This window comes from Crinia signifera, chromosome 6 (assembly GCF_055691185.1).
Source record: "Crinia signifera chromosome 6, ASM5569118v1, whole genome shotgun sequence".
Classification (NCBI taxonomy): domain Eukaryota; kingdom Metazoa; phylum Chordata; class Amphibia; order Anura; family Myobatrachidae; genus Crinia; species Crinia signifera.
Window position 1 is genome coordinate 104,210,679 of NC_139222.1, and position 288,358 is coordinate 104,499,036.

Sequence of the window (288,358 nt, forward strand, 5' to 3'; positions counted from 1 at the left end):
ATCCATATGCTGTACGATCTCATGGAGCCAGACCTGGTAGCACGGAAACGGGGCAATCACGCACTCACCGGTTTCCAGAAACTGTTGGGTGCGTTGCATTTTTTTGCGTCGGGCACATTCCAGCCCACTTTAAGCCAAACATGCGGTTATTCACAGCCAACCCTCTCCCGCTGTATAGTACAGGTCATAAAGGCATTCCGCAAATTAACGACCCAGTATATTAAATTTCCTGATCAAGACAGCGAATGGAATGAGATCAAATTTGGCTTTTTCTCAAAATGGAAGTTTCCCAGTGTTTTGGGCGCGATCGACTGCACCCATGTGGCGTTTAAACCACCGCGTTCATCAGAGGAATGTTTTCGGAACCGAAAACACTTCCACTCGATGAACGTTCAGGTGGTTTGCGACCACCAAATGAAAATAACCAACCTCCTTGTGGGTTTTCCTGGGTCGACCCACGACTCGTTCATTCTAAGCCAGTCCGCCCTGTATGCCGATTTCGAGCACGGCCGAATGCCGGACGGCTGGCTGTTAGGTAAGTAGTATGTTTTTTTTTGGCTGTGGGGGGGGGGGTTTTGATTTGTCTTGAAATCCAGACTTTGTTAATAATGTAATATTTTTTTTTTTGGTTTCCATAGGTGATGCGGGTTATCCCAATAAGGACTGGCTCCTGACCCCATTATCTGATCCTGTGGGCGAAGCTGCTGAAAGGTACCAAAGGGCTCACACGACAGCGAGGGCAGTAATTGAGCGAACCTTCGGTGTCCTTAAAAGCCGGTTTAGATGTTTAGACATGACCGGCGGAGCCCTTTTATACTCACCGGCAAAGGTTTGCGGCATAATTAATGCTTGTTGTATTTTACACAACATTTGCATTGCAAACCGTTTGCCGGTGACCGTGGATGCTGCGGTTTTCCGGCATGGGGACCTTTCAACAGCTTTGCTCGCCGGTATGAATGAACGAGTGGATGCGAGAGCTCGACTCATCCGGTCATATTTTGCCCAATGTGAGTATTTGTAGTCCAAAGTTTGTGGCTTGTTTGATTAGTTATATGATATTTAACACTTTTCATTAATTTATGTTTTCTAGAGTTCCGTTTGGGCACGTTAGTGTTTTGGCCTGTTGCCGTTGTTCCTTCGGTTTTCTACGGTTCTTTGTTTGCCGCTGTTGTTGCGTGGCTGCTATCCCAAGGCTACGTTTCAGTTATCCCGTGAGTAGCGCTCCGCCTGTGGGAAGGAGGGGAGGGTTTGGGCCCTGTGAGGTGTCACTAACCCCTTTTTATTTTCCGCAGCCTATTCCTGCTTAATACTTTCTGGAGGGCCCTACAAGCAGCTGGATCCTGTGTGCAGCGGATGAACCCCTGATGTGTGAGGGCTGCTGGCAGGTGTGGGTGCGTGATGCCTTTCCCATGGGCTACTGTGCAGTTACCCGGTGAGTATCGCTCCCCCTGGGGGAAGGAGGGGAGGGTTTGGGCCCTGTGAGGTGTCACTAACCCCTTTTTATTTTCCGCAGCCTATTCCTGCTTGATAATTTCTGGAGGGACCTACAAGCAGCGGGATCCTGTGTGCAGCGGATGAACCCCTGATGTGTGAGGGCTGCTGGCAGGTGTGGGTGCGTGATGCCTTTCCCATGGGCTACTGTGCAGTTACCCGGTGAGTATCGCTCCAGCTGGGGGAAGGAGGGGAGGGTTTGGGCCCTGTGAGGTGTCACTAACCCCTTTTTATTTTCCGCAGCCTATTCCTGCTTAATACTTTCTGGAGGGCCCTACAAGCAGCTGGATCCTGTGTGCAGCGGATGAACCCCTGATGTGTGAGGGCTGCTGGCAGGTGTGTGTGCGTGATGCCTTTCCCATGGGCTACTGTGCAGTTACCCGGTGAGTATCGCTCCCCCTGGGGGAAGGAGGGGAGGGTTTGGGCCCTGTGAGGTGTCACTAACCCCTTTTTATTTTCCGCAGCCTATTCCTGCTTAATACTTTCTGGAGGGCCCTACAAGCAGCTGGATCCTGTGTGCAGCGGATGAACCCCTGATGTGTGAGGGCTGCTGACAGGTGTGGGTGCGTGATGCCTTTCCCATGGGCTACTGTGCAGTTACCCGGTGAGTATCGCTCCCCCTGGGGGAAGGAGGGGAGGGTTTGGGCCCTGTGAGGTGTCACTAACCCCTTTTTATTTTCCGCAGCCTATTCCTGCTTAATACTTTCTGGAGGGACCTACAAGCAGCGGGATCCTGTGTGCAGCGGATGAACCCCTGATGTGTGAGGGCTGCTGGCAGGTGTGTGTGCGTGATGCCTTTCCCATGGGCTACTGTGCAGTTACCCGGTGAGTATCGCTCCCCCTGGGGGAAGGAGGGGAGGGTTTGGGCCCTGTGAGGTGTCACTAACCCCTTTTTATTTTCCGCAGCCTATTCCTGCTTGATAATTTCTGGAGGGACCTACAAGCAGCGGGATCCTGTGTGCAGCGGATGAACCCCTGATGTGTGAGGGCTGCTGACAGGTGTGGGTGCGTGATGCCTTTCCCATGGGCTACTGTGCAGTTACCCGGTGAGTATCGCTCCCCCTGGGGGAAGGAGGGGAGGGTTTGGGCCCTGTGAGGTGTCACTAACCCCTTTTTATTTTCCGCAGCCTATTCCTGCTTGATAATTTCTGGAGGGACCTACAAGCAGCGGGATCCTGTGTGCAGCGGATGAACCCCTGATGTGTGAGGGCTGCTGGCAGGTGTGTGTGCGTGATGCCTTTCCCATGGGCTACTGTGCAGTTACCCGGTGAGTATCGCTCCAGCTGGGGGAAGGAGGGGAGGGTTTGGGCCCTGTGAGGTGTCACTAACCCCTTTTTATTTTCCGCAGCCTATTCCTGCTTAATACTTTCTGGAGGGACCTACAAGCAGCTGGATCCTGTGTGCAGCGGATGAACCCCTGATGTGTGAGGGCTGCTGGCAGGTGTGTGTGCGTGATGCCTTTCCCATGGGCTACTGTGCAGTTACCCGGTGAGTATCGCTCCCCCTGGGGGAAGGAGGGGAGGGTTTGGGCCCTGTGAGGTGTCACTAACCCCTTTTTATTTTCCGCAGCCTATTCCTGCTTGATAATTTCTGGAGGGACCTACAAGCAGCGGGATCCTGTGTGCAGCGGATGAACCCCTGATGTGTGAGGGCTGCTGACAGGTGTGGGTGCGTGATGCCTTTCCCATGGGCTACTGTGCAGTTACCCGGTGAGTATCGCTCCAGCTGGGGGAAGGAGGGGAGGGTTTGGGCCCTGTGAGGTGTCACTAACCCCTTTTTATTTTCCGCAGCCTATTCCTGCTTGATAATTTCTGGAGGGACCTACAAGCAGCGGGATCCTGTGTGCAGCGGATGAACCCCTGATGTGTGAGGGCTGCTGGCAGGTGTGTGTGCGTGATGCCTTTCCCATGGGCTACTGTGCAGTTACCCGGTGAGTATCGCTCCCCCTGGGGGAAGGAGGGGAGGGTTTGGGCCCTGTGAGGTGTCACTAACCCCTTTTTATTTTCCGCAGCCTATTCCTGCTTGATAATTTCTGGAGGGACCTACAAGCAGCGGGATCCTGTGTGCAGCGGATGAACCCCTGATGTGTGAGGGCTGCTGGCAGGTGTGTGTGCGTGATGCCTTTCCCATGGGCTACTGTGCAGTTACCCGGTGAGTATCGCTCCAGCTGGGGGAAGGAGGGGAGGGTTTGGGCCCTGTGAGGTGTCACTAACCCCTTTTTATTTTCCGCAGCCTATTCCTGCTTAATACTTTCTGGAGGGCCCTACAAGCAGCTGGATCCTGTGTGCAGCGGATGAACCCCTGATGTGTGAGGGCTGCTGGCAGGTGTGTGTGCGTGATGCCTTTCCCATGGGCTACTGTGCAGTTACCCGGTGAGTATCGCTCCCCCTGGGGGAAGGAGGGGAGGGTTTGGGCCCTGTGAGGTGTCACTAACCCCTTTTTATTTTCCGCAGCCTATTCCTGCTTGATAATTTCTGGAGGGACCTACAAGCAGCGGGATCCTGTGTGCAGCGGATGAACCCCTGATGTGTGAGGGCTGCTGACAGGTGTGGGTGCGTGATGCCTTTCCCATGGGCTACTGTGCAGTTACCCGGTGAGTATCGCTCCAGCTGGGGGAAGGAGGGGAGGGTTTGGGCCCTGTGAGGTGTCACTAACCCCTTTTTATTTTCCGCAGCCTATTCCTGCTTGATAATTTCTGGAGGGACCTACAAGCAGCGGGATCCTGTGTGCAGCGGATGAACCCCTGATGTGTGAGGGCTGCTGGCAGGTGTGTGTGCGTGATGCCTTTCCCATGGGCTACTGTGCAGTTACCCGGTGAGTATCGCTCCCCCTGGGGGAAGGAGGGGAGGGTTTGGGCCCTGTGAGGTGTCACTAACCCCTTTTTATTTTCCGCAGCCTATTCCTGCTTGATAATTTCTGGAGGGACCTACAAGCAGCGGGATCCTGTGTGCAGCGGATGAACCCCTGATGTGTGAGGGCTGCTGGCAGGTGTGTGTGCGTGATGCCTTTCCCATGGGCTACTGTGCAGTTACCCGGTGAGTATCGCTCCAGCTGGGGGAAGGAGGGGAGGGTTTGGGCCCTGTGAGGTGTCACTAACCCCTTTTTATTTTCCGCAGCCTATTCCTGCTTAATACTTTCTGGAGGGCCCTACAAGCAGCTGGATCCTGTGTGCAGCGGATGAACCCCTGATGTGTGAGGGCTGCTGGCAGGTGTGTGTGCGTGATGCCTTTCCCATGGGCTACTGTGCAGTTACCCGGTGAGTATCGCTCCCCCTGGGGGAAGGAGGGGAGGGTTTGGGCCCTGTGAGGTGTCACTAACCCCTTTTTATTTTCCGCAGCCTATTCCTGCTTGATAATTTCTGGAGGGACCTACAAGCAGCGGGATCCTGTGTGCAGCGGATGAACCCCTGATGTGTGAGGGCTGCTGACAGGTGTGGGTGCGTGATGCCTTTCCCATGGGCTACTGTGCAGTTACCCGGTGAGTATCGCTCCAGCTGGGGGAAGGAGGGGAGGGTTTGGGCCCTGTGAGGTGTCACTAACCCCTTTTTATTTTCCGCAGCCTATTCCTGCTTGATAATTTCTGGAGGGACCTACAAGCAGCGGGATCCTGTGTGCAGCGGATGAACCCCTGATGTGTGAGGGCTGCTGGCAGGTGTGTGTGCGTGATGCCTTTCCCATGGGCTACTGTGCAGTTACCCGGTGAGTATCGCTCCCCCTGGGGGAAGGAGGGGAGGGTTTGGGCCCTGTGAGGTGTCACTAACCCCTTTTTATTTTCCGCAGCCTATTCCTGCTTGATAATTTCTGGAGGGACCTACAAGCAGCGGGATCCTGTGTGCAGCGGATGAACCCCTGATGTGTGAGGGCTGCTGGCAGGTGTGTGTGCGTGATGCCTTTCCCATGGGCTACTGTGCAGTTACCCGGTGAGTATCGCTCCAGCTGGGGGAAGGAGGGGAGGGTTTGGGCCCTGTGAGGTGTCACTAACCCCTTTTTATTTTCCGCAGCCTATTCCTGCTTAATACTTTCTGGAGGGCCCTACAAGCAGCTGGATCCTGTGTGCAGCGGATGAACCCCTGATGTGTGAGGGCTGCTGGCAGGTGTGTGTGCGTGATGCCTTTCCCATGGGCTACTGTGCAGTTACCCGGTGAGTATCGCTCCCCCTGGGGGAAGGAGGGGAGGGTTTGGGCCCTGTGAGGTGTCACTAACCCCTTTTTATTTTCCGCAGCCTATTCCTGCTTGATAATTTCTGGAGGGACCTACAAGCAGCTGGATTTGCAGTTTCTTTTGCTGGTCTCTGGACGGGGAAGTCTCCAGCGGGTGAACCCCTAAAGTGAAAAAGACCTGCCGGACCATAGGCTGTACCTGTCATGTGCGAGCACATTCATTAAAACCAAATCTGGGGTGAGTATGGAACTACGTGGGGGACTGGTGGTGGGAGGCTATAGGAGACAGTCACCGATCATTAACCCCTTCTTTCTTCTTTGCAGTTTCTTTTGCTGGTCTCTGGACGGGGAAGTCTCCAGCGGGTGAACCCCTAAAGTGAAAAAGACCTGCCGGACCATAGGCTGTACCTGTCATGTGCGAGCACATTCATTAAAACCAAATCTGGGGTGAGTATGGAACTACGTGGGGGACTGGTGGTGGGAGGCTATAGGAGACAGTCACCGATCATTAACCCCTTCTTTCTTCTTTGCAGTTTCTTTTGCTGGTCTCTGGACGGGGAAGTCTCCAGCGGGTGAACCCCTAAAGTGAAAAAGACCTGCCGGACCATAGGCTGTACCTGTCATGTGCGAGCACATTCATTAAAACCAAATCTGGGGTGAGTATGGAACTACGTGGGGGACTGGTGGTGGGAGGCTATAGGAGACAGTCACCGATCATTAACCCCTTCTTTCTTCTTTGCAGTTTCTTTTGCCGGTCTCTGGACGGGGAAGTCTCCAGCGGGTGAACCCCTAAAGTGAAAAAGACCTGCCGGACCATAGGCTGTACCTGTCATGTGCGAGCACATTCATTAAAACCAAATCTGGGGTGAGTATGGAACTACGTGGGGGACTGGTGGTGGGAGGCTATAGGAGACAGTCACCGATCATTAACCCCTTCTTTCTTCTTTGCAGTTTCTTTTGCTGGTCTCTGGACGGGGAAGTCTCCAGCGGGTGAACCCCTAAAGTGAAAAAGACCTGCCGGACCATAGGCTGTACCTGTCATGTGCGAGCACATTCATTAAAACCAAATCTGGGGTGAGTATGGAACTACGTGGGGGACTGGTGGTGGGAGGCTATAGGAGACAGTCACCGATCATTAACCCCTTCTTTCTTCTTTGCAGTTTCTTTTGCCGGTCTCTGGACGGGGAAGTCTCCAGCGGGTGAACCCCTAAAGTGAAAAAGACCTGCCGGACCATAGGCTGTACCTGTCATGTGCGAGCACATTCATTAAAACCAAATCTGGGGTGAGTATGGAACTACGTGGGGGACTGGTGGTGGGAGGCTATAGGAGACAGTCACCGATCATTAACCCCTTCTTTCTTCTTTGCAGTTTCTTTTGCTGGTCTCTGGACGGGGAAGTCTCCAGCGGGTGAACCCCTAAAGTGAAAAAGACCTGCCGGACCATAGGCTGTACCTGTCATGTGCGTGCAAGGTGTTAAGTAATGTTGTTTCTCATCAATAAATTTTACATGTTTATTCACCTCTCGTCCATGAATCCAGTTCATGTCAAATGGAATATAGCTAGCTTGAGTTTGTGTTTGATTTTGGTAGAGTTTTTAAACTATTGAAAATAGTGATAAATCAATCAATTATATGGTCAAATCTAAGTTATCTAAGCTATGGGAACACTCTCCCAAAATCATTTGCTTTCTGAAACTATCACCCTGTAATAGGCCCAGAAATTCGCTTTTTGGATCAATCACTACTGTTATGAGATGGCGGGGATTGCTCCAAATATTTCACTGAGACACCTTTAGAAATCTATTTAGGTGTATTTGGCAAGAATGACATATTTAAGGAAAAGCTTAGAAATAGGAGTATCAGTGAAATATAAACCCAAAAAGTACTTGGTCTAAACCGGCACCAATCTGGAAACTCCTAGCTTGTATGCATGTAAAACACAAAAAAAAACCTTAATATTTATCTGACACTGACCCTTTATCATTTTTTGCAGTCGTTTCAAAAGAAAATGGTTCACAACTGAAAAATGGAATAATACTCATCTGATACCTTTTTAATAACATTCAGAAGCAAGAAAGCAGTCAATATATTTGAAAAACTTTATTTAACTTTTTTTCACATGTTAAATTCCGAAATAAATTAATACCATGGTAAAGACTTTCCCGGTGTCAATTCTTAATCCTTACCGTCGGTATAACCTGCAAAAAAGGAGAGCAAATTTTGGAAATTGGTATCAAAAACCTATTTGGGAAAAGATGTGAGTTGCAAGCTGTGGGCACCGGATGCTGAGTAAGCGTTGTGGTAACGCACAAGCCAGCCACACTTCAAATGCGCCTGGTCTGTGCGTTAGCACAAGGGACAAGATGCGAGTTGCAAGCTGTGGGCACCGGATGCAGAGTAAGCGTTGTGGTAACGCACAAGCCAGCCACACTTCAAATGCGCCTGTTCTGTGCGTTAGCACAAGGGACAAGATGCGAGTTGCAAGCTGTGGGCACCGGATGCAGAGTAAGCGTTGTGGTAACGCACAAGCCAGCCACACTTCAAATGCGCCTGGTCTGTGCGTTAGCACAAGGGACAAGATGCGAGTTGCAAGCTGTGGGCACCGGATGCAGAGTAAGCGTTGTGGTAACGCACAAGCCAGCCACACTTCAAATGCGCCTGGTCTGTGCGTTAGCACAAGGGACAAGATGTGACTTGCAAGTTGTGGGCACCGGATGCAGAGTAAGCGTTGTGGTAACGCACAAGCCAGCCACACTTCAAATGCGCCTGGTCTGTGCGTTAGCACAAGGGACAAGATGCGAGTTGCAAGTTGTGGGCACCGGATGCTGAGTAAGCGTTGTGGTAACGCACAAGCCAGCCACACTTCAAATGCGCCTGGTCTGGGCGTTAGCACAAGGGACAAGATGCGAGTTGCAAGCTGTGGGCACCGGATGCAGAGTAAGCGTTGTGGTAACGCACAAGCCAGCCACACTTCAAATGCGCCTGTTCTGTGCGTTAGCACAAGGGACAAGATGCGAGTTGCAAGCTGTGGGCACCGGATGCAGAGTAAGCGTTGTGGTAACGCACAAGCCAGCCACACTTCAAATGCGCCTGGTCTGTGCGTTAGCACAAGGGACAAGATGCGAGTTGCAAGCTGTGGGCACCGGATGCAGAGTAAGCGTTGTGGTAACGCACAAGCCAGCCACACTTCAAATGCGCCTGGTCTGTGCGTTAGCACAAGGGACAAGATGTGACTTGCAAGTTGTGGGCACCGGATGCAGAGTAAGCGTTGTGGTAACGCACAAGCCAGCCACACTTCAAATGCGCCTGGTCTGTGCGTTAGCACAAGGGACAAGATGCGAGTTGCAAGTTGTGGGCACCGGATGCTGAGTAAGCGTTGTGGTAACGCACAAGCCAGCCACACTTCAAATGCGCCTGGTCTGGGCGTTAGCACAAGGGACAAGATTTGGGGACAAGATAGATTAGAGGGTGCACTTGGGTATTACTCACCAATAGGTATGTAGCTTTGGCATTCTCCCCGTTTTGGATTTTAGGAGTTGAAAATCAATTTCCAATGCACTGCCCCTGAAAAATTGAAAAAAAAAAAAATGGTGTTTGCACTGGGTGTAATTTTGATAAATATGAACAAATGTTTTAAAGGTTGCATTGCAAGGGTAGAAATGTGGGATCAGATTGCTCTTTTTATGGCCCATTATTACATCCACCATATGTAAGGAGCTTTCATCATTTCCCAACAATTATCAATGCATGCACGCGCATGCATTGCATAACTGTTACGCCCAACTCCTTAGTGAACACAGCTGTAGGAAAAATTTGCAAGGGTTAAATAATCATAAGAAAAGACAAACTGAAAGTTGGAGAAAAGAAAGCTTTCTATATTAACATAAAAACAAACAACATGTAAAATAAATGGAAATATACGACCGTGTTCACTGTGCAGGGTCCTCCTCCGCCGGTCCCGGCCTTTGGGCGGTTGAAGCTCGAGCAGGAGATGTGCGATGTGGTGGCGTCCTTGGTCTTTGGCTGGAGGGTGGAGGAGGTGGATACATTCCAGCGTAGCCTTGGTATGCCTGAGAAGATCCAGCCCACGATGTTTGGAGATGCGCAGGCTCCTGATGCCGACTTGATGAAGATGGTGGCATCCACGGTGAAGGGGTGGCTCTCGCTGGTTGTCCCACGTTGTCCGGATTGTATCTCTGCTGCAGGGAACTGGCGATCATCATGCAGCTTGCCGCAATTTGTGTCTGGCAGGTGGAAATTTGTCTCAGGGTCTCCTGTTGACACGCTGCATTCTCAACCAACTTGTAGATCCCGGTCATCATCACCTGGTTATCCTCTCGACGTCGGCGTTCGGATTCCACCCAGTCTTCATGCCGTCTTCGCTCTATTTCGGCCCAATCCTCCTGGCGTCTTCGCTCGATGTCGGACATCGTTGTGGCCAGTGTTTCAAGATGCTTCTCCATGGCTGTCATCCTCTGCTCCATCATGATCCGGTACTGGTTCTGGTGATCTTCTATTTCAGACGCCAATTGCCGGACTCTATGGACGCGCGTTGGAGCCTGTTCTCTCTGGATGTCCTCCACGAGCTGCATTCCGGCTATAAAAAAAAAGGACAAGATAAATAAATTTTATCCATTTCACACAATGTAATCTTTAAAAAAAAAAAAAAAAAAAAACCACAAGGTTACAAACAAATGGCAAAAGCTTACAATCCATCAGTGGTGGTCTGGTGGGATCCACCTCCTCCTCATCTTCAGACGCTTCCTCGATGTCCTGGATGGAATGATGATAACTTGGAAGCTGATGGGCCAATCCTCCACTTGCTGTAGATCCTTCTTCACCCAGTGGGGTTTGCAAGCTGCTGTCTTCAAATCCTCGAGAGGTGTCTTCTGTTTGAATGGACGATTCAAACTGACTGATCGAGTACAGATCCAGGGTGATGGTCTCTTCCTGTGTTGACTGTTCTTCAGCCGGTTGGCTTACATGGGTGTCTTCTGTCCGATCTTCAGCAACGACAACTGTTGAAATGAAAATATACATTTTAGAACCTTGCAAAATAATTTTAGAGAGAGCAAAGTAGTACAAATAATTACCCTGCTCCTGAGTTTGCGAAGGTGCTGTTTCTGCTGGTGTTGTCTTCCGTCTTCTTCGTTGCGCAGGTGGAATTTGCGCTTCGATAGCGTTCAACACTTCTGCTCTGCGGACATTGGACTCCACAGAGCCTGGAACACCTTCCACCATGATTGGATTCATGTGTTCCTGGATGGCTCGTTCCCACGGCTGCCATGAAACTTGTAATGGTGGTCCGCCTCCAGTCCCAATTAGATGTTGCCTGACTTGGCCCATCTTCCGTTTTGTGTGCCGTCGACAATCATTGTATCGTTTGTGGCATTTGTCGATCGACCTGACGTTGCCACTCACTGCTGTAATCTAAGATGCAAAAAATCACATTATAAACAATCAAATAATGCACTTTTTTAAATGGATTTATTTTAATAAAAAAAAAGCAATGAACCTTCTCTGCAATCGAGGCCCATATTCTTTTACGCTCTCTACCGCTCGTTTCCTGTCTTCTTTGTCCACACAGTTGGTCATAGAACTTGTGGACCATTTCAACCAGCACGTTGCTTTCTGCAGTAGTGAACGGGATGCTCTCTTCTTCTCCCTCGGCAAGTTGGTCTAGGGGAACCTTTTTTTTCCTGCCAGGTTTCTTTCTCGCTACGGGTGGTTGGACCCCAGAACCACTGGGTTGTTCGTCCAGTGTTCTGTCTGTAGCCTTTAAAAAACAAACAGTGTCAGCAAAATTACACAAAAAGATTTAGCATATATTAAACATTAACCTCATGATGTATTAAGTATTTGGCCACGCCCCTTTCCGTTATATGTTGTTCGCCTGCATCTTTCTGCGTTGCAGCAAAGAGAACTGCAAAATGCCGGCGATAACCGGAAATTATCACGGACTGTATTCATATCAGAGCTGGGAACCCCAGACTGCTATATATAGGGGACATCACAGGGCTGTATGTCGGACAATAATAGGATGTTATACTGAATAATCCAAACAGGTTATTCAATTAGGATGAGTATGTGTGCTACTGGAGGGAAATATTTCCTCATGTTATGTAAATGGCTGTACTATGTTCCCTAAGCTTTGTATACTGTAGCCCATACTGCTACATATGCATATGAAGGCAAGAAGAGCGTTTTTTGAACACAAGAGAAACTGGGAGGATAAGCGTTGCCCGTGGTTACGTCACTGCCTCCTGGTTATGTAGTTAGTAAACTGTGATGGTAGCATGAATAAGGGATTTGCTACAATGAAGTTAAATATGGCAGTCTTCCCGAATGCTTAATACCTAAAGAATATAACTGTATATCTATGGTCCGGTTAGAAGCGACCAAATGCTTAGATTACAATCTGTTTAGTTTGTGTATATTTTTTGGTTCTGGGATCAATGGGCCTCTTTATATATCATGCAACCGCACCCAGCATAGGAAGGGTTAAAAATTCCAGAGGGTGGTGGAGAGGGCTGCCTTTGGGATTTAAGTGGGTGTTTGCAGGGAGAGAGAGGCAGAGAAGTGTCCGAGCGTCAGCGCCGGGAGTTGTGGACTAGCGTGTCCTGGCCATCTGATGTTAATCTGAAGGATAACATGGTAAGGTTCTGATAACGTGAATAATACTGATGACCTTTCTGTATATAATGTATATAGACTTTAAATGCTGATTTAACATGTAAAACCCGTGTGTAAAATAAAGGTAATACTTTGGTATCTTTGCTATTGTTTATTCCTGTGCAATCTTTGGAACTAGGAGTGACCCTGGGACTCTGCGTGAGGCTTAAGTCGCGCTGCGCTGCTACATGATCCCGGGATCTTCACACTGGTTGCCAAGGGGGGGGGGGGGGGGTCAGCAGAGTAGGTGAGCAGGCTATCAACGCGGCGGGGTGGGACTGGACCAGCTGACACGCTGATCTAAGTCAAATTTGCATCATCCTTTACCCTGCCACCCTGACAGTGCGCAGATCTACTCTGCTGAGAGCGGCTGTTACAGCATCCTATCCTGTCCCCACCCCCCCCCCCCCCCCACTGCTCTCAACAGCAGAGCGGACTTAGGATGCAGAGTTTGAAAAGTTAACCTGCTCTCATGCAGGGTTCGTGATGCGCAGCAGCAGCAAAATATATAAAACCTACAGTCATCGGCGTCCGGTGGCCACTGTTTAATGGGTCCCGGCGCCCACTTTTAGGGTAAAATACGCGCTAGTGCGTTGTTGCGAAACCTGTCTATTCATCAAGTTTTAAAGAAGTTACCTGTGTCCTTCTCCTTTTAGTTGTTTGTCTTGATTGAGGTGTTCCTTCTCGATCTCCATGCTCCATGTCGTCCTGCACCGGCCGGCCAGGGTTACTTGTGGATATCCTATCACCATCTTCCTCCCTTGTAGTCATCTCCACTGGACTCGTCTCACCTGAAATAGAAAGAAGAGGGGAAAGGGGTTCCACGATCCTTGTCCGATGAGACATTCCTGTGAAATATAAACACAGATAAAGCAAACTTTACATTTTTGTACCTTTACTGTGCAATTAACCTACCTTAAGAAAATTTTGAGAAAATGACACTGAGGGGCCAGGCAAACCCAAGTGGGGTGCAAGGTGCAGGCATGCTTGTCAGGGATGCTGGGGTGTAGTGGGGGGGATCCCGACATGCTATGCTCGTGACCCAGGGCCCCCATTTTAAAATGGCTGCAGGTTTTTTTTTTTCCTTTTTTTTTTGGCTGCAGTCATTTTAAAATGGGGACTCCCGACCACGCCCAAAGCATGAAGGGCACCCACCACAACACTCCAGCACCCCAAACAAGCATGCATCAGGGCCGCACATGCCACCCACACATGATCCACACTCAAAAAAACCCCAAACAGGCAATTTTGTGAAAATGACACTGATGGGCCAGGCAAACCCAAGTGGGGTGCAAGGTGCAGGCATGCTTGTCAGGGATGCTGGGGTGTAGCGGGGGGGATCCCGACATGCTATGCTCGTGACCCAGGGCCCCCATTTTAAAATGGCTGCAGGTTTTTTTTTTTCCGTTTTTTTTTGGCTGCAGTCATTTTAAAATGGGGACTCACGACCACGCCCAAAGCATGAAGGGCACCCACCACAACACTCCAGCACCCCAAACAAGCATGCATCAGGGCCGCACATGCCACCCACACATGATCCACACTCAAAAAAAACCCAAACAGGCAATTTTGTGAAAATGACACTGATCGGCCAGGCAAACCCAAGTGGGGTGCAAGGTGCAGGCATGCTTGTCAGGGATGCTGGGGTGTAGCGGGGGGGATCCCGACATGCTATGCTCGTGACCCAGGGCCCCCATTTTAAAATGGCTGCAGGTTTTTTTTTTTCCTTTTTTTTTTGGCTGCAGTCATTTTAAAATGGGGACTCACGACCACGCCCAAAGCATGAAGGGCACCCACCACAACACTCCAGCACCCCAAACAAGCATGCATCAGGGCCGCACATGCCACCCACACATGATCCACACTCAAAAAAACCCCAAACAGGCAATTTTGTGAAAATGACACTGAGGGGCCAGGCAAACCCAAGTGGGGTGCAAGGTGCAGGCATGCTTGTCAGGGATGCTGGGGTGTAGTGGGGGGGATCCCGACATGCTATGCTCGTGACCCAGGGCCCCCATTTTAAAATGGCTGCAGGTTTTTTTTTTTCCTTTTTTTTTTGGCTGCAGTCATTTTAAAATGGGGACTCACGACCACGCCCAAAGCATGAAGGGCACCCACCACAACACTCCAGCACCCCAAACAAGCATGCATCAGGGCCGCACATGCCACCCACACATGATCCACACTCAAAAAAACCCCAAACAGGCAATTTTGTGAAAATGACACTTAGGGGCCAGGCAAACCCAAGTGGGGTGCAAGGTGCAGGCATGCTTGTCAGGGATGCTGGGGTGTAGTGGGGGGGATCCCGACATGCTATGCTCGTGACCCAGGGCCCCCATTTTAAAATGGCTGCAGGTTTTTTTTTTTCCTTTTTTTTTTGGCTGCAGTCATTTTAAAATGGGGACTCACGACCACGCCCAAAGCATGAAGGGCACCCACCACAACACTCCAGCACCCCAAACAAGCATGCATACGGGCCGCACATGCCACCCACACATGATCCACACTCAAAAAAACCCCAAACAGGCAATTTTGTGAAAATGACACTGAGGGGCCAGGCAAACCCAAGTGGGGTGCAAGGTGCAGGCATGCTTGTCAGGGATGCTGGGGTGTAGCGGGGGGGATCCCGACATGCTATGCTCGTGACCCAGGGCCCCCATTTTAAAATGGCTGCAGGTTTTTTTTTTTCCTTTTTTTTTTGGCTGCAGTCATTTTAAAATGGGGACTCACGACCACGCCCAAAGCATGAAGGGCACCCACCACAACACTCCAGCACCCCAAACAAGCATGCATCAGGGCCGCACATGCCACCCACACATGATCCACACTCAAAAAAACCCCAAACAGGCAATTTTGTGAAAATGACACTGAGGGGCCAGGCAAACCCAAGTGGGGTGCAAGGTGCAGGCATGCTTGTCAGGGATGCTGGGGTGTAGTGGGGGGGATCCCGACATGCTATGCTCGTGACCCAGGGCCCCCATTTTAAAATGGCTGCAGGTTTTTTTTTTCCTATTTTTTGGCTGCAGTCATTTTAAAATGGGGACTCACGACCACGCCCAAAGCATGAAGGGCACCCACCACAACACTCCAGCACCCCAAACAAGCATGCATCAGGGCCGCACATGCCACCCACACATGATCCACACTCAAAAAAACCCCAAACAGGCAATTTTGTGAAAATGACACTGATGGGCCAGGCAAACCCAAGTGGGGTGCAAGGTGCAGGCATGCTTGTCAGGGATGCTGGGGTGTAGCGGGGGGGATCCCGACATGCTATGCTCGTGACCCAGGGCCCCCATTTTAAAATGGCTGCAGGTTTTTTTTTTTCCTTTTTTTTTTGGCTGCAGTCATTTTAAAATGGGGACTCACGACCACGCCCAAAGCATGAAGGGCACCCACCACAACACTCCAGCACCCCAAACAAGCATGCATCAGGGCCGCACATGCCACCCACACATGATCCACACTCAAAAAAACCCCAAACATGCAATTTTGTGAAAATGACACTGAGGGGCCAGGCAAACCCAAGTGGGGTGCAAGGTGCAGGCATGCTTGTCAGGGATGCTGGGGTGTAGTGGGGGGGATCCCGACATGCTATGCTCGTGACCCAGGGCCCCCATTTTAAAATGGCTGCAGGTTTTTTTTTTTCCTTTTTTTTTTGGCTGCAGTCATTTTAAAATGGGGACTCACGACCACGCCCAAAGCATGAAGGGCACCCACCACAACACTCCAGCACCCCAAACAAGCATGCAGCATAGCTGCACATTGCACCAAGCACAGTAAAAAAAAAAAAAAAAAAACACTCAAGCAAAAAAAGTTTAAAACCCCCCCAAAAAACGGGGGGCACACATACTGCAAACAAACAAACACTCACCCACCCCATACAACAAACCCCCATAGCATTGCAGTACAAACACATCACAATACTCACCTGCAAAAGAAAATATGCACTCCACTCCACGCTCCACGCTCCACGCTCCAGGCTCCAGGCACTGCTCTCTGCTCTCTGCTCTCTGCACGTGTTCAGGGAGAACTATTAGCTGCAGCAACTCACTCCACCCCTGCTGAAAGCTAATAGCAGAGCTGCGCAGCAGGGAAGTCACTTATATATTAGATGGAAGAGCGGGAATATATACACCCGCCCTCCACCCAGTCACCAGATACGCTGGATTGGCTGAGAATCGCCGTTGGGGGCGGCGATTCTCAGCCACGTTGAATAGGGTGACACAGCTAGTCCCGGCGACTTCCGACGAATCCCTACGCGTGGCGAATCGCCGTCAAAAAACCGGCGATTGACTGGCGAATGTGAAACCTGAATCGCTGTGACCAGCGATTCAGGTCATTGAATACCGCCCATTGTGTTCCACCCGAGATCCGTCCCGGAAGTTGACGCAGGTCCGACTTCTGGTCACGGACGTGACCAGAAGTGCTGTGGAACGCGCCAAGTTCAATTCTCCTTCTGCCTATAAAAAGCCTCCTGGCCGGTGGACATTATGTTTCTGATGAAGGAACGCTAGTTCCGAAATGCATTAAGCATATATGTCCCCGGCAGGAGGAGAATTATTGTGACTATTGTGAACTATTGTGACATCGCAGAATGCACTTTATATCAGGAAGAAGCACCCCGGACAAAACGGACTTTGATCCCCTTGGTGAAGGATCCAGAACTGTCCCAAAGAAATTTCCTCTCTTATCTATCCCAGCATCCACTGCTGGCCGTTTCAAAAAGCCCGGTCTTGTCTATCATTTGCCCTAATAAAGTTCTGCTTCTGTTGTTTTGAGAACTTTCCTAATGTTGTATTTTCCACATTTACAAAAAGTTTCAATACATTGTAAAAATAAAACAAGAAAACATCATCTGCTTTTGTTATACTAACTGAAAACAAGTGTTTCAGTTTCCGTGATGTACTTAATAATGTAATTAAGTTGTAATTATTTTCTTGATTTGTTAAAGGCATTACTTCTGCCAGGCTCTAAAAACAAACCTTATGTCACTGCAGATGTACTTAGGGGAATTTAAAGATGGGTATGGATCATATGGTTGACCATAAAGGTTGACAGTCATTAGGTCGACATACTGAAAGGTCGACATGGGTCTAGGTCAATGGGACGTTAGGTCGACAGTCAAAAGGTCGACATGGGGTTTTTCACAGATTTTTTTTAACCGAATGTCGACATGTACATTGAAATGTAGCACTGCGCTCGCCATGCTTCAGGCACACTATTTTATTCTCTCACCATGCCCTAGTGGATGGTAGAGTATGAAATACCGCCCGTCTGTACATCGGCTCAAAAAAACTGTGAAAAATCCCATGTCAACTTTTTGGATGTCAACCTAATGCTTGTGCCGACCAAACAACCTGGTCCCATGTTGACCTCGGCCCATGTCAACCAATGGACCGTATCCCTTATAGATGGTGTTGCCATCTCTTGGAAATCTCCTGATGGGATTGTATGTAGTTAAAAAGTAGAGTAAATAAAATGAAAATGCATACATTCCTTTTGTCAGTGTCTTGAAAACCTTCCAGTGAGTTGCACAGGCCTAATAAACTACTTGGGTACTTTCATGGCACCGGCATGGCCACCCGCTACTTCCGGGGCAGCGCTCGCCACACTTTCTAAAATAAACTCCATGCCAACGTGGATAGTTCATACCCCCACTATCCACGTTGGCATGGAGTTGATTTTAGATAGTGTAGCGAGCCACCGTGCCTGTAGCGTGGTCGAGCGCAGCGAGCCCCGTAAAGGGACACTGATGCCCTGCCATGCTGGCGCCGTGAAACTACACAAGGGATGTGATCTGCAAGACAAGCACTGTGGGGGTGAAAGAGAGGAAACATATCAGGAAATACGTACACTTGCGTTCCTGGTTACTATCAAGATAATTGTGTTGTGAAAGGTTAGCTATGTGCATGACTGTAAAACCAATTAAGGAAATACTACAAGCTGAGTCATGTTCAGATGACTAGAAAGTGAAATTATAGACCCCAAGGAGAAGTCTACATTCTCCTCTTCCTTAGCCGTGGTCACAACCACTCTTCAGAGCACTAGCTGTGTGACATTCCGAAAGAGAACACTTCTGTTTAGAGCAGGGATAGGGAACCTTCGGCCCTCCAGATGTTGTTGAACTACACATCCCAGCATGCCCTGCTACAGTTTTGCTATTTGGACATGCTGGGATGTGTAGTTCAACAGCTGGAGGGCCGAAGGTTCCCCATACCTGGTTTAGAGGAATAACAACATTATGGATGTCAAAGACATTTTTTATTGTTATTTAATGTAAAATGTGTGGCTGGTAATGACTTACATCCAGAGCGGATGGGCAAAGATATATTGCAGTCAATATCTTTACTAAGTTTCCCTTAGACCCCATAGAGGTGTAAGGGAAATGTGATGTGTACAGCTGTACATCACTGTGATCCATCAGAGTGCAACCAACCAAATTACTTGAAACCAGTGACATCACTGCTGCATGTGGCACAGAGCTCCTTATCAACTGGACGCATATATAGCTTATAAGCCATTCAATAACTGTAAAAGTTCCATCTGAAGCTATAATTTGCTTATGCACTTAAAGGGGAAATTGAAATAACCAGCTACAAGCAGGGAAGTAGGAGGCTGCTGTAATTCTCCAATTGTTTTTCAAGTGGCAATCATTTACACAGCCAATCCATGTAAGTTTCCCTGTATAAATGATTGCGGCTTTAAAAAGAACAAACAAGAACAAAAAAAGAACAAAAAAACCCCAGCTAAGGTGCCCATACACGTTACAATTATTGTATACAATATTGCATCTCATCGCATATCGGTTTTGTGATGAGATAAGGGGGCAGATGTATTAACCAGCGTTAAGTGCAAAAATGCACTTAACGCTGGTTAACTGGGGGGGATTAAGTCTGTCCCTAATGTATTTTGCGAGACCTCGCGCATGCCCAGTGCGGCCGGCCGGGGGACAGGAGATAGCGCATCAGTATTAACTGATGCGCTATCTCCAGAAAGGGACATCGCCGAAGGGGGGAGTTAACGCTCCCCCGCTTCGGCAGACAAGATGTTAATACATCTTGTCGATGTCCCTTCCTGCTTCGCCTCGCTATTGAGGCGAAGCAGGAAGTATCATAGCGGCGCGATAAGCGCTGCTATGATACATCTGCCCCAAGATGAGATAAGTACTTTTTGTACTAGATCTCATCTCATCGCAAAACCGAGATGAGATATTGTATACAATAATTGTAACATGTATGTGCACCTTAAGATCTCTCAAAGTCTTGCGCATCTCGTGGATATTACCTTCCTCTCAAAGTGTCCTTTCAACCAGAGAGAGGTATTTCAGCAATACCCCTTTCACACCAGCTAATATCCGACGTTTTTGCATCGAATCGCATAAAAACCCAGAATTGCAGGCAGTGTAAATACTCCCAGCTGAAATGACCCGGGTAGCGAGCAGGTATTAACAATGATTCTAACTGGCTCGTGGTGCAGTGTAAACGGATAACCTGATCACTGCAATGAACTAGGACAATGCTCTCATCTCCCAGGGCTAGCTCAGGACCTGCCTCCACTGATGTCACCTGCCCGGCATTATGCAAGATTATAAGAAGTCAGAGAAGCATTGACCACACAAGGATGACTATACAGATTGTTACACAGGTAATTTAAAAAAACATCCCCAATCAAAGAAGTAAAAGAGAAATGACATTGAGTAATGAGACCATAAACAAAACAAAAAAAGAATAAAAAGGAGTGACGTTAAATGAAGGTTAATAGAAGAGGAAGTATAGTTGGGTTATGTTATATTGTACCTGTTCATGAAGTTGATATGTGAAGTCTATAAAAAATAAGTCTGCCACAGACTGAGCTTCTGATTACATTCTAGTTATCTAAATATGCAGCTGTCAGGAAAAGCAAGCAAACCATAAGGATGGGCTGTGTAGTGAAGTTGACCTCTACAAACCATTGGCCAACCTACCACCATGTAAATCGTGGAAATGGCAGCAATTTCAACTAATACGTTTGTAAAAGCGATTTGCACTAGACCATGGAATAGTGCAGTGGTTCTCAAACCTGGTCCTCAGAAACACAAACGGCGCATGTTTCCCAGGTGCACAGGTGTAGCAAATACTCACTGACACATATTAAAAAGACATACAGTATGTGGAGCTACCTATATCACTTGTGATTCTGTGAGGTGACCTGGCAAACATGAACTGTATGGGGCCCTGAGGACCGAGTTTGAGATCCTATGGAATGGTGGAAAGATACTGACTGGTAGATGAGAGAGTGTGGAAATTGCACTTGCAGAAAACAGTGTACGCATGACAAAATACATGTAGATTCACTCTATTTTAGAATGTATTTAATAAACCATTGGAAATAGGATATGGATTATAAAGATACTTAAAGGTGAATTTTACAGAATTAAACAGATGTAATTTTAAGTTTTGTGCGGAATTTGAAAAACAGCCAATATGGTTGCCATAAGGTTTTATCAGCAGTACCGTTTCCCTGCGAAAATACACACACCAGCTGTTTTAGACCTTTTATTAGGGTTTTTCCCAGAAATGAGAGCCCACAAGTATAGTCTTGCCTTAAATAACCAGTAAGATTCCTACAATACAACAATCAACGCTATTATCTTACCTGCTCCCTACAGAGATGGAACAGGCATTCTGTGGGCCAAATCAATAATTATAAGGGTAGAGCCTATCAATTGCTAGGATCCAGGGAAATCACTGCCATAAAAGCTTCACACTTCAATGAGCCCATTTGGTGTAGGTCACAGAATGGCTGAAGTGCCTTGTTCTTAATACCTCATTGAGGTCACCGTTGAGTTGATTGGACCAGTTGAGTGCAATGCAAACACTTTTGTTGACTATTTCATAACCCACAAGGACAAAGTTGTGTTACCACAAGATAATGTAACAATTTTTAGGTAAATGCTCACCCTAGCAAGTGGCAGGTAGTAGAACATAACGGCAGTAGTGTCGAAGACATCATCTACATCCAAGAAGACTAGAGTTGAACAGTTACGATATCATCGTCATGTTGGTTTAATCACTCACAATACCCAGGAATTTGTAGTAAGCAAATAGATTGCGACAAAATGAGTCTCTGCATTATGTGTATAGACATTCCAGTCTGCTGAGCAAGTGGAAATAGGACCACATAACATTATTATCCAGTCTCTGTGTGGTGGCACAAGAACGTGTCTATGTGATATCCTTCTGCCTGGGAGGCCGATGAATATTTCTCACCACGCATTTCACCATCCACTCAACACCTTCGTTCAGTCCCCTCCTGCAGAACCAGACATTAGAGAGTGATAGGACACAATGACTACAACTTGGGGCACATCGGCACAAATGAAGGCCCATGCAAAATGCGTTCTAGCCATAAACAAACTAAATGCCGTTGGTCAATTTTCCTATTACATTTAAAAAAATAAAACCAAGATAGCCAAAAGGCTATACACTGAGGCGATTTGGTCAGATTTCGACAAATCGGCCCGTTAAAATCGGACCAAATCATCCCTCCCCGTACATGCCGCCCGACCAGGTGGTAGGATCGGCAGGCCGTCAGACCACCTGTTCCTCCTGGCGGCGAGGCGGGCGGGAAGCAGGGACGCATGCGATCCATCACAACGGATCGCATGCGTCCCTGCGGCTCGCAGGCTGTCAGGAGTCCGTACACTGCTGCGAGACATCGCAGGCAGTGTATGTGCACCTTAAGAAGTACAGCACTTATTTCCCCTGTATTCTTATTCATCAATGGGAAGGGTATTTTAGATTGAAAAGGGAATGATAGATCCATGTATTAGGGATATCTCCCATGACCCTGATTCTTACCCTGAGAGAGCAGAGCAGGCCTGGGTCAGACAGTCCCTCTTGCCGATCTTATTGATACAGTCGCTAAATGCAGTCTTGATGTCTGGAATAGACAGACAGCCCTAGGAGCAAAGAACAGTTAATTAGAGCATTACCATTATTGTTGATGTTCCACAATACTGGATATTAGCTGCCTCAGATAGAGGATCAGAAAAACATGATTAATCATTTTATAATGAAAATATTTTTTATAGAATTGTAAACATTTTCAAAGAATCAATGAATACTAAAAGAAAAAGTAAGGGATGTATTGTACTGTGTACACCAGGCTTTCCCAACCACGGTCCTCAAGGCACACCAACAGTGCAGATTTTAGTAATATCCAGGCTTCAGCACAGATGGTTTAATCAGAATCACTCAGGTACTAATTAAGTCACCTGTGCTCAACCTGGATATCTCCAAAACCTGCACTGTTGGTGTACCTTGAGGACCGTGTTTGGGAATGCCTGGTGTACCCCAAAACAACATAAATTAGGGCAGCACGGACGGAGTAATGGTTAGCATTACTACCTCAACTGCATTGAGTTCATGGGTTCGATTCCCTCCATGGCCCTAAATGTGCATAGTTTGTATATAATCCCTTCGAGGGCAGGGCTTGGGCGTGATGTCATAAAGCCACACCCCCAGGATGGAGATTGACCTGATTTGCCGATCTCCATGGATGGGGTGGGACTAAAATGACGTGATTATTAAATTTTAGCCCGCCCCCTCCTCGGAGATCGTCAGATAGGGTTAATTAAACGCCGCGGTCAGGGGGAGGAGCGGGGATCCCCCTCAATCCGGGAGGGTTGTCATACCTTTTCGGTATGCTGTATCTGATGTCACCATAAATTTATAAAATATAATTACAAAAATCCGCGAGTGCCGTCTTCCTTCCCCTGTGCCTGATCCCAGGACGGGGATTGCACCATATATATATATATATATATATATATATATCCATCCATCTGGAGGGCCATTGTTTAGGCATGCCTGTTTAACAAGGTATAAGAAATGACCTGATCCTGGTATTATACAATTTTGTATATATCCATAGTATTGTATATTCATTTAGCACAAATCTAAATCTATTTCACAAGGCATTTTATTTTGAATTACTTATATGAAATACCACTGGACGGCCAATGGCTATTGAAGGGTAGCTGCCTACTTAAAGCTTATGGGAGTGATTTGTGTAGAATAATATGTTTATGGTTCTAGATAGTTAGTTACTTCATTTGCACTTAATTAGAATTTGGGGAAACTCATTTGTTTTGTCCCATGGCAGCCACTAGATGGCGCCCAGGGCAATTCGATTGTTGCTCAGTTGGGCCATGATCAGCCTCAGGGGGACACCCAAACAGCATTTTTTGCATTGTGCCCATTACTTTAGATGGATTTAGCTGCTCCAGGGGGCTAAACTTCATATATTTGGGTCTGACATGCTTGATATAAAAACCACTATAAAATATAAAAATACACTTAAATATCACCTCCAATCTCCTGCCACTTTAGACAGTAGATCAGTTGCACATAAACAGCTCCATTTTCTCCTAACAACCTTATGCAGCGATGGAAGTAAATTGGGTGCACATTTCTTAAAGAATCTACAGAGTCGGCATCCCTAACCCAGTGATCCGGTACCCAATGGTTCAGAAAGCAGACAGAATAACAGTCACTGAGAGGGAGCAGGAGACACTGGTGACATGCAGTGTGCTAGGGAAAAACAAGAGGCTTACATACTGAGAAACTGCATGAATCCGTGCATTATCTCAACAGCACTACAGTCACCAGTAATCAGAAAATCAATTGCAACAACTATGTTTAAATCAATTCTCACCAAAGCAATACACTAACAGATTTAACTTTAGCTGTGTGGGTTCCACGCTGAGCTATGTCTTGTTAAATTTTGGAAACATAGACTTTGACGGCAGTTAAGAAACACTTAGTCCACTTTCTTTTATTCCTTTTGTTAACCTCAACCCTTATTTGACTCTTAGGGGCAGATTTATTAAGCTTGGTGAAGTGATAATGTGGCTGGTACTTTATCCCCGGCCAATCAGCTCCTACCTGTGTGATTACAGGCTTGGTTTGAAAAATGACAGGCAGGAGCTGATTGGCCGGTGATAAAAATAGGAATTTGGTACTCACCGATAATTCCCTTTCTCCGAATCCGAAGGGGACACTGAAGTACTACGCTGGGGGATAGTGTGGTGTTATGGAGGAGTTGGCACTTTAAGAACTTGAAGTGTGGTGTGGCTCCTCCCCCTCTATCCCCCCCTCAGACTCCAGTCTTAGTTACTGTGCCCGAGAGGAGAAAAGAGACCAGGAAACCTCTGACAGAGAGAGAGAGAATGAAAACAAGACACCGAAACAAAAAATAAGTCAAAAGAACTTACATACAGACCATCGCATGCAACACAACCTGGCCACATGCGACCTGTAAAAACCCCTCCCTTACCAGAAGACCAGTGCCGGGAGGGCGCTCAGTGTCCCCTTCGGATTCGGAGAAAGGGAATTATCGGTGAGTACCAAATTCCTATTTTCTCCTTCATCCTCTGGGGACACTGAAGTACTACGCTGGGGACGTCCCAAAGCCATCCCCACGGGCGGGAAGGCGCTGGGCATCCTGAAGCACCGCGCGGCCAAACCTAGTAGAGGATGCCGCGAAGGTGTCAAACCTATAAAACTTAATAAAGGTATTGGGCCCAGACCAAGTGGCTGCCCTACATACCTGAGAAAGAGACACCCCCCTGGCCGCCGCCCAAGAAGGTCCCACCGAACGGGTGGAATGAGCCGAAACTCTAGTAGGCGGAGGCCGGGAGGCCTGAACATAAGCTTGTTTAATGGTTAGACAAATCCACCTGGCCAAAGTTTGCTTGGTAGCCGGCCAACCACGTTTTGCGGAACAGTATAGGACAAACAGAGAATCCGACTTCCTGAGATCCTTGGTTCTGTCCACATAAACCCGCAAAGTTCTGACCACATCCAGTGAAGCGAACTCTCCTGTCAAGGCCGGAACCACGATTGGCTGATTTAAGATGATAAGCCGTCACCACCTTTGGCAAGTAATCCAATCTAGTCCGGAGTTCCGCCCTATCTGAGTGGAACACCAAATACGGAGAACGACATGAGAGAGCACTGAGGTCAGACACTCGTCTAGCCGATGCCAAAGCCAGTAAGATCACCGTCTTCCAGGTAAGTAAACGTAAATCAATAGATTCTAAAGGCTCAAACACCTCCGACTTGAGATAGTCCAGCACCAAAGGAAGATCCCAAGGTTCTTCCGGAGGTCTTACCGGAGGCTGCAGCCTTAGAACCCCATTCAAGAATGTTTGTATTTCCGGCATCAAGGCTAATCGCCTATGAAAGAAAACCGACAAGGCGGACACCTGGACCTTAAGGGACCCTAAACGAAGGCCCGCCTCAAACCCTGATTGCAGAAACCTCAACAATCGGGACAAAGAAAAAACAGCTGTAGGGCACTTGTGTCGTTCACACCACGACACATAAGCCTTCCAAATCCTGTAATAATGCCGGGAAGTAACCTCCTTCCTGGCTCTCATCATTGTGGGAATGACCTCTTTAGGTACCCCACGCCTACTCAGCAGCTCGGCCTCAACAGCCACGCCGTCAAACGCAGCTGCCTTAATTCTTGGTAGACGAATGGTCCCTGTTTCAATAGATCCTCTCTTTGAGGCAGTAGCCAGGGTTGATCTATCAGGAGCCCCTGAAGATCGGCAAACCAAGGCCGACGAGGCCAGTTTGGAGCAATGAAAATCACCGTTGCCTTCTCGCGCTTGATCCGTTTGAGTACTAACTGAATCAAGGGTAACGGAGGGAACACATAGATTAGATGGTAATTCCACTCTGCGGTCAGAGCATCCGTCGCCACTGCCTCCGGATCTCGTGACCTGGAACAATACTGAGCCACCTTGCAATTCCGTTTGGATGCCATCATGTCTATCTGAGGTAACCCCCAACGATTGACAATCTGGCCAAACACCTCCGGATGCAGAGCCCACTCCCCTGGGTGCACATCCTGGCGACTTAAGTAGTCCGCTTCCCAATTGTCCACCCCTGGAATGAACACCGCCGAGAAGGCCAGAGAATTCCTCTCCGCCCACTGAAGGATCGGGCGTACCTCCTGCATAGCTGCCCGACTGCGCGTTCCACCCTGTCTGTTGATATATGCCACAGCCGTGGCATTGTCCGACTGAATTCGGATCGGCTTCCCTCTGATGAACAGGTCCGCCTTGAGAAGAGCCAGACGGATAGCCCGAATCTCCAGAATATTTAATCGGCAGCCTTGATTCCTGCGGAGACCAACGGCCCTGAAAGTGACGTCCCATCACAACCGCCCCCCAGCCCCTCAGGCTGGCATCCGTCGTGATGATAGTCCACTCCCAGACTCCGAACCGACGCCCCTCCAACAGATTGGCCGTGTGAAGCCACCAGTGAAGGGACAGCCGACTGCAGGGTGAAAGAATTACCGTCCTGTGCATGTGGACATGTGAACCCGACCACTGTCTCAACAGATCGAGTTGAAAAGTCCTGGAGTGGAAACGGCCGAAAGACAGAGCCTCGAAGGAGGCGACCATCTTGCCAAGCAACCGAATGCAAAGGTGCACCGACACCCTCCGAGGACGAAGCACCTGCTTCACCAAGTCCTGAATCGAGGCAATTTTCTCCAAGGGAAGGAAGACCCGCTGTACTTCTGTGTCCAGAATCAGTCCAAGAAACAAAATCCTTTGGGAAGGTACCATCTGGGATTTGCCATAGTTTAGAATCCAGCCATGCCGAATCAAGGTCTGACAAGTCACGTGAAGAGCCTGTTCCAGCTGACTCCTGGATCCGGCTTTTATCAACAAATCGTCCAGATACGGAACAATCTTGACTCCTAGTGTGTGGAGAAAGGCAACCATGACTGCCATTACCTTGGTAAAAAGGCGAGGCGCCGATGACAGGCCAAAGGGCAGAGCCCGAAATTGAAAATGTTGGTCCTTGATTGCGAACCGAAGGAACCTCTGGTGTAAGTCGTAAATGGGAATATGTAGATAGGCATCCTTGACGTCCAAGGATGCCAAATATTCCCCCGGTTCCAGACCTGCCACCACCGAGCGAAGCGACTCCATTTTGAATCTGTGGTACATAATGTACTCGTTCAGCTTCTTTAAATTTAAGATCGGCCTTACCGACCCGTCTGGTTTTGGAACCAGGAAAAGAGGAGAATAAAACCCCTCTTTGCGTTGATCGGTTGGGACATGCATTACCACGCCGGCTGATAACAACCGCTGAACTGCTTGGAGTAGTAACTGGGAGTCTTTTTCCGCATGCGGAAGACCCATCGTAAAAAACTGTTGAGGAGGAGAACCGGCAAACTCTAGTTTGTATCCCCGAGACACGACTGAGAGAACCCACTTGTCCTTGCAGGATTCTTCCCAGACCTGCCGGAAATCCAGAAGCCGCGCTCCTACTCTGGGATCCCCCAGGTAGGAGGGGACCTTTCACATGTTGTGTAAATTGCTGATTACACTGAGTGCAGGTGAACAGCTTCTGAGAAGCCTTAGAGCCAGAAGCTTTTGTTGCCATAATGCAATCCAATACAAACACTTTCACACAGCACACTCTAACACACAGATAGCAGTGTAAACCCAGCAGTGTAAAAGAAGGAAATACAATAGGGGGAGAGGAGCTTACCTTCCCCGAATTAGCCCACCAGAATACTCCAAGCGGGGACTCCTAAAAAGGAGAACCCCTTCACTCACCCAGCGCAGTGACACAGTCTGTCCAGTCTGGGATGAAAAACGCTTTGCTGTCCTGAAGCAGAAGGGCTCTGAAGAGGCACAACAAACAGAGGAAGGCAGCGTGGGCTATTAGGAAGGCAGCGTTTGCTGCACTGAGGATTTTTAACCTGGAGGAGACGCCCATGACACGCCTCCTCCTTCCTCCGTCCCAGCGCGCGCTGAGGACAGCGGCGCTGAGACACAGTCTGCCCCTCAGCTGGACCAGCGCGTGACTCTGATCCAGCAGTCACCCGGCGCCCAGCGCCCCAGTCCTGATCTCTCCGGCGGGTGACTAGCCAACGGAGCAGTAACACAAGCCGCGAGCGGCTGTGGCTGCTTCCCCACACCTAGAGTGCAGGCGGCTGAGGTCAGCAGCGTGCACCGCACGCAGTGCCGCTCTGACCTCCCAGAGAGCTTTATACACACTGCAGGCAGCCAGTCTAACACTCAGGCTGCCTGCACACTTCTATACAAAACAAAAAACGGACAACCAGAGACCCCTGCGGGAGCCTCTTGCCCAGGGATCCTACTCCTCCGGGCACTAAACTAAGACTGGAGTCTGAGGGGGGGATAGAGAGGGAGGAGCCACACCACACTTCAAGTTCTTAAAGTGCCAACTCCTCCATAACACCACACTATCCCCCAGCATAGTACTTCAGTGTCCCCAGAGGATGAAGGAGAAAACCAGACACTTTATCACTTCACCGAGCTTAATAAATCTACCCTTTAGTTCTTTGTAAGGATATCCTTATGCCTATCCCAAGCATTTTAAAAACATTATTTTTTATTATACATAAAATAAACAAATAAGGTTGTTAAATTAGATAACCCTTAATTATGACAGCATTAGTCGACTCCTACTTGCTTCATTTTACATGGATTTCTGGCTCCCCCTGCTGGCTGATATACAGAATCACAGTTGCTGACTCTCTTTGTAGTCTAAAGCATCTCTCTGCACCATAACCCATACTTGAAAATCCCATCCAATTTTGTATTTAAGAAAAGTAAATTACGAGATAATGAAATAGGTGCTAAAAAAATATGAAGAGTAACATAAGTGATATCTGTTATAAAAAGCTGAAGCTACTTTTTCAAAGGATATGACAGTATCCCACAACAACCCAGACAAACCATAGAACAGGGCCAAGTTTATGATCACACTGAAGAACTGAAGAACCGATTTAGTGCAATCTAACAGAAAACAGATCATACGTGCAGCACGTATGATCGACCTCTCGGCCCGCTGGACCACGCATTTTACCGATATTCCAAACAATGTGCACACATTCCATCTCATGACCTGTCAAAATTGTGCGTTTGGGCATGAGATTGTTCTGGCGTATGACCCCCTTATGAGTAGGTACATTTTTGAGTATGTATTAGGATAGTAATTAGCATTTATATTATAACAGATCTATGTAAGAAATGTCTGTAAGTAACAACCAGGTCTTAAGCTGGACATACACAGCTTCGATGTCTTGCAACAGTGTACAGCCACCCGATACCCCGCAAGCCGCCCGGGACGCATTAAGGGTTTACAAGTGTCCTATTCAGATTACCTCTACATCTTGCTTATTTGCCAAAACCAGGATGGGCACACCTTCCAGTGCTTCACTGCTGATCATTCGCTCTGCAAGGAAACAAGCAGGAATGAGGGGGAGAAGGACAAGGCATGCTGTAATGTAGCAATCAGTAACTGATGTTACCCTACCCAACTGCATGGGCTTACTTGTGACCATCCAGGAACTAATAACAGCCATACCCCTAACAGTGACAGTATGCTCCATCTTGGGGGGGAGACTTTTTGGGGTACTTGTGGATTATCACGGCTCCCATCGCATGCCATATTGCCGTGTTTTTAAAAAATCGCATGCAATCGCATGCGATTTGATCGCATGCGATTTTTAACAGAAAAGCATCCAAATGCATTGAAATTAGTATGAAACATGTTCAATGGCCCCCAAATGGCATTTTTGAGGCTGTACCACCCCCACTATCAACGCGAACCCGAAGCGTGGCGAGCGCAGCGAGGCCGCGAGGGGCGGCGGTACGCGTCCTACGACCTTTTTCATACCTCCACTATCCACGTCGTCGTGGAGTTGAGAATAGAAAGTGTCGTGAGCGCAGCGAGCCACCAAGCCCGAAGCGTGGCGAGCGCAGCGTGCCCCGAGAGGGGACGCGGACACCTGTGAAGCCCGCAAGGGGACGCGTATACCTGTGAAGGTATCCGCGTCCGCTCGCCACGCTTCGGGCTTGGTGGCTCGCCACACTTTCTATTCTCAACTCCACGCCGACGTGGATAGTGGGGGTATGAAAAGGTTGTAGGACGCGTACCGCTGCGCTCGCCACGCTTCGGGTTTGCGTTGATAGTGGGGGTGGTACAGCCTCAAAAATGCCATTTGGGGGCCATTGAACATGTTTCATACTAATTTCAATGCATTTGGATGCTTTTCTGTTAAAAAATCGCATGCGATGCGATTTTTTCATGTGCGATGGCCATCGTGGGAGCCGTGATACTCCACAAGTACCCTTTTTGGAGAGCGAATAAATACACTGCTGTCCATCCAATCCCCCGTAAACCGCCTGGAACCTTCCTGGGCAGTAGGATCCCATGCAGTCTTTTCACATGCAATGTATCGCATGTGACCCTGTTCCCTGCCGCCGGTTCCCGGAGATCATACGTGGTGTAGCACATATGATCTCTGCATCCTATCCGATGTGCAGGGGCCACAGATTGGATCAGATGTCAAAACACATGTGATTTGGCAAGTTTTCATCTGACGCCTTGGCATTAGAAGAAAACAGGGCAAATCGAACCTGTGTATGAGGGCCTTTACTGTTCATGAATCTCTACAGAGTTGTCGCTGCATTTTAGGTTTAGGCTCCCTCTGCTGGCTGACTCACGTAATCACATCTAGTGTACCAAGAACAAATTTCAGATTTAGCTCGATTCTCTTTGCAGGCTGGACCACACTACCACAAGTCTCCCCTTTTTATGAAAAAAGACCAAATAACGTATAAAATAACTTTTTTTTTCACTGCCAAAAACAGGAAACCCACAAGATAACATCATTAGAAATGTGGCAATGCCACACAGTATATAGGCCGCCACCACCACCAAGAAGCCATGCATTGCATGTACAGATTTTTATGTACCGTTACGGTCGCAGAAGAACTTTCAGTCAGGGCTAATTGTAATTGCTACCAATTTCAACACAGAAAACAAAAGGCTGTAAGCCAATAAGTGTCTTGCAGTAAATACACATCTCTGCTGCAAAATGGAACTCTTTTAGACTTAAAAACCACTGTAGAAGCAATGTGCAGCGTTACATTTACACCTCAGTTCCAAGGTTGGTTTAGCTAAAGTGCCGTGATGACAGCATAAAAGAGACATTACACATTTAATACCAACTCACCAAAAGCTCGCTTTGACTCTGATAGGCGGGCCTCATCCGTGGAATCAATGACATAGATCACTCCGTGGGACTCTGCATAATACTGAGAGTGCAGATATTAGCAAGGACAATACAGCAGAATCAGGAAGTTCTGATAATGTAGAGCTGGGCTATACAACTGGTGGTTTTATAGATAATACACTACACATTCAAGTGAGCTGTTAATTCAACTAAATAATAAAAGGACAAGAGACTACGAACAAGCTGAAAACTAGAAGCACACTTTACAAGAGCAGAGAGTTTAACCCCTTCAGTGGTAATCCCGAGAATTTTCCGGGCTATGCTTCAGTGCTGAGACTGGCAAGCCCGGAAAATAATCGGGATTGCCGCTGCTTAGCGCGGGGCAGCACCACTGAGCTAATTGCTGAACTCAGCTTCAGCGCTGGCCGGCTCCAGCTGCTCGCGTCTCCCCCCCCCCCCCCACCCTCCAGGTTGCTGGGGCTGACATAGTTCTCAGCGGCGCTGCCCGGCCCCGGGAGACAGAGTGGTGCGTGAAGGGGTTAAATATTCAATGGAGACTTAAAGAACAGAAAGACTAATTTGTATTCTGTGCAAAAAAATAAGTGGCCTGCACGGAATACCTGCATTTAAGTAATTGCATCCAAATCTTAGTTTAATTATCCCACTGAACATGAAATTTGCAACAAACTTTGCACAAAAGTGAGAACTTGTGTAATTAAGTAATCAGATACTACTTATTTCTCTAGTACATTCTAGAAGATAATAGCTACAATTTGATTGGTTGCATTGGGCAGCATCTCCACTTATATAAACCCCTGCACTTTAGTAAACACAACCCAAAGCCCATTAACAGTGAATGCTGTAATATATGATGGAGCCAATAGTTGTCTGGCATTAGAAAGTGTTGATTTTCCAATTTTGTGTGTTTACTGTATGCTAGTTTAAGCTGGGTACACTCTGTCACAAGTTGGTGGGTCTGTAGTCATGCCAACAGAGCAGCCAATTCAGGGAAGTATATACATTTAACGAACAGCCACTCATTGTGTTCATCTGAAATACCCACAACAAGCATACCGTCGGTGGGCAGACCGCCCATACACGCAGCCAGATTTGCTGATATACCTGAAAATATATCGGACATGCTGCACAGCCGAAACGATAGCGCTGAGGGACATCGTTCATAGACAGTGTTTGCATACACCCGCTGCGATATATCAGCTAGTGTGTACCAAGCATCACTATATAGTTATTGTGACTCCTATTTATATTAACTTGAACAAATAAATATGTTTATTATGACTTAGTATTAGCAACCAGTGGTATATATATATATATATATATATATATATATATATATATATATATATATATATATATATATATATATCATCATTCTTGCCAAAGTGATTTTAGGTACTAGGGGGGTATACAATCTGGGATCAAGCTGTCTATCCCTGCCAAAAGCCGTGATCCTGGCCCGTTGAGCATAACGACAGATGGGATTCAATGTCGGCGCAAAGGGAGCGTGACAATCGACAATCCATGGCCGTTATCAGCAGAACGGATCCGACAGCTTCTAAAGTCGGGCCCGGTCTGCAGTGATCCCGCATCAATGCTGTTGTTAAAGACATAATTGAATAGGGAGCTGCCGCTATTTCCCACGTCGGAAATAGCGGCGGCACATTTCATACCCCCCAAGAGCTCCAATATTAAATCAAAGTCTGTAGTTTACTCAGGACTGACCATAGCTTCTGTTGCCCTATATAAGGGGTGGCCAAACCGATCCTCGAGATCTACGTACAGTCCATGTTTTCCATATCACCAAGCTGGTGCACAGCTGCAGTCATTACTAACAGACACATTTTCAAACATGCTGCATTCATCCCTACTATAGATCCACAGGTTGCCTGAAACACATGAACTGTTGGTAGATCTTAAGGATAAGTTTGGCCACCCTATGGTTTTACCATAGTTATTTTGTGCCAGGAGGAATTTAGCTTAGCTGTCCTCTTATATTGCAGAGTATCACGGTGTCATGGTGTACATATGTCTCTAACTGGAGGACTCACCTTGTCCCAGAGAGCCTGCAGCTCTTCCTGTCCCCCAAGATCCCAGAACATTAATCGTGATTTCCCCACATCAATGGTACCAACTGCAAAACAGAGAACCAATCCCGAGTTAATGCACAAAAAAACAAAGAGAAACTGGAAGAAGCTTTGGTGACACTTCAACACCTGCTTATAATGAAATACTCACTGTTCAGGCCAACTGTAGTTGTGATCTTGGAGAGATTCATCCCTTTGTAGTTACGGCAAAATCTGATTTTGGTCTGTTCCAAAAATGTCTGAAAGGAAAAGTTCAGTCAAGAGTGATTGTATACTCGTATATATTGATAAAAAACAGAGGAGTGATGTAATGCAGTTCGAGATCACTGAATGTATGGGATGCCAGCCGATCATAGAGGTCTATAAAGAGGCAATTATTTACAAGGTAAAACCATGCTTTGTAAATGATTGCCTCTTTAAAAAAAAATATCCAAGATCAGCCGGTATCCCGTACGTCTGGTGATCTCAAACTGCAACCAGCTTCATATCTTGGGACTGGGATTCATATCTACTGCAAAGACACACCCTCTACAGACAAACTCTTGGTGCCACATCCAGCATACTTCCGTAACACAGCTACTGCTGCATACACCCCTGACATACTCTACCCCAGAGCCTCCATTGACATACTTCCAAAGCCCCTGATATACCCCTTCCCCCTATGCGGACTCTGATATGGTTACCTAGCATACAGTCATCTCTGAGGTTTTACCCCAGTGATGGCTAACCTTGACACTCAAGCTGTTGTTGAACTACACATCCCAGCATGCCCTTCATCCGTTTTAGCATGGCCAAATAGTAAAACTGTAGCAGGGCATGCTGGGATGTGTAGTTCAACAACAGCTGGAGTGTGAAGGTTAGCCAACACTGTTTTACCCCTTCCCTGATATACACCTACAACAGCCTATGCTGCTCTTCCCGTCACAGCTACTCCTGAAATACTCCACACGCACCGTGGACCTTTCCCCCACCCTCCACCACAGCTACCCCTGATACATTTTCCGCTCTGGTTTCAAAACAAAAAAACTTAAAATCCTATACTAAAAAATCTCTGAATTATCTCCTGAGATGGACATGTGTAGTACAGTAGATGTGCCATCCCAGCCCACTGCCAACAGCTCCCAAACAGCATGGAACAGAGTGGATGAGCCACTGCATCTGGCAGTGTGTGTTTACATCATCATAGAAGAAATGCTGCTGATCTGTGTGCATACATTTGAATATATTGTGCAAATATTATGCAGCAGGTTATACTGGATGACATAAGCTAAATGTGTGGTTAGTTGGATGAGCACTGGTAACAGCATGATTATTGTAATGTGCACAGCCTACAGTAACAAAGCCTGAAAAAAGACCAGCACAGCGGTGTTTGTTCTATGTTCTTAAAACAAAGTTTTGTGCAAAACAGGAAAAAACTGCTGTCCATGCTATTCCCAGTATAAACCATTCCATATGATAGAACACAAGTTACCATCTCAATTATTCTACTAGAACAATATAATCCTTGTATAACAATACCTAAATACATCTTACACAAAGAACCTGTGTACAGGGAGGCATTTCACTCACCGTCTTCCCAGCATTGTCAAGCCCTAGTATCAGGATGCAATACTCATCCTTCTGGAACATGTACTTATAGAGACCGGACAGAAGTGTGTACATGATGGAGTCCTGTAGGAGGCAGCGTACTAGATTACCACTGGACCAACTGAAAAATACATCACAAAGTCAAATGTACTGTAAACAGGAGATCGGTTCTCAATACTTGAAAAAAAAAAAAAGGATACACTGAGGCAGATGTATTAAGCACAGTAAAGTAATAAAGCAGTGGTAATGTGGAAGGTGATAACTCACCAGCCAATCAACTCCTAACTGTCATTTTTCAAATGCAGCTGATTGATTGGTGCATTATCACCTTCCACTTTATCAGGCTTAATACATCTGCCCCATTTCTTATTGGAGATTGAATTCTCTAAATGGGACTATAGATCATCACATCATAGTGAGTAATTATATTGATAAAATGTATTTTAAGAGTTATTTAAAATATGATATAAATCTTAGCTAGGGCTAGCTAGCACTGGATAGGAACTAGCTGCAGACCATATAGGGTTAAAAGTCACATTGGTTTGGGCCCCCTTACCACATCCATTTATCAAGAAAAATAAAAAACTAGTGGGTGCCTAGATTGGAAATGTGTGAATAGGATCACAGCCAGATTATATATTTTCATAGTCAATTAGTTTCATCAATATCACTCATTGTTAACAAGATGTGGTCACAATGACCTTTTTTCTATAGTGGATAGTGTCATTTAGTTTAGAACAGTGGTTCCCTGAGCCAGTCCTCAAAAACAGATCATGTTTTCTGGATTTCTATCTGTGGAAGCAGGTGGGACAATTACTGACCAAAGAAAATAGATTAACTTATCTGTGCTTGGGTAAGAAATCACAAAACATTTGAGTACTACAGTTGCAAGTTAGCGTAACTGCGGATCGCTGTAAAAAGAAGATTAACATGGGTCCAATGTGCTGGGAATCCAACCTGGGTAGCTACCTGGGATGGTGCGGGAAGGACACCGGTTGAACGGATTTGCCAAGTCATCCAACTCAAGTCCTGTTCACAGTATAGGGAGAGCCACAGTTCCAGAACTCTGAGATGATGTCATCTCTAAGCACGGGCAAAGTAAAATTCTGTGTCCCGATGGCAATGTGAATGGATTTCAAGCTGCCGTGACATGGCTTCAATCAACAAGGGTTATTCACCAGATTTGCCACCTCGTCAATGAAACATGGCTTCAATCAACAAGGGTTATTCACCAGATTTGCCACCTCGTCAATGAAACAGTCAACGTTGGGCATTGATCTCATTTGCAAGCGCAGGCTCAGGACCCGCGGCATGCGAGGTAGAGATGCCAGTTAAAAAGGGGTCTCAAGCAGAGTCCCACCAGCTTGGAGCAGAGTACAAAATCCCATGTGCAATGTGAGGTAAATATGTCTTCAAGCGGTAATAACAAATTTTCAAGTTAAACTCTAAGGGCCAGATTCTCTAAGCTTCAAAAGTGATAAAATGCAGAGTGATAAACAGCCAGCCAATCAGCTCCTGTCTGACATTTTTCAAACACAGTCTGTGACATGGCAGTTAGGAGCTGATTGGCTAAGAGAATCTGGCCCTATATCTGGCTTTTTAATATTTAATATTAAAAACTGATGATGCTGCATAAGGATCTCAACCCTATAACCTGCAAATTGTTACATACACTGTCTTTTTTTTGGGGGGGGGGGGGGGGGGGGGGCGGCGGCGGCAATGTAGCATTTTATATATAGGTAGGGTTTGTATATTTATTCAGTGTACATCTTAGAAACCGTATTCAAGTAGGAGCAGCATTGATCTACAAAGGGCCCCATACATCAGCAATTAATTGTGACAATTTTCATTTTAGATGTATGGGCTCCCCCTTTTGGCAATCCCAATCAAAAATCGCCAATCGATTGCTTAATCGGGTTTTTAAACATGTTTAATAATCTGGTATTATCTGCAGATCTTTTTTATATGTGTGGGCATTCCCAATTCATCTTCTTCATCTATTTACATTATGAACAGCTGAAATGACAATCAATTGGGGCAATTTCCAGATATGAAGATGCAATCTTTAGATGGAAAAATCTGCCGCTCACTGAAATAAATCTGTAATGTGTGGACAAAGTCAGATAGATTGTAAAATCCATTTATCTGGTCAAAAAATCCCTGTATCTGGAAATCCATAAATTGTGATTTCTGATGTATGGGGCCCTTAATAGAACAACCATCTCAGCCCGAAGGAGGTCCTTTAATGAACATGGCACCTGGGTGGTCTCCTGTCACTTGCATTTAACTTAGCTGGCTACCTCCAGGTGACAAGCTGCTTGCTTGTGCCTGTCATCCCGCACACTGACAACAAGCAGCCCGTGGCCAGAACAGAGGAAAGCAGCTGCCACATCCCCCAGCGCCCCCTCAGCCCAACTCACCTCCACCGCCTCAGCTACCCATCAGCAATGATGATGATGTTGTTGTTGATGATGATGATCACAGTGTCCCACTCCCAGACCTCGGCCAGCACTAACTTCCGCCGGCAGCGCAAGTCATCCTGGGATACTGTGTGTATGTGGTACTGGCGAGCATCCATCTTGTGTGTGGCATTTCTCACAAGCAGGATAGATTGATTGTATTAGCTGTACCTTTGTATTAGTAGTAGTAACACTTGCCCCAGTTGTTACTGCACTGCTGATCGCGCCGTACGAGTATCTTGTGTTCCAGAGGTTGATGATTCCAATTTCCTACCGGTCTGGGGTGTAATGGCGCCTACCAAAATGGAGACAGATTCCGTCTGTCCACGGTCCACCCAGCTCTATGGTCTGTGACGTTTGGTGTCATGGCGGCTGTGTGAGAAAGGTAAGACTTATAATTACTTTCAATGAGATTATCTTTCTTACAGATGTAGAACATTTTACGGCAAGCTGCGGTTTTCTTTGTTGTGGACATATAAAATCCAGCACGCCCCATGCAGTCACTGGCTGAGCCTCTATTATTGCCCAGCTCAGGTGCTGACTGCTTCTGATTTATCCTAAAGGTGCCCCTTCCTCTGTGTATGTACTGTACGGCTACAACATGCAGGTCCTCCCCATCTATACTTGTTACCCGGGGTCTGTGGAGAATGGAATAAGTCAGGAACCATGACCTGATGGGGGTTTTAGTGTCCCCATGGCTGCCAGGGCAGGAGCAGGTATATGTTCTTTATTACAGGTCTGTGACCAGGGGAAGTGTTTAAAATGTTTTCAGCTATTCCTATATAATACAAACTGTATTCTGTATTACCTCATGTACATTATATTTCTCTTTCAATGGTCCTGGTGACACAGCTTCACATTGGGATGTAGGAGGGTCCGCAGGAGCCAGGCACCTATCCTAAAGCTTTTGGAGGGTAGGCTCCTCCCCTACTGCATCCCAGATTCCTCAGTTCGTGTTAGGTGCCCACTGGAGTGGGTGCTATTCTAAAGGGCTGCTGGAGCAGCCGAAGGAGTAGAGTTAGTTAGGGTTTTTATTATTTTATTAACTTCTACACTAGCTAGGTAGGCACAGTGTGAGGATTCTCATTAGTGAATCCTCACACTGCTAGCGCAGCAGGAGCTGACAGAAACGAGTCCTGTCAGCTCACTGTGCACGAGGGAGACGCTGTCTGGCCTCCCTGTGCAGCGCTTACAGCTTCTTTTAAGAAGCTGCCTGGGCTCCGGAGCGCTCTGAAACCGGCTTCACGCTAGGTGGGGATCATGGGGGACAGGCGCTCCGTGATGGCGGCGGCCATTTTCTGCGGAGCTTACACACTGAGCTCCTATACTGAGAGGACAGCAGTGTTGTTACAGGCATGTTCCGAGTGGTCCCCAGCTGAGGGGGAGATACTGGAACGAGGAGATCCTACAATGGGAGCGGCTGTCTGGGGGTAGTTGGCGCCAAAAGTCACAGACCCCGCAGCAGCAGGGACTTGGTCCCTTCCCTCACTCTGTTTTTGGCGCCATTCAGAACGCTTGCAGCGGAGCTGAGCTGGCTTACTGATCCTGACAGAGTGATTGGATTTCCTGGGCTTCGCTTTCCCCATTCTGAAGACTACAGAAAGCTAAGTGGCTGAGTACACTGTATATAATGTATGTACATTTAATGCTGTGACTGTGTTATTGAGAACATCATGTCTGAGCAACAGTCTGTGGTTTTGGGGGAGGGAGCCTTTAATGCAATGAGCGCTTGCAGTGGTTGTACACTGAAATTTGTCCCTAAGGGGGGCTTTTGTATTTTATGCGCTGCTGTGAAACCCATGGGGAGTGAACCCCAGAGGGTAGTGCATCGGACCTTGCGAGGGTTAAGTCCCTGAGACAGGTCGGAAAATGCTTTGGTGCATTACTGGACAGGCAGAGTGATGGCTGGTAATTCCCCTAGACCAGGACCATTCTCTCAGCAGTCCGGCCAGCTCTTTGCCTCGGACCCAGACAGATCCTGACTTATACAAGTCATGCAGGATACTGCTATGGGAATCAGCAGGTTTAAATTACTTGTTTGACAAGCTTTATGGTTACTCTGGGGGGACCCCTAAAAGGTCTGATTCAGTGCCATTATTAGCTGCTGATGAGGAGGGAGAGTACACAGACATACCCTGGGTTCAGGGTGATGTTTCTGAAGAGTCCTCACCCTCAGGGGTGGAGGATTTGATTACTGCTGTAAACAGGCATTGAATTTGTCTGTGAAGTAAAAAACTCCTGCTAAGGTTGTTTTTAAAAGACAGCGTGAGGGAAATGATATCTCTCTGCAGACAAGGGTTTACAAGATTTATTGGAAAAACCCTGATATCTCTCTGCAGACAAGGGTTTACAAGATTTATTGGAAAACCCCTGACAAAAGGCTTTAGATGCCATAATAGATGGTTAAGCCTGTATCCCATGCCTGAGGATCATGCAGACCTCTGGGAGAAAGTTCCAGTGGTAGAGGCTTCTGTGGTATACTTGTCAAAAACCAACTGTGCTACCAGTGCAAGCCTTCAAGCAAGCAAGTCCTCTGATTGGCTTCAGTCTGGGTCTCTAAGGCCAGGATTGGTGGGTCAGTGACCTGTGCTCTAGTTGACATACTGTCTTTTGTGTGTTGTTACTAGGCAGAGAAGTATAATGCTGCTGCAGAAATGTGATGCAGGCTGAGCAGGAAGCTCTCAAAATGGCTGCCAGAGTTTCCTCAGTGTTTGGAATGCCAGGAGAGTGCTCTGGCTTATAGCTTGGAAGGCAGATAACAAGTCTAAAAAGGCTTAGAGGCATTTGCTTTTAAAGGAAAGCTGTTATTGGTTTACAACTGGAAGAGATTTATAAGCAGGTAACAGGTGGAAAAAAGCACTTTCCTGCCTACCCCTGCAGCCAAAGCAGACATCAAGGTTTTCTGCTTTCAGGCCATCCTTTCGGCCCTCCCCTAGAGGAGGTGCGTCCTTTTGAGGACAGTCTTTTAAGGGATAGTCTCAGTCCTCCAGGGGCAAGGCCCCAAAGTCAAAATTTGGTTCTTTTTATAAGAAACCATAGGAGAGGAAAAATCCTCCGCATACTGCCAGGGGTTTTGCCCGGCGGTGTTTAAGGAGGGGGGACGTCTGTCACTGTTCAGAGACGCAGGGGCACTGTTAAGATCGGAACGCTTGGGTTAGAAATATAACCCAGGGTTAAAAGATTCCCTTCAAAGTTCTTCCACCGAGAAGGTTCATTCCTACACAAAGGAGGCTCGGCTCCGTACAGCTCTCTTGGGAGCGGCTCATTCTCTTTTAGAGAAGGGTGTGGTAGTCCCGGTCCCCAGAGCGGAGGGAAAAAAGGCTTTTATTTCACTCTGTTTTTGGTGCCCAAACCAGACGGGTCTTTTAGCTGATCCTAAACTAAAAGGCATTAATAGCTTTTTGTGGTTAGACCATTTCAAAATAGAGTCTCTACGGTCTGTGCTGCTAAGCCGGGACCAGGGAGAATTTTTAGCGTCCATGAAGGTCCAGGACGCATACTTGCAGGTTCCTATCCACCCGGAACTATTGGGGTGTGCAATAGGAGACCTTCTCCTGTAATTACAGGCGTTGCCTTTTGGTCTGGCCACAGCGTCAAGGGTATTCACCAAATAATGTCAGAAATGGCGGATGTGCTTCGACTGACGGAAATCATGGTTATTCCATTTTTGGACGACCTGCGGTTTAAAGCGGAGTCAGCAGACAAGTGAAGTGTCATTTGGCAGAAACCATCAGGTTTTGCAGATTCACGGCTGGCTTTTAAATTTACAAAAATCTCAATCGGTGCCGTCACAGAGACTCCAATTCTTGGGGATTGGTCTGGATACCCAGTTGCATTGGGTGTTTCTACCAGAGGCATAGGCCAGGGATCTGGCTGCCTTGGTACAGGAGATCCTAGGGTCTCAGAGCACAGCAGTATGGGGGTGACTCAAACTGCTGGGGAAGATGATGGCGTCTTTCGAGACGTTACAGTTCACCAGGTTCCACTCTAGAGTGTCCCAGCGGACAGGGAACTCTCAGACCATGAGGTCAGAACAAATGGTGTTGTTTTCAGAAACTCGATCCTTCCTAAAATGGTGAATGGAGGTGGATTCCCTTCGGGGGAGTCGGTCCCTGCAGTCCTGGAGCTGGGTGGTAGTCACTACCGACGCCAGTCTCAGAGGCTGAGGGGCAGTTGTCGTGGACCTGCGTCTGCAGGGCTTGTGGACGTTAGAGCAGAAAGACTGATACTTTACAGTCTGCCTTACTGATCAACATCTTGGAACTGAGGGCTGTGTGGAAGAGGTTTTCTCTGGCGGGAGAAAAGATTACAAGAGCTCCCTTTTAGGCATTCAGACCGACAACGTCACAGCGGTGGCGTATCTGAATCACCAGGGAGGCACACACAGCAATCTGGCCATGTGGGAAGTGTCCCGAATCTTCTTGTGGGCGGAACAGAATGTTCTAGCATTATCAGCAATCTTCATACCAGGAGTGGAGAATATAGAGGCCGACTTCCTGAGCAGGGAGTAACTGATGGAAGGAAAATGGAGGCTGAATCCACAAGTATTCCACTAGATTACAATAAGGGGGAAACCCCGGATAGGGACCTGAAGGCATACAGGTTCATCCATCAGGTACCCAGGTTGTATGACAGGACGTGGGATCCACTGGCAGAAGCAGTGGATGCCATGACTATCCCCTGGGAGGGGAATCTTCTTTATGATTTTACGCCAGTTCCAATGCTGGCAAGAGAGTTGAAAACAATACAGGCCCAGACAGTTCCAGTAATTTTAGTGGCCCCAGATTGGCCAGGGAGATCCTGGTACTCGAGGCTTCAGAGATTCTCTGTGGACTCGTGGCGTCTACATCTGAGGTCAGACCTTCTAAAACAAGGACCGTTCAACCAGCTGGATTCAGCTCGATTAATTTTGACGGTCTGGCTGTTGAAAACGCCATTTTGAGGAATATAGGATTCTCAAAGGCGGGGGTTAACGCAATGAGTCAGTGTCTTCTGTAAATTATTTTGGGGCCTGGAAGACATATATTTGGTGGTGTGTAAGACAGAGGTCACGCACATCGAGATTTAAAATGGCTAAATTGTTGGAGTTTTTTACAGGAGGGCCTTTCCTCTGGGTTAGGCCTTCAGTCACTCAGAGTACATATCTCGACCGTGTCAATTTTTCTTTCCAAAGAAGGATTGCGTTAGAACCAGAAGTACAGACTTTCCTGCAGGGGGTTTATCTATTGAAACCTCCCTACAACCAACCAGTAGCGCCAGGGGAATTATCTCTGGTTCTGGAGTACCTTAAAGAGGCGCCTTTTGAGCCGTTAAGGTCGGTTGACCTTAGTTTCCTTTCAGGGAAGCTGGTATTTTTGTTGGCGGTGGCGTCAAGAAAAAAAAAAAAAAAAAAAAAATATATCGGAGTTGATTGCTTTGTTCTTCAAGTCTTCCTCCCTTATATGTCACGATGATAGGGCTGCCTTTCGGACAGTACCCCTAGATTTTTACCAAAAGTAGTCTCTGCTTTTCATCTAAATCAGGAGATTGTTCTGCCTGTGGTTCAACCCTCAGAGGGTTGTTAGGAAAAGGGACAAATTAAGGAATTTGGATGTTGTGCGCGTCTTGCGCGTTTATGTGGACAGAGTTAAGAGTGTCAGAAAGACTGATACTTTACTGGTTTGTATGACATACACAAACTTAGTTGGCCTGCTTCTAAGCAGACCATTGCTAGGTGGTTGCGCTCTGTTATTGCGTTGGCATATACTAAAGTTGGTAGGCCTGTACCGGCCAGGATTAATGCGCATACCACCAGGTCGGTTGCCACCTCTTGGGCGGTTCGACATGGGGCAACAGCTGAGCAGGTTTGCAGGGCTGCCACTTGGTCTTCTGTTCATACTTTTGCCAAATTCGATAGGTTCCGTGAGTTCGCGTCGGTGGACGCATCATTCGGGCAAGCAGTGATGAAAACTGCAGACCTGAGCGTACCCACCCAAAAGGACCGGCTCTGGAACGTCCCAATGTGAAGCTGTGTCACCAGGACCATTGAAAGAGAAAAAGGGATTTTTGTAAGAACTTACCGTTCGAATCCCTTTCTCTGATATGGTCCTGGTGACACAGCGATCCCTCCCTTACGCTCAGTAAGTATGCCAGTGTTCATGATGTTTCATGTTATAATTGGTTGAAAAGTTAAATTTAAAATTGTGCATATAATATGTGCAGGTGTTTGTACTGAGTTAATGTATTCCAGTGGCTTTGAAAGATTGAACTGAGGAATCTGGGATGCAGTAGGGGAGGAGCCTACCCTCCAAAAGCTTTAGGATAGGTGCCTGGCTCCTGCGGACCCTCCTACATCCCAATGTGAAGCTGTGTCACCAGGACCATATCAGAGAAAGGGATTCGAACGGTAAGTTCTTACAAAAATCCCTTTTTCTATAAACAGCAAATTCTCCTCTTCATTACATATATATCCAGTGATTTATGATGTCACCACTTCTGTATTTATTAGGAAAGCCTATTTATTATAGACAAAAACACAGTCCTACTGTAAATTATAATCAGTATCGCATACCATTGGGAAATTCTAAAGCCTTTACACAGTCTCACACTGTTACATAGTCTCATAACTTTAATACCCATAGAATTTACAGGAAAGAATGCATTATCTCACATATATATTTGGGATGTAGTTGCAATCCTGGCCCCAGAATCCCAATAGCCAGGATCCTGAAAGGAAGTACAGTATGCTGGGACGGGCTTGAGTCAGGCTGGGGGAAGGTAATTGGTTGGGCACTAGGCGGGGGTGGGACTGAGGAAGGGTTAGGGTGATAGGGGCAGAGGGTTAGGTCACTCATGGAGCTCCTGTCAGCATTCCCTGTATCGGGATGTGGGGGTGTCATTCATTTCATTTGATATATATGTGTGTGTGTGTGTGTGTGTGTGTGTGTGTGTGTGTGTGTGTGTGTCAAACAAGCTAGAAAGCATTTTCTAAATTTCAGAGAAAGTGGTGCATATAATAAATTATATTACAGTACCACAATGCCATGATTGTGGGGTCAGAGCAAATGGAGGATGGAAGACCTGGAGTACGAGTTCTGTTATGCTGCTTTTTTTTTTTATCTTCAAACATAATTGTTTCGTTTTGTTGCCTCAGGGTGTGAATAAGGCTTTGTGTATTGAATAATATTTTATCCAGAAAATGTAGGCTTTGCGCATCCAAAGGCAACTCCTATGAATAATATAGAAGAAAAGCAGATAGATAATGCAATGTATTTGTTTAAGAGGATGAAGGTTTGACTTTTTTAAAGGGATTATTTCCCTTTTATATTATTTATTTGAGTTTTCAAATGAAAATGTATTTTAAGTCATGTATTTCTATTCTAGTTTATTTTTTATGGTCTTTTTGGAGGTTGTGAACAGTTATGGAAATATTACCGCAATTTTTGGCAGTTAATCTCGTTTACATCTTGATATTTTTTCTTGCAAATTAGAAAGGTCTGAATCCGCCATTACCGAGAGATTGTTACTGTACATGATGGATGAGAAGAGTCTAGGAGCTGCTCTACAGACTTACAGAGCTCAGCTGGAGCAAGTCGGGCTTACCCTGCATGGTGATGTGGACCCATCGCAGAAAGCCGATCTCATTCAGCTCCAGGGAGATTTACAGCAGCTGATAGAACTGACGGAGTCTAGCCTATTGTCTGTACAGAAGTCCAATTTACTGTCAGCACTTGATGGGCCATCATCCTCCTCACATCAGGACGATGAGTATGAGGCATTCAGCATGGCCATTGGAGAATTGAGTAATAACACTGGACTTCCTGAGGCTAATGATGTAACTAGTTCCAATAATTCAGAAGACGGAGAAGAGGAGGAAGATGAAACTAGTGGAATGAAAGTAAAAGCTCCATATTATAGCACATGGGGCACACTAGAGTACCACAATGCCATGATTGTGGGGTCAGAGCAAATGGAGGATGGAAGACCTGGAGTACGAGTTCTGTACCTCTATCCTACACACAAGGCCATGAAGCCTTGTCCCTACTTCCTGGATGATAAGTGTAATTTCAAAGACAGTTGCAGGTGAAGAGTGGTTATATTTCTGCACATTCACATTTATGCCACAGCAGTTTAGATTTGGAAACCAGCAGAGTAATACAAGAAAGCTGGGTATTAATACAGACAAAGCAGTACTAGGGCCCTTTTTGCTACCTTAGATAATAGGTACATGACTAAATGCTACTTGTGTAAAGTATTTCCTCTGGCTGTGCAATCCAGTGTCTGTTTTAGGGTCTATAATAATAGGGCAGTTTGAAAAGAGTCCCATAACTGGGAATGAGAGTGAGTGTTGTAGAGCGGGAGGTTGATATTTGAGAGATGGGCGTCCTATTGAAGATGGCATGTTGCTCAAAGCAGTCAATAAGATTCTACTTATTTATTACCACCTTCTAGAAGATAATAAGTAGAATCTGATTGGTTGCTGTGGGCAACATCCTATCTTCAATAGAACCTCTATCTTAGTAAATGTACCCTTTTGAGTCAGGGGAAGAGTTGTGTGGGTGCAGGTGTAGCTTTCTATATTAGCCAGTATAATTAGTAAGAGATCCATGCTGGATAGAGGTTTCTTTTTGTTTTTCAAGAAAAGTGTTACGGATAGAGATGTGAAGAGCAGGTAGAAGACTGACGGAGTGGATAGGTATTCGGATAGGAACTGGAATAGGAGACTGTTCTTAAAATGTTTACTACAAATGTATAGAATTTTCTAGGGTGTTTATAATTTATGAAATTGGACATATAATACTGCTGCCAATGTGCAAAGAAAGTGTGCAGTCTTGTATTCCTACTTCTCAAGCAATAACTAAAGGCCCATACACTCTGGGCGACTTTGAGCTGAAAGCGGCTCAGTTTTGTCATGTGAGCTGCTTTCCGCTCCAAAGCCGCCCAGTGTGTATAGGCAGGTGGCGAGCCCTGGTATTACCAGCAGACTGAACATCTTTCTATAGCTTCCAGCTATGGAAAGCTGTTCAAAGGAGCGAAAATCGCTGGGCAGGGGGAAATCGCTCAGTGTGTAGGCACTGAGCGATTTTCAGCCCAGCGATCATTGCTCTCCATTCACACTGGGCAAAGTTGCAAAGTGGTTTGTTTGGATAGAATATACAAGGGCCAATTCATACCAGTTCGCCCGTGTCCGAATTTGGCCTCGTCCCCGATGATAGGGGTCTGCGCATGTGCTACCCTGCCCCCGAGCAAATAATATGATCTTGTGTGAGGCAGAGGCAAGAGCGCCTGTGTGAATATTATCCAGGCTGCATATGACAGTGTAAGTGGGAAGTGGCCCCATACTGAAGTTTCAAGCAAGGAGCAGGATCTGCCATCAGCACACAAGACACAAGTTTAGCTCCTGCTAAACTTTTAAGGCAGGTTATGGGGGAATATATTCTACTTGTAACTAGTAATTGGCATTTTGTCACAGTGTACACACTCCAGTCCATATCACTGGATGGGATTATTCTAGAAAGGGGCAGTGTTTACTCCTAAATTTACTTGTAACATTTGGTGTTAGTATTCCTGCTCTGCCTGGTACTGTAGGTGTGTATGAGTAGGGATCCAAATGATGGGCCTTTAACAACCTCCTCTTCCCGTTCTCAGATTTTCACATGGACAAGTAGTGCCTGTTGATGAGCTGCAGCCATTTGATGAGCCAGACCTTGCTTCTCTTGGGCTTGACAACCCCTGTCTGGCTAAGCACAATGATGGCATCTGGTACCCGGCACGAATTACAGGTAACTCCTGTGGCTTGTCGGCCAAGATAGGAAGGTTATCAGCAGTCCACAGCTAGTGCAACTTTGCCTGTGCCCATCTCTCTACTTACCACTCACAGGTTTTTGTCCTTTTATTCATATTCTCCCCCTCTCCTATGTTTTAGACATAGACAATGCATTCTACACAGTGAAGTTTGATTCTGCGCTACTTAAGGAGGCTGTTTTAGAGGCTGATGCCATCATTCCACCTCTGCGGGAAAGGGACAGTTCATCCTCCGAGGACGATGAGGGAGCTGATGATTCTGTGTATGCTAGAGGTATGCAAAATGCATATCCCTGTTTTAACCTACTTTGTTTTAGCTGTGTCTTGTAACCCCTCTACTCGCCTATTGCAGTGCTTGTGGACACTGGAGAGATTGGCGCCGCACCCTGCAGTAATGAGTTTGCTGGTTGGGAGGCGCACACACGTGGGATTGGATCCAAGCTCCTGGCACGCATGGGGTACGAGATTGGAAAAGGTGAGTTGTAGAATGAGCAATTGATTTAACTTAAATTGTTAATTGATATGTTTGACTCAAACTTGCACTCTATTTCAAGCATGATGACATAGCATTCACTTAGCCTGTAAATAGAGATGCATAGTTAGTGTTCATTCTAGCACAGGGCTGGGCAACAACGGCCCTCCAGATGTTAATGAACTATACATCCCAGGATGCTTTGCATTAGTTTTGCTATGTGGCCATGCTGAAACGGATGCAAGGCATGCTGGGATGTGTAGTTCATCAACATCTGGAGGGCCGGTGTTGCCCAGCCCTGTTCTAGCACCTGCCATATTTGAAAACCCATGCAGTTCCTCTTCCCTGTCTGGGGTGTCGCTGTCTGCTCTAGTGCTTTTAGCACAGTGTGCTCTGTATAACAGCACTGATATACAGACCAGGCTAGAAACACCACAGCAGACAGTAACACCCCAGGCAGGGGAGTGGAACTGCATGGATTTTCAAAGATGGTGGATGCTAGAATGAACACTTATTAGTGCTTAATATAAAATGGTGCAAAACTTGCTTAGTGTGCTTATTCTGTCATCTTTATATATTCTCAGACCTCTTATCTCCTCCTATTTGTATCTGCCTTTTTACACCATTCAGGTCTTGGACGGAACTTAGAGGGGCGGATAGAACCTGTCCAGGCTATGGTTTTGCCAAAGGGTAAATCTCTGGACCAATGTTTAGAGTTGCAGCAAAGGAAGAATAAAGGAGGGCAGATCCCTCACAAAGCCAGAAGGAAACGACTGCCCAAGCGGCCTGGTGTCAGGCCAGGTAACAAAGCATCCCGTAATGTGTTTGACTTCCTGAATGAAAAGCTGGAGGGAAAGGTCCCCCGAGAGAACACCGCAGAAACTCGAACTGCCATAGAAAGGAAAGGCAAGGAAATCTACAATGCCAGCCAGGGCAGCAAGAGGGCGCTAAATGTCGCTCTAGCAAAAACCACAGAAAAGATCTCGCAGAAACAGCGGGAAATAGGACATATGACCAAAGCGCTAGCACGAAATGTAGGAAGGTAAGTGAAAGCCATCTTGGGACACAAGCCAAGTAAAACATCTATTATACCACAATGGTCACTAAAACTCTCTCTTTATTTGGTCTGTTGGTGCAAATGCTGCAGATGAAACTGAATGCTGGAAAACATTTCCAGTGTTAGAGGGTGACCGATGTACAGAATCCATAGAGCATAGCTTTGCACCAACAGTGTACAAATTCCAGGGTGACCTAACCTTGTACACTAGAAAGATACGGGAGCTGCTAAGTAGCTTATAAGATCTGCAAAAGCAAGAACAGTTTTGACAAAAAACTTATACAGTATGTATTCTATTATGACTATGAATTAGCTATGGTACTTATGTTAGTTGGGCTCCCATTAAGTAGTTTGCGTAGTGGTGTATTGAGAATACCAATACACCACTATGCTGGCTACGTAAACTACGTAACATACGCAAATTACGTAAGTTACGTAACTGGAGCCCTGCTAATACATAAAGGATCATATGCCCACTATCCACGTCATACCCCTAGTGTCCACGTGGGCGTGGAGCTAATTTTAGAAAGTGTTGCGAGCCACCGAGCCCGAAGCTTGGAGAGCGCACGCAGATACGCGTCCCCTCGCGGGGCTCACTGCGCTCGCCACGCTTCGGGCTCGCTGCGTTCGCCACTCTTTCTAAAATTAACTCCACGCCCACGTGGACACTGGGGTATGACGTGGATAGTGGGCATATGATCCTGTTAGTGGGTGTTGTGTGTGTGTGTGTGTGTGTGTCATTATACTTACTCCGGGACCCGGATCCCCGCATCGTGGCCGCCATGACACTTGGTGCTTACTACGCTATTAGCGTAGTGCCGCTGGGGGAGCAGGGAAACCATGTGATGCTCCCCCAGCGGCTTCTGGGATCTCCCCCCTCTGCCGCCATTACGCCAGCCCCCGCCGTGCAGCCCTTCACCCCACACCACCATCTCCGCCCGGCCGCACCTACCCTCCCCCGGCCGCACCTATTAGCCGGGCGCCCGGCAATGGCTCAATGGCTACGCTAACAACGTAGCCAAAGCTACGTTGTCAGCATAGTGTAGCCGGGCGCCCGGCTAACATATATAAGTACCTTAGCTATTATTCAGGTCTTTGGAGTTTAGTATATTCCTGGTCGATTCAATTATTTTTTGCCCATTTTCTCTAGCACCATGTTTATCCACACCCCAATGCAGCTAATCATGATTAAAATAGTACCCTCAATGTAAACATATTGGGATAAGTGGCGTATTTGTTATGGGTGCAGTGTGCACCGTGCTCACGGGCCCCTATTCCCAGGGGGACCAAACCGCAAACACTGCACCCATTTTTTAAATACTTACCCTCCAGAGTCCAGCGTTGGTGGAAGCAGCACTGCAGAAATGGCCAGAAAAATGGCCACAGTACATATTCCCGGCGATATGCGCAATGGAGTCTGAGCGCTCTGGCCAGAGGAGGCTGCACGCGGGCCACCTCCTGTCTTAAAACGGCCCTGGTACACTTCCTTCTCAAGAGGCGGCAAACTGAAAAGTCCATATAATCCCTCCACCTCCTCATGGGTATTTGTACCTGATCGAAGCAACAATTGGATTGCACCATCTAGTGGCAGCCGTGTGGTAACACAATTGAATCACCCTCTTAGTATCTGCCAGGATAATTTGCTTATTGTGACTTGCAATGGATTTCAGATATATAATTATTGATTTAGCCAAGTATATTAGAAATTGTGTTTTTAATTTAAGTCCTGTTTGTGGTCCAACCTGGCTTTTGAATATTTCATTTTTGGTTTACCTGAGTATGAGGACACTGTTTCAGATGCATGTAAGGCCCTTTTTAAAACAAAATAAAATATTAAGATAATGTTAATGAGTGGTTGTCATAGCAACCATAGGATGCTGTAGTCAGTCACCAACTGGTGATAAAGTAATTGACTGAAGTTTGGTGCCACATAGTATGTAAACAGGGTATTGTGACTGGCCAAGTGAAACATTATATGTTAAGAAACACTTATGAACAATGTCAGCAAACCATTTTAAAACAACAGGCGCTGGTGATAAAAAAATAAATAAAAAAAAAAGACGCACCAGCTGCAGAAATGTAATCCACATAAACTCAGAAATTGTCTGAAAATTTTAGAGGCTTGCTGAAATGGCCCCTCTAATTTTCCATTTTATCATGGATAATTATGTTGGTGTTACATAAAGCATGCAGATGATGTGGCATATACAACAACGTGTGTTGGCACTGTTAGGATTTTTATATAAATTAATTCCTTTTATTGTCCCACTCGATTACTGCGATCGGTTGATGAAGGACTACTAACTGTACCCAGAATTTGTCTGGTGGTCAAGCTTTCTGCGCTGTGGATGCGACTCTATGAAACTCCCTTCCCCGAGAAGCTTCCACTCTGGAAACATTCAAAAATAGACTCAAGACATTCCTGTTCACCCAAGCATTTCGCTCATGTCCCTTAAGTTTGTTTTGTAAAAGGCTAATTCAAGCACTTAAAGTACTATACAAATAACATTATTATTTCCTTTCATTCAATCTCTTGCTGAAATCGCATCACAGACTTCATTTGTTCCTTCAAGCCTTGTTAAGATTTTTGGATTATTTTGAATCTTATGTGCGACAGTGTGAAATTTAAGAAAGGGTAGTGCCCAAAACAGAAAATCAGATGCTACATTGCCATAAGCGGTACACCCTAACACCTAGTATGTGTGTGCTGAAACCATCTTCTTCGCCATACTCCCTACAACAGCACCAACTCACTTGGTTTTCTGCCTTACTTATTTCAGTACTGTCTGCTGATGCAGCTACTTTTATATACCCTGTATTTATCTTTTTACTATAAAGGTACATATATACCTTGTGATCTTCGCAGCCACTTATATTGCTTGCCGCAGGGACCCTTTGGGGTGCTGGCAATGACAAATGCATACACACTTGCCGATAATGGTGAAGAACGAGGGTGCTATTGTTAACGCTGCGTCATCTGTGCATGCGCAGACTACAGAGGGGGTGGTTAATGACCCATCGGAGTGCACACTGGCTGCCCGCGTGCTGCATGCACACTGGACGATTAAGTGAGTGACATCGAAAGTCACTGTTTTCTTGTTTTGCCTGTTTATCAACTCTGTAACTGGGCACTGCGTGTTTCTTGTGGCGATCTATAAATAAAGGTGTATGATAAAAATAATAATAACAGACTGAATGTAAATAAGGGGAAAACAGATTAATGATGTCTGTCTGTTGATGTGGAATAACGGATTGCCAAGCACACCTTTAATTTTTTTTTTATAAAAGATTATTCTCAGAATATTGGTGCAGCCCCAAAGTGATTGTAGAGTGCTTTAAAAGGGACCATATTGAAATGTACATCTAATTGTAAAATAAATGTCTGAGCTTGGACCTGTCCGGGGAAGCTGTGTGTTAACACAGATTTGTCACCAAACACAGAGGCTCCCAAACTAGGGGGCAGATGTATGAAGCAGTGATAAGGGAGGAGAAGTGATAAAGTTCCTGGTACTTTATCACCTGCCAATCCGCTCCTGACTGGTAAGTCACAGGCTGGGCTTAAAAAGCAACAGTTAGAAGCTGATTGGCCGGTGATAAAGTACCAGGCATTTTATTACTTCTCCTCCCTAATTACTTTATGGTGGCTGTGCACAGATGGTGAAATCAAAACTAGGTAAAAATTTTGTCACCTGTGCCCAAGCATGCACCTGCAAGGACTGAATTTGGGATCCCTTGACCAAACAAATTTATGATTGGGCTTCTTATATTAAATACCATGAAAAAAGCACATTGAAGGCAGAAGTTCTATTTAATAAATATGTGTTTCCTGCTTCTTTTTCCCATGCAGAGACCACACGGTGAGCGCACAGCTAGAGACACGTCTGTCAGAAGCCCGCACTGCGCTTGTGGAGCTGCAGCAGGAGGAGAGGGGCTTGCAGCGGCAACAAAAGGCAGCAAATACACACAAGAAGATGACTGAGTTCTGAGCCTGGCTAACCTGTATATAGACCTATGTGGCTGTCTACCTTTTGTATCAAACTGTACATTCCCCTCTTTCCCTCTGGACTACAAATTGCGTGTTTGTCAATGACAATAAACCATTTTTTTTTTTAAATAGAAGATGTCTCGCACTGAAGTGCCCTTCTGCCTACACCTGTTTTTATTTGACTTCATTTCATCTCCCCCCCCCCCCCCCCTTCCTATTAGTGTCATAGTGTAAACGTCAAGGGAGTGTCTTACCACAAGCAATTTCCTGTGAGGGCGCACTCTGCATTCTCCGCCCTAGCATCTCTTGCACTCACTCCGTGCCCTCTGGGGTTAAAGTAATTTACATCTGTCTCTATTAAAATCCTGCACTCACTTTGAGGTCATCATCACCCTGCCTTAACCAGAACTGGACTTGCTGATGACCGTTGTGTTCTGTTTTATGGACTTATTCCCTGACACCTTTTGTGCGCTGAGCTGTGCACTCACTCTGATTAGTCAGACATTTTGCAATCCTGTCCTTCTCTCACACTTTGCTGACTCTACCTCAGGGCACTTTGATCAGTGGCTGATGCCAAAGTGATGACCGAATTTCCTTTGTAAAGGTAAGAAGGCTGGAAGGAAGGAGGGGGAGGTCTTGGCCTAGATAAGAGAATAGGGGTCTTTGATGCTGCCATCTACCTGATTATTATTGCTCAGGCTGGAGTTGATTGGTCAATAGTTTTATCAAAAGGTCTCTGTTTTGAGGAAAAAAGTTAAAGGTTTTTGTTATGTGTTGGTAGAACCAGCTATTGATTACAGAGTATTGGTAAAGGTATAAGAAATAGGTGAGCTTAGTCTTAACCGCTTAGGATGTGTCGTGGTATCTGCAGATCAGAAAGAGAAGGTGGTGGGATGAGCTCAAGTAGAAAGAGGACATAGGATCATGATTTATCTCTGGCCCTGTAGACACATTTTATGGACCTCACTGTGCCAGTGGTGACCACCCTAAGGGATACACGAGTGAAGTGATTTAACATTTCTGAATGTGATGATGATGAGCGCTGGAAAACCTGCCCTGTTGATTAGGACTGCAAGTGTAAGGGATTACTATTCCCACATACAGACAGAATTTTTGGTATTTAGAGATGACAAGTTCTAGAGGGTAGGGGTGTAATCAGCATTGTGTCTAAATGCAGGTTCATGAGTCATGAAATTCAAATAGATAAAACCAACTTGATTTGCCTGGTGAAACTGCTGTGTTAGACCACACACACCGAATGCTGCACACCTGCATCTTCACAGGAAGTGGTAGAACAGAACACTACATACAGTATCCTCCAGGCTATTGCACACTGTACCACAGGATGCACCCAGAGTTGGCTGCAAAGAATTTAGAAAGGGTGCAGCTCGGGTGGTGTCAGCCATGTTTACATTTTCTCATTGATAGTGATGCCCAGCTACTGTATATATTTTGTCTTTCTGTTTTTGTTCTGCACAGCTAACAGGTAAAGGGTGCCACTATGGGTCCTGGTCCTGTGAACCCTGCCCACATCCTGCCTCCTCTATGTTCTGCACTGGGGATGTTTCTGCTGCTCTGCGGCCTGTGCACGCTCTGCAAAAGAAGGTACGTTTGCCGGAACAGAATTCTCTGGCCCATAAAAGACTTAAATACATTTATCGTTTTTGAGATATTTGATTGTATTTGTAACCAGAAGATCATAGTCATTGGCACCCTATATTTATAAAGTGTCATTTTACACAGTGCTGCCCACAGAGGGGATTATAAAAATTGAACATACAATAGCCTGAAACTGAATAAAATCCTGCCAAAATACATTTACAATCTACAGTAACTAGTGTGGAAAACACTGAAATAACAGTAGTAGCTGTGGGTTAATTGTGTGGCAGCGGTAAGGAAAAAGCTTCATCAATCGCTAGTATTAAAGTATGACCTGATAATGTAGATAAGCAGCAATAATATATACGTAGATCACACGCCTCCCAACATTTAGGGGTTCATTTAGTAAATAGAGTGAATGGCCACTGCAACAGTATGGTAATGTCTGCCATGTCCGCTCACCCTGAAGTCACAGTCCTATGAGTGGGTCTGAAGCCATTGTAAAATCTGCTAATTGTGGATAAGAAATGGTAAATCAGGACCAAACAATGGGGCAGATGTATTAAGCCTGGAGAAGAGATAAACTGGAGATAAAGTGGAGATAACTTGGAAGAGATAACGCACCAGCCAATCAGCTGTGTTTGAAATATGACAGTTGGGATCTGATTGGCTGCTGCGTTATCTCCTTCCACTTTATCTCCAGTTTATCTCTTCACAAGGCTTAATACATCTGCCCCACTGTCCCCAATCTACCCAGAAACTGCCAATTGTGTTTTATGTCTCATGAGTCTGGACTGTCCCAAGAAGAACAAGACCTTGGGGCAGATGTATTAAGCATGGCGAAGAGATAAAGTGGAAGGAGATAACACACCAGCCAATCAGCTGTGTTTGAAAATTACAGTTGGAAGTTGATTGGCTGGTGTGTTATCTCCTTCCACTTTATCTAAAGTTTATATCTTCGCCAGGCTTAATACATCTGGCCCACAGTGAGTTGTGTATATATTTGTTTACTCTTAAGATAATTATAATTATAAGATGACTAGCTTGGTTACTTATATAAATCGTGTTTACTGATCTGGTCATGTGCTCAGACTTTTCCTGGTGGTCCTCCTGCATTCAAATAGAGGTACTCTGCTGAAATTTGGGAAAAGAAGGGAAATGCTAGGACTAAGTTGAACAAGTGTAAACAAACACCTATAGACAAGCCAAATACATAACATATATAGTTATAATATAATTTTTTTTGGGGGGGGCGGAGGAGACGTTTTCCAGAAGAAAGCTTTTTTCATGTTCTGTCTCTCTTAAGGCCCCCATACATTAGGCCAAATGCTGTGCTTCTGCACTAATTTATTATTTTAGCATTTCTGTGTTGAATAAGTTCATTGATGTAAACAGGTGACGGCAATAATATTTTGAGAGGAAAGTCTAGGAGCAGAGCATTGTGTACATGGTGGAAGGGGTCATGTTGGCTGGTATGTGCAACAAGAAATCCTAACAGACTTATTCTGAATTGGGACTTGAGAGCAAAGTGAAGAAGAGCAAGTAACTTTGCACCTGGACAAACCGTGCTGCACTGCAGGTGGGGCAGATTTAAAATGTGCAGTGAGATTTAGTTTTGGAGTGTCGTGTTCAAACTTAAATTTCAATTGCAGAGTAAAAGCTGTCCAGCATTTGTTGGCTACATGCAAAAGCAATCCGTATTTACACTGCATGCATGAATAAAATGTTTGCAACCCTTGCATATGGTTTGTTCCAGTTCAAAACTACTTACTATATCTTTATTTTGCCTTGCTCCCAATCAGTCCCCTTACTCCTTAGCTTGTGTGTTTGCTTTCATGTGCTTGTTATTGACATGTTGACCCAAAAAGAAATGGAAACAATTGTACATTTTCTGTGATTGTGTCAGCAGGACTTCATACAATAATTCTTTTATATTTTCTAACCTAACACGCCAGATTTTGCGGTTATAAATCTTCCAGCACATCCACAGAAAATCTTTGTGTTTTGATAACCATTGAGAATAGAATGTTTTGGGTGTGTTCAGTAACTCTTTATTTAGTCTATATGGCCTGCCTTTCATTAGGAAGAAGAGGAAGATGAGGAATGTTTGCTCCGGTGGAGTTGCCCTTGTGGACGTGGTAATTAAAATTTAAATGTCTGAAGTGGATCTACTAGGTACCAGGTTTAGGTTCAGAATGGCAAACAAATGAAAGGAGTTTAGAGTCTTTTAAAAATGATCTGAAAGAAATAGGTTTGTTGGATATTTGCCATAGGTGCTGTAATGGGGGAGGGGGGGGGGGGGGGTGGGGGCTACTCACCACCCACCCCTAATATTTGGCAAGTGCCATTTAAGGGACACAGTGTGACTGCCATCTACATTTACTATGGGAAGTGTCAGGAGGGTGATAATACTCTCTCTGCCTGCTATCCGCGCCTTTCAGCCCCTACAGTGTGTTGCTAGGACCTGTGGGACCTGTCCTGTGCTTTTTCACCTCCCATTTCTTGTGTTGCTCACCATTTCCCCCTCCTACCTTTGACCTCACCTTTGACCTCCCACCCCTTCCCATCATAGCTTCTCCTGACAACCCCCCCCACATTTGCAGTTCAGTTCAGCTGAAAATGTATCCTGTAAAATCTGAACTGTAATCCATGCATGATTGTGTATGCTTCTGTGGATGGGTTGCACATGGGTGCACCTAGTTACAATCACTATGTGGCCGCACATGTGACCCATTTGCAGGTAAGCTAATGGCGGCTGCATCTATAGACAGATAGAGTAGATCTATGTTTCTGTTGTAATTGATGTACAACACAATAATCGTATGCAATATGGACACCTGTCTTGCAGACACTGCTTCGTCAGACCCAACTGCGATCACTCAGCAAGTCTGACACTAAGCTGCATGAAATCCAGAGACCACGTCCAGGAGACTCCAGTGAGTAGAAGTCTAGCATTGTTGCACCTAGAGTGGTGTCCCTATAACGGACATCCTGCCCATCCCATCTCTCTGTCAATTCCTACGGAGCATCGTAGTGCAGAAGATGGCAAGGTCTTTATCACCGTGCCAGAGTCTTTGGGATCTCCTGTGCTGGTACACTGTTTCCGATTACATTTCTGCAGCAGGTATGGGGGAAGCCAGCTGTGGGTATACACAGAGTGTGATCTGGATCTGGGTGTGCATCACATGTGCCATTACTCATTTGCCCCATGTGCACACACTGCACAGATACAGTATACCACTTCACAGCAATCAATTTTTGTTCACCCCTAATTAGATGCACTTTGCATGTTCTCCAGTGTAAAGGGCTGATGATTTATTTGCTATCATGAAGTTCTCTTGTATTTTCTTTAAATGTTCTAATGAATTTTAACATAAGGTTCATTACATACACTGTGGGACTGTGTGGTAAGTGGTCAACCTAACAATGTTTTGTTTCTCCAGCTCTCCGGCCTGTCAGCATGGACCCACTGTACCACTCTCCACAATGGCAGGTCCAAACTTCTGCGATTGGTGATGATGCTATGTACTCCAATTTGAACTACAACCCCCAGCCCCCAAAGACTTCCCTGTATGAGTGTGTGGGATCACGAGAAGAGATGGAGAGTTCCCTAGGTGAAGCTCAAGTTAATGCTGTGACTGCAGAGTATGCCTGTGTTCGAAAGGTGAAAAAAGGTGGAAACCAAATGGCTCAGGAACCCAGAGAACAGGAGAAGATCTCATCACTGCCACCTGAGGGTCCCTGTCTTCCTAACAGACCAGAGGAGCTCAGAGTATGTATGTAGACTTTAAAAAACAATTCTCCAGGATTTATGGATGTCCTTCCAGACTCCGGAGAGCCTGCTATACTGTAATTTATTACAAAAAAATAAATAAAAAATAGAAGTGCCACTAGCCCTGGCTATAAGGAACAACCTCATCCCATCAATAATTATCCTTGATGTGACACTACACCTTTGCATTAGGTGGAGCGGTCATCTACATATCTTGGGGGTAGGTATTGGTTGCCTGTCCTTAGCCACACTCCAGAAGCCTACATATTGGGAGCTATATACATATACAAAGCAACTTTGCATGGCAACTTGTTTTTGAACAACTTCTAATGTACCAGCACTATGAACAGGGCCGGATTTGTGCCTAGGCCCTCGAGGCACCGGCCTCAGGGCGGCAGGCAGGCTGACATTCTGTTAAATGGCACAGTGGGTGGGTAGCGGCGAGTGACGAGCGCCGCCGCCGCAGACATGAATTATCATATGTCGGCGGCAGCGCCGTTCGTCACTCGCCACTGCCCACCCACTCTGCCATGCACATTACATCACCGCTTAGTGGCTGGGTCCGACGGTCCCCCTGCGCATCCGGAAATGGCTCAAGCTCACTGCTGCCGGCTCCCGCCCATTGGCTACTCTACACACACAGTCTATTGGCTGCTGTGTATCCAGCAGCTGAGCGGCGCGCAGATCCTCCCTGCGCTCATTCACTCACAGTGTGTGAGCCGGAGAGAGACTGACGGAGACGCTGTGCTAATCACTGTACTAATAAGTGCCTCCCTCCGGGTCCTCCGTGCAGTGAGCAGTCCAGAGTGCTTGAAAAAAAATATTAGGGTGGGCTACAGTTACATTTTTATGAAATATATAAATAACAATGTATATACATATGATTACCATACTGTATATACTCGAGTATAAGCCTACTTTTTCAGAACATTTTTTATGCTGAAAAAAGCCCCCCTCGGCTTATACTCGAGTGAGGGTCCCACTTGAGTCAATAGGTTTTCCCATTTTTTGTTGTAAAATAAGGTGCCTCGGCTTTTATTCTGGTCGACTTATACTCGAGTATATACGGTACATTAAAATAGGGGGAGGGGGTCAAAAAAATGTTGTGCCTAGGGGCGGCCTGACCCCTAAATTCGCCCCTAACTATGAAGCACCATGGTTCTGTGGCACCATACAAAGATATATACTACAAATTTCCATATTAGATATGCATTAGGTCAACAGGTACAAAAGGTTGACATAGAAATGTAAAAAGACCCCACACATGTTGACCTTTTGTACCTGTGGACTATTAATGGTTTACCTAGACCCTGTCTATCTAACATCTGGATAGCCTCTGCTCTTGAGACTCTGGAAGTCTCCCCTAATTTGTAGTTCTCTGGACACTGTGGGAGAGTAGGCAACTATGGCTACCTCCAGGGGCGCCGACAGGTTGGTCGGGACCCAGTAAAATGGAAGGGGTGTGTGGCCACGCCCCATGGAAAAAAAGTATAACTAGAGTGAGAGGACAGGCTGCTGCTGCAGCTGTCGTTCTCTCCAGCTCAGCACACGGAACTGAGCAGCATGTGCTGAGAAGGGACGAGAGACTGCCCTGCATCGGCAGCTTGCCATCTTTATTCCCACTGCCTGGCTCCCAGCAATGAGGGAGGGGGGAGCAGGACCCGGGCCCTCCAGCAGACCTGGGTCCGGGTTAAAAATTAGTGTCCACCACTCTCAACGCCACTGGCTGTCTCTATGTAGAACACAATGCCTTCAGTCAGGTATAAAGTAAACTTAAAAAAAAAAAGTGTTGATAACTTAAAATATTTTATTGAATTATTAGTATGATCACATAGAACAAGGGTTCTAAACTCCATGTCCGTGGGTAAAAAGGTGGGGTAAATTCTGACCCAGCAAACAAATCAATCCTTAAAACATGACTAGTTGGAGACACCTATGGGTTAGTGATCTAGAAATGAGCTTTGCCTTCTGTAGCCAATAAGCATATGATCTGCCATGTTTGATGCAACATACTAATAACAAGGCTTACTGATGGTTATTTTTCTGGCTTGCAGCTTGACGACATGTACTCCAAAGTGCAGAAGAAAAAGAAGCCAGTGGGAAGAGAGAACACTCCTGGTTCAATAACTATGCATCCTGAATGCTTTTCAAAGCCAAAGTTCCCAACTGTGCAACCTGAGGAGAATTTGTATGAAAGCATAAGTGAAGTGAACAGCCATTCCAAACAGCCTGCCGCAATTCAGGGGCCTAATTTAGCATTTTAGCTCTTTGATCACACTAATATTAGCACTTCCTCTATTTCAAGAAATGTGAGCTTAAACTCTACCTATCACCTAAATATAATGGAAGCAGTGGGCTGACTAATATTTCTGAGAATGCACCCTATCTACTGTAGAAACCAGTACTTTATATTAAGCAGTGCCTTGATTACATCTAGTGTGTGTGTGTGTGTGTGTGTGTGTGTGTGTGTGTGTATATATATATATATATATATATATATATATATATATAATCTCAGTACTGTTACTGGCTACCTAGCTGGCTGTGCAATTACCATGTGGCGCCGCTGCCTGGGTGCTGCACAGCTCAGTAATTATATGTCCCCCATGTCCGTGTCCCTCATTAGAGTCCATCTAGTAGATGTATATATCAGTACTGTTACTGGCTACCTAGCTGGCTGTGCAATCACCATGTGAGGCTGCTGAATGGCTGCCTGGGTACTGCACAGCTCGGTAAATATGTTCCCCATGTTCGTGTCCCTTATTAGAATGCGTCTTGTGCATATCTGTATGTGTGATGTACATCTGTACTGCTATTTTTGCCTGTTCCTTGTACTGATAACCCTTTGTATTGCAGTATGTGCATTGTTATTTTTAATGTCTGTAAAGCGCCTTGAGTCCTGTTCGAGAAAGTGCGCTATATAAATAAAACTTACTTGCTTACTTGATGAGATTAATAGTTCCTAGCAAATGAAAAGGCTGTACACAGACTGGAGGAAGTGATTGTTATGTGCTGAACTAATATTTAGCCAATCAGTTTACTGGGAACTAGTGATGCACAAAGTAAAAGGATGCATTGTCATACAGAGACATGGCTTCTTGTCCCACAAAATGACTAGCTACACTGTATGACAGGTACGAGTTGCACTGGATAGAACAAATGGCTGTTACACTCACTGATATTTATGTGAAGAAATGTTAAGAACTAAACGTGATAACCTGTGTTGTGTTCCATGCTCATTGCCAAGCCAACAATTGTCTTCATTTAGTACTGAAATTAGGGTACATGCCAAAAAACACAAAGTCCTGTAATGCTATGGGAATTTTTTCATATGCTGTTTATGGTATTTTCAGAATATATTATATGTATTTTATATTTTAAAGGGTCTTGTGTGGCTGATATGAGTCGCCATTTAAATAATGGCACACTGCTATACAGGAGACATGGGAGTCTGCATGAATTAGCTGAGATATTAATAAAATAGTTTATTTGCGGTGATTGCATATGATTGGCTTTTTATAATGAGAAATTTACAGTAGTTGTTAAAGTGTGCCTACTGCCCTGGTTTTATGGAGGGACAAAAAGGTTACGTCAAAGTCCAACTTATAACCCAATGGTGGATTTACCCCTGCTTTAGTGGGTGCAGAAGCAAACGTGAGGGGCTGATTGCTGTCCAGGCTTTACTGCACATGCTCTGATGAGAAAGTGGTGAGCATTTATGGACCCATATGCAGTTTTTGCTGTGGGGCATAGCAGTGCCGAGTTCTGCCCCTACTCACCTAACACAGTTCTCCGTTTAGCCTAATTTACGGTTTATGATTATTCATGAGCGTAAAGGATTCTGATTGGTTGTTGTGGTTGCTAGGTTACACCCTGCATCTTTTAGGCTGAAGGTGCCCATACACGGTGTGATTATCGCACCAGTTGGGCTGGATCGCATCACAACGCATGCATTTTGCATGCATTGTGATCCGAGGGCAGAACAGAAAGTCTGTGCAGCACATCCTTTTTGTACTGTGCGAAGCCCGTGGGAGCTCGCATTGCATCGCACCGTGTATGGGCACCTTAAGAACTCACATGTGACAAGAATCAACATGGCTGTACTCTTGTTTGAACCTGGTGGGAAAACGTTGCGTGAAGAAAAAAGGCTACAATGGAGGGGAGCATGCTGTGCCACTGCCGCGACAGTGGTGCCAGGTGATCGTGTAGTAGTACTGGCAATATGACTAGATTTATCCTGAAATCACCCTGTGTGTAGGCCCCATAAAACCATCAAAAATTGTTGCTCTCTTCCTATCGTAAACCAAGCTCGATGCGACCTGATTTTTAATTGTACAGGCACCCTGATGGGTGATTCCTATGTTAAATGCAGCCCCATTGTAAACGCCAACCCGAAGCGTGGCGAGCGGCGGCAGTACGCGTCCTCCGACCTTTTTATGCAAATATATTTTTATTAATTTTATCAAAGGAACATAGTAAGTCACATACAGTATGTGTGAAGAAGAAAGGACACATATTTCAGGAAGCATTACAAAGTCTGATATAAAACAAGTGTCTGAGATATCACAAGTAGCTATAGTAAGACTAAATAATAATTGAAAATTGGTATCAATACTGATTCCTTTAGATCTATTTTAAGAAAGAAAGGGAAGACGACAAAGGCGGAAAAAATAAGGGGGAAGAGAGAGGGAGGGAGAAGGACAGTGCTGCGGCTCCTACAATCGTACTTATATGTTCTAGGAATGTTTCATAAAGAGTGAAAATAAACGAAGTCATTTTAGTGACTTGTAGTGTTCTGATTCTTTATATGTTAACCAAGGTAGCCATGTGACATTAAAGGTCTGTTCTTTAGAGTCTATAGAGGAGATAAGGTCGTCCATTGCCATATATTGGTCAAGTCGGCTACACCATTCCGACATTGGTGGAGTGGTGTTGGTCTTCCAATGCACTGGAATTATAGCTTTTGAGGCACTCAATAAGTGGCGTAAGAGGGTTTTCTTGTATGTGGATTGGGGCCTATGTATGAGGTTAAGCAGCCAAAAGCTTGGGCTAAACGGTAGCTCCTCCTGTAAAATTATTTCTGCAGTTTCGACTACTTTCTTCCAGTATGTCTGTATATACGGGCAGTCCCACCATATATGAAGCATTGTACCTGGGTGACTACCACACCTCCAGCAGACATTTGAGACTCCGGGATATATTCGCGCCAGAAGATCTGGACAACGATACCACCTAGTGAGAACCTTATAATGAGTCTCCAATGTTAGAACATTAAGGGAGGAGGAAAAAGTGTTTCTGAGTATTTCTGCCCAGTCATGCTCTCCCGTCAGTTCCTGAAGATCCCTCTCCCAATCTACCATGAATTTTGGCTTGGCTGGAAAGGCCTCTTCAATGATTAGTTTGTAAATAATTGAGAGAGCGTGTCTGGGGTACGGGTCGGCCATACATAAATTTTCATATGGCGTGTTGGGTCTCAGTTTTTTGGATGATGGTCCTAACTTTGACAGAAAGTGTTTGATCTGTAAGTATCTCCATATTTCTCTGTTTGGGAGATCCCAATCCCTCTGGATATCTGGGAACGTCAAAATGCCTGATGTATTTATCAGGTGATTTATTCGAGATATGCCACCTGCGCGCCATAGCAAAAATGAGTTATCAACCATTCCTGGAGGAAAATCCGGATTGTCAAACAGAGGCATAAGAGGAGATGGGTTAGGGGAGATCATGGGCAGTGAGCGAAGACGCTTCCAGCAGCGGAACATGGGAGTTGCCAGAGGGTGTGAGGTGTTTGGGGGTCTTTCGCACCAGGGAAGGCCAGGGTGAGCCGTCGGGATAGTGGCTAGTTCTAAATCTACCCATTGTTTTTTACCTGAGTGGGAGGTCCATTCCATCACTCTAGTCAGTAGTATTGCCTTGTAGTATGAAAGAAAGTGTGGCAGTTGGAGACCTCCTGCGTGTTTCCTTTTGAATAAAATCTCATGCTTAAATCTCGGCTTGCGGCCCGCCCATATATAATCCCGTAGTTTACGTTGTAGCGATAGGAACCAGGAGCTGGGAATATCAATTGGAAGTGTCTGAAGAAAATATAAAATCCTTGGCAATATATTCATCTTAATTACATTGATGCGACCAAACCAAGAAATGGTTTTTGCTCCCCAAGAAGAGAGGTCAGCCTGTATTTTATTTAGTAGCGGAGGGAAATTGTTAGAGTATATATCAGAGACCCTTCTGGTTAAATTTACACCTAAGTATTTAAGATGTGTTGGGTGCCAGGCAAATGGAGATATAGATTTCAGGACTTGTAGATTCATCTGGTCTAGTGTTAAATTCAGTGCAACCGATTTAGATAGATTCACTTTGAAGTTAGAAAGTTCTCCATAGCGGCGAAATTCGCCTAGAAGGTTGGGAATCGAGGTTAGGGGATTTGAAATTATTGCTAATAAATCATCTGCAAATAAGGCCAATTTATATTCTTTACCTCCTACACAAAGACCCTGTATATTGGTGTTTTTTCGAATAGCCCTCGCCAGTGCCTCCATACAAAGAACAAATATCATGGGGGACAGGGGGCACCCCTGGCGAGTGCCGTTCGAAATCTGGAACACTTCTGAAAGATCTCCATTAACTCTAACCTGTGCAGCGGGGGTTGAGTAAAGAGCTTTAATTCTCTGGTAGCCCACAGGACCCAAGCCAATGTGATTCAGAACCCCCAGGAGAAAATCCCAATCTACCCTGTCGAATGCCTTCTCCGCGTCTGTTGAAAGCAAAATAGCTGGCGTTGTGTTGCCTGTAGCAATATGAATTAAGTCCAAGACTTTTGCCGTGTTGTCTCTTGCCTCTCGCCCTAGGACAAAACCTACCTGATCAGAATGGATCAGATGTGGGAGGAGGTTTTTGAAACGATTTGCTATCAGCTTTGCATACAGTTTCAGATCGACATTCAGCAGGGAGATCGGTCTATAACTGGCACACTGTGTTGGGTCCTTCCCTTCCTTGGGGATAATGGAAATATGGGCGAGCAGAGACTGGCTCGGAAATGGGGAATCATCAGAGATCTGGTTAAAGGTGGTCAGCATCATTGGGGATAGTATGTCACTAAAAGTTTTGTAGTACTCTATGGGGAAACCATCAGGTCCAGGGCTTTTACCATTTGGGGTAGTTTTAATTGCAGTTTCTAGTTCTTCAGGGGAAAAGGGTAGCTCGAGAGCCTCAACTTCTTTGGTTGATAGCTTCGGAAACCCGACCTCCTGAAGATATTTTTCAATAGTTTGTTTCTTGATCATTTGTGAGTCCAGTTTTTGTGTCTTATTGAGATTATATAATTGTGAGTAGAAAGATTTGAAGGCCGAGGCGATATCATTAGTAGTGTTACACATGTGGCCCTTTTGGGATTTGATACTCGGTATGAATGTCACTGAGCGTTGCGCTCGCAGTGCATTTGCTAATAGTTTACCAGGTTTATTTCCAAAGAGGAAAAAACGGTTTCGGCACTTGCGGGCCTCTATTTTGAGTTTCTCTGACATAAAGGAATTTAATTCCTTTCGAGCTTCTATTAGTTCATTCAGAGTATCAGCAGAGAGGGAGGATTTATGTGTGAGTTCTAGGGAATGTATTCTCTGAATCAGGGTCTCTCTTCTTGCTTGTCTCTGCTTTTTTAGTTGGGCTCCTATTTGTATAAGTCTACCTCTGATTACGCATTTGTGCGCTTCCCAGATCATAGTCTTGGGAGTGTCAGCAATGTCATTAATTTCCTTATATTCTTGTAGCGCTGCTCTTATTTGTTGTTGGCATTGTGGGTTTTGTAAGAGTGAGGTGTTCAATTTCCAAGTATAGGTTTTACGATTTGGGGTAGGGGGGTTGAGGGTTAGGGAGACTGGTGCGTGGTCTGACCATGAAATCTGTCCTATGGATGTTTTATTTATTAGGTGTAGAAATCTGTGTGATATTAGAATGTAGTCGATCCTGGTGTATATTTTATGGGGATGGGAGTAAAAGGAGTAGTCTTTTAACGAGGGGTGTTGAATACACCATGGATCCACTAGTTGATACGTGTGGAGGAGTCTGCGGATTCTACGATGAAGCTTGTCTGAGTAACGCGGGGAAGGGTGGGAGGAGTCTTGTCTGGGATCGAGTGTCCAGTTGAAGTATCCCCCACATAAAAGCACTCCCTGCAAGTGGGGTTGGGATAAGGACAGTGCCTTCTCCAAGAAAGACGGTTGGTTCTTATTGGGCGCATAAATATTAAGTAAGGTGAAATCGCTGTTGGAAATTTTGCATTTTATTAGCAAGGCTCTTCCTGGAATTAATTGGTGAGAGACTATATCCGTAACATTTATGTGGCGAGAGAACAAGATAGCTACTCCCAGAGTTTTCCCCAGTGGGTTGTTTGAAAAGAAACCCACGGGGAAATCCCCATTTCTAAGAGGAGGTGAAGCCCCCTCTTTAAAATGCGTCTCTTGTAGAAACGCTATGTCTGTTTTTTCTATTTTCAGTTCCCTTAGCACCCTGGACCTTTTCTCAGGAATATTTAGGCCTTTAGCGTTTATGGATAAAACTTTAAAGTTAGTCATATTAGTCAGAGTAACGTAGTCACTGCATGGTTTGGTCTGGGAGACGCAGCGGGGAAAGTGGGTAAGAAGGAGGGAAGGGAACCTTGAAAAGGGGTGGGTAGAAAGAAAGAGAGAGATGAAAACATATATCTGTCAAACATTAGAAGGGATAGAAGTATCCAGAACCAAGACAATAACACTGCTCCCATTTCACTAGGCAAGAGCGAAATCACTCTCGTCCCCGTGATTGGGACCATGGATTGCAGTGTATACGGGGGCAACAGGGGGGGGGGGGGTATGGGGCCCATCCCAAGCACACCTAACAAACATAGATGTATATTTTGACAAAACATTCAACAGTTATAACGGGTTATGCAAGTAATAATTACATTCTATAGCTTATATGGTTTATGCAAGATATGCGAACTTAGAAGATAACATTTTTGAACAGCAATGGTGTTCATTCTAATTTGTAAAGAAACAGAAAAAGAAAGGGGGGACAACATGAACTCCTCGGTTGTAGGAGGTTCCCCATTTAGGATATAAACGGTCTCATTTTAGCTTCTGGCAACTGAGTTCACCATAAAAGACAGGGAAACTTTTTTTTTTTTTTTCCCCTACCAGAAATGTTTAACTAGCATAAGGGATTGAGACATTATATAGGTTAACCAAACCTAGGCAAGAAGTATGTTTTTCCCTGTAATGATTACTTATCTACAGTATGACCGTGTGTTTCAATCGTAAGGATAGCCAATGGAGTTCTCTGTTCTCCTTGGATCCTCCCACGGATCGGATGTAGACTGATATGGTTGGTGTAGATCAGGTTACCAGTTGTGTAGAAGAGGAGGAACGTGAAGATCTTGGTGTCTGCGACTGATGATGAGCTTTCGGTGATCTCTCAATAGTCTGAAATGGAGGATCCATCGCAGGGGCCGAAGGAGGTGAAATCTGAGAGCGAAGGGAGCGCCATTCAGGGGTCTTGATTGGTGGGAGTCCCAGGGTAGCACAAAAGGAGTCCACATCTTCGGGTTTCCGAAGGGTTGCAGTTTTCCCTTCATTCGATGCTGTGACACTGAAGGGATAACCCCATCTATATTTGATATTCATTTTCCTCAAGGTGTCCGTCAGGGGTTTGACTTGTCGTCGGGTCTGCAACGTGAGCCAGGAGAGATCTTGAAACACCTGGATAGGGTGACCGTCGAACTCGAGGCCATCTAAGTTGCGTATTTTCCTTAGAATCTCCTCTTTCTGAGTGAAGTAGTGTAGTCTACAAATCACATCTCTCGGACGTTCAGATTGTAAGCCTCTAGGGCGCAGAGCTCTATGGGCTCTATCGAAGACAATTGAGTCATTGGGGTTGTTTTCCATAACTTCATTAAAGATTTTGGTAAGGACATCTTTGAGACCTTGTGGAGAAATGTCCTCTGGGATACCTCTGACTCTCAAATTATTCCTACGTCCTCTATTATCGATATCATCGAGGTGCTCTCGGAGGGACTGGATTTCTTCTGCCTGTGTTCTGATGGTGTCTACTAAAGATTTGTTAAAGGCATCAGTCTTTTCTCTTGCTGACTCCAATGATTCCACTCGAGAGCCTATTTGGGTCATCTCTTGTTTGAGATTGGATACTTCAGCACGAACTACCTCCCGCAGCTTATCTTCTAGGGAGGTGAAGTCCTCCTTTGTGGGGACTTCCGCTTTAGTAGGAAGTGTTTGGAGAAGCTTGAAAATTTTTTGAAGGTCGTGTTTATCAGGTTGTGTCGAGAGCAGGGATGGTTCTCCTGTTTCTAGTGAGGTCTCTGATACTGAGGAATGAGCCGGGGAAGCAGGATTTGATCGGGACGCCATTTCACGATCTTTCTGGGAGCTCAGGTATTTTCGGAGGTCAGTATTTGGCAGTGTATGAGAAGAGCGGGAGCTACCTCCTTTTCCCCTGCGTTTCTTGGAACTCATGTATGCTCACTCATAAAATAGGGAGCATCCTGTAGTCTCAAAACTCCCGAACCAGCATGAGGATTTGTGAGGAAGTCACCAGCGATGGAGTGAGATTTAGTGTTCGGATTAATGGTCAATGGTTAGTTATAGCTCGCACATCTTATTTCACGTGTCATTTGTGTAGGCTTGGCATGCTAGGATTCAGCCGCTACTCCCCCCCTGGGTGGTCCTAGGGTGGCATCAAAGGGCACATGGCTTCATCGCAGAGCTTTTCCGGTCACATGTTTATGTGATGGTCGGACTCTATTTCTGTGGGTGCTTGTCTCCAAGGTAGGGAGATCTGTGGCTGAATGTTGAGACCGAGGGGCAGAACCAGAGCCCACCCCTGTGGTATCTGATCAGGTCTCTTCTAGCGGGGTTCAAATTTCAAATCACTATTGGGGGCCTCTCTCCCTTTTTTTTTTTTTTTTTAGATGCAAAGTGTATTAATGGGAGGTGAGCGTTTAATCTGGCTGGGGGAGGAGGGAGAGTTGTTTAGGGGTACTGTCAGCCCTCAGGTTTCAAGAGAGCACTGGATGGAATGAGTAACCTCACTATGGCAGTTTAATAGTGGGTAGAGAGGATTCGAGAGATGCAATATCTAGGTGTCTTGTGTTATATGTCTTGTTTGTAGGGGCTGCCTCCTCCAAGATGGCCGCCTCTGCCACTAAAAGTCTGGGGGGGCGTCTGGAGCTTCTCCCCCAGTCTTTGTCTCTTGGGCAGTCTCGCCCACCTATAGAGGGATTCACTAAAGGTGGGGGTCCCCGGCTGGGTACTCACTTTTCTGCACTCATCCGGCAGCGCTGCAGTCGCTGTGTTATTTTAATGTCTCTGGCGCCAGCCAGAGACACTGTGCTGTGCTGTGCTGCCGCTTATCGGCTAGTCAGCTGCGAGGTAGCTGCCTTTCACTGGGCCTCCCCGGGTCCGTCTGCGGGGTCTGCCGATGACGCGGGTGCCGGGCAGCTCTGATGCCTCGCTGCCGTCGGTGATGGTGTCGGGCGGTCCGCGCGTCTCGCTGTCAATGCGGGTGCCGGCCAGGCCGCGCGTCCTCCCTTCTCCCAGCCGCGCACCTCTGGAGCTCAGCGCCGGGCACCTCTCTCCCGCTGTCAACTCGGGGCGTGCTTCTGTAGGAACCCCTCGCCTGCTGGATCACTCCGGGTTCGGTAAGTCCGCTACTCCACGCGCGGCCGGTGTTTGCTGTATCCGGAAATTGAGTCCCCGGCTTCAGTCCTGCGCCTAGGCCGCAACCCGCGAGAGCGCTAAAAAGCACTCCCCGGCTCCGCGACACCAGGCAGCTGCAGTCGGGGTGTTGATGTGACAGGCTGGGCTGGAGGGATGAGGGAAAGCCGGGTTTTTATGCTTAAAAAGAGCTAATTCCACCACTCTATCACCGGAGCTCTGCTAGCATACGTCTAGTCGGGTTGCTTGCCAGGCCACGCCCCCCCTCCGACCTTTTTATACCCCCCCCCCCCCCACTATCCACGTCGGCGTGGAGTTGATTTTATATAGTGTGGCGAGCCCCGCGAGGGGACGCGGAATACATGTGAAGTAATCCGCGTCCCCTGGTTGGGCTCGCTGCGCTCGCCACACTATATAAAATCAACTCCACGCCGACGTGGATAGTGGGGGTATGAAAAGGTCGGAGGACGCGTACTGCCGCCGCTTGCCACGCTTCGGGTTGGTGTTGATAGTGGGGGTGACGTTAACAATGGGGGTGCATTTCACATAGTAATCACCCATCAGGGTGCCTGTACAATTAAAAATAGGGTAGCATTGCGGGTGGGGAAGGTTAGGGTTATTCTGCGGGCGGGGGAAAATTTGAGTAAGGTTGCAGGGAGGGAGCATAAAGTTTAGGTGGTGGGATACAGGGGTTAGGCAGTAGTTGGGAGGGTTAAAGCGAGACACATAGCGGATGCGCCTGGTGTTCGCAAATCATCGACACCGGGAGCACTTTACGGCTGGCCGAAATCGCTGAAAAGTGCTTGCACCTCCATAATTCGGCCCTGCGAAGGGGATGCAGTTACAATCCCGGCGGTCGGGATCCCGGCGTTCATAATCCCGACGCCGAAATCCCGACCGCCGAAATGCCGACGCTTTCTTCCCCCGTGGGCCCGCTGCGTGGCGAGCGCAGCGAGCCCGCAAGGGGGGGGGCGATCCACGTCCCCCCCCTTGTCGGCATTTCGGCTGTCGGGATTCTGAACGCCGGGATCCCGACCGCCGGGATTCAATACTAAATCCCTGCGAAGGGTGCGAGTTATCAGCATTAAAACAGCACCTGAATGGTACCTTGCACCCTTCGGGAGTAATAGGATCGACCTGTATGTCTACACATAAAGTTTTTATATGTCAGATAGATAGATAGATAGATAGATAGATAGATAGATAGATAGATAACCTCTCCCCTCCCCCAAGGCACTTACTTGATTAATGAAAAGTTTGAGTAGGCATGCAGCAGGGTCTTCTGCTCTCTGGAGTATCTTCAACCCTGACCTCTGTGTCTCTCATCCCAGCCTCAGGCTCCTGGGGTTCATCAAAACTTCATTCTCCAGCTCCTCTTCCCAGCACAGAGCACTCCTCCATTAAGCCCCCGCCCCTTTTCATCTCTCTACCCGGCTCTAGTGTGTCTATAAAAGAAAAATGGCTGCTGATTGGTGGACATCTTTTTGTAACCCTATGGGGGGGGGGGGGGGAGGGCAGCCATTTTGTTAGCTCATGCAGCGACAGGAGCAGGACCAGCCTCTGCCTATTTTCAGGCAGCAGCCACTACAGTGAGTGGGGACTGTAGGGAGGGGGGCAAGGGAGATGGGTCCTGGACAGGAGGGGGCGGGTGTATGGATGGGACAGTCGGCTACCTGCAGGATCCAGCTTGTAGCTGGAAAAAAAAAATAATTTTGCCTGTTTGCAATGCTGCAATCCTGTGGGCCTATTTTAATGGGAGGCCTGGAGCTACAGCTCCATCCGGCCCATTGTTAATCTGGCCCTGACTGCAGTGCGTGGTGTCCCCTGTGACCCATTGGCTCCTGGAGCTCATGCTCCGCCAGAGCCACCCTCCCTGCCTCTGCCGTGTGATGAGTTCTGCACTGCCTGTCACTGCAGCAACACCAAGAATACACCAGGCACTCCCCGCAGATCCCAACGGCGCTTGCTCCTCCCAAGCCGCAGTAGGGTCTGCGGCACTATTGTTACGCCACTGCTGGGGCTGATTTCAGAAATACGGGGGACCCCTATGCTTTTTTGCCACCCCCATATTTTTGGAACCAGGTCCGGCTCAATGAGCTTGGGGCTGGTTATGCTCAGGAAGGGGGACCCCACGCCATTTTTTATTTTAACTTTCACACATGTTTTAAGATAGAACCATGCACATATCTCAATGATCTGTGCATAGTTCTTTCAAATTCGCCAGTCAGAACCTGGTCGTTTTGGTAACGTTTTGGAGTTGTATACTTTATAATGGGAAAATATCTGGATGCAAATTTAAGTGTGACCAAAAATCGCCAAGTCAAAATGTGCAAATTTCACAGCAAAAAGTACAATTTTTACTGTATTTCACACCCTATTAAATGTGCAATTTTCGGAAAATGTACGAATTTGGAAGTTTTTGATCAAAAATCACACGTCTAAAAAAATTACATTTCGCCCAGGTCTTGCCAGGCCTGCAATATGGGAAGAATCTTGTGGCACAGCACGTGCTTTTACTTGATGCTAAGTTTTCTGAGGCTCCACAGTCCAATTTTCTGATAAACAGCCAGTTTTTCATCCCAGTACTTCAGGGCAGGGCTTATTGGAATAATACATTTTTATTAGGGTAAACATCACATATCACAATGTACACATCGCAAATCAGTACAGGATCTGTCAAAATGCCAACAGAGAGAAAAAATACGCAAAAGCAGTACGTACACAGTATAAAATACGCAAAAGCAATACGTACACAGTATAAAAGTCATAACAAACTGTAAACCAGTATATAAACAGGGATATAGAGAAGACAATAAATATAAAAGTCAATGTGAAAGAGCAAGATATAATTTAAGAAGGCTGCATTACTAACGTGTCTGTCAAAAAGGCAGCTACCAGTGCCAATAGAAGCACTGAATAGTGTGGCGTTCGGGGCCTGTTTCAACAAAGCCCATGTGTGGGAAAAGTGTCCCAGGGAGGGTAATCTGTGGGTCTCCTAGACAGAAAGAGCAGGGTCTCCCCTTTCATAATGGCTGCCACAGCAGCAGGATGCCGATGCCCCCCTCTGCCCCCTTCCCGTTGGCAGCGCAGCATGCATGCTGGCTTAGCCGCTTCCCTTGCGCACTTCCGGGTGTTCACTCTCCACACCGGTTGGTTAGACGGACCTGTGTCTGCGTGTCAGTCAAAGTGCCTTGGCGTGTCATGAGTGACACGTGTGTCATAGGTTAGCCATCACGGCTCTAGATCATTTGAGTAAAGAGGTACTGCAACAGCTGCACATACCACCCAGAAGTAAACTCACTTGCTGGAATGTAACGAGCATGTAAACCCCACCCACCCCGTCATGTAACCCCTGGAAATGAGCAAGAAACCCCTGGCAATGTGCATTTAACCCCTGGCAAACACACTCACTGGACTGCAACGAGCATGTAACTCTCTGTAGCAACGAGCAAGTAAAACCCCTGGGCAATGAGCGTGCAATATCTCCCCTCCCCTGGCAATGAGCATGTAACCCCTGTATTTGAGCAAGAAACCCCTGGCAACGTGCATGTAACTCTTGGCACCAAGAAAGAAACCCCTGGCACTGTGCATGTAACCCCCTGGCAACTAGCATGTAGGTAAGCTGCACTTATGTGGCATAATATGTAATAGGCATTATGGTGTGTGTTATATGTAATAAGCATTATGGTGTGTGGTATAATATCATACCCTCCAACATGACCCATTCCATTAGGTACAAAATGCTCTGTTCCTGGACTTCCCTGCCAGTGGCAGTTACAGATGTGAGCCTGCAGCACAGTCCAATATTCAAAAAGGGGAGCCACACCAGCTGCCATCCCAAACATCACTGAGAGTTGATGTGACCCCCCCTCTTTGAATATTGGACTGTGCTGTAGGCTCACATCTGTAACTGGCACTGGCAGGGAAGTCCAGGAACAGAGCATTTTGTACCTAATGGGATGGGTCATGTTGGAGGGTATGTAATATGTCATATGCATTACGGTGTGCGGCATAATGTGTAATGGGCGTTAGGATGTGCAGCATAGTATCTAATATATATTATATTTACCCCTATTGGTCTGGGCCCAGAGTCCCCACAATTATACTAGGGAGGGAGGGGGGCTGCTAGATTGTATTCCCTAGTATACTTATAGAATTTACTAGACATGTAGTTCCCTCTTTAATGGTCAAGTACCAGATTTCGTTTAGTGTTGGAAAAACAATAATTACCACTTTTTTTTCTTTTGCAAAAAGGGGTTATCGCTACTAAATACATACACCTTATAGTTCATCGACAGCTCTAAATCCCCAGGCACGCAGTAACAGAGGACTGAAGAATCGTCCCCAGCTCCGTTAGGCGGCAGCTCAACGCCACACACAATTGTACCATACAGCGCAGAGCCAGAGACATGACAGGGCCACGCCCCCTCGCTGTCAGGAAAGAGTTAAGGAGTCTCCAGGGCCCGGCACGCCCCCTTCCACGGCACATGACGCAGCCTATGAACAACAACAAGCCACAGCCAATGGGGGCCAAGAGCCTGGCCACGTGCCAGAGAGCAGGGAGGGGGCGGGACCTTGTTGATGTCTGGCAGCAACCAATAGGAGGCGGAGGGGGGCGTGTTTTGTGTGAAAAGGGCTGTGTGGGCGGGGCCCCGGTGCGCGCTCTCCGTTGGTCGGTTCTCTTCTCCGCTCTCTCCCACCCTCTGTACGGGAAGATGGCGGCAGTCAGCACCGGAACCCGTGACAGAACGGTCGGCAACACCGGGATTCCACTCCGCCTCCATCGCCCAACAAACCCCGTCGCCCGGATACAGGAACCGCCGATCAGCTTGGAGGCCATGAAGAGGGCTGAGGTATTGGGGGAGGGGCGGCACACACCCCCTCATAGTGTCACCCGCAGCACACACACCTGTGCTAACACCCGGCACTCCGCCCACTCTATTGACTCCGGGCAATGCGCGCTCCCCTCACCACTATTCACGGTACATCGCTCGCTCTCGTCTCTCCCGGCGTTACACCCCGCCAGTGCCACGCCCCTCCCGGGGACTCCGGCGCTGCTTTAGTCTACCCGTAATTCTCGATACTAGTCGTCGTCCCCTCTCTGATTAACACCCGACGCCGCTTGCGCCCTTTGCTAGTGACACCGCCATCCAAGTAACACCCGGCACTTACTCCCCCAGTGAAAGCGAGTATTATCCCCGGGTACCGCCAACTCCGGGCACTACATGCTGTGTGCCCAACAGGCAGTATATCCTCCATCTAGCGCTGCTGCATGCCACCTCCTGGAGACACCTGGCACTACGCTGCCCGGCAGCCAGTGTGCAGGGCTCTGAACCCCCTTCCCTGCTGCCAGGTAGATAGAGTCAGTGTTAAGGTGCATACACACTGAACGATGTTGGAAATGTTCCAACATCGTTACCGATGGTATCAAATTGTTTCAACATCGTTACCGATGGTATCAAATTGTTCATCGTGCGTACACACAAAATGATTTGAAACCCTTCAGAGAGGATTTGTCTATGATGTACTTGCATGCATGAAAGATCATAGACCAATCTTAACGATCGGCGGGTACGTGCATCATGAAAAATACACCGGACGATCTGAACGTTTGGTGGTTCTGATCAATTGGGAATGCCCACTATTGCTTTAAATCTTTCCGTATGTACGCACCTTAGACCAGCCACTTCCCCCTTGCATTGTTGCCCTCTCTCGCTGCTTTTGTGGGAGGCATCCTCTCCCTCTGGGAATGGAAATGTGGCTGATTTCTGTGATCTCATATCCAAGCAGCACCCATTTCCAGCTGGGTACACACCGATGCCGGCCTAATATGTTGTTTGCTAACGACATATTGACTACATCGCTTGGTGTGTATGCATAATTTCTGCTAGCCCTCCTTGCTGCACATCAAACCTACCAATACCACTAGTTATTTTTTGGGCTATAGTGCAGGGTGTATTGCGACCCAAATGACAAACAATATGTTGGACTGATTTGACCACCCCTTGATGCCATTCCCTAGAGTGGAGTGGCATGAAGGTTGTTGTTTTGTGTACAAGGGAAATAATAAAGAGCTAGCAACCAAATAATGTGGTCTATCTTTAAGCCATTAGCAAGATTGCAGCATGTGTACACTCCCTCTTGCTTGTTCTGAGCTCAAGAAAAATAATCAGAAAATTTGGAACAATTAGCGGTCATTCTAGCGTGTACCTAGCTTAACACTGATGTTAAGCTCAAACAGCTGCAGTGCTCAGTCCAAATACAATATAATAGTACCAATTCTGTATGTGCGAAGTTCCCACATGGAATATATGCACATCGTTTATGTCAGGGGTAGCCCACTCCAGTCCTCGGGAGATACCAAGAGTTCACATTTTCCAGACAACCTAGCTGCTGCAAAGGTGCACTCATTACTCACTGACACCACTAAAGGTGCCCACACACAGTCTGTTTATCGGATCCGTTTTGTAATTAAATAGCACACATCGCATCACATGCCTTGCGTTGTGCATGCGATGCGATCAAAAGCATGTACAAAAAGTATGTGCATCACATACTTTTTGTACTGTACGATGAGATGCCGCAGGAGCACGCATCTCAAAGTACAAAACGGACCCGCCGCATTGGACCGTGTATGGGCACCTTAATAATCATAATACTCCTCCAATGCGTCTCACACCTTGTAAAAGGATTTGAACCGTATCAGGTTCTCAACAGCCTCTTGTATGCACAGAGATAGGGAAAAGCAGTGAATACCACATCCATTGCTCCAAGCTGGTCTACCCTTCTGTTCTTATAGCTACAATGTGAGTGGCCCTATAGTTAATGTGTAATAATACCCCACTGACTCACTATGGAGATGTTTGTAGAAAACCCCACACCATGATACATTTCATGATACATTTTTTTCATGGTACAGACGGGTGCGGAATGGTCTCCCGATAGGGATTCAGACATTTATTTAGTTTATTTTATAGCGCACACATATTTTGCAGAGCTTTACAGAGAATATTTGAACATTCACATCAGTCCCTGCCCCAGTGGAGCTTACAATCTATATTCCCTACCACATGTACACGCTCACACAGACATTCTAGGGTTAATTTTGTTGAATGCCAATTAGCCTACCAGTATATTTTTGGAATGTGGGAGGAAAGTGGAGTACCCGGAGTAAACCCACGCAAGTATGGGGATAATATACAAACTCCGCACAATTAGAGCCATGGTGGGAATTGAACCCATGACCTCAGTGTTGTGAGGCAGTAAAGCTAAGGCCAGTTTCACACACTCCGGCTCCTGCCGGACGGTGAAATCCCGCACGGCCAGGAAGCCGTGCCGCACTCAGTAGTTGTGAATGGACACTATTGTGTCCATTCACATGGGACAGCCACGGCCCTGCCGCACGGTTGCAGCCGGATCCCGCCACTGGAAGGGACGGATGCCGGGCTGTGGCCATCCCCTCCATGATAAACTACCTCGTGTGGCACGGCTTCCTGGCCGTGCGGGATTTCACCGTCCGGCAGGAGCCGGCGTGTGTGAAACCGGCCTAACCATTACACCATCCGTACAGACATCGGAATCCCTACTGTTAAAACCCAGAGAGTTGGGATGCAGACTGACGGGCTATTCTCCCTCGTGGGGGTCCACAAACCTCATAGATAATAGAGGGAGAATAGGTGGTGCATGGAGCCTGCAAGGGGCTTTGTTGCGCTCGCCCCGCTGTCTGGATTCTGGCAGTCAGGATTCTGCTGTCGGATTAATGATTGTTGGTGCGCTATACCCCACCTGGTACAGACAGCACATAAAATTGCTATTACACCACCACATGGTTCGTTATATACCTGCAATGGTGACCGCAAGAACTCCCTAACACCATGAGGGTTGGTGAAACACCCAGTATTGAAGCGCTGCCAATACTGTTTACTGCACACCCCTCTACGTTCGATTGAGGTGGCTATATCCCCACCCATAGTCTCACCCAATACTACCTCCTTTATCACTGTGGTCATGCACCACCTTTACAGGATCACCAAGCATGGGTCAACCAAAAAGATAACTTCCACAAAGTATGCAATACACATACTGTTACTCCCTTTTGTTGCACCACTGTTGTCACATTACTCCATTGTCACAGCTTTCTTGCAATTTTGGGTGAGTACCTGTTATGCAGTTCCTCCTCCCAGACAGATGAAGGATGAAGTACAGTCCCCAGGCGAAGCCTGGCCCTGTGGGTGGGGGTACATGGCCAACAATCAAATAACAAAATTCTGAAGCATGTCTTTTCCTCCACACTTCCAATTATTAGGCTGGGTGTGGTATATTTTGTCCACATTCATAATATCAACATTGACCATGTTGACATTGACGAAACGTCAACAAAACATTTCTCATGGTCTAGTGACCTGGTGTGGCGCCTCTATTGTGTCTTCCCGGTCCAATGGTGACCTAAGGATGCATTCCGGCAGTATGTATTGGCTGTATGTATTACATACTTCCCCTGGTACCTAACCAACTCTTCCTGCAGCCTAACATTCAAAGAATCCTGATCTAATCCTAGGGGGGAATTCAAATGTTGGGCGCCTATCCTGGCACCAGTACAATGTTCATTTTGATGGGCGCGCACACATCTTTTCAGCTGGCAACGCCCGTGGGTAGCAAGCTAAGTGACGAGAAAAGTCAGTTTGTGTGCTATTCTCTTCACGCCCATTTGTTTACGCAATTTGCACGCCTAAACCCAACCTTAATAGGCATCAAATGCGTAATAAATTTAATTATTTGAATATCGCCCCGTGATCTCCCTTCACTTTAGATGGGAGATGAGGCGCGCTAAAACATTTGAATTCCCACCTAAGAATGCTAACATTCTGCTGTCTATGCAGGTGACGTTTCACTTGCCAACATTCTGCACATGCCGATGTTTACGGTTGACATTTCAATAGTGTCAATTTAACTGTCAACATTATGAATTTCAACATTATACATTTTGGCCTTTTAACCACATCCCATAAACCTAACCTGAGCAAATTGGCTTAAAAAACGAAGTACCGGGACTCGCCAACATTGTTGTACCCATCTATTTCTTGAAAATTTGCTTGGCTTGTGATGCTGAACTTGTGGCACGCAGATAAAAAATGTTGCTTATCCCTCTGTAGAGTATATGAAAGAAGGGTGCAATATGTGATCTCACCTATCCTTTAACTAGTCCTGTTAATCCTTACCCTGCTGTATCAATGTTAGGTTAGTACCCTTAGTACCCTTAGTGAATACCCTCTTCATGGGTATGTGGTCATTAAGTCGACTGTCCAACGGTCGATCACTATTGGTCGACAGGCAGAAGGTGAAAAGGTTGACATGAGTTTTTCCACCCCTTTACCACCCCAGTGGGCATAGAGGGAGAATATAATAGTGTGCTGAGCGCAGCAAGGTGAGCGGAGATAATACACTATTGTGGTGTCCATCTCGACCTATGTCGACATTGATACAAAAAAAAACATTATAAACATATGTTGACCTTTTTCCATGTTGACATTTTGTTTTTGTTGACCTAATGCATGTTTTTGTCAACCTTCTTTTTCATGTGCTGACCTGCCTGCCAACCAATAATGGTCGACTTAATAATTGTCAACCTAGACACTGTCGACTAAACGATCCACACCACTCCTAAAGTATGTCTGATCTGTACTGTACCACTACCAAATGTATTAGTATTTATACCATGTTTTACTAACGCATCAGTCTAGACAAGGGACATTTAAGCTTCATTATGCATCTAGCTTTTTCCCTCTACACAAACACAAAGTTGACATGGAGAAGGCCGACAATTGTATTGGGCACACTATTATAATCTGACTCTATGTCCACATGGATAGTGAAGTAAGAACAAGTCACTATTTAAAAAAAATAAAATAATGAAAACTCATGTCAATCCTCTTCCTGTGTCGCCCAATAGTGGTCAACCTTTTGACTGTTGACACATGGATCTGTCATCTACATTCCCTACCACATAAACACAACCTCTTTGTATTTAGGAGGCAAGTAGAGCATCAGGGTAAAACCCACACACATCATGTGAGAACATACAAATGTTAAATATGTAGGTTGGCATAAAACCCATGACCATACCTCCCAACTTCTGTACCATAGGAAGCAGGACCCTTGCGACGCAAAGGGGTGCATGGCCTATGCAAATAAGGGGTGTATCATATGCAAATTATGCTGCAGGGCCACACCCCCTTTTCACCCTCTGAATCGCTGAATAGATGCTGCCGGTCCCGGGCGGGACGCGAGACCATCCCAAAAACCCGGGACGGTCCCGCGAAAAATAGGACTGTTGGAAGGTATGCCCATGACCCCAACTGTGAGACAGCAGTACTAACCACTGTGTAGCCATGTCTATTATTTTTAATGTTTGTATCCCAACCTTTCTTTCAATTTGTGTCCTTAAGACCAAACTTTATTAATATTCCAACTGTCCCAATTCTAGCAGTGTAGTACCATTTTGCGCTCCACAGTGTGTGTCTGTGAGTGTGGAAGATGACAAAACGAGGGTGTGGCTCACGATAACGGCATTTCTAGAGAGGCCACGCCTCTAACATGTGATTCACAGCATATATTGCATCTACAGTAGACATTATTATGAGCCTTTCTATCTGTGCAGGTACCTGCATTCTACAGTGACACAAGAACATTGATTCAACTTGGCAAAAAGCTGGAGCCACAGTCCGGGCAATGCCAGGACAGTCTATATGGATTACTGCAGTCTCCAAAAGCAGCACCACAGCAGGCCCTTGCTGTCCGAAACTTTACCCAGCCAGTGCTGTCCACTGCTGTTCCTAAACACAGGTCTATTGAATGTTTTAAACTAGTAATTTCCAAACCAGTGTACCGTCAATATCTGTTTTAAAGTGAAGATGTTTTCTCCACATATATTTTTCTTTCTTCAAATGTCAGTACACCTGTTGAAAATATACTGCTTTTATATTTGGGTCTCCCCAGAGCGTACAGCGACAAGGTTTCTCTTCTGCCATCTGCTGGCTAAAAGCATCACTGCAGCAGCTTTGCAAGCCAAATTTGTACAACTGTGGCCAAACATATAATAGGAAATGATCCTGGCATCATGAGCAGACCTGTAAATAAGATTTGGTTGTTAAAGGCATAACTCCGCCATTCCCTGATTTAATTATTGTGTAGGAATAAGAGGACTCTTACGTTGGTATTTACTTTTGTAAATGAGTGTTTGGGAGCGTGATGTCTTTTCTTAGCTAACACGTATTTGTCCTCTCTCCAGGCTCGATGAAGCGATAGCTGCAGCAGCTCTCACTAGTTTGTCCTCTGGTCCCTTGGTGCTTGGTGCCGGAACAGGTATGTGTGCTGAGATACGACCTGTCAAGCATTACATACAATACGTTCTAGGAAGTTAATGAATCCTGATGGGAAAGAAAAAAATGTTCAAGTTTTTAGGAGGGTGCGAACAAAAATAAGCATCATATGCTGCTTGCGGGTTGGTCATCGGTCTAATTGATAGATCTGTTCACTAGTCAGGAGAAGAGACTTTGTGACCAAACCTATGGCTAGATTAATCTGTCCCAAGCTTGGTTTTTAGAATATAGATAGCCTGACTAGAACAACGGTTAGTTGTTAACACCCATGGTTGCTCAACAAGCATGGAATATAAGTTTACCATGGATACGGTAGACATGACAGTAATGTCTTGTGTTTGAAAAACGAGCCAAGAGATAAGTGAGGGGGAAAACGTCCATGGAACTGAAAGGATGTTTACCAGTAGAGCTCAGACAGGAGCAGTACAGGAAAAGTTTGTGGTTGTTATGGGAGGCCATCATGTTTATACCTGGGCAATTACCGCAAAAAAACCTTGGGGTGGAGAGGCCATTCTCACATGGGAACATACAAGTGGCTGAGAAAATCTGCTTTCCAGTTCTGAGCTCCCAAAATGTAAACTATGGAAAGAGCGAGAAGATAACTTTCTGTCCACTTAGAAATTTGACAGACTTCTTTTCATGGCACCTAGATGCTTCCCTGATGGCTCATTTAATAGACAGTGGTTGCATTGTCTGATTGGACCTTTATGACCCTGTCCTGATGTAAAGGGTTTGCCTGACCAAGAACCTCGTAAACTTCCCACGATGTTGATCGGTAGGAGGTATTCCCCAGGTGTTCAACGACCCTGGATAGTGTGGCAGGAGGACACTGCACCCCAACCTCTTTTATGGGGTGTACATTCGCTTCGATTTTGATAGGTTTTTGATTCGATTTTGTTTCTGGAAGTGAAATCGAATCGAAATTAAACGGTTTTAAGGTGCTTTTGATACGCAATTGATGCCAATGCACGCTCCCGTTGTGTCTGTATCGAATAGAAAAATAGACTGTGCAGGCAAGACTATATCATATACAATCTAGTAAATCAAATGTGTACACTGTGAAATTGAATCGAATGCAAAAGTACAGATCTAATGCCAAATCTAATGGAAAATTGAATCTAAAGCAAATCGAATCATGTGCACACACCTTTAGGGCTATTTCACACACTCTGGTTTTAACCGGAAGGCAAAAACTGACAGTTGACTGACAGTTGTTCCTTTCACATGCACCGGCCCTGTGAGCCGGTGCAGTGGGAATTACAGTGACGTCAGGTTGGGGCGCGCATTCCAAAGAACTGGTGTGTGTGTGTGTGTGTGTCAAAGGCCCCCATCTCCCTCTGCACACACTGACCTTTTAGGACGGGAGCTATCCTTTCCAGTGGTTAGATCCGGCTGCAATCCGGCCATGAGTGGCCTGTGTTAAACGACACATTAGCTTTCCATTGTAACTTATGTGTTCAGCACAGCTTTTGGCCGCACAGAGTTTTGCCGCTTGGCGTCAGCTGGATCATGTGAAATAGCCCTTAGGCTTGCATCTGTTGTGAATACTGAATTAAAAAGGGGTGACCCCTGTCCAGATAGGGAGACTAGAGCTACCATAATAGGGAGTGATGAACCTCTTGGGACAAGACCAAGATCTGAAACAGACAATGTAGGGGCCATCAGTTCCACCTGGAGGGGTCTGGTGTGAAATTGTCCGTAAAAAGAGATTGGGTAGAGTCCTTTGGCAAGGTCAGTTGGAAGCCTATTGTCAAAAAACTGGTTTGAATGTTCTTTGAGGTCCAGAGCATAACCAAACATTACAATCGTTTTCACGAGAAGTTCTACTCTGCAAGACCCTGGAGAAAAGTAGAACCTGGCCTCTCATTCTGGGGACACCGAGGTGTGAGTCTGCACCATCATGCCGCAGCCTTATCAGTGGGCTTTGCCAACTGATGACATCCTGACCAAGCTTGTTTTGTCTTGGATGTATTTTAGCTCTACGAGGGACATTGAGATCTGTGTAATTGTTCACCTTCCTGTATACTCGAGGGCAAAACTAGCAAAATTTAGAAGACTTTGGTTTCGGGGGAGCTAAGGAGAAAAAAAGCTGTCTCACACCACCATAGTTGCAATATTTTTATCTAATTCAGGACTGAACAGAATATTCCCATTCTGCCAGGCAGTCACAGTTGAAGCTGAGATCTTGGAAGAGAGGATGCTAAAGTCAGTCACCATCTCTGCATGATAAGAGGCTTCTTACATGTTGTCAACTATGGATAATAAATCAGAGTGAGGCGTTCCCGACCTTAGGATTTCCTCTAGAAAACCCACTCACTGCTCTAAAGCTTTAAACACCCAGGCCATAGCGAGAGCTGGACACAAGGCCGCACCACCATTGGAAGAAAACTTCGTATTTTTTTAAGGGAGGCCACATTAGGGATGGGGTGAGGAGTAGTTTGTACTAGTTTTAAAATAGGTGCATCTACAGGAGTATCCCACTTGGCTCTTTCAGCTGAAAAGTGAGTCCAAGTTTCAGCCAGAAGATCTTGCAAAGAAATAAAGAAAATACTTCATGCACTTGCAGAAAGATAACTCTGGATGTGTGGCAGCATCTAAGGTGGATTCGACCTCCAAATTGACAGTGCTAGATTGATCGTCACCCTAAACAGGGTACTCAGTAGGTGGAGAACCGCTAAAACGAGCAAGGTTGGGTGAGGAGCTAACCACATGAAAGCTCCACCTACCTGGCTGACCCTCAGGGACTTGCTCTTATTATATCAGTGCACCACTTACAGTAAATGTTCCCAATGGGGCTTTCAGGGAAGTAGTGAAGATATAACACTAGCTTAACAGCTTCCAAACCCAATATTGTTATCAAACAATACAATTTCTCCATATTAATTTGCTAGGTTCTGTCCCTGAGCAGATCCTTGTGGTCAATAGACAGAAAAAGACAAAAGGCAAGATAATAGAATGACGAAGCTGCAGTTAAACACAAAGCAATATTCTACCCCAAAGCCCTTGAGTTGTTGACGGTTTAACACGGATTTTCCACTTGAAAATAATAATATGGCCAAATCTTTCCCATCCCTATGCTAAGACTTCAGGGGCCCACACAGTTATTATTTAGCAGACTCCAAAACCCAGACACTCACATCTGGCTGGGACTTACGCCAATCACCTTAGGTGTTCAGCTGCTCAGGTGCTTCCAGAGTAGTAAAGATTGCAGCGCCTCTGAATGAAAGCCAACTGCTGATTGGAGGAGCAGTCATTAAAATGTAACACTTTTTTCCCCTTTGGGATGCTGTAACTTGTAGCAGCCTGTAAACAAAAAGCCTTCTCATAGAACACTATTTATTCCAACACAAAATTACTTGGATACATAATAGAATAAGTGATTGCAACTAGACACAACTTCCAGCATGATAAATCATTTCAGAATTCTATACGTTAATTATATAAAATGCCTTCTAGTTTGTGCTGTGACACCGCAGTGCAGTTCATAGTTACATAATGCTAGCTGTATTTACTACTTAGGTAGTGCATTTACAAATTCTCAACTGTAATAATGTAATGAATGAAGGGTACTTATGTAGTATCTGGGCGCCCGATTTTAAAATCGGGTCGGAAAAATCGCATCGAATCGCATGCGATCCGATGCGATTTTCCATAGGATTCAATGTTAACATAGTCCTGTTCATTTCCCCACTATCCAAGTGGGCATAGAGTTGATTTTATAAAGTGTGGCGAGCGCAGCGAGCCACCGAGCCCGAAGCGTGGCGAGCGGCCGCGGATTACTTAAAATGTTTTCCGCGTCCCCTCGCCACGCTATATAAAATCAACTCTATGCCCACTTGGATAGTGGAGAAATGAAATGGACCTTGTTAACATCGGATGCGATTTTGCCGAAAATCGCATCTGATTGTATGCCTTAAGGTAATGCATACAATCATAAAATCGGGCGCTCAAATATTACATAAGTACCGAATGTAGAACTGAATTTATTAGAGATTTTGGAGTTTTTGCCTGCATTTTTTAGTTACCTTTACATTTGTGACAGTATTGAGGCATAAAGTCACTCAGAATTATCACTGGTCCATGGTGTAGGGATAGGCTTCCCTCTCTGTAGTGTCACTGACTACTAGTGTAGGGACAGGCTGCCCTCTCAGTGATATCACTGACTCGTAGTGTAGGAATAGGCTGTCCTCTCAGTTGTGTCACTGGCTCCTAGTGTAGGGATAGGCTGCCCTCTTGTAGTGTCACTGGCTCCTAGTGTAGGGATAGGCTGCCCTCTCTGTAGTGTCACTGGTTCCTAGTGTTGGGATAGGCTGCCTTCTCAGTAGTGTCACTGGCCCCTAGTGTAGGGATAGGCTGCCCTCTGTAGTGTCACTGGTTCCTAGTGTAGGGATAGGCTGCCCTCTTATTTGTGTCACTGGCCCTTCGTGTAGGGATAGGCTGCCCCCTCAGTAAAATCACTGGTTCCTAGTTTAGGGATAGGCTACCCCCTCAGTAGTGTTACCGGCCCCTAGTGTAGGGATAGGCTTCCCTCTCAGTTGTGTCAACGGCCCCTAGTGTAGGGATAGGCTTCCCTCAGTTGTGTCACCGGCCCCTAGTGTAGGGATAGGCTGCCCTCTCAGTATTATGCAAATTGTAGTGCTGTTTACAGAGCCAGCTGTCAGCGCCAGTGTTCTCCGGTGAAAGAAAACTGTTGGTGACTAGATTTATGGTCCCTGCATTCTTATTCTACCGGCGATAGCGATGTGTGGTGACACGCATTGCTATCGCATGGCCCCTACATATACACAGCAATATAGGGTCATTTCCTAAGTGATCTAGTCAGATCGCTTACAAAATGGCTAAAAATCACTATGCGTTAGGGATAAATGTATCAAGCTCTAAAAAGTGATAAAATTAAGAGGGATAAACAACCAGCCAATCAGCTCCTACCTGCCATGTCACAGGCTGGGTTTGAAAAGTGACAGGTAGGAGCTGATTGGCTGGTTGTTTATCACTCTCTGCTTTATCACTTTGTGAAGTTTGAAACATCTGGCCCTAATGTAGGGTACACACCAGGACGACCCGCTCACGGTGACGCGGGGGGGGGGGGGGCACGACCCGCTCACGATGTGCACCGTGAGCGGGTCCGATCCGATGGCGACCCGCACCTGGCTGTATGGTCGTCATTCAGATCCTACCTGCAGCAGGTAGGATCTCAATAACGACCGACCCGCGGGACCGCGCATCGGATCGGTATCGGTCCACACCAGGACAGAAAAGGGCCCAATCACCACACAATCCACATCCAATTGGTCGGAATTGGATCTAGATTGAGGGGATCGGGCCCTAGTCGTCCTGGTGTGTACCCAGCATTAGTCTCTTAGAGATGTATAATGCAATACGAATGGTGTAATGGTTAGCATTACTGCCTGAGGTCATGGGTTCGATTCCCACCATAGTCTCATCTGTGCAGAGTTTGAAAATTCTCCCCGTGCTTGCGTGGGTTTCCTCCGGGTAATCGGTTTCCTCCCACAATCCAAAAATCCAAAAATATACTGGTAGGCTATTTGGCTCCCAACATATTAACCCTAGAATGTCTGTGTGCGTGTACATGTGGTAGGAAATATAGATTTTAAGCTCCACTGGGGGCAGGGACTGAAGTGAGTGTTCAAATATTCTCTGTAAAGCGCTGCGGAATATGTGTGCGCTATATAAATAAATAACTGTAACTTCCATGATTCATTTTTATATTTATTACATTCTGTGCTCTGTATTCGATGCAAACTTCCAGGTACCTGGATGTCTGATGGTATTCCAAGGTACTTCATTTCCTTATGAACATTAGGGACTACCGGAAACTGTTGATTTAAATTTGCTCCTTAATGTAACTTTGATTGCTTCAATAAAAATAAATGACAAAATAAACTGTCAGCTACGAAAACAGAATAGTTTGCTGCTGCAGCAGCGTAGTGAAGTAATAAACAATAAAAAGCACAAATATCGATCTATACTGCTCTTATTACAGTGCGGCACACACTGGGGCCCTACCCCCCATCCCTACCCTCCCCCTCCCTTCCTCTTCCTTCTTCTTCATCTTCATCTTCTTCTCATCCCTTCATCAATAAATATTAGTCTTGCTTACTTAAATTGAGACTTAACCAATTTTCTCATAGAATACACTCTGTTATTGAAAATTGTCCCTTGCCAGGACTACTGGTACATGTACAGTTAGTTACTTTGCAAAAAATGTTCTTCTTTATTTTGTATTTGTGCAAGACTTAATAAAAATTTATTATAAAAAAAAAAAAGCACAAATATCTAATTTGGAGGCCACTGGCTTAAACACCACAGGGAAATGATCATAGCAGTTCTGGCTTTGTGGCTCTCCTCGTAGTATAGGTGGAGGAATTATTGGGTTTGATGGGCTAATTAACTTTATTCAACCTTTGATCACACAATCTGTGATTCTCTGAAGTGCAGAATATTCCCAGCTGGTAAGGGGTTGTCTCTCACACTTACATAATCAAAGAATTATTAAGTTCTATTAGGAACGGCAAAGTGTACACTGTGATTTCCACATGTAGATCTACACCAAATAGAAAGTGGAAGTACAAGATAGTACGTCTAGTTTATACACAGCGCTCACCTTAAGTGTACAGATGTATGCTGTTAATTGTGTTGATAAATTTGCTAGTTTGTTTTTGTTAGGATAGTGTGTGATGAGTGGATTGAAATGGCCAATTAACAAGAAAATGTGGTAGTAATCAATTTATTTGTTCCTAACTAAATTACACCTGGAAAAATTCACAGGAAGACCTGCGAGGTGGCCTCAGCGGCCTGCAGGGGGCATATGAGTTTGAAAAAAACTCAGGAGCCTGAGGTGTGCTCCCTACCACCAGTGCTGTGCCTAAACACGTGCAAAGGGGGCCGTGCGATCGAAGTGGGTCCATCTCCCGAAGGAGATAGGGCCCCGTTTTTTCCCCTAACCCCTCTCAACCATAAGGCCGAAGAGGGGAAAATAGGGAACGGTGGGTCCTCCTCGCCGAAGCTTAGAGAGACCCTCATTCCTCAACCCCCGGAAGGGTTAGGACGGTGGGTCCTCCGCACCCGAAGGTTTGGAGAGACCCTCAGTAGACTTCCCTCCGCCTTGCGGCTCGGGGTCGTCCTCAGGGGGCACGAAGCTCTCCCCAAAAGGCGAGAGCTTCGGCACATTGGGGAAATGGAAGGCCCGAAAGGGTCGACCACACTACCCAAAAAAACGTGACAAAACTACAAAAAACAAGGAACGTGAAAAGTGACGAACGTGAGAGGGGAAGAGAAATAAATAATAAAGGACCCTAGCCAGAAGGCCAGGGTGGGGGTGTGAAAAATTGTCCTACCCCATCCAAAAGGACGAGGTAAGGACGTGAAGCGCATACCTAGAGGGGAAGTGCGCATGGTGATTTTGGAATCACCCGTGCATGTTCGGCACCCCCGAGTTTCCCCGGGGGCACAGTGCAGCCTCGGATTCCAAGCAGCCAGCCAGTCAGCGTCCGACCAAGTGTTTCTCCGTCTCAACAGCAGGCACTTTCCAGCCCCTGGCATGGGAATGGGGGCATATGTCCCAGGTGAGGGTCCTGTGCACGACAGAGGTCCCTAAAACAAACTAGCACATTTATCAACACAATTAACAGCATACAGCTGTACACTTAAGGTGAGCGCTGTGTATAAACTACATATTTCTGTTCATCACTGGGGATTGGACCACCCTCTATGCAGCAGCCCCAATTTACACTTTACCAAACACTGCTTACAACTAACTTGAGCGCATCTGTTGATCTTTTATCTAACAAATATTACATCTAACGATCACAGAAATACAAACCACAAATACAAGGCATTACCGTAAAACAAATAATAGTGAGGGCAAGGGAAGGGCAACTTACCACAACTTGTAGGAGCAGGCAGTGGTGAGTTGCAGGGGAAGACGCAACAGCTCTCAGTGATCTTGTGCCCAATGTATGGACAGAGTCCGAGTCAGTGAAGGGGACAAGGAGATAGGATGAGGGGCACTGGTGCCATATATAGTGCAATGGAGCTTACTCATATTGTAAAAGCTAGGGAGGATAATATATTTAAATGCAGTTTTCTTTTAAAGTGGACCCATAACTTACATACAGTGGAGGCCGCCGTGTCATGGGATAAAGAAGTAGAGTAACAAAGGGCCTAATTCAGCACGGATCGCTAAGTTGAGAAAACTGAAATGCTGCGATCAATATGTCACCGCCCATAAGAAAGGAATATCTCCTTTTGCAGAAATTGCAAATGCAGTGCAAAATACTATGCATATGCTAAACCGGAACATTGGAGAGTACTTTCCATCTGCTAAAGCATCAGGCTACAAGGGGTCATGGCTGACCTCAGGGACCCACCTGAAAATTGGCCTGGCATGCCTGCGTTTTGACAAATACTACCACAAAAAAAAACATGTTTCCTCTCCTTAAATGCTGTCCAATCAAAATGCAATTCCATTGAAGCAGGATTACAATTATTCACAATTTATGTGTGCGCAATGTGAACGCTGTATCATTCCATACTTGCGTTTTCTCAACTTGGCATCCATGCTGAATTGGCCCATAGTAAAGTATGGGTGGGTGGGTGGGCGCTCACCTGCAGTGAATTCTGTTGGGTTTAAGCTGCTGGTCTCCAGGAATGAGGGTCACCCTCCCAAATTTTATTTTGGAATAACAAGGTATGGGGACCTGCACAAAGGGAATATAGGGTGTAGTGGGTGACAGGCACCATATGGAGTATATCAAGTAATATAATACAGTATAGAGAGAGACAATGTATAGTGCACATAAAGCACTTATTATGCAAATTTGTATGGGTCACAATGCCGTATCAGATGCATTATTAAGCACGATATGTTGGTGAAATATGGGGGTTTAGGGTGGGGGTGTCGGGCCACAATAGGGTGCCCGCAAGTATGGGGGTGGAAATAATAGTCACAGTGAATAAACAGGCAGAGTCAAAGATTGGGCAGGGGACACAGGTTGGTGGTGTGGGGGGCTGGCATCCCATCCCCTCCGCAGTATACCTCTAACCTGTGTTGATGGTAAGGTCCTCCTTAGGCCCGTAGTTACTATTATAGGCATAATGTTATAGTGTATTTAATATAGCTACTTCCTAGTGAATTCATCAGCTCAATATTTTTAAGCTTATAAAATAGATGTCTCCAATGTCTCCATTGCTGATAAAAGATGTCGCTACTTAAGGACTCATTGTGCATGAGTGAGTGACAAAAGATGTGTCTGTATATATAATTAAACTTTGGGTGGCCTGTCCTATCTATTCTTCCTCTGTGTATTTGCAGGAAGTAACGGTGAGGCATGTCCTGAGAGTGTCATTTCATCAAGCTCAAGCAGTTGTAACAGCTGTGACCTATATAATTCTATCCCCTCCACACCGTCTCCTCCACTTCAGGCTGCAACCTCATCAGCCCATAATGATGCCGGCCTTGAGGATTCTGACACAACCCACTTCCTGTTTGGAGAACCTGTACCACGAAAAAGGAAGGTGAGGATTTTTTCTTCCGCCACTTAATTTTTTTTTTTTTTTTTGTTCTGAAGTTGGCTCCACCTTTAACTCCAAACTAGAAAAGACACAATTTGCTTCTCAGGTGCTTGTTGACTTTTAATATTTTTTATCAAACTTATATTCCACCTTGAACTCCACCTTGTCTTTGAACAGAACTCTGGCAGATTAATGTTCCGCTGCCTGTGGAAGAATTGTGGGAAAGTTCTCAGCACAGCCGCTGCCATTCAGAAGCATATCCGGACATCCCATTTAGGGCAAGTATGACCGTCTGATTATTGCTGTCCCAAGTGGGCTGCATTTTGCTTTTTATTGTAGGGCAGGTTTATATCTATATGTTTTTTTGCTGTGTGCAGACCCAGTATGGGACAGGAGTACAACGATGGAGAAGAAGACTTCTACTACACAGAAATGGATGTGAATGTGGACACACTGACGGACGGACTATCTAGTCTGACACCCACCTCACCAACTACCACTGGTCCCCCAGCCTTTATCTGTGCAGGGTCCTTGGGAGCAGCCAATAACACAGAACTGCCTCTTGTATCGCCCCTCAGTCTATCCGCTCCTAGCACACTGTGTCATGTGCATACTGACCACGCCTACCAAGTGAGTTCATATTTGTGTCTGTGACTTATTGACCTTTTACAAGGGAGAATCTTGCCCCAAATGTTACTGTTGGGGTAAACCGCCAGATTGATGAGACAAAGCATACCCACATTTTCATATACAGGTTGAGTGTCCGTTATCCAGATATCCGAAAACCAAAATATTCTGAATATTTTGCTTTGCTTATGGCCCTTATTCAGATCTGATCGCAGTACAAATGTGTTCTCAAAATGGGCAAAACCATGTGCACTGCAGGTGGGGTAGATGTAACATGCATAGAGAGAGTTAGATTTGGGTGAGTTATTTTGTTTCTGTGTAGGGTAAATACTGGCTGACATTATTTTTACACTGCAAAATTAGATTTCAGTTTCAACACACCCCACCCAAATATAACTCTCTCTGCACATGTTACATCTGCCCCACCTGCAGTGCACATGGTTTTGCCCATTTTGAGAATAAATTTGTACTGCAATCAGATTTGAATAAGGGCCAATGTTTGTTTGTGTCCTCCCACCACCACCACCACTACTGTTTTTTCTACTCACCTAGTCCCACGGCGGCCAACGAGTTCTACTTCCGAGGCATCCTGATCCCAAGGATACATTGCGTGGTTGCGCCGGTAATGTCATGATATCATCTGCACATTGCATCCTTGGGACCGGGGATGCCTTTGAAGACAAACCTGGTGAAAGTCAGGGGACCAGGTGAGTATGTAAAAAAAAATTCAAAAATCCGTAATATTCCCTTATCCGAAATGCTCGTGGTCCCGAGCATTTCGTATAAGGGATACTCAACCTGTATACTAGCAGATGCTCAATTAGTTAAATTATATCACACGGGTGCTTGCAAGGGAGGGGTAATCTTGGGTAAAGAAAAGCACCGTTGGTTCCCCTAGCAACACTGTGTGATATCAGTAACCAGATTCAAATCTACATGATCATATAATTCAGAGATCTTGGTTACATATATTTACACAAGGCCTTGACAATTGGCTTGAGAGTTTCCCATATTTTGCAAATATATGTAAAGATCCTGAATCATATTAACCTGCCAAATTATAAATCTCGCTACATATATCACAGTGTTTCTGGACGATCCAAATGTACTTTTCCATACCCAAATATTGTCTGCTCTGTCTTTTCTATAAAGAGTCATACGTATCTTACCAAAATGCTAATGCCAGCTACAAATGGGCCAGAGCACTGAAACAGGATCAGTACCTTTATTGGTGACGCAGGTAGATTCAGCTCTTGGTCTAAAGTTGGGTAGACTCCTCAGTGATGTGGTAACCCAGAAGCAATGGAATGGAATGGTATAACCCATTGCTGTAAACACAACAGAATCCGCAATACAGTGGCACAGGCTACTTTAATTCCCGCCTAAAACTACTTCTCTGGTCTGACTCTAACCCACACCGCATACTTACCGATTGGATTTGATCCTGAACCTTTAGTAGTTCTGGCACCAGTGTTATGACAGAAGTTGGCATGCCAGCATCTGTATACTGAACGTCGGCATCTTAACTGCCAGGATGCTGACTGCATTCCCGCTTAATGTAAAAACACTGCATTGACCATGGCATGATCCCGTCTGATCTGCAGCACATCGGTTGGGATAATACAACCATCCAATTTATCAGTTGATCGGCCAATATATTTTGTATAATGTGTATCCACCTTAAGTGGCTGGATCAGTAATGGGATGCATCAACAAGAGGTGCAATCGGCACTGGTTATGCAAAGGAGAAGATCTGGTACAGCATTGGGAATGGCTTCTGTTTGCAGATGGTTCCAGGTTGATAGATCTACAGTGTCTAGATAGACAGTCAATAGGTCTACCCCAAAAGGTCGACATACAAAAGGTCGACATGAAAAAGGTAGACACATGACAAGGTCAACATGAGTTTCTCAGCTTTTCTTTTTTACATCATGTCTAACTTTTCTTATGTCTACCTTTTTCATGTTGACATTTTCACCCTGGCGACTTATTGCATGTCAACCTTTTGACCCTGTCGACCTAGTGCATGTCAACCTTTTTGTGGCAGACCTATTGCCAGTCTATCTAATATTCCACACTACATGTTGTTCCTGGCTGTTTAATGAATATGATTTATTGTAAAACAATTAGAAGATTTAGCAGCAAGACACCAATGTTTCTGAAGATAAGTAAACAAAGGGAAATAATGTCACTATATATTATGTGAGGAAGAAGCTCTTCTTTATATTCCTTTCTCCTTGGATAACACTGCTACAGCACACAGGTCGGTAGTACTAAGTCACTTAGATAATGAATCATAAAATAAACAAAATAATTGGTCACATGTTCTAAGTTATGTCCTCCTGCCATTGTGCCCACAGGCTCCCTCTCCCATCAGTGTGTCCGCCACCTCTAAGGTCAGCTTTTCCTGGCAGTGCCCACCACTGCTCATCAAGGCACCTCCGGTAAGCACCATTTGTACCAGGATTGCGAGCAGGGCCCTCCTACCTCCATGTCTGTTTGTATCTACCCAGTTTGTTTAATCACTGTTGTTTCCAATTGTAAAGCGCAACGGAATATGCTGAGCTATATAAGAAACTGTAAATAAATAAACATGTCTAGTTGCCTAGGGTTACAGCACTGCATATGGTAGAGAGAGAGGTGGGAGAGAATGCAGTGCACACATTACATAGAACACCTGTATTCATTTAGAGCTTTTCTGCAATAAGACTCAAAGTGCTTTACGGTTAATGTGATGACCATGGCAAGTAAAAGTTTAGTGACAGGTTTTTTGTATTATTTTAAAATCCTTATTTACAATGTTCTATAATCTTAACACTATACTTCTGTATCTTCAATGCCTCTCTCTCTCTCTAGGTCCGTCCGACATTGGAGATCAATGAGAAAAGGCCGCAGATCTTGACCGCTACTCCAAGTACAAAGCAAGTGCCTGGGACCCGGTGAGCATCACACCTCTCCGTCTGTCTCTGTAATGTGTGTCACAGTGTGGATGGGCCTCATTTATTAGTGGTGTGATGTGACCTGTCATATGGTTGATGGTGCTGCCGGCTATCTGTTACATGTCCACCAAGTGTATTAAAGGGATCCTGATGGTCAGAGTCCTGCTGGTAAGTACAGGTTAGGGCTAGGCACTAGGGGAGGTTAGGGTCAGGCTGCAGGGGGGGGGGGGGGCGGTTAGAATTAGGCTGAGGGAGGGGACAGATCGGGGTAGAGTTTTTATATATATATATATATATATATATATATACTGGTATCTATCAGTATGCTGCTGTCGGGGCATACTGGTTGTCAGAATTTTCTTCATACCCAACATATCTTAAAGGCTGGGTAAAAATATATCTGCCACTGATCTAGGCCATTCCTTCTTCCTCCTCAGGAAGCCTCGTGGGGAAGCCAAGAAATGCCGCAAGGTGTATGGCATGGAACGGAAAGATATGTGGTGCACTGCCTGCCGCTGGAAGAAGGCTTGTCAGAGATTCATAGACTGACTTACTCAGTCGCTAAACCTCAACGGCCCCTAAGGGGCGCAACTGAGTCTCCTCTATAAACTCAAGCCTTTTTTTTTGTGGAATTTATGACAGTTGTTATACACCTGATATTTTTATAAATGGATTGTATTTTTTTTTTCTTCCTACGGTCTGGAGCTGCCCTTTTTGGGCTGGACCCTGGATGACCATGAGAGGTTTGTTCTCAGGTAGCGCTCCACCAGTTCCTGAGACTTATTGTGGACTGTTTAAGGGAGAGAAGACAAATTTATTTTTTTATCGAGTCGGTGGAGATGGAAGGTGCAGGGTTTTATGGGGCGGGGCGGGAGGGAGATGATGTGTGTTTTTACATTTTATCTTTCCATTTTGTAGGTTGGTTTTGCTGCACTTTGCTTTGCACTTTGCGGAGGCTCTCTGGACATGGGGATATTCAAGAGCAGCAAGCATATATTGGCAAAAAGGGGGTTTTCGTGCCCCAAAACTGGACTTCAGAGGTAGGGGAGAAGACGGAACTATGTATTATGCGTGGGCTGTCCAGCACCTCTTAGTATGGCAGATATTTTCATTAAATGGGAATAATATATTTATATTTTTAACATGTAAGCCGTGGGGTATCTATAGTGGTATCTTCAAGTAGCACCCAGTAGGTGAAATTAATACAGCACCTACAGTCTGTGTGATTTATACTTATCCTTTAGTGTTCACCTGTCACTTTCCAATGGCGGAGACAGCCAATATATCCCCTTGACCAGTGTATTCAGAGGGCAGCCTCGGATTGGCTTAGGAACTGGAGATGTTACAGCCTATCAGGCATTGTTGAGAGTACTGTTCCAGCCCATAAATGTCTGTAGGCAAAGACTTCAATTAAATCACCCAATAATTGTTAATTTTAATAGTTCGTTCCACAAATCCTTTTGTATAGTTTAGTTGTACAATATTTTAAATGGGGGACATAATCCGCAATAAGTCTATCTCCTTCGGTAAATTCATTTTAGTAATTACATGTCCTCTTAAACTTTGCTAATTATAAATGCCAAATATCATTTCTCCGCTCAACCCAAAAAAATACAAAAAAAAAATTAGACTCTAACACTAAAGTATTTTATTATGAGGTTTAATCCCTTATCACCAATTTTCTATATCACCTTATTTTTCAGCCTGTAGCAGGCAAGCTTGCACGTCGGCACCTTCCCACACAATGAAATGTCACTATATTATCCACTTCTTAACCAAGATTAGCTTTTAAACGGTAGTTTATATCCTTTTTATTTAAAAACAAAAAGTGTACTCCCATCATTTCCGTTAGCAAAGCGCGGCGGTAATCTAGGCTGAGACCCAACATTTCCACCTCTCCCCACTGCACACATTCCCCGGTCTCAGTGCTCTGATTATAAGGTGTGGGAGGTGGGTTGTTCACAACACTATAGAGTTTTAATGTCTCCCTTGGAATAGTGCATGTTTTCTAGCCAGATGTGTCATGTCTCCTCTACCTTTGCCGGTAAAAGTTAATGTATTGTATAACAAGCAACCACTTCCACAATCAATTGAAATGCACCAGAGCATCCTTCCCCATATACCACCTAATGCAATATAATAATGTCGTACATTTCACTGCCCCCTGCTGTACCATCTAGGGGAGGGTAAGGGACAAAAGTATTGTGCCATGGCAAAAAAAACGGCAGGTGCCCATTAGGACTAGCAGCATTTGTACATGTTTGTACCTCTATGGCTAGAGTGTTTAAGGAAGACTATTTGAACATTGCACATTTATGGGCAGAGCGAGGGCAAGACTGCTCAGGGCACAGACGATTTGATATATGCAGATCATGTCCTGGAAAGACTTGGGCGAAGTGTAGGTTGATGCATTAACCTAGTCTCCACCCTGCAATGAGGGTCAGTATTATGCCATTATTTATTAGCAGGAGGGCTGGAAAGCTCAGCTGTCCAATACTTTCATTTATTTGAACAGGATCATGTGATCTGCTCCTGGAGTGGCAGAGCAGTTGGGGGGGGGGGGGGGGGGAGAGAGAGGGGGTTAGTAGTGTTTTGCTAACTTTGCACAATCTGGGAGACTTTAATATTTTGGTCATCGTTTTTATTACTTTTTTTTAAGACTCTTGTCTTATAGGTCAGATACTCAATGGTTAAAGTGCACTGGGTGTTTTGGTTGGGATGAAATGTGTAAAGGCGAGGAAATAATGCAGAGAATCAGGGTGGCAGGGATGTGGGACATTAGATAAAGGGGAGCAGAGCAATGATGATGGTGAAGAATGAATGCTGGGGACAGAGGAGCTTGGATGCAGGGAATGGGAGAGTGAGGATGCGTCTCCTGGCCACTTGTGGTTTGTAAATTATTTTTCATTGGACGCTCTTTGACTGAAGTGAGTTTTAGTTCAGCATCTGGCTACAAAGTTTTGTTTTTCCATAGTGCTCATATATTAGGACACTCATGTTGCTTTGAGAAATCGATTATTTACAGAAAACAAACAAAAACAAAATGTTAGTAGCAGTACCCAGGAGCAGCCTGTAGATGGTGCTGTATACAAATTACATTCATTGATCACCTGATTATTTGTTATGGGAGAAATGGCAACAATACTGAATTTTATCAACAATGATAAGTCACTAGGGGATTATTTTTTTTTTTTATTAAAACATTTGTATTTTTTGAAGGGTTCTGTATGTATAATGAGCAGCTGACATACTCTATCAGTTCCTGAATTAGTTCAGAGTTTTGTGAGTAAGCTCTGGTCCTGTGTACACTTCACTCCTGCCTTGCAGTTTTTAACCTATAGAGAGCATTCCAAAGTTAGCATTGGGGTTCTCCAGCAGAGCCAGGAACAGAGGGGTGGATACGAGGTTTAGCACCTTTTATGATATAAATATTTTTGACGTTCTTTATAGTCCACAACCCAATTTGCCCCTTTGTTTGACAACAGCATTAGCAGGGTTGTGCTTTCTGATGCATGGCTACTCCTGTTGTGTAAATAATGAGCTTTGTGTTATTGTGAGCCTTACCATCCAATCACAGCACTTTATAACACAGGGTAAAATCAGCACATTTTCCTTACTTTGAATAGAATTATGCAACTTTCACCAACAGCTATCCTGTCCCTGTTACTTTTATATAAAAAAAATAACCCTGGCATGTTTATTTGACCCTTTGGTCCTGATGTTGTATTTTGTGGTTTTATGGGAAGATGCATTTTTTTATTTTTTATTTTTATAGACTCCTCCAAATCAGTTCATAAAAAATGAGGCACGAGGTCTATAGGTCTCATATCAACATAACTGAGATGCTGAAAGTTTATACTATAAGGCTACGTGATACTACCTTTTTTGTGGGTGTGTTCACCGGATAACCAGGAATATTAGGCGATTGTAGAGTTTCTGGAAACTTTTTCATAGATTTAGGGAGCTTTCTGGTGGGCTTGTTGATTTGTGGTTACAACCAGTTTCTTGTTTTACATTCCCAACCGGGGCATATCGTGTCAACCTTTATGTTATGATGCCAAAATGAGTGGGCGTAGATGTAAGAATGGTGCACAGGAACATTATTGTGCCAGGAGTGCGAGAAAGCAATATAGATTAGGAAGACAGAAATGTTTTGTGCCAGAAAACATCTTTAGCGTCAGAAAATTGTGTGTATTGTATGGAAAGTTCAGAAAAGACAATGGACCTTATTCTGGTTGACTCGCAAGGCTGCATAATCATCCGTTCACAGCCCGGTAGAAATTATTCGATGAATGATTTCTCCTGCGCTCGCAGATCAGAGTCACCTTCTATGATGTCTCTGATCTGCAGGTGCCCTGTGTGAGGAAAGGGCGGGGAGCTGACATCAGCCCCCCCCCCTCTCCTCTCACTAGGCAATAACCATGAAACACTGGGCATTCCCATAGGCCAATTCCCCGGCCCACCGCACCACGCCCACACTGTTGTGTGTGAGCACCCGGCAAATCTATTCGCCGTAGCCGCTGCACATGCACATAAATACCTATGCGCAGTCGCAAAAACTCAGACCCCCTGTGTGAACGTGCAGGGGTCCAATTTAAACCAGAATAAGGTCCAATATCTGAGGCACATTATTGCAAAGTGACATACAGAAAGATGAGATGATGATGATATAAGCTTTATTGTTTGTATTTTAAAAATTATAATTGTTAAACAATTCTTGCACTAATTTTGGCCTGGAAAAAACATGCCATAGACTTTCGAGGGGCTTGGGTGGGAGCCAGAGTCTCTCATGCACTAGGTGTGAGGTAGCAAGGATGGAGACTGCAGGAAGGGCGCTTGGGTCTGTGCCTACATGACACGTACACATCCTGTGGGTCTCTAGATTTGAAATGTAGTGGAAGGCTGAGGGCTGCTCAACCTCTTCTTCCATTTGCTTCGCTGTGACAGTATGCACACAGCACCACCTCATGGAGTCTAATGAGCCAAGCACACGACTAAACCTTTTGTCAATTATCCTGGTATAATTAAAGAATTTTCTTTTTGTATTTCATGCTCCACGGTCTTTATTTTGTCTACATATTGGATGAGTGAGCTATATGCGTTATGCACGATGTGACTATAGGTAATAAATCTCAGTCCTATTTCAAATGTAATGATTGAGATACAAAATGTGAATTAGGGGTGACCTTAGTCATCACAAACACCACAGACTGGGACCCCTACTCCTTTTGTCCCCAGTATTTTGGGGACCAGGCCAAGAGCCTGGGGTTTATTTATTTATTCTTCCCAATTTTTTTTTACACAGAGAAGTATCGCACGGATCTGGCTGCCCATAAATTCAGCCGCCAAATATGAATGACTTTTGCCATTGGAAAATACGATTACGGACAATCTTGTTCGTACTCTGGATCGGACGTAATTTCCCCTTAGTCTCGGTGGGGAATCTATCAAATTAAGTGAATCTATCAAATTAACCAGCACCATCATCTGGTGCGTCTTAAGGCCCCCTTACACTTATGCAACTTCTCGGAGAGAAGAGCTACCAGTCTAAAATAATAACCAAGAAACAGTACATAGGGAACAAAAAAACCCCCTATGTGCTATTAAGAACCAGGCCCTGATCACCTGGAGAACATAAAAGCAGCCAAACATGGGCAGCCATTTGGAGAAGAAGCAAATGAGGAATAGAGGTTTTCACACTGTTTAATATTTCTCATCACTTAAAATGTATCAGCTGTAAGAGTAGCATTGAACGGTGGGGTTCGTACCTGCAGCATGTTCAGCAAGGCTTTGACGCTTATGAATCATGGTTTCGGTACCCATGCTGCTAAAACAATTATCAAATTCTGTTTTTATGAACAAAAATAACCGTTACAATCTCCCCCTTACAGGTGTTAGGTTGTTACTGATAAAATCCTTAATATCATGGCTCTAACTGGAGTTTGTATATTCTCCCTATGCTTGTGTGGGTTTACTCTGGGTACTCCTGTTTCCTGACACAATCCAAAAATATACTAGTAAGTGAATTGGCTCCCACCAAATGAACCTTAGAATAAATGTGTGTACATGTGAATGATTGTAAGCTCCACTGGGGCAGGGAGGGATGTGAATGTTCATATATTCTCTGTATAGCTCTGTGGAATATGTGTGCGCTATATAAAAATAACTTGTAATAGAGGGTTATTCAGACCTGATCACGTGGCTGCAAAGTTGCAGCTCAAGAAATTATTGAATGACTGCACACGGATTGTAGCACACATGTGTGAGGCCATCCTACGATAAGGTCTTTTTTTTTTTTTTTTTTTTATTGCTGACCATTTTAAAGTTGATTGACAGGAAGCCGGCATTTGTGCATCTCACCAGGCCATTTTCTGGGAGTGTCAGGAAAAAGGAGTGTTCAAGTGTTTCAGGAGAAGGTGTGTAACGTCGGCTCCTTCTAATTTCTCTTTTCGCTTCATACAGTATACTGTTTTAGTGTCAAAATATTGGTTTGCTGAAAATCAGCTGCTTTTTCTAAAAAAAAAAAAAAAACTGAAATGAAAGGTTCGTTTTACACGGTGGGGGGCATTTGAGTGACCCCCTGTCACTCACTTGCACACAACATCTATTCAAAGCAGACAGAGGGACGGGGGCATGCCCCCATAGTGATGACAAATATGGGTGTAGCTTGCATTTGAAGCACTGTTGTGAAGCCACACATTCTTTCACATGGACACACCCCCTTTTTGGAAGCACAAGCAAGTCACTTGCAGGAGTCCTAATTCTATCATTCTAAAAGTTTAGAGCTATGTAGCACTGTGGGGCAAGTTACAAGTAACAACTTGCCCCTAATATGGTGTAAAAACTTGCCTCAAGTGACATCAGATACCCAAGATGGCCATCGTTCAATATTCATGGTTCAATTCACAATTATAATAATCAAAATTACACAAATGGTCTGTAATTCTAACAATATGAATAATAAACCCATACCTTTAATAATCCAGCCAAAATATGGCTTCATATATAAGTGAATAATATTACTTTGGAACAAGAAAAATGTATTTGGGCAGTATTCAATGAAAATACTCGGCATGTGCAGCAGATCCTGTTTAGGATTTGCTGCACAGTCGCAGTGTTCCAGAGGGCTGGAGCATTCGCTGCTAGCCCTCCCTGTCACCGTATTCAATGCCGCAGGGGCTCGCTGCCCCTGACAGCGATTCTTAACCGCCGCAAGGAGCCGGCGGCAGACAGGGAGTTGGAAGCCTCCCTGCCTGCATCGGACACTGTGGGGCAGAAGCAGGGCTCCCGGGGACACAGGCAGCAGAGCAGTGAATATATGAATATCTAATGAGCTGCTGTCAGCCCCCTGCTGGCTGTTATGTGTAAAAAAAAATTAAATATATATTCATGTGCTGTAAGCACATGAATAAAAATAGCATGCCCCTTCACATAATAAAATTCCTGATTTCTTTTACACCAAATTTAAAAAAAGAAGACCTTTACTTTAAAAGTTCACATTCCAGTTCACCATAAAAAGATGGCGATTGCTACATGGTGACACACAGCGAAAATCACTTAGAACGCAAGTCGCCATATGATCATTGAATACACTCATGGCGAATCACATTGAAAAACCACAGAGAATTGCACTAACTATCAGACGGCGAAATGGCCGTCATTTACTGTTCACCGTCGGCAGATATTGCACGTTGAATAGGGTGATTCACTTTTTCAGTCAAAAGATTCACCTCAGAGCACGAAAATAGCACACATTCGCCGTAGAACATGGCGAATCAGCCTCACTTTGTCTAGGTACATACTACATAAATAGATCATCAATGCTCAGCATAACATCTCTAATGCAGGTAACATATTCAAACTTATTCCCAGATGCTAGAGCTACTGCACGACATACAGTAGGTGTGGTTTTACATTCATTGTAACAACTTACCTCTAACAGCTAGCCCCACCTTTCCTTACAGTCATAAAGTGCAAGAACTACTTAAATACAGTATACACATTACACATTAGCGGCAGACACACAATGATAACGTGCTTCACATATTTGTGTAGGACTACAGGATCGCTGAATAATGATCATGCACGGTCATTAGAAAAGTAAACATACAGGACATGCGGTGAAACCACAGAGCGTCATTTTCCACCTACCTTCCAATGAATTTATAAAGTGGCTGCAGGTCACTTTATAAATTCACTAGGTTTAGAACTATGTATATCAACATGGTAAATATCTTCTTTTTCACTGTGATGTTTTAGCGTCTATGGAGCCTGCAGACAATGAAGTTCAGCGAGCATCACTATATCACTGCAGGTGATCATTACCGGCCTCAGTGGCTGTCTTGGCTTAGTGAGTTCGCCGCTGGTTACCATGCCCTTTCCTTAGGGTTTGGTTCCCGCAAAGAACATAAGGTTTACACGTTTGACAAATAATGTAGAAATCTGCTCTGTTATCAATTTCATGCTGGATAGGTTTTAAATTGTAAGGCTCATTTCAATACACACTGCAACTTGTGATGCTTGCAAAACATTTCACACACAGTGAACTCATATCAGATGCAGTCATATCCGGCTACTCTGATGAATTTTTTCCATACTGTCACAAGCTATTGTAGACCCCTCCGTCCATGGTTTGATTTTCACTCTTACTGTACGCAATCCCTCCAAGCCGCATTGGACGCTAAATTGCCTGATCAGAAAGTGATTAAGAAACCTCCAAACTATTTTGAAATAGCCCTTCCTTGCATTACATGACGTGCACTACAGGTGTATGTAACGGCTCCAACTTGGGCCGGTGTATGTGGCAGAGTGATTATGGCGATGGTTTACATTGCCAGATCACTGGGTCATATCCAGGTTAAGGCACATTGGGTAGCTGCAAATCATTTTAGCATTGTTACAATAAATAATAAATGGTACTCTTTACTTAGTGCGGCGCCCGTCGCGGGCATCGCGGGTACATTAATGTATGGCCGCGACGCGACCGACGCGATGCCCGCGATTTCCCATTGAAACCAATGTTAAACAGGGAAATCGTGTCGGTCGCGTCGCGGCCGGCCATAAATGCACCCGCGATGCCCGCGACGCGATGCTCACGATTTCCCATAGGGAACAATGTTAAAAGTCGCGATGGACCCGATTTTAGTGTTAAATGGCTCAATCAACCCGATTTGGCCATAGGAATCAATGTTAAATGGGCCACAGAGCCCATTAACCCTTAATTGTCCCCCCAAATTTTTAACGCCACCCCGAAGCGTGGCGAGCGCAGCGAGCCCGCGAGGGGCGGCGGTACGCGTCCTCCGACCTTTTCATGCCCTACTATCCACGTCGGCGTGGTGTGAGAATATAATAGTGTGGCGAGCGCAGCGAGCCACCGAGCCCGAAGCGTGGCGAGCCCCGCGAGGGGACGCGGATACCTTCACAGGTAGACGCGTCCCCTCGCGGGCTTCACAGGTGTCCGTGGCGACCCGGACACCTGTGAAGCCCGCGAGGGGACGCGTCTACCTGTGAAGGTATCCGCGTGCGCTCGCCACGCTTCGGGCTCGGTGGCTCGCTGCGCTCGCCACACTATTATATTCTCACACCACGCCGACGTGGATAGTAGGGCATGAAAAGGTCGGAGGACGTGTACCGCTGCGCTCGCCACGCTTCGGGTTGGCGTGGATCGTGGGGTGGCGTTACAAATTTTTGGGGACATTTAAGGGTTAATTGGGCCTAATTCAGGGTTAATATGGCCAAATCGGGTCAATTGAGCCATTTAACAGTGAAATCGCGGTCAATCAGCCTTTTTTAACATTGTTCCCTATGGGAAAATCGCGGTCATCGCGGGCATCGCGACCATCCAATTTTACCCGCGATTACCGCGATCACCGCGATTTTTACCCGCGATGACCACGATTTTGATCGGTGGCGCCGTGCTAAGTAAAGAGTACCTAATAAATTATTAATATCATTTACTTATTTAGAATTTTTTGTTTGCGGAAGAGACACTTGCAAAGCATTTCACACATTGAGCTCAATTCAGGTGCAATTATGTTCCACTACTCTACCGAACACTTTTTATACTGGGCCTAATTCAGACCTGGTCGCAGGACAAATTTGTTCTTAAAATGGGCAAAACCATGTTGCACTGCACCACAAACAAGAACCTTGGTGTGTTTCTGAGCGCTGAATTTCTAAAGCAGATGGATTCTCAAGTCCAATAATTTTCCCAAATAGTATACCACAAAAAAGAACAAAATATACACAATAGTGAAGTACTATAATTTCAAGGATGTGCCTTGAAAAAGACAGTATATCTGTTGAAACCGGTCGGCCAGGAGGGGAGATGTTTTTGACCCAAAAGGTAGGCGCATCCACCAGGGACACCTGTTTGGTTACACCATCTATGCTCTATTTGTCTACAGATCTTTGTAGACCATCCTTTTTGGTAGGAGTCCTACTGCAATGCTCCCCCTGTTCTTTTACTATATTTTTTGATGTTTTAAAAATAAAAACTATATTACACTATCATAAGTCTTTCTTTAGCATACCATTATTGCACTGGAGAGTGAACTCGGATTGCCTGTGGTGACATCACTGTCCCTCCCTATACGCTGCATGTCTACTTTGTGTAGACTAATCGGTACTTATGTAATATCTGGGCTCCCATTTTTCTTATGAGACCACGTCCGCTCGCCACGCTTCGGGCACGGTGGCTCGCTGCGCTCGCCACACTATATAAAGTCAACTCCATGCGTAGTTGGATAGTAGGGGTATGAAAAAATGGGGTGCATTTAACATGGGAGCCCAGATAATACATAAGTACCGACTAATCATATGGTACGGGTTCTGACTACCTTTTTGATTTGTTAATTGAAAACCACGTAAACGTCCCGATAGTACTACACTATTGTTGTGTATATTTTGTGCATCCCATTTGGGAGAATTATTGGACTTGAGAATCCATCTGCTCTGCTTTAGAACTTCAGCGTTAAGAAACACACCTAGGTTTTTGTTTGTGGTATTTGTATGTAAAATGCGAGGTGTTGCATTTTTACTTGGAGGTATTTTAGAGCTGCTGAGCGCACTATTTCACTGTCCCCCAATTTTGCAATACCATGTTGCACTGCAGGTGGGGCAGATTTTACATGTGCAGAGAGCGTTAGATTTGGGGGCATTCTATTGTTTCTGTGCAGGGTAAATACTGTCTGCTTTATTTTTACATTGCAATTTTGATTTCAGTTTTAAACACACTCCACCCAAATCTAATGCTCTCTGCACATGTTACATCTGCCCCACCAACAAATTTGGCCTGCGATGAGGTCTGAATTAGGCCCACTGTCACAAGCTATATAACACAGTGTATTGTGGCCTTAGTAGTGGCAATAAAGGGAAGAGACTGATCGCTAAAGAAAGTGTGGCGTTGTTTACAGTGAGCTAAGGCTCAGTGGGACTGAACAGGAGTGAGCAAGGTACTTCTGTAGTTTCACAGCGCCCATTATATGGGATGCGATATCGGCTGATATATCGATGCGATCCAAAGCGATTTTTTACCTGTTCATAACCCCACTATCCACTACGCATGGAGTTGATTTTATATAGTGTCGCGAGCGCAGTAATCTGCGGGGCTCGCCACACTGCGGGCTCGGTGGCTCGCCACACTATATAAAGTCAACGCCATGCGTAGTGGATAGTGGGGTTATGAACAGGTTAAAAAAAAAATTGCATAGGATCGCATTAATATATTGGCCGATATTGCATCCGATAGATCTGGCGCTGTGAAACTACACAAGTACCGTGAGCAAAACAAGGGGGAGGTGCAAAAGAGTATGGGTAATAGGGTCAATACAATTAAGGTAGACAGTCAATAGGTTGACCACTATTGGTCGACAGGCAAAATGTCAACTCATGGAAAAGGTTGACATGCATTAGGTCAACACAAGCAAAAGGTAGACATGAGTTTTTTAAGGGTTGTTATCTAAGTCAACATAGGTAGACATGTAGAAGTGCACCGCGTCCCCTCAGCCATGGTGCCTCACTATTATAATTCCCCTCCATGTCCGCTGGGATGGAAGTATTAAAAAGTCCGGTACTTATGTATTATCTGGGCTCCCATGTTAAATGCACCCCATTTTTTCATATCCCTACTATCCAACTATGCATGGAGTTGATTTTATATAGTGTGGCGAGCGCAGCGAGCCACCGTGTCCGAAGCGTGGCGAGCGCAGCAAGGGGACGCGGTCTCATAAGAAAAACGGGAGCCCAGATATTACATAAGTATCAAAAGTCCTTTTATTTAAAAAAAAAAAACTCACATCAACCTTTTTCATGCTGACCTTTGAACATGTTGCTTGTGTCAACCTTTTGAACATGTTGGCCTGTCTCATGTGTCAACCTTTTGGACTATCAACCAATAGTGGCTGACCTTTTGACTGTCAACCTAATGACCACATCAGTCATCTAAACATGCAGCCAGTTCCACACACTGGACTGAGCTTACCGTTTGAAATTCTTTGCAAGCTACTGTTCTGCAAGAAAAAATTTTTTTTCAAAAAGGTTTATTGGTACTCTTTACTTAGTTGGGCGCCCATCGTGGGGATCGCGGGCATCGCGGCCAGTACATTAACGGCCGCGACGCGATGCCCGCGATCCCCACGATTTCACATAGGGTTCAATGTTAAATTTAGTGCTGCCCGCGATTTTACATTCAATGGCCGCGATTTGGCCATAGGAATCAATGTTAAATGCCCAAATAGTTAAATTGTGCCCAAATAGGCAGAATTAACACTTAAATGTCCCCCCAAATTTGTAACGCCACCCCACGATCCACGCCAACCCGAAGCGTGGCGAGCGGCGGCGGTACGCGTCCTCCGACCTTTTCATACCCCCACTATCCACGTCGGCGTGGAGTTGAGAATAGAATAGTGTGGCGAGCGCAGCGAGCGGACGCGGATACCTGTGAAGCCCGCGTAGGGCCACGTTTACCTGTGAAGGTAACCGCGTCCGCTCGCTGCGCTCGCCACACTATTCTATTCTCAACTCCACGCCGACGTGGATAGTGGGGGTATGAAAAGGTCGGAGGACGCGTACCGCTGGGCTCGCCACGCTTCGGGTTGGCGTGGATCGTGGGGTGGCGTTACAAATTTTGGGGGACATTTAAGTGTTAATTGTGCCTATTTGGGCTCTGTGGCCCATCTAACATTGATTCCTATGGCCAAATCGCGGCCATTGAAGCATTGAATGTGAAATCGCGGGCAGCACTAAATTTAACATTGAACCCTATGGGAAATCGCGATCCCCGCGATTTCTTTACCCGCGATGGAGATCGTGGGCGCCGTGCTAGGTAAAGAGTACCGGTTTATTTACCTCTTTCCTATAAGGCCATTTAGTGTCCATTGCAGCTTGGGGATATATAGTAGCTTCCAGTACCTGTAGAACTCAAAGCATAGGCTTATGTACCTACATTAGGATTTGAAAGTTTGAGAGTTCAGCAAAATAACCAAACATGGTGCCCTGGAATGGAGTGCACTGTGTGAAATGCTTTGCAAGCGTCTCCTCCACATAAAAAAATTACTATTATATTAATGACTTATCAATAATACTGTATATACCAAGACTGCCTGAGCCATTTTGTGGCAATGTACACCAGCCATTCCTGTCTGACAATCTGCAGGGTCAGAGATATTACAGTGAAAGCAACAGGCAAGCAAATGGACAGTCACAGAAATGGATTAAAGGACCAACATGTTTGGGTTCCACTGCTGTAAATGAATGGGCTGGTCACTCAGTTACTCTGACATTTTGCATACAACATGCTATGTTTACCAGTGTCAAATCTCTAAGTGCCCTTCCATCAACATACTTGATGTGATTATGGGTCAGGTGTGTCAGATAGCACTCACCGTGAAGCTACCTCGCAATACATTTAATGGCCAGAAAATGCAGATACATACACATTGCATCCAACGGCTAGAACCAGACCCATATCATATTTTTGATAATAGCATTTAAAATGTATGTGCAAGTTTAGCTTTCCCCAACTGAACATGAAGAATTATTTGTGTAAAGAGTGAATATTGTAGTAGAAAGTGATTGCTTCGGCAGTTTTACAGTTTGTTTTTTTAGAACATAAATGTGTGTTTTAAGGTTTACAATCAGTGGCAGACCTCCTCTGTGTGCAACGTACACTAAGATTTTATCACATGCATGTAATGGCCCCCACACACTAGAATGATTTTTTTTTCCCGATTTCCGACCGATCGTCCGATTTTTATTGATAATCGGCCGGTTATCGCTGATTATCGGTAAAAATTGGCTGATATATCGAACAAAAAAATCGTTCTAGTGTGTGGGGGCCTTTAGACTTCTTTGGGCAACCTAAGTTTGAAACTTTTCACCAGCTGTCTTGGCTGCAACTTGCAACTCCGTGCCCACACCTCACCCTTTGTGTACACACACACACACACACACACATATATACACAAACAATGCAACATACATAGACAATGTCTTCTACTCGGAGTAAGGGGTACATTTACTAAAACTTCTTAAAGTGAAAAGTGGGGAAGTTGGCCATAGAAACAAGCAACAAGATTATACTAAGTCAATTTACTAAAGTGTGAGTTTTTAGAAGTGAAAAAATGTAGCCCCTAGCAGACTCCACTAATGTATCTAGCACCTTCTAAAGCAGTGGTTCTCAACTTCGGTCCCCAGGACCCCCCAACAGTTCACGTTTTCCAGATCTCCTCACAGAATCACAAGTGAAGTAATTAGCCCCACCTGGGGATATGTGTCAGTGAGTAATGAGTGCACCTGTAAGGTGACCTGGAAAAACATGACCTGTTGGACCGAGGTTGAGAACCACTGTTCTAGAGAATCTGATTGGTTGCTATGGGCAACATCCCCACTTTTTAGAAGCTTTAGTAAATTTTTAAACAGCATATTGGAAATACACAAATGATGCACAGCTAAATGGTAAGAGGAGTCACCATAGAAAAGAATATGAGCAGGTCTTCACAGGTAGCCATATGGACTTCAACTATAACATTCTTTAAGAAGCTCATACATTTAAAAGTCCATAAATGCAAATGTTTCATATGCACACCGTTCACTCAGCTGATAGCCATTTGCCTCTTGAGTAGTTATTTTTTTGCTTTTTATCTCATCTGATGCGGAGGAACGCTTTCAAGCAGTTTTAGGACAGCAGAAATAAGCAGGCATACTCTATCTATCTCACATACTACAAAAACACAGCTGAAGCTAGGTACACATTAGACAATGTGGACATTGCGGGTGATGGCGAGGCGACTGGATACACACTTACTGATGCAGGAAGGGACAAAACAGCAGGCAGCCATTCTGAATTTGGCAGCATGGCGTCGCTAGCAATATTTAAGATTGACATGCGTTCACAACTCACGGGAGTGCACAAGAGCACCTAGACACTGGACGATTTAAACGATTCACGCAAATCTTTTAAAAGATTCACTAATGTGTACCCAGCTTAAGAGTGTCTTGAACTATAAAGAGATCAAGCAGAGACCAAAGTTAGCAGCAGTTTTATGGTTTATTTAGACTGATTGATTTGCGATTATACCTAAATCCCGGTAAGTTAACCCACTGACTGCCGAGCAGAGAAATGACATTGGCCTTTAGGTACCAAACTTGTCACCCTCTGTTCTTTCCCACCCACCGACCCAAATATTAAAACATCTCCATCACAAACACAAGTTTATAATAATTCTTAAAGTCAATATAATATAGTATATTCCAACAAAAAATAATAATAATAAAATCAACATTGCACGATCTTGCAAATTTTATGGTTTACACGTTTGGGAAATGTGTGTGAAAGGTGGAGGGGAGTAAAATAAATATTATATGCATTTCTTTATGAGGAGCGTACACGGAGTACTCCGAGCAGACAAAAAATATATATATCTTGAAAGTATCAGACTAAAATCTAGAACACGATTCAAAAGTTAAAAAAAAGATGTAATGGTTTCTGACACCCTACATTTGTTGGGGAACCGCCATTAGGTTCCAATTTTTGTATTCTTCATGTAATGCTGTCAAATTGTTCTCCCATATATAGTATGTGAGGGGTGGGTTGGGGATCCACCCATGATGTCCACACTTGACAGCCAGGCTCAAAAATGCTTCATTTTGGAGCATGATAGAATTCAATGAAACCCTTTGAAGCAGTTAGGTCCCCTGTAATTTTTGAACTACAAGTTCCAGCATGCTGCTGGGAAATCACATGATGCCTACCTTGCTTTAGCGTGCTAGAGACCAGCAGTTCAAAGCTAATCCCCCCACCTATGTCAATGTTACAAGATGTGCCTCCTTCCTCTACTTCACCCTTTATGGTGGGTCGATGCAGGGGGGGGGGCACAGAAGGGAGTTTAGTGGCAATAGTGGAAAAAACACAGAGGACAAAGGGGAAATTAATATAAATAGACCTAGAACAGCAGATACGACAGACTTCGTTCCATTGGACCACCACCCACATTCTCACCTTAGTCCCAATTTAATTCTCCTTTTATGAGAATATAAGGACCACGTGGTCAGCCAACTGCATCTAACAAGGAGCTGGCAATATTATTATGTAATTACGGGGGGAAGGGCAGGAAAAGCAAACAAACTGCCTAGGGCAGGGATTTCCGTCTATTTCCTGTCTTGTAATCATTAGCACAGAGTTAAATATTGTGTATATTTATTTGTCAGCCTCACCAGACTGTAGACACTGTGCCAATCTGGTGTGCGTTGAATTTGATCTGTCTCATTCACTCGGTTTATGAATGAAATGTAAAAAATATATGGAGGTTTACCTGGGGTTCAGGAGATAGAGGACGGTAAAGGGCACACTTTAGCATACACAACTCTCCACACACGGAATGTTTTCTGCTTGACAAGTCCAGAGGAAGCAGCTGCTTAACCATAACATGTCCCAAAGTGCGAGAGGGAGGCACCATGTCTCAGGGAGAATCACACTAAAAAAAAGGACATGGGAGACAGGCACTGGTACCTCACACTGATTGTGTTCAGCAATTACAAAAAGATTACAAGCCTTAAGTTTGCAAAAGTGTCTGCTTCTAAAAAAGAGCAGCTGGACAAAAAGGTGTGTGTGTGTGTGTGTGGGGGGGGGGGGGGGGAGGAAGAGGTCAGCGGTCGCTATGTAGACGGAAGGGTGCTGTTTGTGGATAAGTTAGGAAGATGTAAAAAAATAATAATAAATAAATAGTTAACTAGAAATCCTTTGCTAAAAACATCTCATGCAGTCTCCTCTGTCACCACTGGGGACCTTTGTCATGGAGAGGAGGAGATGCAGACAATACAAATCTTGCTGACTGTAGAAGGGGAGGTTAATCACCTTTTCTGTATTCCAGTGAGTGAGAATTTGTCAAGTAGCAGGCCATTTCCTGCCTAAGAGATGAGCATTGCCTGCACACTGTCCCATAGGAAACATGGGCATACAGGCACAATGGACCCTTTTAATTAGCATGACCAGCCCCTCTCCAGTGATATCACATTGGGGGGGTCTTGTCACCCCAGCAGACTAATTTCCATTCACTCCCAACTAAAGAGTTTCTCTAGGACCCAATTTTCCCCTGCCTAGGCTATCCAAGTGAACTCCTTGAGTGGGCCACGGTTCACATCAGGAGTGCAGTCCTCGATCTCATCGTCCTCTAGAATGACGTCATCCTGTGAGGTCTCCGCCTCATCTTTCCACTTGATGTCGTCGTCCTCCTCTCCTCCCATATCTTCATCCACCTTCAACTCATCCACATCCTCCAGGTAGTGGCCTTCTCCTGAATACATGGCTTCTGCCACTCCGCGGCCTGCACAGTCCACGCAGACGCCATGCCTTCTAGAGCCATGTTTGATGCCCACGCTAGCTGCAGAAATGAACACACGGTTGCATACCTTGCAGACATATTTTTTGTCCTTACTGTGGACCTGTGATAAAGAGGAGATGTAGGAAAATATTACTGCCAGCATTAACATTAAGTGCGTGATAAGCATCTCACTGATTATTATATACAGACGCACATGCATAATACATATTTATTATTATTTTTGTTTTGCTCATGCATGCAGACAGATGGGTGGGCGCCCCTTGAGGACAAGACTGGATGAGACGGTCCCCTGGGCGGACTCTGGTTACATGGGAACGAGACGTTGCTCAGTCAGATAAGGGGACAGATGGTTGTGCAATTATATGACAGCAGAGGACACTAAGAAGGAGCTGGCACTGCTGTCATGGCAACTATGATACACGGCTCTCTAATGAGTCTAGCCAAGTGGCAACAGCAATGTGTCTCGGAGACTGGGTCCGAGCATAGATATGTAATGTCCCAGCGGCGAGGCCAAATAAGGCTGCGAACAGCAAGAACAGGAAATTTAATCATACATTAGAATTCCTAAGAGTATACCTGTCAAATACCCACAGTGCTGGCAGCTACATTGTGGGATCAACTATTATTATTACAATGCAACCTATCAATTCACTAGGAATTATTGAGGTACAAGACCCTTTTTATTTTGAAACACTTATGATATTACAGCCACCTCCCTTCACCCAGATCTGAAAATAATTTTCTGTAGTATTGCATATTGCCAGTAGGAGGCAGGATTCACCGTGATAACCTCACTCATGTCAGCCACTAAGGTGTGCCCAGCTCTCTGCACAGAATGCTACTGCACCTAAAGCCAGTGTAAGCTTGGAGATTAATCATTAACCGGTTATGCAGTACACTGCTACAGAACTTAAAAGTCTTGCAGTAGGTATCATTACAGCCCCATGTCCGGCAGGATTACCTAGAACTAAGTTAACCAAGGTCCCACTGTTCTGCAATTTTTTTTTTTTTTTTAAGTGGAATTCGTTGTTAAGGCAAAACCATGCTGGTTCTGCCATTTATACTTTTGCAGATTTTAGGTGCAGCCAACACTAGCAAAACATCATTTGAAATCCATATTAGCAGGTCTTAGGACCTCACTGTGGGCTTCCATTACATGGAGTTACTTAGCAAAAAAAAAAACCCTGCTGCTCCAGAATCAGATTATTTTGCCTGATAACCAGGAATAGCCCCAAAGTGGATGCATAGCTATATATAGTAAAAGGTTTCTAAGGAATGTTAACAATCTGGACTGCTGCATTATACAGCTGGGAATTGTCCCAAGAGTGCCCAGTATATAGTATATAGGGCTGTCTCAAATTCAGGGTGTGGATTACCAATTTCTAGCCCTAGTGCACAATGTAGATCAGTTACACATACCCTTTTCACCAAAATGGCAAGTCCCACTCTAGTTTTTGAACATGGTTACACAACCTGTGTCACAGCCATGTCAGACCCTGTTTTCACCACAGGCTGGGTTCAGCACATTTGCAGGTAGACCCTTATCAGACTACTTGTACTGCCGGCACTTGGAAAGGACATCAGAGCCAATCATACCGCACAGTTACCCGGATCTAGGCCGGTTTCCTCCCTGGTAGTTACAGAGGACCGACTCCCGGGTAACGCAACCTGGGTTATTTTTATCTGACGCTTTCCCATCAAACCTCGACCCAGGTTGCCTCAGCAATAACCTGCCTTAAAAGTTTGTTGGAATGGGGGTATAAAAGGAAATGATCAGGACCCAATCCATTCAGTACCCTTCCATCTTAGGGGAGATTCACCTTATCCAAGCACAATAAGGGATTGCTAATCAACAGTACCTGTTTAAGAAATAGGAATAGATAGCACTAACCATCGCAGGCTGCCCGCAAAGTGATTGACACCCTGCGGGCATTTTGGGGTGGCAACACTGTTTTCTGGGAGTGTCCCAGAAAATGCATGCATTCCCTGGGCAATGGGGATGCCCAGGGAATGCACGCATTCACTACATGACCGACTACAAGGTGATGTACACATTTCCAAGAACCATGGAGAATGTATACCGGTAATACCTGCTCTGTACACAGTCATACCACCCAACGGTTTCTGAAGATCAAGACCAAAAAGGGACATGCCGTTATGGCAAAGGGCTAGTGGCCTCATAGGAAATTCCATATCGGCAACCATGTCCCAAATTTAGTGATACAGGGGGCTTGCCCACCCTCTGGTAGCTGCTGGTCATGCAAAGATCCCTCTCTGCAATGAATACGCAATGTACGCAGAGTCATCTGGGACCCGGTGCACCAAGAGCACAATGTATATACATCCCTGAGAACGTTATGTACACTTTGCTATGTTATTGGGAGCTGCCGATCCCTTGTGGCGACATAAATAAAAGGATGATAATAATAATAATAATACACAATATACCAGAACACTGGAGACAATGTACTTTATAAGCCCTACGGCGAGACAACTACCCGCGATCATTGGTTGGCGGGAATGGAGTCTCCGCCTATGTAGTATACACACACATGCCTGCACAATATTAGAACACTGGTGACAATAAACAGCAGCAGAGGACCATGTCTCTTACTAGTGTGTGTCGCTTCATATGCTCTCGCCTGGTGAACTTCTTGCCACAGATCTCGCATGGATATGGCCGCTCCCCTGTGTGTGACCGCATGTGTCTCTTCAGGATGCACTGGTGCATGGCGGAGAAGCTGCAGTACGGACATTTAAACTTCTTCCGGATTACCGTGAATTCGTTCACTAAAAGGAAAGTGAGAGGATTAGAAAAGCTCAGTTTACTCATAAATCACAAACAGAACAGTACTAACAAACATCAGCATAATAATATCATACTAAACTAAAATCACCATACCTGTAGTGTAAGAGTAAACCATACATCTCACTGAGTTATGAGATTTTAAGAACTACTACCTCAGCTGCAGACAACATACCTGATGCATAAGCCTGCTACATTCTAGCAATGGTGACAGGATAATGGGACATATTTCACATTGCTAAGATTATCCAGCCCACATTTAATGCTCACTCTCTGGCATCACTTCTACAAGAAGACCTCATAAAATCCTTCTGCCCAATGCCATATCGGACACAACACAGCATTCTGCTAATCTGTGTTCTCAAATAACCAGACACAACCTCCACACTGCAAGCAACAGGCGGTAGGGCCAGGGACCACAGCGGGATATGCAAGAGCTTGCAGCAGGCACACGCATTTCCCCAGCAGCATCTGAAGAGCTTATTCCACTACCTACTTTAGGTGTCAATTTTTCTCCACACCTCTTAGATTGTGTACTCATTTAACCAAAACCAGCCATTCCTTTTGTAACAGGACAAAATATGTATTGTGTAATATTCTGACGCTTTATAAATAAGGGATAATGACTTGTGGACACTGAAATGGTCAGAGCCGGCCCTAGCAGTAGCGCATGCAGGGGGGGGGGGGTTCTGAGTACCCAGAAACCCCCCCAGGAGTCTAAGGACCATAGGCTGAAAGCTGAGGGTCCCCTCTTTCCATGGGTACAATCATTTTAAAAATAGGCCCTTGGGAACCGGAGATATCTGACTTCAAAGCAGTGGTCCCCATCCAAGCCTGTTAATTGCTCTTCCCAGTCAGATATTTCAGGTTCTGTCTGACAGCTTTTCTGAGGGTATATTCCAAAAACTGGGACTCTCCCTCTTTGATGGACACTAGAAGCTTCTCTCTACTATTCACAAAACCAGAGATATCAGCCTTCCAGCAGCTGGTTACTGCTCCAGCTCCACACACCTGGTATGTAGTTTTATAGTCTCATTGGCGGATTGCTCTGCCTCCTGAACTCTGATCCCCTAGTCCATAATACCATTTGGTAGGTAGGATTAACTAGTTTTTAATTCCAATTAAAATCTAAGAAATCTTTTTCCGGGAACTGGAGATATCTGCAGTCAAGCAAGCTGTCCTCCCACCAGAAAATTATGAATAATAAGCCCACTTCACTATACACCCCTCCTCTGCGTATTAAACATCCTCTACCACCCTGGACGTTATGTATCAGGGCCCCTTCATTCAGCCCAATGCCCCCTTCTCCCACCATCTGTGCAGTAAAGGGGTAATTAGTGGAAATTACTGATCCAGGCCCTACATGCTGAGCGATTGATATAATACCCCCTACCACCCGTGGGACATCAAAGCTTCCCCCACCCCTACCGCTGTAGGATCGGTAGGGGCCCCAATACATTGCTATGCCCAGGGGTCTACCCTGCTGTTGCTGCCCCTCTATGTGTGTGTGTGTGTGTGTGTGTGTGTGTGTGTGTGTGTGTGTGTGTATATATATGTGTATATATATATATATATATATATATATATATATATATATATATATATATATATATATACATATACATATACACACACACATACACACAGTTGGTCGAAGTGGGGCGGTATACGGGGGTATGCCATACCGCCACTTTAATCAGGATGCTCTCTGATCACTCAGCAGCGCATATTGTGCTTTTGTAATACCCCTGTACAACGGGGCAGTCTGGCAGGGGACGTTGATGGACAGGGGGGTGTCCGAAGGTGCGCACTATATTCACTCTTTACTTTTCCATACCCCCACTTCAAAATTTCCACTTCGACCACTGTGTGTGTGTGTGTGTGTGTGTGTGTGTGTGTGTGTGTGTGTGTGTGTGTGTGTGTGTGTGTGTGTGTGTGTGTGTGTGTGTGTGTGTGTGTGTGTGTGTGTGTGTGTGTGTATGTATGTATGTATGTATGTATGTATGTATGTATGTATGTATGTATGTATGTATGTATGTATGTATGTATGTATGTATGTGTATATATATATATATATATATATATATATATATATATATATATATATATATATATATATATATATATATATATATATATATATATATATATATATATTATTTATATACATTTGGCCTAACTATAATACTTTAACTGACCCGGCATATACTGGGTCACCTAAGTGTCCATCTCCGGAAACCCCCTGAAAATCCTGCGTTTGCCCCTGGGCCCTAGACATTTATAATGCCTAGGGCCAGCATTGGGAGCGCAAGTCAGTGGACAGTGGAGGCATTCGTTGGCAAAATAAAAATGGTTACCTCCCTGAAGGAGGGCTGCTGTGCATGCCCTCCTCCTTCCATGGGCCTTTGCAGAGTTCTACAGAATGGAATTGCATTGACAGACTCCCTGCAGAGTCAGGCCAGGTGAGTGCTGGGCAGGCGGGTGTAGGCGGGGGAAGGATTTGGTTGTACTAATGTGTGGCATATGTGTAATAGGAAAAACTGTGTGGCATTATGTGTATAAGAACATTATTGTGTGGCATGTGTAAGGGGAATTGTGTGTAAGGGGTATTTACTGTGTTGCATTATGTGCATAAGGGTCACTGTAACTGTGACATTATGTGCATAAGGTGCACTATTGTGTGGCGTAACAGGTATAATGGACACTACTGTGTGGTGCAGTTTGAATAAAGAGCAATTCGATGAGGTGTAATGTGAATAAGGAGCAATGAGTCAGGGGCGGAACTAGCTCCAACTAATTGAATATGGCATTAATTTAGATAGGGCAAGCTCTGACTGACAGTCATGTCACACACAGTGGCTGAAATGAAACTACACACAGTGAAGCTCTGACCACAGCAAAAGGGTCTTACCAACTATGTAGGGAGAATACATGTGTACATTCTGTGGTCAGATACCTAACAACTTCGCTTGTTGCAGTGATAAGTCACCTATCTATTTATATTTACAATGGAAATGCCACACTGGAGGAAGACAAATATTGGACTAACCCAGGGACAAACCCAACCTTCAGTCTCCATGCATTAAAAACTAGTGACATCACTGGGGCACGTGCCACTGGTTGCATTTAGTGGACAGGTCACTTTAGGAAGTAGGTAGGTTTTCCCCTTTATAAAAAGGAACAAGAGGAAGCGGTACATTTTCACAACCAACTAAAATCTCAACATAAAGAGGAAGCAGTGAGTTCCCCAGAGCAGGCAATGCTTTAACCCTGTGCTTCCAGGAGACAGACATGAGAGAAAGGACTGAATCAAGATCATAATCACTGAAAAACTACACAGGAGATGGGGTAAAATGCTGAAAGGGTCCTAAGCAAATAGCAACATAAATTCTCCATTTTATCCATAAGATGTTAAACATTATTTATAAACTCCATCTGGCAAAGACGAAACAATCAAAACTTTCCTTTATAAATGTATGTTAACAGAGATTGGATAGAAAAGCAAAGTTGCTACAATCAAATTAAGTAGAACATTACACTACTAAACTGTTTGCAAGCACATTTAACATGTTGGACAATCTGCATGGATTGTACTTGCAATTACTAATGTATGTTGGCGATTGGTCTTTGGTGTGACCGGTTTGACAATCATACAATTCTTCCACTGCTGACAATCACTGCTATAGAGATTACAATTAGGGGGGGGGATTCAATACCGAATACCGACAGGAACTCGACAGTTGGTATTCAATTTACAGACTGTCAAGTGTCTGAAAGTTCGCAGATCGGTGAAAAACAGCCATGGATCCTTGAGATCTACAATCTGTGGCTGTTCCCGACAAAACAGATCCGACTTGTTTTAAAGTTGGACCTGTTTTGTCGGAACCTGCCTTCAATTCTGTCGGTAATGGCAACATTGAACGCGAGACGACCTCTATTTCCTCTGGTGGAAATAACGGCTGGGATTGAATACCGCCCTAGGTCTTATATGAGTATTTTCATATTTGAAGCTTCAATGTGAAGATCACAAAAATTTGCAAATCACTAGTAAATATCTGAGGTATATTGGCACAGATTACAAGTTTGGAAATTTGTTCATCATGAAACAAATTGCAAAACAATAAAATCATGGATTTCAGATCGCTAATGTATAGGGGCCTTAACTTGGCCTCCTTATTTAAACAAGATGATTTAAATACAACAACCTGGGAAAGGCTGCTCTTTTGGATTGAACTCTCTGCATAGTAGAAACACTTTTTGGGGAAAAAATTAAAAATAAAAAAATCCTTAGGTAAACAAACACACAGTAAAAAGTTCAGAAAAATTTGTTCAAACCAATAAATTAAAGTAATCTTGAAGGTGTATCAGAATGTAGAAGGGAAATGAGAGACTGTAACATGCAAGTGAGAATTACTGTCACCAGTTCAGTGCTGGAAAATTCCAGCATTGGATTAGAGTTTAAACACATTTAAAGATTTCGCTGTCCAATCGGTCGGGTGAGAACAAAAATCTGGCAATGTATAGGAGCAAAAGACAATCAACCATTTGCTCTCAAATGCTATAACACAGACATTGGTCATTCAGAAAAATTGATCAAAGTCATTTGAATTAATCCTACCTCCAAGTCTGTCTGTTACCCAGTTTGTTTTATCACTGTCTACTATTGTAAAGCGCAACGGAATCTGCTGCGCTATATAAGAAACTGTAAATAAATGTAAAAAAAAAATAAAATCATTTTTATCTGATGTCCAAGGTTTAGGAGCGTATATAATTTTAAATTTTGTTCCATCCAGACAGACTGGACAGATATATCTGTCTGTGTGTACCCTGCTTAAGGCACGGACAAGATTAAAGTGCGAGAGCTTGAAGACGTTGTGTGCCAATGTTTAAGACATGCCTACTTGTGTTGCTTTAAACCTTTGAGGTCCGCACCAAAAAGAAAGTTTATTATAAACGGATTTCTCAACTGTTTTGTAGAGGCCTATATCTCAAACAGTGGGGTCTCATTTTAAAAAAAAACTATTGATCGTTGTTGGTTGCTGTTAATATTATCCTCAGTGAATACAAAAATGCAAAGAATTTTTTTTTCCCTTTGCTTTTTTTGTGGTGCGGACCTCAAAGGGTTAAGGCTGATAATTGCCATCACAGACTAGAAAATGATGGGAAGGACAGACAAAGAAGAGAGGAACTTACGAGAGAGCGAGTGGGTACCTTTGGGCAGGTATTCAAATAGTAACGAACTCTCCTCCCCCAGAACATCCGCCTTCAGGGACAGGAGGCTGTTCTTGCTCAGAAGGGCATTGCGCAGGTTGGATACACTGGTGACCTGTTGATGACCGTCCTCTTTCTCCAGCCCCAATGTGTGAGTTAAGAAACTGGCCTCCCCACCATGTAAGGACTCTTCGCCCTGTGAGTACAAGTCCACTCGTTCCTCACGGCTGTCAGAACTTCCCGGCTCAATCACAGTCACATCGTCACCTGGAAAAGAGTGGAGGGTTAGGAACACAAAGGATAACGAACACTGAAAGTAAGAAATCAGAAATCACGTGATAAGTGCAAGAGTGTCTTTTATAACAAGCAACAGCCTTGACTAGTATTTGTCCAAGTCATCCCACATCAATACTCGTGGCATCAGTAACCTATTCAATAGTTATTTCAAATTGGACAAAGTCGAGCTTTATGAAATGCATTGCTTGTATCCAATGCCGTTTAAAGGGCTTCCAGAAATGTAGCTAACCATATAAGGGTTGGGTATATTATGAGAATGTGGAAACGGTCATAATGTGGACAGCGACCACATCAACATTTGCCATGTTGACAATGAAATGTCAACATGGTCGTAATGTCAACAATATCTTCTTACGGAAAGAGTAACTTTAAAGCCACACGGGACTCAGTTGCGGCATTTTCGGCTGAGTCCAGGGTGTATCAAGATGTAGTTAAGCCTTCAAGAGAGATGGCCAACTACAGCCTGCCAGCCCTGGGAGCACCAGCCAATTACACAGTGTAGCAAGAATATTCTTGCCTGCACTATTTGCCTGGGCGATAGTGATCTTGCTGGGACGCGCACCGCTATCGCCCGCTGTGCACACATGGGACAAACCTACTAAGCCTACTAAATCACCTAGGTGGTTTGCCTGAATCACCCAGTGTGTACACAGCAGGCGATAGCGGTGCGCGTCCCAGCAGCGTCACTATCGCCCAGCCAAATAGTGCAGGCAAAATACAGTTTTCATGGTGAGATACATTGTTTCCATGGTATAGCACATTATACAGCCCAGTCACATGTACAGTTCTGCACGTTTTAGTTGAGAATTATTTTTCTCTTTCCAAACTGGTCTCAGTCACTGCACCACGCATGTGGTCACTAAATTATGTATATAGCTGGGCCCCAAAATCATTGTCCTGATGTGTCAAAACCGAACTGCTTTAATATCCTCATTAGATCACTGACCAAACTGTAGAGGTCAATAGTTTCCCTTCCCCGCGATGAAGTCAAACTGTCCAGTTGGTGAGCAATCATACCAAACAAATAGTGTGGGCAGGCTTAATTTAGACACTGCATTCCGAATTTGCACACACACACACACAAACACACACACACACACACACACACACACAATATAGTCAGTCAGGCAACAGTTAAACTAGAGATAGATCTGGTCAGATCAGTTCAGCCATGAATTATAGAACAGTCCAAGCCCATTAAAGCAGAAAGTAAGGGTATATGATACATGGCAGAGATAGGAAGGGAGATGGAGGTTCATCCTTGTGCGGATATTAGATCTAAGATACCAACTCACATATTGCAGGGCTGCCCAACTGGGGATTAGATTGGGCACATAATGATGGAAGAGAAAAATACATATTTACCATCAATCATTCATTACTTAGGGCATAGTTTATTTCGGGAACAGAATGGATGGGAACAAGTAGTGCCGAGCCCAGGAACTGCTGGGCACCAGAGCAAACATTTCAAGCAGGCCCCACCTCTACAGTATATGCCATTTCAATAGTTAGGTTACCCCATTCACCAATACGGGCACGATGCAACACACACACAGGGCAATATTTCTGTGTGCACCCATCAGCCCTATGCACATTGAGGAATGCAAGACTACATCTCGACTCCTCTGCAAGCTACATGTAATGTTCATTTTAGCACTCTGCATTTGTGCAGTTCCTCATTCCTGCCTGGTGAGGTGCTCTCTGCTCTGGCACTTCTAATAATCACTAGTCTATATCCCAGCACTGAAATACAGACCGCAGTGTGCTAGAAGCACCAGAGCAGAGAGCTAAACTGAAGGCAGGAAAGAGGAACTGCATAGGTTGTGACAGATGCAGGGTGCAACAGTGAACACTCCAACCTCTAGTGATTTTATTACATAAAGCTGTCCAAAAAGCAAACACCTTCTTTAATGGACAAAACCATGTGGGGCTGATATAACGGAAGCGGTACATCTGTCAGAACAGACTTAGGTCTACAGTCATTAGGTCGACCCCGGAAGGTCGACTGTCCCCAAGGTCGACAGGGTTAAAGGTCGACATGGCTCAAGGTCGACATGGCTCAAGGTCGACATGGCTCAAGGTCGACATGGCTCAAGGTCGACATGACTTAAGGTCGACAGTCATTAGGTCGACATGAGTTTTTCAGGGTTTTTTTAGCCGAATGTCGACACAGTCGACATGGACACAGTTGGAGTCGAACCGCAGCCTCTCGCTGCACTCGGCACACTATTTTATTCTCCCACCACGCCCTAGTGGATGGTAGGGCATGAAATACCGCCTGTCGGCACATGTCGGCTCAAAAACCAGTGAAAAACTCATGTCAACCTAATGACTGTCGACCTAAAACCATTTCGACCTTGGCCCATGTCGACATTAAGTCATGTCAACCTTGAGCCATGTCGACCTTCAACCCTGTCGACCTTGGGGACAGTCGACCTTCCGGGGTCGACCTAAGTCTGGTCTCACAGATGACCGTTTCCCGATATAACATGTACAGAGAGAGAGAGAGAATTACAATTGGGTGTTATTTTGGGTACTTGTTTCCTAGAACGGCCACACCGATGTTGATCGGGTCGGTCGCATCACATGCGATGCGACCGTCGCGATGGTCCCGATTTTTACATTGATTGAAATGTGAATAGGGTCCCTGGGACCCTATTTTACATTGGATTCAATGTAAAAGTCTCCCCAGACCCCAATTTTAACCCCCGATTGACGGCAACCCGAAGCGCGGCGAGCGTAGCGAGCCCGCGAGGGGTGGCGGTACGCGTCCTCCAACCTTTTCATACCCCTACTATCCACGGCAGCGTGGAGTTGAGAATATAAAGTGTGGCGAGCGCAGCGAGCCACCGAGCCCGAAGCGTGGCGAGCACAGCGAGCCCCGCAAGGGGACGCGTATAACTTCACAGGTATACGCGTGCGCTCGCCACACTTCGGGCTCGGTGGCTCGCTACGCTCGCCACTATTCTCAACTCTACGCCGACGTGGATAGTAGGGTTATGAAAAGGTCAGAGGACGCGTACCGCCGCCCCTCGCGGGCTCATTACGCTCGCCACGCTGCGGGTTGGCGTCAATCGTAGGGTGAAGTTCACAATGGGGGGGGGGGGCATATACAATGAGAAATGGGCCATATTGGCCCATTTCCCATTTTTTTCCCGATTAGAATGTTAAAAATATTTTAACATTGAACCCTATGGCAAAATCGGGGCATCACGTCGGTCGCGTTGGGTGCCATGTTAATGCACCAGACCGACGCGATGGACCCGATTTTGCCTTTGCCGGCAAAATGGACCTGATTTCAAAGGAAATCGGGTCCATCGGGGGTAATCGTGTACCTTAAGTTAAGGTACACGATTACCCCCGATTGTGGCCATTCTAGGAAACAAGTACCTTATTTTGTTTCTGTGCAGGGTAAATACTGGCTGATTTATTTTTACACTGCAATTTAGATTTCAGTTTGAACCCCCCCCCCCCATCCAAATGTAACTATCTCAGCACATGCTACATCTGCCCTACCTGCAGTGAACATATTTTTGTCCATTAATCAAGGGAATTTGATTTTTAAACCACTGTTCCAGCCTGACCAGGATCCAGAAGGCAAACATACAGGGAACTTTCTTGCATCTCTCGGATTATTTAATTTATTTAGGACTTTTTAATTTCCCGTTATTTATGTACCTAGCATCAATAAGAATAGGTAACATTTGTTAGACTGTTGGCTGCAGGATTACAGTATAGTGGGTCAACAATGTCTAGGTCCACCACTAATGGTCAACACCTAAAAATGATGAACACCAATGGTCAACATTGCCATAAGGTCAACATGGGCATGGACAACACGAGTTTTTCAAGTTTTGTTGGTCCCTATGTCGACATTGGCACCTTATAACTGTACCACACGTTCTTTTGCTTGGTTCGCTGCACTTGCCATGCTTCGGACACAGTGCCATGCTGTGCTCGCCCCACTACTATCTTCTCACTCTATGCCAACTTGTATAGTAAAGTATGAGCCAAATCAGTCTACACCCAAAAAAGGTGAAAAAAAATCACGTCAACCTTATGGGGGTCTACTTTAAGCTTGTGTCGACCTGTCATTGCTGATCTATGGTATGTTGACCATTAGTGGTCGACCAAGTGACTGTCGACCTAGACATTGTGGATCCAGGGACCACATAGGGGTTGCAGTGGGGCAGAGACTTAATGGCCCCATCTACCAACACAGGGGCAGATGTATTAAGCCTTAACAAGAGATAAATGCAAGTGTGATAAGGAGAGATAAACGTCCAGCCAATCAACTCCTTACTGACTTTTCAAACACAGCCTGTAACATGGCAGTTAGCAGGTGATTGGCTGGACGTTTATCTCTCTTTATCACCCTTGAATTTATTTCTTGTTAAGGTTTATACATCTGCACCATTGTGTATTACTAAAACCCAGGAAGTACATACAAACTCCACAGAATTAGAGATCATGCCAATAGCTATGGATAATGTATACAGATGCCCAATTGATGTTGCACACACACTCTAGGCAGCCATTTCATGGGCTGAACCAATATTGATAAAAAAAAGCAGCCGATCAATTCACATAAAGCTTATGGCTGCACTGCAGCACGGCACACATGGTGACGGCCTTAGTGTATTGATGGGCTGCACAGCGTTCACAACGTGATGTATATTTTCAGGTACTCCTTGCTAGCTCTATTCTAAATATACCACAGATTTTATGAGCAACTTCTAAGAGAGTAAACAATATTAGAAAATATTGGAATAAGATAATTGGAGGACAGAAAACAACAAAATGACATTTAAAATGCAAAGGTGGGCTTACATCAACATATGAAAGTCTTTACTCCTGTCTGGGGGAAATCCCCACAAACACTTGAATTTTAAGATGTAGTAAAACTTTTTACACAGTATGGGGGAGATTCTGGGGGAGATTCTCTAAGCTAGAAATGCTGTAAAAAAACGTTATTGGGGGTTTTACCGCATTTTGGGATGCTATAAGCATCCCCCCGCCGGGTTACCGCGGAGGGGGGCATCACCAGAAAAACCTGGCGATGCCCCATAGAAGCCAATGGGCTTCTACCGCATCCCACCGCCGCCCCGCAACGACCCCCTGCCGCACCACATCGCCCCCTCACCTTTGTCCGGTTAGCACAGAGCTGTGCTGCCCGGACCTGTGACCTCCTCCCTGCACTGATCCTCTTCCGGGTGCAGGAAGGAGGAGAGCTGCGCCAGGTGTGGGAGGGAGGGGGGAGCCGCCGGGACCTGCTGGGACCCGGTGACTCTCACCGCAAAGGACAGCTCTTAACGCAAGAGTTGTCCTTTGCTATAATTATCGCATATGTTAGAACATATGCGATAATTATAATTGCGATGGGTGGCGGAGATTTTTAGAGAATCTCCCCCTATATCTGGAACTTGTAAGAAAGGATACTGGGCGAGAATCACCAATAATCCCTGGTGCACATCGCCGGCATTCGCATAGCTAATAATCGCATATGCAGTAACATATGCAATTATTAACGCAAAAGCGATGCCCGGTGATGTGCACCAGGTCCCCCCCTCCCTGCCGGAACCCTTACACAGCTGTAAGGGCTCCGGTTCCTCCTCCCTGCACTCAGAAGTGGTGCAGGCAGGAGGAAATCACTGGTCCGGGCAGCACAGCAGGAGGCTGCCCGGACACAAGTGAGGGGGGTGCGGCGCAGATCGGCGGGGGGGCGCGCGGGGCGGCAGGGGACACGAAGGGAAGCCCATAGGCTTCCATGGGGTTACGCCAAATAGGAACTGGCATAACCCCCCGCAGCGAAGCCCCAGCAATGGGGCTTTGCTGCATATGAAAATGCGGTAAAAACCCCGAAAACAGGGTTTTTACGGCATTGTTAGCTTGCTGAATCTCGCCCACTGTAACTAGCTGTCAGTGTGCAAAATACTTGAATCCCCCGTTAGAGATGAGGAGCAGCATTAGCCTTTTATTAGATTAGAACAGATTAGAACAGTTATGGGGCCCACACACAGGGCAATTTCTAAGCAATCTAGTGAAATGCCCCTACACTGCGATATCGATGTCACCCCCCCCCCCCCCCCCCCTACGATGCACAATATATCGGTTATGGGGAACATTGCTAAATGATGTGTGTAAAAAAGTACACACTACACAATGGTTCTGCAGAGTGGTCGCCATAATTACATGAATTATCCTGGAGTGCATACCCAGCTGTAGAGCTGATGGTAACACAGTTTATATTATAGAGGTCACAGAATCACACAGGTGCCTCACAGCTAAAGCGTCCAGTCCAATCAGGCTGGAAAGGCTAGTGCCAAGTAATAACAGGATACTCTGGGTGTGACCGACTCACAGTAATTCTCGACTAAAGAAGAGGGGGCAATTAGGGATTAACTGGATTTACTAAGGAGGTGGAGGAGTGGAGTCAGGGAGTGTCACACATACACACCTCATATACCACTTTATAATCTTACACACTCATCACAATTGTGTTTCCAATACTATATATTGTAAATGCTGTTGGTTTAAAAAAAAAAAAAAAAAAAAAAAACTGTAGTTTTACTGATCCATAGTTCTATGTGCGACTATATTATTTTGCATAAATTTGTCATATTCAAATGAAGTGTTGTAGAAGCTGGAAGCTTGATTAGGACATAACTCATTGGGCTGTATTCAATGCTGTCGGCGGGGGGTTAAACGGCTAACCGGAAAACAAACAATCCTTGCCGTTTAACCCCTGCGCCGGACGCTCACCCTATTCTACGTTCCGGGGGAAACCTCGCTGTCAGAGGACAAACAGCGAAGCACACTGCTAATGTAGTGAGCCCGCTGCATTTTGCCACGAGCCTTCGCTGTTTTAGTGGCCGCACACGCAGTTTCCCCTTTGCTACAAAAACCTAGCAAGGTGGAAACAGCGTGTGCAGGGGGTCAGATGCATACTGACCCGCAAGCTGTGACAGCCAACACCCAACCAATCAGCTCTTGTCTGATATTTTTCAAACACAGTCTGCAACATGGCAGGTAGGAGCCGATTGGTTGGTTGTTTATCTCTCTCCCTTTTATAATTTTATGAAGCTTACCGCATCTGGCCCTGTGTCTGCTTGTCCAGTAGGACTCACAGTACACTAAAAGAGGCAGAAATGATGGAAAGACAGGTATATATAGCCAGCGGCGTAACTATAGCACCGCAGCCCCCGCCACCGCAGGGGGGGGGGGGGGGGCGCTGTGCATGTGGGTGCGCCGGGGGCTGCGGTGCTATAGTTAACCCCCCCAATCCCCCGCAGACTTACCTATCTCGCTGGTCCCGGCGGCTCCGTTCTTCTGCTGAGGACCACCACAAAATGGCCACCCCCATATAGCACACAGTTCTCTGAAACGGTCTGCTGTATGGGGGTGGCCATTTTGTGGTGGCCCTCAACAGAAGAACGGAGCAGCCGGGACCAGCGAGATAGGTAAGTCTGCGGGGGATTGGGGGTGGGGGTTAACTATAGCACCGCAGCCCCCGGCGCCCCCAGCAGAAGAACGGAGCAGCCGGGACCAGCGCGATAGGTAAGGCTGTGGGGGATTGGGGGGTTGCATGGGCGGCAGGGGGGGGGGGGGGGGGGCGAACAAAACTTAGCTACTCCACTGTATATAGCTATTGAATGCATAGAAGAGCGCTATTATCCTGCTAGGCAAATGATGAAACAGGTCCAATCACAAACTTGTAGGATCATTAAGTAACCATCAGAGAACGCAAATAAAAGTAAATACAAATAGGAGGTAATTCTGTGTAATATGTAGCCTACAACAATTCCCGGCCCCCACAGAAGTGCGCCTTGTTCACAGCACACAATTCTGAGAATGACTGTTGCGGCGATGCTGCCATGTAGTCAGTAACAAAGAGTTCTGGGTAATATATCTTGCACCTATGAATTAAAGATAATAACAGAGTAAAAATGAGCAGGTGAGGGATGAATAACCAGAGGGATTCTGCGCTCCAGTGGGGAATGTGAGAACAGTGTGTGGGAGCTGGGGGTGGGGATCATGAGACAGAATGTAAGGGGAGTTTGTAAGTCTGTAGGAGGCGAGGTTTTTCCTGTGTCAGGAATGTGAAGGGTTGTGGGGTTACTATTTATCTTTTTAGGATCAGTGCTATTAGCATCCCTTACCTTTAAGCAAAATCCTGAGTTGGTGGGAAAATTAATCTATGTGGGCACAGGCTGTGGGGCAGGCTTATGGTTAAGAAAGCCATCTGTGCATGTACCCCACCTTAAACCAAAGGATAATGATAGGTTTCGCCTGCAGAGGGCTGGTTAGTAGGACAGAGAACCCCCAGTGAGTTTAGGGTGTAATCATAATCACTAAGCACTCATGTATAAATTAAGTGGTTGTCAATATACAACTGTGTGTGCAGCACTGTAATACATATGGGGACAAAAGACCTGCACAACCTACTCTTCCCCATGGCTGTAATAGGGATGGAGGTAGAGGCACCTAAGATAGCACAAAACAGGATTATTCCAGGGAGGGACAGAAAAGGGTCAAAGGGGAAGCTCTGCACATTAATTTCCAACTGTAAAGCGCAACGGAATAAGCTGTGCTACATAAGAAACTGTCAATGAATTACTGATGTGGCCCCTGGCTCACCTCATGGAATATGAAATGTGCAGGAGTGAAACAAACTGGTGGATATGAACAAATAGATTGCAATTGTAAAGCGCAATGGAATCTTCTGCACTATATAAGAAACTGTAAATAAATATATGGACAGCTCTATCAGGGGAACCCTAGAAAATGGGTGGTATATTAACTCCGTATTCTACAAACCACCTCCCCCCCCCCCCCCCCCTCATATCCCTGCTCTGTGCAACCAATTCCTTCCTAACAACTTTTGTTGGCAGAATTAAAAAGGTTATATGCAGCCTGCAACAGGCACACAGTCCTTCTGCTGACCAGATGTGTGCCCTTGTAGCTCTCAAGGTGCAATGTAACTGACCGTGTACCAAATCTCTCCAATGAGGGTGCACCTGTCCTCTGCACAAGTAACCAGTGATGTGACAGTGCTTACAATGTATAAAGTAAGAGTTGTCCACATTATTATTAATGTTATTTAGTTGTACAGTGCTACTTTACCACACAGCACTTTACATAAGTGTACTTAGTCATCATTAATAACCCATACCCAGGGGTTAAAATGAGCCAGAACGGGGCGGAACTGCGTTCCGTCAGTTCCATTTTGGAGGCGGAACGGTTCCGCCTCAGTCCACTCACCTTGCTCCCTCGGCTTGTCCCTGCCTGCATGGCTAAACGAGACAGCCGGGCAGAGTGCTGGAAAACCCAGCTGTCTCAGAGCACGTCGTCCATCCACCCACAGGCGGCGCAGCTATTTCAAATGACGCATCAGCTCACGACTGCCTGATTGGCAGCCGGGCTGCGTGATATTTCAAATAGCCGCGCTGCCTGCGGACATATGGACGACGTGCTCTGAGACAGCCGGGTTCTCCAGCATTCTGCCCAGCTGTCTCTTTTACCTAGTGTTGCTGGCAGAGGCGTCGGAAGCGGGGGTTGGCTGGTATGCACGGGCAGACCTTTCCGCGGAGCGTTGTCACCGGGACGGTCACAGTGACAGCATCACGCCTAGTAATGTACAGCCGGCTCAAAGCTCCACTCAGAGTGTCACTGCAGGCCACATCAGCAGAGAGAGCAGGGACTGCAGCATAGAAGAGAGGCCCAGAGGTGGGACTGCAGAAGTAGCCTGGGCTGAGATCCTTACATGCCAGCAGCTGAGTGGAGAGCAGTGCAGAGCTGCTGCAGGAGCTAGGGAAGCAGTGGCAGCTGTTCTAGAACGACCATGAGCAGTGTAACCTGCACTGGTGGATGTCCAGCAGCTGCAGCAGGGAAACGAGCTATGGGCAGACCTCCTACCTGAAGAGGGGCCCTGTTCCAGCCATGATAATATTGGTTTTATGATTGCATCACTTTTTAACATGTGCCAATGTTGAGTCCTCATTATGTCATATTGGGGTGTGATGTAGGGATTGGAACCAGGCAGCGTGATGTGGGGTTGTGCGGTGTGATTTAGGTGGCTTAATGTCGGGGCCATGGACACGCGGCGTAATGTCGGGGCCATGGACGTGTTTTGTGATGTAGGGGATGGGAACGTGAAACGTGATGTAGGTGGTGTAATGTATGGGGATGGGGTCATGTGGGCTGATGTGGGGGACTGGGAGTTACAGCATGATGTGGGTGACAAGGGCATATGGCGTGATGTAGGCGGTGTGATGTAGAGTACCTAGATGTGTGGTGTGATGTATGGGAAAGGGACGTGTAGCGTGATGTAGGGCGCGCACTGTTTCATTTTCTTCTGAATGGTTACCTGTAGGTGGTTTCATACTGTTCAGCATAATTTGATTTAGGGGTGGTATTATGTGGCCCACATTGTTCTTGGTGTGTGGGATAGGCCACAAATGTAAAGCATGCAGGGGGGCGCTGAACACCCTAACCACGCAAAGTGTGTGTGTGTGTGGGGTTCCATTTTCGGCTCTTGGAGATGGAGAGTTGAAAAGTGCAAAAAGTGACCCATTAAATGAGGACACTGGGGGTTCAGCAGGATATCCATGTGTGTCTCTATGATGTATCAGAGGACATGGTGGATTTTAATAAGACCTGCCACTGACAGGCACATCCACATCAGATTATCGCATCACTATGTCAGCAATGTAATGATTTAAGGCAGTACAGCATTAGTAGAGACTCCCTTGGGTGAAATTTACTAAGATGGCCGTTCTATTTCACATGGAATGTTGCTATGGGCAACCAATCAGAATCTACTTCTTATTAATTTAGCACCTCCTAGAGAAGATCGCTTCTCATTAGTTGACTATAGCAACACCCCATGTGAAATAAAAATATAGCACATCTGGTCTGCCCTAATCCATACCTCCCAACATTGCGGTCTCTTGATTCAGGACCCTATGTTAGCCTGAAGCATGCATATTTAACGGGGGTGAGGCCTTAGGTGAAGTCTCAGCATCCAGGCTCTTCTTTCACTGTGAATAGATGAAGTACGCATGCACACAGCATCTATTCAGCAGCTGCTTACCCCCACTCACCACCACCACTAGTGCGGCCCACAGCTGAGACAGAAGGACAGTACCAGAAAAACAGGACTGTCCCACTGAATTATACCTAATTACATGCAAACACTTAAATGACTTGGCTCCCAAAACACAATTAACCCTCCAGCGAGGCAAAGTCTGTACAACATGTGGCATTGCCCAGTCATATTTGTGCGATGATAGAAGGATGCTATGAGTAAGAACACCTGCTACACAAGAGTACCTGTGGAAGGTTTCCTAAATGTAAACAAGTAGGTTAATAACCCTGTGTGCATAGCCTATACAGAAGATTCCAATAGAAGTCAGATTTTTATCTGGTTGGTAGTTCTGGAACAAGCTAAGAGAAAATGAGGCTCGCCCTTCTGTCCTTTACCAATGGTGACAGCGGTTATAAGCTCACTTTTGCATCCTACTTCCTCTAACAGTTTTATTCTGGAAATACCAGCAGTCTCAATGCTGAGCAGCAAATATAACCTTATCAGTTTTGTAGGAAAAACCAGAGCAGTATATATATAGGGCAGAGATGAGCAGAGAATGAGGACAGGTTAATTGTTACAGATGACTCCAGGAGCGGGCTGATCCACCCCAGTTTACAGACAACATCCTCCCCCACTACAGCTCACTGTGCCAGGAAGTCAGACCAAAGGGGGGTAATTATTATCATGCACACACACACACACAGGGGATCTGTGTCCTGGTTACAGGCCTCATATCAGTCATTACCACGTGGTGCACTCTTCATTGTCCTTGTTTTCCGATCACTAGATCAAACTGGAGTAATGATGGGTGGGGATGGGGTGGTTTGATCTTGTTAACTGCAGCTAATTATCTATCTGGGAATGGGGGTGTGAGAAGAAGAGAAAGCTAAAGTTATAAAGCATTAGTCCTGGCAGCGTCAAATCTGATCTTGCACAGACAACTCGAGTCATAACTAAACTAATACATCTCCTGGTGGTACTTGTAGCTCAGACGTATGCTGTCTGTGCTGCACTTGGCTCAGACACAGTTTGTGCTGGGGGCACCTTTGTCTCACAAAGGGAAACAATACAGTGGGTCTATCTTTCACAGGTGTTCAAATCAGACAGTGGCAGCTGAACGCAGTAACCTAGGCTTAGCCAATACCTCTCCCCTTACCCTATTCACATACTGTTGGGGGGCAAATTAGGGTAAGTATAATTAGAAACCTTGCAGAACCAAATAATTAATCGTTCATTTATTTTCCAGTTGACGTTCGTGCTAAACCATGCCAAGCCGACATTCTTGTATTTATGTATCCCCACTGGAAGATCATGGGTTAACACGAAATGGTGAGGGAAAATGTTCCCTAAAACGAAGGTAAATTAAAAAGGGCAGTGAAATATTTGCATGTGATTGGGTACTTTGTATGCAGGCATGATAAATTATTGACTAGAGGAGCCCAGCAGCTGGCGTATGCTGAGAAGTGTCTCTCAGGTGTGTGACACCGCCAAGGGGAGGAAGGGTTAAAGGTAGCTCAGCCAGACACTGCTGTTACCATAGGGAGGAGAAGGAGGGGGAGGAGAGAGAAGGGGGGCAGCCATGGAGCCTGGGGAAAATGGAATGTAGGGTGGGGATAGGAAAACAGAGCTCTAAACCCTCAACTGCCCTACATCATTCTGTCTGTATATACAAGCTTCACCAATTCACCAGGTGTATATATGGTACAATCCCACAGTGATTACTTTGCAGGATTAGATCTACACTTACATACTGCACCTCTGTCCAAAAAGGTATATGTGTATATTACAGTATGTAATGCATCACAGTAGGTGGTGTTGAGATAGATAGATATTGACACACAGCGGTTGCAGGAATGCAAAACAACTTCATACCCCTTTCACACAGAACATAAAATCCAGGAATTACCCTGGTCTAGGAGGATAGTAGATCCGGGGTTTTTTTTTTTCTGTCTGAAAGGGTCATCCAGATCTAAAATGCCAGGGCTTCAACTCTCGAATTTACCAGGGTTTTTCCTGGATCTAAAATAAACAAAATCCCGAGTCGCCAGCTGTCTGAAAGGGTGAGACCCAGTTTTTGGGATTATTACACAGGGAAAGGCACAGATTGGCTCTCCTGGCGGGGTGCTGACTGATTGGCCTCTCTGATTGTCTGGGAGGGCGTGGCACTGGCTCTGGCCTCTGAGGTCATCGGACAGCATGGCCCACTGGAAAGAGCTGCTGGCAGTGAGAGGGGAGAAGGAGATCCGGAAACTGATGACTGGGACAGTGAAAGATGGCACAGAATCAAAGTGAAGTTTATTCCTTCCTTACGGTCTACGCCGTTTCGGGTATTTAACACTTCGTCAGGACCAGAAGTTATAATAATGTGCAACAACAACAACAACAATTATCCCTATAGATTGTAAGCTTGCAGCAGGGCCCTCCTACCTCCAAGTCTGTCTGTTGTGGCCCAGTTTGTCTTATCACTGTCTACTATTGTAAAGCGCAACGGAATCTGCTGCGCTATATAAGAAACTGTAAATAAATAAAACCGTTGCACATTGTTATAACTTCTGGTCCTGACGAAGGGTTAAATACCCGAAACAGCGTAGACCGTAAGGAAGGAATAAACTTCACTTTGTTTCACCAAGTCCCGGAGTGACACCCATCATTTGGAGGCTGCATTGGTGGTGATAGTGCCACAGGGGAAGGCACCCGGGCACACTATACAGTCAGCAGCGAGGAGTGCCGGACATACAAAGGATATATCTATATATATCTATATATATCTATATATATATATCTATATATATATATATATATATATATATATCTATATATCTATATATCTATATATCTATCTATATAGATATATATCTATATAGATATCTATATAGATATATATCTATATATATATATATATATATATATATATAGATAGATAGATAGATAGATAGATAGATAGATAGATAGATAGATAGATAGATAGATAGATAGATAGATAGATAGATAGATAGATAGATAGATAGATAGATAGATAGATATATAGAGATAGAGATAGAGATAGAGATAGAGATAGAGATAGAGATAGAGATAGAGATAGAGATAGAGATAGAGATATATATATATATATATATATATATATATATATATATATATATATATATATATATATATATATATATATATACACATTTACACACACACACAGCATCAGGTTGTAAACCTATGACAGTGTATTGCAGGAAAAATCTGGCTTGTGTGTGAAAGGGGCCAACACAGGAAATACCCAGCTTTTTGGTGCTGTGTGAAAGGGGATCAGAGCTTTTAGCTGAGTCTTATCCGGGTTTTTGTATCCGGGAAATACCCCGAGTTTTTGGGGGTTTTCTGTCTGAAAGTGGTATCAGTTACACTTTGATTTCATAGTGATCACTACTAGATCAGTGCAAATTTACATCAGCCTGGTGCATGAGAGATCAGTCTGAATATGGACATTTTTGCATACACCAAGTACACACCACTACACTTGGCCTACATATGGACACCCATCACCACCCATTGAGCTGCAAATAGAGCAGGTGCATTTCTAGGATAATATCCATGAAACGGACTTGCATCGGCCACACAGACCACAATGTATAGATTACCCGTCTGACAGGAGTGGCGTCCCAATATATTATACATCAAATGCACCATGAACAATACATGATGGTCACCAGGGTATGAGCTATACAACAATAAACAGGATGAGTAAGTGGGTTCCCCAGGCATTGTGTCAATCCCAGAACACTGGGCGCGGATATGTCAACAAGTTAAAAATGCTGCCGAGAGCATGTTAGCTGGGTCGGCATTGCTGTTATCTGTAAAGCAGCACATCGGAACATGTACTGTAATGCCGCCCATACACACCCCGATGCGGGCGTGCGTTCTCTTCTTAACTAGCATCCATCACATCGCATTGCATGCCTTGTGCATGCAATGCGATGAAATCTAAGTACTAAAAGTATGTGCAGCACATAATTTTTGTACTGTGTGATGAGGTGCCGCGGGAGCGCACACCTCGAAGCACACATCGCACAGCCCGCATCGGGACGTGTATGGCCACCTTAAGTCTGATCCAGTTAGCATGCTTACTCACTGCCGACATAGCAACTGTCAATCCCGTAACTACTTTTCCAATTAACACCAACTGAACGCAGCATATCAGTTTGAGGCATTTAGGTTTTTAAATCTCAGTTATTAAAAATTATAATTTTTTTATGCTGGTAAGTGTATGTGCCCCAACCGGTTTAATCACTGAACGAAGCACAGGAGCATATTTCAATATAAATAATCAAGGTTGTTTTTTTTTTTTTCTCTTAAACTAACAGGCCTAGATGTTACTTATAAGTAGCACTTGTATACAGAATACACCAGTCAATATTCATGTGTAAGCCTAAAGGCAAAACAAAAAATTCATCCAATTACATAATTCCCAACATGACCCATTCCGATGTCTCAACACAGGTGATGGTAATCATACATTCAGAGGGAAGTCCAGGAATAGAGCATTGTGTCCCTCTTGGCGAGGGTCATGTTGGCTGTTCTACAATTAGGTTGCAGTGCCCTCACTCAGAGATGCCGTATTTGTCCCACCAAACACCCAGTTCCTTCCTAGGTTATTGAACACCTTTACACAGCAGGCTGTACCCAGGTTAGTGCCGGGTCTTTCCTCTGCTGGCACTTGGATATAGGAAAGCGGTTGAAAGGTCTACAGTGCCTAGGTAGACAGTCAAATGGTTGACACCAAATGGTCAACATACTAGGTCGATATTGACAATAGGTCAACAAAAGCACAAGTCCGACATGACAATGGTCAACATGAGTTTTTCCTATTATCTGGACTTTTTCATACTTTACCATCTACATGGGCTAAAATTGGGAATTGTAAAGTGTGACAAGCCAAGCAAGGCACCAGGCCCAAAGCATGGCGAACGTACGAGTTACACTAATTGGGGGTTCTTTTCATGTGTCAAGTGTTTCCATGCCCAGCTTTTGCCTTTGTCGATCTTATGAATGTCAACCGTTTGTGTCGACCTATTGATTCTCTACCTAGACACTGCAGACCTTTCAATCCACACCCAGTATATTACATTATTTCTAAGCACTAGTGATCCGGCATTTCAAATGCTTTTAGGGTGACCCGGTTTGGATGATCTGGGTCACACTGTTCAGTGGAAAAGAGGCCTCGTGGCTCAGGATTTTCTAACGCTGCACCACTGACCCAGTTCAGAAGTAGAGGCTGAATGTTCTCCAGAGAAATTTACAAACCATTTCAAAGTAAATCTGGGAGCCTACACCAGCAGATTCTCTTTCGCTGAGTACACACTGAAGCGATGGGGATTTGTTCCAACACTGTAATGAACCCCTATCAGTAGAAATTGCCAGTATACGCTGGCACAATGTAAATGAAAGACAGACTGATCACTGTTCCGTCCTTCATTAGCATGCATTCGGTAACTAGCAAGATCGCTAGATTTGACTTGCAGCACATAAAACTTGACGGTGTTGCATATGACTGCAGGAGGATGCATGTTGGTTTTACACACCGAGTGATTTAGGAGACATAATAACTCAATCTATCTGATCAGACGACATAACACTCAGTGGGTACACCTCTTTAGATCTACTAGCTCTTCACTCCTTCAGAATCACTAGTCCGAGTCTTTGTGCCACCTTGACCTCTACAAACTCAGACCCGCTCTCTGAATGTTGGCCGTCAGGGCAGGTGCTATATATTAGAAGAAAGAAAAAAAAAAAGAACTGCCCCTGAGGAAAACCAACTGATTGTGGTCGAAACAGCGGTTGGGCTGCTGTTACCATTACATTTTGACTGTATGGATCTGTAGCGTTTTTTTCAAGTAGGACTTCACAGAAAAGTACTAGATGCATACACATAGAGAACATAAGCTGAATACAAACTATTCAGTACCAAAAAAATTTGTTCCAACCAGAAAGATTGGAAATAATCTTATAGTGTATATCCAGCTATAGGAGGGTATTCAATGCCTGCTTTTTTTGTGTGTGAAAAGCGGCAAAATCACAGCCGTTTCCGCAAAGAGTAGATTCCATCTACTCCAAGGTATTCGGATTCCATCTACTCCAAGTCTTTTTCTGTGGAAACGGATGCTAATTAGAAAATTTAGGGGCCATTTTAGAGAATGCAGATTCGACTTTTCAAAGAACAGGATCTGCAAATGCGAATCCTGTCCGGCTGGGATTGAATAGTCAAATCGGAAATAAGGGGAAACATTAAATACTCCCCTAACACCGTTAAAAAGAAGAAATGCATATATTTCAATGTTACCCCTTTCATACTAAATCGTCTGGTAGAATAGGATTGGGAACACTGTTCCCAGTCGGTTCCGACCTGTTCACACTGCAGCTCAAACCCAGTTTATTCTTGGCTCCGCACCATTCACACTGCACACCGATGCAGTTTAAATGCCTCTTCTAGAGTTTGAAGAGGACAGGGTAAATTTATGGAAGTGTGAGGCAACCAATCGGATTCTAGCCATTTAGATTAGGGATGTCCAAACTGTGGCCCTCCAGCTGTTGTGAGACTACACATCCCAGCATGCCTTGCCAAAATTTTAGCATTCCCTACTAGCAAAAAACTGTGGCAAGGCATGATGGGGACTTTTAGTATCACAAAAGGGCCATAGTTTGGACATGCCTGCTCTAGAAGGTGTTAGATAAATCTAGAATCTGATTGGTTGATATGGGCAACAGCTCTCACTTCTAAAAACTCACACTTTAGTCAATTTAGTAAATTTACCCTCAACAATTCCAAGTTCCAGTGAGCTGGCTCTACATGGAGTTTGAATAGGACCAGTGTCAGATGACCCGGATTACTCGTTTACACTGCCCCATAACCCGGGTGTTCCAGTGCTTAACCCAAGTAGCTACCTGGTCTAAATGCCTGTCAACGGTCCCAGGTTACCTTTTATTCTTTGAAATAGGGACCATTTCCCACAACCTACGATAAACCATCAATAATCCAGGTCGAAACGGCGGTGTGACAGGGGGACAAGTGATTTTTGTTTCACTGAAAACTAATACGATACAATAAGATGAGACTCAAGTGCAAGCCAAAATATCATGACGGAGTCTCAAAACACAGTAATTACTGAAGAACTGCAGAGAAAAGAAAAGAAATACAAACATGTTGCACCCTCACACCACCATACCAGACATATTGAGTCCCACATCCCACACATCCAAGTAATTGTTCCAAACAAACCAGTTGCCAGGAGAATTTGCTTGAGGTAGTGAAACGTAAAAGGCCTCAAGCCAGACAGCTCCTCTAATCTTAACTAGATTTAACAGGCTCAGCCCATAACTCAATGACTTTTTAATGATTTTCTAAAAAGGGGCTAAAGTCCCAAGGGAAATGATATTCTCCTTGTTAAAGACACACTAACCCTATTTCGCCTTTGTATTTGTCAAACTTAATTATTAAAAGATGGATATACAGTATTATAAGTTTGCTTGAAAACTTTCCCATTCATTCGTTTTTAAGCTTGTCCCTAAAATTACATCTACAATATATATTCCTTTGCACAATCAATAAAAAATGAAGGAATGATACCTTTACCCAAACATATTATGAAGTAAGGTAAAGGCCCACAACAACTCATGCTACATATAGTGGAAGGTTAGGTATGCCTTTTGGGGGGGCAGTCGTGTCTATTTAATATCATTTTAAAATACACAAGGTGAGATATATCAAAGTTTGGAGAGGGCTAAAGTACCAACCAATTAGCTAATACTAGTAATTTTTCAAATACACCTAGTACAATTCTAAGTTAGAAGCTGTTTGCCAAGTTCCAATTTACTCCAGGTTTAAAAAAAAATGTATTTCTTGGTTTACACTTAAGACAGAGTTCCTCTTCAGATATTTCCATCTTAAACTGGCCATACACCTACCAGATCTGGCTGGTTGGAACAAAAACCTGGTAATGGATGAGAGCAAATGACAGTTGACCACTTGCTTGAAAATACTTGAAAACTGACAAGCTGTCATTCAGAAATTACCAGATTTTTGTTCCAATCAGCCAGATCTGAAGATAAATCTGTAGGTGTATGGCCACCTTTACACCTAGTGCTAGTCAGCGGAAGTTGTTTCCAAAAGCAGAGTGGAGGCCTACAAAGGCATGAGTGCTAGACATAGATAGTAAAGGCATTTTTAAGTCACTTCCAATGTGTTTTACACATGTCTACTGGAAGGACTCAGAGAAACAATTTTCACAAAAATGAAAAAACTTCATGTTAATATGGCCATTAAAGAAAAAGTAAAGGGTGATCTAAAAATATGGTAATGTAATCAATAGAAGATATATAGTAAAAATCAAACAAGTTAAATTATTGACCCCTTTGTAGGTTTATGTAAAGATTTAATATAACAGAGCTAGAGTGTCATTGTATCTGAATTGCGTGGATGTGATGTGCCACCCCATTTACAAGTGTGAGGGAAAACCTGCAATAGCTGATAAGTGCACATCCGGGCATCGCAGGAAAGCCCAGCAGCATGTTGCACTAAATAAGTAAATGCCATGATTACATTTAAACAGGACAAGATGGATCGTAAAATATTTCTAAATACAGTGCTTTAAAAAAAAAAAATACTGGAAAAGAAAGCGAGATCTTCTGGCTTATTGCATGTAGACTAGCAGACTAACCCAATATATTTGCTTGTGTACAGCCATTTAGAAATGGCTGTATATTGAATTGGTGGAGATAGCCAGGGATTGTCAGAAGGACACTTCAGTCACAGGAAGAACAAAACCTAATAAGTCTTCCTAGACTGAGAAGTGCATACGTACAGGGATTAGAGATCGGTGCTGAGCGACATGACTGGCAGTAATTGGGGACAGATCAGTCTCAGGACACGTATATCTCATTTACTCTGGCTTGTTTGGTGCGAGTGGGGGGTGGGTTGTGCAAATCTGCTCGGTTTGCAGACATCATGGCCCCGATTCAGGAGACGCCCAGCTCTCAGCTTTCTGTCCATCCACTAAACCCTACATGGCCCTGGTTAACTGTATAATCCAGGGATTTTAATACATTATCTTAACGAGATCCCAGAGAAGAACTAACCAGCACTGCAGTTATGTCTTCTAATAACTGAAGCTGAGCAGAACAGCAGAATCTCCTAGATCTCTATGGAAACAATAGGCCAGGAATTACAAGTAGGCAGTGACCCAGGGCTGAGCACTGTCTGCCATTCACAAATAGACACTCAGGGGTAAATTTATTAAGCTCGGTGAAGTGATAAAGTGTCTGGTCTTTACCACCGCCCAATCAACTCCTACCTGTCATTTTTCAAACAAAGCCTGTAACTTCACAGTTAGGAGCTGATTGGCCAGTGATAAAGTATCAGCCACATTATCACATCACCAGGCTTAATAAATCTGCCCCACTGACAGTGGCCGTAAAAATGCTCCGTTACCAATTAAAGATCCACTGATACAGGTTTCAAATCCAAACAGCCAGCTCTACAAGTGGTGGCAAGTGCATTGTACTGAGAAAGTATGGGATATGGGGCCAGATTCTCTAAGCTTCAAAAGTGATAAAATGGAGATTGATAAACAGCCAGCCAATCAGCTCCTGTCTGACATTTTCCAAACAGTCTGTGAAATGTCAGACAGGAGCTGATTGGCTGGCTGTTTATCACTCTCCATTTTATCACTTTTGAAGCTTAGAGAATCTGGCCCATGATATGATCCATCCAAGGACCAGGTCCCCATATAGAAGAATCAGTACAAGGGCATAGGAACACTTGTTCTGGCCTCAAAGTTATATGTATATGTGGGTACAATAAACAGGTATTTATACTTCAATTGCGAACCCTACATGCATTAAAGCTTACCAGAGTTGTCCTGGGTGCTGTACTGCCATTGCGTGCTAGATATAAAGGACTGCTCTGGAGAGCCCGTTCTACAGCTTTCTACCATTTGCTGAGTGATGTGTCTAACAGTCTCTTTATTCTTTCGGTTCTTCCTTCGCCCCGAGTGCTGCCAGCCATCACCATGCTCTGCATATGCATTACCTGGGTCCCCTTTATTGTAATGGGATGGGGAGACCTGCTCCTCCTTGATACGCAGTGGTCCATAACACACATCTCCTGGCCAAATGGAGGACACCTCATCTTGACTGTCCACTTTCTGCTCTGTGTCCTCTTTACCATAATTGCTGCCCCCTTCATGACAGCTGGCGATGGCAGAGTCTCCTGAAGAGTTGGCAGGACTTGTCCGTCTCGCAAGCCATGGTGAGATACTGCGCCCGGCCACCACCGCCGAAAGAAGAGCCTCTGCGCTGCTCGATGGGGCACCCATGTCATAGTCTGCAAGTTCATCAGAGGTCTCAGATTTTATGCTGATGTCCAGCGCAGCCTTTATAAAGCTGTGACAGGCTTGGACGATGTCCGTCATCTGAAGGTAACTAGCAGCTGACATCACTTCAATGACATTCTTACTGGTTAGGGCCAAGTGAGCAGAGTACATGAAGTCTATGATGGCTTTGAAGCCTTGGGCTGTAACAATGTCCAGCTGAGTAACTGTGGTCTGCTCAGATGTTTTCTGTACCTGACAATAGAGAGTCTTGAAGTACCGGCTGCTTCCAAGCAGAACATTCTTGTGCGCCTTAAAGATTTTGCCTTCCACGATGATGCAGACGTCACAGAGGATTCCATGTTGCCGCTGCTCGTTCAGCTCATTTAGAAGCTGCCTGTAGTGGGACGGGATCTCCATATCCTCTTTGCGGTTATTCATTTGTGAATGTCTTTGGTTTGTTGCCCCCACAAAACACTGTTTGAAAAGGAGCGAAATCGATTATTATCGGAAAAGCACCAAATGAAGTAGTACAAAGACTTTGAAAGAAACAGACAATACTGCCATTCATTCCTAAACGTCATCATTTGTCAATAGAGCAGGGGTCCTCAAACTGTTTTGCTCTGGGACCCCATCAGACAATAAAAATAATGACAGGACCCCAGCAAATTAAAGCAGAAGGTCATCACATCACATGTGTAGTCAGCAGACAGCACATACATGGCAGCAGCATTGTGGAGGCACATAGTGATGGGAGCAGTCTAAAATAACAGACAATTCAATAGATCTTTCAGACTCCTCGAATCACTGACAGATTATAAAAGTCATCAGCCTGATGGTCAGCAACATGGAGTCGTGACCCCATGCTGAGAGGTCAGGACCCACAGTTTGAGAACCACTGCAATAGAGCAAATAACATTATAAAATTACTACAATAATGAATTATGACCGTTGATACATTATTATTGCTCCTCACATTATAGTTTGTCTGGACAAGAGCAACTAAACTTTCTGACAAATCTAACAAAGTATATTTCTGAATACATAGCAAACCTCAAGGAAAAAGAAGTCTAACCACCGCAGTTAAGAGTTTACAGTGTGTCCCCCTTTCTGGAACAATTTCAGAATATTGCAATTAGTAATAAAGCTGTAGCAAGCATATAAAGTATGCCTCTGCTGAATTCTACATTATTCACCACAAAACCCTTCAAATCATAAAGAATACACATTCTGGATTTCACACACTGATAGAGATACATTTATTTCCTTCAAGCTTATATGGCCTATGGATCACCAGGTATCAAGGGACTTCAAGTGCAAGCATGACAGTGAAGAGCCATAAGAGGTCTTGAAAGCAGAGTGTATAAAATAAGGCAGGATGTGGGTAGAATTCCGGGTGTTTAAGTCTTTCCTCTGGAAGATCAAAAATATTCTAGATCCCACTTCTTAGCCTATTCCACACTACAGAACATCAAAGGGGACACACCCCACCTCTGCCCTCCCTTTCTACCTACTACCCACACCCTAATGGTGCTTGTTTTGGGCGGTAAAATCCTGGACTACATAAAGTTGGAGATTAGTGTCAATCTGAGTACGGGGGTGGGGGTTAAAAAAGAGTAATAATAAGGACACATGAGAGAGGAAGTACTGAATGCAGCCTATCCTTAAGGTTTTGGGGAAAATGCAAGCTTTGTTACACACAGAGACTCAGGAAACAGCAACAGTAAAATAGTTTGGCTTAACCAACACAAATGCTACGGGATAGGGTCGCATTGTCGACCAGACTTAGGTCGACAGGCAACACGGTCGACATGGGTGTCTAGGTCAACATGGGACAAGGTCGACATGGTTTTAGGTTTACAAATGCGTTAGGTCAACTTGGGTTAAGTCGACATGGGATTTTTCACTGTTTTTTAGCCGACATGTGCCGTCAGGCGGTATTTCATGCCCTACCATCCACTAGGGCGCGGTGGGACAATAAAATAGTGTGCCGAGTGCAGCGAGGCACTGTGCCCAAAGCATCGTGAGCAAAGCGAGGGGCTTCGGTTGACTTCCAACTGTGTCCATGTCCAACTGTGTCATTCGGGTCAAACAACAGTGAAAACCCCATGCTGACCTAGCGACCTAACCCATTTGTCAACCTAAACCCATGTCGACCCAATGGTGTCAACCTAAGTCAGGTCGACAATATGATCCACACCCAATGCTACCTACCTGTGTGCTAGTAAGCAATGACATTGCATATAAATACAGGTAACAATATGTATTATTTAACAAATGAAATGTTAAAGACCAGTATCTCTTCTTATACCACTACCATGTATTTTATTACACTTTCACTTTCTATGTACAACTGCTAGCGCTAAGGGTGACCCTTTATCAACTGTGTGTGGCCAACTGGACACCGATCCGGTCACTCCTTGCCTGTTCCTAAAAGCAGGATCAGCTGAGCCCAGATCCTTGTCATCAGAACTAGCCTTTTCCTTTTTTCATGGCATTCAACTATTCTCAGAGACTCCTCATTGTGACATAGAAGGTTATCCAAAAGAACCTGGCTTACAAATAGATATTAACATTTAGTGCTGTTCTATATACATGTTCACAGTGCTATACAAATACACACAACTTACCAAGAAGAATTTTCCAGGTTCCTAATCTCGATAGTGACTGCGTTTTATAGAGGCTTCAGGCATGATGTCATATACACGGTTTAGAAGGTCTTGAAATCCCTGGAAATTATGATAAAAGGACAAACATGTGATACTAACCACAAGAAAAAACAAGATCCTCAAGCAATTCAAATCTGCTGTGAAAAGGTACAATACAACTTATGAAATAGTGCAGTTAGTAGTGGCCATTTGGATGGGTGCCGTATCAGGGGAAGGTTTGCAGCTTACCGAGCCAACCTGAAATCGGGCCCATCAGTACCCTAATCAAAGATTACCGCAATTATAAGACTATAAACTGCATTGAATTATACACAAACATAAGTAGAAGCCGCTTATAAGGTATGAGTTCATATCATCAACAAGTAAGGCTTGAGTTCTAGCAGGATGCAGTCAAACAGGATCCTATTTAGCAGGATGCCGTTTCTTTTGTCTACACATTGTGTTTTAGCAGAATGCAGCAGGGTTGTGTATATATCCTCTGGAGTAGGCAACCTGGTAAACGGCTCCTGTTTCACTGCAGCCTTAAGCCCTGTACACATGCATCGATTTTTCCAGATTTTTTATTAGATTTTGCTTATAGAAGCAAAATCGAATCGAATCCAAAACGAAATCGAATGTTTTTTGTGCCACTTTCGATCTACATTTGATTCGATGCACACTCCCGTTTTCACAAAATCTACTGTGCAGCCAAGGAAATATCGAATTCTATCTAGTAAATCGAATGTGTACAATGTGCCATGAATGTATATCGAACTTGATAACTAATGCAAAAGTGGAGATCTAATGCCAAATTGAATGGAAAGATCTAATGCCAGATCTAATAGAAAATAGATGTAATAGAAAATCGAATCTAACATTGAATCAAAAGAAAAATCGATGTGTGTGTGTACAGGGCTATAGTTTTATATGTGCAGGCTCCTTCCTGCCAAACAGGTCCCTTTAAAAAGAACCTGTCAAAATGTAATGTTTAGACGCAGCCTTAAAAGCCCATCAAAATGACGGCTTAGTCCTTATCAGCTCCTACCTCCAATCTGTTTCTTTACACCTCCCTCTCTTATATCCAGCAAGTTTGAATTAGATTGTTTTGCTTTCACTTTTTGTTAAGGAACAATTTGGTTCTTCAAGTTGCCTCTAGTGGTCACTAGCAGTACTTTACCTTAGAGGTGAGGAGTATTTAACACACACACACACACACATATATACACCTTTACATACAGGTTTTGTGTTGTGAAAACAGTATATGCATCAGGGATGGGGAACCTTATGCCCTCCAGCTGTTGTTGAACTACACATCCCAGCATGCTCTGCAAATGTTTTATCATGACCTAGACCTACTTGTCTACTTTCTGGCTTCCCTCTCCAGGAGAAGGCAGCCAGCTCAGTGAGTCAGGGGGGCAGTGCAGAGCCACAGGAGGGGCGACTTGTTTGGGGGCACAACACTATCCTACAGACAGATTACAGACGGAAGACGCAAGCCATACTAAGAACCTATTTTTGCTTGATCATTTCAGAACATGTATTCGAATATCTCCAAGAAAATGTAATAGCTTAGTAACTTACTTAACCCTGTTTGAACCATCTCTTACCCCAGTTGTCAGTGTGGGGGGGGGGAGGTTAATATGTAGTAATCATTTGGTTACACACAGTCCAGAAATGCCAAAGCCCATAGTCCGAGGGGACTGATCCATAAAAGTAGGTTTGTCATGGGACATAACTTTGTCCATTCCCAGTATTTTAGGCTGCTGTAAATTAAACATTTTATGGTTCCTTTAAAGATTCAAAAAAGGAAGAACAGATAAAACACCAATTTACAGAAACAGAACATTTATATAGGGGCAATTCAGGTCAACTTGTAGGGAGACATTTTGTTTTACCTCACCTCAATAAAAGGAAACCTTAATTATAGTAACGTTCAAACCAAAATATAGCTGATTGTTTCTAACATTACCACAGAATCTGTCTTTTTAAAATAAGGTTTATGGCAATTCTGTGGCTTTTCCATAAGTGCAACTGCAAAACTACAAGCTTTTAAAAGCCAGCCAACCTAATTATTCAAGGGGCTGCAAAAAAAACATCACAAGTATTTGCCACATGACATACTGGACGTTTTTCAGAGCAAAGCCGCTGAATTTGTACCAATTCTAAACCTAGCATTAAAGTACCGATTCAGTCTCCATCGTCACCCTAGGTGACTACTGCCAAAGCCTTTATTTATTTTTTGAATAAAACGCAAAACACTCTTGATTCAGCTGCTAAGGGTTAAATACATCACAGCACTGCCAATCTTAGACAGGACAATGCTTCAACTATAACGAACATCAAACAGGAGGATGAAATAAACAGGATATCAGCCACAGAAATTAGCTCTCATATCCTTGGCGGTAACCTTATAGAATGGAGATAGCCCACTTGGCGTGTGAGAAAGGGGTCGGTTACACAAGACAACGCCTAACAATTTGTGTCAAGATTCTGTCCCCAGAAGAAAGGTTAAAATATGTATGAGCAAAGTGAAACTAATGAAAACCACAAATTTTGCATTAATAATTGTAGTGCTATTGAAATAAAACAATAGTTAGAATAGAGGGTGTACATATGTATTTGCGACAACTGCTTTGCTTATTCAGACACAGTGGCTACACTGGCATTAATGAAACATGTTCCTTATGGTTGATTATTGTAAGCTTACAGCAGGGCCCTCTTACCTCCAAGTCTGTCTTGTTACCGAGTTTGTTCTATTACTTTCTACAATTGTAAAGCGTAACAGAATCCAGGAGTGTACTGGATTTCAGATTCAGTATGACATCCCGGCGTTCAAAATCCCGGCGCCGAAATCCCGACAAGGGGGGGGGACGTGGATCGCCACGAAGCGGGCTCGGCACGCTAATTCATACTCCCTCCAGGGGTGTCGTGGACACCCACGGAGGGAGAAAGTGTCGGGATTTCAGAGGTCGGGATTCCGGCGTCGGGATTTTAACTGCATCCCCTGGATTTCAAGGGAAATTGGATAGACCAGTGGTTTCTATACTGTGTGTGCGCCGCAGCACCCTGGGGTGCTTCATGACCCTTGCAGGGGTGTCTTGGTTTGGTGGTCCAGGACCAATTTATATTATTTATGTCTGCCAATCATAAAATATGTGGAAACAGTAGCAGAATTCCTCACGGAATCACAAGTGAAGTCATTAGCTCCACCTGTGGATTATTTATAATGTGTCAGTGATTAATGAATACACCTGTGCCCCAGCTAGGTGATCATGAAAATGTTAACTGTTGGTAGCTCTCGAGGGTTGAGTTGGATACCACTGCTCTATGGTGCCTTGATTTTAAAGTTTGGCAACCACTAGGTTGCATTTTAGACATTGCATTTTACATGATATCTATCAGTGTGTGGGCATCTTTACATCTACTTTCAATGGCTGTCAGTCAATAGAGCAGGCAGTGTCCAAAAAACCGTGCACCGGTGGTGCAAGCAAGAGTCACTCCACTGCCATATTTGTAAATGTTAGTAAAAACATGCTCCTCAAAAGAATCCTTGCACTACAACACAGGCAGTTAGTATTGGGTAGCGTAGTCTTGAAAACACTGAATAAAAAACAAATACTACTCTACTATTCCGTGTCCTCAGTCAGAACACCAGTCTTTATCAATATCACTGCTCTATTTGGTAAACCCATTCTTTCTACTCAGGACAAAGTTTCCGCAAGTATGGAGAACATGTAGAACACTACAAGGCCAACATGTAAACCGAAAAGCACTTAACTTAGCCTAGTTACTTACACATAGTGGAGGCAGCCATTTTGTGTCGTAAAACTATTTTGCTAAGAATACTAGGAACATGGCTCCTCAACCCACTGAGCCTTGGGTAACCTATAGATTTTGGTCTGATGTGCTACAGGTCATATTCCAACAGATGGAAGAACACTATGGTATTTTTACTGCCAAAATAGCCGGAAGTACAATTTGAGTAAAGTCTACAATACTAATTAAAATGTCCACTTACTAAAACGAACACAAAACAATATAAAAACAGCAATTGTAAAGTGCAGGCATGTGTCAGCTTCCTTTTTATGAAGAGCTAGTTCTCACTGAGGGGGGGGGGTTTGACATGACAGAAACTTTACCCCACACTGCAATACGTAGTATTCTGCAACCCTGTCTACCACAAGCAGGAATTTCCTGTGAGGTGGTCATATGTACAGTACCATGGGTTGAAGAGTAGTAAAAATTGAACTGACCTGCCCTGTTACAAATCGAAAACCTATTAACAAGTTTAGAATTGTTACTAAACTACTCCAATTGTAAAGCGCAACGGAATATGCTGCGCTATATAAGAAACTGTATAATACATACTCCTGTAGCAAAGGTCATAAATCAAAATGGCTGCTTCCAATGAATGTACATGACAGAAGCCGTTCTAGAGATAACTTATAATTAGGAAATCCGGTATAAAAATAAAAGGTTATTTTGTGATGTAGTTCTAATCACCGAAGCATGAGTCCAAATACTTGCACAAGAGGAAATGAAGGTACTTATACTGTATGTTAGTTGGGCGCCCACTAAGCTATTTGCTTAGTTTTCCACGTCCGCTCGCCACACTTCAGGCTCCGTGCCGCGGGAGCGCGCATCTCATAGGACACATCGCACCGTCAGAATCGGCATGTGTATGGGCACCTTAACACAGATATTCTAGAAAGCATACAGATAACACATGGGTCATTACATACAGATAATGACCTGGGTCATTACATCAGCAACCTGGGTCCGACCAAGGTTATTTTGGCAATGTGAAAGGGGGTATAACTGTCATTTTGAAGGCTATTTGAAAAAAAAAACAACAGGAGTTGATTGGTTTGCACTTTTCTCTCCTCACTATGGGGGTTATTCTGGTTCACTCTTTCTGACAAATTCCTTCTTAGAAGGACAAAACCATGTGCACTGCAGGGGGCCAGATGTAACATGTGCAGAGAGAATTAGATTTGGGTGAGTTATTTTGTTTCTGTGCAGGGAAAATACTAACTGCTTTATTTTTACACTGCAATATAGATCTCACTTTGAAGTAAAACCCCACCCAAATCTAATTCTCTCTGCATAAGTTATATCTGCCCCACCTGCAGAGCACATGGTTTTGTCCTTCTACGAAGGAATGTGTCAGAAAGAGTGAACCAAAATAACCCCCAAGGTTTGATACATTTCCCCCAGTATTTTTTCCTAAACACAACAGAATTACTGTCAGCAATGCTACAAATACAGCAGCTATCCTCTTTTCTATAAAATGGCTGACGGACTATATTACATTGCCTTGTAACTGCAGCAGCAACAAAAGTAGTCAAATTTTATTGAAAACTTTACATTTTTTTTATTTTCAGCCCTTGCATTTTCAATTTAGTTGCTCTATAATTAGTTCTTAGGGGCAGCGCAATGGACTGCTTGGGTCCAAGGCACAGATCGCAGTTTCCTTAAGTGTATACAGTATAATATGGCTGTGAATCAGAGCATCAAATTACAGGAACACAGAAACTATCACAGCACAATATGCCCCAGATATCCGCCCCACAAGGAGCAATTGGCCCAATTTCCTCTCTTCTCTGAGCAGATGCCACAATCCACTTAATTCATCATCCTCAGTAGAAGGCACGCCGGATCTATAAGCTTTAGGCCCAGAATAGCCCTTTGGCCCATAAAGAGGGCTGTGCCAAGAATATAGCCGTTATTAAAACTCAAGTCTCCATGCTAATACGATAGCTTCTTTATAAAGTTACTAACGAATCTGCAGAGCATTGCAGAGCCCTAGAAAAATAAATAATACCCCTTTCACACAGAAAACCAAAATTACCAGGTACTGTGTGAAGGGTCTACCTGGGTCGTAAATCCCAGGTCTCCGACCATGGAATTTACCAGGGTCAAGGACGGGAATTTCACACAGAAAAGGGACCTGTGTTATTCGTCAAATAACCGGAAATGTTTAACCCGGTAATTGGTGGTTCAGTGTGAAAGGTGGTAAGGCTGCTCCCAGCAAAATAGTTGTGGCATGCAAGGCGGAGAAGACATTGCTCTAGCTTGCAGTAGTGCAAACCACACAACTGCCATAGAAAACAGTATTAATATAAAAAGGCAGTGTGGATAAAACATAAGAAAATCCCTCTACCCTCCATAAAATACATAGATAACTCTACGGTAACTTTTTTTTGGAAAATGTCTTCTTCTGTTTAAGAAATTCAGCTACCACCAAATCACAAACAGGAGCAAAATTCTGGCATCCAGGGACATCTACCAGAAATACGAGTATTATTACATTTATAAGCAGTTATTTATATATAGCATGCATATTAAGCAGTGCTGTACAGAGAATAATGTCATTAACATCAGGGCTTGCCCCACTACAGTCTATAGTCCCTACCACCACATGCACACACATACACACTAGAGTTAATTTTCATCAAGAGACAATTAACTTAAGGCTTCCATACATTACTGCGAGGTATCGCATGCAAAACCCTGTCACCTACCCGTAAGGCTCCTGAGTGCCAGGATCGCATCAGATACATTGTATGGGCTCCTTTTGCACACCATGTATAGTATGCGGTGCCACTGACTGCAGTAGGATCCAACAAATCCTTGTGGCAGACATGGTGATCTCTGGATCCGATACGATGCACAAAGGACCACGCATCAGATGGAATCAGGAGGTAAGACACACACGATATGGCACTATTCCCATGATTTATCATCCCGGTGAGTCAAAATCATGGTAAAAAAATAAATAAAAAGGGACAAATCGGATAAGTGTATAGCCTCCTTAAGAAAAATATCTTTAGTTCCCATATAAGCAAGGATAGAATGCATAAACTCGACACAGTTCGTGCCACTGTAGGAATATAACCCAGGGCCTCAGTACTGTGAGGTAGTAGCGCTAGCTGTTATACCAACCTTGCAGCCCTAGATAATATCATTATATATATAAAAATAGAAGTATTTTCATAGTTAAGACTTCAGTGAGTGGGGGGAGATTATTCACTTCGTGACAGCTTGACACACTTAAGCATGGCACAGCTAAAAGTATATAATATATATATATATATATATATATATATATATATATATACACACATATATACATACACACACACATACACACATACACACACACACACACAATAAGCGTGTGCAGCACATTTTATTAGGGGGGTGCACAGTCAAGGGGGTGTGCCTAGCACCGCCTTCTCCCGGAAAAGGCAGCCAGCAAGTAGGCAAGTATGGATGAAGATGCTTCACAGCATATCTTAAGGTCTTGAATGTTCTTAATGACACAATGTTCTTGGTGCTTATAATTCACCTGTGCTTTTGACGCAAATATGTCCAAACCCAACAGCAGCCTTAATATATACACAAGAGCCATAAAATATACCCTCAGCGTGGCATTACAGATGTAGACAGCAAGTTTTTGCCACACCCAGGAAAGCTAGAGGAGCTGCCTTATCCACACTGTGTGTAATATATACCAAGCAGCTGTATGTTGCTGAAGCCACATATGGGGAAGATGAGAAATGGCAGTACGGTAGTAAATCTATCCATTTATCAATGTGTATACTACTGTACTCCAAGCTCACAAGGGCTGCCGGACGGGGTCCCGACAGTCGGGATCCCGACAGTCATTAACCTGACTGTTAAAACACTGACGGCCGGGTTCCCGACGGCCGTCGGCTATTTTCCCTCGTGGGGGTCCACGACCCCCATAGAGGGAGAATAGGTGGCGAGCGCAACGAGTGCGCAAGGGGCTTTGTTGCACTGGCCACGCTGTCTGAGACCAGGCAGTCGGGAACCTGATGTCGGGATAATGACTGTCGGTGAATCATACCACACCCACTCACAAGACCTACAAATATGTTATAAACCCTCAAGCCAAACTACTCCAGCATATCCATACATACAGAATAGGGCACAGTACTAGCACATAGACATTGCACATTTTATATACCATGTCTTATGCACAACACGCTAATATATACATTTATATATAATATATACATTTATTATATAGCACACACATATTCCGCAGCGCTTTACAGTGAATATGTGAACAATATATACATTTATTATATAGCACACACATATTCCGCAGCGCTTTACAGTGAATATGTGAACATTCACATCAGTCCCTGCCCCAGTTGATTCTAGTGTATATTTTATTGGGAGCTAATTAACCTACAAGTAAATTTTGGATTGTCTGAGGAAACAGGAGTACCCAGAGGAAACCCACGCAAGCACAGAGAGAATATACAAACTCCGCACAGTGAAGGTCCATACACAATGGGTGATTTTGTGCAGCGTGTATTGACAGCGAGGATGGGGTAAAAAAAAAAGTTGCTGGGCTGAAAATCGCTTATTGCATACACACTGGCCAATTTTCACCCCTTTTAGCAATATTTCCAGAGGTGGATGACTTTCCATAGTAAGACGCTACGGAGAGCCGTCCACCCCGTTGCTTATCAGATGAGCAGCAGAGTCAGCGATAAAGCAGGAGCGCGCATCACTTCTCATCACTGACCCGTACACACACTGGGCGGGATGTATTAATATACATTGCCGCCCTTCGCCGGCTGTCCTTCGCGATGCCAGCGCATATGTACTATCAGATGCGGCTGGCATCGCGATGCGGTAACGGAGCCCCCCCCCCCGCGATACCTGTACTCTGGTGTGCAGGGGGGGTCTCCGTCACCTCCCTGCCGCCTGGCTCTCCCCTCACGCCGGGGACATCTAAGCAGGCTGTCCCCGGCGCCTCCTCCTCCCCCCTGCAGCCGGAAGGATGTCCGGTTGCTTCACTAGGGGGAGGAGGGGTTTACCTTCCGGGATCCAGGAGGACCCTTCAGGAAGGTAAGCCAGAGGGGGGGGGGGGGGGGGGGGGGGTCGGCAAGGCGGCAGGTTTGCGTCGGAGGCGGCGAAAAGAAGCCCATAGGCTTCTATAGCGATACCCTACAATGCGTTATCGGTGCGGCCGGGTTTTGATACATCGGAAAATGCAGTAAAACCGGGGTTTTACCACATTATAAGTTTGATACATCTCGCCCACTGTGTGGCTTTTGCAAACGACAAAACTGAGCTGCTTTCAGTGTGTATGGGCCTTTAGGGCCACGGTGGGAATGCTGTGAGGCATTATATAATATGTCTGTATGCTTTTTCAGTAAATTATAAAGTCTTCAAGACAGGAAACTCCTATGTCCTCATTACTACTGCCCGTCTATGATTTTATGCCCCTTTTTTTGTCTGTGTCATTTTATAAAATACGCTGATCGTTCACTAAAGAAAAGATCCAAATAGCAATGTCTACACTGCCCCAATATCAGAGTTTGCATTGTAAATATAACACTGTGTAGCCTGCTAGGGCAGGCTAAACAGCTCCCACCTGCATTTCCACTATCACAAAGCAAAGGTAAAGTAGGAATATAATCTGCCCTCTTTCTATAAATACCCCTCTCTGTTTCTAGCCCTGGGGGAGAGCCATGAAGATTTAGCACAGCAGCTCCCCTTTTGAAGGTTATAGGGAGGAGGAGGTAAGGGGGATAGGGAAGCAGATGAAGGGTAGAACAAGGAGAGAGCGAGAGACAAAAGAGGAAATAAGGGGAAAGGTGAAACTAAGAGGGGGCAGCAAGGGTGGAGCATTAAGGATATCAGGAATAGTCAACTATGGTGAAAACACCTTTACAAAGCACAGTATTCACTATGGTATACATAAAAGATGCACACCTTCCTCACTAGATCAAAAGTAGATAAAAGTGATGTCCTATTCTTGGTGGCATGATACTCCTGCCTCGGTCCAATCCAAAATACCGGTACTTCAGACTGTTCCATTAAGCACTAAGGGGCCGATTTAACCACTAGTAGTGATATTCTTGTAACATGTAAGTGTAAAATGATGCTCCTGTCATTTTCAATCACATGACAGTTAGGAGCTAATTGATAGCAGCACCATAATTTAACAGTTGTAACATGCGAGAACAAGAATATCACTTGTTAAATCTGCCCCATAATAACTTTTCATTTTTAGCTATTCGAAAAAAACAAATAGTGCCAAAAATTACTAAAGGTAACAAATATACTGCAATAAGGATCTGAGCTTCAAAAATGCAGGTAGTCACAGCATTTACAAAATTAGCATTTGGAAGTCATTTCAACTCAGAATGCTATACCTCTTCTCTGGTTCCAATAGGCTGTCAAGCACTGTACACACAAGACGATACTCTCAATGGATTAATATCATTAGTGATGTACCACTGAAGTTTCCTGGTGTCCTGGGCAAACAATATGGACTGTACACACTGAAAGATATCAGTAAACAATATCATGAGTGAGGTCACCCACCCCAGCATGCCTTATTTATAGCAAGACTAGGGGCAGGATGTTCTAACATACGTTGCCCTGTATCGCCGGGCACCGCATTACTAATAACCACATATGCTCTAACATATGCAGTTATTAATGCAAGGGACAGCTCTTGCAATAAGAGCTGTCCCTTGCGATGCGGTGCCGGTGCTGAACTTCTGGGTCTGTGACCCAGGAGTCCATCTGCGCATGTGCAGAGAATGGCGCCGGCCACAGGGCATGCTGGGAGGATCCCTCACACAGCGCTGCAGTAAGAAACCCATAGGCTTCTGCAGGGAATCGCCAGCTTGTCACTGTTCTGTACTTACTACATAAAGTTTTTTTTTTTTTTTACCAATTCACAAAGTTGGGTTTCACAGAAGACCCAATGGAGGAAAAACATGGCATTAAATTAATTTGTCTAATTAACGGAGTGACTTAAACATGGGTATGGGTCGACCAAATTAAGGTAGACATGCATTGGGTCGACTACTGAAGGTCAACACATGCAAAAAGGTCAACATGGCTACGCTCAGCCCACTATGCTATTCTCCCAACATACCCTAGTGGATGGTAGAGCATGAAATACCGCCTGTCCGCACATGTCGGCTCAAAAAAAAAAAAAAAACTCATATATACCTTTTGACTGTCAACATTCCCATTGTCAACCTAATGCGTATGTTGACCTTTTGACCCTGTCAACCTTTTGCATTTGTTGACCTAAGGCCTGTTTCAGTGATCGGCCCAATGCATGTCAACCTAATGACCGTAAATCATTAAACATGAATATGCTTAATTAGAGTCCCAAAATAATATAAGGTTATGCTTGGATGTAGATTGCATTATTGCAAATATTAAAGTGAATTTAAGGAAGAGTTAAGGAAGTATATGGTCATTGTCCACAGATTCCTAATATTAATATGATATTAATGCTTTGCCTTGGGAGCACTGTAACAAAATTATTTAAATCTAATATTTCAAAGACTAGAATAATTTTGAAGCTAGGTACACTATACAATTATTAGTCCAATTAGACAATACATGGGGTGCTCAGCCTGTCTTAGTGTGTATGAACAATCGTTTCAGTGCTTTGCTGATAAACCTACAGAAATCAGTCACAAAAAAACGCTCCTTCGATTAACAAATCGGTGGGCCAAGACAAAACATCTCAGAACCCCCTCCTGCGATAATGGTCAGGCAGCCAACAGCGCAACAGCCCAGCCTGGTCACTGGGCATGTGCGGGATCTCCTGTGCAGCCTGAGGAAGTCAAACACCACATCCAGGAACAGAGATGTCCCTGTCAAGGTGTATGGACGACACCTGCATTGGTCAATATCGATAGTTGCAAGTGTCATGGCTACTGACATACTATAATGTAGATAGTAGTAATGATAATGATAGTGCCCCTTGCACAATTCTGCTCCTTCATGCAAGGGGGAGCAGTATCAGCACTGACACTGCTTCTCCCCCATACTGTCCAGCAGTGTTCCCTCTAAGGTGTGCGTGCGCACACACACCTCGACGAGCATGCGCACAGACATTACAACAGAGCGCACAAAGCAGCAGTGGTCCCTTTTTAGCAGTTGTGGACTCAATTAATGTGTGTTTCACCCATTAACTACATTGTGTGCTGTGTTTTGAATGTTTAATATAATTTTGAAGTAAAGTTAACACAAATGCTGAACGTCATTTTCCAGTTATATATAAGTGACGCACAAAAATTTAAATTTCCTTCCAAAGTTGCACAGCCAAAATCTTTAGCCGCACAGAGGGAACATTGCTGGCCAGTAATACATTTACCCCTGTGTTTGAAAAATGACAGTTCTGAGCTGGTTGGTTGGTACTCTCTTTCCTTTATCTCTCACCGAATCTTAGTACATCTGCCCCTCAGTGTGGTGAGGCAGAAAATCATACCCCTTTTACACCGCCTGAAATAACGCAGGAGCGTTCAAAAACCCAGGATTGCAGGCACTGTAAACGGGTAGAATACGGGGTTGAACACGGATTCAACCCGTCTTTTGGTGCAGTGTAAACGGCTAACCCAGGCTGATTCGACCTGGGACCTGTTCATTACAATAAAAAAAAAGAGAGCATCTCCCAGCGCCGGCTCAGGACCCCCTATGGTGACGTCACCCACCTGGCATCATGCCGGGTTGGAACTGCAGTGTAAAAAGGATCAGAATCAATTACTTAAAATAATAATTTAGTATTTACCTCAGATATTGGGGCCTTCGATTTGCCATAAAATTGCACTAACTGTTCGGATGACCAGAATTTTTTTGGTACTTGTGAGTTATCCGGGCTGCCGATTTTTTCATCGCGCCCGAAATCGGGGGCATCGCGTCGGTCGTGGCCGTTATAAGGAGCCGCGATGCCCACGATTTCCCATAGACAGTAATGTTAAAAGACACGATGGACCCGATTTCCGACACGATTTCCCATAGACAGTAATGTTAAAAGACACGATGGACCCGATTTCCCATAGACAGCAATGTTAAAATAAAATTACAATGTGAAATTGGGCAATATGTTTTTAAAAAAAATGTTTCATGGCCCCCCACCACCGTTAACGCCACCCTGCTATTGACGCCAACCCGAAGCGTGGCGAGCGCAGCGAGCCCGCGAGGGGCGGCGATACGCGTCCTCCGACCTTTTCATGCCCTACTATCCACTAGGGCGTGGAGTGAGAATAGAATAGTGTGGCGAGCGCAGCGAGCCACCGAGCCCGAAGCGTGGCGAGCGCAGCGAGCCCCGCGGACACCTTCACAGGTATCCGCGTGCCCTTGCGGGCTTCACAGGTGTCCGCGTCCGCTCGCCACACTATTCTATTCTCACTCCACGCCCTAGTGGATAGTAGGGCATGAAAAGGTCGGAGGACGCGTACCGCTGCGCTCGCCACGCTTCGGGTTGGCGTCAATAGCGGGGTGGCGTTAACGGTGGTGGGGGGCCATGAAACATTTTTTTTAAAAACATATTGCCCAATTTCACATTGTAATTTTATTTTAACATTACTGTCTATGGGAAATCGGGTCCATCGTGTCTTTTAACATTACTGTCTATGGGAAATCGGGGGCATCGCGTCGCGGCCCCTTATAACGGCCACGACCGACGCGATGCCCCCGATTTGGAGCTAAATCGTGGGCATCGCGTCGGTCGGGTGTCCTTAAGTTAACCAAACTTAAGGACAAAATCGGCAGCCCGGATAACTCACAAGTACCATTTTTTTTTTTTTTTTAAATCAGACAGTGTGCACCTAGCTTTAGCCAGATCAGACATAACAAAAATCCTTAGAACTACTGCCATTAAAATGTGGTTACGGTCTGCACAGCATACACTACCAGCCAGCTCTAAAGGATGTGATCAGTGTTTCTAATGTAAAACAGGTTACTAGAGTATACGGTAGTCTCTTCTCATCAGTTTGCAGCATACTACTCAGAAACATGGCAGCTTGCGACATGCAGATTTAGATCTCATAATTTCCCATATTTCTGACAACCAATGAAAGTCCCATGAATTGCTTGGACATAACTTTTATTTATTAGCATTATTATCTACATAGCCTGAATGTCAATTATTTAAAGAAAGATTTATGGACGCAAGCCAAGGCTTTCAGGTCATCCCTGTCAATTCAATTCTACCTAAAGAGGCAAACAATGTTGCAAAATTGAATGTATAAACTCTAAAAAAAAAAAAGAGGGTGTATTAAATAATCAACAGCAATATTACAAGGTAAAGCAACAGAATAGAGCAGCTGTAGGAGTTCATTATTCCATATCTCAAAACAATAAAGACTGAAAACAGTGTACAGAATTAAAAACATACTCCAGGGGGTAATATGCACATGACAAACCTATGCAGTAGGATTAGTTTGTACACATTCTGTATGTATTTAATGCTGTGTAGAATATATGTCAACTTTTGTCAGCGCAGCTGTATGAATGATATATATCTCCCATATCCTAAAATGTCAAGTCTAACATACAGACTGTCCATTCATTGTATATCTACATAACCCGAAGAACTTTGCAATTTATTTTGAAGTGGTTTATTAAGAGACACAAAGCAGAAGCATTGTCTTTGCTGTCCTTATCAGTCTGCTAGTTTATAGTGCCCTCAATGTTTTCACAAAGACACAATCCTACATACAGTATACATATAGGACCTTGTCCCAGTACAACAAGACCATTCATTAATTCAAAATATACAGAACTTCCAATCACAAGTAATTCAATATATTACACCCACCAAATACACCTCCAAACAACACCCACCTAAAAGCCTCCCATTCAGTACACAAGTGACTGTAAAAAGGAGTCTAGCTTATAAACACACACCCAAAGTGTCACACCCAATATTCCTCTCCAAAAACCCCCACCCACACCGACTAGAGACATAGCTGACAGTTATATCTGTATAAATACACATGCAGTTGAAGCATTAATGTTACTATATATGAGATTACTGCATTTGGATCTGCACTGGAGAAATCCAGCCAAATATATTAGTGGGGTCCCCCCTCCAGTTTCCAAGATTTTGTTTTCTATTAAGTGAATATATGCAGAAATCAATAGCACAGTGTACATGGCATGTGCAGGTACAGGCTGACCTGCTGGCCCATGCACATAGTTACATTACAGGTATTGCTACAGTGTAGGTGTCAAAACCTGGTCTTAACGGTTAATTAACCCAATATTTGACATACTGGTAAAGGAGTCCAAATGACTGGTCACAACATTGTCTGGGCTGGGTGGAGGTCACTTTATCCAGCCCTGTGTGATTAGATGGTCTATAATGTTACCAGCCACATAACACAAAGCAATGGGCATTGGGTGGAGGGGTGCTAACATCACATTAGCCAACAATTAATAAATAAATATATATAGTTGTCCAATGCAGACTGTATTATATTACCATATGTGCATAGTGCATGCAATATTTCCTGGCACACAGATAGCGGCAACGCACGCTACATTCAAACCAAATTATTGTATAGTCCGTACCTATTGCCCCTGAGCCCTTCATATGATGCAAATGTAATACCCCAATACACTATAAACAGTCCCAAGCATTGATCTCCATAAACAACCTAAGGATTTATTTCTATTATTGCAGTCATATGGCTATGTGTAACCAACCAGACATGCGGCTCCTACTCTATATATGTCTATTACACCTACAGACACTGATCCCCCTGAACCGCCGCCGTACAGACACACACACATAGCCAGAGACCCCGACAGGCACAGCGCCCACACGCTCTCCCCGTCCTCCCCCCTTCATAGCACAGGCTGCAGAGCCGCCACACAGAGGCAACGTGCTCCGGTGCCGCACGGAATGTACCTGTGTCCGGTCTCCGGTCAGTCGGTGTCTGTATCTGCTGCGCGCTCCCGACACTGTCAGACGGCGCAGGGGGCGTGGCCTCAGCACAGCCGGCAGGGGGCGTGGCGACTCCCTCTTCACACAGCGAAGGAAACCACACCCCCCGCCCTCTTTCTATTGGCAGAGCGGGAAACAGCAGCCTCCTCCTGCCCTTTAAGGGCGGAGACACGGACAACGGGGCGGCGCGTGATTAAGATATGTTTAATTATCCGTACATACGCCCATTTCCCCGGTACCACTGGTTACAAATGTGAGTAACTCCTCCCCTCGGTTCGAGGCCCGGCCTATCTGTCAGTCGCTAGGGGCGGAGCCACCTGCACGGTGTGGGATTTGGGAATCAAGACCACGTGGGCGACAGAAGGGGACATGTGACTTGGGAAATGCCATCCGGGGTCAGTCAGTGTGAGCAGCAGCCACCACAACCATGTTATACCCGCCTGTAGTCCTGTGTGTGACCACTTTCTGTCCATATCCACACAGCTTTCATGTTATCCTGTCCTCCACTGTATCTTCATAGCTTATGCTCAGTGTATTTTAATATCCATACTGTGAGCTCCTGTGTATGTTTGTATCTGTCGTCTTAAATACATATAGGAATGTATGTTAATATCTTGCATACATATATGCAGAGCTATTTTTGTGCAGGCTCCAGCAGGAACTGAGGCCCTTATTTTAGTTCACTCTTTCTGACAAAATATTTCTTAGATGGACAAAACCGTGTGCACTGCAGGTGAGGCAGGTGTAAAACACCACCCAAATCTAATTATCTCTGCACAAGTAACACCTGCCTCACCTGCAGTGCACATGGTTATGTCCATCTAATGGTGCCCATACACGGTCCGTTAAACGGATCCGTTTGGGTCTTAATTAGCATGCATCGTATCGGATCGCATGCCTAGTGCATGCAATGCGATCCGATATGATGTTTAGCTAGTACAAAAAGTATGTGCAGCACATACTTTTTGTACCGTACTATGTGATGCGCGGGAGCGCGCATCGCATAGTACAAAACGGACGGTCCGGGAACGGACCGTCTATGGGTACCTTAAGAAATATTTTGTCTGAAAGAGTGAACTAGAATAAGGGCCTCAGTTCCTACTGGAGCCTGCACAAAAATAGCCCTGCATATATTTGCAGCACAGAATCAACTTCATTGGCCAGGTATAATTATGTATGCTAGGAATTTGATTTAGATTGCTCTGCAACAGCCAGTTAGGTACAGTTAAACAGTGACAGATATACAAACACAAACAGGTATAGGCTAGATCAGTGGTAGCCAACCCTAGCCCTCGAGAGCTACCAACAGTTCACATTTTCCAGACAACCTAGCTGCTGCACTCATTAATCACTGACACATTTTAAACGATCCACAGGTGGAGCTAATTACTTCACTTGTGATTCTGTGAGGAGACCTGCAAAACATGCACTGTTGGTAGCTCTCGAGGTTTAGGGTTGGCTACCCCAGGGCTAGATGTACACTGTGGGATATAGACGCAGGCAACACATTCCTGCCGAGCTGCACAGCACCTAGGCAGCCATCAGCGGCGCCACTGGTCATTGCAGCAGCCAGGTAGGTAACAGTGTAATGGTTAGCATTACTGGGTTCAATTCCCACCATGGCCCTAACTGTGCGGAATTTGTATATTCTCCCCATGGGTTTCCTCCTGGTACTTCAGTATCCTCCCACAATCCAAAAATATACTGGCAGGTTAATTGGCTTCCACAAAATTAACCCTATAATGAATGTGTGTGCATGTACATGTGGTAAGGAATATAGGCCCTGATTCCAGTAGCTTCGGTCCTCCAGGTGTTCGCATGGGGGAACGATGTTTGTGCCTGATTATGCGCATACACAACCTGCACTAATGGCATGGTGTGCGCAAGGGGGCGGTGCTCTGACATGGGAATGCCCAGAGTTAAATGGGGCAGGCAGCTGATATCACATGACAATTGACCATTTGCTCCTAAACATGGAAAACAGACACAAATCGGTCCTACAGACAAATTGGTCAATGTAAGGTCCATACACACTAGAATATATGAAAGACATAAGATATTGGTGAACAATTTCCCTTGAGCTGATCATAAAAGATATTGTGCATCCACACTGAATGATGGGTGCAAGCGGCATGAGCAATATTGGCAGATTGACCTGCATGTCCGGAAGATGTCAATATCGTTAACAATGGGGGGGGGGGCATTGATAACAATATTAGTCATACACACTAGAAGATATTGCTCTCAATATCATTCAGAAGCCTCTTGCTGAATGAGATTGATAACAATATCTTCTAGTGTGTATGGGCCTTTATACAGATGAATGCTTTTGTCCATTTCCCAGCGTTTGAGAGCAAACGGTTGATTGTAATTTGTTCCCAGAAATTTCCAGATTTTCATTCCAACCAGTCAGATTGGCAAGATAATAATTTAATGTGTATGGGCCTTTTTTCCTCAACTGTCACCTGCAAGCCGCCTCCCCCAGTCCAGGCACCCTAGGCTACAGCCTATTAAGCCTATTGGTTAATCAGGCACTGATCACTGTATGATTTGGGCTTTGGTCAATTTTGACTATGAAGCCAAACCCCCTTTTACAGAGGCCACTTCCGGAGCGTGCTTCAGAGCAGCATTAACGAGTCCCAATCTTAGGAACTAGCCTGACAACTGTCCCTAGTACAGTGGCTTATTTATAATGGGTGCAATGTGTGCTGTCACACAGGCCCCCTGCGTCCCAAGGGGGCCCACACCGCACACACTGCACCCATTCTTTAATACTTCGTTCCATGATGAAGGCTGCCAGAATTGCTGGGAAAATGGACTACACACCATTTTTCTGGAGGGCTCACGCGTGCGCAGTAGAGGCTGCATCCAAGCCTCCTCCTCTCTTAAAGCACCCCTGCCCTAGTACACATTATTTAATATAGCCAAAGTATATTGCAAATAACTCCCATAATCTTGGCTATACCTGTTTATCCTGTGTATCTGCCCTGGTATCGTCTCAAGTGCAAGTACTTTCCACCCAATATCTTAAACATCTGTATGCTTGTCTATGTTGGTAGATGTAATACAGTATATGATTACCTAATCATATTTTGCCTATGAAAATGACATGTTACTAAATATGTAAGCTATTGTTACATGCTATCCTATTAATTAGTAAAAAACTGCAATATTTTTACACCCGTATAGTACGATTAGTTGTTCTGAGTTAATCCTTTTCGTGCATAAAATTACACTTTATGTTCTGTATAGCATGTACAATTAATGCAATATGGTCTGTCTGATTCTTACATTTAGGTATGGTCCTTGGATGCTGTCATATACAGGTAACAGTCATTCTCTGGCTATAAATATTTTGTGAGTTGGAATACTGAGGGTTAACAGCACTGGGAGTTGTTGGAGAGTGGGGGTTGGATAAAGGTTACAGATGGGAGCTTGGGGGTAGTTAGGAGACTGGAGGGATCACTGTGGATTCCTGGGGCTGTGGGAGGGCCACGGTAGAACTGTAATTTTCCAGAGCTTGTGGAAAAGGGCTGAAGGGAGGGAGAGGTGTGTGCTACAGATTAATTATTATAATAATTATATATATATATATATATGTGTGTGTGTGTGTGTATGTGATATATATATATATATATATATATATATATATAAATAATTAGATAGGTGTCCATGACTAAAGAGAAGTTAGGGACACCTTTTACTTGACTTGAGACAGCTAGTTGTATCTCTCCCAAAACCAGCAATGTCCCCTCATAAATTATTGCAGGCCATTAGAATACAGGTGACTGCATATGCACTCCTACTTTTTCTGAGCGCACAGGTGCTGTCTTCACAGGACCTGTAACTGTAGACGCAGCTAAGGGGGATGGGATTTAAGGAGGGGGGGGGGGGTCTGCAACAAGCTATAGATTTTGCTAGGCTAAGACAGGTTGAACCATATGTTTCACCCTGCTTCTCAACCTTGCTAGTGTCTGCATAGGTAATATGAGACCGTATAGAATCAGTCACATGGGTGGAGGGCCTCTCTGATTGTAAATGGGTTAATAATACAGGGACCGCACTCCCTGTATGCGTGATGAAGCTTTGTACATGGATCATCTGCCAGTGCAGTGTCATCCACTCCTTTTCACAGCTATAGGTCTTCTCTTATAATAAGCCAAGAGCTGCCTCCACCCTCCCTTCTCTGCATCTCTACTGCCAGTCGGATAAACAGTTATTTTTGGGATGGCATGTTAAAAAGAGGAAATACCACTGGAAGAGTAACCTGCACAGTTTGGTGTTTGTCAGTCGCTTTTATCTTCACCACAGCCTTTACAGTCTGACAAATTGTGGCCGGTAATCTCTGTTTTTGTAATGTGCCCGATCCCTTTGTAAAATATTCTGGGGGCTTTTTCTTTCCAAACACCCCTTCCATACCCCCACCCCACAGGCTGGCAGCTTCCTCTGCTATCCCGTTCCTGGGAGGTGAAGGGGAGGGGGAGTTATTTCCTTACTGCCAAAATGAAAAGGTGGTTTCTGGAGCACATAGCCGGATGGTTGAGACCCACCCTATTCCCCGAATTTTGATATCCAGGGGGAATCTTTGTGTAAGGTTTCCCATCTCGCCACATTTTCTCATGGGGCCAGATGCACCAAGCTTTACAAAGTGATAAAGTGGAAAGTGATAAACTACCAGCCTACCCATTGTCATTTTTAAAACCCAGCCTGTAATGTGACTGTTAGGGAGTGTCTGTCACTTTACCACTCTCCATTTATCACTTTTGAACCTTGGTGCCTCCGGCCCATGGTGTGTGTGTGGGGAAATCTGCTCTGTATACCCTGATGAAAAAGGAACAATGTGCAGTTGCTGTAACAAGAATGACACCGTGTATGAGCACCGGACCAGTTACTTGTGTAGTATCTGGCTTGTGTTCATCGACATTGAGGGTGATTCTGGTTGACTTACAGAACTGCCCTCCGCCCGCAAGAAAGGTCCGCCCCCACCCTCGCATGCAGGTATCCCCACACGGTTGCAAACGGATGTTTTGCATAAACATCCATTCGCAGCCTACAGGGCCAAACCCACATCATTCGATGGTCACCGACCATGGCAATGCCCAGCATTTTCATGGGAACGCCAATGAAACCCTGGGCGTTCTCATGGCCGCATCCCTGGCCTGCCTCCCCATGCCCCCAGCCCATGGTTTTGTGTGCGCGTTTCCGGCCTTGAATACAGGCACACAGCGCATGCACATGCGCAGAAAATCGTTGTAAAACATTGCACACCCGTGTAAATTTGCACTGCTGCCCATGGACCAAAATAAGGTCCATTATATAGACAAGGCACTAATCCCAATGGTAAAGCACAACGGAATATGCTGCTGCTAATAAAATGTTAATATATCTATCTTCTATACAGTTTGTAAATGTTTGTTTTTCTGATTGCGATAAACTGTGAATCACTAAACTGGTTTTCCCAATCTGCAGGTAATTTTCCCAGACAGGTTTTAGGCTAATGTCTTTTGTCTTTTACAGTAGGCGAGGCCACTGTTTCTTGTTTCCCCCGTTTTCTTTTATCTTGGCCCCTGTCTTTTGAGGCTTTGCTTATATAAGCCTCTCTATGGACTCTCCCTGCTATGGAAATATTTCTGAAGCATTTTGTCGCCTTTTCTTTTGCTGTAAATGGCTTACATGCTTTTGTGACTTATTAATGGATTGTTCCTATTAGCTGTGATTAAATTGACAGATGGGTGTGGCCTCTGACAGATAGGCGTGGCCTAGTGCAGCAATCTCCATTTTCATCATTTTCAGGGGAGTGCCCAGCCCCCCCCCCCCCAGCAGCCTGCACACGGCATATCTTCAGTAATCACCACTGCTCTGCTCCCCTCCTCCCTCATGCGGGACATTGCCACCTGTGGGAGGGACAGCGGGGCAGTCTCCAATTAGCAGGACTGTACCACTGTAACCGGGACAGTTGGGAGGTATGCCCATAGGATAGCAAGTCATTTTCATTCAATTCGGGCGGAAATCAGCCTGTGAAGGGTGCAAATTAAGGTTCCGTTAGCCAGCGATTAAACTACGTGGCAACGGCACCTCACTTGTAATAGCTTCGGCTAAAAACATATTCCACAAAAATAATAATAGTAATTGCCAATTAACACATCTCTACAGTAATTATACTAATTTCAAATATGAAGACAATGAGAAACACCAGTAAAAGAGGCTTCCAAATGTGGGTACTATTATACGCCCTATTCATTGCCACTAAAACCCGGGTTATTGTCGTTATAATTGGGTTGTGGCTCAGTGAAAAATGTGCACCATAGTTAGATTTATGCTAAGGGTACTGCTTCCTTTAGCACTGTCACACATCTGGGGGCAGGTCCAGTGATGTCAGGTGGGGCATAGTTTCTACTGCTAGGAGTCTCCAGCTGCTGTTAAACAAGTGTGCAGTGTAAACAGCTTGACCCAGGATTAATTCAGGTTGGAACTACATGGTGGAATGCAGTGGCATAAGTTCGTCCCAGTTGCCCGGAGGCAAGATGTACTTTGGTCAGACCCAGAACTTGTTTGGAAAACTGGTATTAGTCGTGCCAGTAAAGCCCCGTACACACGGGGGAGATATATTGCTCAGCTACTGTATATATAGCTGAGCAATATATGGCTCAGTTTCTCCTTTTCATCAGCGACCAGAGATGGTCGCTGATGAAAAGAAACTGCCGGGGGAGCCTGTTCCTGCGACCAGCGATCACTACAGGGGTAAATACGGGAGCGCACACCCGGCGATATATTGCCAGTGTACACTCCCATCATGGGCAATATGGTCGCTTAGCGACCATATTTCCCGCGATATTATACAAAATCGCCCACGTGTGTACGCACCTTAAGAGACATTGGATTTACACAAGACCTCAGTTAATGTAATCAAAAGGTTCTCATTCGGTACTTTGTACTCAGGACCCTACACAGGTCATATTTTTCAGGTCACCTGTGGATTTTTAAAATATGACCAGGGCATTAATGAGCCTGGCTGGGGTCAGGTACTTTTCAGTGGACGTGACCTAATTGCGGGAGGCATGGCCATGCACCTTAAAATAAAATACAGAAGAAATACTACTACACTAGTTAAGCACCTACATGGCCGCACTGCAGCCCAGCACAGAGCAGCATGTTCTTGGTTGAGAAGAGCTGCTGCTGCAGCTGCTGCCAGGTAATGGGGGCCCCACTGCGCACCTCCATCAGACCTGGTCCTGAGTAATTAGTACCGCTCCTCCCTTCTCTTGGCACCATTGAATGTGACAGTTGGTGATACACAGTGCTCCTGCCAGGTGACCTGGAAAATGTCACCTGTGTGGACTGTGGAGTCCTAAAAACCAAGTTTGAGAACCACTGACTCGAGAATCGAGTATAACTGAGACCTGACCGGCGCTAACTAGAGAATTTGCAAATCAAGCGATTATTGAACAACTGTGCGTGCATACCGTTCACGTTGCGCATGTGTAATTGGAATTAGCGCCAGGAAAATGCGTTTGTATCATAAACATAATCCTTTCGCAGTTTGACTGCCAGGAAGCCAGTGTTTAGTCCTGGTAACCTGCCATTTTGTGGGTGTGTCTGAAAAAAATGCAGGTGTGCCCAGACTTTTTGAGGAAGCTGTTTGGTGCAGGATGTGTGAACATAGCCATGACTAAGGTCCTACAGAGGCCCGAAACGTTGGCAATTCTCATGTGATGGATATTAATAAATAACCTTTTTTTTATCTGCAAAAAGTGGTGAGTGCTCTGGACTACTATTATTTGGATTGTGTACCACAGAAGTATCGGTGGGATATGGGAGCACCCCATGAATGGAAACTACAGAACTGTGAGTGCAAATTGGACTGATTTGAATATATATATATATATATATATATATATATATATATATATATATGGTACTTGTTTCCTAGCACGGCCACAACGATCATGATCGTGGGCATCGTGAGGAAAAATCGGGGGCATCGTGGCCATCGCAAGCACTAAAAAATCGGGTGCGATGGTCGCGACGCGATGCCCACGATTTCCCCATAGGGAACAATGTTAAATGCTTCAATTTAGCCGCGATGCCCCCGATTTCCCATAGGAAACAATGTTAAATGGGTCAATTTACCAAAATCATCATAGGGAACAATGTTAAATGGGCCATAAACACCCCTGAACAGTGAAATGTCCCCCCAAAAGTATTTTACGCCACCCCACGATCAACGCGAACCCGAAGTGTGGCGAGCGCAGCGGTACGCGTCCTACGACCTTTTCATACCCCCACTATCCACTAGGGCGTGGAGTTGAGAATAGAATAGTGTGGCGAGCGCAGCGAGCCACCGAGCCCGAAGCGTGACGAGGGGACGCGGATACCTGTGAAGCCCGCGAAGGGACGCGTTTACCTGTGAAGGTATCCGCGTCCCCTCGCGGGGCTCGCTGCGCTCGCCACGCTTCGGGCTCAGTGGCTCGCTGCGCTCGCCACACTATTCTATTCTCAACTCCACGCCCTAATGGATAGTGGGGGTATGAAAAGGTCGAAGGACGCGTACCGCCGCCCCTCGTGGGCTCGCTGCGCTCGCCACGCTTCGGGTTCGCGTTGATCGTGGGGTGGTGTAAAGTACTTTTGGGGTGACATTTCACTGTTCTGGGGTGTTTTTGGGGCTTTCTGGCCCGTTAACCATTGTTCCCTATGATGATTTGGTGAAATTGAGGTATTTAACATTGTTCCCTATGAGAAATCGGGGGCATCGCGGGTACATTGAGCCATTTAACATTTGTTTCCTATGGGGAAATCATGGGCATCGCGTCTGGACCATTTAAGGCTTTTTTAGCCGCTTACGACGCGACCGACACGATTTTGACTATTTTCAATGCATTTCAATGGGAAAATCGGGGGCATTGCGTCGGTCGCGTCGTATACCACTAAAAATGACACACGATGCCCGCGATTGTGGCCGTGCTAGGAAACAAGTACTATATATATATATATATAAATTTTAATTTTTGTAAAAAAAATTTTTTATTTTAATTTAGTGTAGTGGATGCGGTGTCACTGGATTGGTTGGGCTGTATGGCTCTAGTGTGGCACACCTTATACATTCTATGTAACATTTAGTGCAAATTAAGTTTTAAATACAACAAGTACATAAACAATCTTTGGTTGCAGTGTCATTTGTTATAAAGTCACTTGAAATATCTTCATGCCAAACAGTGGTGTAGCTACGTGCCGCGGTGCCCGAAACAAGGGCATGTTTCACGCCCCGAGCAAGGGCATGTGTCCCCCCCCCCCCCCCCGATTTGTAGTAGGCGGACACTGTCCTAGGCTCCTAGCTTTACTGACAGCTGGCAGAGAGAGGAGGATGCGCAACCGCAAGTCCACCAGAAGAAGCGGGGAGTCCGGGAGGGGTGGGTCAGTGTCTGGGCGTGGGAGCCGGGGAGCAGGGGGGGGAGCCGGTGGCAGAGTGCACGGCTCCGGCGCAAAATGACATCACGGCGCCTGGAGCATGTGCTCCACCAGCTCCGCCGTAGCTACGCCTCTGGTGCCAAAATATACAAGTATAAATCGAGAGAAACAAAGAGAGAGAGAGAGAGAAAAAGTAAATGTAAAACGAATGTATAGTAGAGAAAGAGAAGAAAAAGGGGGGGGGGGGGGAGAGAAGGTGGAATACTCCGGATCGCTCTGACTGGGAATATGGCGAGTATACCACATACGTATAGGCCACAGAAAAAAAGATAAATAAGAGAGTAAAAAAAAAAGAGTAGTAGGACATAGGGAGGGGGAGGTCCTGAAAAGATTTGGGATGCCATGACATCTTTATAGGTTCTGGAGTCCCAGAAAACTAACCAGCGGGGGACCAAGTATCTCTGAACTGGGTGCATCTATCGTCCACCGAGGACAGGATATCTTCCATGTCCATGTAGAAATCTATTTTCTTGAACCAGTCCTTAATGTTTGGGGAGAGGAGGAGCGCCATCTCACCGGTATGACCGATTTAGCGGCGTTATTTAAATGGCAAAGCAGGGATATTTTGTACCTCGAGAGAGGAGTGGGCAGAGGTGAAATAATCAGAATAGTGGATCTGTGTGAACCGGGTCTCCCAATGTAATCTCAGAGAGTTTGAAAATCTCAGACCTGAAGGGTAGTATGAGGGGACATTGCCACCATATGGAATGGGTTGCCAGGGGCCCCAGAACATCGCCAGCAGACATTGGGAAACCCCAATGCCCATTTGGAGAGTGCATCCAGGCACCTGTACCAAAGGGGCAGTAGTTTGTATTGAGTCTCGCGTACCCCCATACTAGTGGAGCACACGTGACCCAAGCAAAAAAAATTTCCCAATTTTTTTCACCAACCTCTTCACCCAGCTCTCGATCCAATGTAACTATGGGTACTCTTTACCTAGAACGGCGCCCATCGCGGTGATCGCGACATCGCGGGCAGTACATAAACGGCCGCGACGCGATGCCCGCGATCACCGCGATTTTCCCATAGGGAACAATGTTAAAAAGCCTAATTGACCGCGATTTTGCATTCAATGCCTCAATGCCCGCGATTTTCCCATAGGAATCAATGTTAAATGGGCTACAGAGCCCAAATAGCCCCAATTAACCCTTAAATGTCCCCCCAATTTTTGTACGCCACCCCACGATCCACGCCAACCCGAAGCGTGGCGAGCGCAGCGAGCCCGCGAGGGGCGGCGGTACGCGTCCTCCGACCTTTTCATGCCCTACTATCCACGTCGGCGTGGAGTTGAGAATAGAATAGTGTGGCGAGCGCAGCGAGCCACCGAGCCCGAAGCGTGGCGAGCGCAGCGCGCCCCGCGAGGGGACGCGGATACCTTCACAGTTATACGCGTCCCCTCGCGGACTTCACAGGTGTCCGTGGCGACGCGGACACCTGTGAAGCCCGCGAAGGGACGCGTTTACCTGTGAAGGTATCCGCGTCCCCTCGCGGGGCTCGCTGCGCTCGCCACGCTTCGGGCTCGGTGGCTCGCTGCGCTCGCCACACTATTCTATTCTCAACTCCACGCCGACGTGGATAGTAGGGCATGAAAAGGTCGGAGGACGCGTACCGCCGCCCCTCGCGGGCTCGCTGCGCTCGCCACGCTTCGGGTTGGCGTGGATCGTGGGGTTGCGTACAAAAATTGGGGGGACATTTAAGGGTTAATTGGGGCTATTTGGGCTCTGTAGCCCATTTAACATTGATTCCTATGGGAAAATCGCGGGCATTGAGGCATTGAATGCAAAATCGCGGTCAATTAGGCTTTTTAACATTGTTCCCTATGGGAAAATCGCGGTGATCGCGGGTACCCGATTTTGATGTACCCGCGATTTACCCGCGATGACCGCGATTTTTTACCCCCGAAGCCCGCGATTCTGATCGCGGGCGCCGTTCTAGGTAAAGAGTACCTAACTATGTAACATTTACCACTATTTAATTTTTTTTTTCTCTCACTTTCTATATATAGCTTCACTAATGTTTAGTAATGCTATAGTATTTCAATGGGGGGGGGGGGGGGGGGTACCACACCCTGCACCTAGATATAGCGCTAGGGACCCCTAATATTCAGAGAAGCTTTTGACGATGGCTTGGGGGCATATCATACACCTGCGCAAATACATGTAACCAATATCACTGAATTCTATTATCATGTAGTGTTTAAGACTGGTTACTAATACCATTCTGTGAGTTGGGGAAAAACATGAATTTTTTACTTACTCAGTATCCTTTTCATGCACCTGAATGGTATTACTACATTAATTGAGCACCTGCCACTATATATATATATATATATGTAAGTTGTTTAATTGTACAATACGGTGTCTTTTTTTTTTTTTGAGCTAATATATCACCAAATAATTTCATCAACTGATCAAACAGAAATGAAGGAAACCATACAACTGAAGAATACAAACAATATATCATACAAGTAAACTATATATTGTTTAGGTTTGTAAAGATCATGTTTGGAGAATTGGTGTTCAGATTATCTGAGTTCTACTGTACTCATAGAAATTACATTATTTGCAAGAATGTGTATTATTAATAACACAAATTAAGCTGTCCTATCCACCCCCACTGAGTGCACACAGAAAGCAGCCATAAGCGGTACAACTTTGCATGATGCACACCACAAATTGCTTTCTAATTCCCAGTATGCATCAAATAGCTTCCATTTTCTAACATTGATTCTTGGAGAAATGTGAAACAGGAGGGGCGATAAGTGTAGAGGGGTCTCCACACTTCTTAAACTGGCCATAGATTACACAATGAGCCACTATTTACTGCATGTAATTGGCTGAATGTTATTGGGATCAATCAGATCAATCGATCAGAATAGTAACGGGAATGGTATTGGGATCCCAGCACTATCCTGCCCTACCTGTAGCTTAACCCTAACCCCCCCACACACACACACACACACACACACACTCACACACACACACACAGCCTATCCCTACCCCTCCCTTTGCTACATAAACCTAACCCCCTAACGGTCTATCACTCCCTAATATACTTACGATTGGAATGCCAGCAGTTGGGATTCTGGTGCCAGCATTGTGAGTGAAGTTGGGATACTGGCGTCTGTCTTTTGACCAGTCTCAGGGGTTGGGATCATTTGGTCTACAGCATGATGGTTGACAGTCATTAGGTCAACACCATTAGGTCGACATGGGAAAAGGTCGACATGGTTATAAGTCGAAAGGTCATTAGTTCGACAATGTCTAGGTCGACACTCAAAAGGTCGACATGGGGTTTTTCACTGTTTTTTGCCTGAATGTCAACACAGTCGACATGGACACAGTTTAAAGTGCACCGCATCCCGTCGCAGCACTCGCTGCGCTCACTATGCGTCGGGCACACTATTTTATTCTCCCTTCATGCCCTAGTGGATGGTAGGGCATGAATTACTGCCTGTCGGCACATGTCGGCTCAAATAAAAAGTGAAAAACCCCATGTTGACCTTTTGACTGTCGATCTAGACATTGTCGAACTAATGACCCGTCGAACTAACGACCTGTCGAATTAATGACCTTTTGACCTAGAACAATTTCGACCTTTTCCCATGTTGACCTAATGACTGTCAACCATCATGCTGTAGACCAAATGACCGCATCCCAGTCTCCGGATTCCAGTCTATCAAGTGTAAGTTTTGGAGAGAAGCAGGCGCAGCCCCGCCCCCCTTAACTGCCCCTGCTTTGGGCAGAATGGAGGAGAGCAGTGTAATATGTGTCATTGCATCTTGTTGGTTTGCCTTCATTGCAGCTTGGTGGGTTTATAGGGTAGAGCAACACAATAATACAAATCATTGGGTGCTAATGTCTTTTGAATGATGGGGATGGGGTCGTGATGATGAGCATCTGCTCCGAATTCGGAGGACAGCGTTCAAATGAAAAGTAAGTCCTGGCTTACTTTTCATTACTGACAGAGGAAAAATCATTCGATAGTGAGCGACCATCAAATGATATTTCCTTTGTGTGACCGCATGCGAAGGGATGTGTAAGCATATATAAGCTGCGAATATACACAGCCTAGCGAACAAGTCTGAATCAGGCCCAAAAGTGAACACTACACTCATACTATTTGACTTTGAGATATGACAGGGTAGCAGCCCTAATCTTTGGCTGTACACTCATGCTCATATTCCCAACTGTTCCCAACATGTCCCCCTCAGAACATAGATGTGTCCTGTTAACACAAATATTGAACAATGCAATACCTTGCCTCTTCACCTGCAACTACTTGTATGTATACTATAAGTTTGGAAACAACCATTTTCTTTCACATCGGTACCATTGTCATTTTGCCTTTATATAAATGTAAAAGCCCTGTCTGATTTACCATTGCTTATTTGACTGCTCTCTCATCTTGTCACTTGTAACACAATCTACCTTAAAGTGTAATTTCTGCAACCTTAAATTTAATTTTATTTATCGTTTAACAAAATTATTGTAGTTGAACATTCATATTTACCAGCACTGTATTTTATCTGTATTTCCGCTCTGTCTCTCTTACAGCCCCCATTTCTAATTCCAATATCTTTCACATCATCCACACCAAAGTATGTCCAGATTATCTTCAAATCCCCCATCGCTATTTGTCTGCTTGAACCTTTTAATTTGCACCATATCTATAAGTATCCCCCCCCCCATAAATATTCTCCCCTCCTCTGTCTCCCATCCACTCCTCTGCTTTCTTTCCCCTCCTCTCTTTCATTCACCTCTGCTTCACCATGGTCACTCTATACTCAGTCCAAGCTCATCAGCCCACACATCACTCCATTTATCTCTGCCCTCCAAAGGAATGTCATGGCAATGCTACTGCAACCTGACAATTTCATTCACATTTCTCCCACAGACTCTCTCCTGTGCCCTCTGAATGTCTGTAGCAAACTGGCCCAGACCCATGACTTTTACAACTCCTACTCCCTAAATCTCCTAGATATTACACAAAACTGGTTTCTTCTGGTACAACTTTGCCCTTTGCTCCCTCTGCTGGGGGCTTCACATGTAGGTGGTGGGGTTGGGTGGGTTCATTATATTCTCTGACTAATCTTGCCAATTCATACACCCAGAACCATCCTTTACACTCTCTACATTTGATGTCCATGCTATATGCCTCCGTAAACCTGTTCACCTTTGAGTAGCTTCCCCTTCCTAATACACACATACTTTGCTTTTTGGCTTCCACACGTCTTCTCTTCAGACATCCACTCTACTATCTTAGGCAATTTCAACACCCCAATCGAAATTCCCTCATAACCCACTGCATCTAAACTCCTTAACCTCACATAATTCCTTGGTCTCTCCCAGTGTACCTCCTCACCCACCCAAGTTAGTGGGCTCCCACTTGATCTGGCGTTCACTCACCGTTGTGATAAATCATTTTACTCCAACATCCCATGACCCCTCTTTGACTATCACCTCTCTTTTAAATTAGCCCTCTTTGCTGGTCCACCTTTGCCTCCTAAGGCTAAATACCTTTTGTAACATTAAGGCTGTCAACTCAATTTTCTTATCCTACCTGTTTGGCTCACTTCTCTCTCCTATTCTTTCACTCTCCTGTCCTGAACAAGCCACTTCCCTCTACAACGCAACCTTTACTTCTGCTCTTGACACTGTTGCTCCAGTAACCACTGTGTGGGTACTCTTTACTTAGAAGGGCGCCCATCTCGGCCATCTCGGGCATTGAATGCACTAAAAAATCAGGTGCGATGCGACAGACGAGATGCCCGAGATTTCCCATAGGGAACAATGTTAAATGTCTCAATTGACCCGATTTTCCTGTTCAATGCCTCAATTGACCCAATTTTTCCATAGGAAACAATGTTAAATGGGCCACAGAGGCCAAATAGGCACCCTGAAGTGAATAATGGCCACCCGAATTGTTAACGCCACCCCACGATCAACGTCAACCCGAAGCGTGGCGAGCGCAGCGAGCCCGCGAGGGGCGGCGGTACGCGTCCTACGACCTTTTCATACCCCCACTATCCACGTCGGTGTGGAGTTGAGAATAGAAAGTGTGGCGAGCGCAGCGAGCCACCGAGCCCGAAGCGTGGCGAGCGGACGCGGATACCTTCACAGGTATCCGCGTCCCCTCGCGGGCTTCACAGCTGTCCGCGTACCCTCGCGTGGCTCGCTGCGCTCGCCACGCTTCGGGCTCGGTGGCTCGCTGCGCTCGCCACACTTTCTATTCTCAACTCCACGCCGACGTGGATAGTGGGGGTATGAAAAGGTCGTAGGACGCGTACCGCCGCCCCTCGCGGGCTCGCTGCGCTCGCCACGCTTCGGGTTGACGTTGATCGTGGGGTGGCGTTAACAATTCGGGTGGCCATTATACACTTCAGGGTGCCTATTTGGCCTCTGTGGCCCATTTAACATTGTTTCCTATGGAAAAATCGGGTCAATTGAGGCATTGAACAGGAAAATTGGGTCAATTGAGACATTTAACATTGTTCCCTATGGGAAATCTCGGGCATCTCGTCGGTTGATCGCACCCGATTTTTTAGTGCATTCAATGCCCGAGATGCCCGAGATTTTTTACTAACGATGCCCACGATCAAAATCGTGGGCGCCCTTCTAAGTAAAGAGTACCCCACTGTGTACCCTCGGAGTTCAACAAGTCAACCCTGGCATTACAAATTCACCAGATATCTAAAAAAAAAAAAAAAAACTACCAAGCAACAGTGTAAGATATCAAATTATAAGTCAGGCCTCCTTCATTTGAAATGTATGCTCTCATCCTACAATGTTACCCTTTCCTGCTATAAAAAGTTATATTTCAAGAACATCGTCTCCTCCCAGTCTTCAGGCCCCTGACGTCTTTTTTTCCAGTCAACTCTCTCCTCTGACCACCCCCACCTCAATTCCTATTCTAATCTTTTTCTTCTGAAGAGGAAGCCATGGCCCTCCTCCAGTCATCGAACTCTCCAACTCATTCTGCCTGTTTCCATCTTGCCCACATCCTAAATATCTCCTTCTCTGCATGATCTGTCCCCTCTGCCTTCAAGCATCTGTTTGTCTCCCCTGTTCTTAAAAAAAAAAAAAAACTACCCTTGATCCTTTCGCTCTCTCAAACTACTGACCCACCTGTCTCCTCCCTTTTGCCTCCAAACTCCTTGAGGGTATTGTCTGCAGCCGCCTTCATGTCTTCCTTTTCTTCCCCTCCCACCTTGACCCATTTCAGTCTGCATTTGTCTTCTTCGCCCCACTGTAACTGCCCTCTCTCCTCTAAACCTCCAAGTGCACTGTGTTGGAGTAATCCTTTACTGCTCCCTCTCCTTTAAACAACACATTCAGTAAATTTCACATTCCTGCCATTTCCAGCTAAAAACTTCTAGGACCAGACCCTTTCTTACCCTCACGATCATCTCCAGATTGAACTACTTTAATCTCTTCCTATCAATCAAATACCTCTCTCCTCTCCAATCTGTCCATGTTGCTGCCTTCCTCACAAAATGTGCTGCATGCAGATCTGCCTCTCCAGACATGCTACATCCACCTACCCTTTCTTACAAGTCCTACACTGGCTTCCCCTTCAGAATCTTATTCAAGCTTCTCACATTCACTTACAAATCCCTCACCCACTCTTTTCCTCCCATTTACATCTCTGACCTTGGGCTAGGTGCACTAAGCTTCAAAAGTTATAAACTGGAGCATGATAAACAACCAGCCAATCAGCAACTACCTGCAATGTCACAGGCATGTTTGAAAAATTTCAGGCAGGAGCTGATTGATTGGTTGTTTATCACTCTCCATTTTATACTCCCACCCATCCTCTTTGCTCTGCTTATGCACCCCGCCTCTCCTGTCTACTGATTACGGGTGTGGTATGATTTACCGACAGTCGGGATCACGACAGTCATTATCCCGACTTCAGGTTCCCGACTGCCTGGTCTCAGACAGCGTGGCCAGTGCAACAATGCCCCTTGCGTGCTCGCTGCGCTCGCCACCTATTCTCCCTCTATGGGGGTCGTGGACCCCCACGAGGGAAAATAGCCGACGGCCGTCGGGAACCCGGCCGTCAGTGTTTTAACAGTCGGGATCCCGACATCGGGTTAATGACTGTCGGGATCCCGACTGTGGGGACACCGTCCGGCACCCACTGATTACTTCCTCCCACTCCATCCTCCAAGAGTTTGCACATGATGCTCCCTATCTGGATTTTCTACCCCGATCAGACTCTTCACCTAATACAAAACTTCAAGTGGGCTCTAAAGACCTAAAGGTTCATACACACTGGGCGATTATGCCCAGCATGTATGGACAACGATGATCGCTATCATCGCTGTGGGGAAAGCCGCTCAGTGCATACACACTGAGCGGCTCTCCCTCTGCCCGGCGCCGACGGATGGGGGTGAGGACAGCGTTGCATATCTCCTATTTCGCTACGACAACACCTACTCAGTTTCTGCCTCACCAATGCTTATTTCAGTGTCCTGTCCCCCTGATGCAGCAATGTTTATGTACCATGTACTTTTCCTGCATTGTCTTATACTGTAATTCCAGGTACACACTAGGTGGGGTTGTCAGGGGTGGGGTGGGGTTAACAAGGGGTGGGGTTAACAAGGTCCTTCCTCATCTGTGTTAACGGTGCACAGGAGCATGCATCATTAATGATGTTGAGTGCACACACTTCACAAGAAAGTAAAAGATATCTCTTACTTTCCCGCCTAGTGTGTAGGGACCTTAAGTCACTGTTTTATTTTGCTAATTTGCTTATTTACTCTGTAATTGGACACATCGGATCACTTATGGCGCCATATAAGTAAAGAATGATAATAAACATTCACAAAAGTTGATTGTTCCACAGTCCAGTTTAATTAAAGGCAAATTTGCTAGAACATTTCAGTTTTACAATGTACCAAAGTACAGGTCTACACCACTTACCTGTAAAGAAATTGAGAGTCAAGTTATGATATCGACATTTTGCAAATCACTGGAAAATCTGAGGAAAACAGGGTGTATAGTACTGCTGAAATTGGAGCCAATTGACCAAGGAGTGATTATGTTGCTTATATGAAAATGTGTTTACTAGTGTAAGTCATAGTTGCCTAACCGCTTGCATTCTGCAGGAGACTCCCTGAAATAGCATGAATTAGGAGCAGCCGCCAATCAGCTGCAATTTTAAATCAGCCACCAGTAGAAGCAGGATGCCGGAGTGGAAGGAGAGGAGTGTGCAATGCCCTACCTGTCACACACAGGCAGTTGTAGCCAGGGCCAGTGTAAGGCTTCTCAGCACCCTAGGCAAAATGTCAGCCTACTGCACACCCCCCCCCCCCCCCATACTGCCACCAATACCAACCCCTTAAGGCATACTTGCCTAACATTCCAGAATGGCAGAGAGGCGCCCAGAAAATGTGTGGTCCACCCAGCACCCCAGGAAAGTGGGCAAGTGCCCTGGAGGCCCCCTTCGCCATCCACAATAGAGTACAAGGAGGAGGGGGCAGCAAATTAGGGAAGTATGCCTCAAGGGAAAGTATGGAGGTGATGTCTTAGAAGTTCCACAGCAGCCACCTGAACTAAGTACAACAAGGATCCTCATAGACATTCTTGATTTTTATTGATAGGCAGACTTGGTGGCGCCACCCCAGATCATGGCACCCCAGGCAGCTGCCTAACGCTGCCTTATGGTAGAGCCGGCCCTGGCTGCAGCAGCAATTTATTGAAAATCCAACCAGAAATCATAATATCCTGGATCTTCTGGTAAGCAACAATGGGAATATTCTTTCCAACATAACCGTAAGGGAGACATTGGGGAACAGTGATAACAATATGATCACGTTTCATTTCATTGGAGCAACTAGGTCCTTAACCGCAGATAGCAGATCTAATCCCAGCAAATTCTACAGTTATATAAACGGGAAACGGTATAGGAAGGAAAATACCAGGCCACTAAAAAATAAGCAGGGTACCCTGGTAATAGAAGAAAAAGAGAAAGCAGAAATATTCAATTAATTTTTTGCTTCGGTATTTACAGGGGAAGAATCTGCAGAGGTTCTCCCTCGGATTGAAAGCTCAGCTCTTGATTGCTCCCAAACTGTATGTTTGAGTGAGGAAAAAGTCAAAAATAGATTACAGGACCTAAATAGTAACAAATATCCTGGCCCGGACAAAGTACACCCAAGGATAACAAAGGAATTGAGTTCTGTCATAGCACTACCATTATATCTGATATTTGAGGAATCGATAAACTCAGGGATGCTACCAAGGGACTGACATATAGCTAATGTATTACTAATATGGAAGAAAGGTAGGAAAACTAACCCTGAAATTATAGACTGGTCAGCCTTACATCCATTGTGGCAAAAATATTAGAATGGATAATAAAATATAGTTTCCACAATTTCTTAGAACAGGAAAATGTGATAAGTAAGGCTCAGCATGGGTTCATCAAAAAATAGATTATGCCAAACGCATTTAATTAGTAGGGGGTGGACTTGGGGAAACCTGTTGATGTTTAACTTTTTGATTTCACTAAAGATTTTGACACAGTGGTTATTAAAAGGTTATTCATAAAACTAGGTAACTTAAGGGTAGAAGATAAAATTTGTAAATGGATAAAAACTAGTACTAAACTAAACTAGTAAAAGGCTGAGTATGTTTTCACTAGAGAAACAAAGGTTAAGAGGAGATACAATTAGCATGTTCATTTATATAGGATTGGGAATCATAAGGAACTGGGAGATGACATGTTCAGTAACAGGGCTATACTTAGGACACCTGGGCATGTACTGAGGCTTGAGGACAATAAATTCCGTACTGAATTAAGAAGGGGATTCTTCAACATTAGAGCAGTAAAATGGGGGAACTCATTGCTGGCGGGGGTGGTTACAGCGACTACTGTTAATGAATTTAAATCAAAACTGGATACATTTTTTGCCACTAAGGAAATCATATTGATATTACTTACTCAAATCAATAGTTACAAGAGTTAGATAGGTTGAACTCGAATGGACTGACATTTTTTTCAACCTAAATGACTATGTTACTAGTATGTGTAACTGGCAGCACTGTGGGGCATACACTCTGTTTAACTGGCAGCACCATGGTGGCATATCTGTAACTGGCACCATGGGGGCATACAGTGCATGTTATAAAGTTGCATGGCCACGCCCACTTATACAAGGGCGCACGTGCATGGGAGGGGGCTGCTGCTTTAACATTTTCTTGCTCAGGGTGCTAGTAGGCCTGGAACCAGCCCTGCTTGTAGACAATATGCTCAAGGAGTTTGGAGCAAAAGGGAGGTGAGAGATGAGTCAGTAGTTGGAGAGGGTGTTTGGATGAAGGGTAGGTTTTTTAGAGTGAGACGAAAGTATGCTTGAAGGAAGAGGGGACAGCATCTGAGGAGAGGGAGAGATTAAGCAGGTGAGCCAGATGGGAACAGGCAGATTTATGCCCTTAATTCTGGTTCACTTGCAAAGGCAAATTCCTTCTCAAATGGACAAAACCATGTGCACTGCAGGTGGGACAAATGTAACATTTGCAGAGAGATTTCGATATCGATTTGGGTGAGTTATTTTGTTTCTGTGCAGGGAAAATACTGACTGCTTTATTTGTACACTGCAATATAGACCTCACTTTGAAGTAAAACCCCACCCAAATCTAATTCTTTCTTCATAAATTACATCTGCCCCACCTGCAGTGCACATGGTTTGTCCATTTGAGAAGTAATTTGCCTATGTGAGTGAACCAGAATAAGGGCCTTAGTGATGGTAGCCTTAAGATCTATTCTTATCTAGTAAAAAAAAAAATATTGGTGTTTAATGTTGTCTAATGTCACTTTGCCTTCAGTTTCGGCATTGATAAAGGTTGTGTCCTCCTCATAAGTTGTATATTCTATGGAACACAGGTGCAATCCTAATACATTTTAAAGGATCCACAGGTGGGTCTCTTTTTTTCTCTCAGCCAATCAGCAGCCGGCTAGTCTTTTAATGTTCTCTTCTTAATTTATTTTTCGTTTACCTCAAACATTTATCTCTTCTATCCTATATGTGTAAGTCTAGTCTCTTGTTTCCCTGTCCCCCCCCCCCCCCCCCATCCAAATGTGCAGGCACAGGTAGAAGAAGCCATTTTCTAGGCCAAACTAATACTGGGATGATCAATTCACTACATTTAGTAATTTCACAAAGAAATGAGGCACATAGGGCCTCATACCGCAGTTATGTAACTAGTTCCTATTGATTTGATCGTTTACGTTTAAAAAAAATTGCTATTACTGTGTAGTCATGTAATAAAATCTCAATAAATAAAATAAATGAATTTGTGTTTAACATCATATCTTTGAAATACAGTATGTTTGCAATTGAGCTAATTTTGCAAAATGACAGTCTGCTTGAGTAGGCCGATATAACCACCCACACGTGGCTACATTGAAGCTAATCAGCAGGACTGGTCTGTTTGTTACCAGCTTAAGGCCAACTGGGTGAAGGTGTCTGACAGTATTATAAGACACACAACCCTATGCAATGCCGCTGTCATTCTACACTTTATGTCTGTCTCCTTATCTGTCTGTCACCTCAGTTTTAATCAAATCTGTCACCCCTAGCCTGCATGACCTTTCCTACTCCTGCACCTGCCCACAGTCACATTCTGCTGTTTAGGCTGTTACTGCCTAATGGTACACCCCCCCCCCCCTGTATCTTCCTTTACAAATGGTAACCCTAAAATGTCTGCTGTTGTCCTTATTTCTTATTCACATTTGATTATTGCAGTATTACTGTGAAATTCTGCATTCATGTACAGAAAAAGAACATTACCCATAACCTACCCCTCATGTAGCATAAGGGTTAATCGCCACGGACTAAGAAGGTGCCAGGATGAGGGCAGATTAGGAAGATGTTCCATATGACAGATGGCTTTAGAGAGAGGAGACTATAACCCCCTTCTGTAAGAAGAGGGAGGCCTTACTGTCACCAGATGGAGGGGAACACAATTTCCCCATTAACTCCCTCTACCCTGGAGGGGCATTAATGAAATGACAAAGTATCTGGCATGCACATATGCAATCACTTGTGCCCGTAAGGGGTTAATGTACTTGTAGCTATTTCCAGTCTCTTACTGGGGGTATGGTAACCTAGTGCTTGTGAAAAGGATGGCTTCACTCTGGTGGATAACAGGAGGGGGATTTTGATGATAAAATGACCTTCATTCCACCCCCACACCTTATCGTCACAGACGTGTGACTTTGGGAAGGTCCCTTTAGGGGGAGACTGAGACAGTGTATCTGAAGGAGGGGGCAGCCAACAGGCGAGGGGGGCTGCTGTAACTTAGTCATAGCTTCCTTCCCTTCATCTGGATGGATGGTGTATACTGTGTGTATTTAACCACACATAGATGGATAGATAGCACTTTCCTGTGCTGGTATCTGTCTCCCAGTTAGCTCTGTGCTCACCCACGCTGTGGTCTCTGAGACTAAAGGTGATGTCTTCTTCCTATAAATACAATGGTCAGCAGGGCTGTGACACTAAGCAGGTGCACGGACATAGGCACAAATGACATTTCTGTGTAATGTATAGAAGAAAATACAGAGGATCTAATAGCCCAATCTCCGAGAGGATTCCACACAAGCAATCAGGGGATAGGTGTCTGCTGTGTCTATCTAGAGACATTAGTCCACTGTCTACTATCTTCTGTCTTTGTCTCCCCTTCACCTTTCTATATCTGGGTATTATCTTTTGCCTCCCTTATGTCCTGCCTCTAAAATCCCCTTAACTGTCTTTACCTCTCCTCCCCCGGCCCGCACACACCATGCACAGACACCAGCTAATTTTATTATCTCTCCCCCCCCCCCCCCCTCCTCCTTCCCTGTACAGATAGAGATGTGGGTAGATTGAGACTAGCAATTCAGAGGTTAACGCATCCACCATGCTACCTTCCCCCATTCTCTTCCCCTCTCTGACCTTTCTACTAATATCTTTCCTCTCTCTCTCCACCCCACCCCCTTCTTATCTCTCCCTGGGGCTGTTTTCCCCCCTTCCTTCCCCACCTCCTCTCCTCCCTCCCATCCTCACGCCTTGGTTTCTATTCCTGGTCTTGTTTTCAGAGCTGACCCCCTTCTCTTGTCTGCCAAACCCGCAGTTTCCTTAGGAGGGGGCATTGTGTGAAAGGTGGTGGGCACACTAGTTGTGGCGATGATAAGAGGTGGGGATTGGCATTATAGAATTCTGCAAACATCCCATAATTTACCCACAAAGCAAATGTCCACCCTGACATTCGTGGCTGAGCTAGGTACAACTGTGTAAAAGGTGTTTGTCCAGCACAATACAGTAATACTGCCTATTACACAGCATGGTCTCTTGCAGAAACCAGTGTCTGTGAAAACCAGGTCACTTACTGCACAAGGCACGGCAATACATGCCACATATTAATTGTCAATGCTTATAGACCTTACCTGACTGAAAATACATTACATGAACAGAGGGAGGAAAAGGTGTAGGCAGGATGATTGCCAGTCCGGACAATTTTTTACAAAGTTGGATCTTATAGATAGTTGGTACTGTAGTAGTCTGATACTAGGCACCTCATTTGCCAGTACACCTATAGTACACCAATATAGCATAAACTGTGTTCCCATACATGGGAATTACACTTACCAACTCTCTCTGTCCTTCCTAGGGGTAGTCGCAGGATTGGAAAATATTTTTATGTGGAAATCTTTTTCCCACAAATTAATCACCAGCCATACAAAATAGATTTTGTACATGGTAACCACACTTGTTATCCACTTTTGAGCTTGAGCAACTGTGCACTCTGTCGCTACCGCAGATGCGTGGAATATCAGCTCACTGTATGCCTTCTCACCCATGTAGAATGGATGCAGGATCTGTGATGCTGGTGCCATGTAACCAACACACCAGAAAATAGTCACGACACGACTGCGTTTTTACAGACACTCCCTATTACCTCCACCATACAGCCTCCTTTTAATAATCACTCTGGGGTTTATTTACTAAGATGGTAGTTCTACTGAAGATGGAATGTTGCTATGGCCAACCAATCAGATTCTATCTATTATCTTCTAGAAGGTGCCAAATTAATAAGAAGTAGATTCTAATTGGTTGCTATGGGCAACCTCCCATCTTCAGTAGAACTCCCATCTTAGTAAATAAACCCCTATGCATCTGATTCCTTACTGTAAGCGGCATCACATAGGTACCTGGGCACGTGCGAATGGGGGCAGGGATGCACTTTCTGATTGGTTACATTATTATTATTATTATTATATTACTATTATTATGTAAGGCAGCATGTTCTTTCCCAAATCAGTGATATTTTGTCATAAACAGCGGCAATCTAGTAAAAAAGTGATTCACTACCTGGCATGCAGAAGATATTTACACATACGTGTGGGGAGTGGGGCCACTACTGTAGCTGTAGAAAGAGGTGGGGGTAGTAAAGGCTTTACCCTTTGTTCTCATTCAGGGTGGGTGAGGGTGGGGGTGGTACACCTGGAGGGAAAGGAGCAGGTCAGGAATTCTCAGGGTCAAAGGAGACATGACGTGGGGGAGGAGGGCTGGCTTTAACAGGGAATAGAGGCCAAATTCAGGCATATTTATTAATTAATTAATCGTAGCTGTATATAGTGACCATATGACCATACAGAACACTAATGGATAGGATCAGACAGTGCTGGGTGCGGAAGATGTGCAGGGTGTAGTTCAGGGTTCAACACATGTTTTTAGATGTCAGGTATACTAATGTAATTTGCTAACACGTAGTTTACCATACCCATATACCAACTGTCATTACACAGCTTACAACTGTCATTACACAGCTCATACCTCTTACAGACATTACATTCAGTCCACATCATATTCATCTTCTTCTGAATCTCCACCTGAATCCTCTTCTTCTCCTCACTGTTCTATTTCTACCTCCAGTACATTCCCTAGGCTCTCTCTCTCTGCACTCCTCTTCACCCCTATTCCCCACAGCATTCTAGTTACCTCCTCAGCCCCTTTCTTCCTCCCACAGCTCCCTTTGTAATCCCCCTATACTCATAATCCCACTTATCAACATGTCCACTTCATCAATATTAACACTGTGCCTCTACTATCATCACTGTTCCCTGGCCTCATCATCTCCTCTTCATCATTCTCATCATAATCATTTACCCCCCCCCCCATCCACAGTCATCATTAACCCCTTCATCCTCATTAACTGCTTCTTCCAGCTTCAATCTCTTAGCTCATCCCACTCCCCCCCCCAACATCTCCTCTCTTGCAATTGACATGTCTTCTTCATCACTATTGCTATATCATCCCCACCATCATCATCATCTTGCCACATTAACCTCCCTTTCAAATCCGTATAGCTACAATAATGCACCCCCTCCATTCAACAGTGTCATTAACCCCTTCATCGTGCTTACCCATCCCTTCCAGCATCATTATCCCAACCATCCATTCCAGAATCATTATCCCCACCATCTCTTCCAGAATCATTATCCCAAGCATCCCTTCATAGAAACCTAGAAACATAGAATTTGACGGCAGATAAGAACCACTTGGACCATCTAATCTGCCCCTTTTTTAAACATGTTACCTCAAACCATATTTGATCCTTATTTTTTTGTAAGGATATCAATATGCTTATCCCAAGCATGTTTAAATTGTACTACTGTATTTGCGTCTACCACCTCTGATGGTAGGCTATTCCATTTATCTACTACTCTTTCTGTGAAGTAATTCTTCCTCAGACTTCCCCTGAATCTTCCTCCCTCTAGTTTCAGTTCATGTCCTCGTGTTCTGTTGCTCCTCTTCCTGTGAAGAATGTCTCCCACCTGTACCTTGTTAAAACCCTTGATATATTTGAAAGTTTCTATCATGTCCCCCCTTTCCCTTCTCTGCTCTAAAGTATACATATTAAGATCTTTTAGTCTTTCCTGGTACGTTTTGTGATGTAGGCCATGCACCTGCACCATTTTAGTTGCCCTTCTTTGTACAGTCTCTAATGTATTTATATCCTTCTGGACATATGGCCTCCAGAACTGAACACAATACTCTAGGTCAGTGGTCGCCAACCCGTCGCTCGCGAGCTACCAGTAGCTCGCCTGAGCAAAACGGGTGGCTCGACCACTATTGCCCTCCTGCGCCACCCGTTTGGCTGCCTCTGTGTCCAGCACCCACTGGTCTGTGGCTTGACCTGGTGGGTGACATGCAGAGGGGTATGGCAGCGCAGGGTCGGGTAGCGCTGGCGGGCAGGGTGTCCCTGCAGTGTATGTGAAATCAGCTGCGGGGTCCCTGCAGCAGATGGGAACTACTAGATCCCATCCTCTGCAGGGACCCCGCCGCTGATCTCACATACACTGTAGGGACCTTCTGCTCGGCGGAAGCTGCGATGTGTAATGTGTGACGTCGTTGAGGCCCCTCTGACCCCGGCCTCCTCCGCAGCAGCAGTAGCGCAGAATGTATCACGACTGTGTTGACGGTGCCGGAAGGATGATAATGATGATGGCGGCAAAAGCGTTCCCGAGCCGCCTGGCGCACTCCGCTGTCATAGTCAAGCCGGACGATGACTCTGACACGGATGAGGTACCTGCGGCAGGAGGAGAGGGGTGCCGGCACTGGGGATGCGGTCTGCTCTGGGGCACACACACTCACACTCTACAGCTGTTCACAGGCACCATGCTGCTATGTGCAGCATGTGTGTCACATAGCCAGCCACCATAGGTTCTTACACAGTGGGGACAATATGAGCATGCCATGCTAGTGGGGGCAGAAGGGGCCTATCCTACTACATGACATGGTACACTTCTACTGTGCTGTACATAGACCTCTCCCCATTACTATGGATCCCTGTTATATCTAGCCTCAGTCATCTTATGTGTAGGCCTCTGCTATATGTAGTAGTAGCCAAGCAGGACATTACTCCCCAGTGAGTTTCTTCTGTTCCACGCATAGCTATTCCCCATCACCATCTACTTACTGAGATTGTAGCAGGATATTTTTAGCAGTTGTATTTGCCACAGCCCCACACCACACACCAGACCAGTGTATTTACATGACGTACAACCACCTAGCCTGATATTTTGTCATTTACACTCTAAAATGTGTGTTTTTCGCCATTTGCTGCTGGCTATGTGTGTGCGCATCTGATTATGAACATACCACAGCTGTGGTGTAGTCTCCTATGTGATGTCCTTGGTCTGTCACCCAGCTCCCGATATTTTCAAAGCCTGTTTAGTTCAGACTTCTGTTTAAAAAGAAACACTCATGTTTGTCTAAATTACTATTGCCAGCGTATGTGAGTTCAGCGGCGGGGTCCCTGCGGCGGATGGGAACTACTAGTTCCCATCCGCCGGCAGAAGGTCCCTGCAGCGTGTCGGTCACTGCGGTGCGGCACGTGCATATATTCCTTTGTCCCCTGCCAAACTTGGGAGGTGTGCATTAGGTGTGAGGAGCATTGCAATGTGTGGCATAATGTGGCGGGCATTACAGTGTGCAGCGTATTACGCAGGGGCAGTACGGTGTGCGGCATAGTATCAGGGGCATTGGTCAAATTTTAGTAGCTCTCCGGGAGTTTTTTTTAGTCTTTTTTTGTCGCAAGTAGCTCTCGCTCAATTAAGGTTGGAGACCACTGCTCTAGGTGAGGTCGTACCAATGACCTATACAGTGGCATTATTACTTCTTTCTTTCTACTGCTGATACCTCTCCATATGCAACCAAGCATCTGACTTGCCTTCTTCATTGCTTTGTTACATTGCCTACCTGCTTTTAAGTCCCCTGAAATAGTGACACCTCTCTTCCTCAGTAGTTTCCATTATAGTGCCATTTATGCTATATTTAGTCTTTGGATTTCTGAGACCCAAGTGCATGATTTTGCATTTTTTTGGCATTAACCTGTATTTGCCATGCTCTTGACCATTCCTCTAATCTACCTAGATCCTCAATCATTTGTTTTACCCCTCCTGGTGTGTCTACCCTGTTGCATACCTTTGTGTCATCTGCAAAAAGGCACATTTTACCCTCAATTCCATTTGCAATATCACCAATAAAGATATTAAAAATCACAGGTCCAAGTACAGATCCCTGGGGTACTCCACTTGTAACCTTTCCCTTCTTTGACTGTACTCCGTTTACTACAACTCTCTGTTTTCTGTCCTGCAACCACGCTCTTATCCATTCAACTATCTTAGAATCCAATCCCAAGCTTTCAAGTTTATTTAACAGTCTGCGATGTGGGACAGTGTCAAAAGCTTTACTAAAGTCTAGATAAGCTACATTTACAGCCCCACCTTGATCTATTACTTTAGTCACCCAGTCAAAAAAGTCAATAAGATTTGTTTGACATGATCTTCCCCCAGTAAACCCATGCTGTTTTGGATCCTGTAAATTGCTGGTTTTGAAATATTCTACAACTCTTTGTTTTAAGAGTGTTTCCATCAATTTCCCTACTACTGATGTAAGGCTCACGGGTCGATAGTTGCTTACCTCTTCCTTGCTTCCACTTTTGTGCAGTGGGACTACATTCGCTGTTTTCCAGTCCTCTGGGATTACTCCAGTAGCTAGTGACTGGTTGAATAATTCTGTTATTGGTTTTACCAGATCCCCTTTAAGCTCTTTTAGTATCCTTGGATGTATCCCATCTGGCCCCATTGATTTATCCACTTTCAGTTTTGAGAGTTCTGTGAGGACTTTCTCCTCTGTAAATGTACTTGTCTCTCCCTCAGTTTTCTGACTATACTTGCAACTTAACTGTGGCCCCTTCCCCTCTCTTTCAGCAGTGAATACTGAGCAGAAATAATTATTAATATTATCTGCTATTACATTGTCACCCTCAAGAAAACTTCCACTCTCTGTCTTCAGTCTAATTATTCCACTTTTTGTTTTTCTCCTTTCACTTATATACCTAAAAAAAGTTTGCCCCCCTTTACCCACTGACTGGGCCATTTTCTCTTCAGCCTGTGCTTTTGCACATCTGATTACCTTCTTAGCCTCCTTCTGTCTAACAAGATACACCTCTTTGTCCTCATTCTTCTGCGTCTGCTTAAATTTCTTAAAGGCCAACTTTTTTGCTTTCACAATACAGCATCATTATCCCAACCATCCATTCCAGAATCATTATCCCAACCATCCATTCCAGAATCATTATCCCCACCATCCCTTCCAGAACCATTATCCCAGCCATCCCTTCCAGAATCATTATCCCAACCATCCATTCCAGCATCATTATCCCAACCATCCCTTCCAGAATCATTATCCCAACCATCCCTTCCAGCATCATTATCCCAACCATCCCTTCCAGCATCATTATCCCAACCATCCCTTCCAGAATCATTATCCCAACCATCCCTTCCAGCATCATTATCCCAACCATCCCTTCCAGAATCATTATCCCAACCATCCCTTCCAGCATCATTATCCCAACCATCCCTTCCAGAATCATTATTCCCACCATCCCTTCCAGAATCATTATCCCAGCCATCCCTTCCAGAATCATTATCCCAACCATCCATTCCAGCATCATTATCCCAACCATCCCTTCCAGAATCATTATCCCAACCATCCCTTCCAGCATCATTATCCCAACCATCCCTTCCAGCATCATTATCCCAACCATCCCTTCCAGCATCATTATCCCAACCATCCCTTCCAGAATCATTATCCCAACCATCCCTTCCAGAATCATTATCCCAACCATCCCTTCCAGAATCATTATCCCAACCATCCCTTCCAGAATCATTATCCCAACCATCCCTTCCAGAATCATTATTGGCTTCTGAGAAGAAAATAATCCTATGTGGGTTTTTTTCCCTTGTTGATGTGATAGGGAATAGGGTTTGTAAATTGCACTGGGGCAGGGATTTACATTAATGAATAAATACTCTTTATAAACTGCAGATATAATACAATATTTTCCCCCCCACAACAAATGCATCTATCATTGATCATCAACCCCTCCATTCTGCATCATTTGATTATTGGAATTTGATTATACTTTTTATATATATTTTTTATATATATATAAATATTCAATATACGAAATGCAGCACTTAAGGGGTTAATGCAGGTGAAGCTTTATTTTCAAATTGGAGAAGTGAGAGGGGAGAAAAGAAGAACTTGCCACCAACCTGCTGTTGGTTTTTTTTTCAGGTCATCAGAAAGGGGAATGCTGAATTTCTTTTACACCGCATGTTTATCTACAATATGGCTGGCAAAGCTCAAAAAAGGAACAGACTACTTCCCACTTACACACTCTGCCTCATAATATAGGTTCAGAATACAGACAACCTATCATTTGGAACATCTGTGACTGTAAAGGCCCAATACTGTACATTAGTCCGACTTGTCCTAAGGACAAGTCAGACCTGATTGTTCCGGAAGCTCCCCAGGAGGGATTACATGCAATAAGGCACTTCATGTGCCAAGTTTTGCATGTGATAGGGATGGGGAGCTGGGGGATGCCCGAGACCAGAGAGCCGGGCGGAGGGAGCAGGGGGGGTGGTGCAGGGAACCAGGAAGCCAGGCTGGAAAAGATGCTGCCCGGCAGCACGCCAGCACCAGCAGCGGGAGCACTTAAGGTGCCCACACACTAGAAAGATCTGCGATCATAAGATGTGCGCATAAATTAGCCTTAAAATCTTTTGTCCGATCTGGACAAAAGATTTCAGGCAAGCGCACATCTTTACCAAAGATTTTTCTTAAGATCCCGTGTGCGTTCCTATGGATCTTTTGTTAAATCTTCTGATCTTTTGTGCAGCACGTAAGATCAGAAGATTTAGCAAAAGATCCACGGGAGCGAGCATCGGCCGATTTTCGACCGATTATCGGTAAATATCGGTCGATATATCGGCCGATTTATCGAAAATCGGCCAATCGGCCCAAAAATCGTTCTAGTGTGTGGGCACCTTTAGAAAGAAAAAAAAGCTTATACAAATGAATGGGTCTCCTATTCATTTGTATGGGCTTTTTGTTTTTAAAGTGCTCCCGCTGCTGGTGCTGGCGTGCTGCCGGGCACCCAGAAACCACCCTAGGAGTCTAAAGGTGCCCACACACTAGAACGATTTTTTTGGCCGATTGTCCGATTTTCGATAAATCGGCCGATATATCGTACGATATTTACCGATAATCGGTCCGATGCGCGCTCCCGTGGATCTTTAGCTGAATCTTCTGATCTTACGTGCTGCACAAAAGATCAGAAGATTTAACAAAAGATCCATAGGAACGCACACAGGATCTTAAGAAAAACCTTTGGTAAAGATGTGCGCTTGCCTGAAATCTTTCGTCCAGGGCGGACCAAAGATTTGAAGGCTAATTTATGCGCACATCTTAAGATCGCAGATCTTTCTAGTGTGTGGGCACCTTTATGGTTCTATGCTGAAAGCTGAGGGTCCCCTCTTTCCATGGGTACAATAATTTAAAAAATCGGCCGTTGGGAACCGGAGATATCTGACTTCAAACAGTGGTCCCCATCCAAGCTTGTTAATTGCTCTTCCCAGTCACATATTTCAGGTTCTGTCTGACTTTTTCTGAGGGTATATTCCAAAAACTGGGACTCTCCCTCTTTGATGGACACTAGTAGCACTCACCTGCAGTGCACATGGTTTTGTCCATCTAAGAAATATTTTGTCAGAAAGAGTGAACTAGAATAAGGGCCAAAGTTCCTGCTAGAGCCTGCACAAAAATAGCCCTGCCTGTATGTGTATATGTATATATATATGTGTTGTGTGTGTGTGTGTGTGTATATGTATACATATATATATATATATATATATATATATATATATTTTTTTTTATATACATTTGGTCTATTTATAATACTTTAACTGACCCGGCATATACTGGGTCACCTAAGTGTCTATCTCCGTGATTTGCTCCACCCCTCTGGAAACCCCCTTCTGAAAATCCTGCATTTGCCCCGTCTCTGGTAGACGGCATCCCCCGCCTTGCTCCGGCCTGCACATAAGATTTAGCAAATCTTATGTGCAGCCCGTACGAACTCCCGACTCCGATCCGATGCACACCGGACCGCACATCATGTCGGACGGGATGTCTACATGTGCGATTTGACACGATTTCACAGCCCGATTCATCCAAATCAGGTGAAATTGTGCCCAAATAGCATAGTGTATGGGGGCCTTGACAATCTGCATTGAAACAATTTATATTCCCCATTTGAGACTTTATTTATGTGACTGAGTGAAAAAAATCACAGCAAAGACACGGTCGTACCCCGGAGTTGGTTTATTATTATTATTTTTTTATTATTATAATTATTATTATTAATTATTATTATTATTATCCTTAATTTTTTTGGTGCCACAAGGGAACTACAACATCCACTTACAGAATATATAAACATATATGCAAATAAAAACACAGGCCCTTATTCAGATCTGATCGCAGTACAAATTCGTTCTTAAAATGGGCAAAACCATGTGCCCTTCCAGATGGGGCAGATTTAACATGTGCAAAGAGAGTTAGATTTGTGTGAGTTATTTTGTTTCTGTGCAGGGTAAATACTGGCTGCATTATTTTTACACTGCAATTTAGATTTCAGTTTCAAAACACCCCACCCAAATGTAACTCTCTTTGCACATGTTACATCTGCCCCCCCTGCAGTGCACATGGTTTTGCCCATTTTGAGAACAAATTTGTAATGCAATCAGATCTGAATAAGGGCCACAGTGACTAAAGGGGCATACAAACGGAGCAATCTTTTCTAAGCAATCAGATTAGCTAACTGTCATGTTACAGGCTGTCTTTGGAATATAACAGCTAAGAGCTGATTGTTTATCATTCTCCAATTTTTCACTTTTTGAAGCTTAGTGCATCTGGCCTATTGTATGGATGGTGTAATGGTTAGCATTACTGCCTCACAGCACTGAGGTTATGGGTTTTGATTCTCACCATGGCCCTAACTGTGTGGAGTTTGTATATTCTATACGATTTTTAATTGTATAAGCACCTTAATAGGTGCTTACAATGTTAAATGCACCCCCCACGCCACCACCACTATCAACGCCAACCCGAAGCGTGGCGAGCGCAGCGGTACGCGTCCTCCGACCTTTTCATACCCCCACTATCCACGTTGGCGTGGAGTTGATTTTATATAGTGTGGCAAGCGCAGCTTCGGGCTCGTTGGCTCGCTGCGCTCGCCACACTATCAAAAATCAACTCCACGCCGAGGTGGATGGTGGGGGTATGAAAAGGTCAGAGGACGCGTACCGCCGCCCCTCGCGGGCTCGCTGCGCTCGCCACGCTTCAGGTTGGCGTTGATAGTTGGGGTGGCGTGGGGGTGCTTTTAACATTGTAAGCACCCATTACGGTGCTTATACAATTAATAATCTTATAGGGGGCCCATTTAACATTGAAAGCACCCATTAGGGTGCTTATACAATTAAAAATTGTATACTATCACATTGTATGCCATATACTATGGTATACAATTTTAAATTGTATAACAGCGGGTGCCATCGCGTTGCATCGCATACCATTGTAAGGCTTATGGTATATGATGCGATGAGCGCCGTGCTAGGAAACAAGTACCATGGAATATTCAGATAGAGTTGTTAAATGGGGCTAAGATTATGAACCCAGGGCAGGTCATTGCATAATGATCACCATATATATGAGCATCAATTGTAGCATAAATAGAACATTGCAAATATAAAACAGCAGTCCGCAATATATTGTAGAATAGGTAATGGAGACACAAGGGGGGATGAGTCCGGTGTGGATCATTTGGTCTACAACAACTAGGTCGACATGGGTCTAGGTTGCCACAAGCATTAGGTCGACATGGCCAGTTTCGACAGTCAAAAGGTCGACATGAGGTTTTTCACAGTGTTTTGACCCGAATGTCGACATGGACACAGTTTGTTCTCGCCATGCTTCGGGCACACTATTTTATTCTCCCACCATGTCCTGTGGATGGTAGGGCAAGAAATACCGCCTGTTGGCTCAAAAAAACAGCAAAAAACTCCATGTCCACCTTGCCCATATTGATCTAATGCTAGTGTCGACCTAATGACCTGTCGACCTAGACCCATGTCGACCTTCATGCATGTCGAGTTAGTGGTGTCCACCCATCGCTGGTCGATCTAGATGTTGTAGACCAAATTATCGTATCCCGATGAGTCTATGTGGAATGGGGAGCACAACATAATGGGGGAAGGGGAGCAAAGAACCACAATGCCACACTCTTTCTGCAATGCCATGCCCCTTTATTATTGGTGTACTTTGCACCACTTCAGTCATACCTGCCGCCGATGGGATTCAGAGCCGGCCTTAGGCATAGGCCAACTAGGCAATTGCCTAGGGCATTTGGAATGCCTAGGGGCATCAGCAGCTTCTGCTGATTAAAATGATATGCAGCATGCCTATATTCTGTGTGTGAGTGAGGCTGTATCTGCATATGAAATAGTGTATTCATGGAAATCACTGTAACATAGCATTCCGTATGCAGGTACAGCCACAGTCGCTCACAGAATATAGGCATGCCGCATATTATTTTAATCATTGGAAACTCCTTGTGTGTGCTGGTCATAACAATGCAAATAAGACGAATTTCAGCAAAAAAGACACCCAACGTTAGCAGAACTGGCCAGGAGCTGCATGGCCTATTGAGTCAAGATGTATGAGGAAACATCTGTATCCAAGCAGAGGCAGAGGTCACAGTGTTAGCGGCTGTGCGAGTGCTGTCTGCGGGTGGGTTGGCTGTGCAATAGTGTTCGGCATATGTGTAAGGGGCATTATTTGTGTCAAGTATAAACGCATTATTAATGTGCGACATATGTGTAACAGGCATTATGTGTGTCATGTGTATAAGGGCATTAATAATGTGTAAGGGGCATTATGTGTGTCATTATGTGTATGAAGGGCATTAATAAAGGTTGGCATAATGTGTAAGGGGCATTATGGTTATAAGGACATTAATAATGTGTGTCATGTGTAAGCGGCATTACTGTGTGGTATTATCAGGGATGCTGAGAAAAAGGGGTAGGGGGTACAAATTACCCAGGCCAAAGTCTGATGGAAGGGCCCAGTGGGGGCCCCGGGCCCCCTCCCCTTAAGTCAGCAGCAGCTGAAGCTCTTCTCCTCTGCCCAGCACACACTGCTTTGTGCTGGGTTGCAGTGTGGCCATGGAGGTGCTTAAAATACAATATTTTCTCAGGATTTTTTTCTAAGGGTATAATGTGAATAATGTGAGGAAAAATGTATATAAGGTAAAGTGGTACTACTGTGTGATGTAACGTGAATAAGGGACACCATCGCATGATATAATGTGAATAAAGTTGCACTACTGTGTGACATAATGTGAATTGGGGGTACTATTGTGTGGCCATGCCCCTTCCCAGCAAAAACACACCCCTGTTTGGGCTGTGCACCAAATGTGTGCACTGTTTCTATTTAAAATATTGTGGGTAGGAGCACCAAAATGATGACTGCTATGATGATTGTTGATGGTACTGGGAAAGGGGAGCAGGGTCAGAGGCGGAACTAGTGGCGGTGGTAGGGGGCACCAACCAAAATCTTGCCTAGGGTGTCATTTAGGCTAGGGCCGGCTCTGATGGGATTGCATACGGCAATCCAATCCTGGGCTGTAAGGTCCCACCCAGGTTACACTGAATATCCGATCCATAAAAAAATGGGCAACTTTGTTGCCTACAGAGCCAGATACATCACATTCTTCCCTGCCATGGAAAAGTGTATCTTTGAACTCTGCAACAAGTCTTTAAAAAGTAAATTGACATTTAAAATTCTAAGAACAATGTCATACCTCCCAACTGTCCCGCTTACCGCGGGAACGTCCCGATATTCTGGGACGTTCCCGCGTCCTCTCCGGGGCCGCCATTGTCCCGCGGTGGGGGAAGGACAGTTGGGAGCCCCCCCAGCTTGCCAAGAATAGACGCTGTGCACATGCGCACTGGGATGATAACAGTACAGTACATCCCTCATCTATATCTTTCTAGTGTGTAACCAGCCTAACAATCAGCTATTAGATAATAACATTGCATACCTCCCAACTTTTGAAGGTGGGAGGTCGGGACGTTCGCGCGGCCTCGAAAAAAGGGGCGTGGCCTCGCGGGGTAACGCGAACTCCGGTCACGCCCCTTTTTTCGAGGCCGCGCGAACGTCCCGACCTCCCAACTTCAAAAGTTGGGAGGTATGCAATGTTATTATCTAATAGCTGATTGTTAGGCTGGTTACACACTAGAAAGATATAGATGAGGGATGTACTGTACTGTTATCATCCCCGTGGCTGCCTGTGCTTCCTCGTTTCTAATGGGGAAGTCCAACTGCGCATGCTGAAAGGGATTCTCACACAGCAGTGATATAAAGGGGTTTATTCTAGTTCATTCTTTCTGACAAAATCCTTCTTAGATGGACAAAACCATGTGCACTGCAGGGGGGCAGATGTAACATGTGCAGAGAGAATTAGATTTGGGTGAGTTATTTTGTTTCTGTGCAGGGAAAATACTGACTGCATGATTTTACACTGCAATATAGATCTCACTTTGAAGAAAAACCCCACCCAAATCTAATTCTCTCTGCACAAGTTACATCTGCCCCACCCGCAGTGCACATGGTTTTGTCCATCTAAGAAGGATTTTGTCAGAAAGAATGGACTAGAATAACCCCCAAAGAGAGGCCCATATGAAAGACCTCTATGGCATTACACCAGCTACAGCTTGCGTAACCCTCACAGCAAAGCCCCACTGGGAGGGGCTTTAGTGAATTTGAAATTTGAATATTTTTAAATACATCCCACCCATATTGTTTGTTTGTGCTGTGAATATTATATTGGTAGCACCTTGGCATGTGCACTCAATGGCCCTTATTCAGATCTGATTGCAGTCCAAATTTGTTCTCAAAATGGGCAAACCATGTGCAGAGAGAGTTAAGGGGTGTACACACGCTTCAATTTTGACAGGTTTTCTATTCCATTTTGCTTATAGAAGCAAAATCGAATTGAACTCAAATGGTTTTTAAAATGCTGTTGATGCACGCTCCTGTTTTCTCTGTATCGAATATATTGAATTCGATCCAGTAAATCCAATGTGTATACTGTGCCTTGAATGTAAATTGAATTAGATATCGCCGTTGATGTCGAATGCAAAAGTGCAGATCAAATGTGAAATCGAATCAGTGGCGTAACTATATAATTTGCGCCCCCCCGCCAAAAAATTTTCGCCGCCCCCGCCTCCATACCTGACAGAGCCGCATCTGCGGTCACTGTCCCGTCCAGTCTCCCGCTGTTCCAGTCTCCGCTGCGCTGCTGCCCGGCCGCATCTGTCTGTGGTCACTGTCCCGTCACTCGCTCCCGGCGCCGGCTCCTGCTGATAATGAAAAGTGACTCTTAGAAAATGGCTGCCAAAACTGTCTGCAATACGGGGGTAGCCATTTTCTAAGTGTCACTTTTCATTATCAGCAGGAGCCGGCGCCGGGAGCGAGTGACGGGACAGTGTCCGAAGATGCGGCCGGGCAGCAGCGCAGCGGGTAACTATAGCACCGCAGCCCCCCCGGCGCCCATAGTTACTCTGCGCCTCCCCGCCACGGCGGGGGCTGCGGTGGCTTAGTTACGCCAGTGAATCGAATGTAAAAGCAAAGGCCAAATCGAAAGGAGGTGGAAAAGAAAATCGAATAGATCAATACGTGTGTACACACCTTTAGATTTTGGTGGGGTGTGTTGAAACTGAAATCTAAATTGCAGTGTAAGAATAATGCAGCCAGCATTTACCCTGCACAGAAACAAAATAACTCACCCAAATGTAACCTCTCTCTGCACATGTTACATCTGCCCCACCTGCAGTGCACATGGTTTTGCCCATTTTGAGAACAACTTTGTACTATGATCAGATCTGAATAAGGGCAGTGGCGTAACTATATGGGTGCAGGGGGTGCAGTTGCTATGGGGCCCGGCGGGTTGGGGGGCCCGCAGGCCCAGCAAGCTACCCCCTGCACCACTTGAAGGGTTAACACTGATGCGGGACTGGGTACACTAACGCGGCCATGAATATGGGGACGAGACACTAAGCAGCCGCGGCTACGGGCAGACACTTCCGGCCGCGGCTCTGTGTTGCTGCGGCTCCGGGGACACACTTCCCGGCCGCGTCTATGTGCATACAGTTCCGGCCGCGGCACAGGGTGGCCGCGGCTCCGGGGAAACACTTCCCGGCCACAGCTCCAGTCCAGTGACACTAGGAGGGGAGCATGCTGGCAAGCGGAGTCAGCCATCCCCTGCGAGCAGCAGCGCGATGCCCAACACTCAGCACTTTCTGCAGCAGGCGTCCCCAACCCTGAGAAGCGCTGAGCTGTCAGCAAGAGAGAGGGCTCCTGACCAGAAGCAGGGAGCGAAAGATGGCAGCAGCACCAGGGGTAAGCTGCCCTTTGTAGTGGTGCCAGGAGTAGTGGCTCCCTGGAGTCACTCTCCAAACAAAGTGATACAGTATCTTTGTGTTTCTTGGCACAGGGGTGTCTATCATGTGCAGCCAGTATATAGATGTATATATGGATGGGTGGGCATATGTACATTATGTATGTGGTAAACAGTTTATGGACAAATTTATGTATGTATACACAGTATGTATGTTATAGGCAGGGTATGGACTTGTGTATGTGTAAGGGAGGCAGTGTATGGACATATGTATGTATGTATGTATGTATGTATGTATGAGGGAGGCACTCTATGGATGCACGCATGTATGTATGTATGTATGTATGTATGTATGTATGTATGTATGTGGGAGGCAGTGTATGGATTTATGTATGTACAGTATGTTAGAGGCTATGTATGTATGTATGTGGGAGGCAGTGTATGGATTTATGTACGTACAGTATGTTAGAGGCTATGTATGTATGGGGGAGGCAGTGTATGGATTTATGTACGTACACTATGTTAGAGGCTATGTATGTATGGTGGGGGCAGTGTATGGATTTATGTACGTACACTATGTTAGAGGCTATGTATGTATGTATGTATGTATGGGGGAGGCAGTGTATGGATTTGTGAACGTACAGTATGTTAGAGGCTATGTATGTATGTGGGAGGCAGTGTATGGATTTATGTACGTACAGTATGTTAGAGGCTATGTATGTATGGGGGAGGCAGTGTATGGATTTATGTACGTACAGTATGTTAGAGGCTATGTATGTATGTATGTATGTATGTATGAATGTATGTGGGAGGCAGTGTATGGATTTATGTACGTACAGTATGTTAGAGGCTATGTATGTATGTATGTGGGAGGCAGTGTATGGATTTATGTATGTACAGTATGTTAGAGGCTATGTATGTATGTATGTATGTATGTATGTGGGGGGCAGTGTATGGATTTATGTACGTACACTATGTTAGAGGCTATGTATGTATGTGGGAGGCAGTGTATGGATTTATGTACGTACAGTATGTTAGAGGCTATGTATGTATGTGGGAGGCAGTGTATGGATTTATGTACATACAGTATGTTAAAGGCTATGTATGTATGTATGTATGGGGGAGGCAGTGTATGGATTTATGTACGAACAATATGTTAGAGGCTATGTATGTATGTATGTATGTATGTATGTATGTATGTGGGGGGCAGTGTATGGATTTATGTACGTACAGTATGTTAGAGGCTATGTATGTATGTGGGAGGCAGTGTATGGATTTATGTACGTACACTATGTTAGAGGCTATGTATGTATGTATGTATGTATGTATGTATGTATGTATGTGGGAGGCAGTGTATGGATTTATGTACGTACAGTATGTTAGAGGCTATGTATGTATGTGGGAGGCAGTGTATGGATTTATGTACGTACAGTATGTTAGAGGCTATGTATGTATGTATGTATGTGGGAGGCAGTGTATGGATTTATGTACGTACAGTATGTTAGAGGCTATGTATGTATGTGGGAGGCAGTATATGGATTTATGTACGTACAGTATGTTAGAGGCTATGTATGTATGTATGTATGTATGTATGTGGGAGGCAGTGTATGGATTTATGTACGTACAGTATGTTAGAGGCTATGTATGTATGTATGTATGTATGTATGTGGGAGGCAGTGTATGGATTTATGTACGTACAGTATGTTAGAGGCTATGTATGTATGTATGGGGGAGGCAGTGTATGGATTTATGTACGTACAGTATGTTAGAGGCTATGTATGTATGTATGGGGGAGGCAGTGTATGGATTTATGTACGTACGGTATGTTAGAGGCTATGTATGTATGGGGGAGGCAGTGTATGGATTTATGAACGTACAGTATGTTAGAGGCTATGTATATATGTGGGAGGCAGTGTATGGATATATAAATAGATGTATATATGAGCATAGAGGTGTATGAAGGAGGCGCTAAATATATATATACACATACCGCAGTGTATGGATGTACAGTATATACATTACTGTATGAGAGACAATGAAATACAAAGATAGTATGTGAGAGAATGTGTGTAAGAGTGAGAATGAGTAAAATCGAGAGCGAGGGAAAAAGAAAGAAATGCATATATAAGAGAGATTAGATAAATACTTAGTCCTACCCCTCTGCAACTGACAGAAGCACAGTAAGTGAACCATGCAGTCCAGGTGACCCCAATCCCCCACCCTGCCCGCCACTGTCCAGAACTGATTTAATAAAGAGTATTGTGAAAAGGGTACTCATGGAGAAGTGGGTTGCTTACTGGGCCAACGTAAAAATGATAGGCAACACCATACCTCCTATACGGCTCTAGACATGCCAACTCTAGTGAAGACATGAGTTGGGGGGGGGGCCTTCAAATTTTTTTGCTATGGGGCCCACAAAGCTCTTGTTACGCCTCTGAATAAGGGCCAATATGTCTGTGAACAATGTCGTTCACATACATACCATATGTGCCCTGCAGCACAGCTGATGCTGATATATCTGAAAGATAAATCAATATCTGCATGTGTGTATGGGGGACCCACCGAGCACCTGTAAAAGGTATTGCTGGTTGCTAGCGGCAGGGAGGTGTTTATAAGGGCGGGCACAGCATTAGGGGGTGCCTGTGCACCCCTAACACTCTGTACTCTATGCCTTTAGGGGAATCACAGGGCTATAGATCAATGGTAAATTCTGCAGATGAATAGCTATCTCTTTGAAATCTAAAAATGACTGACTAGAAGTTGGCAACTTCAACAAACAGAGTTGTCATTTTGGTGCATCTTGATAGGCTCCTGCAATCAAAAGGTCAGTAAGAATCTTAACTGGGTGCTAAGCCTCCTAAAGGTGCCCATACACGTTACAATTATTGTATACAATATTGTATACAATATCGCATCTCATCCGATCTCGGTTTTGCGATGACATCAGATGAGATGAGATCTAGTACAAAAAGTACGTGCTGCACATACTTTTTGTACTAGATCTCATCTCATCTGATGTCATCGCAAAACCGAGATCGGATGAGATGCGATATTGTATACAATATTGTATACAATAATTGTAACGTGTATGGGCACCTTTAGCATCCATATGTTGCATATCTTGTAAGCTGAGGCCATATTCATGAAGTGATTTTCCTGCATACCATTTTTTAGAATAAAAGTGTATTTTCAGCTGGGGTCCTTCATCAAAAATGGTGGTTTGTCTAAAGGCCCATATACACTGGCCGATTTTGAGCTGAAAGCAGCTCAGATTGATTGTTGCTTTCAGCTCCAAAGTCGCGTTTCTAGCATCATTGCCAGTGGCTGACGTTTGTCTGCTGATTTTACCAGCAGGCTGAACAGCTTTCCATAGCAGGGTAAATATCACTAGGCAGGGGGAAAATAGCTCAGTGTGTATGCACTGAGCGATTTTAACCCAGCAATTTTGGCGATCATCGCTGTGCATACACGCTGGGCAAAAACGCCTAGTGTGTATGCACCTTAAAGTATCTTTTAACTTTTGCTTTCACTTGCAGGCCATGAATTTGCTTCTCTTAGGGAGGACCTTTTTAACTGTCCACTCTTTTCAAGATGTCCACCATCTGCTGCTCAACCACAGAATACAATCAAAATATGGATAGAATTTTCTCCTTAAAATCAGGAAAATTACAGGACTCTGCATTATGTTTAGAGATGTGCACCGGACACTTTTCGGGTTTTGGGTTCTGATTACCTTGAGGTTTTGGGTTCTAATGGGTTTTGGCAAAACACCTCCTAAGGGTTTTGTGTTTGGATTTTTTTGGGTTTTGGGTTCGGATTTTTTTTGTTAAAAAAGCATAAAAACAGCTAAAATCGCAGAATTTGGTGTTTTTTTTTGCTCCTACGCTATATTGACCTCAATAACATTCATTTACACTCATTTCCAGTGTATTCTAAACACCTCACACCTCACAATATTGTTTTTATTGCCAAAGTTTGCACTGAGGTAGCTGGATAACTATGCTAAGCCACACAAGTGTGCGGCACAAACACGTGGCTCATGTAAGAGTGGCACTGCAGCGGCAGACATGATGGCAGTTTAAAAAAATAGGCCCATAAAAGATACCTATCTGGCTTGATCATGCACTGTTTACCATGTGCAGCCAAGGAGTGGTGGGCATTTTGTGCAGCACAGAGTTTGTCTGCAAGTGTGTAACTGTTTTGATCACTTTAACATCCAACAAGACCCCTATCTGGCTTGATTGTGTGATAATGTAATCTGATTGTTTAATTTTGTGATTATTATTCATTTATTTATTTTTACCAGTCGTCTCTTAAATCATTGCCTAATGGGTGTAGGGGAGTGGGCTAATCAATTTTAAGGTGGCAGATGGAAGATGTAATGTAATGTAAACCATCACTAGCATTGGTTGCAGCAGTGGCAGTAACTGATGGACCCGGCTGTGCAGATAAGGAGGATGCTGACAGCGATGATGTCAAAGGGAGAGCCAGCGAACTGTTGCTCCATGCAGCGCTGGAAAACTTCGCTGCCCGTGGTGATGCCATAGGGCATGCGTAACCATCACTAGCATTGGTTGCAGCAGTGGCAGTAACTGATGGACCCGGCTGTGCAGATAAGGAGGATGCTGACAGCGATGATGTCAAAGGGAGAGCCAGCGAACTGTTGCTCCATGCAGCGCTGGAAAACTTCGCTGCCCGTGGTGATGCCATAGGGCATGCGTAACCATCACTAGCATTGGTTGCAGCAGTGGCAGTAACTGATGGACCCGGCTGTGCAGATAAGGAGGATGCTGACAGTGATGATGTCAAAGGGAGAGCCAGCGAACTGTTGCTCCATGCAGCGCTGGAAAACTTCGCTGCCCATGGTGATGTCATAGGGCATGCGTAGGAAGACGTAGCACCCAATAGGGGTCATGAAGGCAGTAAGCATGGAAGAGGCTCTGTCCAGAGGGATCTGCCAAAACCCACACTTGGCATTCAGGGTGCTAAAGACCGTTGCGCCTGGCATGTCAGTGATCACCTGCTCGATGGTGCAGAGTGTGTATCTGTTTTGGTCAGTTTAATATTTCATAAGACCCCTATCTGTCTTGATTGTGATTATGATTATTTATAATTAATTTCATCTGATTTTTAATTTGGTGATTAGTAATATTATTCATTTATTATTTATTATTACCATTCGTCTCATCAATCATTGCCTAATGGGTGGAGGGGAGGGGGCTAATCAATGACTAGGTAGCAGCTGGAAGAGTTCTATCTGGCTGCGACTTCTGTAACTCTATTGATCGCTAGGGTGGATTCAGGTGATCTGGCTCGCTAGGCGGGTGTTCCCTTTGCTCACTGCTTCACATGCGTCCCTCGTGAAGCTGCGCGCTCTGTCAAGGAGGATGTCCTTTGCCGGTAGAGAAGTACTGATCTTCTCTCAAGGTGTTACGACTCGTAGCTGCACTCTCCTGCTACAACCTCAAAACAAGCACCAAGACCCCTATCTGGCTTGATTGTGCACTGTTTACACAGTGCAGCCGAGGAGCAGTGGGCGATTGGTGCAGCAATCAGTGGAATGCAAAGAGTTATATGCATTTCAAAGACAAGTCCCTCATACAAATGACTCTCAGCAGTGGGCACCAGACCAGACAGGTAAAAAAAAATTTAGCCGCCCAAAAAGAAGTGTAATTGCAGCCGCCCAAAAAGAAGTGTAATTGCAGGCGCCCCCAAAGAAGTTTAATTGCAGCCGGCCAAAAAGAAGTGTAATTGCAGCCGCCCACAAAGAAGTTTAATTGCAGCCGCCCACAAAAAAGTTTAGCCGCCCAAAAAGAAGTTTCATTGCAGCCACCCCCAAAGAAGTGTAATTGCAGCCACCCCCAAAGAAGTTTAATTGCAGCCGCCCAAAAAGAAGTGTAATTGCAGCCGCCCACAAAGAAGTGTAATTGCAGCCACCCACAAAAAAGTTTAGCCGCCCCTAAAGAAGTTTAATTGCAGCCGCCCAAAAAGAAGTGTTATTGCAGCCGTCCCCAAAGAAGTTTAATTGCAGCCGCCCTCAAAAAAGTTTAGCGCCCCCAAAGAAGTTTAATTGCAGCCGCACAAAAAGAATTTTCATTGCAGCCTCCCTCAAAAAAGTTTAGCCGCCCCCAAAGAAGTTTAATTGCAGCCGCCCAAAAAGAAGTGTAATTGCAGCCGCCCTCAAAAAAGTTTAGCCGCCCCCAAAGAAGTTTAATTGCAGCCGCACAAAAAGAATTTTCATTGCAGCCTCCCTCAAAAAAGTTTAGCCGCCCCCAAAGAAGTTTAATTGCAGTCGCCCCCAAAGAAGTTTAATTGCAGCCGCCTAAAAAGAAGTGTAATTGCAGCTGTCCCCAAAGAAGTTTAATTGCAGCCGCCCTCAAAAAAGTTTAGCCGCCCCCAAAGAAGTTTAATTGCAGCCGCACAAAAAGAAGTTTCATTGCAGCCTCCCTCAAAAAAGTTTAGCCGCCCCCAAAGAAGTTTAATTGCAGCCTTCCTGCCCCAGCCTTGACTCCCCCAGGTCAGGGAGATCACATTCTCACCCATGAAGATGGTGATGGTGACACAAATCCAAAAGAGGACAGAGAACAATCTCTTGCACACGAGACAACTGTGCTGGATACAAGTCAGACCAGAGTCCACCTAAAGGTGTCGGCTAGTACAGCATCCCTAAAAGTTTCAAGGCTCCAAAAAAAAAGACTGCAGTGGCAGACTCCCAAATTAATGCAGGGTGAGAGCTGCAACCAGCAGTGGGCGATTGGTGCAGCAATCAAGTGGAATGCAAACAGTTGTATGCATTTAAAAGACAAGTCCCTCATACGAATGACTCTCAGCAGTGGGCACCAGACCAGACAGGTAAAGAAAAGTTTAGCCGCCCAAAAAGAAGTGTAATTGCAGCCGCCCCCAAAGAAGTGTAATTGCAGCCGCCCCCAAAGAAGTTTAATTGCCTCTCAGCAGTGGGCACCAGACCAGACAGGTAGATGAGGCAGTACTAGTTGTGTGTGTATCTGTTTTGGTCAGTTTAATATTTAACAAGACCCCTATCTGGCTTGATTCTGGTTATGATTGATTGATTGATTATTAATTAATTTTATGATGTGATTGATTCATGGTCGAAACCCCGTTTAACAACCTGGCTGATCCTGACCCTGATGTGCAGTTGGTCTCTGTGATAAAAGATCCCAATCTCAAATGGCAGGCTGAACAATCTGTGGATAGCCATATTTAAAAAAATGTGTGGCAGCCCACTACAGGATACCCCCTGTGCCCCTGGAGTGCCCCTGTGCCCCCAAAGAAGTGGAATTGCAGCCGCCCCCAAAGAATTGTAATTCCAGCCGCCCAAAAAGAAGTGTAATTCCAGCCGCCCAAAAAGAAGTGTAATTGCAGCCGCCCAAAAAGAAGTGTAATTGCAGCCGCCCAAAAAGAAGTGTAATTGCAGCCGCCCTCAAAAAAGTTTAGCCGCCCCCAAAGAAGTGTAATTGCAGCCGCCCAAAAAGAAGTGTAATTGCAGACGCCCAAAAAGAAGTGTAATTGCAGACGCCCTCAAAAAAGTTTAGCCGCCCCCAAAGAAGTGTAATTGCAGCCGCTCAAAAAGAAGTGTAATTGCAGCCGCCCAAAAAGAAGTGTAATTGCAGCCGCCCTCAAAAAAGTTTAGCCGCCCCCAAAGAAGTGTAATTGCAGCCGCCCCCAAAGAAGTGTAATTGCAGCCGCCCACAAAGAAGTGTAATTGTAGCCGCCCAAAAAAAGAAGTGTAATTGAGCCTTCCTGCCCCAGCCCTGACTCCCCCAGGTCAGGGAGATCACATTCTCACCCATGAAGGTGCAGCAATCAGTGGAATGCAAAGAGTTGTATGCATTTCAAGACAAGTCCCTCATTAAAAATGAGTCTCAGCAGTGGGCACCAGACCAGACAGGTAAAAAAAAGTTTAGCCGCCCAAAAAAAGAAGTGTAATTGAGCCTTCCTGCCCCAGCCCTGACTCCCCCAGGTCAGGGAGATCACATTCTCACCCATGAAGGTGCAGCAATCAAGTGGAATGCAAACAGTTGTATGCATTAAAAAGACAAGTCCCACATATGAATGACTCTCAGCAGTAGGAATAATGAATGGTGATGCAAGATGGAATTGTCCTTGGGCCCTCCCACCCACCCTTTTGTTGCGAAAATAGGACATGCACACTTTAACAAACCAAACATTTCAGCGACAGGGCCTACAAAACTGTGGCTGAAATGATTGGTTTGTTTGGGCCCCCACAAAAAATAAACCAATTCATAATATCTCCCTGTATAAACTGGCTCTACAGTAACAAGATGTCATCGTCACTCATCATCATCATCCTCCTCCTCCTCTGATTCCTCTCCCCCTTCAGTGTGTACTTCCTCATTCTCAGAGATTATCAATTCGTCCCCGCTGGACTCCACAATCACAGGTCCAGTTATAATCTCTGGAGGCAATTCCTGGTCTTCATTGAATAAGTGATAATTCATTTTTATAAACATCATTTTCTCAACATTTTTCGGGAGCAACCTCCTTCGCCGCTCACTGACCAGGTTCCCCGCTGCACTGAATACTCTTTCGGAGTACACACTGAAGGGGGGACAACTCAGGTAAAATAGAGCCAGTTTGTACAGGGGTTTCCAAACTGCCTTTTTTTCCTGTCAGTACAGGTAAGGACTGCCTGACATGTCTACTTGGATGCTGTCACCAAAGTAATCATCCACCATTTTTTCAATGTTGACAGCATTCAATGCACCTTGATGTCCAAACTCCCTCCTGCCTGCCCTGCATCCCCGCCAGCGGGTTGTGTGGGAAATCGCAGCTGTTTCCTCACAGGCACAGGTGTGGGAGAAAATGAAGGAGGAGCTGGGGCCATGTCACGGTCCCCTTCAGATGACAATCTCCTGACCAGCAGGTCTTTGCACCTTTGTAGACTTGTGTCCGCCGGAAACAGAGACACAACATACGCTTTAAACCGAGGATCGAGCACTGTGGCCAAAATGTATTCCTCTGACTTTAACAGACTGACCACCCTCGTATCCTGGCAAAGCGTATGAAGGGCTTCATCCACAATAGCGACATGCTTTGCGGAATCGCTCCGCTTTAGCTCCTCCTTCACTTTCTCCAGCTGCTTTTGTAACAGCCTGATCAGGGGAATCACCTGACTAATGCAGGCAGTGTCGGAACTGACTTCACGTGTGGCTACTGCAAACCGCTGGAGAACCTTGCACAACACGGAAATCAGCCTCCACTGCGCTTGAGTCAGGTGCAGCACCGCTCCTCTGCCTATGTCGTAGGTGGCTGTGTAGGCTTGAATGGCCTTTTGCTGCTCCTCCATCCTCTGCAGCATATAGAGGGTGGAGTTCCAGCGCGTCACCACATCTTGTTTCAGCTGATGGCAGGGCAGGTTGCAGAGTTTTTGCTCCCGCTCCAGCCTTTGGCAGGCTGTGGCAGAATGCCGAAAGTGTCCACAAATTTTGCGTGCCACCGCAAGCATCTCCTGCACACTCCTGTCATTTTTTATGAAATGCTGCACCACCAAATTTATTGTGTGGGCAAAACATGGCACGTGCTGGAATTGCCCATGTTTAATGCCCGCACAATGTTACTGGCGTTGTCCAACACCACAAATCCCCAGGAGAGTCTAAGGGGGATAAGCCACAGGGAGATGATTTCCCTCAGTTTCTCTAAGAGGTTGTCGGCGTTGTGCCTCTTCTTGAAACCGGTGATACACAGCGTAGCCTGCCTAAGAAGGAGCTGGCATGCAGGAGATGCTGCTGCTGCTGCGGAAGGCGATGCATCTACCCAGTGGGCTGTCACAGTCATATAGTCCTTAGTTTGCCCTGATCCACTTGTCCACATGTCTGTAGTTAAGTGTACAGTGGGTACAGCCGCATTTTTCAGGGCACTGAGGACACTTTTTCTGACCTCCCTGTACATCGCGGGTATCGCCTGCCTAGTGAAGTGGAATCTAGACAGGATTTGGTACCGGGGACACAATACCTGCATCAACCGTTTAAATCCCACTCCATTGATGGCGGACACCGGACGCACGTCTAATACCAACATAGCTGTCAAGGCCGCAGTTATCCGCTTTGCCATAGGATGACTGCTGTCGTATTTCATCCTCATGGAAAATGACTGTTGGACGGTCAATTGCTTAGTGAAAGACGTAGCGGTCTTACGACTTCCCCTCTGGGATGATGACTGACTTCCCCTCTGGGATGATGACTGACTTCCAGGAGCAGCAGCAGCGGCAGTAGTAGTAGTAGGCGTAGTGCTGCAGGATCCTCCGGAGGAATCTATGGAGTCATTCATGCAGGTGAGATGGACTGCAGGACTCCCCCCTATCCGGATCGAGGAGGAATTTGTCGAGGAGGTGTGCTTTTCAGGCATTTGGCTCCAAAAGGAGGACCAAGTGATTTAGGTGTCGCTGGACTGCTAGCCGCACTTTCTGGACTAAACACTGAACCATGACGCGTCTTTAGGTGACGTTGAAGGGAGGTTGTCCCTAGGTGGGCAAGATCCTTACCCCTGCTTATTGGAGTTTTACGTAAGCTACAAATGGCAATACTTTTGTTGTCCGGATGCGGATAAAAAAAATTCCAGACCGCAGAGGTGGATTTATTGGTCCTTTGTCCAGGCATGACGATGGGCTTTTTCATCCCATGGACAACAACTTTTTCCCCCACAGGTGCCTCATTCCCCCCTGGTGCGTCATTTAAGCAAACCAAGTCTCCATCCTCCTCGACAACTTCCTCCTCAGTGCCAGCTACATCAATATCCTCCTCCTGGTGTACAACATCACCTTCACTAATAAAATCTGGAACTAGACTGTGGGTGATCCTTCCAGCATATACAGAGGGCGTACTGCAAATGGTGGAAGGAGCCACCTCTTCACGTACAGTGATAGGAAGGTCCGGCATCACAACCACCGCCACCCTCGGACTCTCCGTGGGGATTTGGGATATGTCTTTAGAAGGATGAGTTTTTTCCAGATTTATTTTCTGAATTTTTTTTCTGTTTTTCTGAAATTTTTTCAGACTTTTTTGAGTCGGTGTCAGCCTAACTCTCTTTAATTTCCTATTGGAAGCTACTATCTGCGAAGCGCGTGCCGGCTAGCGGTGCGCAGGCAGATGTCTGCAATTTTGTTATTTTTCATATAAATGTATTTTGATTGTGTGTAGTCCTTAGGCTGCGATAGTCCCTAACCTGCGCATACTGCCCAGTATATGCAACACTTTGGAGGCGGCTCCAATTGATTTGGCACTACCTGCCATACCGGTGGTGTATTCACTTGGGTCCTACACTGGAACGTTTTCCATGTTAGAGACCATACACACCGGGCGACCTGCAACTGGTGCAGTACACAATAGCAGTGGGAGCTCTATACATTCAGGAGAGAGCGAGACACCATGACAGCCCCCACAACGGTGCTGACTGTTGCATGTGTGTAAACTCTAGGAGGCGGCTCCACCTGAATTGTCGCAGCTGAGACACCCTGGGGTGCATAGACACCCGCACTGATCCTAGAGCGCTTTTACGCCGGATCTACGCACACACAGGGTGATTTCTAATTGTATCAGTGCATCCATCAGAGGGGTTATTAAACTTGGAGGGACCCTCCCTGAGAGCTATCCTCTCACTGATGGTCTGAGAAACTCTCAGTGACAGTAGATTCCCACCAATAATATTGGGACCTTATTAGGGTACTAATCCCACATACATGCACTGAAAACCGTGGGTTTGGAGCGATCATTATAAGAGGCTACTTCAACCTCCGCTCAGACACGCCCACTGATCTGCCAGACCTAAGATCTGGACAGACCAGACGCACACCACTCAGTAAAAACACTATATAACATTCTTGCAACATCTGCCTGCCACCTTGGTTTTAAATTGTGTGAACCCTACCCTTGTTTTTGCTATTTGTTTTCATTTTATCTCGCAGTTCTTAACTAAGAAATAATAAAAGTTAAATTTTATCTCTGTTTGGTGCACCTACACAGGACATCTTTTCTCTCTCGTTTTGTATACAAATCTCCATGTCCTATGGTAGCACACCCCCAGCATTATATTGCTACTAAAATAAATATTTGCATAAGGGGGTCCACCTCTCTTTGACTAGAGGTCTTGTGCGACCAACCCCAAAAAACCTCCTTTAATTATTTATTAGCCAGTGAGCCCCAGACCAGACGGTACATACGGTAGTATAGCCAGTGAGCCCCAGACCACAAAGGTAGAGATATACGGCAGTATTTAATTATTTATTAGCCAGTGAGCCCCAGACCAGACGGTACATACGGCAGTATAGCCAATGAGCCCCAGACCACAAAGGTAGAGATATACGGCAGTATTTAATTATTTATTAGCCAGTGAGCCCCAGACCACAAAGGTAGAGATATACGGCAGTATTTATTAATTAGGCAGTGAGCCCCAGACCAGACGGTACATACGGCAGTATAGGCAGTGAGCCCCAGACCACAAAGGTAGAGATATACGGCAGTATTTAATTATTTATTAGGCAGGCAGTATTTAATTATTTATTAGCCAGTGAGCCCCAGACCACAAAGGTAGAGATATACGGCAGTATTTAATTATTTATTAGGCAGTGAGCCCCAGACCAGACGGTACATACGGCAGTATAGCCAGTGAGCCCCAGACCACAAAGGTAGAGATATACGGCAGTATCTAATTATTTATTAGGCAGGCAGTATTTAATTATTTATTAGCCAGTGAGCCCCAGACCACAAAGGTAGAGATATACGGCAGTATTTAATTATTTATTAGGCAGGCAGTATTTAATTATTTTTTAGCCAGTGAGCCCCAGACCACAAAGGTAGAGATATACAGCAGTATTTAATTATTTATTAGCCAGTGAGCCCCAGACCAGACGGTACATACGGCAGTATAGGCAGTGAGCCCCAGACCACAAAGGTAGAGATACACGGCAGTATTTAATTATTTATTAGGCAGGCAGTATTTAATTATTTATTAGCCAGTGAGCCCCAGACCACAAAGGTAGAGATATACGGCAGCATTTAATTATTTATTAGGCAGGCAGTATTTAATTATTTATTAGCCAGTGAGCCCCAGACCACACAGGTAACTAGATAAGATATACAGCATTATTATTTATTAGGCTGTGAGCCCCAGACCACAGACCACCAGACTGGCAGATTCAGTGCAGGCAGCAGTGCAGCACCAGTGGACTATATATATTTATTTAATATAATTAATTAATTATTAATATATATAATAAATGGCACAGCCCAGCACAGAGGAGACAGTAGTACTACAGGCAGGTACACAGTTAGACTGTTCTCCTAAGCAGAGGAGAACAGAGTACACAGCAGCACCGAGGGAGACAGCCCCAGCAAATAAAATAATTAATTACAGCACAGCTCACCAGAGGTAGACCGCACAGAGGAGACAGTGGTACTACAAGTACACAGTTAGACTGTTCTCCTAAGCAGAGAACAGAGTACACAGCAGCACTGAGGGAGACAGCCCCAGCAAATAAAATAATCAATTACAGGCAGCACAGCACACCAGAGGTAGACCGCACAGAGGAGACAGTAGTACTACAAGTACACAGTTAGACTGTTGTCCTAAGCTGAGAACAGAGTACACAGCAGCACTGAGGGAGACAGCCCCAGCAAATAAAATAATCAATTACAGGCAGCACAGCACACCAGAGGTAGACCGCACAGAGGAGACAGTAGTACTACAAGTACACAGTTAGACTACTACACAGCAGCACTGAGAGACAGCACCAGCGATTGCAAAAGCTCAAGGTCAAGCTCAAGTTTAAGCCCCAGCAGCAGCACCAACACACCCTCTCCCAACCCACTACTTGACTGGAGTGAAGATGGCGGGCGCGGCAGCCGCTTATAAAGCCTCGCGAAATCCGACGCCGGGAGATGACGTTCTAATCACGCGGACGGACCGAGTCAGGTGGGAACCTCCGAGCGCTGCTCGGAATCGGGCTCGGAATGATGACGTCCGTGGGGGCTCGGATCTCTGAAATCCGAGCCCGCACATCTCTAATTATGTTACTATGATATAGTAAGTGACGGCGTGGTAGCAGGAACTGTTGCAACTGAAAATGGTTCCTCCTTCCAACATTTTAGGCAACTGCTATTGGAGGTGTGAGCTCTTTTCCATCTTGAACAGTGGCGTAACTATTACATTTGTGCCCCCCTGCCGAAAATGTTGGCAGCCCCCCCCCCCCCCCCCCACCCAAGCAAAGTTAAACTCCCCCCAACCCCACTGCATCATGCCACGTCCGAGTCTGCCACCGGTCTTTTCTGCGGTTCCAGTGCTCCGCAATATGCCGCCGCCTCCTCTAGCATCCTCAAAAACCAAAAACTGTCTGCTGTATGGGGGCAGCCATTTTGTGAGTGTTTGTTTTCATGAGCAGCAAGTCTGAGCCAGGAGGAGAGCCGGGACCGCAGCCACAGATGTGTCAGGCCCTGGCAGCAACATTGGCGTAACAATAGTCCCGCAGACCCCTTGGCGCCCACACTTTCTCAGCGCACCCCAGCCACCACGAGGTCTGCAGGGCTATTGTTACACCACTGATCTTGAATACTATTTTCAGGCATCACATTCACACTGAGACTCTTAAGTCCTGTTAGTGAAACAACAATGGGCCTGATTCTGGTTGACAAGCAATTTTGCAGCTTTGCGTGTCATCTAAGGGTGCGCCTGCCGCACGCACGAATGCTCGAAAATCATTTGATGGTCACTGACCATCGAATGATTTTGCAATTGCTCGCAGATCTAAGACACCTCTCTTCCCTGTATTGGAAGCGGGAGGGCAGCCAACATCAGCTGCCCGCCCCCCACACCTGCGTCACCGGCGCATTAACATGGGAAAACCCAGTGTTTTTATGGGGATGCCAATGAAAAGCTGGGCATTCCCATGGGAGCTACATCTCGCTGCTGCCCCATGCCAGCACTACTAGGTGCAAACGGGCCAGCAATTAAGCAATTCACCACACCCACGCGCATAAAATGGCTGCACATGCATGTAAAACTTTACATGCATGCGCAGTTGCTGAAAATCGCTCCCCTGTGCGAATGCTCAGGAGAGCAAATGGATCAGAATCAGGCCCACTGGTGTTGGTTGGACACACATAAGTTTGGTGTAGGTAGTACCTTACAGCTGAGTTGGCATCTCCAACAGATCTTCCTTCTCTGGCAATTACTCCACAAGCAAAGTAAATTGAGTCATCATGGCCCCAACCCCGTCTGCACAATGCAATAAATCGCAGAACTGAGCAGTGCGGCATGGGGCCACAATGAAGCTATTTAGAGCACTAGTATTCAATTAATGCATATTTACAGAAACTGTTTTACATGATTAACTCCATTTTTAAATGAATCTTCACACAATAGACCTAAAGGAACAAAATTGCATTAGCGGGAAAAACTGTCAAAGACATTGATCGACAGCGGTTTTGAACAATGTTTTTTAAACAATAAATAGAATAAAAATGGAAACAAGCAATTATTCCTATAATTGTTTAAAAACTATCGGTCAAAATTGCTGGTGAACGGTAGTTGTGACAATTCGGTCCTTAGTAATTCCACACTCAAGCTGGACGTTGTGTACTCTAGCAAATGACTTGCTGGAGCGTTTGATCGCAGATACACACTAGACTAGATTATATGACCGATATATATCATTCTATTTGGCATCAGGACGATATATCAGACAATGGAGGTTTGTCCAATGGATTTGCTCCCCTGTGTGATTGCACAGGGGAGCGATTTTTATAGAATGTGCATAAGCATAAGTATTTATGCGCATGTGCAGCTTCTTTGTGTGAGTGGACGCGGCAAATTGATTATTCACCAGCCTCTCGCACACAATAGTGCGGGTGGGGGGCGTGGGGTGGCAGGCCGTGGTTGTTCCCATGAAAACGTTTTCCCATGGAAATTCGCCAGTGACACGGGTGCAAGGGATGGGCAGCTGATGTCAGCTGCCCACCCTCTTCTCGTACAGGGCGCGCAGATCTAAGGCCAGCAGAGACTGACTTAGATCTGCAGGCGCTGGTGAAATCATTAGATGGTCGGCGACCATCGAATGATTTTGCCCCCTCACACAAGCTGCAAATTGATGTTTATGCAAAACATCCACTTGCATGCGTGCTGGGAGATTTGAGGTGCATGCGGCGGGCATTTGTGTGGGCGGTGTTTAAATTACTCGCAAAGCTGCGAAATTCACAGCTTTGCGAGTCAAACAGAATAACCCCAATATATCCTCTAATTGACAATATGCTCAACATTAGCTGCATATTCAGACAACAGTAGATATCGTTAACGATAATGAGTGTACATACTGGACAATATGAACGACATATCGTTAACGATATAGCGTCTTGTGTGTATGAGGCTTAATACTAATCTAAAGATTGCTCTAGCTGCCACGTCCAAGCTCTGGAAAATTAAGCATTTTGGAGATTGTCAAATTAATAATTTTTTTATTTATGCCGTCCCCATATATTGACAAAGCTTTACGTGTTTTTTTTTTTTTTTACCGCAAAGTATATGTTCTTGAACCTCAAATGTCATGTATAAGAATAAAGTGGTACATATGCCTTTTTCTAAAATCTCATATCCCTTTTTAAATGGCCTGGATGCTAACAAAAAAAAAAGTTGGTTACATTTTGTATATAATAAATAGGCACATATATAATATATGGGGGCATATGTAACTTGGACGCTATTACCTACAGTATGCCCCGTGATGTTTGCAATTAGTCAGACCATTATCTTTGTTCCAACTCCCTCTAGTGTTCAAAATGCACACTGGATAACAAGGGATGCTCTTAAGTGGTCAGTCAGTCATGCATTTAGTTCTCTCTGTTTTTATTTTTTATTTTTTAAATGCTTCGGAGGGATATTTGCCAATTAAATCTTGCTTTGGATTTAAGTGTCTCCTCCACACTAGCAGAATTCAATGACCAGAATTTTGTGGGCCCCAAAGCAACATTTTTAACAGGGCCCCTATCCTAATGCTTCCAGAGAGACACCTCTCCACAGCAGTTTATTTATTTTCAGTGTCTCATATAGCGCAGCAGATTCTGTTGCGCTTTACAATAGTAGACAGTGATAAAACAAACTGGGTAACCAGACAGACCCCGAGGCTAGAGGGCCCTGCTGCAAGCTTACAAGGGAGGGAAACACAAGGAAAGGCATCAGTAATAGCATAGCAGTCCCACCAAGTTACAAGTCCAGAAGGGAAGCTATATAATACATAAGTGCCTCAGAGGGTTATGTGTGTAGTACTTAAATATGATAGGCTTGCCTGAAGAGGCGAGTTTTCAGGGAACACTTGAAAGTTTGGAGGCTAGTGGAGAGTCTTTTTTTCCCATTAAAGTTTTTATTGAAGGTTTTATGCAGAAAAAAAAACAGAAGTTACTTATCAACAAATACATGCGAGTCTCACAGGCAGATATTTTGTTAGGCATCGTTAATTGATGTGATATTCAGATGTAAGGCTTAGGCACGGTTATACTGGCATGTAATCATAACAGTCTTAATGGAACTCTAGTAGCATAAGTCAAAAAAACAAAAACAAAGAACATATGTGGTAATGTTGCAGAAAGGAAGGTATATAAAGGTAGGGAGAGGGTAGAGAGGGGGAAGGAGTAGGAGGGTTCTACCTGGGTAGCCATCGTCAAGTTATCATCATATCTATCTTGATGTTTTTATATCCTAATATGTCTTAAATAGGAAAGGGAGTCTTTGAAAATGAGCCATGGTGTCCATATATCATTAAATGTTTACAGTTAGAGGGGCCGGACAGAGACAGGTCATCCATAGACATGTAAAACTCAAGTTGCGTGAACCATTTGGCTATGGTTGGGGGGGTAGAGGACCTCCAGTGTATCGGGATAACGGCTTTAGCTGCACTGTTCAAGTGTTTTAGTAGAGATTTTTTGTATTTGGAAATAGGACAGTCTGTTTTATTAAGAAGCCAGAATGTAGGATCAGAGTTTACATCCTGTCCCATAATTTCCTTAGTTATAGAAAACACTGAATTCCAAAAAGGGCGAAGGCTGCCACATTCCCACCATATGTGTAGCGTGGATCCTACGGCTGCATTACATCTCCAACAAGATGCGGGTACTCCAGGGTACATTCTAGCCAATATTGAGGGGCATCTGTACCATCTAGATAATACCTTATAGTGGGTCTCTATTACTGAATAGCTTGACGAGCATGACATAGTGACCTGAAATATTTTTCCCCATTCTTTTTGGCTCAGCTGTATACCTAGATCTCTTTCCCAATCCGTAGTAAAACGTGGTAGCGTAGCGAACGTATCTTCTATTAGGAGTTTATATACTATGGAAAGGAGATGTTGAGGAGAGGATTCAGCCCGGCATAGAGCCTCGTAGGAAGTGGGGGGTCTGTGTGTCGCCTCACAGTATGGTTGTTTGGAAAGGAGGTGTTTGATTGGTAGATATCTCCAGATTTCAGAGGGAGGTAGGTTCCAGGTCACGCTAATTTCCGGGAAGGGCAGTACACCCGTAGGGGAAACCAGTTGGCCAATGCGCAGGTCCCCTGCCCGTGTCCACTTGTGGTAAGAAGAGGGAGTCATCTCCGGAGGGAAGTGCGTGGAAGGGCATTCCATCGGATGGGAGCAGCCCAATGAAAGTCCTGTAATAGTGAATGGGAGCTAGTGATCCATGCAGAAGAGAGACGCAGAGTGGAGTGGTCGAGATGGGAGATATTTTGTGTTAAGTAAAGAGATGTATGCTGGTGCAGTATGGTTAATAGCTTTATATGTGAGTAGAAGTGTTTTATATTGAATACGGTAAGATACATGCAATGCAACCAATGAAGGGACTGGCAGAGCGGATCAGCAGACGATGAGCGCCTTGCAAGGAAGATCAGCCTAGCAGCAGTATTTAAAATGGATTGCAGTGGTGAGAGTCTGTTCTTTCGAAGACCAGTTAGGAGACTATTGCAATAATCAATGTGGGATATAAGGAGTGCATGGATAAGAGATTTGGTAGTGTCTTGTGTGAGATAGGGTCGTATTTTGGATATGTTTTTAGATGCATGTAACATGATTTAGAGACAGATTGAATGTGGGGAAGAAAGGACAGGTCAGAGTCGAAGATGACCCCTAAGTAACGAGCTTGTGGGGTAGGGTAGATTGTTGAGTTGTCAACAGCAATGGAGATGTCTGGATGGTAACTGTTCTTAATTGGCGGGAATATAAGTAATTCCGATTTGGAAATATTGAGTTGGCGAGAAGACATCCAAGATGAGAGGGCAAAGAGACATTCAGAGACTCGGCCAAAAACCACTGGTGACAACTCGGGTTGATAGATAGATTTGAGTATCATCCTCATATAAGTGATACTGAAATTCGAAAGAGCTGATTAGTTTGCCAAGAGAGGAAGTATAGATTGAGAAAAGCAGAGGACCTAAGACTGAGCCTTGCGGAACTCCGACTGACAGAGGTAGTGAAGAGGAATTAGAGTCAGAAAAGCGAACACTGAAAGAGCGATCAGAGGTAAGATGTGAACCAGGAAAGGGCTGTATCATGTAGACATAGGGAGTGTAGTGTTTGTAAGAGAAGAGTGTGATCCACAGTGTCAAATGCAGCAGAAAGATCTAGAAGGGGGCGTGGCTTGGCTACATCCGTGATCGGACGTGTGTGGAGTGGGCTCCGCAAATATCCTGTTTTTTTTATCCTGCCCTGGGACCCGTGGACCTCCTGTTCCCCTACACTTACCCTCTGCATCATCTCCTGCCCCACTTGTGCCATCGGCGGCTCTCCTCCGCGGCCCGAGAGGCCTGTTCCGCCTGCCTGAATCTCCAGTCTTCGTGCGTCCGGGCGCCATCTTGGATTCTTCCCCTCCACAGATCAGACTGCGGCCTTGCCCGATGGCTGTGCCGGTGTGACTTGGAGTTCAGAGCGCTGCGGGCCGACATCTGCTCCACTGGTAGCACTGTACTGCGGCTGGAGGACCATGGAGGGGTGAGCGCTGCTGGTGTGCTGACATAGTGTGGCCGTGCGGCTCGGGATCGGTGCCCGCTGCCATCTTGGGCCTCTGCGGCAGGCGGGGTGCCTCCATAATACTGCTCTTTCTGCTGGAGAATTGCTACCATTTCTGCTAGAGCCTGCTTGATATACTATGGTCAGTGGTGTTTTCTGAGAAACATCCTGCATTCTACCATAACCTGACGACTGCATATAACAACCTCATCTGTTTAAAGGATTCCAGTACCTATATATCTACTTATTGTGCAAGCCTAACTGCAACTTAACGAGACTATATAAGACTGTGTTGCTGCTATCAACACTCTTGGTACACTTGGAGGTGTGCTAGCCACCTCCATATCGTACAAGGACTCCCCTGTAGCAGCCTGCACAAGCTCCTTTACACTTGAGATTCCAGCTGCATTTTTCTATAGTCTTAGTCATGGAAACATCCTTCCAGAGAATTATACAGGCCCTATATGCTTCAGCTGACAGGCTTATTAAAAAGTTTGATGACATCCAGGAAATAACCCTTTCTATCTCTCCTGTCGATACATGTGTGGAGATGTCCGTGGTTCACTATCCTGAGGACTGTGTTGTTGTGGCCCTTGCAGCTCCTGCAGCTGTGGATGTGCGGGAGATCTGCCCTCGGGGATCTCCATGCGCATCCGCGGCCCCTTTGAATACCCTGCTTCTGCCCTATACTCGCTTCTGCTTGCCCGGGATTGTCCGACCTATACTTAAAGGTCTTCGCTCCGACAGAGAATTGTTGATTTGTTTTTTGTGGATGCCACCCTGATGGAGAGGACTCTGGCAACATACCCCCTGCTCACACTGGGCTTGAGGACTGGCCGGACTAATATTCTCTAACTCATTATTGAAAAGAAAAGGACTTCCTTTGCTGTCCTTCAGCCCAAACATAAACCTTTTTCTTTGCATTATTTTTCATGTAATTGCTGATTTAGCCGTTACTTATAGATAGGAGTTTCATATTATTTATATTCTGTGCACTATATCTGTATACTCTGATGGGGCAGATGATTACCCTGAGATTGATGACATACATAGAAACCTGTTTTTTCATATTCATTTATTTCTACAATTTGATTTAAGGCTATCTGTCCTATTGGCCATTATATTGATTTTGCCACTTCATTCTGTGAATATATCCTGATCTGTATGCCCCTGGTAATTCTCCTTTTAATATCCTATGTTTGGGTGGGTTAGTATGGGTGGAAGGGGATAGATAGTGGGATAGGTGGGTAGATGGGGGGGAAGTAGGGTGGGAGCGATAGGTTGGTTTACTCTGGGCTTAGGGTAGCTGCTTTAATCAGCTACAGGCCACCAACTTATTTTCTTCCATAGTTAATGTTAGTGTAGGTTGAGAGGGGGTAAGGTTAAAGGGACAAAGTACTCCTAAGTTGGGGATGGGCAGTGCAAGGTGGGGGGTTCTACGGACGGGTTGTTTTGGGCCTTTTGGGAGTTTTTTCTTTTTACATGTACGTTAATTGGGATATTAGGTTTATTTAGTTTAGGCAGTGGTGCTTTTGGCAACTGATTATTCCGGGGTTCCGACCTAGGGAGTTGTGGTATTTTATGGTTTTGAATGCGTTATGTTTCCATGTCTATACCTCTCTACCTTTTTATGTGCTTGACTGCCCGGATGGCGCCTCCGGGTAGCTGAGAAAGTGTGTACTTATCCTAGCTATGCAGTGGCGACAATCATCCTACACATCCTACTCTTGGGGTGTGAAACATGTGTGTATATCTTTCCATGTGCCTGCATATATCCTACTCTGGTCACCACATAACTCCTGAATGTACCTACTGTTACGCTGCACCTTTACTGCCTGTATAAGTATTTTCTTTTGGTCTGTATTCTTTGTTTTTTTGGAAAACTTATAAAAAACATTCAATTTAAAAAAAAAGAAAGATCTAGAAGAATAAGTAGTGAGTAATGGCCTTTAGACTTAGCAGTTACCAGATCATTCACCACTTTAGTCAGTGCTGTCTCAGTGGAGTGTTGAGAGCGAAAGCCTTACTGAAGCGGGTCTAATAGAATGTGACAGTTAAGAAAGTTTGTGAGGCGAGAGTAGACCAGTCTCTCCAGTAGCTTGGAGAGGCATGGGAGCTGAGAGATAGGATGATAGTTAGAGAGAGAGTTAGGGTCAGAATTGTGGGGTTTTTTTTTCAGAATGGGAGTAATCACTGCATGTTTGAGCAGAGAAGGAAAAGTACCAGTAGCAAGAGAGAGATTGCAGATTTTAGTTAAGGTTGTGATAAGCACAGGAGATAGATTTTTAATGACTTGTGCAGGTACAGGATCAAGAGGCGCGGTAGTTTAATGCCCAATAATAGTGACCAAAAACAGTGTAGTGCCCTAGTTAATGTTATGCCCCATAATAGTGCCCTAGTTCATTTTCTGAACCAGAGTAGTGCCCTAGTTTATGCTATGTCACATTGTAGGGCTGTCAGTACAAATTATGCAACACAGTGCCCCAGTTATGACATAAAGTGTTGCCCCAGTTCATAGTGCTTCTACTTCATATTGTGCAATATCACAGTGCCACAGTTATATTATGTAACATTATAATGCCCTCCAATTAATTTTATACTACACTACAATGAGCTGGTCCATGGGCATACCAGCTCTGTGAGCTGCTGGCTATGTCCCCAGCCCCTCCGGCTGCAGGAATAGACGCTGTGCTCATTCTTGTCTGTCAGCAAGAAAGGACTGAAAACTGTAGCTGATCAGCAGTGTCTGTGAATAAACAAAATATTTATACCATTAAAACTTTTGGTGAAAATTACAGTAAAATTCAGCTTCCTAATACCTCATACATTTACAATATCAAAATGAAACAAAATAAAAGTATACCTTCTCCCTTTTTGGGCATTTAAATCTATTGCAATGATTGTTTCTGAGGTGAAAGAGATGTTATGCACATTACTGTCTGCGAGGCATTGGTGTTGGGCTATCTCCCAAAGCTGTGCTTTGCAGAGTATAGCAAACATCTCAAGACCACAGTCTGCATTGGGCAACATAGGGACTGGTTGCATTCTGTCTTAAGGTGCGCACACACTGGACGATAAATCGGCTGTTCGATTAAATGGCCAATATATCGATGCACCATAAGCTAGTGTGTACCATCGATTTATATCTGTGAACGCCGTCGCTCACAGATATATCGTGTCTGCTGTATAACACAGCCAATACCCAATATATCTAAAGATATATCAGGGAAACCGCTAGGGATTGACAGCTCAATGGGCAGACGCATGCAAATGTCAGTGATGTCAGACCCGACGGATCGGGCAGTGTGTATGGAGAACATTCTGCCCAATCCGTCTGTAGATATATCTGCAGATCAATTAATCTGCAGAAATATCTATTAGTGTGTACCCAGTTCTACATAGCAGAACGTACCGAGATCGCCACAATTTATGCGCGACTTTCAGGAGACAAAGGATTTGTAAATAGGCCCAGACTTAATTCATAGCTTGATTTAAAAAAAAAATTAATTAAAAAATAGACAAGTCCATCTGTCTTCTTATAGGTAATTTCAGTGATTTATGCTATAGAAAAACACCTCATGTTGGCGATGTAGCATTCTTTTCCTTCTTGGAAATTAAAAGAAAACAAGTGTTCCAAAATACTCCTTAACTCTGATATAGGCAAGTGGCCTGTGCTCTTCTCTAAATGACCTTACTATGTCAGGAAATAACAGCCTTCAGGACATTGCAGAGCCTTGCTGTATCCATAATTTAACTCTTTCAGCTCCTAACATGATCATCATATTGAACATTTATAATTAAAAATAAATTGCAAGGAAGCCGTAACACAGGAAATGTCTGAAAGGAAAGATTGTGTGCATCAGTGTCAACAATTTGTAAGGAATCACAGTCAGGGCCGGCGCCACCACTAGGCATTTGCCTAGGGCGCCGGCCACTGGAGGGCGGTAATGAGCAGCATAGAAAATAGCATCAGCAGCAGCAAAGCTCCGAGGCCAGCCGAGGAGAGCAGGAATAAAGGAGCTGGGAGCACTGGTGAGTGGGATGAACTCCCCCGGGAGCCCGCCCCCTGTGCTGGTCATAGTCACCGTCCGTCCCTGTCCCCACATCTCCCACAACCAACCCCCCCCCCCCTTAAGCGCAGTGGCAGCCGCTGCATGACCCCCCTTGGAGCCCACCCCCTGTACTGGTCATAGTCACCGTCTCTGTCCCCCCCCCCCCACCGCATCTCCCGCCACTGGGATTTGCCAGTAGCGCTCAGCCAGGGCCTTGACAGAGAGCAGCAGCTGGTAGCGGCTCCTGCAGTCAGACTGCGCCGCAGAGGGAATGGGGAAGAAGCCGCTGGCCGCCGTTCCAGAGGAGGGAGCCGGGTGAGGAGGGGGTGCGGTAGTCACTTTCCGTCACTGTCCGTCTGTCCCCCCCCGCATTTCCTGCCACCAACTCCTCTCCCCCCCGTTAAGCGCAGCGACAGCGGCCGCATGACACCCCCCCCCCTGGAGCGTGTGAGTGTCGGGGCGCCCCAGACCCCCCCGCCTGGGGCGCTCTGGTGATTGGCACCGGCCCTGATCACAGTGCTCAACAAGCATCACACAGTGGGGAAAACAGGACCACATAAAACAAGGAAATATGCTGTAGACTAGTGGTTCCTAAATTCATTCCACAAGAACTCCAAACAGTTCACTTTTTCCAGGTCACCCGGTAGGTGTACAGGTGTACACATTACTCACTGAGGGGGTATCTTATAACCACCGACAAAACAGGCATGTAAACCCTGCATTTAACAAGAAACTCCTGTCAACAGGCATGTAACACCTGGCAACAAGCACGTAACTCCTGGCAATGAGCTTGTAGGTAAGCGGCACTTATGTGGAATAATATGTGATAGGCTTTATGGAGTGTGGTATAATGTGTAATGGCATTATGGTGGGTGATATAACGTGTAATGTGCAAAATGTGTGTGGCATAATGTGTAATGGACATTACGGTGTGTGGCATAATCTGTAATGGGCATTTGTGTGCACTGTCCCTATTTTTAGTGTGTGTGTGTGTGTGTGTGAAGGGGGGGGGGTCAATTCCCTTTCTGCCACAAGGCAACAAAATCTTGTTACAGCACTGCTGCTACTGGGCATATTATGTGTATGAGGTACTTCAATTACGGGCATTATACACCTTTTTTTCACACTGTCTGGGAGGGTGCAAATGTATAGTTTGCAGGGGGGGCATCGAACACTGTAGAACCGGCCCTGCTCAAAAGGGCCATTCTGAGGGATATTTAAAAAAATATACGTGTAGTGAGTACATTCAATATCGTTAACCATGCATGCTCCCGTACATCATTAATGACCTACCTGTAGTCGGAACATGCAGGTAAATTTTGGCTATGTACACTAGTCCCCAACCTTCATGTTCAGCGGTCGCGGGTGACACCACTGCATGATATTGTTGATGATATCGTCCAGTGTGCATGCACAATATCGTTCATGCGCTATAACGATATCGGCAGCGGGGCTTCAGAGTAGAGATTAGGACATCTGTGAGGATAGAAACATTTTGGTTGGCATACTTTAGGTCAGAGGTTCCCAAATGCGGTCCTCAAGGCACCCCAACAGTCCAGGTATTAAGTATATCCATTTTGGGGCGTGACCTATCAGAAAGGGGGCATGGCCTATAATTGTGATCCTTCTACGAGGCCACGCCCCCTTTTGACACTGTGGGGCATGGCTAGTGGCTTTGTGAGCTGCTGACCATGCCCCCAGTCTCTCAGGCTGCAGGAATAGATGCTGTGACTAGTGACAGGGGGACTCCCAACTTTCCCCCACTCCGCCGCGGGACACTGCCGGCCCCGGGCAGGATGCAGGAACATCCAAGAAAACCGAGATGGTCCCATGAAAAGCGAGCCAGTTGGGAGATATGCAATGTCGCATGCACACAGCATCTATTTAGGTATGGGTCAGGTTTTTTGGAAAAAAAATCCTTTGTGACATCTCTCCTTCTGTACAGCCTACTGCATTTGCTGTTGCCATTTGCTATGACTAACTATTTTTTTAAATATAGTTGCTGTCTGGTACTAAGTATAACAGCTCTAAGTGGCAATGCAGACAGCAATTATCAAACACAGCTTAGCAGAGCTTTATAACCAGACCTCATAACATCTGAAGAAAATGTTTCCATGGTTATGCGATTTCCACCTTGTCCTTCTGCCTGGCAGAGAATCACAGTCCAGTTCCTTTTGTTACTAGATTCTTTCTGTTTCCTGACCCTGACCTGTGGTGAAATCTTCAATAAGTGTTGACTGCTATCAAGAAATGGTGACTAAAGTGGCAAATGACTAGTCAGCAGCAGATTATAGCAGCCATCTATGTACTGAATCAGGAAAGGTACTGTACAGTATGCAGCCTTTTACAGAAAGCATATATAACTCAAAGCTCTGTGATTCAGACCTGTACTCTAGGCTGCGTATACTCGCAGCCTACCGAACAGGTAAGCACTGCCCGCCGCCCTGACTTTTTTTCCCGCTGCTGATCGCCGGATACGGGGCGGGCGCTGGCGTCAGGGGAACGCCTAGCATTTTTTATGGGGCGCCCATTAAACGTTAGGCGTTCCCATGCTTTTATACTGCAATTTTGTAAGAAAATCCACCACCTCTGGTCATGTCTGCGAGCCAGATGCAGTACCTGAGACTGCACTGTTTCAGTGTGACTAGCACTGACTTCCCATTGGAAGTCCTACTTGCCAGTCATCCGCATGACAGGCATTCCCACTTGGAGGTGTTTCCTCTATCTGGGACTGCCAGACCAGACTGCGATTAGCAGAGAAGTGTGCTTCCTGTGTTAAGCTACTCCTTGTCCTTTGGGAAGCCCTATCTGGCTTCTATGAGCTGCAGCTGATGCAGTCCGAACTTGTGCAAGAAGGAGCAGGTCCTGTGGATGGGCTGCAGCGATGCCAGTTCAGTGAAGCACAGCAAGCAGATGGATTTGAGGATGAGGCTGTCTCCGGTGCCCTGCTGCTTAGCGGGTGGTTCAGAGATCACCTCACTTGGGTTACAGAGATCTCCTATTAGCAATGTTTTCATCAGCTCTCGTGTTAAATCCCTTTGTTTTTTTTTATGCCTGTTTCCCCCACTGAACCCTTTCAATACAATTTACCCCCTTACCACCTTGACTCCCTCTTACAGAGACTTCACATACACACTGACTCTACCTTTTACCCACTCTCAAGCACCCTCTGTCTCCCCTTGTAGCCACTGCCTGTCCCCATCACCCTTTCTTCTCACTTACTCCCTCACTATCTCCCACTATCTCTGTCACCAATGCCTCTCACTGTCATCCTCTGTCACCCATTGCCTCTCCCTGGCATCACCCACTTCCTACCTTTGTCACCCATTCTCTGAAATCACCCACTGCTTCTCACTGTCACCCTTTGTCTCCTCCTGTTAACAAATGCCTCTCTATCTCCCACTATCTCTCCCTATCATCCATTACATCACATACTACCTCTCCCCTGTGTCACTATCTCTCCATCACTCTCTCTCTCTCTCTCTCTCTCTCTCTCTCTCTCTCTCTCTCTCTCTCTCTCTCTCTCTCTCTCTCTCTGCTGTCACTCTTTGCCTCTCCCTTTTACCTTTTCACTGTCACCCACTGCCTATCCTTTTCACTTGACATTCCCTTTGAGGCCACACCCTTGTTTCAGGAGCATGCACAAATAACCCCTTCCACGGTCATGGTGCACCCCCTGTCATATTGTTCAGGATCCACCCTCATGAAGGAGTGTTGGGCACAGTGTGATAAAAAGGACTTTAAATTCCCAAATGTCGGGTGGTATGACATCTGGTGACATATTTTATTTTAATTAGGACTAACAATCTTTCTCAGCATTAAAACCAAATTATTTAAATGTCAATCGGCCACAAAGAGCAAGTGTACAAAAATACAGTAATAAAGTGATCCTAAATAGACAAACCCATGTTTAGACATGATTATGTTACTGGAGTGCTACATGAGATTTGTCACTTGATCTGCCATTTTTTTATATGCAAATTAGCCAATAAATTGCATGAGATTTATCTGGCCAAATTGCATGTGTACAGATGGGAGGTCCTAGGGCATGGGTCTTCAACCTGTGGCCCTCCAGATGTTGTGAAACTATATGTTCCAACATGCATTGCCACATTTTTTCCTATAAGAGCATGCCAAAACTGTCAGGGCATGCTGGGACATGTAGTTCCACAACATCTAGGGGATGCCAAGAGTACTAGGAGGGGGGTGGCCAAAACTGTGAAATAAAATGTCAGGACTGTTGTCCTTGGCTGTGATGTAAACAAATGTTGGAATTAATTATAATAAATACTATTTAGGAAATACGGTCATTAGGTTGACAAGTATTGAGTTGACACCATTAGGTCGACATGCAGAAAGGTCGACATGGGTCAAGGCCGACGTGTCATTAGGTCGACACAAGCATTAGGTCGACATGGGCAAGAATGACAGTCAAAAGGTTGTCATGGGGTTTTTCACTGTTTTTGAGCCGACATGTGCCGACAGGGCGCGGTGGGAGAATAAAATAGTGTGCCGTGTAGCGAGGCACTGTGCCCGAAGCATCGCGAGCAAAGCCATGCGAGGGGACGGGGTGCTACATTTCAGTGTCCGCGTCGACTGTGTCGACATTCGGCTCAAAAAACTGTGGAAAACCCCATGTCCACCTTATGACTGTCAACCCTGCCCATGTCGACCTAATGACATGTTGACCTAGACCCATGTCTTCCTTTCTGCATGTTGGCCTAATGGTGTCGACCTTACTCCTGTAGACCTATGATCCATACCCCTATATATCCTATAAATCTTTAGTTATGGATAAAATACATTGTTTATTTTATGGTGCAGAACTTCTTATTGCATCATTTAAAAAAAAATAAAAAATATAACAGCCACATTATACTTAACTACTTTGCTCCGCTTGCTGTGCTCTGAAATGGGTGCAGCCTGCGGCTGCCTCCTTGAGCTGCCTGCTGTGTGGGCGGGACGGGTCAGCAAATCACTCCCAGGGGGCGGGCAATAAATTGAATGCTGTTGAAAATCTCCCTCAATGTGTGCATGATTGACCAGATGAGATAGATCCTATGTGCAGGAGGATCAATCTCTTGGGTCAGACCTGATGCGCACGCGAGCATGCATCAGGTCCTTGTCATGTCTCACAAGTGTATGGGGGCCTTTAGACATACATCAAAGAATGCCTAATGAGGTTACTGTGTTAAAGACTTATGTGGGGTACACACCAGGACGACCTGCTCACGATGCACATTGTGAGCGGGTCGTCAGTGTTTCTTCAGATCCGATCCGATGGCGACTCGCACCCGGGAGTATGGTTGGTTCCAGATCCTACATGCTGCAAGTAAGATCTGAATAACGACCGACCGACCCGCGGGACCTCGCATCGGATCGGTATCGGACCACACCAGGACAGAAAAGGGCCCAATCACCACACAATCTACAGATGGAGCCGGGCTCCCTCTTGCTGGCGAATCGCCAGACTGTCTCCGCTGGCGGACCGCCAGCAGCGAGGCGCTCCATCTGACTGAGACGCGCGTGCGTCTCAGTTTCCGGACGGCGGGGCGACGGGAACCTGTCTGTCTCCGCTTCAAGGAGACGGACAGGGTTAGGGGGGGGGGGTTGCGGGTAGGCAGTGGGGACCCCGGGTGACCGCTGACAAGCCGGCGGGGACCTGGGGGAAGTGCCATCGGAAGGGGATGCGTGCGCATCTTGTGCACGCGCGTCCCCTGTCGCAGATACAGATGTCGGCTGGCGGGGGATGGCGGCTGGCGATTCTGCCGCCATCGCCTGCAAAGACCAGGCCGGCTCCATCTGTACATCCAATCGGTCGGAATTGAATCTAGATTGATGGCATCGGACCCTTGTCATCCAGGTGTGTACCCAGCATTAGTTCCTGGGCGTAATATAAACTATACAGAGTACACTTTTTGTCTCAGACTAAACAATGAAACAGCAGAAATAAAGATTATATCATCTATTCTATCCAGTCTTCCGGGTCCCACTGTCCCTAGCAGACATATTACCTGGACACTAACTGCCATGGCTGCTTTAAACCCAAAATGCCATCGGTGCCGATTCTGTGGGTGCTTGAGGGCCCGAGCATCCACGGAAATTGATGTGCACCCACCCGCTCAGCAGCGGCACACCCGTCCATGTCCCACTGCACTCCCCCTTTATGTATTTTGCACTGTTGCCATAATTTTAATATTGGAGACAACTGTGCTGCGTAATATAAATCAGTATTATTTTGTTGCCGTGCCCCTTTCCCAGGAAGCCACTCCCCTATATTTTTTGGCTTGCAATCATACAGTAAGAGGGTAGTCCAGAAACAGAGCATTGTGTCCCTCCTGGAGAGGGTCATGTTGGGAGGTATGAAGTACTGTATGCTCTGAATGTTAATACAAAATATAATGATAGTCATGCAAAGCAATTAAAAAAATAACATAAATGGTCTTCAAATAAATTGCTATCTACACTGGTGATTCATCAGAAATCTATGATAGAATGGCAGCTCAGTTAGGAAAAACAGGAAACTTGGGAATCACACAACAGTAAAAGCTGGCAGTGTTCTAAATGTATCTACTTCAGCTCCCTGTTGGGCGTGGCCTGTAGACAGTTCAGGGCCGTGACAGTTTCCAGTAGATCCTTCTTTGACTGAACGCATATAGCTCCAGGGAGAATTTGAAGTAACTGAGGGCTAAAATTAGCATTGGAGGGACCAAGCACAATAGAAGTAAACACGATACTCTCTCAACATATCCATCCCCAGCAAAAAAATGGAAAGTTGTTAGTGGCCCATAGGGGAGAACAAATGTGACATTTTACCATCAACCGTGCAACAGGATCTGTTGGCAATAAAGCTCCCAACCTCCACTATACACTTGGGGGCTCGTTTATTATCAGGTTTTAGACCTGTTAATTATAATTTCTTATTGCAGCAATAAGAGACTATAGACCTAATTCACCATAGATTGCTAACGAGAGAAAAAGCATTCACCGCCCGGAAAGAAAGAATAACCACGACCCAGATGGAACAGAAAGTGAAATCTCACTGTGTATATGCACCATAAGGTTTATGGTGCATATAACCTGCTAACCTGCTAAAGAAAGTGGTCATCGATGACCCACCCCAAAAATACCTTGGCACTAGCACACACAGAAAATGCCATGTTTCTGCCCCTAAAACCTGGCTTCCTGTCAATCAACTGACACTGCAATGCAACTGCTATGCGTGCAGATATTTATTCACAATGTGGTTATGCACATGCAATTATCAGTCAGATTGCAAATTCTTAAAATAGCGACCCATGCTAAAAAAAAACCTATGTACTGCCAGTATGTATTAAAATAGATGTCCTTATTACATATATATATATATATATATATATATATATAACAATAGCAAGGCAGATTACAGACACACACACACAGTCAAAAAAAAAACCATACAAATGAATGCGAAGCCCCATTTGGGCGGCTGCTGATTGGCTGAGAGAGCTCTCATCCAATCAGTGGCTGTCCAGTTATTTGTATGGTTTTTTTTACCCCCCCCCCCCTCTCTGAGGCAGGTCTGACCTCGGCCTCCGATGCGCACAGGACCGTGCATTGGGTCGAATAATATGTCACACACATGAGATTTTGTCCGTCGGAATCAGGTCAAATTGGACCAAATCTCACTAGTGTATGGGGGCCTTCAGTCTCCTCTGGTGTCCAGAGATAAGGGGCGAAATGTAATAGGGTGCGATTTTTTTCGTAAGAAAAAAATCGCACCAAATCGCACCTTTTTGCCGCGAATTCGCATATGTAATGAGATGCGAATTTGCGGCAAAAAAGTGCGATATGGTGCGATTTCGGGCGCTTTTTTAGTCCTGAAAATGTGCGATTTTCAGTCATGAAAATCGGCACATTTTCAGTACAGTGCGCTGTGTTGTAAAAAAAAAAAAAAAAGAAAAAAAAACGGCGTGCGGTCCCCCCCCTAAGCATAACCAGCCCCGGGCTCAAAAAGCCTGCTGTGGTACCCGCTCACGGACTGGAGAGGCGCAGAGATTTTCATCTTCCGCGCCTTTCCTCTAGATGATTCTATTGGCCGCCTAGCGGCCAATCAGGAGCCGACTTTCTCGGCTCCTGATTGGCCGCTAGGTGGCCAATGAAATCATTCTGAGGAGAGGCGCGGAAGATGAAACATCTCTGCGCCTCTCCAGTCCGTGAGCGGGTACCACAGCAGCCGGGAGCAGCGCGCCTGGAGCTGAAGATGCCGGGGTCGTCGCCGGGGACCAGGTGAGTAGGATTTCCTTCCTCAGGTACCCCTGTGGACTACTTCGGATCCTGGACCCCGGATTCTTCAGCCCAGGAGCCCCGGAACCCCCGGACCAGCCCCGGAACCAGGACCAAGGCCCCGGAACCGGACTCTTCAGCCCTGGAGCCCGGACCAGCCCCGGAACCAGGACCAAGGCCCCGGAACCGGACTCTTCAGCCCTGGAGCCCCGGAGCCCGGACCAGCCCCGGAACCAGGACCAAGGCCCCGGAACCGGACTCTTCTGCCCTGGAGCCCCGGAGCCCGGACCCAGGGACCGACCTACGGGCTCAAGGTAGGTAAGTATCAGTATGTGCGGGCTGTGTATGTATTAAACTTTTATTTTTTAGGGTGTCAGTGTGTTTTATTTAACTATTTTTTGAACTGTAGAACTACAAGTGCCAGCGGGCCCTTTAATGCCCCGCATGCTGGGACTTGTGGTTCTCCAAGTCCCAGCATGCGGGGTAGGCTTGCTGGGACTCATAGTTCTACAGTAGAAAACAATAGTTTATATTCTTTTTTTTACACTTTACATCAGCCCGATGCCCACCGCCCAGGGGCATCGGGGACAGCCCCGGACTTTCAGCATGGGCTGGTAAGTCCTGGAGGGGGGGGACCCCTTCATTGGGGGGTCCCCACTTCCCCAGGACCCCTGCCCATGCTGACCAGCCAGGGGGTTAATGCTTTGGCCACGGGACCTTATATAATAAGTGTCCCCCGGCTGTGGCATTACCCTGCTGGCTGGTTGGGTCTGGTGCTGGTTCTTAAAATACGGGGGACCCCTAGTCATTTTGTCCCCCGTATTTTGGGAACCAGCGCCGGACCTTGAGCCTGGTGCTGGTTTTATAAAATCCAGGGAACCCCAACTTGATTGTTCCTTTGATTTTATTATACCAGCACCGGCTTTTTGAGCCCGGGGCTGGTTATGATTAGGAGGGGGGACCGCACGCCGTTTTTTCTTTTTCTTTTTTTGTTTTAACTATTTTTTTTACAACAGAAGCATGCACAGATCTCAATGATCTGTGCATGTTTCTGTAAAAATCGCCAGCAAGAAGCTGGTCTATTTTTTTTGCACTTTTTGGTAATGTCCCATATGCGACTATAGAACTCGCATCCTATTACATATGCGAGTTCTATAGTTTCCTATGGGAAAACATCTGGATGCGATTTTCAGTGTGACTGAAAATCGCATCTTTTAAATGTGCGAATTCACGGGAAAAAATGTGATTTTTCCCGCGAATCGCACCCTATTACATGTGCGATTTTTAGAAAAATTGCGATTTTGGCCGATTTTGACCAAAAATCGCAAAAGTCTAAAAATCCCACCCTACTACATTTCGGCCAAGGGGCTAATTCAGCATCAGTGATTTTCCACAATACTAAAACTGCTGTTCCTAGCATACTGCCCAGCACAGGGCAAGGCCATCCTGCATGGCGATGCAATTAAAAAGTGTAGCATTTGCATTGCTAATACGCAAACGCTTCTCCATTCTTGCATAACTAGGGTAGCCCCCTGCTTTTGGAGCCTAGCTGTGAAGGCAGGCACAGTGCCGCCATGTTTTGGGTCACAGCGGCAGCGTGTGACATCACCCTGTAAACACCTTTATAGAATTCGACCACAGTTTAAAGGTTTGTGCATGTGAATAAGTGTGGAAATCGATGATTAGTGATTTCCGCACTTTAACGTCCAGGACTGAATTAGGCCTCAACCCTTTGAGTGCCAACATCTTTGTGGGAGATGTTTAAAATATCTGCGAAATGGCAGCGTCTCTCACATTTGTTATATAAATTCAACTAAAAAATGTTGAGTTTATATTTCTTATATAAAATAAATTATGAGGATGTCATTATGATGTAGAAAAATTTTGCTTTTCACACCTATTTTGACAAATTCACTTGATATTTAAAGAGTTAAATGTTATAGCCTCTGAGTTGCTGAAGGCACAGGATTTTGAATGTCTGTCCTTTTTTTTTTTTTTTTAAATCAACAAGCATTTACAAGGCAATAGGTTGGATTTGCCTTGTAAATGTTTGCTACTTAAAAAATGGACAAACTCTCTCTTAAAATCCCATACCTTGTGCACAGGAGCGTGCTTGAATAATGTACTGTAGGTAGATCAGAACACTAAGGGTAAACAAATGTGTAGTGAGGCCAGAAAAAAACTAGAAGGCTTGTACAGCAAACAAAGCTAAAAGGTCCTCTTCTTATGACAGTATTTTGCATTTGGGCATCAAATATTAGTTATGAAATACGCTTTCCAGTCAGCTTCTTGCAAGTTTCATATTTTTTAATTATAGATGTGTAACCATATTCACCTTCTTAAAGATTTTATTTCCCATAAAACTCATTGTAATCTGGACAAGTGGTCTTTACTGTATTCCTAGTGTACTTGTTTCTCAGCGGAAGCCACGCAAGAGCTGTAGTTCCCAATGATGTTAGGTTTCCTAGCAACCACTAGGTCAGAACATGGATGTTCAGGGCGGCTCCTGCATATTGAACACAGGTCCTAATTCAGGTTTGTATGCAATGCTGATGTTCGCACAACTGATTATCGGCATTAATAGACATGTGCTGCGACAGCACTGTGCATGTACCAAATGAACTTTGCAATGCTGGTTACAGTGAGATTTTTTTGATGCAGAGTGATTGACAGGAAGAGAGCATTTTGGGGATGCAATGGGGAGTTGCAGCAAAAACACAGGCGTTTCATGGCTGTTTTAGTGGGGTGTGTATCCGCCTTCTGCATTCTCTGTATGCAGAGAAACATATCACCAGCATTGCTACCGCTGCAGCCAGTCTTTGTGACCAGAGACCCAGTTGGGGAGTCGATGTCCCTCATTATTATGTTCAATAGTTGAAGTGGGAATTTTGTAGTTATGGTATGGAAAATGTAATGGGCCTCTAAGTTACGGGGTGTAAATGTAAATGTTATTATCTATGAACTAAACATAGGTACTACTAGGGTGGCCAATCCTGGGATTTGGCCCTAAAATCATCACGATTTGAATCCCGGGAATGCAGCTTCCAATCCCAGATTAGCCTGCACATGCACAATATAATGCTGGGCAGTGCTGAGCTCCCACTAACAGGAAGAGAGGAAACGTGATGGAGAGAGGGTGACAGGGTAGGAGAGAGTAACAAGCCGTGGGTGACAGGGAGCAGGTAACAGTGAGAGGCAGAGAGCGATGGAAAGAGGGTGACAGGGAGATGAGTAGAGGATCACAGGGATGCCTTATGTAGGGTTGATCAGTATCTGTATAGTAGAGGCAGCTCTGAAGCAGGGAGACAGGGAGATATCGGCCATACAATAAAGAAATGACCAAATACACATGCAGGATCAATACAAACCATTTAAATATTCTACTTTTTCTCTTAAATGGTTTACTTTCCTGGGCCTACTGGAAGAGTTTTGTGATACTATATATATACAGGAGGACAGTTGGCACCTCCAAACACCTGCTGCCTTCTCACCCCTGCCTTGCCTCTCCTTGCACCTAAAATCACTGGGGAATAACCAGGTAAACTGTGAGCCTTTCACCTGCTCACCCCCATTGAATTGCCTTCTGCTTGCCTCTGCTGCTAGTCCTTCCTGGGTTTCACAGGGCAGAATGGCCGTCTGCCCTGTGAAACCCAGGAAGGACTAGCAGCAGAGGCAAGCAGAAGGCAATTCAATGGGGGTGAGCAGGTGAAAGGCTCACAGTTTACCTGGTTATTCCCCAGTGATTTTAGGTGCAAGGAGAGGCAAGGCAGGGGTGAGAAGGCAGCAGGTGTTTGGAGGTGCCAACTGTCCTCCTGTATATATATAGTATCACAAAACTCTTCCAGTAGGCCCAGGAAAGTAAACCATTTAAGAGAAAAAGTAGAATATTTAAATGGTTTGTATTGATCCTGCATGTGTATTTGGTCATTTCTTTATTGTATGGCCGATATTCTATTACCTAGGATTGCTGATCGCGGGTAATAGGCTTGCCTTAGGCTATCTATATATGCCCGATAAGCTTTTACGAGAAACAGCTTACCAAGAGTTTTGCCTGCCTCAGACTAAGGGCCAGATGTATCAAGTTTCAAAAGTGATAAACTGGAGAGTGATAAACAACCAGCCAATCAGCTGTAGGACCCAATGCACAATCCCGTGCCATTGGGTATAACCAAGAGATTGATCCTCCTGCACATAGGATAAATCTCGAGTCAATCAGGTCCAACTTGTTGGACAATAAGTTGGACAAGTGTAAGGGGCCCTTAGTCATCTTGATTGTATTTTTACATTTCTTATTACATTCTTTATATGTGGCAGATGGTGCGGGTGTCTCATTTTTTTAAAATGCTTTGAATGCCCTCTTTGTTTTGCCATTTCACATCTCACTTTGCTGTTAAGCCACATTGGTTTTCTTTTGACATTTGGGGTGACATTTACTGAGTTGGAAAAATGGGATTTGTGCGATTTTTGGTAAAAAAAAAAACGTCCGAAATCGTAATTTTTTTCCGAATTTGCAAATTCTGAAGGTGCGATTTTTTAGTAACGCCAGAACTCGCATCAAGATGTTTTCGCATTGAAAAGTATACAAATCGCATATTTAATGAAATGCGAAAACGGGAAAATGTAGACCAGGTTCTGACAGGTGAATTGGCCAGAACCCTGCACAGATCATTGAGGTCTGTGAATGGTCCTGTCTTAAAAAATGTGTAAAAGTTATTATTATTTTTTTTGTAATTGGCGTGGAGTCCCCCCTCCTGAGCATAACTAGCCCCGGGCTCATTGAGCCGAACCTGGTTCCAAAAATATAGGGGACAAAAAGCGTAGGGGTCCCCGTATTTCTGAAACCAGCCCCGGACTCTTGGACCGGTCCTGGTTCCAAAAATACAGGGGACAAAATCTGGGGGTCCCCCGTGTTTTGAAACCAGCACCGGGCTCCAACAGCCCGCGGTGTCATGCCACAGCCGGGGGACACTTTTTACATAAGGTCCCCCGGCCGTACCATGACCACGTTGGCTGGTCAGCCTTGGCCGTGGTCCCTGGGGGAGTGGGGACCCCCCCAATAAATGGGTCCCCCCCAGGTTTCAACCGTCCAGGGCTAAAGCCTGGGGCTGTCACCGGCGTCCTTGGGCTTTGACACCGGCCTCATAGGGTTAAAACACTCATTCATAACATTGCTTTATACAGGTGAACTACAAGTGCCAGCAGGCCTTGTGGTTTGCTAAGTCCCATCATGTGGGGCATTAATGGGCCCGCTGGGACTTGTAGTACACCTGTAAAAAGAATCTTAACATAAAACACACACACAGAAAAGTAGAACTTTATTACACACACACACCTCACTTTTACACCAATATACTTACAGACCCAGGGTCCAGCAATGCCTCCTTCCTCCAGAGCCCGCTCACCCCGCACTGACAGCGGGGTGAGCCGTCTTCCTCCGGTGCTGATCACAGCCTCTATAGCACTGTCCGAGGTCTACAGAGACTGCTAGCATGGTTGGTCGATGCGTCTCCATGGAGACGCATAGCTCAGCCTTGATTGGTATATTGGTGTAAAAGTGAGGTGTGTGTGTGTAATAAAGTTCTACTTTTCTGTGTGTGTGTTTTATGTTAAGATTCTTTTTACAGGTGTACTACAAGTCCCAGCGGACCCATTAATGCAGTCCCAGCAATGCGGGAGAGGCCTGCTGGCACTTGTAGTTCACATGTATAAAGCAATGTTATGAATGAGTGTTTTAACCCTATGAGGCCGGTGTCAAAGCCCAAGGTTGCCGGTGACAGCCCCAGGCTTCAGCCCTGGACGGGAGAAACCTGGGGGGGTCCCCACTCCCCCAGGGACCACGGCCAACGCTGACCAGCCACGGTGCTCATGGTACGGCCAGGGGACCTTATGTAAAAAGTGTCCCCGGGCTGTGGCATGACACTGCAGGTTGTTGGAGCTCTGTGCTGGTTTCAAAATACGGGGGACCCCCCAGAGTTTTTGTCCCCCATATTTTTGGAACCAGGACCGGTCCAAGAGTCCGGGGCTGGTTTCAGAAATACAGGGGACCCCTACGCTTTTTGTCCCCTGTATTTTTGGAACCAGGTCCGGCTCAATGAGCCCGGGCATGGTTATGCTCAGGAGGGGGGACCCCCACTCCATTTTTTTTCTTTTTTTAAACACAAATTCGCACATTTTCATGACTAAAAATCGCACATTTTGGTACTCTTTACCTAGCACAGCGCCCACGATTTTGATCGTGGGCATCGCAGGTAAAAAAATTGCGGGCATTGAATGCACTAAAAATCGGGTGCGACGCGATGCCCGCGATTTCCCATAGGGAACAATGTTAAATGTCTCAATTGACCCGATTTTCATGTTCAATGCCTCAATTGACCCAATTATTCCATAGTTAACAATGTTAAATGGCCCACAGAGGCCAAATAGCCACCCTGAAGTGTGAAATGGCCCCCACAATTGTTAACGCCACCCCACGATCAACGTCAACCCGAAGCGTGGCGAGCGCAGCGAGGTGTGGCGGTACGCGTCCTACCACCTTTTCATACCCCCACTATCCACGTCGGCGTGGAGTTGAGAATAGAATAGTGTGGCGAGCGCAGCGAGCCACCGAGCCCGAAGCGTGGCGAGCGGACGCGGATACCTTCACAGGTAAACGCGTCCCTTCACATTTATCCGCGTCCCCTCGTGGGGCTCGCCACGCTTCGGGTTCGCTGCGCTCGCCACACTATTCTATTCTCAACTCCACGCCGACGTGGATAGTGGGGGTATGAAAAGGTGGTAGGACGCGTACCGCCGCCCCTCGCGGGCTCGCTGCGCTCGCCACGCTTCGGGTTCACGTTGATAGTGGGGTGGCGTTAATAATTGTGTGGGCCATTTCACACTTCAGGGTGCCTATTTGGCCTCTGTGGGCCATTTAACATTGTTTCCTATGGAAAAATCGGGTCAATTGAGGCATTGAACAGGAAAATCGGGTCAATTGAGACATTTAACATTGTTCCCTATGGGAAATCGCGGGCATCGCTTCGGTCGCGTCGCACCTGATTTTTTAGTGCATTCAATGCCCGCGATGGGCGCTGTGATAAGTAAAGAGTACCCACATTTTCATTAATTTATTTATTTATTAACAGTTTCTTGACTAAAAATCGCCCATTATCGCACTTTTTTGACCGGAATACACAGCTCATTAAATATGCGAATTTGCGGCAAAAAATGAAATTTCAAAAAGTGCGATAATGGGCGATTTTGAAAAGTTATTAAAACTCTCCTCCTATTAAATGTCACCCTTGTTCTTATATTTACCTTAGGAATAAATTTATCAGTGCCCTCCAGCAGTATTTTTTTTAAACTTTGCCACCTTTTAGTAGAATCCATACCTCTAAACAATTCCTTCCAGTTTATATCCTTTGAGGACTCCGCAAACATACCAAAGTTTGCTTTTCTGAAATTTAAGGACCTAGCTTCTTAAATATAATTATCTTTGTTAATATTTAAATCAAATGTGATCATATTGTGATCACTGTTCCCCAATGTCTCCCTTATGGTTATGCTAGTAAGAATGTACCAATTGTTGCTTATCAGAAGATCCAGGATTTTACTATTTCTGGTTGGATTTTCAATACATTTATACAAATAGTGGTAATTTAGGGCATACATTAAAACATTTCCTTTAGCGGTTCTTCTTGGCCTATCTTTCCAATGTATTTCTGGGTAGTTAGTCGCTGATAATAAAAAAAGCTGCCCGCTTTTCCCACCTGTAGCAAGAGGTCTTTTTCCTCCTACGTATTTCTGTTGGGTGGTTTATAATATAAGTTTGTTAGCCCCTTTGTTACCTGTGACTTCTACCCATACTGATTCTACTGACTCCATTGTGCTCTTGTATATGTCTTCACTTATGTATGGTTTTAAGGATGATTTAACATATAAACATACCCCCCCCCCCCTCCCCTTCTACCTATACAATTTTTTACAAACAGACTATAACCTTCTAATTTAGCCTCCCACTCATGTGATTCATCCCTCTAAGTTTTGGTAATACCAATGAGATTCAAAATCTTCCTCCAAAACAAGGGTATCTAGTGTTCCCATTTTACCAATTAAACTCCTAGCATTCAGATAAAGGCATTTTAGATCCTTCGCCTGCGTTGTGTAACCCATTACTGTTTCATTAGGTTTCTGAAACGATAAATCAATATCAAGGACAATACTTGTATTTGGTTGTGTGAATCCTGTCGTATATCTTGCTCCCCTGTTACTCCACAATGTTGGTGCCAACATGCACCAAGACTGCTGGGTCTATCCCAGCCCCTCCACAATAATCTGTCCAACCGGTCCACAATATCACGTACCCGTGCCCGAGCACCCGGAATTGCTGCCTTCTGATGTTGGGAGGCATGTAGAATCTGTTAAGGAATATTAAGTAATTCAAAGTTTTAAAAGGTGTTAATTGGCTGAAATCTGCATTTGTTTATAAATGGTTAAAATTATAATAAGCAAGTGTTTTTTGTCTGTTTGTATCAAATTAAAGCCTTTATTAATAAATGAATTTTGCAAGTCCTAATACTTTTAAAGTACAATTTTTTTCTCAGCTTTTCACATTCAAACTAAAGCCCCCGTTTAATGGATCCGTTCTGTGCTGAAACAGCACACATCGGATCGGATCGCATCCCTAGGGCATGCAGTGTGCATGCACTGCGATCCGATCCGATGTGTAGCTAGTACAAAAAGTATGTGCAGCACATACTTTTTGTACCGTACTATGGGCCTTATTTTGGTTCATTCTTTCTGACAAAATCCTTCTTAGATGGACAAAACCATGTGCACTGCAGGGGGGGCAGATGTAACATGTGCAGAGAGAATTAGATTTGGGTGAGTTATTTTGTTTCTGTGCAGGGAAAATACTGACTGCTTTATTTTTACACTGCAATATAGATCTCACTTTGAAGTAAAACCCCACCCAAATCTAATTCTCTCTGCACATGTTACATCTGCCCCACCTGCAGTGCACATGGTTTTGCCCATCTAAGAAGGATTTTGTCAGAAAGAATGAACCAAAATAAGGCCCTATGTGATGAGCGGGAGCCGTACACAACGGACCGTGTATGGGCTCCTTAAGAGCTGTATTATGTATCACTTTTGCTGAGTTTTTGAGGCTCCTACATCATCAACATGATCAGTACTTTTCTGATAAACCTGTTGTATACAACCTGATATGTGTCTTTTGCCCCCTGGTGGATTATTCACTCTCTGCAGGAATTAATAGGTCGAGTGAGTCTCCCATATCCAAAAATGTTGGATAGTAGATGCAGTAATTTTTAATATGTGCATGCTGTTATGAGATAGCTTGGGCTTGGCATGCGGGTCTAAACACAGCATTTAGGTGTCATAAGCACCTTATAAACATTGCATGAAGGTCATTTTATACAATATTTTTTTTAATAAATTTGTGCAGGAAAAAGTCTGTGTACATACACAAAATTCATTGAGTTCGTACACACATTATACACAAAGCCTGGAGGTAACTTTATAAAATATTTTTAATAATGTTATGCATAAAAGTTTGGGTACATACACAAAATGAATGTTTCATTTACACATAGGGGAATATTGAATAATGCGCAAGTTTTTATAAAATCCTGTGGCGTGAAGTTTTTTTCGCAGCTGAAGGGTTTTTCGGTACTTGTGTAATATCTGGGCGCCCGATTTTTTCATTGTATTGCATCGCATGCAATACAGTGGCATACAATTCATGCGATGCGATTTTTCATTGTAAAGACCCGATTTTTTTTATTGTATAGTCACCCATGGGTGATTTCATACCCCCACTATCCAACTACGCATGGGGTTGATTTTTATATAGTGTGGCAAGCGGACGCAGAATACATGTAAAGTAATCCGCGTCCCCTCGCCACGCTTCGGTAACTCGCCACACTATATGAAATCAACTCCATGCGTAGTTGGATAGTGGGGGTATGAAATCACCCATGGGTGACTATACAATTAAAAATCGGGTCTTTACAATGAAAAATCGAATCGCATCGCATGCCTTAAGTAGTGGCATGCGATGAAAAAAATGCACAAGTACCGGTTTTTCCTATTCAATTGCAGGATAAAAAAAATTAGATGTGGCTTTTCTTGCACCATCAGAGCAGAATACATATACATGACTGACAGTCGGAATGCCAGCGCTTGGAAGACAGATATCCGCATCCAATGTTGAGGATTCCGACAGGCACTCCGTAAACACCCTAATCCTCTCTCCTACTCCCCTAACCCTCCCCTCTTAGGGCCTGATTCAGACCTGCTTGCTGTGCTGTGAGTGTTCGGAGCCCAGCGAGCAGGTAGCCGCCACCCAGCCGAACGCACAATGCAGCCATGCACACAGGGGGAAAATAGTTGCTGTGAAGGCTATGGGAGGTAGGCTGTTGATGACGTCAGCGGTCCTACCTCCCGACGGCCGAGGAACCGTCTGCGTTTTCTGGGGAGTGGCCAGAAAATGCATGTGGCAGGCCCCAGGGTGTCAATCACCTTGCGAGCAGTGAGTGAAGGCTATCCTATGCTCACTGCCTTCCAATGGCCCATCTGAACGTGTCTGAATCAGACCCTTAGTGCCTAAACCTAACCCCCCCCCTTAATGCCTAATCCTAACTACCCATTGTTCATGCCTAACCCTCCTTCCCTGCAGCATGTGTGTGTGTGTTTCTGTTTGTCAACCCCCCCCCCCCCTTGTATGTTTGGCTGCAGGAAGGAGAACTACATGTCCCACCAGCCCCCCATTGGAAAGAGGGATGGGGTGATCAATGGAAGCCGTGGGGACCAACAGAGTGTTAAGTATTTTTTTTTCTAGCACTGCTTTTTTTTGTAATTGGATAGCGCTGCAAGGTATGACTTAAAACATGCAGAGATTCCAAAAGGAACTTATCCCTGTGTCAGAACATATGTACACACAAACACACACACACAGTCTGCTGAACATGCAGGTGTGGCTGCCATTGCTGAGGAAGTTTCTGTCAGCTCCTAACTGCCATGTTACAAGCTATGTTTGAAAAAAATGATTGGTTGGTTGGTACTTAGGAACATTTATCAATGATAGCATATTCAATGCGGCCTCGGTGCATTATTAGTGCTCTGGACTGCATTGCAATATGCACTCTCATCACCAATATGGGGAGCCCAAATCTGCATTGTGTTCTGCCAGGGGTTCTGCACAGTCACACGGACCGTACATATACAGCAAACACTTCCAAGAAGGGTTGCAGGGAAACCATCTGCCTGGGCAGCTACACGGTGAGCAGCCTATAGGCTACAATGGTAACTCCAGGGGCCAGTATCAGGAATACTTCACATTCTGGATACTGCTATACTGTATAACGCAGCATTACATTCCCATAGAACCCTACAGGGGATAAGGCTGCAGGCGGGAGAGGAGGGATCACAGCAGATATTCCAGGTACACTACAGAGAGGCTTATTATATTATTATATAATTTGGTGATAAATAGCCCTAAATATATAATAAATGGGCCATACTTGCCTACCTTGATTTTCACCTCTCCGGGAGAAGCCGGAGAGGCAACACGTCAGGGGGGTGGGGGCAAGTATGACATCACTTGGCCCCACCCCATGCCTTAAAATGCAGTGAATCGCGGAGAGGGGCGGGGCTCAAATGAGGCAAAATGTTGCTATTGCGACATTTATGCCTCTCTGCGGACCTGCGATTTGTGGCTCTGGCCAGCAAGCTGGAGACGTGCTCATCTTCCCTGGGGACCGGGAGGCGGATTTTCAGGAGCCTTTTGACCATTCCAGGAGGGTAGGCAAGCCTGAAATGGGCCCTTTAAGCCCATTCAGTGGCACTCCTAAAAATCTTTCTACTGGGCCAGTTGCACTGATGGCAAGATATCTGGGCTATGTCTATTCATTCATCACCTCCCCGGGGGTACCTGGCGCTGATTGCACGGTGCCTGGGAACCCACATAAAGCATTACAGTGTTAAGTCTCCCCCCTATTGGTGCTGGCAATGCCTGGGGGATTTATACGGCACATATATTACATACATACCATGTACTGCATGTATATGTGTGCTTAGCAATCCCCCCCTGCACACACCCTGGGAAAAAAACACCACTTAAGGTAATTAATACTGGTTTCACATTGCAAACCTGCTTTCAACCCGTTTTTGTAAACGGGTCTTAAAACGGGTCAAATGCCAGTTAAACCCCTTTCATATTGCATGTTGTAAACGGTATATTGCAGTTTCAATACCGTTTTTGTACCTTTCAGATTCAACCTGTTTCACCCATAGAATGCCATACAATGTCACTTTAAAGGCCCCCATACACTATGCGATTTTGGGACGATTTCATCCGATTTCGGCACTTTGGGCCGATAACCGGGCCCTTATTCTGGTTGGTGCGGTAATATCCGCGTGCGTTCGTGCTGCCGATGTTTTGTGTCTGCGCATGTGCAGAGGCATCTCTGCGCATGTGCGAGCGGGGCGTACGGCCTAATCCCGCATGAAATGTGAACACTCCGAACAGGGGCTGGAGAGGGGCGTGAAGGGCTATTTGGGCTCATTACCATATGCATACACCCCGCGTTTCATGGGCGTTCCCATGCAAACGCTGGGCGTACGTATGGTAATGCGGCCGTGACGCATGTGTAGGGGGCGGACATATGACATCGCCGGATGTCAGCTGCCCGCCCAGATCCCTGCTTTTGTACGGAAAAATGTCCGTGTGGTCTGAGGTTGCGGGAGCTGGTGGACCACTCGGTCCTGCATTCGATGGTCTGTGACCATCGAATGATGGGGGAGGTTCCCTGAGATGGAGGAGGCGTATTCCATGAAAAATACACGTGCGGTCCGTTCGGCCAGCTTCTTACCGCGTACGGACAGAGTTGGCGATCCGTATGGAAGGCGGGGTTTCGCACGCACGGTCCTGGCCGCATATTCGGATCCGGCCGCACCGATCAGAATAAGGGCCCGGGTGATATCGGCCCAAAATCGCAGTTGTGTGACATCTGATCCGATGCACGGTCCCGTGCGCATCGGATCAGGGAGGTCGGACGGTCAGCACATAAGATCATCCGACCTCCCTGTATGCTATGCATATGCCTGCCCACCTGACAGGCATATGCATGCAGGTGATAGAAAGATTGATGACACCACTTAGCGCTAAACCCTATAATTAGGTACACAAGATAAAATTACGTATCTTAAACCAGGTGTTGATCTTTGATGTATTTCAAATGAGGTCAGCACCTGAAACAACATAGAATGATATCGCCCTTTTCTCCCAAATGAATGGGATGTGTGAATATAAAGGGTATATCAATACAGAAAGATCATGGTGCAGTTTCCAGGTAAACAGAAAGTTTTAATAAGCACAGGAAACTCACAATATTGCAGATGGTAACAAGCATATAAAAAGCCAAACGGCAAAGCTGCTGCACAATCAAATTCTTCCTCCCATCCGACACTGGATTCAGGTGGTGAAATGGAGACTCAGGGCACCGGTATCCCAAAAGTTCCTCAGGTCCAGGGAAGATGATATGCAGTCCAGTAAAAGATAAAGTATGCGTCTCACTTAATGCATTTCGGGTCGAATTGACCCTTCATCAGAAGTGTGAGTGCATACTGTTGGTGAATGTCCTTATAACACAGTCCCAATACACAAATAATAATCCCATTGGCCAGAAAGCAAAAGAAATTTCGGAGTGCTGAAAAAGAACTTTTGATTAAAATGGATAGAAATACCAAATTACTGAGAGACAAAAAACAGAAAAAATATCATAGAGATATAGAAGCCACTAAAGAGCCTATTAAAGAAACAGTTACTAGTAGTACAACCATTTATAGGCCACCGAAAAAAATTGAAACCAAAATGGCCCCCATAAAAACAAGACCTAATGAAAAAAGACCTTATAACAGACCTAGACAAGAGTTCACACGCCCAAATACAAATAGATGGGAGAGGAACAAACCCAATATAAAAAGGTTTGAACCCAGGCAAAATCGAGAGAGATGGAGATCAGGAGGTAAGACCTTTGTAGCAATGGACCCTTTGCACAATGGCCCACCTCTGAGTAATAGGTATTCAAACCTACAGATAGATGAAGAAACCCCATCCACCTCTTACCAAACCCCTTTTCGGTGGGACCCGAGAACCCCAAAAAGGGCTCAATGGAGAAACTACAATCAAAGAAACATAAATTAAAGAGGAAAACGGTTAGAGGCAAAAGAGGAGGAAAGAAAAAATATCGTAAAAAAATGACTAACCAGTCGCAAACTGAAATCCATTCTGAAGGACCCCCCCCCCCTTAAGGAGGGAGAAGTCAAAATCTTCAATTTAAGTAAAAGAGAACTTAATATTTATGAGGAGAAAATCCTCATGAAAGGATTAAAATTTGCGCCCTCCCATAATCCTGAAGCCTTTGATATCTATTTAGATATACAAAAATTTGTACGCAAACTAACTGTTAAAAGATTCTTTTTAAGTAAAGAAGAGGATGTTCCTAACCCTCAAACAAGCACTACGCACTTTAGAACTCCCTCTACTTTTTATCCTACACATGCTAAAGGGAGCTGTATTGATTGTTTCAGTAAAGTTGTCTGTGACGAGGTGGAAAAGCTTTTTGAACAAGACAAAGAAAAGGGAAAAATGAAATATAAAAATAAAAAATGCAATCTTACAAAAAAAGAAATGCTGGCTGTGAAATCCCTGAAGGAGGATTCTGAGCTTATAATAAAACCGGCCGATAAGGGCGGATCGGTGGTTCTGATGGATAAAATTGATTATATGGCAGAGATCAACAGACAAATTAATGATGGTGTGACATACAGGAAGCTGAAGTCAGACCCTACAAACAGGATAGAAAAAGCTCTACTTGTACTAACACAAAAAGCACTAGACGATAATATTATCAATAAAAGAGAATTTGATTTTATTAATATAAAAAATCCATCAACCCCCACCATGTACGTCTTACCCAAGATACATAAAAATCCTACACATCCGCCTGGTAGGCCCATAATAGCTGGTTGTAATAGTATTACATCCAACCTATCGTCTTTTATTGATTTTTATCTACAACCTTTAGTACGAAAAACAAGGGCCTTTTTAAAAGACACAGGCGATGTTTTACGTAAATTATCTGAGACTGAGTGGAAGGAAGGTATGGTTTTAGGTAGTGCCGATGTTAGCACGCTCTATACCAGCGTTCGCCAACCCGTCGCTCGCGAGCGACGGGTAGCTCGCCGGGTGATTTCCAGTAGCTCGGCATGTTTTTCAGGGCTGTCAGTGACCTCCTGCCGCTGCCGCATAGCGGTTCCTTGCTTGGCGGCAGGAGGTCAAAAAGGGACTTAATGCCGCGTTTCTCTACCTGACTTTGTGGCAGTGACCTCCTGCCGCGTAGTGCATCCTCGCTTGGCGGCAGGAGGTCAGAAAGTGACTTCATGTCACGTTCCTCACTTGTCGGAAGTGACCTCCTGACGTCCCCAGTGAGTGTATAGAATTCGCGCAACATGCCGCACTTTCTGATCGACGCCACAGCCCTGCTCAACTCCTGCGTTAGGTACAAATCTTTTTTTAAACTGTGTGTGCGCAATACATTAGGGGTGACTCCAGCCTGCATTCTACTTTCACTGCTTGAGGTATAATGGGCATCATGTGTGTGGCATATGTTTAATGAGTCATTAAACATATGCCACACAAATGATGCCCATTAAACATATGCCCCACACCTTGATGCTCATTAATTAATAATCATCAAGGTGTGTGGGGCATATGCCACACACATGATGCCACACACATGTTGCCCATTATACAAATGCCCCACACCTTGATGCTCATTAATAATGAGCTTCACGCTGTGGGGTATTTGTATAATGGGCATCATGTGTGTGGCATCATGTGTGTGGCATATGTATAATGGAGCATCACGCTGTGGGGCATTTGTATAATGGAGCTTCACGGTGTGTGTCATATGTATAATGCAGCATCACGGTGTGTGTCATATGTATAATGCAGCATCACGGTATGGGACATATAGATAATGGTGCATCACAGAGTGTGGGGCATATGTATAATGGAGCATCACGCTGTGGGGCATTTGTATAATGGAGCCTCACATTGTGGCATATGTATAATGGAGCATCACGGTGTGGGGCATATGTATAATGGAGCTTCACGGTGTGTGTCATATGTATAATGCAGCATCACGGTGTGTGTCATATGTATAATGCAGCATCACGGTATGGGACATATAGATAATGGTGCATCACAGAGTGTGGGGCATATGTATAATGGAGCATCACGCTGTGGGGCATTTGTATAATGGAGCCTCACATTGTGGCATATGTATAATGGAGCATCACGGTGTGGGGCATATGTATAATGGAGCTTCACGGTGTGTGTCATATGTATAATGCAGCATCACGGTGTGTGTCATATGTATAATGCAGCATCACGGTATGGGACATATAGATAATGGTGCATCACAGAGTGTGGGGCATATGTATAATGGAGCATCACGGTGTGGCAAATGTATAATGGAGTATCACGCTGTGGGGCATTTGTATAACGGAGTATCACGTTGTTAAGCATATGTATAATGGGCATCGTGTGTGTGTGGCATATGTATAATGGAGCATCACGCTGTGGGGCATTTGTATAATGGAGCCTCACATTGTGGCATATGTATAATGGAGCATCACGGTGTGGGGCATATGTATAATGGGCATCACGGTGGGGCATATGTATAATGGAGTATCACGGTGTGGGGCATTTGTATAATGGAGCATCACGGTGCGGGCATATTTATAATGGGTATCACGGACTGCACTATTGGGGTCATGTGTATCTGGCACTGCACTATTGAGGGCATATGTGTTTCACATCCCCATTTTCCATGGCCGCACCCCATGTGGCTACAGCTCTTAGAGAGGTGACCATGCCCCCATAGCGGAAAAAATTGGGGGATGTAGCCTCGCAGGAGTTCCACGGTAGTAGCTGAACCCTCTAATTTTTGGCGCGTGCCTTCGGCACGCGCAGATGTCTCTTCTCCTCTGCCTCCAGTATTGGGAGGTATGTTTGTGACATATTGGACATTGCAGTGTGTGGCATATTGTGTCTGGGGCATTGCAGTGTGTGGCATAATGTGTCTGGGGCATTACGGTTTGTGGCATTATGTGTAAAGGGCATTTTTTTGGATATTATGCCGATTTTAAAATTTATTTTACTTTAGTAGCTCTTCGGGCGGTTTATTTTGTCGCGAGTAGCTCCCGACCCAAAAAAGGTTGGAGACCACTGCTCTATACTATTATAAATAAGGAAAAGGGCATAAATGCTGTCACATTCTTTTTAAACCAATCAGATTTACCCACCCCCCTACAGTCTTTTATTATTGAGGGTATTGGTTTTATTCTTGATAATAATTATTTCATTTTTAATGGCTCTTTTTATCTGCAAATTGTCGGAACTGCTATGGGTACCAGGTTCGCCCCCAGTTACGCAAATCTGTTCATGGCGCATTGGGAGGAGGAACAGATTTGGCGAGATGGCGTTCTGGGGGCGGGCTTGGTATCCTGGCAGCGTTTTATTGACGACATTCTATTTATTTGGAATGGGTCTCAGAGCGATCTGGATGAGCTCTGCCAACTGCTTAACAACAATGATCGTTCCATTAAATTAGTTTTTAATCTAAGTCATAAGGAATTATCCTTTTTAGATTTGTTAATTTATATTGATGAGGCTAAAATTTGCACAAAATGTTACCGAAAACCCACAGACTCCAATGGGTTCATCAATCGCTCTAGTGAGCATCACTCCAACTGGCTGGAGGGCATCCCTTTCAGTCAGTTTGCCAGGATTAAAAGAAACTGTACAAATACTGTAGTATGTGAAGAGCAAATAGAAGAGTTGACTGAGAGGTTTGTTAGTAAAGGTTATGAAGCCTCCACGATTGAAACTGCAAAAGAAAAACTGCAACAAGTAGAAAGGAGTGAACTACTGGTAGAAAAACCCAAAAAAGATACCAGTGAAAAATTCAAATGGTCCTTTATTTCACAATACAGCTCTTCTTTTAAAAATATAGAAAAGATTTTTTATAAAAATTGGAAATTATTGCTACAGGATCCTGTACTTATTAATCATATTCCTGAACGCCCCAATTTTATTTACAGAAGGGCACCGTCCCTCAAGGACAAATTAGTGAGGAGTAGTATAGAGGAAGAACCCAGACAAAGCATACGCACTAAAGGTTTTCACAGGTGTGGGTCTTGTTTGATGTGTAGGACAGTGAAGAGTGATACATCCAAATTTTTAAATTTTACGGTGAACGGCAATACCCATAAGATTAATAATTTTTTAACATGTAACTCCAGAAATGTCATTTATTTATTGGAGTGCACATGCAACTTATTTTATGTAGGGAAGACCTCGAGAAATATGCGTGTCCGGATGTCCGAGCATATATATAATATTAGAAAAGGCCTGGACACGCACTCGGTCTCCTCACATTTTAAACACATTCATAACAAAAAGGAATGTTGTATAAAAAATTTTTTGGGCATTGCACAGATTTTACCCAGATTGAGGACCAGAGATATTGAAAAACGATTATGCCAAACTGAAATGCAATGGATTTTTAAATTAAAAACTCTGGCACCTCTGGGTCTTAATATGGATTTTGAGCTTAAAAGCTTTTTAGAATAGATGATCACTCTTCACATCCTTTTTTATCCATATAAGTCTCTATTTTTAAATTGTTATATGTATTTTTAACTGATATATGTATTTTAACTTTTTATTAACTATGTCCCGTTATTTTATACTAAATATTTTTATCCTTGTGCTTAATATCATTTAGATATCAAATCTGACAAGATCACAAACTGTGGGAATTGAAATAATTATTTTCCAGTATCTAAAATGGCGGCCGCAACAGAAGTAATGCTGGCACCCAGTGTAACCAAGCGGGTTGCACGGGGAACATCCGCCCGACGCGTCCGTTGCTAAGGACGCCGCTGATGACTGCCTCGCTTCCGGCGGGGGTGATGCATCGGACGAAGGAATTATACTGTGATCGCGGCGATTCGTCACTTCCGGCGGAAGTGACGCGCACAGCCCTAACAGGATGTGGAGGCAGCGTGTACGTCCGAATAGGACTTACACGTTAAACCAATTTGCTTTCTGGCCAATGGGATTATTATTTGTGTATTGGGACTGTGTTATAAGGACATTCACCAACAGTATGCACTCACACTTCTGATGAAGGGTCAATTCGACCCGAAATGCATTAAGTGAGACGCATACTTTATCTTTTACTGGACTGCATATCATCTTCCCTGGACCTGAGGAACTTTTGGGATACCGGTGCCCTGAGTCTCCATTTCACCACCTGAATCCAGTGTCGGATGGGAGGAAGAATTTGATTGTGCAGCAGCTTTGCCGTTTGGCTTTTTATATGCTTGTTACCATCTGCAATATTGTGAGTTTCCTGTGCTTATTAAAACTTTCTGTTTACCTGGAAACTGCACCATGATCTTTCTGTATTGATATACCCTTTATATTCACACATCCCATTAATTTGGGAGAAAAGGGCGATATCATTCTATGTTGTTTCAGGTGCTGACCTCATTTGAAATACATCAAAGATCAACACCTGGTTTAAGATACGTAATTTTATCTTGTGTACCTAATTATAGGGTTTAGCGCTAAGTGGTGTCATCAATCTTTCTATCACCAGTTTATCACTTTGAGTGTTCACGTTGACAGGGCACTCGGTGTTCACCACCAGCAGCATACTCCCTTTTTGTTTTGCGCTATTCTTGGCAAAATATTGTATTTTCCAGGCATATGCATGCAGACTGACCGGGAGCAGCACGGCGGGCAGCGGGTCTCTGAGCACTAGCGCGCACACACACTGACCTGGCCGGGCATGTGATCACAAATAGCAGCGCTGCCACTGCGGGACGGGACAGGCAGCGCAGTGGCGGCTATTACTTTTCACAGGCCGTTCTCTGATTGGCTGAGAGCTCTCTCAGCCAATCAGAGAACGGCCGGTCATTTGACAGGTATTTTGAAAATGTAATAGCCGCCACTGCACTGCCCGTCCCGAAGCGGCAGCGCTGCTATTTGTGATCACAGTATGCCCGGCCAGGTCAGCATCACTCGCCGCACCCGGCACCCGCCGGGAACTCATTTGAGAGCTGCCGCCCGCCCCCACTACTGCCGCTGCCCGCCCCACTGCTCCTCACCGCCCTGCAGCTCCCCATTTGTTTTACATGTGATAAATCGCAAGCGATTTATCACATGTAAAACTGGCTCATCAAGTGCCAAATTGTATGTGAGCCTCCCGTGGAGCTGCAGGGCGGCTCACAGGAGAATTGGGTCCGACTTGTCCTAAGGACAAGTCGGCCTAATGTATGGGGCCTTAAATGTTTATTTCCTGCTTGTGGGCGGGGATCATGCAGGGAGATAACCTATCACCCTTGTGTGGTTATCATTTATAGCAAATACAGTTTCTGAGCTGTTCAGACTGCAGGGAAAACGGCTAAGAAATGCGTAGGATCCTGCTTTTAACACATTTCAAAATACCAGTATTCTGTAACCGGTAAATTGAAAATGGAGCTTTCACACTGCAGCACGGAAAGGGGCATTATCTTTCTCCAAGGCATAGTACATAGAACTCCTAGCCCTGCACTGACATCATAACCTGAATCAGTAGAAACATATACTAATATTACAAAATACATACCTCCCAACTTTTTCAGCTGTAGAAGAGGGATGCTCGCATGGCGGAGCTGCGTGCCCAAAAAGAGGGTGTGGTCTATGCAAATGAGAGCATGCCCTATGCAAATGAGGGCACCATTGGGTCATGCCCCCTCTGCGTCCCTGAATAGACCCTGTGCAAGGCTGAGGGGACTCCTTACTGGTGCCCCCCCTCCCCACCCCCCACCCCCACCCCCCACGGGACATTTCCGTCCCAAAAAACCTGGACGGTCCCGTGAAAAACAGGACAGTTGGGAGGTATGTCAAAAATATATAATAACTCCCAACATGACCCCTTCACCAGGAGGGACATAATGCTGTAGCTGGACTTCCCCCTTAATGTGTGATTTCCATCACCTGTTTTAAAAAGGTTAATGGGTAAGAAAGGTGTATCCACAGAGGTGATGGCAATCACAATTCTTTTTTTTTTATTTAGTTTGGTCCAAATGGCCGAGACTGACGTCACTTTCCACATAATGCAGCTGTGTGCCGGCTACCTGCTGCCAGACATTACCGAGTCACAGCCTCCCACCCCAAGCACTGATCTCAGTGCTGCCATAGGAAAGCCCAATACCTCCATTCCATTGGATATATATATATATATATATATATATATATATATATATATATATATATATATCATACTTGCCTACTTTTGAAAAACAGTTTCAGGGAGATTGAGATTATAGTTGGTAAAATAATTTTGAAAAGCGCCCCATTGAGGGGGTGTGTCTAGTTCCATATATGGAGATATTGTGAAAAGAGATTGTGACCGCGGAACCTAAGAGCGTGGGTGTGTAATTTAAATGAGTTATATCCAAATGTAGATGAGCCCCAAAGCAGTTAGTAAGAGCTATTATACTTGCTAAAGTGCTGGGAAATGATGCTGATAACTCAATGTAAATGTATCTGTCTCTCATTCCTTTTTTCCCAAAAAAATTTAACCAGTGTAATGTGGGATAGGTGAAATGAGGGAGATTGTTAGACTAATGAGGGAGAGAGGGAGATTGCTGCTATTTCAGAGAGTCTCCTGTAGAATGCAGGAGGGTAGGTAACTATGATATATAGAGCATGGATGGAAGCTGCGTCACAGCAGCCCCCACATCTCCAGCGGCAGCGGAGTGACGTGCACGTCGCCCTCTGCGCCTGCGTGACCAGTGACCACGCGCCAGGGGGCCGCCGCGTGACGTGGATGTTGCTTTCTCAGCTGCTGCCGGAGTGTTCCAGCGGGAGGCCCCGCCCAGCATCGCCGACAGCTTCCGGTCACCGCAGCCATGGATCCCGGCGGGCAGGGTGAGCAGGAGACTGGATTGTGCCTTGTGTCCCAACTCCCTTCCCCTGGGGATGGCGGCGGCATGTATGCCCGAGGACGGAATGGTCCCGGGTCCCGCACACAGCGGTGGGAGGAGGGTTGTAGAAGATGGCAGCCAGTCGCTCGGCCGGTGGGGTGTATGCGGGAGTGGGTGGCTGCGCTGTGTGTCCTGTCAGTGTTGTCATATATGAGAGAGCGAGACGTCAGTGTTCCCCTGGCATGCTGCGTGTGGGTGTTATTACACCTGATGCGGGTGTGTCAGTGCTCATGTAAGGGGGCATTTGGGTCTCTGCCCCGTTGTGTAGGGTAGATGTGTGTCTGTCATTTGGTCCCTGTTACACTGTATATGGGGATGGGGATGGGGGGGGGGAGAGGAGATATGTGTCAGTCCGGACGGGGGGGGTGTCACTGTATCAGGCTTGATATGTGCTACCCATGTGGGGTTCTTTATTGGTGTTTTGCCCCATTGGGCTGATATCAGTGTGTACCTATTGCTGTAGGAGAAAACAACAATGTGACCCATCTGGGAAAATATTTTCTAATCTACTTCTTGTAGAAAATATTATTGAAACATTGTTTACAATAGAGGTACTATATCCCTATTGCATTATGTAATCATCAATAAAATAATTGAAATAAAAAATACTTGCGTTGCAAGAAGCACTGAAATTAATAATTTGACAAAACATGTATTTTGTTTTATGGATGTATTACTGTGTTTGGCATCTATTAACTTCTGTTTGCCATTTCAGTCTCTGTAAGGCTTCCTGGCGTGTGTCCCTGGAGTTAATGGCAGGAAATGTGGTGGTCACAGTGTATTATAGAATATATTGCTTTACTTGAATTTCTATATTAATATTTTATTGTATCTCAGCAGAGTTGCCATTAAGGCAATTACTAAACAGGGTGCAGTTCCATATATGTTTCCCCTGACAGTCACTTTGTTTTGTCTTAAAATTTTATTAAGCTTTAGCAGTAAATCCCCCCCACCCCCCTCGCGCAATCGTATTGCAAGAAAGTAAACGCTTAAAGAAAGCTAAAAAATATTTTTCTCTTTCAATACTGTTATAGGTACGGGGCGAGATGTACTAAAGGGAAAATGCGGTAAAACCCCCATTTTACCGCATTTTCCTATGTACTATTACCCGGCCGCCACGTCACCGCAGTGTAGGGTATCGCCACCTTTGGGTGGCAATACCCTATAGAAGCCTGTGTGGCTTCTTTTCGCCGCCCGACGCCTCTGCCGAAAAACCCGCCTCTCCCCCTCCCCCTCTTACCTGGTCCAGGTCCTCCTGGACCCGGAAGGTAACACCTTCTTCCCCCTTGTGACGCAGCCGGACGTCCTTCCGGCTGCAGGGGGGAGGAGGAGGCCCCGGGGACAGCTTGCTTAGCTGTCCCCGGCGTGAGGGATGCAGGAGGGGGCAGAGAGGTGACGGATGCCAGCCGCATATGTTAGTACATATGCGGCGAAGGGCGGTGATGTATTTTAATACATCCCGCCCACGCTATGAAACAAATCTGCAGACCGTTCTGTACGGAACTGTAGAAAGCTATTGTCTGTAGCCGGCTACTACTTTGTGTAGTACTGTTTTAATGAAAACCAGCAACATCTTTCCTAGACTGTTACCTGTAGAACAGTTTTATAAATGTCATCAAAAAGTTATTTGCTCAATATAATTTTATTTATTTAGCACTTCTCTCCAGTAGTATTCGGTTGCTTTACGGATTTGCTATTACAAAGAATAGAAAACTTAACAGGAATAATTTAAAAACTGAAACGTAAGAACACGCAATTGTCCTTTTGCGAGGTTAGTGCAGACATTTTGGAAAATGTCCGCAAATGAGAGGTACCAGGTGAGGCAGTTGTCTAGGGCGCACTACATAGAATGACCTTGGGTGGAATAGGCATGACTAGAAGAGATGACGCAGAATGGGAGGTTCTGTCAATGAGATGACACAGAATTAGAGCGTCCTTACGCTGTAACTAAGAACTCAACATATAGACGCTGGGTCCATGTCAGTAGCGGCCTCCATCTCCCAACAGCCATTGCAGTGCCGAGTAAGTTCAGACTTGCTCAGCGGCTGCGAACAGGGCAAATCCATTTGATGGTGAGTGATTGCGCATGGAGTTTCCCCTATGTGCAGGGCTGCAAACGCATTCGCAGTCATGAACAGGGGCAGAGATTTCATGGGAAATCTTGTGATAGGATAGCAGCAAGAATATTATGCATGCCCACTGGAGCTGGGCGGGAGGAGAGACACAATGCTTCAGCATTAGGCTGATGTGCTGTGGGCTTTGTAGGAGATCGCCAGATGGGGAATTTACTACATCTTATCAGTGCTGCTTCCTGCATTTACACTGTAAAGAGGAAAATCAGCAAGTATTATAGTGACACATGTAATATGTGCCGCTGTAATCCATGCTCTTCCTGGTGCTTTAGATGTGTTTCAGGTTTCTAGGGATAAAGTGTACATTTTGTAATGGTATACACTGTTTTATGTAACCGTATCTAAGGTAGAACATAATTTTATTTTCAAAATATTTCTATGTCAAAAAAGGAAACTAATGCTATGTATACACGGTGAGATTCCCTTGCTGTTCGACTTAAGATCCGAGTGCTATACAATCTTTGCAAACTCTGTACTATTTACATACAATTCATACAGTCTGCACTATATAGTCATTGCTGCCCTGTCTATCTGGGTTTCGATTTGTGCTGTCACGAGAGTGCTCATTGGGATCGCAAGGTAAAAAAACCTGTGCGATCCGCATACGATCTGCATGCAATTTTGGGTACTTGTTTCCTAGCACGGCGCCCATCGCATACCGTGTATGTGATGCGATATTCGCGTAAATTATCAGGAATGTACAATTAATGGCATGCAATGCGATTTTTAATTGTACAAGCACCCTTACAATGTTAAATGCACCCCCACTATCAACGCCAACACGAAGCGTGGCAAGCGCGGCGGTACGTGTCCACCGACCTTTTCATACCCCAGCTATCCACGTCGGCGTGGAGTTGATTTTAGATAGTGTGGCAAGCGGACGCGGAATACATGTAAAGTAATCTGCGTCCGCTCTCCACGCTTCGGGCTTGCTGCGCTCGACACACTATCTTATCTTAAGTGGGGGTATGAAAAGGTTGGAGGTTGAAGCACCCATCGGGGTGCTTGTACAATTAAAAATCGCATCACATGCCGCTATATTGCATGCGATGCGATGTGCTTCAATCAAAATCTGGGGCACCGTGCTAGGATACAAGTACCCAATTTTGACTATATAGTCAAAACCTCATGCTGATTGTACCAGTGTGTACACACCATTAGAATACACTACAATGTGAAATATAAATAAGATGTGTGCGAGAACTAGACCTATTATTAAGCATAGCATATCAAAATGGAAGGTCACCTGAACTGCTGACTGGAGCGTTTCCTTGACCTGAAGGAGTACCATTTGGCAATTCCAGTGTGTCCACATCTAATAGTGTGTACACACGGTACAATTTGCCATCCGATGTTGACGATATTGTCAACATCGGATCGGATGTAGATCGCAAGGGTTTTAACCCTTGTGATCCCGATGCGCGTTCACGTATCGCAAGGCAGAAAGTCTTGTCTGCCTTGTCTACATAGTGCAGATCTGCACTATATATTCAGACTTGTATGCAAATCGGATGTGCCTTGCGATCTGATCTGATCGCATCTTAAGGCACATCTGACCGTGTGTACACACCATTAGACATGCCGGTACTTATGTAATATCTGGGCTCCCGTTTTTCTTATGAGACCATGTCCCCTTGCGGGGCTCGCTGCGCTCGCCATGCTTCGGGCACGGTGGCTTGCTGCGCACGCCACACTATATAAAATCAACTCCATGCGTAGTTGGATAGTAGGAGGGGTATGAAAAAATGGGGTGCATTTAACATGGGAGCCCAGATAATACATAAGTACCGACATGCCTTATAAGCATAAAGCGGTAGAGAATGTTCTTGAGCAGCAGGTTAGCACATCATCCAATCTACTGCCCTCATTTTGTTTAGATAACAAAGGCGTTTTCATAGTGTGAATAATTTTACTTTAAACAATCATAAGATTACACAGTAAAGGTAGATACGAGATGGTAAATATTTCAAAGTCCATGAAGGCTCCAAGTCGTAAAAAAGTGATAAATCCTGCAGCAAATCCTGGGTTGTGGCCTTTTGGTAGAAATAGGGTAACAGGAGATACCTTCAGGTGAGGTCAAGCATAACACCAAGCCAGGAACATAGGGCCTTATTCTAGTTCACTCTTTCTGACAAAATCCTTCTTAGATGGACAAAACCATGTGCACTGCAGGGGGGCAGATGTAACATGTGCAGAGAGAATTAGATTTGGGTGAGTTATTTTGTTTCTGTGCAGGGTAAATACTGGCTGCTTTATTTTTACACTGCAATATAGATCTCACTTTGAAGTAAAACCCCACCCAAATCTAACTCTCTCTGCACAAGTTACATCTGCCCCACCTGCAGTGCACATGGTTTTGTCCATCTAAAGAAGGATTTTGTCAGAAAGAGAACTAGAATAAGGCCCATAATGTGTACCAATAGATTATGTCGTGTTAGTCCAACTTGGAATTGAATCAGTTTATGAATTATTTCAGGTAATCAGTTGGTAGTGGGTGAATTGGCCCAATCTCACACATCAGCAAACTACCATATAAGACTTATGTCACCTTAACATGCTTTCATCTTGCTGCTAAAATAATGGTGTGACACTCTAGGTTTTTATGCTGACTCCATTATTACAATGTGAACATTTTTGCTCAATAACTTTTAACATTATCTGTGGTATTGCCAGGTTCTTCTAATGCCTATGTGCTGCCAAAGCAGCTATTTCCACACCCTAGCAAGGCTTTTCTAGGTGAAAAGATTTAAAGATAACTTTCCTGGCCAAAATGATCATTGCATTCTGGCTTAGTGCTGCTTTCAGTTGGAAACAGTCTCCATGGGGCTAGTAGCCTCCTGCTCAGGACCACCAGGAGCAAAAATCAGGCCAGCACTGATGTGTTTCTGGTCCTGGGAATTGGAACTGGAGGACAGAACTGTGCCATAGTTAGGCCAGTATTCAATGAGAAAAATTCGCCTTGTTTTATGGAGAGTTTGTGCTATTTTCACGTTGGAAGGAGCATTTTGCTCTCCAAAAGTGGACCACCCTATTCAATGTGATATTTTCGCCATCTTTTTAAGTGATTTTCGCCGTGTCTCTCCGTGTAGCAATTCTCCATCTTTTCATAGAGAACTGGAATGGGAACTTTTAAACTAAAAGGTTTTTTTTTATTTATTTTTTTGGTGTCAAAAAATCAGGATTTTTTTTCTGTGAAGGGGCATGTTATTTTTATTCATGTGCTTATAGCACATTAATATATATTTAATAAAAAAAATGTTTTTTTTTTTTTTTACACAGAGCAGCCAGCAGGGGGCCGGAGCTCTCGAGCCGCTCATTAGATATTTATATATTCACTGCACCCGATCATTACATATGCACGATCGGGTGCAGTGAATACTGGGTCCCCCGCTGGCTATAGGGGGGGGGCAGCTTGTGCTGCCTGGGTACCGGGGAGCCCTCCTCCCCTCCACATATGTTCTGGGGCAGCCAGGGAGACTTTAATCTCCCTGGCTGCCACCGTCCCCCGGCTCCCTGCTGCGGTCTCTCGTCCGCTGCAGGGGTTAAGACTTGCCGCGAGTGGCGGCGAGTCTTAACCACATTGAATAGTGGGAGCAGGAGTAGCAGCGAGCCCTCCGGAACAGGGCGAGTGCATGGCGAGAGAAAAACTCTCTTGCCATGCACGGATAATTTTTCTCATTGAATACTGCCCAAAGTAAACAAAACCACATGAGATAGTGGGGTAGTAGGACCCCCATATATAGTTTCCATATTACCGTATATACTCAAGTATAAGTCGACCCGAATATAGGGGGGGGGGCTTTTTCCAGCATAAAAAAATGTTCTGAAAAAGTAGGCTTATACTCGAGTATATATGGTGTATATGGAGAATACGAAGGTGTTGTGTTATCAAGCTCGCTAGCTTCATATTAGGTATGTCCTGCTGCTTTCCTGTAAAGAGACTATGGCTGTGATAAGTGCTGTGAAAGTACATAGACCTGTGGTTTATTGCGGTACTTATGTCTATTCGCATGAACATCCCCTGATTTGATAATAGGGGTGATTTAAAAAAATAAATAAAAAAAAGTGTAAATATTTGCAAACCGACCCTGTGCGGTGCTTTCCTGGCTATTTGCTTCCCCCTTCTCCTATGGTGTAGATGGTAGCATGTCTCTATAAGCAATAATAAAAACAAAATACTGAAAATGTGAGACCTAACGGAAGCTGCTGTGGGAGCCTTGGTATAGTAGACATTAGTGCACTATTATCTGATGCTGACGCACAGTAGCAGAAAAAAAAATCACCCAGCTATGACTTTCTGTACATTTTCATCATGGAGAGGAAAGTGTGGATGGTTTTGTTGCTCTCATTGGTGAGCTATGCCATTTTTATTATGACCGTTAAATGTTCTCCACAGAACGGTAGTCAGTGTTCTGTCCTACACGTCTTACAATCTCTAGCAGGAGATGTAAAGGGCCCTACATACGCAGAGATGTGTGCCAGAGATACATAACGGGAGATTCAGCACAAGAGATTTCACTCTTGTGGCTCATTTCAACAATGAGCCACATACAGAGAGATTTGTGTCAGAGATTGTGGAGATTGGGAGATTCAGCACGGGAGATTTCAAATCTGTCACAGAAAGTGAAGTACAACACTGCACTTCATCACAAAAATGTTATTATTACTGAACATTACTTATTACTCTTTAATAAGTATTCTTTCACCTCCCCTTAATATTGCCCCCCCCCCCCCCAAAAAAAGTTAATAATTGGTGGCTAGTGGTTCCCCCTGCACCGACCGATCCCCCCATATGCAAACTTTTAAACATTGGTGGTACAGTGGGAACGGACATAAAAAAAAATACTTACCAAGTCCGGGGTCCAGCGTCTCGTCCTGTCATACAGACAATCATTTTGTAAAATAAAAAATGGCATGGGGTCCCCCCCCAGGCATGACCAGCCCCGGGCTTTTTGAGTGGTCCTGGTTCCCAAAATCCAGAGGACAAAGTGCGTGGGGTCCCCCGGAATTTGGGGACCAGCACCAGGCTCTTGAGCTGGCCCTGGTTTCCAAAATACGGGGGGACAAAATGAATAGGGGTCCCCCGTATTTTGGAGACCAGCACCAGGCTCCACTAGCAGGGGGTGTAATGCCATAGGCAGGGGACACGCTTGATGGTGTCCCGTGGCCAAAGCATTACCCACCCTAACTAGTCAGCCCAGGCCGGGAGTTTTTGGGGAGGTGGGGACCCCCCAAATAAGGGGGTCCCCCCTCTCCAGGGCACCCCAGGCCTGGGCTGCAGCCCGGGGCTATCCCCTGCACCCCTGGGCGGTGGGTGCAGGGTTGATAGCTTGTTTAACAGTAATATTGTCTTTTACAGTAGGACTACAGGTCCCAGCAAGCCTGCCCCACATGCTGGTACTTGGGAGAACCACAGGTACCAGCATGTGGGGCATTAAAGGCCCGCCGGTACCTATAGCCCCCCTGTAAAGGAAATATTAAAATAAAACACACAAACACTGGTTTTAAAATATTTTATTAATCTGATTCTTCTTTTTTCACCCAGGGGAGCTCAGCCCCCCAGGGCTTCTGCGGCATCTTCACCTGGGGGCGGCAGCCGCCTAAGCTCTTTTGCATGGCTGCCGCCTCCCAGGGCTTCTGCCTCTTCATCTGTGTTCTTCACCTGGGGGGCGGCGGCCTTTTAAGCTCTTTTGCATTGGCCGCGCCTCCCAGGACTTCAGGAGCTCTTCTCTCCTTCTCCGCCGTCGGACTGACTGCCCCTACCCCGTCTCGAGCTGGCTAATATAGCCAGCTCTAGGGGGCGGGGCAATGACGCGGCGAGCCGTGATTGGCTGGCCGTGGCCATTGTGAAATTTAATTTTTTTTTTTTTTTAACATGTCCGCCCCGCTGCCGCCGAGAGGTGAGGTGGGGGTGGCGATGGGTGCTACAGCTGGTGGGGGAGGGGGGTGGCGGCGGCGGGTTCTGCGGTGCGGGGTGCGGCGGGTCTGCGGCGTCCGCAGTCGCTCGGCCCTGCTCATCTGCCCGCAGCCACACATGCGGGAGATGAGCAGGAGCTTTCTGAGCGACTGCTCTGTATTGTACAGCCCGTCCGTTCTGAATCTTGGACAGATTCAGAACGGCGGGTGCGCGCATGTAAATCGCTGTGTGGGCTATATACACAGCGATTTACATGCATCTTCAAGCATTTTCTGAGCGATTTGTTAGAATCGCTCAGAAAATGCCTGAATATCGTGCTGTATGTTGCAGACATAAGGGACCTTGAGCAGATGAAATTTATGATTAGGAGCAGGATTTGAACTGCTAACACAGCTAAATAAACATGTGAAAGGAATGCTTCATGCCACAGTACTGCTATTATTTGTATCAAAGGGTATATTCTGCCTGTTGTCTTCCAATAGCCATGCCATTTTATGCAGTGATGAAGGGAGTAGGCTGCCTCAGTTGAAGGGCAATATTCAATGCTCCCAATTCACTTTTTTTTTTTTTGGCAAGAAGGCCAGTCCTCTCTACAAAAATGGTCCTCGCCCTATTTAACGCTCCCGGTTCGCCAAAAATAAACAACTAGCTTTGCCCTGTTCGCTGTTTGGTCCTCTCTGTTGATTTATTATGGGAAATTTTGCGCACTTTGCCGTTTTGTGTATTCAATTCTGAAACAGAAAACGATGCGCGCTTTCTTTTTTATATGCCTCTCCGTTTTGGTCTCAGCATCTTCTTACATGAACTCAACTTACGTACTTATACTAATTATTTTCTTTTTTTTTTTTTTGTGTCTACAAGTCTATTTTGTATTATTTGAAGGCTCTAGAAGTGCGACTTATTTGATTAATATAATTTTTTTTTCTTTTCGCTCAGGAAGTGTTTTTTATTTTTATTTTTCTCATTGTCTTTTTTACCCAAGATTCACCTCTTCTACCTCACTCCTTCATTTGGCCTTTGAGGAGATTCACACAGCATTAGCAGTCTGCTGATTTTGGCATAGTTTTTTAGGATAATTTGTGGTTTTCAGCATTTCTGAGCAATATTTGAACACTGCCTACAAATGGAGCCATTTACTCCTCGTACGCCGCATTGGTCAATGCTTGCCATCAGGGGCGGCGAGCAGCTGACGTGTTGAATAGGGTGAGCGGGAGGCATGGCGATGGGTGGTAAAAAAAAACTGCGCATGCACAGTGAGCGTTAAATACTGCCTGATGTGTTAGTATTCAATATGGAAGCAAAACACCTTTTATACTGTATCCTGAATATGGGCAATTATAATTTATATAGTGTCAGTCCTTTTCACACATATATATTTACAAGTCTCTGGCCCATTGGAGCTTACATTCTAAATTCCGTAATACATATACACCTTATCTATGGGTATCTTTTGATATGTAGCATGAATTTGGACTCTAGGAGGATCCAGAGCAGACATGGAGCACATTCTTGCTGAAACTCCTTTTTGTAGATAATGTCATAAGTGCAGCGATTGTTAATCATGGCAGCCTTAGAGTAATACACCCATGCCAATGCCCACAGAGATGAATTTCTCCTGTCATCTTCTGCCCGGTTATTCATTTCCAGACACCTTTTTCCTTCTTTTTTTTTTTTTTTCTTTTCTCCATCGCTACTTCTTGTTCATGTAATTGTTCCCTATAAGCCTTCTACTCTAATTCTCTCTACCATTTATTCATTTTTCTTTTCTCTTCCCTGTAATGCATTTATCCTTGTACCCGCTGTGATTCACTCTTCCTTTTCATTGTCTGTCCCTGTCATCCATTCTCCCCCCTATAATTTAAGCTCTTCCTGTGTAATTCAATCTCCTTCCCCTATAATTCATGCTCCCCTGTTCACCACTGCTTCATACTTCATAAACAAGCAGCTGTTAGAGAAGGGTTACGTCCCTGACATCACACATCATGCTACTACTCCATAGGCTTGATGACCTCACCAGACCTTTCTGCCTCCAGCCAAATAACGACACTGCATGGTGTGTGATGCCTCCTGTATGCACCACTTATAGATATTATTGATGGAGAATGGCTCACAGGTGGAGGCGATAGCTTTATGCAGTGAGGAGGAAGCTTCTTTTTGTCCTACTCTGGAAGATCGTAAAAGCTGTTGCTTTGCAGTAATTTTCCATTGTGAGATTGCTGGCTATTGTCACGTACCCTGATATAGTACTAACCATATCTTCCAGGTTACAGTATGGAGATAAAACACTGGAAACCCTAGTGTACATACTTTATTTAGGGATTACATCTAGCCTCATCAGTTCCTCTGAGTAGTATGTAGGTATAACTACAATAGGTAGATGTTCCAGTTCTCTGCCCTCAAACATAGCACCACCATGCCTGTTTTACAGTTCCTTACTATGATTGTCAGCCCCTTGCAAGGCTTTAGAACTTTGGCCTCGAACACAGGTATCCCCAGGAGTAACTTGTGACATTAGTCCTTCACTCCTGGAGAAATATGCTCTGTGTATTCTGCAACAGCCTGTAATAAGCTTTATGCTGTGACCTCCAGTGTCTAATTGACAACACAGGATAGATTATGGCCCAGCATTCTAGAGCCCCATATTTAAAAATGCTCTGATAAACTATTTCCTTTTTAAATAAGCACCTCTGGGCCAATGGAAACATAAAAAATGCTGATGGAGGGATGATGACTGATGCATGAGTGACAGGTAAAATATTTCTAATGAGCTATTTATATGATGTGTGTAATGAAAGAGGGATGCAAACTGGAGGGGTTAATGATGACTGGTGCAGCTGTTTTTATCATTGACAATTTTAGTGGCTATGTGGGCGGTTGTGTCTTCATAAATTACAGCTGATGAGGACAGTGTGACATTATTGATGATGGAATCATGCATCGAGTAGGGTGATATTGGGGGTGGGCAAGTTTGCTGGGGGAAGGCGCAATTGGGTTGGACGATGCATAGAGAATGCTACTGAGGTGAGTTATAAGTATAACATGAGGATTATTGAGGTAGGAATAGATATGCGTTGTGAATTTAAGTGTTTAATGTCTGTAGATGGGTGAGCTGCTAACATGGAGTGACGGCTGTAAGAATGAGCTTACTAGTTATTAATGGTGCCATATTAAATATATCCGGCTCCTAAACTGTAAAATGTGCAGCGCTCTGATCTGCACTATCCTGTCAGTTAGCCTAAAGGATGTTCAGGGTTTAGATTGTTACTATTTTTTAACCTCCCTTTTTTTTTTTTTTGAGGACAACATCACTTGTGTGTCGTGATTATGTATATCCATAATATCCTGAGCTTCGGTTTCCTATGATATTCCTGTTCTCGAACAGTGATACTATGGTTCGGTGTCAGCAGATCTCATCCGGCCACTGTTGTATGCAGTTTGTGTTTTCTGTAGGACCTATCTTTCAGGGTGATCTCATTTCCTTCATTGTGCAGAATAGGTCTGGCGTTCTGGAAACAGTTATATTACATTAGCCAGCATGATAATAAAGGACATTGCCAGTAAGCACAGGAAAGAAGGCAGCTTCCTGACTAAATTGCTGATCAGTCAGTGCAGTTCTCCATTTTCCTCCCTTTGCCTTGACATCTACCTGTTTGGCTGGTCCCAATTGTCCTGGCATCTCGTATAAAGTCCCAGCTTCACTGTTCTGGCCTTTACATTGTCAATGATCCGCCTGCTAGCTTTATGATTACCTTGTTGATTCTGTTATTGAAATATTAACAATCCTTTTTTTTATATTTTATAAATCGGTTGTGTTTTTGGTCCATGTGGTTTTATAAAACACAATAAAAATGTCAATGTAATGTCCAATGGAACTCCAAAAAACAGGGTTTGAAGTGGGTGGGTGGAACATTTCATCCTCCACCTTTGCTCTGCACAGTAATTCTAACAGAAATTGCATAATAGGGGTAGGGTGGCAAGTAGATGGCATGAGTCGTGTGTCATGCCCTCCTCTCCAGGACCACTTTAAGCCCTGAATTTTTAATTTTCTGCTCTCATTGTTCCTCTAGATTGAACTTTATTTCAAGACCATCTGTGACCTTTATACTGCTTTATTAAAATGTTAGATATGTTTCTCCATTTAATCAAATGCCACAGACCAGTCAAATTCCCATGATCTGTGTTTTTTTTTTTTGTTTTTGTGTATGTTTTGCTCTCTGCAGTTAGGTTTGTGTAGTTTCCTTGCCTTTTTATTTGCTGCCATGCTTCACGTGATCCCATACATACTTCTAGTACAGTCCCTTGCTACCTGGCTTTCATGTATTTCTGCTCATGCATGCTCTTTGCTCCCCATATTTCCTGCTTGCTCCCCTCCCTCTGACTCTCATTCTCCTCCGTGACAGACATCAACCTTAACTCTCCCAACAAAGGTTTGATGACTGATACCATGACCGATGTCCCAGTGGGCCCAACAGGAGTGCGAGCGCCAGCTGATGCCGCGGGAGCCGGGCTACCAGAGTGTTTGACAGAGGCTGAAGCTGAGGAACTGCGGAATGAGTTAGCCAAGGTATGTCTGATAACTAATTCTATGAACAGCAGAAACCTTATGGTGGGAGTTCTTGGGGTCATAGATTAGTGTGTTCTGTACTTTCAGGATTGAGCTCAGTCCATTGAGAGCAGTTTTTTTTTAATTGAGTGTATTTTATATACGCAAACTTACAAAACACATACACAAAACAGAAAAGAACATAGTGTGCGTAGAATTTAGATCAGTATAGAACAGCAGAACATAGCATAGAGGCAGGCTGGAGGAAGCCGAGAACACAACCCTAAACCATGCTATAATCAAGATAATACAATCTATTGTTGTGTTGAAGGAAATCTCAAAATATTCTACAATTCCCAAAATTTCTCATATTATGCAGTACATTTGTTCTTGGTATCTTTTCTGAGAGAGTGTAGAGTAGACCAATACCATCCAGGCTGCAATGGGGTCACACACACACACACGTATAAATTTGGGGCCACTGAAATAGAGTAGATGCTAGAAATCAGCAGCTGTGCAGGACATTGAAGGCACTTCTCAGAAGATGGGAAATGGTCACTATGTTGACACTATGAAGGTCAACATATTTTAGGTTGACCACTAAAGGTCGACATACGAAATGGGTCAACAGGGTCGGATGGTCGACATGAGCTTTTCATTTTATTTTTTTCACGTATTCCAGGTCACCCGGCAGGTACACAGGTATATTTATTACTCAAAGACACATTGTAAAAGATAAAGTGGAGAAAAGGGTAAAAGGAGATAAAGCACCAGCCAATCAGCTGTGTTTGAAAAAGACAGTTGGGAGTTGATTGGCTGGTGCTTTATCTCCTTTTACCTTTTCTCCGCTTTATCTCCAGTTTATCTCTTCTCCAAGCTTAATAAATCTGCCCCTCTGTCACTTGTGATTCTGGGGCAGATGTATTAAGCTTTAACGAGATAAATCCAAGGGTGATAAGGAGAGATAAACGTCCAGCCAATCACCTGCTAACTGCCATGTTACAGCCTGTGTTTGAAAAAAGTCAGTAAGGAGCTGATTGGCTGGACGTTTATCTCTCTTTATCACACTTGAAATTATCTCTTGTTATGGCTTAATACATCTTCCCCTCTGTGAGGAGACCTGCAATACATGCACTGTGTGGGGTCCTGAGGACCGGGTTTCGGAACCTGTGCGCTAGGGCATGGAAGGAGAATATAATAGTGTTCCGAGCGTAGCGAGCCATACAAGAGGACATGGTACACTGATACGGTGTCCATGTGTCCATGTCAACTTATGGCGAAATTCGGGGCAAAAGAAAAGTTAAACTCATGACGACCTGACGACTGTCTACCTTCCCATTGTCGACCCTAATGCTTGTGTCAATCAACCTTGTCACCTGTCGACCTTCATAGTGTTGACCCCATAATCCTTACCCTCCACCAACTGGTACTGTCTATAATAGACCCTATGTAAAATATATAATTGAATCGGTTGAAATCTAGCACAGGAGGCCATTTTAGGTTGAGTCAAGAATATGATAATTGAAAGCAGATTTTGCATCTTGTTCATAGAGCAGCAGACGTGGGGGCTTGGTCTGTCCACTGAGCAGCAGACGTGGGGGCTTGGTCTGTCCACTGAGCAGCAGACGTGGGGGCTTGGTCTGTCCACTGAGCAGCAGACGTGGGGGCTTGGTCTGTCCACTGAGCAGCAGACGTGGGGGCTTGGTCTGTCCACTGAGCAGCAGACGATGAGGAGATTCCTGGTCTGTCCACTGAGCAGCAGACGATGAGGAGATTCCTGGTCTAGTGTTTTCTATACAGCAGCAGATGTGCTTTTCTACATAGTATAGCATATTTGGGGTCTCTTTTTTTTTTTTTCCGCAAATTTGTGTTCTGTCCAAAGAGCAGCATATTTCTAAATTTAAAGTAATGCATCATCAATACAATAGCAGATTTAAGATAAAAGGGTTCAAGATAAAAGGCTAGACAGGCTTCATATAATAGACTGCACTAGTGTCTTACTAATAGATTTTTTTTTGTGGTGTATTGAGCAGTGTTAAAACTTACAAAATCATGATTCTGGCTCTCTAGTGAGTTGTTATTGGGTAGATAATTCATCTGAGTCCCTGATAAACTAAACATGGCTGATTGTTTGTGTTATGAATAAGGTGATGGGTTATGTCGTATTATATATTTTTATTCAATAGGTGGAAGAGGAGGTGAACACTCTGCGCCAGGTTCTTGCTGCCAAGGAACGTCATGCTGCAGAACTTAAGAGAAAGCTTGGTCAGACCCCTCTCAATCAACTGAAGATCAACCTTTCCAAGGGTCTGCAGGAGGTGCAAATGTCCACTGCGTGAGTTCTGGTTCCTGGGTGGGGGGCGGGGGATACATAATATAAACTTCTTCCCTTTTTACATTTAAACTCATTTCGTCCCTGTGCATACCATGCAAGTATTACATTTGTGGTCTCAAAGGCAAGACACTTGCACAAAGCTGATGTATTACTTGGCTGAGGTTGAAAGTCATGCTGCTCATGCCAGTATTAATAGAAGGGTACCTAGTCTGGTATGGGTCATAGGGTCGACACAGCTAAGGTCGGCATGCATTGTGTCGACCACTGAAGGTCAACATGGGGTAAGGTTGGCACCTGAAAAGGTCGACAGGTTTATTAGGTTGACATGGGATTTCAGTTGTTTATTTTTTTTTTTGTCTCAAATGTCGACATAGACACGGTATCCATTCACCACATCTCCTTGCGTGGCTTGCTGTGCTCACTACACTATTTTATTCTCCCTCCATGCCCTAGTAGATCTTAGGGCATGAGATACCGCCTGTCAGCACATGTTGGCTCAAAAAAAAAAGCGAGTAACCCATGTCAACCTAATGCTTGTGTCAACCTACTGACCCTGTCCACCTACGTCCATGTCAGTGTTTTCAGGTGTCAACCTAAGCCCATGTTGACCTTCAGTGGTCGACTCAGTGCATGTCATCCTAACGACCGTATACCACCTAGACTTAGGGGTAAATTGACTAAAGCTTCCATAACTTCAAGAGAGATGATAGCAACCAAGAAGACTCCATCATTTCTGGGATGCACTAGAGAAATGATACCGTTTGGTTACTATGGGAAACATATTTTCATTTCTGGAAGCTTTAGTAAATTTCCCCCTAAAGTTACTAAGATTCTGCTGCCTGGACTTTTCCCTAGAATACCAGTTTTATTCCCACTGGAATAGGCCATAAGGAGTAATGGTGTATCTCCTGTATAACCGGGATAACCGGTTCTGCATTCCACCTTAGGGATGCAGAATGTGGTGTTAGACATTCAGGTCATACTTTCGCTGGTTGCATCAACAGCAGGTCAAAAGGTCTTTGCATTTGGGCCTGCTGTGGTATATGGTTTATCTTCCCAAATAAAGTGTCACTCCATTCCCCACTTGCTGATGTAAGAGGAACAACATTTCTTATTAAGAACCTGGTGTTAATCTTGTTACAGTTACGTAAAAACCTCAGAGAAACTTGGAGAGTGGAACGAGAAAGTGACGCAGTCTGATGTGTGAGTCTCTGGAGCTGTAGGTCTCCTAGCTTACTGGTGGGGGTGCAAAACTCTCAGAAATAAAGTGAGATTGAAGTGTATTACATAGTGCTTCTACTCTGGTACCTATGCATTACTTAGATGTGGTGAGAAGTGTATAATTATGGACTGAGAGTAATGAACACCATGGGACACCATGCAGGTCTGGATGAATGCTGGTTTGCGTAGCATATCTTGTGTGAATTTGTACAACTCATGCTCAGAAAATGAGCGCATGCCAGTATGAGACTGAGAGGCAAATGCATTGTGATTGTAGATACACTTACAATTAGCGTGGTTAGATGGAACGTTCTAATATAGGCAGTGCACATTTACAGTGTGTTCACACTTAGCAGTCCAAGCCAGCCAGCCAGCGAGCATTTGCAGACCTTTTAGTAACCAAATCTATTGCACCTGGTATAGGACGGGTACAATTATATTTTAATTAGATTTAGGCTGCGTCTACACATTGCATTTTGAGAGGTCCCTTTTAAAGGGACCTGTTTGGCAGGAAGGAGCCTGAACATGCAAATCTATATTTGCATCTACACACTGCATTTTAGCAGGATGCAGTTGAACAGGATCGGTTTAGCAGGATGCTTGCTCAAGAGGATATATACACAAGCTTGCTGCATCACACATTTTGTTTTCTACCCTGCATTCGTCCCATGGTGTCTGAGTGTCGAATGGAGTTAGAGTTCCTTGTCTTATAACTAAACGGATACAGATGTGTCCACATACATCTAGCCTACTTTTGTGTTAAACAGTCCTTCTAGTCGCTCCATGACTTGGTAGTGATGAGCGTCTGTATTTGCATATGAAATGCTACATTCCAGTGTTCTACTGGAAAACTGTCTCTCACAATATAGATCTGCTGCATATAATTTTAATCAGGAGCAGCTGCTTTTGCACCTGAATTGTTTTGTGTCCAAGACACATTGGGGGAAATTTACTAAAGGAAATTTGTAAACAGACATTTTTGACATTTACTATCCCGAAAATACGGCCATTCGTATTGATAGCACATCAATACGACTACGAATTGCTGTATTTTCGGGATAGTAAATGTAAAAAATAAGTGTATTTCTGGATACAAATACACCTATTTTTTACAAATTTCCTTTAGTAAATTTCCCCCATTGTAATGAAAAGTCATGCTCAAAGACTCTTCGCATTTAGTCAGACAAGATGTATGTGGACACATCTGTATGGAAGAATGATATGTGTGTGTGTATAATCTCATGATTGAGTGCTGTGAGCATGTAATCGGGTGGAGGCTGGCATCTTCGCATTATCTAGCTACTCCTACAATAACATGTTGCTTAGCTTGCATAACATGCCTTTGGTTATAACCTACTTGTGCAACCCATGCCTAGCCATATGTTTGTTCTATGGGACAATTTTTAAATTGTGCTTGTCCTGTCCTTGCTTGGTGCATGTCTCTGGGTTTTTATTTCTCCTTGTTTATGTAAATGTTTATATGACTATTGCAGCTACAAGAAGACGCAAGAGACCCTCTCAAGTGCTGGTCAGAAAACCTCTGCAGCTCTGTCTAATGTGGGCACTGCCATTTCCCGTAGACTGGGGGACATGAGGTAAGATATATCCTACTCTGTCGAGCATTCAGGTGTGAGGATACGGTGCTCCTCCCTTGTCTCTGCTCAGTAGATATTCTCATTCCTTCTGTTATGTCATATCTAGTCTCCAATACCAGATGTGCCTTAGGTCATACGAATCACTCTTTTCCCCAGTAGCTGAGATTTCTGTCCCTCATTAGTACATTCCTGTCTGCTCCATCTTCCCTTTATCTATCCCTGTTACACAGGCTTGCTATGTCTTTTCTCACAGCCCTAAACATTTATCCTAAACACATTCTCTGTACTTTTGGTTGTATTACAGCCCCATGTAAACCAACTGAAACACCTATCTATCTATCTATGTCTCTATATATATCTATGTCTCTATATCTCTATATCTATGTCTCTATATCTATGTCTCTATATCTCTATATATCAATGAGGAAGGTTCTTGGTCCCCCTCCCCCACCTCCATTAGTATAAGTAAGCCTCCTTGGTTCAGCCCTTACATAGCAACATAGTAATTAAGGCTGAAAAAAGACGTTAGTCCATCAAATTCAACCTATCTAACTAAGCCTTGTCATTGGCTAAGATGGGAAACCATTGTAGATTAGACATGGCAAGCAAAGCATCTTGTCCTGGAATATATGTAACTAGAGGGCTGCCACAATTAAGAAAAAGGGAAATCATTCCCCACGAGAGTTAACTGCAAGTCCTACCCTGAGCTCTGTGTACCCTTACCTGTCGTCGCAAGTGCAGGGCCCCCCCAGTTCCGCCACTCACTCCATCTCCTTGTATGTGAAAGTAAGAGAAATGTTGTACCCTTCCTTTTCTTACTTAAACCTTATCCATACTTTGTCTAAACCCTAATTGCATTGCCAACCTAATTCTTACTCTATTATTGTCTGCTGATGTGTATATATATGATTGCAGAGTAATCCTGGTGGTGCTATAAAAAGTATAGTAATGTCTGATTTGATCATGTTAATAGTATGTATAGCTGTGTAGTTGCTGCCCGGTGAGCCTGTGCTTTTGGCTCCACTAGGTGGCACACTTCCTTGCTCATAAGCAGCAGTAACTAACTCTTAATGATGTTCTTATTGTACGGTATAGTACCCATTTTTGAAATCTCGAAGTATTCCTTTTTTAGCAGCAGAGAATTACACTGTAATTTAAATTGTAATGATTTTCATTTTTGCTTTCATCTTTATTTAATTTCTGGGGTATTTTGCTGTATTGTACCAGGCGTTGTCTGTAAATTATGCATACTTTAATTATTCCAAAACAATGCTGTATATTTGACACACACACACACACACCTAGGTGTACAAGGACACTGATGTGTCCTTGTACACCTAGCCTCAATTTGCCAAATGGCATGAGGTGTAGCGGATCATCTTATTCGCATCACAGGCACTGGGTAAAATACACTTACATTGTAGCATGGATATTGAGCTGAGAACGGCACAGGAATTCATTTCACACGTGTGAGGGAAGCTATCTCATCGTAGCAATTTGTATACAGATTCAGACTCATTCGCACACAAATGTCACACTTTGATTTGATCAGTGCAATGTAGTTTTGTTGTTTCCAGTGTTATTTATGCAATAAAGTTGCTTGTTGTGACCGACACTTCTAGGGTTTTTAGGCTTGACTGAAGCCACAGTGTATGAGGACCAACTGGCTCCCATTTATAGAGGACGGGCCTCCTAGATATCTCCAAAATGGTGGTCCTATTCTAATATAATTTAGCAGGCTGTGTTGAAAACTTTTGTCCTGATAATAGACCTACTTTAAATCCACCTCTGAGCATTATTTGAACCCTTTCAGGTCCAATGTCTAGTCAGGTTCAACAGCACTAGCAGCAGATCTAGTGGTGAGCCACTTTAAAATAGGCACATTAACATAGTTCAACATTCAATGTATACCATTTTTTAATTAAAATAAAATATATATTGCAATTTAATTTAAACTAGTCTGTTTGAATTAAAAAAAAAAATAGGATTGCAAACGGTTAACTTATCATGCATCTCTTCCAATGGTGACACCCACCAGTCACTATATGACTACAGCAGCAATTCTGCCTCTGGAGGCACTTGGAGGGTAAGATTCCATGTTGGGCTGAAGATCAGATTTGGTGATGTAATCTATCTGTTCTTATCTTCCTGGTGTCACACTTTACTGCTGTCACAATAAGTCCCAAGCTGCTATGAGGAGGGTAGACCTTTTTCCTAAATTATTTATCCTAAACTTTTCATCTATGCGTGTGATTTGTAGTGGATGCACCTGGAAAGCATGTGCAGATTTATTGCTCTGACTGCAACTTCACTTGAATGAATAAAAGTACATTCCAGTATTGGAAAAGCAGGGCACTCAATCCTCATACATAGGTGGGTAAGATCTAGCATTTATGTATCAAAGAATATTTCCAGCCACAACTCTATAATATAAGTGTGTTTCAGCAATCCACCCAGGCCCTGTGGCCCCATATCTTCTGGTCTGGTGAGGGGAGGCGGTCTTCACTCTTTCCACCAGTCTGTTGTCAGTAAAACAACATGATGCCTTTGCGTTAAAACACTAGCAGCCACCCTTTCCATGGTGAAGTCTAGTGGGCGACTGAGATAAAGGTCTCCATCGATGTTTAACCACTTCAGTTCCAATCAAACTTGAATTTGCAGTTTCATGTGAATTTATCCTATACAATAGCACAGATGTGCATGAGCTCTTTCTATTAATAAGGACCACACCTAAGGTAGGGGAGTTTTTAGGGAGGTATGCAATCTAGTTTTGCCTATGGACAAATAAGGTTACTGTTTTAAATAAATTGCGAGCCTTCCTTATGTGTAAGCAGGTGTTTCTAAGCATTGTACACTGAAAACCATGATCATTCCCGCTTGGAGTTGCAGTGCAATGCTTCGCCCTCTGTGTGTGATATGTATGGGCAGCATGCACTGGTATGTGGTTTTGGGGATTGTTGGTTGCTGTTTTCTCTGAAAGTAAATGAGATTTGGGAAATGCAGTAATGTGAACTGTGCTGATTTATGTTTACCCCCTACTCTCCCTCGCAGGGCCCTTCCTTTCTCTCAGTCTTTTAGGTAAGGGGTTCCTGTTCTCTATTCTGTGTTCTTCGTTGCCGATACACTGGGCATACACCTACTTATTTCCAGTCTCTGGTGTCCTCTAGTTTGACCCTCTACATGTGGTACACCTTCTGGAATCACTTAGGACTATGCAGTCTATTGTTAGTCTGCAATTCCAGCCTTAATGGACTATCAGGAGATGGTGGCCGTCATGTGCACATCTGGAAGTCTGAGTTTTTTGTTCTGCATTGGTTGCATTAGTATCTTTGGTAGAATTACAATGATAACCGTTTGGGATTAAAATGCCTGGTCACACACAGGATTTTATATACGAGTCTAGTCTGGATGTGACCCGGCTTAGACCCCTTTCACACTAGTGGCAATACCTGGTTTATTTCTGGGTTCGGCAATGTCACAGCACACCAGTGCAGTGCTGGTACTTGGAGATTAGATCATCTCCAAGCACCAGATCTTCCTGTGCTGTAAATGGATCCAATGATTTATCCACCTGGCTTATGCTACACTCGGGACCAATCTTGCAAGGTACCTGAGTCACTGGACCCAGGTTAACCCTTTCCACTGAGCCGCTCCCAGATTATTACGACAATAACCCAGATTTAAGAAGCAGTGGAAAAAAGGTATAATAGTGTGACCTAAAATATAGATCCCAGCCTGGGGTACACATATCTATAATTAGTTCAGGAACCTGCATTGATCGTACTTGTTAATTATAAACCTGTATGTGTTGTGGTGTTTTGCAACTTTTACTGTTGTGACCATATACCATCAGATTTCTCGAACTAATTAATTACATTTTTTTTGTTAAATGAAAGATAAAACAGAAAACATTGCCTTCTAAAGAGCAGTGATCGGGCCATACATGGGAATGTGATTTTTCTGTACAGTTCAGGCACACCACACTGCCAAGCTGTGCAGTAATTACATGGCTTCTTCTAAGTAAGCTGATTATTAGCAAGTGCTACTGGATGTGTCCTCTTACACCTTCATGAAAGTCTTGTACCTCTGACAGTAGACAGAACAAGACATCAGCGGACTTTAGATAGAGGTCTATAAACATGCATGTAACAAACCCTGTATGTTGGTTTATTGCTGTGGTTTTTCTTTTGTCTCATGGTCTAGATGTGTAAAAAAAAAAAAAAAAAAAACCTTGATATGCACTGTCCGTGTGTGTGTCTTTCTTCCTTGTACTTGGTAAAAGGTGTGTTGTGCTTACCCTGTGTAATCCACCAAGCAGCCGGTCCTGTATATTGAACCGCAACTTATTCCGATTTTTATGTTGTCATTTATTTCAGTGTTTTTTGTGGACATTGAATTGCAGAGAGTCTTTCCATCATTTAAAATGCTGCTCTTAAGAAACCTCATGTTCTCCTCTAGTATTTGAGGGAGTGCTGCAGCACTGGTCAGTGTTCGGTCGCCAAGTACAGACTAGGTTCTCTTAATTGTGGGAGTGGATATTGTTAGAGACACATTAAAGTTCAATAGCCGTTTGCATAGTGGACGCTAGTCATTACATTTTGGGCCCAGTTCTTTTAAGTGCCTGGACACCTACAGTCCTAGGATATTTTGATGGCTGGGAAATAGACAATATTTAACTTACATTCCACTTGCACGCAGTTGGGGAAGCTGTTTTGTGAAACAAACAGATAATTATGAGAATACAGGCACAAAAAAAGTTTGGCCTCACTCAATGATGTCACTGACTAGTGAAGTTACAGGCTGCATTCTCAGTAATGTTACTTGTATGCTCCTTTATGAATTTTAGCCCAGCGTGTAGGTCACGCTTCTACTATAAGTGGGTCCTAACAGAATCGGGCTGCTTGGTCATTGTGCACATGTGTAAGGAGGTCAGGTTCTGTTATCTTCTCTAACTCTGCTTTCTACTCCCACATGCCTTCCAAGTAGCAGTTATTCAATTCGCCACTCCATAAGCATGCCTGCAATGAGGTAACGTATAGCCAAAGGATGCAGAATATAATTGCATGTTTCAGGATACTGAGAGTAGGGTTTCTGTTTGTACTTCACTCTTTGCTGTACAGAAATGTTGAATCTTTCAAAAACACTCTTATGACAAAGGAATTTCTCAGAAAACCTATGATGCAACTGTTTTATTGAATATCCTTGTGATGTCAGCTTCTGCATGCTTTCTAGTGAATGCTATGAAAAATGCCTTGTAGATATACATTTCCTTGATAAATTAGAGAACAAGTCACTTTGTTGCACCAGCTTATCTGGGGAATCTAAGGGCAATGTTGGTTTGTAGTTCATCTAGTGGCATCTGATTTGGCTCTTTGTGTTTTATAGGAACTCAACCACCTTTAAATCCTTTGAAGAACGTGTGGTGAATCTGAAGGTGAGGCAAGGACTGTGGTGATGTATGGTATTTCTATGCATTTTATGTGCAGAAATTGAAGCTTTATCAGGGTTTTTTTTTAATGACCTAAATATATATGCTATGCCTGGGCTCTGATAACGCAAAGATTTGTTTGATTGATTAGATATGATTGATAACCCAAACTTGTATATATTTACTTTATTACCTTTTAAATATAACGGCAACGCTGAAATGATTGCACACCAACACAACCTTGTTATAAAATGTATGACCATGCTTTACTTGAAAAATAGCTTCATTACAGGTATTTGCAAATGCAGACTAACACAAGAAACATAAAATTGATTAGCTAATACTTAAACAGTAATTCTAAATCAAATCAAAATGGACACCTTTCAAGGACAGTGATCAGCCATGATTAAACCTCCTTCATAGTTACCTCCAGCCCCCCCCCCCCCCCCGTGCTTGCTTGTTCTTCCTCAACTGCCTGCCTCCTCCTTTTCTAACTCTGATATTTAAACCTTAATCACATTAATTAATTACTCATAAGCATTGAGTCTTATTGGACTCAATCATGATGTCATAATTAACCCAACACCCAACTTCATTGTAACTAGGCAAAGATTCAGTGGCCTTGGGGGTCTACGCATGTGTGGCCCTGTTCCCATATTATTAAGTTTGTGGAGACTAGCTTTCTGTCCTTGCTCCATTATAATGTCAACATCATATTCTTAAGCTTCTAAAACCAAAAACAATTCTCTATATAAATCACTTTTACAGCACTGTTCTGAATGATCATTTTAGGCCTCATACGCCGTGGCTAGTACCTTGTACAACAAGCTAACGCCACCTGCAGCAATAAATAACAATATTTGAGAAAACAGTATAACAAAAGTATAGAATTGATGCGTTATTTCTGTTTAACAGCTCTATAAATTGTAATAATGGGCAAAATATTACTAGATGATTGCATATAACCCTATATAATTACTCTGCCCAATGTCTTAACAGTTTATTTGTAAATTGCCGATGCTTCCCCCCCCCCCCCCCATTTTATCTACATTATCTATAGATTATTGGTTACTTCATTACTACCTGGATCCACTTACTTCTAGCTGCTTCAGCACCTCTAATGTCGACTGGCTCGTTCCGTCACACCTTAGAGATCAGGACAGCTGGGGTGGGGTTAGAGTATAGCTTATATCTTTTGGTTACAGGAATTCAACAGGTAGTAGGCAAAAGGCTGAATCTTGCAACAGAATAATGTGTATTTGTTCAATAGAGAGAGTGTCTCTGTTAACGATCATTCAGGCGTATATCTGTTACATGTCTCTGCTTCCTCTTTATACAGTTTATTTATTTTTTAATACTTCTATTTATTTACAAATGCCTGCTCCACTGTGACCAATGGGGCATACACACGGGGGGACTTTACTTCTGAGCGATTTCAGTAGACTGCTTAGAAATGAGGCACTGATTGCTCCATGTGTACACCCTATAGCGATGCGCAGTCATGTGCACCGCTATTGCCCACAGAGGCCATGCATGCACTGTCTTTCCTGCTTAGATCTTAATATTTTGCATATAAGCATAGTCAAAACACTGCTCCACACAGATCGCTCAGCACACATTGCAGGTGCACCGAGCGATGTGTGCTTAGCCAGCTCGCTCAGTACGGGGCACCCATCGCCCAGTGTGTACAAGTCCTAATCTATTGTCTCTTGAAAGTGTAAGAGGGAAAGAGCATTTGGTTTCTTATAGGCTTCTGTAACATCAGATTTAGGTTTGGAGTTAGGTGGCGTTACTGGTTTCCTGAAATGGATGGATTTGGTGTGGATTAGCCACGCCAGTGCTTGGATTGCTGCCCTCTCATAATAGGTGTGACATTACAAGGAACTGTGGGGCCTTGTAGTTTCATAGCCACTATAGAACTGTGTGTGTACTAGAATTATCTATTCATTTATAATATCACTAGATTTTCTAAAAAAAATGTGCAAATCTGGATGGTAAAGCAGTCTGCGTGGTAGATTTACTAAAGATTCTAAAACAGACAAATGAACATGTTACCCAGTTGGAATATCGGTTTCCAGAATGCAATAGAGAAGCAATGGCTAAAATCTCATTGGTTGCTATGGGCAACACCAATTTCCTTTTAGAATCTTTAGTAAATCCACGTTTGTGTGTGTTAAGTACAGTTTTTTAGAAAGGTCAATAAAAAAAAAAAACAATTTTTTTTAAGGGATGCTCAAATTTTTATTTATTTCCCTCCTCTAACGATATGTTTTGTCTTTTTTACTAGCCCAGGTTATCGACTGACGGAGGAGAAAACAACAGCCAGAGTTTACACTCCCCAGATAATAAATCACAAGATTCTGCCCCATTTTAGGTCTTCCTTGTCCTGTCCCCCTTCACTTTGTTTACCTGTTCTGTAGCAACCACATCATCTCACAGTCCAATGGGCTGCCAGCAAACAAAATGACACTAACCTTTTCCCTTGAAATTTATTTAATGTTTTGTTAAATTTGAACATTCCTGTCCCCTTTCCTATACAACTGGATGCCACAGACTGAACCATGCCTACAGTCCAGCAGTACATTGAGGTCCTCTTCTAGGTTAGGGAGGGTACTTGCGGTGGATATTAGTGATAAAAATCTGCTTTTACTTGAATGCATCATCTGTCGGTTGTCCAGGAGATTAGTTTGGTCTTTTCAGGTAAATCCGATTAGCAGCAGAGTTGTAAAGAGGCATATTCCCTGTCCCCAGGGATATATGTATGGCCTAGTCATACACACAGGATGCCCATAAATGTGTATGGTATAATTTGGGCGCAGCTATGTGATGCTAGGTCTCCTTCAATAATACGCTAAATTCTGCCCTATTCACTTTAAGCAGATTAACCCACAGTCCAATTTCTAAATCTCTTTGCACATCACAGAATGGGAAAACTGGCAGGGCATGCTGTGATGTGTAGTTCCTTCGCAGCTGGATGTCCCAGGTGTAGCGCTCACCCTAACTTCTAAATACAGAGCTGCATCTTTCTAGAATTAGTTTTGAGGATTTATTTTTGTGGATTGAAATAGCTAGAACAAAATACTAAGTCTAATATAGATAAACCTGCTGCTGTTCTGCGGAAGCTGGTAGCTTAACCCTGGTCTAAATGCTGCAATAATAGCGCAGAAGTTTATAATTCCTACATCTCTGTGCTAGTTCTGGTGTGTGTAATACTACACTGTGTCTTTGGGCTCCAAGTTGATGCTGTTTTCTGCACCTAGCTCCAATGCTTTTCAAGAATGTTTTGCGTCCTTGCAGGAAACTAAGAGAACGCAGAGTATACTTTCCAACAAGTCTGTCACCTGTTTGATACTTGAACTGCTCTGCTGCAAATGGTATTGGCAGTTTCAGCAGAACAATGCATAGAAAATGTAAAAAAAAACAAAAAAAACATAAAAGCATTGTCTGTAGGTCATTGAGCTTCACTTGTGAGCTGTACGTGTCATTCTTATCACTTAATTGTCGCCTGCTCATTTTTACTAAGGAAATAAATAAAAGGTACTTGTGTATTATCACAGCGCCCATGCCCGCGGATCGCATCTATGCAAATTGTATGCAAATATCGCGTGCGATTTGCATACAATGCGATTTAGCACACCGCCACTATCCACACCAGCCTGAAGCATGGCGAGCGCATGCGGTACATGTCCTCCCGACCTGTTCATACCCCCACAATTCTCGTCAGCGTGGAGTTGATTTTATAAAGTGTGGTGAGCCTAGCAAGCCACCGAGCCCGAATCATGGCGAGCGCAGTGAGGCCCAGGAGGGGACGCATAAAATAAGCCCGAAGTATTGGGATTGGACGCGGAATACTTGTCAAGTAATCCGCGTGAGCTCGCCTGCGGGCTCGTTTTCCGCGTCCCGTTTCCGGGGCTCGCTAAACTTTATAAAGTCAACTCCACACCGACGTGGATATTGGGGGTATGAACAGGTCGGGGGGACGCGTACCTTGTCCCCTTGTGGGGCTCGCTGCGCTCGCCACACTTCAGGCTGACGTGGCTAGCGGTGGTGTGCGATATGGCATGCTTTAAGGCATTTGATCCATGGGCATGGGCGCCGTGATAATACACAAGTACCAAATAAAAAAAATAAAAAATTGTACTCATCAACTATACACAGCAGTGGGTAACTATTTTGATGGTCTGATGAAGTCTATAACTGAAGTATGAAGTACTTGTACCAAATGCTTACATGTCACTAGTGAATAGGTAGTATAAGTATATGACTAGGCTCTGTGTAGGTGATGGGACAGGCCAGAACTGGGCGGCTGTATTTATAACATAGGCTATGGCATATCTTAGCAGGCTGGCACTGATGAAGGAAATGACAGGCTAACCGTCACTTAAACTTTGTAGTATATATAGTATTCGCTTGTAATCATCACTACAATGGGCATCAATGATACCGTAGCTGATGGTTTCATCTACCTACCTATGTAAATTGTTTGTCTTGATAAAATTGCACCTGATATATTTGCGCAGCTTATAGATAATACTATAAGGAAAGTACATTTAATGTACATCAGCGATCTACACACAGAAAAGGCTGCTGCTTTATGAGCTCAACCAATATTCTTCAAACTACAGCCTGTTAATTTACTAGCAACCTCTAACCGTGCACAGATTTGTTAGATTGATTGCGGTCTCCTGGACATGGCGGCTGCTGTGTGTAGACAATAGTTGCACTTAAACAGAAAGCCCCAGCTACTGCTTGGAAGAGGTATTGCACCTGTTTAGTGGATTTTCGGAATATTACAACTAGAAGAATGAATGACTGGTAGAAACATGCCATTGCATCTGACTTAATGCCTGCCTACATATCATTTATTTGTTGTTTGCGTTAATTGTTGTAGCCATGCATTGTTTAAAATTATCACTGTGAGACATATAACCAAAGCCTTCAAATTGTGCTGACATCTGCAAGTTCCTGATGCGTCCACTAGTTGGCCACCTTCACTTCACCGTAGCACAGAGAAACAGTTGGTGTAATATCTTAACTGAGACTGTATCCAAAAGCCGGTTGTGCCTCTAGGATTGAAGGCTACGGTGCTTTAGCTCTATCCCTATTGTAGGAGGGTGGACCCAGGGCTTTCTGTCACCCTCACCCTGTGTATCTGGTGGATGCAGAGCTGTTAATAAAGCATTTACTACTAGACTTGGTCTGTGTGTCCTACTTCATGGTGAACGTGTGTGATTGGTGTTTACTGTAATTGGTCAAGGGCAGGTTTAAAAAGGCAGCTAATATATAGTGATAGACTTCCCTTCATTGGAAGGAGCCCTTTAACTCCATGTTTGTCACCCCACTGCTTATATTACTTATCTGTTGTAGAGGTTACAACATTGTGTCATATAGAGCACTACATATCTCGCTGCATTCCGCAGCCCTGCAGAACCATACTGTTACAAGCACAAGGTAGTGTTGCCAATGCCTCGCCTCCATGGCACTACTACTGCCTACATGAAGAACGATGCATAAATAGAGATTTAAATAATTGGTGGTCACTTCACAAATATATATATATTTTCATGTAGGAATGCATTAGGCAGTGATTGTAGAGACTGACAGGAAGTAGAAGTATTTAAGTAGAAGCAACGTTATATATGTCAAGCTGCTGAATAACAGGAATTTTGGTCTTACCTGTTAATTCTGTTTTTCTGAAGCCATGGTGGATCACTGGTACCATGGGATATTCTAGGTCCTCCAGACCGGGCACCAAGGAGTTAAACTTCTGAGAGTGCAGCTGGGCTGGCCTCCTTAATACCCTGCCCTGCCCCAGGCTAATCAGTTTACTTACTACCAAAGCCCAAGGAACAGGAAAAGGCGAAGCCGACCCACACACACATACACCCAAACACCAGAGTCTTGAATAAACAAGACAGAGACACTCAAACACAGTAGATAAGAGCGAAGGGTGGGCGCCCAGTGATCCACCATGGCTTCAGAAAAACAGAATTAACAGGTAAGACCAAAATTCCTGTTTTTTCCTTCAGCCTATGGTGGACCACTGGTACCATGGGACGTCCTAAAGCAGTCCCTCAAGGGTGGGAACGCTCCCTAACTGCACTGAGGACTCCTCTGCCAAATGCTGCATCAGCAGTGGCGAAGGAATCAAACCTGTAAAAACAGATAAATGTATGTACAGAAAACCAGGTAGCTGCTCTGCAAATCTGCACAGCAGAAGCACCCCGGCCCGCCGCCCAGGACGATACTACCGAGCTGAGTAGAATAGGCTCTAACGGAGACCGGAACTGGCTTACACGAGAAAAGATAGGCTTGACGAATGGCCGTTCTAAACCGTCCATTGCAAGATGGATCAGAGGCTGGCCAGCCTCTCTTACGCCCATCATAAAGAATAAACGAAGAATACGTTTTTCGGAGAGCCTTGGTTCTCCGAACATAAAGGCATAATGCACGCACAACATCTAAAGTAACTAAATCCGAATCCTCGGAAGAAGAATTAGAAGGCAAAAAAGCCGGGACAACAATCTCCTGGTTCAAGTGGAAACTGGATACCACTTTTAGGAAGATAGTCCAAACGAGTACGGAGTACTGCCCGGTCTTCGTGGATAACTAGAAAAGGAGTCTTAACTGATAAAACACCTAGGTCCGAAACCCTCCGAGCCGAAGCGATGGCCAGGAGAAAAACAGTCTTCCACGTCAACCAATGCAAAGTGGCCTCCGCCAAAGGCTCATACGGAGCCTTCTGTAAAGCCTTGAGAACAATTATCAAATCCCAAGGGTGAACTGGGGAAACATAAGGAGACTGCAAGTGTAAAACACCCTGCAGGAAAGTCTTAACCGCAGAAGACTGAGCAATCCTCTTATGAAATAAAACAGAAAAAGGCGGATACCTGGACCTTTAAGGATGCCAGACGCAATCCTGTATCCAGTCCCTCTTGTAAAAACGTCAATAACCCTGACAAAGAATATTGCCTAGGAGGCAAATGACACGTTAAACACCGGGCAAAATAAGTCCGCCACACTCGGTGGTAAACTCTAACTGTAGACCGTTTACGAGTAGAAATCATAGTATGAATAACTTGGTCTGAAATCCTCTAGCCTTTAAGACCGGCCGCTCAACCGCCATGCCATCAAATTTAGACGGGGAAGGTCTGGATGAAGACAGGGGCCTTGCGTGAGTAAATCTGGCCGTAGAGGTAGACGCCACGGGGGTGTGCTGGAGAGATCCTTGAGATCTGTGAACCACGCTCGCTTTGGCCAGTTGGGTGCAACCAGAATGGCTATTACCCTTTCCACCTGAATCTTCTCTGAAACAGGGCAATCGGAGGAAAGAGATACACCACGGAACCACCAGTGCGCCTATTAGAAATACACCGGGTCTCTTGTGGGTGTTTGTAACAAAGAACCTTGTGGTTTTGCCGTGAGACCAACAGGCCGATCTGAGGCCAAACCCACCGCACCACCAACTGGTGAAATACCTCTGAATGGAGGGAAGGCGCATGCAAGGTGAATTGAGACTGTCCTTAGATATAGGAACGTCCGCACTAAGTCCTGAACAGACTCTCTCTCTTGTCCTGGGGAGGAAAACCTGTTGCGACGAGGTATCCAGAAGGGTACCCAGGAGAATCATGTGCTGGGAGGGAATCATGCTGGACTTACGCCAGTTGATGAACCATCTGTATCCCTGTAAAATTGACATGTTCCTGGAGACTGGCCTGAGAGTTTACCATTGGAGAATATCGCCCAGTTATGTCAGGATTCAAATCCCTTGCAGTCGCAAATGGGCTGTCATCACTGTCATCTCCCTAGTGATCACACAAATTGTGATGAAGTGACCAAAAAGGCAAAACTCGGAACTGGAAGAGATTTCTCTGAACAGTGCACCTGAGGAATTTGTGATGGTCCTCACGAATGGCGATATGCAGGTATACATCCTGCACATCCAAGGAGGCCATTACCAGGAACAGGGTGAAATAGAACCTGGTACCCTGTTGATATAAAGGGACCGAGATTACAACCCCTGCCGTGAAGAGGGAGCGAACGGCCCTGAGGAGAGCAGTAGCCCTGTCATTGTCTACAGGCAGACTTGTTGAAAAAGAATTGCCTGGGAATGTACCCTTTGAAAACAGAAGAGTAGATTCTGTTGATCGATGTGTCCGATGCGGTTTGCTGTTAAGCCCCATGGTGAGAACAAACCCAGTCAGGCAGATGGTTTGTACTTCTGCTCTGGGGCCTGCCCAGTCTAGCAAAATTACCTCATCCTAGGCTTTGGGACCGCTGAGGGTAATAAGGCAGTTTTTGGAAGCTGTCCTATTTAGGTATTGGCCACACGAGTACTGTCCACGAGGACTATAAGATCTGAACATTTTGTTCCGGATCTTAGCTCTTCAGACAAGGTACTCAACTTTGTTGCTTAGGTCGTGGCTCACCATGTCCAGCCCTGGCTATCCTATTGTTCTCAGCAGAAATACAATACATAGAACAATACAGTAGGGGATTAGCATAGTAATCCCATTACTCACTTAATCCTATTAACAGGTTAAATGAGGAGGGCTACATCTGTCAAAAGTAAGGCCAATGAAACTCATGCAGAAGCAAATGCAGGGCATATAACTGCTCCTGAATTTGCATAGATAGAAAATTGGAACAATTCCATAAATCTATCCGTAGGTTCCTTAAGGGACTTTACCAGACGTGCAACATGTGCATCGACTGGTGGTAAGTTTTCAAACCTTTCCTTTTTCCTTCCTCACAAGGTTAAAAGGAAAAAACACCTAGTCAAGAGAAAGTTCTTGGTACAGTAGGATGTGCCCAGGTCTCCTCCCTAAAGAGCTTTCCTAGCTGTGGAGACGTGAAAACGGACAGGTCCTTCCTTTGAATAAAAGAGGCTGTACTGTAGGCTGAGGGTCTGGCTTAGGTAAGGACAAGCCCATACTAACGTAGCCACGCTGGTCAGGGACATTTTTCAGTGTCTGACTTTGGAGAAATTTCTGATGCAAAGCAGAAATCCTCTGATTGTGAGTCGTCAGACTGCAAAATTTGGCAAGTGAGCAGAAGCTAAGGATTTACGCTTAGCAGATTAGCTCAGATTGTTGCATGGATGCAGAAACCTGCACTAAATCCTGCACATACCAGGATAAGCCATGAATTCATGCCGTTTTTCCCTTGCTTTGAAACCACAAGCCCCAGCATGCTGAGACATGTAGTTACACAGTAGCTGGAGAGCCATGGTTAGGTCAGGACTGTGCTAGAGGGTGGTTCCGAACCGTGGAACTCACAATCAATGCCAGTAATGAGAGCAGATACTAAACCACCAGGCTACGCATCTGATTGTTGTGTTACAGCAACATGAGGCGCTGTAGAGGCCACTGTGAAGCAGCTCCACTTTGGCTCAGCTGAACCTTTTACAGTAGCAAGTGGCAGTAGAGCCACAGAGCAGCTGTCACACATGCCTGTGTAATCCTGTACTGCACAGGTAAAAAACCTGGCACTCTGTGCAGGTATAAATATGCCACATCCTTTTGGGGGGATGGGGCCTTTAGAAGACAGTGACCCTTATAGAACAAGAGGGCCGATATGTACACTCACACCGAGAAAATGCACAGCTCCACTTCGCACACACTTACAAGTAAGTGAACAGTGGGGCAACAAGACACTGAAAAGGATAACTATCTATATGGATTAAATAGTTAAAACTACTGCACTGTGAGCCCACCACAGAAGTAGCTGCTGTTTAGGTAAACAGAGGTACTTAACATGGAATGTGTATAATACAATGAAACACCTTAAATTGACATGCAGTATAAACTGGCAGCCAATATATATACCAAAAGTGGCAGAAGTAAAAAAAAAAAAAAAATCATTTTAAAATTTTTTTTTTTTTTTTTTAAGATGAAAAATCGTCCGATTTCTATTGATAATCGGATGATATCGATCGGATGCGTGTCCCACGGATCCTCTGATCTTAAGCAATAAAACACATTCTAGAGCAGTATTTCTAGATAGTGTCTGGAAAACAGAAAGTGAAACTAACACTCTGTTCCCAGCTACCAAACACCATGAGGTGAGGTAGGGGACATGTACCCCGACACTAGGACAGTGTTGGTATTGGGTAGTAGTAACCTTCCTCTATCACTCTCTCTCTATCACACTAATCACCCTGAGGTGAGGTAGCTGTGCATGACATAGGCTGTGACAGGCAGCTCCACACTCCTCTGCTATAATGCCTAACCCACAGAACCTTGTGTGCACATGTGGTCTCCCACTCAGTACTAACCAGGCCCCACACTGCTCAGCTGCCAAGATCAGATGAAATTAGGTCTATCCAGTGTGGTATGGCTGTAGGTCTGGGAGAATGAGAGGAGAGAGGGAGAAAATGGGAGCCCTGTGGCAGAAAGCCCCTGAAGGGAACTGTCTACAGGGTTGTGGAGAAAAAAAAATCACACACAGCCTTAATTAGGACAGTGGGTAATGACAGGCACTACACTAATTGGAAGAGACACAAACATAAGATAAGTGTCTCTGTTATCTGCTTCTGTGAGCCTACCACAGTAGTAATAAACTGTAAAGTAACAGAGTATACTAAATAAAAACACAGATAACCTCAATTAGTGAGAAAAAATAGGGTAAAAATTAACCCCTATATAGGCATCTATTCTCAACAACCAGCACCATGAGGTGAGGAAGGAGGAATATGCAACCTGACACCAGGACAGTGCAGGACAGGGAGGCAGAACACTCAGCGCCAGCAGTCTCTCCTTCAAGTCTCCCTCCGTGCAGCATGCAGGATAGGCAGTGTCTGACTAACATTCTGGCACACCTGTTTGAAACAGGCACCAGAAGGAAGGAGAGAGGCGGGAGTGATGTCAACCAGGCAGGAAATTTGAAACAAAGGACCTGCACTGGGGCTGGGGGTGGAGCTATGGGCTGCTCAAAAAAAAATAACCCCCTCCCGGAGCCTAACCAGGGCTATATGCCCATATAAGACCTGCAACAGGTCAGCCCTGGTGGCCTAGAGGGGAGACCGAAAGAACGGGACCCCGCTGCCGGGACCGACGGCGTTGCCTCCTCCGCCAGCGGTGGTCGCCGCTATAGGTATGCCGGAGCCCCACAAAAGTACTAACCAGGCCCAACACTGCTTAGCTGCCAAGTTCGGATGAGATTGGGCCTATTCAGTGTGGTACGGCTGTAGGTTGAAATAAAATAAAAAATGAAGTTTAAAACCAGGGCTGAAACAGCCCTACTCCTACAAATGTGCCTGTTCCTGAGGCACCAAGAAAAAAACTGATTAGCCTGGGGCAGGGCAGGGTATTAAGGAGGCCAGCCCAGCTGCACTCTCAGAAGTTTAACTCCTTGGTGCCCGGTCTGGAGGACCTAGAATATCCCATGGTACCAGTGGTCCACCATAGGCTGAAGGAAAAACATTAAATCTAGGAGTTGAGCTAATGAGTATTAATAGACAAGAAATTGTTACAAGTAGGGTATAGCTTGTGCCCTGTGTAGACTAGCGGTACCGCCGATATAGTTACTGATAGGCCATACACACTG

The 288,358-nt window shown here is 45.0% G+C and overlaps 7 protein-coding genes and 3 long non-coding RNA genes across 27 annotated transcripts; 7 read left to right on the forward strand and 3 right to left on the reverse strand.

Annotated features, from left to right (window-relative positions):
• The first annotated feature begins 5,664 nt into the window (after positions 1 to 5,664).
• Positions 5,665 to 7,808, forward strand: LOC146007916 (uncharacterized). 2 transcript variants are annotated; one of them, XR_014444419.1, is made up of 8 exons: positions 5,665 to 5,888; positions 5,975 to 6,097; positions 6,184 to 6,306; positions 6,393 to 6,515; positions 6,602 to 6,724; positions 6,811 to 6,933; positions 7,020 to 7,121; positions 7,644 to 7,808. It is a non-coding gene; the product is annotated as an uncharacterized LOC146007916 (long non-coding RNA). The 2 variants fall into 2 exon arrangements; XR_014444418.1 differs by having other exon boundaries at positions 7,020 to 7,808.
• Positions 7,809 to 8,887: 1,079 nt separating this feature from the next.
• On the reverse strand, positions 8,888 to 13,435 carry LOC146007917 (uncharacterized). Of its 2 annotated transcripts, XM_083146685.1 has the most exons (5): positions 12,959 to 13,435; positions 11,166 to 11,426; positions 10,744 to 11,080; positions 10,360 to 10,668; positions 8,888 to 10,247 (listed from the first exon to the last, which is right to left on the reverse strand). In XM_083146685.1, exons 1-5 carry the CDS (start codon positions 13,166 to 13,168, stop codon positions 9,580 to 9,582), a joined length of 1,785 nt encoding a protein of 594 aa, XP_083002811.1. In that variant the 5' UTR covers positions 13,169 to 13,435; the 3' UTR covers positions 8,888 to 9,579. The 2 variants fall into 2 exon arrangements, with proteins under 2 accessions (XP_083002811.1, XP_083002810.1); XM_083146684.1 differs by having other exon boundaries at positions 10,360 to 11,080.
• A 7,411-nt stretch (positions 13,436 to 20,846) lies between these two features.
• ARFRP1 (ARF related protein 1) lies at positions 20,847 to 37,881 on the reverse strand. Of its 2 annotated transcripts, none has more exons than XM_083146692.1 (8): positions 37,707 to 37,881; positions 35,059 to 35,197; positions 33,641 to 33,728; positions 33,454 to 33,536; positions 31,385 to 31,466; positions 29,528 to 29,598; positions 22,165 to 22,265; positions 20,847 to 21,616 (listed from the first exon to the last, which is right to left on the reverse strand). In XM_083146692.1, exons 2-8 carry the CDS (start codon positions 35,149 to 35,151, stop codon positions 21,529 to 21,531), a joined length of 606 nt encoding a protein of 201 aa, XP_083002818.1. In that variant the 5' UTR covers positions 35,152 to 35,197; positions 37,707 to 37,881; the 3' UTR covers positions 20,847 to 21,528. The 2 variants fall into 2 exon arrangements, with proteins under 2 accessions (XP_083002818.1, XP_083002817.1); XM_083146691.1 differs by lacking the exon at positions 37,707 to 37,881 and adding an exon at positions 37,497 to 37,687.
• Positions 37,882 to 37,991: 110 nt separating this feature from the next.
• Positions 37,992 to 52,960, forward strand: ZGPAT (zinc finger CCCH-type and G-patch domain containing). The gene is made up of 7 exons (XM_083146686.1): positions 37,992 to 38,251; positions 45,005 to 45,596; positions 47,163 to 47,296; positions 47,440 to 47,592; positions 47,671 to 47,793; positions 48,421 to 48,832; positions 52,695 to 52,960. Exons 1-7 carry the CDS (start codon positions 38,230 to 38,232, stop codon positions 52,831 to 52,833), a joined length of 1,575 nt encoding a protein of 524 aa, XP_083002812.1. The 5' UTR covers positions 37,992 to 38,229; the 3' UTR covers positions 52,834 to 52,960.
• Positions 52,961 to 53,095: 135 nt separating this feature from the next.
• Positions 53,096 to 61,148, forward strand: LIME1 (Lck interacting transmembrane adaptor 1). 3 transcript variants are annotated; one of them, XM_083146688.1, is made up of 6 exons: positions 53,096 to 53,436; positions 54,312 to 54,437; positions 56,515 to 56,569; positions 57,280 to 57,367; positions 57,875 to 58,203; positions 60,258 to 61,148. In XM_083146688.1, exons 2-6 carry the CDS (start codon positions 54,334 to 54,336, stop codon positions 60,465 to 60,467), a joined length of 786 nt encoding a protein of 261 aa, XP_083002814.1. In that variant the 5' UTR covers positions 53,096 to 53,436; positions 54,312 to 54,333; the 3' UTR covers positions 60,468 to 61,148. The 3 variants fall into 3 exon arrangements, with proteins under 3 accessions (XP_083002814.1, XP_083002815.1, XP_083002816.1); XM_083146689.1 differs by having other exon boundaries at positions 53,096 to 54,437; XM_083146690.1 differs by lacking the exon at positions 56,515 to 56,569 and having other exon boundaries at positions 53,096 to 54,437.
• A 13,365-nt stretch (positions 61,149 to 74,513) lies between these two features.
• Positions 74,514 to 99,428, forward strand: SLC2A4RG (SLC2A4 regulator). Its single transcript, XM_083146687.1, has 9 exons — positions 74,514 to 74,758; positions 80,563 to 80,747; positions 81,193 to 81,266; positions 90,618 to 90,820; positions 90,995 to 91,095; positions 91,195 to 91,447; positions 93,805 to 93,888; positions 94,301 to 94,383; positions 94,821 to 99,428. The coding sequence occupies exons 1-9, from the start codon at positions 74,621 to 74,623 to the stop codon at positions 94,930 to 94,932; spliced, it is 1,233 nt and encodes a 410-aa protein (XP_083002813.1). The 5' UTR covers positions 74,514 to 74,620; the 3' UTR covers positions 94,933 to 99,428.
• A 10,483-nt stretch (positions 99,429 to 109,911) lies between these two features.
• On the reverse strand, positions 109,912 to 160,474 carry ZBTB46 (zinc finger and BTB domain containing 46). 3 transcript variants are annotated; one of them, XM_083146695.1, is made up of 6 exons: positions 160,336 to 160,474; positions 144,603 to 144,701; positions 141,513 to 142,449; positions 120,241 to 120,507; positions 114,838 to 115,013; positions 109,912 to 112,323 (listed from the first exon to the last, which is right to left on the reverse strand). In XM_083146695.1, exons 3-6 carry the CDS (start codon positions 142,411 to 142,413, stop codon positions 111,979 to 111,981), a joined length of 1,689 nt encoding a protein of 562 aa, XP_083002821.1. In that variant the 5' UTR covers positions 142,414 to 142,449; positions 144,603 to 144,701; positions 160,336 to 160,474; the 3' UTR covers positions 109,912 to 111,978. The 3 variants fall into 3 exon arrangements, with proteins under 3 accessions (XP_083002821.1, XP_083002819.1, XP_083002820.1); XM_083146693.1 differs by having other exon boundaries at positions 120,223 to 120,507; positions 160,336 to 160,468; XM_083146694.1 differs by lacking the exon at positions 160,336 to 160,474 and adding an exon at positions 154,823 to 154,954 and having other exon boundaries at positions 120,223 to 120,507.
• A 207-nt stretch (positions 160,475 to 160,681) lies between these two features.
• LOC146007923 (uncharacterized) lies at positions 160,682 to 225,581 on the forward strand. Its single transcript, XR_014444420.1, has 3 exons — positions 160,682 to 160,766; positions 163,669 to 163,697; positions 225,450 to 225,581. It is a non-coding gene; the product is annotated as an uncharacterized LOC146007923 (long non-coding RNA).
• Positions 225,582 to 253,412: 27,831 nt separating this feature from the next.
• TPD52L2 (TPD52 like 2) lies at positions 253,413 to 282,004 on the forward strand. Of its 11 annotated transcripts, none has more exons than XM_083146702.1 (9): positions 253,413 to 253,584; positions 266,090 to 266,253; positions 268,419 to 268,567; positions 269,711 to 269,770; positions 271,282 to 271,383; positions 274,435 to 274,461; positions 276,370 to 276,411; positions 276,769 to 276,817; positions 279,104 to 282,004. In XM_083146702.1, exons 1-9 carry the CDS (start codon positions 253,566 to 253,568, stop codon positions 279,113 to 279,115), a joined length of 624 nt encoding a protein of 207 aa, XP_083002828.1. In that variant the 5' UTR covers positions 253,413 to 253,565; the 3' UTR covers positions 279,116 to 282,004. The 11 variants fall into 11 exon arrangements, with proteins under 11 accessions (XP_083002828.1, XP_083002830.1, XP_083002832.1 ...); XM_083146698.1 differs by having other exon boundaries at positions 253,418 to 253,584; positions 266,117 to 266,253; positions 279,099 to 282,004; XM_083146696.1 differs by having other exon boundaries at positions 253,419 to 253,584; positions 279,099 to 282,004.
• Positions 257,960 to 260,035, forward strand: LOC146007924 (uncharacterized). The gene is made up of 2 exons (XR_014444421.1): positions 257,960 to 258,704; positions 259,468 to 260,035. It is a non-coding gene; the product is annotated as an uncharacterized LOC146007924 (long non-coding RNA).
• Positions 282,005 to 288,358: the final 6,354 nt, after the last annotated feature.

Bases quoted from the DNA above. Each gene is read 5' to 3' on its own strand.
- ZBTB46 (XM_083146693.1), bottom strand. From the start codon at position 142,413: ATGAATAACCGCAAAGAGGATATGGAGATCCCGTCCCACTACAGGCAG. The intron at 120,508-141,512 runs GTAAGCTTTAAT...ACTCTTTTCCAG, and splicing joins CAGCACCCAGGACAACTCTG to GTGACGATGTGACTGTGATT. The intron at 115,014-120,222 runs GTAAGTTCCTCT...CTTTCCTTTTAG, and splicing joins AGGTACCCACTCGCTCTCTC to TGAACGAATTCACGGTAATC.
- ARFRP1 (XM_083146692.1), bottom strand. From the start codon at position 35,151: ATGTACACACTTCTGTCCGGTCTCTATAAGTACATGTTCCAGAAGGAT. The intron at 33,537-33,640 runs GTGAGTATTTCA...TCTGTTTTGCAG, and splicing joins AACTACAGTTGGCCTGAACA to TTGGTACCATTGATGTGGGG. The intron at 21,617-22,164 runs GTAAGAATCAGG...CTGGTTCTGCAG, and splicing joins GCCTGCTCTGCTCTCTCAGG to GAGGGGACTGAACGAAGGTG.
- LOC146007917 (XM_083146684.1), bottom strand. From the start codon at position 13,168: ATGTCTCATCGGACAAGGATCGTGGAACCCCTTTCCCCTCTTCTTTCT. The intron at 11,427-12,958 runs GTAACTTCTTTA...TGTTTTTTAAAG, and splicing joins CTAAAAGGAGAAGGACACAG to GCTACAGACAGAACACTGGA. The intron at 11,081-11,165 runs GTTCATTGCTTT...TTTGCATCTTAG, and splicing joins GGGCCTCGATTGCAGAGAAG to ATTACAGCAGTGAGTGGCAA.
- SLC2A4RG (XM_083146687.1), top strand. From the start codon at position 74,621: ATGGCGGCAGTCAGCACCGGAACCCGTGACAGAACGGTCGGCAACACC. The intron at 74,759-80,562 runs GTATTGGGGGAG...CTATCTGTGCAG, and splicing joins AGGCCATGAAGAGGGCTGAG to GTACCTGCATTCTACAGTGA. The intron at 81,267-90,617 runs GTATGTGTGCTG...GTGTATTTGCAG, and splicing joins GGTGCTTGGTGCCGGAACAG to GAAGTAACGGTGAGGCATGT.
- ZGPAT (XM_083146686.1), top strand. From the start codon at position 38,230: ATGGCTGCCAGGGCAGGAGCAG. The intron at 38,252-45,004 runs GTATATGTTCTT...CTTGCAAATTAG, and splicing joins GGCTGCCAGGGCAGGAGCAG to AAAGGTCTGAATCCGCCATT. The intron at 47,794-48,420 runs GTGAGTTGTAGA...TACACCATTCAG, and splicing joins GGGGTACGAGATTGGAAAAG to GTCTTGGACGGAACTTAGAG.
- TPD52L2 (XM_083146696.1), top strand. The intron at 274,462-276,369 runs GTAAGGGGTTCC...CCTTCCAAGTAG, and splicing joins CCTTTCTCTCAGTCTTTTAG to CAGTTATTCAATTCGCCACT. The intron at 276,412-276,768 runs GTAACGTATAGC...TGTGTTTTATAG, and splicing joins ATAAGCATGCCTGCAATGAG to GAACTCAACCACCTTTAAAT.
- LIME1 (XM_083146689.1), top strand. From the start codon at position 54,334: ATGGGTCCTGGTCCTGTGAACCCTGCCCACATCCTGCCTCCTCTATGT. The intron at 56,570-57,279 runs GTAATTAAAATT...CCTGTCTTGCAG, and splicing joins GAGTTGCCCTTGTGGACGTG to ACACTGCTTCGTCAGACCCA. The intron at 58,204-60,257 runs GTATGTATGTAG...TCTGGCTTGCAG, and splicing joins ACAGACCAGAGGAGCTCAGA to CTTGACGACATGTACTCCAA.